The following is a 273937-nucleotide window of genomic DNA, read 5'->3' on the forward strand; positions in this document are numbered from 1 at the left end:
TTGATAATATATTATGAACCACTATCGAGCCTTACTTCCTTAATTAAATCAAGGGGATACCCCTTTTTACTTTACTTCTCCTCACTCCTATTATTTACCTACGATCAATAACAATATTATGCTTCAACTGCATATTATATGCCTCACGATGTATACTAGCGCTAGGAATGGCACGTCTCGCAACGCCACAATTCGTTACCAAGCTATTCCTATCAGTCAAATAGTAGGGCCAAATAGTTAAATGACTGCATCGGTATTCTCTGCGAGGACCCTTTAAATACTTTGCCACCTAACAATTGATTACATATTCTTCTTAGACACGATTCTCACTGAACGGCTGGGAATGCCCCTGAAACTGGAACGATCATCTTGCGTTCCTGCCAGGGAAGATTCCGTTATGCATACTGCGTATGTACTCTACCGATTATCCATTTAGGTATGGTTTGCACTCTAAAGTTTCCCCACCTCAGAGTGCTTTACGAGAGTATCATACAGACCTTGGAGAGTCTTGGCCAGACGGCTCAATATTCAGCCATGCCCTACATGCAGACCACATCTCTACAACTCTCCCACATGTACGATGTAGGCCTCTCGGAGCATCAACCGATTAATGCAGGTCCTCTATCTACGCCAAGAAGGAAATCAAAATCAAGATAAATAATCGTTGATATCCACCCTACAGTTCCGATAGGGTGTTGTCGTTCAATTGATCAAAGGTCGTTGCGATTGCGGAAAATTTCCCCGCCAAGATGTGAAACATGGATTACCCTGAACGGAACATGCCAATCCTTCTGTAGCTTCTTTCGAATATCTCCAAGTGCAACTTTTAGAAGCATGTCGGCAAGCCCTGCAGGTAGGCTAGCCCTCGAACTAGCGGAAGATTGGATGGACATGAATTTCGGCCCATGCGCAGCTTACGGCGTTCACGTTCTGTCTAAGCCAGGAAAAATCGCTGTCGGGGCAACACTCATGCTCCCCGCGTCACGAATAATCACACACTCGATGAGACTTCCTCGGTCCAACTATCCAATCATTACATAATATGACGCTCTTTATGATCTGGATAGGAGGCACCTCGGTGGTGAAATAAGAGGAGCTTATCTAGCTCCGTGAAACCATCCACCACAAGTCAGGAGGAGAAAATACGAACCCAACCAGCCCTATTCATCCCACCGGCGAGCGAATAGTAGTGATGGCATACTGTGAACTCACGGGTAAAATCTAGCCCTAGCCCAGACTAGACCAAGGAAACAGACTAGAAAGAAAAAAAGCCATGCGGGGATAGAGTACACAAACTAAAGCCTTCGCTAAATTATTCCATTCCAGCAATGGAATGGGGAAAAAAGAGGTGGGCATAGAAAAAACTTCCTTGATATAAGGATAGAGGAAAGAAGCACTCTCCAGGGATCGAGGTGTGCATCTTCCACGCGGGGAAATAGAGGTGACTTGCCAATTATCAAACGTACCTGGAACTCGGGATCTGGTTATTGCTTGTCATTCATATTTCCCCCCCTTTCATTCACTTCGGTTCTCTCGGCTTTCTCTAGGATTCTTAATTGGACACCAGTATCTCTTCTCTCTCTAATTCGTCCTACTTACTTGCCTTGCCAACTGTACTTGCCTTACATCTCGACTTTCCTTGCATATGAACTTGCGCAGAAAATAACGGCATAAACACCACTCATTATATCGACCTCTCGATAATTAGCAAACGCCGAGTAATAAGAAAATGTCAAGACCAGCACATTGGCCGCCGCCAAACACGGTAAATCCCGAAAACAAAGGGCCCATGATCGTCGGGGTCTTTATCGGATTTACGATATTTGCAGTCATGGTAGTTGGCTTGAGGTTCTGGACGAGATTGTATATCATTAGGAATATTGGGATGGGTGAGTTATAATCCGAGCAAGTTGTATCGAGTGGGTTGTTAATGACTGGATTGCAGATGACTGGTTTATCCTCGCGGCGACAATCAACTTATTGGCTTCGACAGTGACAAACTGCCTTGGTAAGGCACCGCGTCATTGATTTTATTGCTGCATATTAATGAATTTCTTTAGTCGTCAAATATTACAGTTTTGGAATGCACGTATGGGATATTGTCGCCGATTATGGCACTCTCGCAACAAAGGTAGTAGAATTCGCCACCATTTATACTATCAATTCCAGGTAGTAACTTACGCTCTGCAGATGGACTTCGCAAACCAACTGGTCTATCATCCCATCCTAGCGCTCACAAAGATCTCCATCCTCGTCTTCTACTATCGCCTCTCGGTATCCGGTACCTTCCGCCAGGTCGTCATGGCCCTCATTGTCACCAACGTGGCACTCACTATGTCTATCTTCTTTGCTGACTTCTTCCAATGCTCACCCATATTACATCTGGGATAAGTCAATCGAGGGAGGGAAATGCATCAACACAGAGGCATTCTTTATCTCCTCAGCGGCGCTGAATATCGTTTCTGATTTTGCGGTCCTGCTGTTGCCGATCCCCATGGTGTGGAAATTGAAGATTAATATGAAGAAGAAGATTGTGTTGATATTGTTGTTCAGCTTGGGTGGCTTGTAAGTTATCCACGCTGGGTGCGTTATATATTTGACTAGTGGAAGAAGTGCTAATTGTTCGATACATATAGTGTCTGTGCCGTGAGTATCGTACGTCTGCAATCCATCATCAACATGTTCAACCCCAACGTAGTCGACCCCACCTGTAAGTCATCCCCGTCCCTGTCAGTCCATAAAACAAAGAGAGAAAAATCCCTCCTAACAAGCTCACAGTTGAAGCCGGCTTCTTCTGGTCCGGCATCGAATGCAGTCTTGCCATTGTCTGCGCCTCCGTCCCCTCCCTCAAGCCCTTCTTCGCAGTCAACTTCCCCAAGCTCCTCGGCTCCTCCCTTGGCTCTCGCTACGGCGCAAACTCTCAGGGGAAGATGTACAATGGCGGGCAGTCGTCGCGCTCACGCGGACAGGCCTACGCGCTCGGGTCCATGCAGAACGATAAGAACACGGCCTATCACCCGGGCAAGGATAATGTCCTGCAGACGACGGTCGTCAAGGGCCCAAAGAGGGATAACGAGAGCGAGGAGAGTATCATACATGGAGACGGAATCATGAGGACGAGAGATGTACGGGTGGAAGTGGAGAGTCTGAACAGTAATGATGGGAGGGCCATTCCGTAGTTTTTCCCAGCCCGCGATACTCGGCGATCTACTGCGCTACTAGCTATGGGTGGTTGTTTTTGGTTATATTCTGTTTGTGATTTTTCTCATTTGTCGATTTTTCATTTGTCCAGTTTCATTTGTCTAATTTCATTTGTTTTCGGTTGTACATATCGTAGGGTTTTGGGGTGGGATTTCTTTTGTTCAACAGCTTTGTTAGTTGGGTGGTTCATTCGTCGGCCAATTGGTCAAAGTCGACATAGATCAACAACGCCCATATGTTACGATCATATATGCACATATATTTAGATGCACAAGGTATACAGATATATAGATAGATAATGAATATTGTATATTACTTCTCTCTCACTCTCAATTGATACATATAGCTCCTAATCCCTCAAATGGTTCGTTTCTTGCATTTATAGAGCTACTAGAGGAATATGTATCCATCGTCCCGCGACTCCGTAGCAAACATTACCAGCATTCTGTATATACTTATTTTAATGATCGATATCTCTATATTCTTAAATATTAATAATTAACCTACTTATAACACATAAACAAATAACGATCCTCATATATGTTCGCTTCCAAAACTCGTAGCAGCACCTCTAATATACAGAGTGCTTCAATTACATAACGTTAAGCACAAGGATACTATCACAATTTCCACTCATCCGGCTCTAATATCAAAAACACTCGCTCACCTGTAACGTTCCCCGCCTCCTACCCCACAAACCCACGAGAGTATGCAGGCACGTCATATGTGTGGCATGGTATGGTACGGTATTCAGCTGCCGCTGTATGTATGTTGGTAGAGTACTCGTAGCTTTATAGCGTTTCCGAACACGACCAATATTGCATGACATACAAAAAGGTGGATTTGGCGCTTTTTCGTATGTCATGCAATATTGGTCGTGTTCGGAAACGCTATAAAGCTACGAGTACATGTTGTTCGAGAACCGGAAATTGGGGGGGGGATCTTCGGTCCATTCAGCCGAGGCGGTACTCCATATAGATTAATTAGGCTTGGCAGGTGAGTGGGGGCGCTTTTCGTCTGAAGTGTTTGTGAGATTGGGAGTATGGACTTGGGTGTTATTGGGGTATTAGGAATGAGAACGATTGTGGGAAGGTATTGAGAGTCGAATTGTAATGGGGAATAAATGTGAGGATAAGATGACTCTCCGCGCTGCGGCGCCTGCCATTAGGGCGGCAGAAAGGAAATATTCCGAGAGAGAAGAATTGGCCCAGTCGACTCCAAATACCAGGTTCAAAGAAACCAAACCCACCGCCATGCTGCGCGGCATGTGGTTGAAATCGGGGACAGCGATGCGGCACCAATGACAGCATGTACCAGAAACGTTCCATCCCATACCCAAGACCAACACCACCGGGGTCTACTACGTGTAGTCCTGCATATATGTATTGACAGTATTACCAGGTGCGGCGAGTTCCAGTATTTTAATTTTGAATGAGGATTACCAACCATAACCCACCCCCCTTTCTGACCTCCATCCTGAACTTTTTATTCTACTTCTGTTGAACTCGATTGACGAATAGGTAGAGTTTCGTTATTCCGTCTGCAAGAATGTGTTGCAGATTGTTCCTGCCAAAAGAGGTCAGTGATAAGCAGAAGGGAAAGCCGGATACATCAAAAGCCTGGTATATCAAAGCTTGCTATAAGGGTACGTACGCCTTCGAACAGAATTTGGTGCCGTTATAAGTAGAGAGAGTGCTAGTGCTGAAAACTAAAGAAAAAGCCCTTAGGGAGTACCATTATAGAAGGTGCCCTTGTAGCAATCTGTCATTGTAACACTTGAACTTAAGCCTCAACGCCTCCCCAGCGCCCCCTCACTCGGTCTGCCCGCCGGCTGAAGTCGCATGTGCAATTCTCCTATCCTGACCTGAGGGGAAAGCTTATACCACTCGGGGGCTCTCGGGCCTGAATATGTGGGTAGAATAGCTCTGCAAAACATTGACTAGAAAAGGTTTAGGACCGTCGCACAGCAGCTTGATACGCCGGCCGGCCACTTGCGCGTGCGGGTCCGGTCCGGCCCGGAACCTTTACCGATGCCGTATCGGTGCGCGCCGATACCGGCTTTTAGTACCTCAAGACCCCAAAGTCTTGAAGAGAAGCGTGTTATATAAGATCTGGGGATCGCGAGCGAGGCCCGTAACTCATGATCACAGATGCGGATCACACCTTCTCCTGTATCAAACCCTAACCTTCAAATCGAGTGATTTCTCGTGTTTGCAATTTGTCCGATCACCACGGTGACCTGGCATGTGCTCGGACGACTTGTGAGCGGGAGATTGGCGGTAATAAGAGGGAGAAGAGTGGATTCTTGAGCGGGTCAACTTTTAAGGGGGGTTCTGTTGGTGGTTCATGAAGAGGAGGAAAGAATACTTGGGCTGTAATACTCTAGATCAGTTAATTATACGTTAGGTAGGGATATGGAAATTGGAAGACGACTACTACCTATTATAACCATAGATATTGACCTCGACTCTCGAAACCTTCAGGAATGTGATCCACGAGGACAGTGATCCAAAAGGACAAGGAACCTCGAGGATAATATCTGTTCTTGCCTCCAGGACTTCCAAGGACAATTCTTGGCTATGATAACACAGGAATTAGATTTGTATAGGAGATCTATTATTTGATAAGAGAGATAACGAGATCTGTTAGCAAAGCCACACCAGATTTGCTTTTTCTTGGGTGGACAGCATTTTCTTGCCAGACGAAGGGATAATACACATTCAATATTCCCTAATCGATGAGGTCATGAATAAAATATACCTTTTATTTGAAACACCAACCTTTTGCTCTACCGGGTCGTTTGTTTCTTTTACCGTCCTCGAGGACATCAACACCGGACTTCGAGCAGTACAGAGGATAAGGCACCTCGAGGAAACCACCGAGTCTCCCACTCTGAGAATAATTCGTTCAAAGCCGCACAGAGACTGTGAATGTAGGGTCCGAGATAAACCTTTAACCGTAAGCGGTCTGTGGCATCGTATTTCCACTGACCACAGATAGGAGGGCGGTTTTACTAGACGAGAGGTTCAGGAGTCATACTTAAAGCCCGGTCACGACACCGTGTTTCAGAAATGTGTTGTGTTGCTAAGGTTTGTAACGTTGTATTTGACACAGTGGCTAGAGTTAGGTTTTTTTTTTCTTTTTTTTTTCTGGTTGTGATGGGGTGGAGGAAATATTTTTTGCCTAGGCTATAAGAGCTTTTGTGGGCGCAATCTTGAAAACACCAAGAATTTGTGGGGGCCTAGCATTTCACAAACTGCTATTACACCGAGCCATCATGTATGTAGACAAAGTATATGAGCATGTACTTCCTATAGGTATGCCTCAATGTACTTATCAGTACACCTAACTCTGAGCACCTAGGCGTGTCAGGCGAAATTCAAGTTTAGGCAAGTTTTAGTTTCTGCGTGATGTATCGAATTGATCTATCGGGAATACGCCCCCACCCCCGCCATCAACAGGCTGCATCTCCCCAGAGCGATAGTGCTATTCAGAAAACAGTGAAATATTTCTGAAATGATCAAGCAGCGCGTGCACATATCTGGTGCTTAGCTACCAACCCTAACCCTGCAAAATTAGTCAAGAATCGAGTGATCATCCATGAGTGAGCCACCCCACGCTTCTTAAGAACCTTCGTACCAACTACAACCACCCAGAGAGTGACAATTTAGGCCAGTGTATTTCATGAGGCCCTGGCTGTGTGCGGTGGCCTTTATAAGGTGTTGGGATAGGAGCTGGTGAGTGCCAAGAGTGTATCACTGTACTGGCTGAAAACCGCTGCAGCCGGACAACCGAATCCGACAGGAGGGAATGTATCATTGGAAAGCCTCGGAGTGAGTAGGCTACGTTGTATCCAGTACTTCTATCTTGTGTAGTTGACACCCCCTCCCTGATCAGCAGCTAGCTCGCGCTCGAGGAGTTATTTCGACAAACTAGCATCACATCATATATACATGTAGCTCATCATTTTTCCACAGTGCCGCTGTCTATAGATTTTATAAACTCATCTTTGATAGGCGAAATATTTCTCAGATCACGTATAGATGTGGTCTCACGTTCGCACAGGAATCAATAATCTACATGTGTTCGCCAGTGTATGATGGCGACGTGCATCAAGAACAAAATACCCAGATTCCGCAATTTATTTCTAGCTCATTCGCCCACCAGTGTCTGTCAGTCAGTATCTGTTGTGGGCCAAGGTCGTGACGTCCCTTCTTGGCAGGGTCTAGGGTTTGTACCGTTCCGACACCGTGAGTCACTCGGGAAATTTGCAGCTCATGGGTTAGGGTTTTTTTCCCCAGGAGAGGAGTGAGTTAGGGATTGTAAGGACCGGTTTTTTCTGATTATTCTGAGAAGGGGGACAAGAGAAAATACTGCGGAGTCCTGCATCCATCGGACATCTTGGAAGAGAGAGAGAAAAAAAATTGTATGTGGACCTGAGTATATAGGGGGGAGTGGCCGAGGCCCGGCGCACTCGACTCTCCCACCGTCTCCCTCCTACCAAGGGGGATCAAGATGAAAAATTTTCAGATCAACCACGCTTAGCGATACTGGGTCTTGCTCCTTCTCCCTTCTTGAATGTGCCCTATGGCTAATTTTCGCCGCTCTCAAGGTTTTGATAGGTCTTGGCGGCAGACGCCCTCGGTATAAAAGGAAGCCCTCGCCCATCCTTTTCCTCCTTCTTCTCTTTCTTTTCTCTCTCCTCGAACCAATGCCCCCTCACCGTGTGTCTTGTTCTCGTGTTAAATATCTCATCTTTCCCCTTGGGAAGGGGTGCGATACTAACACGAGGACTTGATAGGCGGTGAGTTTTCCCTTTTTCTTCTTATTTTCTGTGGGGCTTTGGCTTTGGCATTTCGGGGGCACACCGCGTGTCGGTCACTTGTTCATCTCTCCTTCAGCAGAGTCGCTGAATAGGTGGGATGAACAAGTAGCTTGACAGGCGTGTCGTGTTTCTGATTTAGCTACAAACTCACGTGTCGGCCAGTTGTTCCTTGGAAGTCTTGTTCGCTTTTGAAGAAAAAGAAAGCCTCGACAACCTGGAACAACTGGCCTGATAGGTGGTGTTTTCTCCTCTTTCTTTTCCCCCTCCCAAACAGACGTGTCAGCCACTTGTCCCTTGGAAGTCTCGCTTGCTTTTGAAGAAAAAGCCTTGATATTCTTGGAACAAGTGGCTTGGTAAGTGGTGTTTTCCCTTCTCGTCCCTTCAAACTCACGTGTGGGTCACTTGTATTTTTTTTCTTATTTTCTTTTGAAGAAAATTCGGAAGGAAATACAAGTGGCCAGATAGGTGGTGTTTCCCCCTGCTCCTAGTCCCATAGCACACGTGTCTGCCAATTGTCCTCTTTCTGGAGTTTGTTCTGCAGATGTCTGAAAAGGGTACAAGTGGCTAGATAGGTGGTGCTTTCTCTTTCTATTTCCTGTCCCTGTCCCTGTCCCTGTCCCAGATAGAAAGACTTGCCACTCTCCTGTTATAATGAACCGTAGCTTGACAGCTGCTATCCATTGTGATGAACAAGATTGCGTTAGGTTGGTCGCCAGTGCCTTTGCAGACCCCATCCCAGATATACATCGCTCTTTTGTTCGTTGTCGTCAACCATGGCTTGATGGCTGCTGTTGATTGCAATGTACAAGATTTCGTCAGGTGGTGTCGCCAGTGCCTTCTTCGTGCCCAGATTACATGTAGTTCTGTAGCATATCGGCTCCCATTGTACCAGTAGATAGATTGGTGAAGTAATTGAGTAGGCAAGCAGTCGATTAAGTAAATAAATACGCAGGCACCCTTCCCCCCTATTAAAGTACACATAAACACACACCAGGCAAGTCCTCTCCACCCCGTAAGTCCTAGCGCCCTTTAAAGGTTTCCTACTCAGCAGGGTTCCATGGAACGAACGAGAATCCATGACGCCCCAACCGAACGACCTTCTATGACTGGACCGAACGACTAGCTGTGATTCTATACGAACCGAACGATCCCTTGTGATTCTGGCTGAACGATAGTTCATGATCACGATGTAGTGTGGGTTTCTCACATGCGTACTCGACTATGGATGGTCGGCCTCGGGTACGTGTTAGGGCGAGGGCGGAGCGATTTTGTCTACGAGACCACGTTTTTGTTCCTTTTCTCTTTTTCTTACCTAGGCGAGTAACTGAGAACTATCTTTACGCGGGTTGGCGCTTTAAGATCATATCGTTCAGGGTATTACGAGTAGGGCCAATCGACGAACCTGCGTAGGCCGCTACGCAAATCGAATACCGAGACAAAATTCACAGTGGCTTACACCAAAGGTACTACTCGTTGACGGAGTTTTATAATTGATACTATTCACGTTACTTCGCAAACGAATTAAACCAAAGGGTGATTCATTGGCCCACAAAAAAGACTAACTACTACAAGTGATATATCTCCACCAGCCAGCCCAAAACCCTCGCATAAAGCACAACCCGCCTCAACACCGTTAACAAGCACGCCAAGTAAAGACTACGATATACTAATTCTAATACTCCGAGCTCCGCCCATACCCTCCTCTGCCACCGCCGGACTGCTCATCCTGACCATAGCCACCACCGACACGGCGGCCATACGAGTCTTCTTCGCCCTCGTTGTTGTTCCCGTAAGAGCCTTCCTGGTAGCGGGAAGAGCTCTGGCGTCCATAGCCGGTTTCCTCGCCACCATGGTTGTAGGATGAAGTCTCGTTGTCGCGGCCGCCCCCGTAGGAAGACTCCTCTTCGCGGTTGTTTCCTCCGTATGAAGAGCCATAGCCTCCGGTGTTTCCTGAGCCGTAAGTGTCTTCGTTTCCGCGGTTGCGGGATGAGGTTTCGTAGGATGCTTGGTTGTCGCGGCCGCCCCCGTAGGAAGACTCCTCTTCGCGGTTGTTTCCTCCGTATGAAGAGCCATAGCCTCCGGTGTTTCTTGAGCCGTAAGTGTCTTCGTTTCCGCGGTTGCGGGATGAGGTTTCGTAGGATGCTTGGTTGTCGCGGCCGTAGCTAGAGCTTTCTTCGTTGCGTGAGTATGATGATTCCTCGCGGCTGGCGCTGTAGGATGTTGAGGTGTCCTCGCCGCCCCAGTGCCTGGCAGAAGAACCGGAGACGTCTTCATTGTTACCGCCGTATCCGCCGCCGCCGCCACCGTAGGAAGTGGTCTCATCGTTTCCACGATTGCGGTTTGAAGATCCGTACCCTCCTCCTCCGCCATAGGAAGAGGTTTCCTCACGGTTGCGGTTTGAAGAGCCGTATCCCCCACTACCACCGTATGTTTCCCCGGTATTCTCACGGTTTGATGACCCGTATCCACCGCCGTAAGACTGCTCCTCATTGCGGTCGCGGTTTGAAGATCCATAACCTCCTCCGCTGCCATAAGACTCCTCTTGGTTGTAGCGGTTACGATTCGAAGAACCGCCGTAGGAGCCCTCATTCGTCTCGAGAGACCGACTGGGAGCGTTGTAGCCACCGCTGCTCTGGCCATGGTTCTGTCGGCCGCCCATGCCTCCGTGGCTGTGACCGCACCCACCTGGGCCTGGGTTCGGGTCCTCGCCCTCGTGGTTCTTTCCCTCTCTGACACCTTGCTTACTCAGCGCTTCAGTGAAATGCTGCTTCATGCCGTCATCTTTCTCGTTCCACCAGTTCTGCACAACCTCGAACATCGCTCTTTGACCCTGCTTGTTCTCATCTCTAAGAGCTGGGTGGTGGAAAATCTGGAGAATCTCATCGCAGATCTGGTTTGCGTCTCTGTTGCTGTCTTCCCAGCCTGCTACAATCAATGGGACGGCGAATTTGACAGATTCAGTAGCAACTCTTCCAGCAACCTCGTTGAGAATGTTTGTAAAATGATCCTTCGACAAGACAGAGTGGGTAGGGTCGCTAGAGTTTCCGTCCTCGAAGACGTTAAACTGGGCGTTTTCTGAGGCTTGAAGAACACCGCCGGATCCTGCAGCAAGCTCAGTCTTGACACGGTTCAAGATAGGCTTTACGTAGGGGGCTAGCATGGAGAAGATGAAGATCTGCATGGCACCGGTAAGATTTTCAAGGAGCTCAGAAGCGCCAGGAATCTTATCGATTGCTTGCGACATGGCCTTCATGACCTTATCGTGGAACTCCATGATGGGATAGATCTCCTTCATGGTCTGTGCAGCTTGAGTCTTTAACTCGTTGACATCCATTCCAGCAATTCTCTTGCTCTGCTCTCCCTGGTCGGATTGCTTGTTATTGGCATCATCCTGAATCTTGCTGGCTTGGTCGCCGAAATTGCTGTCACCAAGGCCAAGGAGGCCAAATGGAATGTTGTCAAGGATCCCCTTCAGAGTGGAGGTGGTACCACCGTCTTGAGACTGCTGTTCGGCGGCAGCAAGTTTGGCGTCCAGCTCTTGAACTTCTGACTGAGCCACTTTGTCAGAGACCTCCCCGACGACACTGTGGAGAAAATCAGTCATTCCAACTAGGTTTGTTAGTTCTTTGGTCCCCTAAGGTTATTGGTGATCAAACTTACAGGTTCCAGTGACAAGAGGAAAGATTCTCTTTCCATTGATTTCAATCTCGGTGTTTTCACCAACGTGAGGGAAAGCATCAATACCCATTTCACGGAGTGCCAATTCAATGTAGTTCGAGTGAGCGGCGTAATCTATCGAGAATAATTAATTAACCTATCATCCTTTAAAAGTCGGTGGTGTATAATGGTCAGATTTTACCTTCCAGGCAGTGGAGCCCTGTTCCAAGAAGTCTCAATGCCTCGTAAAGATCGTTGTTGTTTCCATCTCGTCCATAAGCCCGCCCCTTCTCAATAGCCTCAATAAACTTCTTTCTAACTAACCCAGCACTAGTGTCGCAACCTCTGTCTTCAGAGGCAATGTAGACCTTCAAACCGGTACGGTCATCAATTGCAAGCTCTTTTCCCTCGTCAACAGGGCCACGTAGACGTGAGTCGTATTTGCGCGCATCCTCGTTATCAGCATAATCCTACATAGAAGGTCACAATGGTAAGCTTTCAAAATCCATCAATTCTAAGAGAATAAGGCTCAGCCTGAGCTACCTTGGGGTTGTCAATGTGCTCTTCAGGGCGGTAGCATCCAAGACGCTCCTCCGTAACCTCAAACTCGGCAGTTGCGAATCCGAAGGTGACGAATGACAAGACCCACAACTATAGTAATTATTAGAAAAAAATCATCAATCTCCGGAAGTTATGATTATACCAAAATCCTGATAGTGTCCTTTGGTAGCTGCTTCAAACCACCAACATCGATAGCTTGCGAATAATCTCTGAGCCAATTGCCCTAAACCCTTCTGTTAGCAGCCTCTCCATCTGTAGAACTCGAGCTCGGGAGCCAGCATACAAAGTAAACTCTCTTGACAGCCAATTTGTCAAATCTTGTGCCTCCACTTGCACTGATCATGAGCTCTAGCAGGATATCCTCAATATCACCATGACGCCAGTTTTTACCGGCAATTTGTGAAACATTGATAATGTTTCCAGCTCCGAAAGCAGCGACAGGGGTAGTAAAGCATAATACCAACCCCGCACAGAGTAGTAGTTGTAAGGCTAGAGATGGCATTGTGATGGGGAATGCAAGCTCACTCGTAACAAAATAAAGAATTCGGATGGTTTTTGGGTGGGGGATGAGATGGAAGAATGACAGACTACGGGAAGGAAGGAGAAGCGGGGTGTTTTATTTACATTGTTTTACTCTCTTCTACTGCAATCTTTCTCCCGAGTGCTCGGGCCTTGGTTTTCACCTAACTAGCTCCGATGGAAACGTGCAAGCAACATGCTCTGAGGAAAGCAAGAAATCGCGGGGCACGTTGCATCATGATAGGCGCATGACGTTAGCTCCTTACCATCCATGTATCTTACACCTATCATCGATCTGTTCACAGCATGCAACATGCGCGAGTTTCTATTAAGATCAAAAGTCCAGCTGCTCCGAGGTCGGGTTACAGATGTGGTCCAAGTGGGGTGTTCTAAAAGTAGCGTTCCAAGATGTACGCCACAGATATTTGGAATGCCAAGATGCCAATATTTGCCACTAGCTTACTACAGGGTCACACTTGGGTGTCATGCTACTTAATGCTAACCGTAATTGCTAGTAGTACATACTCGAGGTGTTAACCCAAATTAGTACTTAAGACGCTAGCCGTGTGGATGCAACTCCTCGACTAGTGAAGCTTGAGAACGGCAGTCAATGATAAGAATACCGGATATTGTACAGACTTGAAGCACCGCCCAAGAGCACCAGTACTGCATTATTAATGGTCCCAGAATCATACAGATTTTGATTACAAAGATAACAGTAACTAGGTAACTCGGCTATGAGCTCTCCTAAAGGATTCTGGTGTCTAGATTTTATGGCTCTGATGGTCTATAAAATCGTTGCTTGATATGACACATAAAGTGAATAGTTAGGGATATATATATACGTGAATCAGAGTCTGTAAATTCAAGTTATGACAGAAAAATTAAACAATCACACGGGCTACTAGTTACTTCACGAAGGATCATGTCTCGAAACCATGGATTCTAGACTCAAGTGTTTAGAGGAACGAACTATTTGGACCGTCGGTCTAAATTACTATCACTAGTGACTAAACTAGTTATAACACCTGTGCTCGGTCTTCCGAATGCTGTCGTTGTTTCTCGCTCACCGAGTTTCTTATCACACACTGGAGAAATCTACCGTCTCAAGGGGAGAATGAACAGCAACAGCGTTTAGAATAACACATTTTCCATATATGGTGGTCACTGTTCGGCACTCAACCTACCTCATGTATTCAATGAATTGTTCCTAGTTAGCTCTAGATCTCTACATAGCACTTAGAATTTAGCGTTCAACCGAGCCGTGAGATCCAAGACAAACGCCATGCCAAGGCTCTTATAAATCCCATAAATATTCCTATCAGCCAGACCTAACTCCACATTCTCTTATCCACGCCCCAGAAGTTCATCTTTGATCGAAGCAAGACAGGAGCCACCGAACGAATCAACATCGTCGAATTCAACACTCTCAACTGGAGTTTTTTATAAGGAAGAAAGCACAAAGTTCATAGAGTGTGTCAACACAATCGAATACAGTATTTTTAATAGGGTTTTCCATTTGAGGATATCATCAAGTCCATCGAGCGAATCACCATCCTTGAATCAACTATTTTTATCGAGTTCTCATCTCCCGAAGACACCACCAAATCCATCGAGCGGGTCAACACAACCGAATACTCTTTTCAACCCGATTTTCATTCTTTGGAGTAGGGGGCCATTATGATCCGGGTGGGGTTTACGAGGGCTTCTTTCCTTTAAACAGTCCTGCCCGTGCCACCGGAGAAGTGAAAACAATACTCCGTTGGCCTTCAGGCGGTGTATCAAACACCTTTTGTTTTCTTGGGACCTGGCACAACAGATGATTCCCAGACATCCAACTTATTGTTGGTGTTTCGAGGTATGGATAAGACTTGATAATTATAATTGGAGGCGGTAGCTAATTTTAAGCAGGAAGGGCAGTGGTGATATCAACCAGGTGTATCACATACACCACACACTACCTTCTTAGTGAGAGATTTGTTGAGCATAGATCGGTAGCCCTCTACAGCTGGTGGACGATGGCCCCTTCAATAACCGGGAAGAGGCTTCAGAACTTCGCAAAGATCATGGTCGTCGGGGAGCTATCTTAGACTATTACTCTAGTTATTATTCCTCCGCAAGTATGACTTACTCCTCAACTATTGGTATCATGAAGCTAATTGTAGTAACTTACAAGGTTTCACTTCATTGCCAATACCAATCCTAGGCACGAATAGGAGATAATGTAGGCCAAAGTAAGGCCTGGAAAGATTGGATGTCGGTATGTCTTATTCTTCTACATCTTCTCCTGGCATATACTAAAACCCTGATAGACCGAGTCTACCACAACGACTGGTAGGCCGCCTGATCTTCAGCTAGCAGCCGCCAGAACCCAATCCGGCCCTCCCCCCATTTCGACTGAAGCTGCTAAAGCTGTGAGTGCGGTCGGTCTCTCGTGATAACAGAATCCGAGGTAATAATCTTTCCTTTTTCCTTTGCCGAAAAAGTATTGTTTATTGACATCCTGTATAGTGCTAGGACAAAAGTTTACATACATGATGTTTGTTAAGTTATATGTGACATGTGTATCAATACAAAACAGTCTCTGCAAAGTTTGCAGCTTTGATTTGCAAATCAAACCTACCAAACCGAATTAAAAGTTCTAGTGTTCTCTAAGCTTGTCTGATCTCGGGATAACTCCCAGTATTCAGATATCTTTGGTAATATGGAGGCTAACTAAATTTATAAACTTGGTAAATATCTTAGATCAGATTAACGTTCCCGTCCCCAACCAAAGTTTTTTCCTTTCTCTTCTTCATGGGGAGACCTCATAACATCTTATTTACCGAATTTACTATAAAGTCAGTCATCATATATACTTGTAATCAACGGCTTCTGTCCAGCTGAGGCCGCAGCAAGTACTTATCATCATAGCATTACACTCTCAATAGATTACCTCACTCCTAAAGTCTTGGTATAGGGAAGTACATGTATTTACACCCATCCCCCGATCCAACATGTACATACGATATCTAGATACACTATCATGAAACATACATACAATTCAGTACCGATCATGTTGTTCCGTTCCCAGCCCGTTCCCAGCCCAATCCTCCAGTTTCCATCCATACCTTTCCCTAATCCTCTTCAGCCCGAAACCCATCACCGATAAAAAGAGGAAAACAAAAGGAATTCAAGAGTATATATATATATATATATATAGCAAAAAGAGAAAACGAATGTCCAGGTATAAAAGGAGAAAGAAGAAAGAAAGAAAAGAAATATTTATTTGTTCCTAAGGAAGATGCCATACCCCAGACAAAAGAAAGATGAGTTTAAAAAGGAAGAAATCACTATATATGCCACTGTCCACGTTGGCGCTCAATGCGGACCTAGCTACGTGCTGTCCAACCTATCCCACCCGGTCACCTCCTCTATTCTACCTCCAATGTGCGCATCATCGCCAAACTTATAGATTGCAATGATCTCCTCATGGTCAATGCCCAAATGGCGCTTTCCGTCCCTTCCCTGAAACCACCCGAATGCATACGTCATACCCAACTTCTTCAGCTTCTCACGTCTCTCCGCCGTCGAGGCCTCCTCTGTCCCCTCGAAATCGACTAACATTTTGCTTTGATGAATGAATGCCAATACAGAACTAATCGTACCGGGCTGTCTGGGTAGGAATGGATGTCTGCGCAGATGCAGTACCAAGGCCATTGTTGCGATGAGTATGAACAGGATCCCCATAGAGAATGCGAACGAGATACGGAAGGAGAGACCACTTTCTTCACCGCCATTGTAGTCGAGAGAGCCCATAGCGACTGTGAGAATTTCAATAAGCACAGACACGAAGCCTACCCAGGCAAGGAGGTAATGGCCTTTGAATAGTGCTTTCACAACAAGCCAGCCAGGGACTGTAGCAGAGTAGTCAAGTGTAAGTATGCTGGATGGCGCGTGACGATTGTACAAAATCCAAAAAGGCTCCAACATGCGCATATCCTTTTCGACGATTTCCCAGAGGGACTTGATCGTGACTGATAGCGCTGTCAACACCCATGGCGTCTTGTCGATAACGACATTGAGCGGTGTAGGATGTGCCATTGGTGGCAGCAGTCCTGCCAAAACAACCAGGAAAATCAGGAATGGTACTCCACCTTTCAAACGTAGTAGGAGAGGATGAGCGTTCATGGCTTTGGGGGCTTGGTTATCGCGGTCGGATTCTTTGAGGAAGTCGGCTTGCCAGAGCGAACCTTTGTGGAGTAGGTAAGTACGCTTGTTAAGCTGTTTGTGAATCTTTTCTTCAGAAGCGGAGTCAAGACCCTGGAAGTCCATCAAAATGTGCGATTTGTTTGCCATGGCTGCGACGCCTGCAATACCACTGGGGTCGCCGAGAAGGCCAGATCTGCGCTTTTTCAAGGCGACGGTCATATACGCATTGAGAACAATGATGATGACGAGGGTGGTCTCCAAAATTCGCGTGAAAACAATATCGACGACGATAGTCTTCTCAATCTCACGGTCAGGCTTTCCGGACTGCTGTCGAGATTTCTGGGATGGCGAGATCTTGACGAACACGGACAGAAACATTGGGACGATTGCGAATGCAACGAGGGACGCAACCGAAGAAGCTACGACAACCCACTGCCTGTGTTTTAGAGCAGCAATAGGAACGAGAAGACTCCAAAAGGTCTGGTATTCAATATTAAGGGTGCTCGCGGCCATAGCACCGCGGGCACCATAACTGAGTTGATAGTAGGGCTCAGCACGTTTAACCTCGGTGTCAGTGATTTTCCACAGGATACCGTAGATAACACCGACGACGGTCGGCATATATTTCCACATTGCAAACTGGACAATATCGAGATCATCTACCATGAAAAAGGAGAGGATTCCGGGTTTTTTGTCGGCACGGAGGAGACCCCGATCTGAAAATTGAAAAAGTACTTCGGCGCCAACCAATAGCAGCAGAGAAAGAAATAGCAGGAACAGAAGAAACCCTGTTCGCATGGGGAAGGGCTTCCAGTTTGGAATATCACGATCTATACAGATTTGTCAGTGGTATGATCCACCATTATGAAGCAGGATTCTGGAAATCATACTTGGCGGGAAATAGTACGCTGTCTGCGCCCTACTCTCCAGGTTTCCGGCGCGGTGAAGCGAAAAATTATCCGCTGGCGGTTCTAGTTAATATATCGCTCCAACCTCACAAAATGGGGTTCCAAAACGTACAGTCTTTGTCCGCATCGAGTCCTGAAAAGCTCGATAAATCAATAGCCTCTCCATTCCCTATGAAACCGAACTCCAGTCAGTCCCCAGGCACTAAACCACGCATCCAGTATTATATTCGAAAAAAGCTTACCAGTATACGCAAAATCCGGGTTCATGTTATGTTCTTGGTATGCCTGTACAGCCGCAGCCGGTACATGGTCTGCTGAGAAGAAATCTAGATCATAGTTTATCGCATCCTCTCCTCCCTCAACCTTACTATAACCATCGGCGGTCGTCTCTGCCAGCCTCGCTTCCTCATCAATATCGCCTCCATTCCCAGCCTGATAAGACCACCCGCTCTTCGGCCTTCCCCTGACAGTTGACATGATTCTTGTGCTAATCCTCCGCACTATACTTTTCTCCCTTCCCAATCCCCCAGTACCTCCAGGAACAGTTAAAGTGCTCCCACGATTACTCCGCGTATTATCATGTTCCACCGCCAACACACGCCTAGCCTTGAACCCATCGTAACTCTGGTCAATCTCCTCGATTTCGATTCCACCCTCCGCTGTCGTCGTCGAGTTACGATTACTGTACGCCGCGGGCATACCAGGGTTCAGTGTTGCAGGCAACGATGCGCTGATAAGCTGGCTTAACCTCGGTCCAGAGGGGGCAATAGGCGAATATCCAAGTGGGCCACTGGTTGCTGTCCTCGTGAATGTAAACTCTGGAGTTTGTGCGCCGCCGCTCCGCCAGCTCTGCGATTGTGGGATATCGGGGCTGACAACATCATATCCTCCGGAGCGGGTATACTCTGTCTGGTAAGGAGAGTATGGAGAGAGAGAGGAGGGGTCCTGGTACGGGCCTGAGGAATAGGGTCCAACGTAGCCGGTATGACTGGACAGGTCGACTGGATAGGCCTCGCCGTCGTCTTCGTTGACCCGTGAAATGCGGGCCTTTGACATTATGCCTATGGAGGCTTATTTATTATTAAGTTGTTACTCTTTTCTTTGAGATTTCTTATTGATTGCTTCGTTCTTTCCTACTATATTCCTCTCTTTGCTTCTCTGACGCAGCCAGGGTAGGTATGTTGTAGATATTGTTTGTTTGCAGTGCCCCCGATGAGCTACAGAGAATGGTTGTTACTAAACTGTACCTAGCCGTCGGCGCAGTCGAGTTAAAGATCCCCGTACACCACTTTAACCACAACAAAACCAAAGAAATTTTTATCTATACCTCAACTTAGCGAATTTATCACTATCGGTATCGCAGACGAAGTCGAGGATAGTAATATGTTTTAACAATGTCGCAATGTGTCAATTATGCGACACACATACCCCACACCTTTGAGTGCGGGCGAGATGTCCGTCGAGATTCGCGGAGGTGGATCCGCAATGCAGCATTCAGCACGACACCGCTGCTGCTGCTGCTCGTAAAGCGAAAAGTTGAGTGACAACCGATAACAATCCCACTACTAGCGGCGGCAGGACAAGTGGTTGCCTTGGTGGTGGGGGTCCGGGCTGAATGCTTAAATTCGTGATAAGCGCCAGTATGATTGCAGGTTGGCAGAAGATGGAGAAGAGGAGAAGGGGAAGAAGAGGTGGGAGGGAGGAGGGAGATGGAGAAAGAGAAGAGAGATGGAGGTGGGAGGGAGGGAACGAAAGATTGGTAGCAGGAGAAATTGGTAGGCAGGTGTTCCAAAGATGGATGGATGTACCAAGTAGACGATAGGAACCATCCCCCTCCCCTCCCTCCCTCCTCATTCTCTCCTACTCCCTTCCTTTCACATTAGACTGTAGCTACATGAATAATGTTTTTAGCTGTAGCTGCCGTTCTTTCCTGCTTCTTTTCCTCTTGGGGACTCAGCCGCACAACAGCGGCAATCATGCTGCCATCCCAACGGATTTTGCCGTTTCGTCTTCGCTCAACTCTACGGATTCTCCATCTCTCACAATAGCACTCTAGTCCACAAACGTTCGCCAAAGCACCAGATCATGAATTCGAGTATCTAGCGTTCCCGCAGAATCCAGTCAAATGTCGGCCATGTTTTTCCGCGTTTCCAGGAACCACACATCACGTCTCTGAACCCTGCTTGCAACCACCCTTGAATGTTCTATTTTCAGTCCGCAACTGCCAAGTCCAGTTGATTCAGCCTCAGTCTTTAATCTATCTATATACCGTTTGGTGGCTGAACGGAATGTTGATTCTTCTCTGTTCACTAATCGATGGTAGAACAGAGTAAGTACCGGTATCTACTACTTCTGTGTATGTAAAACCCATCTTTTCCCTGGAGTACTCCCCGGAAACCATCCTCACACCCATTCTCATCTGCCCTCCAGGATGGACATGTGTGCAAGTGTACTCTAATTCCCGCAGCACAAACTCGTTCATGAGTATGTGTAACAGTAAAGTAATAGGTATCAAACCCACGTGGATAAAGGACCAAAGACCCCTCCCGATCCTAAATTTAAGCCGCCCACCAACCAAGATCTCGTCGAGGATCGAAGCTAGAGAAGAACGACGTTGAGCTTTTGAACACACATCTTCACGAATCATGAAGCCCCTCGCTAATTTTTTCCACATGAAGCGGACCCGATAATGTGCAAGCGCCCTAGGGCTGATAATAACGACCCGAACGAGATGGTACAGTATGCGCTAGGTAATTTATGAAGTTATCACTGGACCAAAAAAAGGCTATGATGGGGCTGCAACCCTGATTCATAAATGAGGGCACCTGCATGCGCCTATGGAGAGATTCTTTTGTTCGTTGCATACATCGGATTTGTCAACGTGTGACAGATATCATGTGTGACGTTACATGCCATCGCATTTCGCCAAGTTCACACTGGATCACTCGACATAAGCCAGGGGGCTTGGCTCGACCTTGGATTGGACTCAGCCTCTTGATTGGATGATCAATGGCGGAGTGAAATTTTGCTGGCGGTGAGGCCAGTAGGTACAGGCATCTGCACTCTGGACGATTTTATGATCATGATTTATGATGCAGTACTTAGATGGGGCTAGAAGATTCCTCTCCACCGATATTGTAGTATATTTCTTTTGGCCAGAAACTGCATCGTCACAATCAGACCAGATATCATGTACAGTCGCTCACCTACTGACGGCGGGTCCTATCTGATGGTTCTGTTTGCAGTAATTTGCCCTTGGCGTCCAAAACCTAGCTCTTTTATTGGCCTCAAATCCCTGACCGCCATTAGACAGGATCCGCCTTCACCCCGTGAGTGACTGTAGTCGGGTATAACCCGTGGAACACCTATAAACTCTTAAAAGAAACACGGGAACTCGCATTACTTGGCATTAATCAGTAAGTCTTTAATTTAATGTGTTGCATAGATATTTAGAGCTACATGTCACGGTGGATCCGACACTCTAATCAAAAAAGGTCGATGATAAATAAAAACGAGATTATTCGGAAGGGGGGAAGCCTATATCAGAGAGCTTGTTTTGAAAATTAGGGTAAATTCTGTAACGACATTTTATGTGGTCGTTGAGAAACTGGTCGTCGCGGCATATAGACGATCTGACACGACTGCCTAGAATACTCGTATTTCTCTGACGTTTGTGGACGCGACTGATATTGCATGCCATACAAAAATACGCCAAGCTCATGATTTTGGGTGTATGCAATAATGGCCCAGTTCAAAAACGTCAGCGAAATACTAGTAGAGAGTAAAAGCACATCTCTGCAATGTCAGCGGATAGTTCCGTTCTCGGGCGGCTGTAAGCTGGTACCTACATGTACTTGTAGTTACAAGACCGTCCTATGACTTTACAGGTAGAGGTCTGGTACCTTCTCTCCATACTCTAAATAGCTCCCCCTATGAGATTATTTAGTGCATGAACGACTGAATGATGTGAGTGGTTGTGCCGTATGCGTGGCTGACTAGTCTGGTTCGTTGGCTACATGTAGGTTATCGGTTGACTTGCAGCTTATTTGTGTAACGATGCAGAGTACCTGTCTGAGAGAATTAGAATCAGGTTTGTTTGTGCATGAACAACAAACTAGTTTGTCTCCAATACGTTATTTTCGCGGGGAAACGGTCAGGCAATAACACGCATCTTGGAATTAAAAAACGGAAGTCATCGTCGTAAAAAAAGAAAAGAAAAGGAAAGAAAAATGTCGTGCCCCTAAGTTTTTCCCGGTTTCCCACCATGGGGGTTTGGGGACCTAGAAACAACTGGGAGACGAAGGTCAAATAAAATTAATGAACACAGTGTAGGTTAGTTGGTGGAGCAGGAGGAGCATGTGAGCGTGGAAGGGGCAAACAAACATGTTCTAGATTACAGAGCTACGTAGGTTTATAGAAACATCTCATAAACATTATTCTGGAAATACATGTATGATCCTCTAAGTACGTGTAGCTCTTTCGGCCGGAGCCTCCAATATACTCCCAGTTAGCTCGCTAATGACAGGGATTCATAGGCACGAGAGCTGCCGCATAACCGCATAACCGCACATTATTGTGTATCCTCACATGGTATGAAACCCCAAAAGGATCGATCATTGCTGCTCGTTTAGATACTTGTTCACGAATCTCTGTTTTCTTAAGGTTATTCTGGCGTGGGAAGTGAATTTAGTAGAGTGTTCTGTTAAGGGTTTTCAGGTTAAAATGTGTATCAATTCCCTCGAGTCGAGTTAAACCCATAACCTTGCGTGTACTCTCATACCCTCTTTGTATCAACTGTGTAGCAACTCCGTGTAATTTTGTATAGGAGGCGTATACTGGGTCGACCAAAGCCTTTCCTCTACACTTTACAATAAATCAATAGACCAAATGGCGAGCGAAGCATAAGATATCACTCGATATGTAAGAACCCAATGACAACTTTCATTTCTTTACATAGTTTTAAACGCATATCTCCGTTCCAATGATTCAACCCCATACCAAGAGATTAAAAATAACAATTCTTCTGCAAAAACATTTTATCCCTTATCCAGCGATATACCCTGACTCGCTCCTACTCGCATCGGCGGAACTATAAAACGCTCCCCCCACCTCATTATTATTCGGCATCCTAGTCATCCGTGTTTTTCTTAAGATATAGTTCCCTCTTTTCGGATGATAAACATTCCATTTATACTCATTATTACTGTAAATGCAATTGCCCTCTTTTTCGTTGGTCGATTCTTTATGACGCATGCGCAGGTGTCGTTGAATATAGAGTGAAGCTCCAAGTAAAAACGAAATAAGGCCAAAGAGAATGAGTAAGGCAGTTTTGATCATATCGAGAAACGCACATCTGGGCAGAGGGTAGCCATAGTTGTAAGATGGTTGGTTTAGAGATGAGAGGTGGTTTGTGGTTTATATACTTTGCGGTTCGCTGGTTTCGTCTTAGAGAGGAACCCAAGGAGACCACATTAAGACATAAAATCGGTGATAAGTATAAAGTTTTCTGTGAATATTGGTTGAGTAAAAATTGCGGCTACGGACATTTTCCGAAACACCCGATGGTTTAAGCATATTTTTTCTCATGGTGCGTATGCTGATGTGCCGTTCTATGAGTTATGTTTTAATGCCTGAAAGCTTTGTTAGAATATCGGCGAGGTAAGCTCTAGCTCTGGATATGGATTGTAGTACCTATTGTTTACTTTCACTAATCTACGGCCAGGCGCGTAAATTGAAACCCTTTAAGTAAACTTCTATAAGTACGTTTAACTTCCTCTCCGTCAATCAGCACTATATCACCACAAAGCTCAACCATAGAGGCATTACACTCACTTAACAGCTGATTTTTAATCACACATATCCCCGCAGAGGGGAGGAAACTAAAATTTCCTACACCCCTCTTTACTTGCTCCGCATCCACTATTGGCCTCCTTAAATCGGTCCACTAATATCAGAGACCTCAAGCCACGGCAATTACACAAGTGCTTCGTTTCAGCCCTCTTGTTACCATTCAGTTTATTCACTAGCTTAAGCTGCCTAAGCCCCGTGCATATCACTGTATCGCAGCCATTATCACAGGCAACTGAAGGGCCGGTGCCAAGTGTCTTATCGGCAGCCATGATGTTTGTCTCGCTGCTTTCTTCAATGCAGACGATTCTAGCCTTATGGTCGCACGTTTTGCGGATATCGTTGAGCGGCGGTGGCTTGTTGAGGATGGAGCGAACGCGGGCTCGGTTTAGTTGTTCGATGGTATTTTCCCCAGTGGTGATGAGGCCGTATTTGTAGTTTCCACTGGTTTCCGGGGTAGGGGAAGGGGAAGCCATCATGGATGATAGAATTGATGAGGTGATAGGATGTGTAAAGTAGATGAGGGATTGGGGATGTGGATGAAACAAGGAGAATTAATTAACGCGGATGAAGGTATGGATGTAGGTGTCAATGTTTTGGGTCATGGAGAAATATTCTGACAGGGATTGGGGGGGGGGGGGGGGGGGGGGGGCTGCGAATAAGTGGTGGTAGGTGCTTCGGTCGAGTGATGACGAATGAAGAGTGAAGAATGACATAAATCGAGAGAACAAGCAGATAATACATGTACATGCAAGTACATGTATCCACGCTAGCATAAATCGCTAATATAAGTACATACATGTATACTACCGTCAGGGAAACTTCTTGCCCTTTAAACTATAGGGAAAGCCAGTTCGAGCTAAAAAAAAAAAAAAAAAAAAAACACATGGTGGATGTCTATTCGTTGCGCTATCTCGAGGAGCTCCAAAATTCATTCTGCAAAGAATAGCTTTCCAGACGGGATTACTTCATCATCTATCTGAACTTTATAAGGAACACGAGTTACTACTGCTTCTTTAACTCGGTAGATTCAATTTCCCATTTGTAGCTTGGGGTCTTACCAGGCCTAGGAACAGATAGAAACCCCTAGGCTTCTGGAATGTAAAATAGAGGACGGGAAAGTCTAGATCTATCAGCTATTGTTTTAATATGTATCGTAAATGTAGTATGGGCACTTAGGTGACTAAAATCTAGGATAATTTCTCCAATTTACGGACATTGAAGATATTCTTGAATTAACACTGGTGGCCATGATTCAAGAACACCCTGTATCGATCTATTAAGGAGTTCTCGCATTGGTCGTGCTGACAGTTGGAAACATGCACATGTACTAGGCAAGCTACAAATACTCTTAGTGGCTTAATTAGCTCAGAGAATTTACTAAACTATCAACCTAGTATCCATCTAATTGTTATCATACGTGGTGGGGAGCGATTCGAGCAACCTATAAAGATCATAATACGGTCAGCAAGCTCCTCTGGAAGGCCAGTGGTATCGAAGCAGCTACAAAAATATGGAAACAGTTCACGAGATGGAGATACGAGAGAAGCGGACAAGATGAAAGTGCGGAAGAAGAGAGGAGAGAACTAGGGTACGGATGGGGAACGCTGAGAGACGCTGGAAACGAGGAATAGGATAAGAGATGATTTACTAGTGTTTTTATTTCCTATGTTAGATACACGCGAGAGGTGGTGGAAGAGATCGGGTAGTTCAGGGGCTATTGCCATAACTGTAAGGTTGCATGCAATTAATGAATTAAACAAACAAAAAAAAAAAAATACGTGGTGGGGAGGATCATGCATTATCACTCGTTAAGTAGCCTGGGCGTTGGTTATAAAAAATAATTCGTGGTTTGTTAGAAATATGGGTGCGCTGGAAAAAAAGATATATATGTCGCTTGTATATTCGACTATAGCACAAATTTACGTGAATCTATAACCTTTGGTATGCCGGGCTTGGTCCACGAAACCGCTCGAGGAGTGGCACCGAGGGCGCTCGGTTTTGCTCAACATTGGCCTTTCATGGTCTCGAAGTTCCGGGGATGCGGTCTGGAGACCGCAAAGTACTGGGTTAGGTGGTAATTGTGAGAATTAGTATAGTGCGATAACCCGATCGATCCTCTATATTACATTCAAAAATACGCTCGAGCTTGGCAGACTCGGGGTACCTCGAGGCCTATCAGGTTGGTGGTTTCGAGCTTCTTTGGCCTTGCAAGCTCTCGGTATGGTCCGGTCTCAGGGTCAAGGTCTCAGATCAAAGTCCGCTCGCGCTTTCGTGGGCCACACTATATAATATGTGTGTATACCAGACTATAGCTGTTGACATCATCACCATAGTGACATATGGTGATTCATAGTGACGACCACACATCAGATTCTAGCTCGGAAGCCATACTCAACATCGTTGAAACACACAAGATAATCCAAGAGGAGCACAGACTGACATACAGGGAAGTAAGGAAAGATATCACATCATTATGGTACGTAGCATCCTGTTCCAACAGGGACAAGGATCAAGTAACGAAGGGGCTATGTAGGTTAAGTACATACATGCACGTATGCAGGCTTCGTGCAATAAATAACCTTTGTGTATTATATATGATAGGGTCGAAGATGCTTAAATGTAGAAAAAATATTATTGGAACTCAAGTGACCGCTCTCAACAACGAAGCTATAAATGCTCGTGCTAGATACTCCGCGACCTTTGTTCGTCTCCACCACGGCAATGCAGATCAAGAATAGAACCGAAAACCTAGAGCCCATTTAACTTATTTTTCCGTAGTCCGGGTATTTATTAGCACCGCTGTAGAATAAAGTATGCCCACTGAATTACAAGGTTTTTTGATGCTAAAAATGTACATGATAAGTGACATGATGACATTACATGTAGTCAAGTACTAAATTGCCCGTTGAAAGCAAACCCACCAGTAAGTCAGCAACTATAGCCGGCAACCTCGAAAGTCGAGGGTTCGATCATTAAAAACGTGCAAGTAATACATACATGCGTTCGTATCCCTGATGAGAAACCTTAGACACATGTTTCAAGATAAGAAATCTCTAGGACTTAGAAACCTGCGTCCGCCCAAGATAAGATACTATAGAGGAGAACAACCCAGGCGTGGCCTAGGTCTAAATCAATATTCTTGATACCCCGCGTGAGGCCACTCCCATGGATATGGGTGAAGGCCGGGTGCTTGTATAAAAAAGCCCTCACCAAGTTCCATATCTTCCTCGTCTTCGTCAAACTCGTCCTCCCCATCTATGTCATCCAACTCCTCATCGTCACTATCCCCAAAGCCGAATGGATGCATTCCATCTATTGCCCAAAGTCCCACCTCACTGTTAGAATCATCATCATCCATATAAATTTCTTCAGATATGCAACAGCAGTCGTCGTGACGCTGGTCTTCAGAAGGTTCAGTGTCGGAGAGGCCGCTAAGGTAGTCCTGCCACAATTGGATGGTACAGCTGCGCATGCTTCTAGCCTTTTGGTGATGAAGTTGTTCAATCTTAAAGGAGTCGAGAGCCGAGGACGTTTTGGGGGGAAAGTATTTAGCAATTTGACGGAGAACAATTGACCAAGGTCTTGGCGCAACAACCCCGTCGTCACTGGCAGGAGGTGATTCGTACGCAATCTCAGTTTGGCTATTATCGGAAGAATTAGGCGTTCGAATTTCGCAGTTGTCGAAGTGAATGGTGCGAAGGGTTTTTCTATGAGCAGAGAGAAATTGAAGAATGTGTGTCTCTGAAAATAAGACGTCGCGGAGCTTGAGGGATTTCAATTGTGGCCAGCACTGCTCTGTCGGCGTTGATTCCTTTTGGTCGGTAGATTTGTACTTAAAGGGGGATGCAAGAGTGCTGAACTGGATACTTCCAATACTATCCGGGATTTCTATTTCTAGAGATTGAAGAGACGTAGCGGACTGCATAAGACGGCCGAGTAATGGAACCCAACATGGAGAAAGAATTTCCATCTGATCCTGGCAATTTTGAATGCTGACCACAAGGGTTTTAATATTTTGAAATCCTAAAATCGCTTTTTGAAAAAAGTGGGGTGGCAGAAGCATGCATTCTTCCGTTACTCCCTTCAACACAAACTCCTCTATAGGTGATGCATTTGTTTGAATACGATTGTACATCGCCAATAAAATAGCGCGGAACACCGTGGGGCCCCAGGACTTGTTACCACTACCCCCTGGCATGGACAATGCGTGGGATTGATCCGATAACCCGTACCATGCAGGCGAGGTTAAGTGAATTGACCTCAGAACTGGTAACGAGGACAAACATTTGACATGTACGTCATGGAGATCATTTGAAAGATCAAATTCGCGTTGGTCAAGCCAGCGTGCAATTTTAATCATTTGGGGATCAGTGCTAGAGTTGATTGTCTCAAGCTTCTCGGCATATTCAGGGTCAGCCAAAAGCCGAAGGTAGTCTTCATAGATATTTCCTGTAGCGCAATGTCAATTCGTAGAACATATACAGATATTTTTGTAGAACATACTGGAAGTTGACCTCTCCAAAGGATTGTTGGGGGCAAGAACATAAGAATACCGCTTAACCCAAGTCTGGATCTCTTTGCTTTCGGTGATATTCTCTAAACGTTTCAAACTACACTCTCTACTTCCAATAGTGATGTTCTTGAAGAGGTGAGGAGTGATATGGGCAGAAAATTCTTTGTTGACTAGACGGAGGCTCGAGTATCCCTTAATGGCTTCGCGTTGCGGTATTATCGGATATAACCCGGAGCGCTTTATAAAGTTCGATGGGTGAAGGATCATAAGCATGATCTCCGGGGGCAAGGTATTCATCGACATGATGACGAAACAAATTTAACTGCTTTCCTTCTGTTTTCCTGCTTCTATTCAAAGAACACATAAACCCTCAAAGGCGTATTTCGGAATGGTTATCTCCGAAATCTTCGGGTTATCTACCCACCTTCGCCTAGATATCGTCAGTACTACTATCAACTCATGATGTCGGAGACCGAGGATGCTCTAACCTGTCAAACAATTGGCTGCCTATACTCAAACTAAAGGATTAAGTGAATGATATAATTCCGATAGAGTTGTAGGTGGCATGTACGGGCGCAATCTGAGTTATGGTGTTTGTGGGGCCTGGTGGCATCCCCCCGGCAGGTTTTGATGCACGTCGCGTCGACGCTAAGACCTCTTGGCAGATGTCACGTTACGGAATATGTGTGACACCCCTAGCCCTGAGAGTTACCCGGGCATGCTGCTCTGGCATGTCTCACCCCCCCTCCACCCTCACCCACCTAGTCAACCTCACCTATCACCGCAGCACCCCTCTAACCCCTCGACAACTCTCAAAACCGTTCCTCTCTTTATACCAGCTGCCATGAGCTCTTGTACGTTTTATCTACTTGTTCCTAAACTTCTTAGCGATTAAAGAAGGCTCTAGGTATCGAATCAAGAGCTGACACGCTGCAGTGAAGCAATTCATCCGGGCCGTTCGAAGTGCGAAGACGTTGAACGATGAGCGCGGAGTTATACAGAAAGAGAGTGCTGCAATTCGGGCTTCGTTTAGGGAGGAATCAGGTGATTCAAACGTTAGGTTTGTACTAATTTAGCTCCTTCAATCTCAACTTGGAGCTTTATCTGACACCCCCGATTCTGTTATAGGAGGAATAATGTTGCCAAGCTGCTTTACCTCTTCACTCTCGGCGAGCGTACGCACTTTGGACAGATCGAATGTTTGAAGTTACTAGCTTCTCCTAGGTTTGCCGATAAAAGATTAGGGTATCTGGGTACCATGCTTCTTCTGGACGAGAACCAGGAGGTGTTGACTTTGGTTACCAATTCTTTAAAGAAGTAAGCCTATCCCAACTCACACCGCCCAGCCTATTTCAGAGCTAATGTTTTATAGTGACCTGGAGCACTCAAATCAGTACGTCGTGGGGCTGGCTTTATGCACCCTAGGAAACATCGCATCAACAGAAATGGCCCGTGATCTTTTCCAGGAAGTAGAAAATCTACTGTCAACCGCGAATCCTTATATCCGTCGAAAGGCAGCTATCTGTGCCATGCGGATTATCCGGAAAGTCCCTGACCTCCAGGAACACTTCATAGACAAAACCAAGCTTCTACTTCAGGACCGGAACCACGGAGTATTGCTCTGCGGTATTACTTTGGTCACGGACCTGTGCTTACATGACCCCGACATGGTACACGAGTTCAGGCCCTTTACAAATGCACTGGTTCGCCACCTGAAGAGCTTAACAAGCTCTGGATATGCACCAGAGCACGACGTGACAGGGATTACAGATCCATTTTTGCAGGTCAAAATTCTAAGGTTATTACGAGTGTTGGGCAAAGGAGATGCCGAGGTTAGCGAGCAAATCAACGACATTTTAGCTCAGGTGGCAACCAACACAGACTCGACGAAGAATGTCGGAAATTCGATTCTTTACGAATCTGTACTCACTATCCTTGATATTGAGGCAGATAGTGGTCTTCGCGTGCTCGGTGTCAACATCCTTGGAAAGTTCCTAACCAACAAGGACAACAATATCCGTTATGTAGCCCTGAATACCCTCATCAAAGTTGTCGCCGTAGAACCAAACGCAGTACAGAGACACCGTAATACTATCCTTGATTGTCTCCGGGATCCGGATATCTCGATCCGTCGTCGTGCTCTTGATCTATCGTTCACCCTCATTAACGAAAACAACATTCGCGTTCTAATCAGGGAATTATTGGCATTCCTTGAGGTCTCGAATAACGAGTTCAAACCAGTGTTGACTACTCAGATTTGCATTGCCGCTGAGCGTTTTGCGCCTACAAAAAGGTGGCATATCGATACGGTGTTGCGAGTTTTGAAGCTTGCCGGGAATTACGTTAAAGAGCACATCTTGTCGAGTTTTATTCGCCTTATCGCCAATTCCGCAGAGCTACAGACCTACTGCGTACAGAAGCTTTTTTCAGCGTTGAAAGCGGATATTACACAAGAGGCCTTGACTTTAGCAGGAGCTTGGACCATCGGCGAATATGGAGATCTGCTCCTGAAGGGTGGTAATTATGAGGAGGAGGAGTTGGTCGTCAAAGTTCAGGAATCAGACGTGGTCGATATCCTCGCGACAATTCTTTCGAGCGCCTATTCTTCGCAGACAATAAATGAATATATCATCACAGCTCTTATGAAACTCACCACTCGCATTTCAAACCCAGCCCAGATCGAACGAGTCCGTCGCATTCTACAATCATATACCGATAGTCTCGACGTCGAGATTCAGCAGCGGTCTGTCGAGTATGGTAACATGTTTGGCTACGACGACATTCGAACGGGTGTTTTGGAAAAAATGCCACCACCAGTGTTTAAGGAAGTGTCGCGGCAGTTTGAACAACAGGTTACAAAGCCGAAGGGTGCTGGAAAGCGCGGCACCAAGAAACAAATCGATGAAGATGCGCTCATTGAGTTAATGGGAGGTGACGCGGCACCGGGGCCCGCCCCATCAAACGGAGGCTCGCAGGACTTATTGAAAGGCATGTTCGGTGGAGGTGATGAAGCACCTACATCCTCTTCTCCAACTCCACAGTCGAACTTGAGCAGTATCATGGATTTGTTCAATACTCCCTCACCCGCACCCGTACAACAGCAGAATCCTGCATCCGCAATGCCTTCAGCTGCCATGAGCTTTTCAAGCCAGTTAGGTTCAATGGCACAGCCCGCGGCACCTTCAGGTCCAGCACAACTTCCAGTCTATGACAAGAACAATCTTGCCATTACATTGCAACTCCAGCGTACGGCGGACGGCACGGTGAACATTGTTGCAAGATTCAAAAACAACGGCTTCACAGATAATATAAGTGGGGTGACATTACAAGCTGCTGTTCCTAAGAGTCAGATTCTAAAGCTACAGCCAATAAGCACAGCTGAGCTAAGCCCAGATGCTGAAGCAACGCAAGCGATGAGGGTCCAAGGGAGCAAGGGGGTGAGTTATCCTACATTAAAATGAAATGATGAATGATCACTAACTGTTTACAACGCGATAGCCCCCACTCAAATTGAGGTTGAAGATCTCGTACACGAAAGAAGGGGCAGGGGAGGTTGTGGACCTGGTGAACTGGACTGAACCGTTGGCATGAACGGTTTTGAACCTATCTTTCTTTTTAGAGGGAAAGTATACAAGCTTCCTATCTTTTTCTTCTTTTTCCTTTATTTATTTGACGAAATGGAATCGATAAAATGCGGCGTTTACCAACTCGAAACTTAGTTTAATTAGCCCTTTGCTTACTTGGCTTACTCCTGTTATTTCGTCGGAAAAAAAGCTGTTGTTTTGTGTATAGTTATCGTTAGCTAGCAAGGTCTTTTTTATGTTTTGGTATATTTTGGGGGGCATGTTCTTCCACTTCTTCCCAACGATAATGACATGCAGCATGAGATATCACTCGATTTTGTTGAGAATAAATGAGCATCTGGGCAGGGATTGTGGTGGGAGCCACATGTACGTTACGTGGCGGTACATCTATCTTAACCCGCATGCTTGGACTCTTCTCCCATCAAGGCTAGAATCTGAGGCTGGGTCTCACGTCGCGACGGCAGCGCGGCCGCGTATGTAGCGTGTTTCGGAATAAATTCGATACGACGACGGGCCTGTCTCAGTGCGTTGGGCCAGATAAGTACATGTCTCAAATCATTCCGATAACTCAGGTTAGCGGGGTATCACATATGGTATTTCCGAACCATGAGGGGATTAAATCTTGCTTCAAGTTCTCCAGATAGAGGGAGCCTTGAGTTGACCCTTGAAGATGCAAAGAAAAGAATTCGGTCGTAGATCTTGTAGGGCTAGTTCTGTTCATGGGGAGGGAATCTGCAGATTAGGTCGGTCATGTTATGAATATATTAAGAAATGAAAGACGATATCACAGCCCTCCTTCGCGTGAGTGAAGGGTTCTCTCGGTCTGGCACCGGGCCACTACTCTGGAAATGAAGATGGTATAGCCTGTCCCCCATCCTCTGTGCCAAGGAGGTGACGGTGATAGGCGTGGTGTCGTTGTATCTACTGTGACGCGTAGGTTCGATGTATGCAAACGGATTTTTCGGGTTGGATAGTTGTAATGGGGCGGATAGGGTTATAGGCTCTCGATCTCTCTGGAGGGGAGTGGTCGCTGGTTACATGTAAACTGAAGAGGGGCGCGTTGTAGGGCGAGTGTGTTTCTTGTCTTGTCGGTATAATTGGATGTCTGTGGCGTGGATTGCTACTGGCCATGGCACTTCAGTGGAATGTACATACATGTAGGCCTGCATCGTATTCTCCCGTGTGTGCATTTGTCGGCCCCCAATCAACGTACCGCCATCTGCCTTCCATCATCACGCAAAAAATCTCGCAAACATTCCCCCATTCGTTACCATAAATCATCACCCTCTTTTTCTGCATACAATAAATGAACAACAACCCTCCTTTCTGGGGGCCTCGAGTGATCCTCTGTGATCTACAATATATACCTGAAACGTGATACCTGACTTTCACGGGTGTGGTCGACAGAGGAGAAGAGCCGGAGTGCCATCCACTATACCAGCGACATGTCTCGGTGAGGGTTGGGTTCCGCCTTTCTTTCTTTGGCGTCACGCTCACTCTCTCATAGCTGTCACTCCAGATTTTGTAGATGTCATGTCACTCCAGTGTAAATATTTTTTGCAAGTTGCCCCCCTCTCCACCCTTACGGAGATTGTCATTAGTAACTTTTACCTTTATACTAGGAGACTGCTGAAATGAGGATAGAATCCATCTAGTACACGGTACTCGCTGTTGGTTTTAACTATAAAAGCGCCATGATCATCAGGAACGTATACTAGAGGTATGATAGTGTTTCCGGCCCAATATACTCAACGTAATAGGCCCTTATGCATACTGTTAGACTACCCCAGGGCGGGTGTTTGGATGCCTTTGTGAAGTACACCATGTGAGTAAAGCATTCACGAGCAGGCTTTTTAATGGACTGCGAGATATGTGGGCCGGACCGGTCCAAATATATGGGCGGTGGGCCAGTCTTTGACTTTCTGGGCTGGGCTGGGCCGGTCCTGACAGCATTTTGGACCGGTCAAGCAGAGTAATATATGGGCCGGTTTATGACTATATTTCTCCACCGATTGTGAGGGAAAAACGGGTTTCAAATTCCCATTTAGCTCTTTCGACTTCGATAAATAGCTTTGGAGGGACCATATATTTATTTTTCTGTGACTGGTCCTGGCTCTATATGGGCCGGTCGGTCCGGGCCCATTCCTTGGTGGACTGGGCTGGGCCGGTCCAAGGTCAAATATAGACCGGTCCAGCCTATTAAAAAGCCTGCTCACGGGTCAGGGTACAGTTGGTTTTATTCCTCACTACGTCATCCACTTCTTATTCATGAATTAAACAAAAACCAAAAAAAAGTCTCCCACTCCATAGTTCCCACAGAGTCATCGTTGAGGTGGTAGTGTGCACCCCCAGCCCTCACAACAAAGGAGGGTGACACGATGTTTACTGTATACGAAGAGAAAACGGCCAGCTACAGGCCTAGAGAAAACTATCGACACCGATTAAAGGAACACCGTTTTTCTTTTTATGAACAGGCGACACCCAGCAAGAAAGCTAAATCACAACTGATCACAGCTGATCACTCGCGCATGGTCTATCACTCGGTCTTAGTCTTGGTATGGGCCTTGAGCAATCCTCATGGTGTTTTAGATAATTTAGCTTCGATTATTAGATACTCCACCGCCTCTCCGTACTTCTTTCAGATACTTCTTCGACTAATAATACCATTTCGTACATAATCACCACTGCTACATTTTCCCCAGTTCCACCCCACCTCACCTCACCACCTCATACGTCTCACGCGATCGCTCGAATCTCCCCCACTCATGCACTCTCCAACATAGAAAATAAAATCTCATCCTCATTCATAAACGCATACCGGCCCGCCTACCCGCCAACCGTACTCACTCCACTACACACCCTCAACGAAACAAAGAAAATAAGGAAACATTACTACTTGGATTGCAATTGGACAAGGTGAAGAGTAAAATGGAGAGAGGGAGTTAATAGTACAATATGTTTTCTTCTTTCCTTCGCTGGTAGTGAGTGATAAGTTGTGAGTTAAAATGAGGAGAGAGGGAGGGAGGCCAATGAATCAATCAATCCCATCAATCAATCAATCAATAATAATGGACAACACCAAGAGAGGATAACAGACTGACAAACTAACAACCAACACAGAACAAGAAAAAAAGGACGAGAAGAACGAGAAGATAATATAAAACTATCGCACAACAGACAGAAATACAGACAGAACAGAACAGAAAGAAATAGAAGAGAAAAAAAAATTGTTTTCCAATCCGGCTCACGCTCCTCCAACCTAACTCCAATCTTCTGTCACCGTATCCTACCTAACTAAACGTTGGTTATATCCTCTCGAGTCAATGCGATTGGTTTATGCAGTGGTAGTAGCGGTAGTTGTTGCAGCAGCCTCAGTAGCAGCGGCGTCGGCCGTGGGGGCAGCAGCAGGAGTTGGCTCCGCGGCATCACCGCCAAAGATGCTCTTGCGTTCTGTGCTTGCTGCCGGCTCCTCAGATGCGGATGCCGGGGCAGGAGTGGGCTCCTTCTTAGTCGCGCGACCCTTCTTGGCTGCAGGCGCCTTTGCTGTTGCGGTGATTTCCTTGGCCTTTGATGGGCGGCCGCGCTTCTTCTTTGGCTCTCTGTCGGTTTTGTTAGCACATTTCAGGTTTAACGGCAGGGACGGGGTAGTTACTCGGAAGTGGTGGCATCGGTAATGATGCTTTCGTCTCCGACCATAGGGACATCCTCCTTAGGCTCTTCCTCAACTGTCTTTTCAGTGGCTTCCTCGGGGGCAACAGGAGCTTTGCGTTTCCTGCCAGCAGTAGCCTTGGGTTTAGGCTCTTCCTTTTCCTTGGGAGCTGGGGCAGGGACGACGGGTGGGACGGCCTTCTTGGGACGGCCACCACGATTCTTAGGTTTGGCGGCCTCGGCTTCGGGGGCTGCCTCTGCCTCGGCTTCCTTCTCGGCTGGGATAGCGTCGGCATCACTCATCTCAACGTCGGCATCCTTGGTCTCGGCCGACTTGTCGGCAGCTTCAGTGGCGGTCGATGCAGCTTCGGGCACCGGTTCCTTAGCGGCAGCCTCCTTGGCTTCCTTGGCGAGTTGAGCCTTGGTGGGCTTCTTGGGGGCAGGAGCTTTCTTCTCCTTTGGCGCTGACTTTTCTTTGGGTATCGCCTTCTCCTTCGGCGCGGCCTCTTCCACTTGTGGGGCAGGGTCCTCTTTAGGGGCAGCCCCCTCCTTCGTCGCAGACTCCTCTTTGGCCTTTTCTTTGGTAGTAGCCTTTTCCTTAGAGGCGGCCTTTTCTTTGGTAACAGCTTTCTCCTTCGGCACAGTCTTCTCCTTAGTCACAGCCTTTCCCTTTGGTGTAGTCTTCTCCTTGGGCGTAGCCTTCTCCTTGGAGGTGGCTTTTTCCTTGGAAGTGGCCTTCTCCTTCGGTGCTGCCTTCTTCTTTTCCTTGGGGACAGGCTTCTCTTCCTCACTCGGCTCCTCGTCTTCGTGGTCCTCCTCGACTTCCTTCATGCTCTTCTTAGCCACCGCAGCGGTCCTGGCAGAACGTGCACGTGTCGGCTCAGTTGGCGGCTTCTTCTCGCGCTTCGCCTTTGGCTCACTTCCAGCTGCTGGCTGGCGGCCACGTTTCTTAGGTGCTGGCTTCTCCACCTCCACCTCAGCCTCGGCCTCTTCAGCCTCAGCCTCAGCCTCGGGTTCAGCTGCTGGGGCGGCCGCCTTCTTGGGGCGACCGCTCTTCTTAGGCGCTGGCTTGGGCTCTTCTTGTTCGGAAGGCTCGGCGACGGGTTCAGCGACAACCTTCTTAGGTCGGCCGCCAGTTTTCTTAGGCGCGGCCTTGGTCTCAGCCTCGGCCTCTGACTCGCCAGCAGGAACGTCGGCGGGCTTCTCCTTGATCTCTACCTCGACTTCCTTCTTCTTGCGGCCACGTTTTGGCTTCTCGGGTTCACTGGTCATCGCGTCAGCACGTGGAATAGCCTTGAAAGTCACGAAAAATGCAGCGAAAGGGGGGAGGGGGTTCCAACGTGGCAGCCTCGACCTTCTCCTCCTCTTCCTCCTCGGTCTCATCTTTCTTCGCAGCCTTCTTACGCTTTACAGGCGCGCCAGGTCTGTTCTCTGCGACATCCTTTAGGACGTGTTAGCTACATAGTCTATCGCGTCAATTGAACAACGAAGGGAGAACAAACTCCTTTCCAATCCTCATCGGCAACGTGGCCAGCCTCAACAGCTGCCTTTATTTTCATTTGAAATTCGGGCGTTAGTTCGTCGTATCCGTCTAGCGCTGTGATGTCAAGGCCTTTATCGGTCGTGAACTTTTGGCGGATGTTGATAAACTGCTTAGGTGTTACGCAACCCCTTGTGGTGTGTTAGTACTAGTGTGAAGAAGGGAGGGGAGGAAGGAGAAGTGAGGAAGGAGGAGGCAGGGGGAGAGGTGGGTAGAAATAGAAAGGGGAGCAAACCAGTGCCGCCAGTTCCAACCTGGGTAACCTCCGTCGACCCAGGAACCGAAGCGGAGCTCACCCTTGGGGATCTTGGCTCTAGCGCAACCGACAACTTTGCAGGCAGCGCGGCCGTTTGAGATTTCTGTTCTTGGTAGTGATTAGTTGGTTTTTTATTTTATTTTTATTTCTTTTAATTTTTAGTTATTGGTTTATGAATTTCTGGATGTATGTGTTTGGGGATGAAAAGAAAAATTCTTTCCAATATGGCGCGTGATAATTTTCAATTTCGACGCCTTGTTTTTTTTGCGTTTTTTTTCTTTCTTTCTTTGTTTTGTCGGGATTGGGATGGGCAAGGGAATGTGGCAGAGAGAGAGAGAGCGAGGGAAGAGGATACGTACCAGCTCTGTAGGTGGACATGATAACCAAGTCGCGGCAAAAAAAAAAAAAGTGCTGCTTTTGATTAATTTGCTAATAGGGGAGAAGAATTTTTCTTTTCTTTTCCTGCGGGTGAGGGGAGAGAAAGGCAAAGGGAGCAATCAGGAAAGAGGGAGGTTGGGGGTGATGAATGGGGTGGTGGTGGTGGTGGTGGATGTGGATGGATGGATGGGAAGGATAGATGGCAGAACGATGTATGTATGTGAGTATATGTATGTGTTGGGTGTGAGTGAAATGACGTCTGATGCTATCTAGATATTCTTGCCGAGAATAGGGGAGAAATAGCTTATCGACTCGGGTGGGAGGAGGGAGAAATCAAAATAGATAAAGAGAGAAGGGAGGAGGGAATTAAAGGATGCAGAGGAAGATGAAGAGGAGCGATTGATGGAATTTGATGGGGGCGTTGATTGATGCTACATACTACGGAGATGATACTTCATTGCACACCGAGTGACGCGCCTGAAGGAGTATGTACTTTACCTACATCCTACATCCTATGTTACCTCCAGCTGCTTGCTGCTGATATGATGCGCGTACCGTTTGTTTTGTCACGTAGGGTGCAATAATAACAATAATAAAATCAACGCAGCCAGAGAGAGTACCACACTATCTGGGGATAAGTAATGAAATGATACAACATGGCAGGCATCTGTTTATTGGGCATGGGCATCCCATTGTGTGTTTCCTCTCATATACTGTAGCTAAAATCAATACAGTATCTAAACCAAGTCCCAACCTTATCAAATAACAATAAAAGAAAAGAGGAAAGGCAAAACACTGTATCACGTGATACGTGTATATATACGGCGCCGATACATGCCATACTGTTATGCGTTAATAACGGTAGGCAGGATCAGTAAGGCAAAACGGGCGAAAAATACCAAATGCAATATCTAAATACAAAAAGTCCATAACCCACAGACATATATCGGGCAAACATCCTAGATCCCGGAAATCAATTGATCCTACCAGTAACCACACATCCATCCAGCCATGGCCTGTACCAGGGTTCCAGTTAAGCGGGAAACAACCAACGGCCGCCAACCCCACCGAAACAAACGAAAAAAATCAACCCCCCCCCCAACCTCCACACCAATCTACGACACCACTGCCCAGATGTCATGCTCTCCGTACATCGGTCCCCTCGATCAATTCTCAACTCCTCGTTCACCTGTACTTTTTTACTACCATCCTTCTTTCCAATACGTCGTGGTGACCGCCGAAGACTCACTTCCGCCTTGAGAACTAAGAGAACAACGTCGATACCCGTAACATCTACCTCTCCAACCCTTAAGTACACCTATCGCCACCTTCTCAATTCCTCACAGTGCAGTCGGCTGATCATATCTCCACAGTTTCATACGCCACCAGAGCACGGCCGAATGGCTCACGAATATCAACATCTCGTTTCCCCCACTCCCGCCCCGCCACGATACCAATGCTACTCCCAACGAAACCCGAGAACCTCCCCTCGACCCGCACCAGAAGCGATTTCACTTACATGGAGATCTAATTCACGACGGCCGTTTTCCAGACCTATACGGCATTACCATGCCTCCCAAGCCTCCAATCAAGAATCCACGCTACGAAGACGCCTGGATATCGCATCTCTTTACGGGCCCATACTTGCCTCCAGAATGGCGGCGCGAGGCAGATATAGTCCCGCCACTAGATAATGAGAAACTATTACTTTTTCTGGAGCGCGCGAAAGGCCATAAACATGATATAATTACGGAGCTAGTGGTGAGAGGCGAGTGGGCAATCGCAGTATGGATTGTGAGGCAGTTGATTCAACCGGGGTTCGAGTACCCAGAGGTAGTGAAGATGCATTCTGTATTCGACGAGACACGGGGATCTACGATGATGAATGGCGACTACGACGTTGGTAGGGCAGAGAAAGAATACAGTGGTGGGATTCCGTCGCCCGCAATTGCAGGGCGCTCGGGATTGTGGGTATTGGAGGATAAAAAGGTCAAATGGGATATTGAAAGACGGAGAAGAGGATATGGCGTGGTGCTATACTCACTCGCTGGGATGGTCATAAGAGCCGGGACCGAAAGTGGGGACCGGGGGTACAAGGATCTGATGGCGACAGTGAGACAGGTCCTGGCGTATCTGCACACGGCGGGGTTCATGCCAGATTCGCTATATGATATGGGGCGCCACCCAAGGTTATATTTGCTCCGATCTCGTATCCTTGCGTCACTGGCCGACGCAATGTGGCGAGCTCAAGAGGCAATGGCTGCAGAGGAAGCTGAACGTCTGGGCATTGTAGGAGAATACCAAGGCTTCGAAGTCCCCCGAGCCAGACATCGTTTTGAAGTTTGGGGTGGCGGTACCAAAGATATACCCCCACCACCAGCTTCACTGCCGGCTCACATACGCCAAAAAAATACCCCGCAATGGGGCAGCTATTCTGAATGTGAGGTCTGGCTGGAGCTCATACTCACCATTGTTGTCGAAACAGGGTATGGACATGTTGGAGTCGATGTTTTACGCCACGCTGCCTCCCAGGGTTGGTCTTTCGTCGATTACCGTGAATTATACCCAAACGAATACACATCAAAAGCACTACTTTACATGGCACCCGAGCCTAAAACCGGGCCCTGGCAACTTGAAGGCCACTCGTTGGATCGCCCGCCGGTCACTACGCATCCTCTATCACTGCCTAACACTCTTCTCCCTGGTGTTGTCGACGCAGCTGTGGACTCGACCGCTGAGGGTCGTGGCCTTGAATCCATGTTCATAACGATCCTCTCATACGCCCAATCATTACCCATGAAGCGCACGACGCTCCTGAGACTCCTGCGCCATCCTGCTCTCGTCTGGTCCAAAAATGCCGAAGTAATGGCAGCCGGCGCCACCATCCTCCTCGAATTCGAGGACGGGGTTAAGGCGTGTAACATGCTTTACACAGCCCTTAGCCTGCACATATCCAAGCAAAACCTTCCAGGGGCTCAAAGAGTGTGGGCGATTTTGCGCAATCGCACAATGAACATCCAGCAGATTCCCGACCCACTGCTCGCCCACTACCTCATGTTCCTCGTGGGCCGCCGAATGCTGGGTGATGCATTTGGACTCGTCAACCCCACCACAGTCGACGGCGAAACGTTCCCACCAATTATCCAAGAAAGTGCCTACAACTCTCCCTACCTTGCACCCCCGCTTCTCGCTCTGGCTGTGGCTTCAAAGCGCCAACTGCTGTTTGATCGTGTCCGCACAGCACTAGCACTCACCGACCCCCGCAGGATCACGAAGGAAACCTACACCTCCCTCCTGAAAGCAAACCTTGCATTCGGCGACTCCACCGCCGCCAAAGATGTTCTCAGCGCGCTCTCCACCTACGGCCACACCATTGACAGCGTTCTCGTTGGTGTCCTCGTCACCCACGAACTCGAGCGCGACCGCGCCGCCGGCTACGCCTTCGTTGAGTCGGGCGCCGGCGTCATCCCCTTCGACCCAAGAACCCCGGCTGCCGCCCTAAGAACCGCGGCCGTAAGCAGGCAACCGCCGGGAAGATGCAGATCTCGCGAGACGCATGGATCTCGGTGCTACGGGAGGCGGTCGCGACCAGGGATGAGCCGCGGACGAAATGGGCTATGGTAAATATGGGGATCGATCTGGAGACTGGTGCGGGGCTGGACACGATGGCTTTCAATGTGCTGTTGAGGGGTGTAGCGGAGGGTCAGGGGTGTGTCAAGGCCATGGAAATGTGTCATAACCATCATACAAGGGGTAATAAGCGGCCGGATGGGGCGGTTATTGGTGACGGCATCAGCCTTAGGACAGTGTTGCATCGTGCGGTGAAGGAGATGATTGAGTTGGATTCGGAGCAAGAGAAGGATGATTGGGTGCCGGGTGAGTGGTGGGATCCCATGTGGGGGAAGAGGCCGAAGCAGAACCTGAGCAAGAGGAGCAAACTGAAGAAAGAGATGGAGAAGGCAGAAAAAGCGGAGAGGCGGGAAAAGAGGCAAATCAGGAGGAGAAGCATCGAGTTTGTCCTTGACTGGTGCTGGAGAGAAATGAGAGGGAGCGGTATGGGCATTCCAGACGTGGAGAAGACGGTTAGGATCTGGCTGCAGAGGACTAGATGGGCAGCATTTTTAGAGTAAATAGCTATATATCTCGGGGTGTATGTATGTAAACTTTTTGGCGTTGTTTTTAACAGGAAAGGGGAGCTTTTGTATAAATGCGTGTACATATATATAATGTAGATGGATATGTAAAAATAAGTGAGGGTCCCTTGTGGGACCAAATAATCCAGTACGGTTATATAATTATTCGAAATTATAAAGCAATGGTTATAATGAACTCCCTGAGGGCGCTGAGGTCTAGTTTACTTTATCGTCTCTTAGTTATCCTAGCCCTTAATCTAGATTCTTACCACTAAGGAAATTCCAATGAAGCGAGTGATGATATGTGATCGAGTGATATTCTATGAATATGATTTTCGAATTAGGATTAACTACAGTATTATGCGCTCCTAGACTCCAGCTTACAATAATAAGAGTTATAAGAGTCTAAAAAGTTAGTTATCAGTTAAAAGGAAGGAAAAACGTATAACACGAGGATTCGACCGGATAACCATAACCAGGACATAAGTCTACTTGATACCACAGCAGCCACTCAACATCGTGTTCAATTCGAAACTACGCGCGGTTTAGGAGAGTAACTTTCTTGAAAAGCGTGATAACCGTTATCATATAGGAACAGTGCGTGTATTTTATGATCAGAATGGCCATAGATAATATTCTACCTACTAGAGGTGTTATGAACGCTATCGACTCCACTTTGAAAGGCTATATATACAGTCGGAGTGATTGTCAAGAGATAGTTGCAGTAGATTTGAACGCACGCGCCGGACACGATAATGCTTTTAAGCAAAGTAGCATCGCACGAAGTATATTTGAGGTATATGTAGATCTTGAAGATGGGTGAAAGAACACCCGCAGAGATCTATATTTATGTATTAACGCAGATAGGCGGTTCCCCTGGCCACCCGGACACCCCGCTCACTCGGACAGTTAACGTAGAAAACAGAGGATCAACGTTAACTGTCCGAGTGAGGGGGGTGTCCGAGTGGTTGGAAGTCGTCTATATATATATATATATTCATGGATTTACCCAATCTCTGGCGCGTGTTTGGGACATGTTGCAAGATTGATTGTCGAGCGTGTGGCTACGCTGCGTAGGTACTGATTCAAGCAAGAGAAACCCTCCTTCCACCTATAAGGGGGATTCTTCACTACATCATAGCCGAAATTCACAAAGAGCACTCTAGTCACGGGATCAAGTACATAGGGAACCAAAGAGAAACATGAAAATTTTCTACTACCCGAAAACAGAACCCATAAACCCATATATTTCCACCAATACATATAATCCATTCACCGAGGATACATCGAATTAATTATCCTTGCCAGGATCATTGATAGAAGGACCACCCTAAAGCCTATGCTTCTCTCCGCCATCCCTCTTCCAGGAGTCATCACCGCTACTGTCGCCAGATTGGCATCTGGTTTTCATAAGGAAACGGAATCTCTCATCACCAAAGCCGGGTTCATCGCTGCTATCATTCTCGCCTCCACTGCCACTTTCATCGGAGAATTGGCGTCTGGTTTTCATAAGGAAATTGAGATCGGAGCCGGATTCATCGCTGCTACCACCCGAGCCGTCTCCACTGCTATCTTCATCAGATGAGATGTCATCGTTCTGGCGTTTTATGGCCTGTGGAAGGCTTGTGATGTCCTTTTTGGCCAGATAGGCGAGCGAGGAGGTATCTGCTGGGAGAGGAAGAGCAGCGATAAAGGAGAACGCGAAGAGAGCGCTGAGGATGACATTTGGGGTCTTCATTTCGCTGACCTGGATAGTGAGGAGTAGATATATGAAGAGAAGCTCACGAAATGGCTGAATGGATGGTGAGGAAATAAGCGATGAATAAGGTGGAGGAAGGTCGTATTTATACACTTGAGAAGTTGCCGTGGAATCTCATAATTCTGATCATTGAAGATACAGAGTGAGTGATTTGCAAATTATCCAAGTTACCAAACACCTACCTTTCCGCTTCAGTATGTCTACTCCACTTGTTAAGGTGGGGTTAACAGTAGCATGCGCATGCGGTGAAGCCGAGATTACTACATGTACTCTACTGACATGACCACTAGTTGATATTTGATTACTAAAACTTATCCTTGTACTCGAATATTTAATGTGGTATTTGAAGTGATCATTGGTGTTTTCTCCTGACTAAGGCTAAATGACGACAATACTACGAATCATTGATAGTAGGAGATTCGCAAGCATCCCAGCATATGTGTATCAATTCACATAAACAACCCCTCATCTTCAGGGCTTAGGCTTTTGATACCCTTTATATGGGGGCCATTTCTGATACAGAAATGATCATGGATTGTGTTTTAAACAGCACACTACACAGAATGCCAGCCCTTGTGAATAACGCTGCTCTCGGGGCTCCTGCCTAGTTATACGGGGCTCTGCAAGGCAAATAGTCATGAATCCAGCTACACACGATTAAAGGGAACACGATGCATAACAACAGTTCCTTGCATGGAGGTATCTATGCGTCGCTTTTGAGTTGAGGCTAGTCGTGCTCAATGAATATCAATCAATCTTACTTGACAAAGCTTACCGAGATACTCAGCTCTCATTATATTATCCTCAATACAAGGTAACTTTGATATAGTAGGGCAAACGACCATGGATTTCTCTTCATCACAGCTTCCTAGTTCCAACTACGAATCCACCCCACCAAGCTCAAGGCTTTATCCCATCCTTCCTACATACGAACCCTTGATTAGGGCAAAAAATCCAACAGCTAGATATAGAGAGCTAGCTACCATTGTGCTCAAAATCAAGGCGTACATACACGCCTTGACCGGAAGGTGTTCCACCCCAGGTCTTTGTCTACCACGCAGATCTTTCTTTTCTACAGAAGCTGGTGCGGCTCAAGCTGTGTGATAACTGGCCTTACCATGGTACGTACAGCTGCTAAAGCGGATATGCTGGGTACTATGATCATGGTCAATATTGAGGCTCTATTGAGGCTCTATTTAGGCTTGAGGCTCCGCCCCGATCTGTGGACCGTGCCTTAGACCTGCAGCGGGTGGACATGGATGCTCCGGCCGGAGTGCATAAAACGGAAACTACAACCTAGCTCTAGTGAATCCTACCTAGTAGCTGGTGGGGCAACCTGAATGATACAAATAAAAGGATATACAAATAACAGACTGAATAGACCGCAGAAAGAATAAGAAAGAAAGATAATACTATGTAAGTAATAGTAGCTAGAATGAAACAACTCAACCCTATTAATCACTACATGTAGTTATACTAGCGCCTCATACACACATATATACTTAAAAGCCATATGTACTTGATACATGCCATAATCCACCACGATCAAGGTACTTCTCAATCCTGCTGCGATACTTATGTATGAGCAAAACATGTAGAGCCAAACATCCAAGAATACTACATGCAGCTCCCACAACTGGCCTTGGAGGCTCAAAAATCCTGCGTCTCGGATGTTTCCCGGCCTCCGTTGATCATCTCGAAACTGCACCACACCTAAATACATATGAACGCGGGTCTGGGGTCAGCGAAGGGCCGGGACACAATGCAACAACCAGTAAAAAGGAAACCTAACAAACACCAGTTTCTACACAACCTCCAGATACAGGAAACAAGCAGAAATGGGTAGATATCCTATATCAAGGGTAAAGATTCTGAATGGCGATGTCAGAACAAAAAGATTTAAGTGTATTCACTTGATCTTTTTCTAGCATCTTAAAACATTATTGTTTCAACCAACCTTGATGTCGAGCCTCCTACTATATAGCTAAAGGAAACCTCTGGGAAATATGATATACACCCCTTTAAAACATTCTCTATCAGTAGGAGAAGCTTTTGGGCGGATCGGTTGGCTGGTTTGGGCTTGTTAGGTTTGAGCCCATAAGTCAAGTTTTCTTAGACCTGAGTTCATATACTTCATCTAGATCTGTGTGGGTTGAGGTTGCCAAGAAGGATGCCTGACAAGCTCGAGGGCCAATGATCCTGGTTATTCAGTATTCAGTCGACTCAACCCTACCTGCCCCTCGAATAGTTGTCCTCAGGGTGGGTAAGGAGTGACTGACTCGAAGCCGATACTTATTCTCTCCCTGACTCTTGCTAATTTACTATACCGCATTACATAAATCTAGCCTTCCATCATTACATGTAGTGACTTTCAAAATTGAAGAATCCTTGGCAAGGAGTACTTAGTGGGTCAAACTCCAAGGTCAGAGTGCACACCCCGATTTACGGAAGACTGGCGTTTTAGATCATTTAGCATCACTTTGAGGTCTTGAGACGTGTCGTCTTGCCCCGGGCCTGGGTCGTTTCTCCAAGTCTTTGGATATTAAGCCTCGTGCCCATCATTATACAAGCGCTATCAGAAACCATACTTTTATGAGGATTTGAGCCACAACATCTATGGCTCCTGTAGTACGTATGCGCTACTCATTGTACGAGGGCTTGGGCAATATAATACGAAATCTAACTTGTTAAACCAGAGGAAGCTATGTTTACGCAAAATACAATTTTTCTATGATACAAATCGTGTAGATAAACACATACATGTAGCCACCACGAATTTTTCTAAATAGCGGGGGGGGGGGGGGGGGGTGATATGAGCATCTAAGAGGCCGGAGCAGCTACGCTCCAGTTTTTAGCGTAGGTCCTAAATCCCACCTCCGCTTCCTCATTTCGAACTTTTTTTTCTTCCTCCTTTAGATTCTTCGCCTCCTCCCCCTCCTCCTCCAGCCTTTTCGCCTCCCGCTCCCGCTTCACCTCCTCCTCAATCCTCACCATCCTCTCCGCCGTCTTCCTCGCCACCTCCCGTATCTCCTCCGTGCGATCCTCCTCCTCAGAAATCCTCGTGATGGCCTCCAACGCCCGCTGCCAGTTCACCTCGCAATACCCCTTCTCGCGAACCACAGTCTCGAAGAAAGGGGTATTGGGGGCGTACCCCGTGGCCAATACCCAGAAGTCCTCGCGCGTGTTGTAGAGCGTTTTGCCTATAATCTCAATGACATATGCGAAGCAGCGGACGCATGTCTCGTCGGGGGCAGGTTCGTGAATCCGGTGGAGCGTCCCCGCCAATCCGGGCCGCAGCCAGTGCAGCCCGCCACGTTCGTCAAGCGTGGCGACAATGCGGTAGTAGCTGACGACGTCTTTGTTCCTCCTGGCCTTCCGTTCCGCCGCCGGATACTTTAGGTCTGTTATCATGCCCATTGTTAATCGCAGCACAGCATAACATCGAAATGGCGCCGAGAAGGATGAAGGCGGGGGAGGGGAGGAGAGGGTGGCTTACAATAGTCTGGATCCGGGGATACATTGCACAGATTATCCAACAGCCAATTATCACTCGTCGCCATCCGGTACCCGCGCGAAATCCACTTTCTCGTGCCCAGTAGTCCCCAAAACCCGCGCGCCAGGTCTGCCAGCCGCCCGTGGGTCTCCCACTCGTCGAAGGTCAAGCCGCGCGCCTCCCGCAGGCTCGCATAGCCCACGATGTTGACGCCCACGCACGTACCGAACTCGTTCACGCGCGGCGTGTCGCCCGGGGCTGTTTCCACGTCGAAGTCTTCGTAGGGCGCGCACCGCTCGTTGATGATGTCGTCGAGCCAGTGGAAGAGTGTTGCGGCGCCGTCGGAGGCCGGGGTGGTTCCGGCGGCGACGCTGGCGATGATGTCTCTCATGCGCTGCTGGTTTTCATCGTAGATGCGGCCCATGCTGTGGGTGTGGGTGTAGGTGTGGGGTAGGTCTAGGTGTAGGTGTAAGTGTAGATGTAGTAGGATTTTGGGGGGGTGTTTGGTAGAGATGGTGGGGGTTGTAATGAGTGTAGTGATGGTATAGAGAGCTACTGAGGAATTGATGCGGTGGAGGTTAATGTTTGTATACTCATAGGAGATTGTGCGCCTTTATATACATACTCAGTTAGATATATAAACCCTTGCTGCTCCCTTCTAGCAGGACTTTGCCGCCGCTCCCCGCCGCTGCGGTGCTGCTGTGTCGGTGGTGGGAAAATACCTGTTGGGGGGGAAAGCTATGCTGTGAGGTTGCGGGGTGTGAGAGCTGGAACGAGGCAAGCTCTTACATCTCTAGATCTGGCAAGGATACATACATGTATTCAGTAACAGCCGCGCCGGTGTAACGTTTCTATTTTTGTGTCTGTGAGCAATTCGTCTCTTTCAGTAAATAGTAGAGGAGAGATGATGCTACTATTTCTATGACTGCTGCCAACTAGATGTAGTTTGAAGCTGCCAGTAAAGTGTATGTAGTATCGCGCTGCCAAGATCTCGGACCTACAACGGCAGTAGCAAATCGTTAGTTAGGGTTATGTATGTACAGTAGTTAGATATCTATCCAAGGTTGACTTTAGGGAGCAAAATGCAGATGGAGGATAGTAATAGATATCTCGTTTCCAGCCTGATGATTAACTTGTGATTTATATGTTTTGCAAATCTACCCTACAACGCTTGACTTTCTATGGCATGAAAAAGGCACCCGACTTTAACTTGGTCCGGATTATTATTTCGCAGGGGTTGTGCACAAGATCCCTGCAGATTATGTAATCGGATTGTGTAACCCCATAGAGTAATGCATAAAACGTAGGGTAGTTTGGATGCATAGAACAGATACATGTATCCTCTGGCCCACCTCCTGGCACCCCCCGCGCCCAGAACTTCTCTCAAAAATACTCGCACCCCCCAAACGCTCCCGGCAAATTAAAGTACATGTAGATACACCTGTATCTAGAAAATTCCCCCCCCCCCCCAAATAGCAATGGGGGGTCAAAGTAGTGTTTCTCCAGAAACAATTTTGGCATATCCCCCCCCCCCCCAAACCCACACCCTCTTTGCATAGTTATCCTGCTCAATCTTGCATGAAAGTTCACTTGAACCTGATTGTGGCGGATTCAGTCGTGGGAGTGCCGTTGCGGAAATTTTTTCTAGACACGGGTGTACCTAGCTACATGTAGTTGAGATAAAACAAAACGAGTAGTAGAAATGCAATACCAGGTTCGAAATCCGTGAACGATTGCAACAATGTATTTTGCAGGATTATTATGAATCACTAGTGCTAAGCAAGAGTGGTTATGCAAACTGGACGGATGGCAAGACAAGAAGCCTCGATCATATCACTCCGGCTCCAATCACAACCCATCACTCGATCGCTCCCCCACAGAACCGACCATCACCACCGCCGCCACCACCAGCAAAGGCCCTATAAACACACCGCACATTCTTAACAAAAAACAGATATTATAGTAACGACTGATACCACATCACGGCAATAACCATTGTTGGTATCAGAGTCCTCTGCATCCAATTAAAAGCCATGATAGAAATCCAATTAAAAGCCATGATAGAAATCCATTACGATTAAAGTGCTACAATTAATACCCAACCCCTACACGCAATGGTGATGTCCTATAACATTTGCCGTAATGTAACATATCACATCGCCACTCTCCTATTTTCGATATATCCAGACTCCATAGCCATAGCCATTCCCCCGACATCCCCCACAGACACAGATAAGCACCCCGTTTCTTGCGGCAGGAAAAGATTCATCAGCGCGTAGAGTACCAGAAAGCCTCTAGCTTCAGATCTACACACCGATGCATCTGAGCCTGCCATAACACGGTCTGCCCATTGTCCGCTGCTGCCACCTGCTATTACTACTGTACAAAACCCCACCACCATCCCACCACAAAGAACGAAAAAAACGGAAAGAGAAAACCCACCTCCCACCCCCCTACAACCCCTCCATCTCCGCCGCCACCTCCGCCACCAGCCCCACCACCTCACTCTCCTCCTCCGCCGCGCCCCTCTCATACAAATCCAGCACCAACCTCCTCGCCACCTCCTTCACCTTCGCCACCTCCCCCGCCAACCTCTTCCTCACGCCCCGATGCACATTCACCACACACGCACTCGCCAGCCTCAACACCTCCGCATCCAGCTCCAACCTCAGCCCCCTCGCGCCCCTAATCCCCGCCAGCCCCACCGCATCCCTCACCATCCCCTCCCCCGCCTCGCCCCCCAGCGCCACAACCTCCGCCAGCAACCGCGCCTCCGCAATCCCCAACCGCAGCTCATCCTCCTCCGCCCCAGGGGCATTATAGATCCTCTTCAGATCGCCAAACACCACCCCCCACCCCCCACACCTCCCAAACTCCGCGCGCCCATGCTCCTCCTCCAGCACGCCCTCCAGCGTCGCCACAACCCACACGCGGTAGTCCACGCCCGCCTCCGCCCCGCGCGCCCACAGCCCCAGCCAGAAATCCATCAGGCCTCCAGCCTCAACACGGAGGCTCTCGTCCTCGCGGAGCCACAGCGCGAGCGCGCGCACGGATGCCATGATGATTGGGTCGCGGAGCAGCCCGCCGGGAGTGGCATGGTCCCACGTGAGTGTTAGCGGCACGCCGGGCTCGCCGTGGCCGGGCTCGAGGTCCAGTTCGAGGCCGGAGGCGCCGGCGAAGGCGGCGTCCCAGCGGTCGCGGAGGTGCTCGAGTGTCAGGGAGAAGGTCTCGGAGAGGTCGGTGCGCAGCTGGAGGAGGGTTGTGGGGGAGAGGGCTGTGCTTGTGGTGATGGCGGCAGAGTCATCGTCGTCGTCGGGGGCGGTGATGAGGTGGTTGAGGAGGGCGGCGGTGATGTCGTATGCGGCGGCGAGGGTCTGGGATGTGGCGGCGTAGGTCGGTGTGTTTAGTGACTCGAGGAGAGAGGGGAATGAGGCGCGGAGGGTGATGAGCGTGAGTTGGATGAAGTGGTGGAGCGGCAGCTTTGCGTCGGGGTTTGCAGGTGCGGTGGGGGTCGCGGGGTTGAACAGCAGTGCGGGCGGGTATCGGTGTAGGAGCGCGGCGGCAATGACGATCCCCGAATGCCGGATCGCAGAAGTGTGTCTGGCACTCAGCAGACTCAGGAGCGTGTCGTAGAGAGTCGACACCCACGCTGTGTCGTCCGGTAATTGCTGTAGACCCCCTCACCCCCGTCAGCATACACTCCTTCACACGCTATCACTCGCACTCACCTCCGACGGCATTCTCGTCAGCAGCTCTGCCAGGAACTTCAACACCCGTCCCTGCAGCTCCCCCTGCATGCCCTTAATCCTCCCACATAGCTCCGGCAGAAAACGGGCGAGCGCAGCTCCCGCTACCTCTTGATCCGCATTCACGAACGCGTGCACCAGCACCTGCGTCGCCATCTCCATCTCCGCCGCCGTATCCACAAGCTTCATGAGCTCCCCGGTCTCAATCCCCAGTAGCACATCCGCGCCGCGGCCCACCCCCGCAAATGCCAGTAACGTCTTCAGGATCGAAGCCTTCGTGACAGCCGCACTCCCTTCCAGCGCCTTTATTAGCCCCAGCGCTCTCCCTAGTAGCGCATCATCATACTCGTTGGTATTCATGACCGTCGCGAATGCGCCAATGACGCCGACGGCGAGCTCGACCATATCGCGAGCCTCCTCGGGGGTCTTTTTCGCACTCTTTCCGGCGCGGAGTAGGCGGTCAAGGAATGTTGGTGGCAGGGCGGCCCAGCATTGGAGCAGCAGGGTGCGGTCGGTGATGTGGGAGAGGAGCGAGGAGAGGAGGGCGAGGCCGACGAAGCGGCTGGTGTCGTCGCGGCGGGAGAGAAGCGTGAGGCATTGCTGGACGGTTTCGGGCGGTGGTGGTGGATTGGAATTCTCTGGGTTTTCTTTAATGTCGAGAGCGGAGGGGGGGGAAATTGAAGACTCGCCCGCGGTGGTGGCCATTGCGGGTATGTAGACAGTGATTTATGTCTCTGCAGGTGTTTCTTCGTATTTCTTCATATGAATTCACGCAAACCCGCGGACCCCTAACCCTGAGTGACGTTGACTGCCCCGCCGTGTGTGTAACCTTGCAGTGGCAGGGTAACTAGCCTGAGGCTTTTCTACTTTTCTTTTCTTCCTCTCTAGAGATCTACAAACCTACCTCTTGCTCAGTGCAATTGCCAAACGACAACCCCATAAACAGCGCTCGCCCTAGTTCCCAAGCATCTTCAAATAGTCCATAGCTACCAAAACGCAAAAAAAACGATACTATGGAAGGCCCGGCAAAGAAGCTAAAGGTCTCCCACGCCAGTGTGGAGAAGAGACAGAAGGGTACAAAGAAAGAGAGCAGAGACAAGAGGGACGTCAAGGAGGCAAAGAAGGCCAAAGAAGAGGTCCCCCGACTAAGCAAAAAGTCAAAAAGGGCACTTGCAGCCATCCCCGAACCCGCACCAGTAGTGGAGTCCGAATCCGAATCCGAATCCGAGGAAGAAGGAAAACCCAAAGAAACAGCCCCCCAAGACCCCACAGAACAATCCCCAGACTCCGCAGACTCAGACCCAGAGTCTACCAATGAAGACGAAGCCAGCGCAGAAAAACCCGCCGAAAAGGCCGAACCCGAAGAGCCAAAGACCTTCGCCGACCTAGGCGTAATGGAATCGCTCTGCACCGCCTGCGAAACCCTCAACTACAAATCCCCAACCCCCATCCAGGCGCTCTCCATCCCGGCCGCCCTCTCCGGCAAGGACCTCATCGCGCTCGCCGAAACCGGGTCCGGCAAGACCGCCGCCTTCGCCCTCCCCATCCTACAGTCCCTGTGGAACAACCCGATCGGCCTCTTTGCCTGCATTCTCGCGCCCACCAGAGAACTCGCATACCAGATCAGCGACCAATTCGAGGCCCTCGGTGGCGGCATTGGCGTCCGCTGCGCCGTGATTGTTGGTGGCATGGACATGATGACGCAGTCCGTAGCGCTAGGGAAGAAGCCGCATATCGTTGTCGCAACGCCTGGAAGACTGCTCGACCATCTCGAGAACACAAAGGGATTCAGTTTGCGCACGCTAAAGTACTTGGTTATGGACGAGGCCGACAGGCTGCTGGATATGGACTTTGGCCCGATCCTCGACAAGATCCTAAAGGTCATTCCGAAAATGCGAAACACCTACCTCTTCTCCGCAACCATGACCTCGAAGGTCGAGAAGCTGCAGCGCGCCTCGCTCAATGCCCCCGTCAGGGTCGAGGTCGGGTCAAAATACTCGACAGTGTCGACGCTGATCCAGCGGTTCCTGTTCATCCCGTTCAAGCACAAGGATACGTACCTTGTCTACCTGATGAACGAGCTCGCCGGGCAGACAATCATCATCTTTGCGCGCACCGTGCTCGAGACGAACCGCATCGCCATCCTGCTGCGCTTCCTGGGCTTCAAGGCCGTCCCGCTGAACGGGCAGATGAGCCAGAGTGCGCGATTGGGGGCGCTGAACAAGTTCAAGAGCGGATCGAGAAACATCCTCGTGGCCACTGATGTCGCGGCGAGAGGTCTTGATATCCCGAGTGTGGATGCGGTCATCAACCACGATCTGGCGCAGGACTCGAAGACGTACATCCATCGTGTTGGGCGCACGGCGAGAGCAGGACGCAGCGGAAGGAGTATTTCCTTGGTGACGCAGTACGATGTCGAGCTGTTCCTGAGGATTGAGGCTGCGCTTGGGAAGAAGATTGACCAGTACGAGTGCGAGGAGGAGAATGTACTGGTGTTTAGTGAGCGGGTTGGAGAGGCGCAGCGGGAGGCGGCCAAGGTGATGAGGGAGGAGAAGGAGAAGAAGGGTAATGGACGAGGAGAAGGGAGATCTGGAGGCAGGGGCGGAAGGGGAGGAGCTTCTGGTGGGAAGAGGAGGAGGGATGACATGGACCGAGGTGAAGAGTAGGATATACGTGCTGCATGTAGATAGGGAGTTGGGATGGTTGGGAAAAGTCTTTTGTATTAATATCTTCTTTCTGTACTTAGCTGGCTGGCTTACTTGTGGATCAAATACGAATGATCTGCCTATAAATTGATGCATGCTGAAAAGTATCTGTTTCAGTAACTATTGCTGTTGTAAGGTCAAATGGCTGGTAAAGTACATTCAGTACCAAGCGACCATGCATTGATCAAGAGGTTTATTAACGACTCAACTTTATATACTTGTCCGATCAAGCCAGATTGTCTGTGTTGGGAGTTTCAATTGATGTCTAAATCTAACACAAGCTACATGTATGATAGGACACCATTCCTCTTGACAGCGGTCCTTACGTACTGCTTTGAACGGCTGCCAGTCCATGTCACGGTAATTCAAATCACACATGTCACACACTCGGCCCCAGTCACGCACTACCGCGTGACTAATCCTACAACCCCACGTTCAGCTGTCGGCCTGTCTCTTCCTCGGTCGCGAGGGTTCCACAAACAGATCGGATCAAGATCCAAGGTCTCACCCTCATTCTCTGACAGAAAAAAAAAAAGTCTTGGTCTGCAAAGAGCCCCTTTCGATGTTTTACCTACGCCTAATACAATACCTACATACACGTACATGATGCTCTGCGCTGCCAGTGCTCTGCCGGTAGAAATGATTGCATCAACCGCCTAATATAATCTTAAAAACCCCTCTCTCCACGCGTACGATAATTGTACAATTGTTAATTCCTGGGGAGGGAGGGAGGGAGAGGGGAGATTAAAGAGCACCGAGCTTAACTAAGCGAAGTATTTAGCTGCTACCTAGCTATGTAGCTAGGTAGCTGGACTGTTGTAGTTATCTAGACGAGAGGGATTTCCAGCAAGGGGTTGATCAACTGCTCCGAGGGCGCAAGGGAGCGCTTATCGGCCGGGCTTTACCGCGTATCAAATTTTTTCAATTTTCACATGCATTCCATGAGCCGCAAGGGTATGAAGTGTGGTTGGCGGTGATTGTGGTAGGGGTAAAACCGGTAGGGATGAAGGAGGGAGGGAAGGTATGGATGGATTGGATTGTATGGGCGGTATGAGTGGATAGATGGTATGGTATGGGGAGACGTCGAGACAAGCCATTGGGTGCGTGCAGAGAGGAGAAGAAGAGAAAGGGAGAACATCAGTGCAGAGCAGCAGCACTCACTGGCAGAGTCGTCATTGCCGAGTCTTGCCATCCGTCCATCCCCCGTTCACCTCCACACCTTACCTCACCTCACCTCACCTCCCTCCTCCATACCTCTGCCTACTTCAACTTTCTCTCTCTCTCTACTACTTCTCTCCCCGGTCTGTATTCATTCCTTCTTCCTACACCACTCACCACACACCCCCCCCCCTCTCCGATCGGCAGTCAATAGCAGGGCTGGAGTTCGGATAGACACCACCACCTACCTCCACAAGAATGGCCGCCCGGTCGACTTCGGCCACGTCCACTTCAGTCTCTCTCCCATCAACAGGCACAACTATCCCACTTCTTGCCTCCCCGATCGAGGCAATCCCCGATGTCGCACCACCACAACCCAGCAGCAAAAATGACGGCAGCGGCGGCGGCGGCGACATTTACAAGCACATCTACGCAATCCACTCGCAGCCGCGAACCTCAACCCTGAGCCACGACAGCGTCGACAGCCCCTCCTTTATTGGCTTCCGAAACCTTATGGTGATAGTACTCAGTACGTCGTCTCTATGCCACACCCCCCCCCCCCCCCTCTTTCCCAAAACCTCCTTGTGCAGCAGGCAGCCGCTAACACCGCATATCTACTACCACAGTCGTCGGGAACCTCCGGCTGGTGATCGAGAACTACATGAAGTACGGCGTGCTCGTCCAGATCTCGGGATCAGAGTTCCGGAGGGAGGACCTCAAGATGTTTGTGCTCCTGTATCTTCTGATCCCGGCACACCTGTTTGTGGGCTTCCTCATTGAGCTCGTGGCCTCGATCCATGCCCGGGGCGCACACGCACAGAACAAGAAGAACGACAACCAGGATCTGCGGCTGCGGGCAGCGTGGGGGATCATTGCGGGGGCGCATGTGGTGAATGCGACGCTGAGTCTGGGAGTAGCCAATTGGGTTGTGTATTACAAGATACACCATCCTCTGATTGGCACCTTTTGCGAATTCCATGCTGGTGAGTTTTTTGAGTGCTTTTTGCCCGAAGGTCTGGGTTGGGGTGTTTTGGAGTGGTGTGCTGGGTGTCCGAGTGCTTCAATCCCCGAGATTGAGCTCTCCGGAAGCTCCACCTCCGGAATTAGCCCCCGGCCCCACCCCGCTACCTACTCCATCAATTAGCATACTGACAACCACAGTGATCGTCTGGCTCAAGCAGCTCTCTTACGCACTGACCAACCGCGACCTCCGCACCGCATACCTCCTCTCCGCGCCGACGCCGGCCATCTACGCCTCGGCGCCCTACCCCTCCAACATCACCCTCACAAACCTAACCTACTTCTGGTTTGCGCCCACACTCGTCTACCAGCCTGTCTACCCGCGCTCGCCCTCCTTCCGCCCCAGCTTCTTCTTCAAGCGCCTCTTCGAAGTCCTCGCCCTCTCCATCACCATCTGGTTCCTCTCCGCGCAATATGCCGTCCCCGTACTTCAAAACTCCCTGCCAGCCATGGGCCAACTCCAAATCGTCCACGTGATCGAGCGCCTCATGAAACTCTCCACCATCAGCCTTGTCATCTGGCTCGCCGGCTTCTTCGCGCTCTTCCAGTCGGGCCTCAACGCGCTCGCCGAGCTCCTCTGCTTCGGCGACCGCGAGTTCTACACCGACTGGTGGAACAGCGGCAGCGTCGGCACATACTGGAAGACGTGGAACAAGCCCGTTAACCACTTTATGCGCCGCCACATCTATGCGCCGCTACTGGGGCGCGGGTGGAGCCCGCAGAACGCCAGCATCGTCGTGTTTACGTTCTCGGCCGTGCTGCATGAGCTGCTGGTCGGCGTGCCGACGCATAACATCATTGGCGTGGCATTTGCGGGCATGATGTTCCAGATCCCGCTCGTGGCGATTACGCAGCCGCTGGAGAAGATCAGGGGCAAGGGGAGCGTGGTGGGGAATGTCATCTTTTGGGTCAGCTTTTGTCTGGTGGGGCAGCCGTTTGCGGCATTGTTGTACTATTTTACGTGGCAGGCGAAGTTTGGGAAGAGTTGAAGGGGGGGGCATCTTGTTTTTTGTTTTGTTTTTGTGGGGGGTTTCTGTGTCTTTTTTGGTGGTAGAGAGTGAGTGATTGAGTGTAGTTAGTGGACTTGCCGATTGTTGGGCGCCTTTTTTTCTTTTTTATAGAAATATCCATTACATACATATATATCTACTTTCATCTCTAGCTCTACATATGTGCATTTCCTTCGTGATGCGGTCGTCGTGAATGAGCATAGCGGTAGTGGGAATAGCGACAAACTAAAACTAGTACAAACAAGAATTGAGGGTAGTTATAGCTGCGGTCACGAGCCGTCACTCGCCGCTTCCGCCCACATGTGATCCGGTGCCGCCCATCCTGACCCCGACTCCCTTCATCGCAACAACCACACAACCGCCTAGAGTACACCACACTCACAATCACAACCACCATCACCGCAGATGGACTTCTGGGGGGGGCGCAAGCTCCCGGCCTCATTAAAATTTTAGGCCACCCACTGGCATCAATTCTGGTTGCAAAATTGATGGTTGTTCCACGTCGATCCCCATACAACAATTGGCTCAAAACCGCTACTCTACTCAGTTGCGGGAGCCGTTTTGCTGGGTGGCAAACAGCACCTCTCAAAAACTTGATGGTTGGCTTAAAAACTTTTCGATTCAATACGTAACGGCTAGATCTTCACGGACCGTCCCGCGGCCGGACCTTCCCGCGGACTTTGCAGATCTCTGGATCTGCGGTGAGGGGGTAGGTATTGTACGGTGGGGAGTGATACTCCGTGGGTTTGGATCTGCGCACAGCGGGCCGGTGATGCACTGCTGGGAGAGGGAGGGAGGAAGGAAGGGAGGGAGGAAGGGCCGGGGGGGGGGGGTCTTAGCGTGCGTATGATCTCCTACCAAGCGAGCTCGAGAGAGGGGTTCTTCTATAGAAGACCAAATCATATCACGCAGATCAACCTACTCTAGTAGTGCCAGCCAGTACTGGGATCACCAACACCTCGCGCGCGGCCTACAGGACCTATCACCACGCAGCATCATGATGAGCTCAGATTATTCTTGCTAGAATCAGTAGCAACACACTAAAGCTGAGAATGGTGTGTACGGATATACCAGCGCATATCAACGAGTGCTTTAATCATGGCCCATCACTCGCGACTTTGCGGGCTGTGGGGGTTGGGCGTCGCTTTTCTTTGCGTGTTGGCTGGCAATTATAGCCTTGGAACCCACGCATTAGCATATAAACGAACCCTTACAAAAAAAATGGAAGCTGGAAGCCTAGACTCTCTGCTATGCAGAAAGTAGAGAACCAAACCTAGAGCTTTAGAACAAGTAAGAGACTACTTAACCAACGGCAACAGCAGCAACTCCCAGAGGAGCGGCTGGTGAAAGGTATAGCGTCATACGTTTTTTCACCCAATCTGCAGATTACTGGGAATAGCGGCTTCTGCGCTCTCCCTCGGCGATTGGAGGTTAAGTCCGCCATGTGTGCTGGGGTCACTGGCACCTTCACCCCGGGAGTCAATGAAAGTTTTGCTGAATGGGGTTTTCGACGCTATTAGATTCCCTCTCTCTAAGGAAGTCTTTATAGTTGCTCGAGTCTAGATTAACCAGCCATAGCCGGTCTATAGGAGGGAAGGTTCTATGCGTGTGTATCAGATTTGGCCAAAAAGAGCAGATAAGATGTAAAAGGAATGACTGAGATTTTGTATGTGCTAATAGATGAGGCGATTAGCAATAAAACTTTATAAATCAACCAACGCGACTGCTCTTGGGTGCTATCCCTCGACTATACCAAATTACCCAATCATCAAAAGCCCACTTGCGTGCATCAAAACTCCCATTTAATTATCATTCACGAAGCATGGGATACTCTAAAATTACAAAAGTTCTCTCCATCCCTCTCTCCTTCGTCATTCTTCTTTTCCCTCTCCTCCTGCATCAGTCGTATCCTCTCCCTCAACTGCTCCACAACCACACCCAGGAACGGAATATAAAGCGCTGAATAATGCCTCCCGCTCAGCGCTGTATACTCCTCATCACAGATCCAATCCATCTTTTGGCACAACGATATATGCTTCGTATCCCACGGCTCCGGCAATGGCCGTGGAAACTTACTGTCCGAGAAGCTCAGCACCGCCACGACTCTGTCTGCCAGCGGCGCAGGGAGATAGCTTATTGTTCTGCGTAGCACCTGTGCTCCTTGGCTGTTTTCAACGTCAGCATGCTATATCCCCCCAAGATAAGAGTTTTATAACAAACCTAAATCCCGCCAGTACAAGCCCTGAATTTGGACATTGGCACCGCGCCTTGTACGTCAGCGTCACCATGCTGTCCACGCCCTCCGTTGATCCACCCTTTAGATACCCAATCGCCTTTGCGGGATACGGGAGGACGCCCTGAGCAATCACAGTCTGATTGAGACCGTCTCTCATGGCTTCAAATAGCGGGTATCCTAGGGAGGTACCAATATTTCCCGGGTTACCGGTCCCGCGAGCAAAAATGAGGATTATCTCGGCGCAAAGGTTATTGATAAGGTCATCCGCGGTGTTGAGATCATGAACATGGGGTTTTGGGGTAATAGGCTCTGCAACAATGCCCGACGAAGGGTGAGGGTAAGGGCAGACTTCGAGCTTCGCAGTGGTGGGAGGCTGTTCGCTGCCTACGGGCGACCGGTGTTGTGCTGGAATTGCATGGACAACCGTTACGAGGGCTATGCGGAATATTGCGATGAAGAAACTCGGTGGTGCCATGGTAGTTCATGATGCATAAGTTCAAAGAGATGAGAATGGGTGATGAGGTTGAGACTCGTGGCTTTTGCGTACAGATGCAGTAGATGTAGTAGTTAACGTTGTGTTCTCCAAGCTGTACATGTTCGCCAATACAGCATAAAGCCTCTCGGCCACTTTGTATATGTGGCAAGATGAAGTATCAAGATTTTAGGGGAAATGCCCCATGTCTAGCATTACCAGCTAACTATAGATAACATTAAGACTTTGGGGGATACGGCATCTTTTCCGGGGGCGCATTCTATAGTTCGAATCCAGTGACCTGCAAAACCTTAGTTTTCGGAGATTCTGCTGTGTCCCGCTCAAAACTAAATCAAATTTGATATCTCTTCAGCGGATCTCATAATCTTAACTGAAATTTTCTGCTTCACCACTAGGCGTTGGGGCCCTTACTGGAAGGTACTCTTAACACACAGACCCACCGAGACCACCGGATTAGTTTAAAACAGAACACAGATTAGAACGCTTTCCAAACATTTCATATGCTCTAAAGAGGGTTCGAGGTGTGAAAATCTATGTTATAAGCTCTCACTGAGATTACACGAGCTTTTGGGACGCAGCCAAAAAGAACTGGCGAGGCAAAATTGCGAGCTTAAAAGGTCGGGAATTTTACAGGTGTCTGAAATTTGTCTTATAATAACTTAAACGTTGATGGCATGTACCACGTATTGGCACATTTGAAAGGTGAGTCGATCATATTTGGTGGTTGCACTATCTTCTAGATCTAGATCTGAGAAGCAGCATAAAATAGAATTCCAGAATATCGAGTGATAATGTATGATTAAGACATACACGACACAAATTCTAAAAACTTTCCTAAGACCAAAGTTGCATTTACATTAATGTTTAGACAAATAACTCCATGTGTATACATCTTTACGAATGATCGAGTCTAAATCTCGGCGAATCATCAAATTCCCGCAACAAGCTAGGCGCTATGGGCATCTACATGTAGTATTAACCCACCGAATCGACGGTGCACTCCAGGCACTTAGTAAAATCATAACCTCATCGTTGGTACAGATCTAAAATGCTGCTAATCGGATCACCAGTACAGCTGTCACCCACTGGTAGAGGGGAGCTAGGGTAGATCCCGATGCTAACGACATTCTAGCAGGCTCATTACTGGTCGATCTACCCAGGATCCGACTGGTTTATGAGCTAAATCTAGCTTTGGCGGACGTGTTATGTACTTACCCGGCTTATTTATCACCAATCCGACATCACAACGTCAACAGCTTAGCCAATGACAAACCCAGGATATTCAGAAACAAATCGCCGCATCAAAACATCCGATACTCAGGCACCAATGCATCAATACAATTTTGCCACGACTGGAAATTTTGAATCGGTTACTTAAGTTCGGAACAGATTACCAATGCACGGATCCCGCTGCGAACCCTACGGCGAGCGACGTCCCAGGATTAAGGGACTGGAATGGAATCCATATTTGCCTGATTTAGGCGTGGAGTATCGATTTTCTCCGCTAATTTTTACACGAGCGGTATCTATAGCTTCCGAATACGCAGTAGACTCTGTCGTTTTGTGACAAGCCGGATAAGCATGAGTGATTGGTCATATGCTTGAAGGCGCATGCTAATCTTATCATCGTATCAGGGCCTCTTTAGATCGACAGCAGTGAGAATTAAGGTATAGCTATTACCCAGGGTGATACTTCTCGGATCCTCACGGATCCTCAAAATCAGTCATCAAATAATGGCCGGGTGATTCGTGGATGTATGTAAGAGCATAATATATCACAATACAGCGGTATGTAAGATTTTGCCACGAATGTATGTACATATGCTACCGATTGGGGTGAAAATTTGATAGGAAAAGTGTAGCTGTTTAGATCTGTGCACCTGCTTCTGGTGACAGGTCCGGACAGAAAATGCACTTGCACGTGTTTGCATGAGTCTTCCCCAGATATCAACTCATGGGCGGTAACACTCTGTGGATTCTATGTTTCCGTTTTTGTTACATGGGCCTCGATCTCTCAACGCTCAATTAAACTTATTTTTCAGTGCGGGTTTAGTCTAAAATTATCAGTAATTCCCTCATGGCTCTCCAGCCTTATTGTGATCGATGCTCTATTCATTAGAATAGCCAAAAGGACGCCTTACCGAACAGATTTTTGCTAAAACAAAAAATAAAGAACACAAAAGTACAAAAACAATTCGATCTATAAACACCCGGAGTATTAAATTGCCCCAAAGAAGGATATTATTGACCGGCCTGATACGTTTTTTCAACATCTCTTGACACTCTTAGGCCGCTATTGATAGAGAAAGAGCAGAGATTCAACGTCTCCAATATCGGCCCTGAGAAGACGTGTAATTCTTCATTTCGTGTTGGAATAGCTTGGATTGAACGGAAACGGAGACATGATGTGCCCTGGGTCCATAAGGATACCATCTCTAAAGAGCAATAACCAGATACAATTGATACTAAATTGACGTGTTTATCACGGATACAAGTTGTTATCGGTGCGTTAACTGATAACAAATGAAAATCAGCAATGCCTATCAGTACCAGGAAAGAAATTATAACACTGCATTTCGAAAGTCCGAGAACACGGCAGAGGCCGTTCTCCGTCCGGATATAGAAACATTTACATTTGCGTTCCAAATGGGACTAAACTACCGGTTAATACGCCACGCAACGCCGATCAAACTCCCAATAGGATGGGAGGGCCTCCCTTAAAAGCCGCTCAGTTCAGAAGGAAATATTTAATAGCAAAGAAAATTATTTCAGCACAACGCGACGGATTCAAAACAAGCGGGAAGAAACTTTCATAGAAGTATAATCCCGCCAAGACTTCTTAATCATGAGGTATCACTCACTTCAGAGGCCCTTTCTGGATAATCAAACGCATATCTTGCCAGCTTGCGGCGGTCTGCTTGGCCTGAGAGTATGTTTCTACACTGATGCCCCACTATATCAAGACAAAAACAAAAACAAAACCTACAGCTATAAGCTATCAAGGAGAAACTAAATATGGCTGATAAGTCGAGACGCGCTGAAAACCCCTTCAAATTACATCTCATAATATCAGGCTCGCCGAGTGATAATCGGTGACTGCGTGTTTACCTTGAGCTTACGCGAGTAGGTGTTCTTCTCTTTTCAGGTAAATGATAAACTTATGGCATCTGGTGGATACAATATACAATTTAACCAATAGATACCATGTCTAAGACCCTAAAAACCTGATAAGCGGGTAAGTGTCTTGGCCCTGCCTACGGTTAAGGTATACGTATGTAGCAACCTAAATCCTGCTTCTAGAATGTGCAGCGAGTCAGTAGCTAGAACAAGCATTCTAAGACAGAAGTATTGTCGTAATACTCCGAAAGATCGATCGGACTAACGAAGCGAGGTAATTCTTTCTGTAGAGCTGGAGTGGCAATTGCAATGCGATGGGCTTGGCAAACTCGGGCAGCACTAGCAAGGAGCTTGAAGATGGGTCCGGTAGGATTTACCCCTTATACCCCTGGCCTGGTCATGGTCGTCTTGTATTTAAAGGTGCCGTTCACCTTTAGTATCCTCTACTCTCGCTCAATACAGAAAGCCCTTAATTATAACTCAACTACAGAGATTTAGAAAAACAGACCTAAAAATGTCAACAGACGTTATTGTTCCTTGCCCATCACACAAGGCCTCTCCATTAGAGGGTCTACCAGTTGAACTTCTGTTCGAAGTCATACCATATCTACAGCCGAGCTCCCTATATGCTCTTATCAGCACGTGCAGAACTCTTTGCAATACACTCCAGCAATCCCTGTATCACACGATTGATACTACCAATACTACTGGCCGCAAGGTTACTTGGTCTGGTGATAATGGATCATATCGCACTCGACATATCGACAATATTTTCCATAGCGCCTGCCTTCGAAATGAGTTTTCGAAGTTCAGATGGGTCAGGGTGCTCGGGATCACCGATGAACTCTTATTTAGAAGCTGCATTGATGATCTCAACAACCAGCAGCTTGTTGCATTCCGGAGGGCTTTACCGTATATGTCAGGTGTTCGGACCCTGAAAATATCAATTAGTATTCAACCCATTCTGCTTTGAATATAACTGTAATATTGTGAACATATGCTTATTAGTCCCACAGGAAACTGGCTTGAAGAATTCAGAATCAATAGCTCTGCACCGGTGGAAGATGTGCGTTTTGTTATTTCAAAATTGCCATCACTTCGTTCCGTGGAGATATCCTCAAAAAGCTTGGAGTTTCTCACGGCAATGTGTAATTCAGAGGAGATGAGGCAGGGAACCATTTCATCGATCTCTGTTGAAACGGCCTGGAGCAGGAGTAATCCTGATTCAATTGAGGCATTCTATGATGTACTTGAGAGAAATGGAAGAAATCTTCGCACCCTCAAAATTTCCGATGAGTACACCGACATTCTTGACGAATACCCGCCCAACCGCCTTGATGATCACAGACTCTCTTTGGAGGGTCTAAGATCTATCGAACTTGTTGGGGGCCTCTTCTTCGTGCCTTCGAATATCATCAACTACACTCACATCGATTCCTCTCCACCACCCCAAGAATTCGAGGACCTTGCCAGTAGAACAGCCCTTCAAAGGCTCAAAATACAAAGTGCATTTCAGTATCCTCAGGAAGAATTTACCAAGAACTACATTCCAGCCAATATCAAATTTCACAATCTCACAGTCCTCGAGTTGTGCGATTCTCGAAACACTGAGTGGCAAGGCTTCGATGTTGAGGGAGTCCAATTGCTTCCCCGTGGTTATCTTCACTCAGTAGTTGTTGCGAATCCTCGTCTACGCGAAATTAGTTGCCCTTGCATTTCGGACGAAACCTTACGCGTCCTGGCTGAGCCAACCCGGGCCTCCAATCTGGAGGCATTGACGATATACTTTCCGTACTCGGGTGATATCGAAGTCCCTTATACCGCCGCAGGAATTGCCACTCTATCGGCATGCTCACGGCTAAAAACACTCCGCTTCCACATCGGTGCTATGAAGCCTCACCCCAAGGCAGTAGAATCGCTGTTGAGAGGTAGTGAAAGACTGGAAGAAATAACCGTTTTCCATTCGTTACGGGCTGGCAACGGCTACATAGATGCGGAGCAGAAACCGATAGAAGCGATCAGGAGGGACATTTTAAGTGCTCTTTTTGGACCTACGTTTTGTGATAGAGAATGGGGGCAAGAAGACTGGTTTGTTCATACAAAATACTTTATCGATGACCTTGACGAGAAGGGCACTGACGGATTTTGCATTAATGTCGGAATGCTAAAGGCAGAAATGGGATTCAGATAAGGATGACTGGTTGTATAATGGTAACGGTTAACGTGTAATATATCATGTATTTTATGGTTTTCTTTTTGGGATTGGTCATTGTTTGCCCTAATTCTTGGGTTTATTTTTGTTTATACGCACATAGAGTAATTGAGATTGAGGACTGATGTAGTAGTTTGGAAATAGCCATATACTACATGTATGAAATCTGTGCGCGACTGACCATCACGATGCATGAAACGTGGGCCGTTTTTATGCGAAGTAATTCTAGAGCACTTATTTTCACGCTCCGGGTCAAACCTGGATCAATTTAGTAGATTTGTATACTATACGTACTTTTCATGCCGAAAACTCAAGAATGGTCGACTTTTTCGAGTTCCCATGTTTTCGATGTACCCTAACCTTCCCCCATCTATGTACCTCCCACTCTTCTTCTTAGTGCTCGGAGATCTCGTTATTCGCGCCATCACTTTACCATCGATAGCTATGCCAGGGTCAGAACGCCACGAGAGCCATCCGACCCCAAGAAATCGAGAAGCTGGATGTAACGATGTTAAGAGACATGACTACTGTATTCTCATATAAGCGTCTAGTAAATAGTTTATAGTTATCTGACAGGTTCGAAGGGTCAATCTCGTCTTGTATTCGTTTGACTTGAAGACTGCTCAGAAATATGGGAAGATGGAGGAGGCGCATCACGCTCAGTCACTCGCAAAATACAGCCCCCCCCCCCCCCCGACGCTCTAGTCATCATCCATAATACTTTTTGAGTAAGTTCATACCATCCACTGCCATAGCCTAGTTGTTATTATATCACCCAAAAGGGCCAAGGTCGGTCGTTTGATCCACCTCCCAGACTTGATAGAAACAGTGACTGGGTTGCAGCAGAGCGGGATGCCTCTCCTTTTATTGTTCTGAGACCTAGAGGGTTAGTCGCAGCTAGGTGAAATTTATTACTTATTTTGCTGTCCCGTTATACACTCTATCCGCCTGGTTCCAAGAAAATCAACCGGTCATAATATTTCCTGACCACAAGGAGGAAGATTATACTATTTAGATTAATATTAGAATGTCCAAATCACGATGATCCTGTTCATACCGAAATAATAGACTGACGAATAAAGACAGGAAACGAAGGGAACCAAACGAAAGTAGCCTATATATCCGACCTATCTAACCTTTCTAACCTCTCCAGCTAAAGCCAGTACCAGATCCCACGCGCAAAAGAAAAAAGGAAAAGAAGAAGAAAAAAGAATTGTAACCTAGCCTCTCATCAGCCCGATAGCTGCTGCCACCGGGCCCTCGAGATGGAATAATATAGGTGTGGGTGGGGGAGGGGGGGAGAAAAAAACCGGAAATTGCTGGAGAGTTGAGGTACTCCCAAGCGGGGCGAACCCTCGACTCTATATATCTTCATTGTGGTTGAAAAATGCCGTACGTAGTACTAAAAATCTAACTGTATGAAACCAAGCCAGGAACCCTGAATAACGGCCTTCTCGCCATATATTGCAAGAGACCGAGAACTATCAAGATAACAACCCCAAGAACGCATTTATCTCCGCCATGCGCAAATAAGTTGGGTTACAAAAAAATTGTTTAGAAAAAAAAGAAGGGGAGGAAAAAAGAAAAGAATTCGATCCTAACATTCTCCAAATAATACTGGATCCTGACTCGATGTGAGCAAACAACAAGAGACAAAGGCCATTTATACCTGAGCTTACAGGACCATTCATTCATGCGAGTTCTTCCTATAGGCTGCCTTTAGCAGTAGTATCATCAAGTCCTTCAGTCTCTGTTAAACCAATAGCTAGAATCCCGATACCTTACTCCAATCCTGTTCCCATGCTTCTGCACTCCCTCCAGCCTTGCACTCGGTCAGCCGCGTAACGGACTCTAGGCTGCTGTATATGATTTCGAGCACCCATATAGTTATACCTAAATACTCTAGGGGTCGCTTTCTCCTCAACACCAGGTTCAGCAGAAGAATGGTTGACGTTCATATCGTTTTGAAGGCCCTTAGTGGCGCGGCGCGATAGGAAGGATTGGTTCGTTGCAGGTTGAATGGGGGTCTGTGGAGAATAGCCCAAATCTAGTGTCTCGGTATTTAAATCCCTACCTTGGTGGTCATGATGATGCTTTTTGGCCTTCGTGGTAGAGGTAGTTGGAAACAATGGCTGCTTTGTCTTATAACTCGACATTGGCTGGGGGTGCCTAAAAGCAGGAATCCCACCGTCATCCTTGGTCACAATCGATTGAAAAGCCCGCTTCCTATTTCTAGCAGGCTTGTTCGCCTTTGAACTTCTATCTGGGCCGATACCCGTTTGCTTCTGTGAGGAGAATACCGAGGTGGTTTGAACTGTCTCTTGAATAGAGGGGCAAGAGCCAAACCCGTTCTTGTCGTATAGTTCCGCCAAACCCTGCTGTCCCTCGCCCGCAGTTACTCTTTGACTATTTCTCTGTAAGCTTTGAGACGCATAACTTGGATTGTTTGGGTGTTAGGGCGACATACATGACTGCATGGGACAGGTCACTGGTGTTCTGCTCAGCTATTTTGGCCCCATATTTCCCCATACCAGTAGGGTCCCTATAGGTGATAGTCAATGGACTCGAATCTGCCTGTTCTTCGGTAAACTGACCAGTCGACTTGAATAATCCGTCCATCATAGAATTAAAATCATCGTAAAGATACTCCTGGTCTTCCTCTTTGATGGGGTTCCTTTGATCCGAGTCTTTAGTACCAATTTCCTCTTCACTTTGGCTGTCGTCGGATTTATAATACCAGAACTTTGTGTTGTCTCCAAGTTTAGCTTTCCTAATTTGGTGATTGTCGGCTGCTGCTTTCTTGGGGGTTCTGGCAACAGGCTTCTTGGGAATTTGAGTGGCTATGGCTACTGTATTGGTTGCTGTGGATGCCTTGCGAGGACGAGGACAGTTTCGGTTTGATGCCGAGTGGTCTAGGGAACCACATTTAAGGCAACCGACAGATACATATGGCTCCGGTGAAGGTGCGGTGAAAAAAGAAGCTCTGGTGGGCACACTGGTGGGACCTTGAGAGCCTTCATTTTTCACAAAATCGGTGAAAGTAGCTGTGGTTTTCAAGCTATTGGTAGTCTGACTGGTCCGGTTCTCCTCGATTCGACTCCCCTCTTCAGTGTCATCAGAGGTCTTAGAAGATACCCTATAGATTAAAGGTAAGTACTGTTCACCAAGACATGTAAGAGAGAAATTTACTTACAGACTGATCGGATTTTGTGCGTCTGGCACAGTACAGTTTCTATATGGTTTCTCAATATTCAGCGGTTAGACTTTCCCGCATTTCGTGACAGACAATTACCTAAATCTCGGCATAATGGAGCATGTGGTGTCTGAAATATCCTGCTTGGATGTAGTTGATATCGAATTTGATAATTCGTGTGAAGGATAGGTGCACGCAGGTTGATGTATATAGGTTGGAAGAGTAGGTGTGAAGGAGGCGCACGTTGTAATGGATGGCCAAGTAGCGTGGAGGTCAGCCACCCATACTACGACGACGACATACTGAGGAAACCCCAAACACGTCATAATATCCTAAAATAATTTCCAAGTTAAGTCTAGTCTTGTGCCCATAACATTACGAACTCGATATTCTATGGAAGAAGTAAAGGTACAGGTAATTAACTATATATATATGCGAAACCCAGTCAATATAACATATTTTCATGCTCAATACCTTGTTTCCTCGTTTTCATAAAATATCACTCGGACATATATTCACTTGTAATTATATGACATGTCGTTACATTTAGCTTGGAATGATTGACCTAATATCTATACGCAATTATAGTAAATGAGGAGGACAAAATTCAAGAGAGGAAGCAGGTTAACGTATTTGACTGAACGAATCTGAGCAATGGCTTCGGGATTAGAGCTGAGGCACTATTGATTTGTATTCTTTACCGATTCAAATTCTTATGGTAATAGAACAGCCCACCGCCATATGGATCCTCGGCGAACCTCCGCTCAGATTTGGTTAGCAGGAATTGTTCAAACACGCATGAGGACATGTACCAAGTAACGCCCCCTGAGTAGCAGGCTAGTATAGATTAAACATTTCCACTTCTCACGCTTTTGTGAGAAGGAGCTGGTCTTTGAGACGTGACCTAAGAGAAAATTACATCTAAATTTGGGGGGCTTTCAGTGATGTAAAGATACAACCGTACACTTCCTTGATATGTGTGAAACATTCGCACCTTTAGCTGTGATTATGCACTTTACTGGTAATCAACTGTTCTAAGAATTTACATGTATGGTCTCTAGTTGTCTAGCTCAACGCTCTCAATAATTATCTAATATGTTACTCAAAGTAATCAGCAGGAATAATAGATGCAAATTTCTTGTTTATAATATGCTAGTGTAGGTGCTGGAAGACCCAATTTTTTGCAGGGTTCAGTCAACCTCCCCTTCTATTGATAGCAGACCAGAATGCCCCGGCCTTCTTCCCATCCTCGCAACCCCATCCCTTCTACCCAAACTATCGAACTCTTCAAGGGTATTGGAATATCCCCTATTCCTTTTAGAGATAACCCACGACCTCTCATCCCATCTTTCGGACGTCACGTCCTATCATCTTCCTCGAAAAAATTTCCACATCTCTACTGGTGTCCTTGAGCTAGCTTCACTGGCTGCATGGCAAGCCAATGGGGTAAGAGGAATGTTCGGCGTAGAAATTTCTTAAAAGGCATGTGTTTATTACCTTTTATCTCATTAATCGTCAATGGAGTCTGATCGAGATTTAAGGCGGTGAACTTACGCAAGATACATCATCAATGATTACGCCCAGTGCTCCTATGGAGCAGAATCCTACTATGCTTTTTCTTCCCGAAAATTACAGCGAGAAACAACTAGGAAGTCTGTTAAGTCAGGCAGTCAAGTCACCAAAAATAATGAACTCAAATGCTATGGTTACAGTCATAGATGCACCTCCCCTGGGGCCAGTGAGTAGCGCAACTGAAGATGAAGATAGTTTTTTCAGGGAATTCTTGGTTGATGACCCTGATGATCCTGATGGCACTATTGATAATATTTGGGAATCACCAGTAGTAGATAAACCATCAGAAGTGACACCAGCCGAAACCATGTCAATTGATATGTCATCAACCGGAATTGCGCCAGCAAAAATTATGCCAATTGAGATCTCAGCGGCCGAAGTCACACCAGTCGGGATCATATCAAATGAGGTCTCATCAGAAAACATTACGCCAGTATCGGATATTCCGATTGACAATTTTAGTGATGTTATAGAGACCACGTTTGGAGTAGACAGCCCTCAAGACGTCGGAGAGTTCGAAAAGTCGCAGGAAAACCAGTTTCTTGCTGTTATGACCGCCATCAAGCCGTTAGAGCAGGTGCTCGGAGAAGACTCGTGTGAATTGTGCACGGTATGCTTTCACCTGGGGCATTATCAATCCAACTTTTCTTTCTGTCCCGTTGCCCGTCTTAGATCATTTTTCTCGGGCAACTCTTGCTATGACAGCTTTTCTGGCCTAACACCAGCCATTGAATTGATAAAGCAAGATCTGGGCTATATTTGTCAATCTCTTTCATGGGCAGTTAGGTATAAGGACACAGGATATCTTGAGCAAGTTGGGATATTTTATACCGCGCTCACCGATATTCAAGCTTTGCTTCATGCTTGGAGGTCAATACTCAGCAAAGAAACATTCGAATTTGGAAAGTTCGGCACACTGAATGTAGAGATTTTGGTAAATTCAACCCAAATTTCTGAGACATTTCTAAGACGACCTAACCTTTAGTGAAGAGTGTGGAGCCAGTCAATATTCCGATAATTGAGACACAAGGCACGGTTTACCAGCAAAGATTCTGTCAACCTGATGAGATCAGCGGCGGGATTCAGGACTATATCCCACCAGAGATTGGCATTTCTCGGAAGGACGCTCTTCTTAAACTTTCAGCTAAGGAAGTAGAGATAGAGCCTTTCGGACCAGCTCCAGCAGACAGTTTGAGGCTTGAAGTATTGGGTGCTCGCCCTAACACAATTTGTGCCACCTGTTTGCATCGTGGACACACACAAAACTCAACAAAACTCTGTCCATTCAAGATGATATCGATGGCTATAAGCAAGATGAAAACTCGAGGTCGTAAAAAAAGGATTGATGATGTTACCACACAAGTTGAGCGATTGCAAAAGCTGGTGGATGATGTTGGTCCTGGTGTAAAGGGTATAAGAAACATCATGAATCTTTTAGATGAATGGCATGAAACTATCGAGAAGAACGTAGCGTGTAAGTAGTCACTTTCAAATACTATTTTTATAGTTATTAATAATTTTTTAGGTGGGAAATCAAAGGCTCCAGCAACATCTCCATCTGTTCCAATAGGATTCGTCGACCACAAAATGGCAGATACCTTCGCAGCTATCCTCCAGGAAGGGAATTCCAGTAAACCACACGGGGTAACGGACCTCCCTAGGAACCTTTCTCCTGAAGTAGTCGATGGGTCAACTTACACACACCGCGCCCCAGAGCCCGACCAAAGCTCATATGCCTCACTCGAAAATAATAGTGAGCCGTCATCTTTTACTTTTCAAAACTCTAACAATGACATTATCTATCCAGAAGATATGAATCAGTTGTACAGCACCTTCGACGATCTGGAGGGAATATCAGACTTTTGTGACCAAGACTTTGGTGCATCTACCCATGGCCCTTCGGCATCATTATTAGCTGAGACGGATAATCAGCTCAGATTTCAGGAAGAAACTCAAAAGATTATTTCCTCCCAACAAGTCTATAGAAGAACATCGTCGTCAAACACATCAACGAGTCAAATGTTAGTCGGTTCAACCCCCGCTCCTGTGGAAGAATGGGAGGAAAGTTCTCAAGACGATGAACTTCCTCTTGATATTTTGTGGCGTCAAAAGTGCTCACTGAGAACTATCGGCGTCCGAGGAGATAATCTTTGTAAAAGCTGCTTGCATTATGGTCATGATCGCAGCAGCTATGCTTGTCCTGCACAACTAGTCCTCCGATCTATTCTTGCGGGGGGTGATGTCTCAAGTACAGCGTCGAGTGTCGAAGACCTAAGATCTGCAATCAAATGGCAAAAAAGTATTCCAAAAGGTATTCGGGGTGATTATGAGAGTATCCAAAACTTGGTTCATAGGTGGGAGGTAGCCTTAAAGCAATCAGAAAGCGAAATGTTTGAAACAGCGGTAGACAACCCGGTACGCAAACGCCGCCGCAGATCAGCTATTCTTGAGAATCAGCCTGCGAAATCCCAATTTCGCGAAGAGCAAGTTCCAAACAGCCCTTCACTTGTGCGAATGGGGTATAAGGGCCAACAGATTGCCTCACCCATACCTATGCAGTTAAGTTATAAGGGTCAACTGCATGTCACCTCAGCTAAACCTGTGCATACGGATTATGCAACTCAATATGTTACCCAAAGTGTGCCTAAGCAGGTTAGTTATGACACTCAATATGATTTTTCGAATTCCCACCCTTAGCCCCCCAGCCGGTACCTTCAAGGGAGCCATCCGAGTCCCCAGGGTTTTCCTGTTCAAAACAAATTTTATTAAAAAATAAAAAGCTGGCCCAACTAACAAATCAGCAACAGCGGGATTTTCCACAGGAAGTCTTGTCTACCAAAAACTGTACCACCGTATCGGAAGGCGTTTTCTTTGACTACCATCGGATCCCCGGCCATTTGCTTTCTATCGTGATGGATTATGTTATTGAAGAGAGTGGAGAAGGGAATGAAGATCGTCTTCTTGTCGACCATCGCAAGATGCCTAAGGCCCTCTTTCTCAATCTCCGTAGTTACCTCAGTAAAGATCCCGAGCCGGCCGCTACTGATCAGCAATCAAAAAAGTGTGACAAACGCAAGAGAACTTGATATACATCAAGCTAGTCAGTCAGCACACAGAAAAACATCAAGGCGAAGAAATGATGCAAAATCATTATTTTAGTGAAAATACGAAATTAATCCCCAAACTATTATTATATTAATGAAGGTACTACAACTATTTCCCAAAACGCACAATCAGACACTAATCACAGTATTTAGAACAAAAAAACATTATGTGTTTTAAAGTATATATTAGGAAAGGTAGATACTTACTTTTTAGTTGGATGGAAAGATCTCTTGTGGTTTTTGTTGCTTTCTGGGTTCGTCGGTTTCGTTCACTGCTATAAACCTTCACCTAGTTATAATTAGTCAATGAAGCAGTAGTCATCGTCGGGGGTCGGATGTCGGAGGCCATTAAATTGGGTAGGCCCTCAGACGTCAGGAAACCCTGATTTATCAACTTGACTTGCTTAACTTCATGAGTTTCGTGCCTAGCAATCCGAAGCGTGTTGAGGTATTGTTGTGTGCAACTTTAAGCTGAAATGACACATGCAGAAGAGCATTGAGAAATTGATTGATAGACTACTACTAATCTTCGGACACAAGTATAGGTGAGAAATGAAGCTTAGAGAAGTGGGGTGGAGCTAATGTGGAAGATGAGAGAAAGCGAGTGCGGCACAGTCAGTTTAGCGCAAACCATAAATTGGAAAGTGCTTCGCACACAAATTGACCTGTTTAAACACGTCCCTCGATCTAGAGAACACATACCATTAAGCCTTTTGTCAGCTCATTAGCTTGTTTGGTTATATCAAATCTTAACTAGTCGGATGAAAAAGCTGAAAAAGATACGATCGACTAAATTTCCGAAGAGGTCAACACTTGATGCCGTGCTATAACATGAGATGTTCTACGGACAGGCGATGTTGATGACTGAAATAATCTCTGGAATTTTCCGGAGAATACTATGAAGGTGCCGACAAAAAACGGAACGGCAATAGATACCAGGAAGATATCGGCAAGGCGCATGTATCACAAGACATAAGGCTGCTAGATCAGGCATCCATTTTCTCTTCGTGTTGGTCAAATCCCGCTTCACCGCTACTGAAATTCGTTCTAAAAACCAAAGCGCCCATAGCGCTCACAAATCTCGAAATTGCTTGAGCATGGTCCTCTCGAGTGATACTCTGTGACTATATTCTCTTCCAGGACACTGTTGATTGTGATCAATCATTATGATGGTTCCGAACTATCTGTACTTTTGCATTAGAGATTCAAAGTTTGGTTTTTAAATTATAACTATAAAGAGAGAGCTTTCTCTTTCTCCTTTGTTTCTACTCATCAATTCATATGTATTTACAAAGCGTTTTCCACCTCATCGGGCTTTTCAAAGATCATCTTTAAGAACACGACATACCAAGTCCTTCCGGTTAGATGCATTATCAAAAGCTATCAATGCCATTGACGTGTCTAAGATTACTATACAACCAAGTACTTGCTAGGTATGCAGACTTCCTCCCAGTACATTCTACATGCGATGCGTATTCGCATACTAACAAAGAACCAAACCTACTAAGCTATATGTGACAGACCGCCGAAGTATCCGATCGCGAGGGTCAAGAAAATACGCAAACATGACCGGCCCCATTGATATTTGCTACAGCTGCCACCCCAGCATGGGTCATAAATAATCACTCGATTCAATGCCCCCGCACGTCTACGCCTACGCAGACCCCACAATCTGGTGGAACACCTTGTTTCAGTCTACACGTGAATGTTTGGCTGTGTGATGCTAGATATTCTCAGCCAGTCAAGACCCAACTACCGGTACTTCTGTGTTTACAGTCAGCGGGGATCATCATGCGAGGGGGGATATACATGGCGCTACCTTGATAAACTGGCCGTTTTAATCAGTAAGGGGAGATCCAGTCAACGAATCAGGAAACCGCAATTACGGTAACCCCAGATTTATATCACATCAGCTCACACAAAAGGCGCGAATCTTTGTCGAAGGGTCCTTCGGTCATTGATTGCAACGTTTCCCCAATTTCCCTTTTGTTGCGCAAACGGCCTTCGATAGAGGCCAACCAGTGGATTGCAGTATTTCGGGTCAATACCACGCAAACGAGGCAGATCGACATACGCACGTTGAGCTTTGAGCTGATGACCTTATGAAGCTCCGTGCATTTCCTGCGGTGACGTTGGGAGCGACAGAAATAAGATCCTGCAATTTGTACGAGCAATATCCGTCCAGATCCCGCCCCGTTAACTGGGCCGACACATTTATCGCAGTTGAGGTTACCGACCTGATGCTGTGCAGTCAAGAAGCCTGGTTGGCGGTACCAGACAGTAACAGCCGGCCAACTACTCCCTGTCTGTACAGTCGTAATAATTGAACCTTCATCCTAACCTTGAGCGGCTAAACACCGTTTTTTCTACTATTAGCGCCTTCCACAAGTTGTTCGAGAAGAGAAGAGCATCGCTGCTCTGCTTTTTTTTTTTGCCTTCTTCCCAGTTAGGGCCAGTTAGGGCTCACTTTGTTACACGCCACCATTGACCCCTGGCCCGTTAGCGGAGTAACCAGGTTCTGGGCAGGCTGTAACTTTCCGCCGTCATTGGTCCTCGAAGCAGATTTCCAGTGCCGGCGGAACCGAACCCAACACACGAAACAACCGGCATTTCCCTGCAGTAGTGCACGGGATAGGTTAACTTTTGTTTTTGACTACCATCTACCTTAACCTTAAGGGAACGGCTGAGAGGAGGATTGGGCTGAGTGAGAGAGTACGAGATCTTCAGGAACGACTGACTGCTAACCACAAACTTAGAACATTAGACCTGATGCAAGATCTTGAACCGACCGGGCAGGACAGAAAGTTACCACTTGCCCCGGGGGGGCTTCAGTTGCCACAAAAGAACGAAAGGGGGGATAGGCAACTCGAGCATGTACTGTACATACGGTAGAATAAACAGTGATCCCCGAGCAAAGGAGAATTTTTCGAAACGTTTCAACGTCATTACTCGCTTGGCATCCTGAACCTGAGCACCCCTGACCCGGAAAGGGCGTAGCCCCATCTTGCGAGATCTGCAGGGCCTGGGGTGGGTGGGAATATGTTTGTTAGTACCGAGAGGCTAGTACCTACATCCCCTCTCCTGCCCCATCCCTTCCCTTCCTTTCCTCACCTACTACATATTCCCGAGTCTCGACGACCGAAAACCCAATCTTTGACAGATTTTTTTTTCCTCTCCTTCAGAATTCTTCACATACACAGGCTGTCGCCTTTTTTTTCCCCCCCCAGCCTCTTCCCTTTTTTTGTTTTTTACTACTGTCCTTTCGATTGACAATTCCCTGGGGAATCATTACAATCATTTCCACTATCAAACCCCATTTTTTTTGAAAAACCCTCTTTCAAAAAACTAAAAAAACTCTCTCATACCCAGGCGGTATATCCAATTAAACAAATCTTAAACAAAACAAAAAAATTCCTCTAAACAAACAATTTCATAAACCGCAAAGATGCACGCCCCCCTCATCAGCACCCTCCTCCTCGCTCTCGCCGCCTCCGTGTCGGCCACCCTCTCTCTCGGCGACCTGGAGTCTATCCCGTCCGACACCGTGACCCCCGGCTGCCTTTCCGCCTACAACACAGAGATCCCCGCCTGCCCAGCCGCCGCCGACTTCAGGGCCAAGAAGGCCTGCTCCACTGAGTGCCAGGACGCCTTGAACACATTCTCACAAGACACAATTCTCGTGTGCCGCCAGGCCTTCGTCTCACCCGACAGCCTTCTCCGCCGCCTCCTCGACGGCGGCCTCGTCAAGACACTCTGCCCTACCACTTCATCCTCCTCTTCCACTGCCGCACCGACGACAACTTCAGCCCCAGCGCCATCAAAGTCCTCTTCAGCCTCCCACTCGGCCCCAGCTTCAACCTCCTCTTCCGCCGAAGTCGAAACCCAACCAAGCTCAACCCAGTCACCCGCAAAGACCAAGACCGAAAGCGCCGTCTCGACCGTCACGCCCACGACCGTCGCCTTCTCTGGCTTCATGACCATCACGGCCTCCTCCGCCGCCTCGACCGCCAGCATCCCGGCCGAGCTCACGCTCGACGACAGCGCGGAGCCAACTGTTTCTAGTGCCTATGGCGGATATGCTGCCTACGCGGTTGTGTCAGGGAGTGGGGTTGTATCCGCGGAGGCCGTGCAGTCGTCTGCTGCCGCCGCGGGGAATGGGTCGCCGTTTGAGTCGAGCTCTGATTCGACGGTGCAGACGGGAGCCGCGGCTGGGGGTGTAAAGGCCGGATGGGGCGCTGTTGTGGTTGCTGTTGTGGCTTTGGGTGCGGGGTTGTTGTAAGAGATGGAGTAAGATAGCTATAGGGTGGTTGTATATTTCGCTGTGGTGGATTTCTGTGTTGCGAATTCTTCTTATTCTACTACTAAATTACTTCTTTTTTTTTTTTTTTATTCTTCTTCTTTTTGGTTTTGTTTCATTAATTTTTTTTCCCTCTTTCTTTTACTTGTCGGCTTGGTTGTATCCCGCCAGTGGTGGGAGTGTAAATTCCCTGGCGTGTTGAGCACGAGTAACGGCCATCATCCTCATTCCTCTCTATCGATCCATCTATCTCATACTTCCTCTCTTCCTCTTGCCTCCTCCTGCCTGCTCGCCCTACATACACCACAGTACTATACCTCCCCATCCATGTCTACGTTTACTGTATATAACCATAACAAACTAAACTAAACCAAACGGAAGGCCATTCTCCTCTCACCGCGTGATCGGACATCGCCTGTAGGCATGCCCTGAAACTCTTGTTTAATAAACAAACACCCATGCAGATTAAATCAAGGGCCAAAGACCCTCCCCCAATCTATCCGATACCGCTGCCAAGACAATCCACTCTACTCTGCTCTGGCTAGCTAGCAAACTCTATCTAGTTGTCTAATTGGTTCCTGCCCTAACTAACGAGCTCCCGGTTAAACTCTAATGTAGCCCGCGGTTTCAGGTTGAGCGACGAGGTGCTGTTGTTGGGCCGAGTAACTAACTCATGGCATGTAGTATTTTACTAGTGAGTGAGGTGAAATGCGCGCCGAGGCACTTTGTTAGTTAGTAGTACCGACAGGTAGAGTAGCAGATGGCGCCAATAGCTAGTGCAGATGGCGCTTAGACCACCGCAGCCTGGGTCGTCGTCGGCCGGACAAATTAGTACCGCAGCACTCTACTCTAGCAGGCGGGAAAAAGACAATTAGTGTGTTTCGGGCGGTAAGTCAAGTTAAGCTTACGAGGCTTTGGCTTTGACTGTGCCTTTAGTAAACCGCTGTCAGATTAAATTTGGCCGAGCCGAGGTGCATGTACAGATGTTGTTGGGCGGGTCACGTCACGGAGTGTCACTCGGTTTATTGTGTGGTTGGGGTGGAGGGAGGTTGGGGGCACTCGAGCGAGGGCGCATGCATGCAGGGAGGCTGTATCTGTATGAAGATTGCAGAGAATCACTTCTGCGGGGTGGACTGAGATTTGCGAAGGGATGCGATGAAGGATGCGTTGGTGGGTGGTTGGTGGAGGTGGTTGAAACGAGGGGTGGGTGTGGCTGCCGGGTGAGTGTTCGAGACTGGACGGTGGAAACTTTAATGATGAATTGTGGGTTTCGATCGTGGTGTTTCTTGTCGTTGAGGGTCTGTCTTTGTTTTTTCGTGAGAGACGGCAACGGCGAGGTGGTGGAGTAGCGGGTGAGGGTATGTACTCCCCGGCTGGCTCGAACGTATAGGATGGAATGTCTGAGAGGTAAGCTGCCTAAGTGTATGGATCTCAGACACTAGATGTCTTCTACGGCCGTGCGTGGAATTCTAGAGATACGAACGTATGTCATTCATGGTGGAGGTAAACCGCCGATGGCGCGGGCGGGCTTATTCGAGGGCAGAGAAAGAGACAAAAAATACATCGGAGAAGGAATCGAGTCCCCTTATAAGCGAAATTTGGTACACGTATTGTGTCGAAAGAGACAAGCATAAAATAAACTATAATAGCACCAAGCGAGCGGGCCGGGTTGCGCCTATGTCAACCACCACCGCAACCCGCATTCGCTTCTTTCTTTCTTTTTTCCCCACCGCCGACCGAACCCGTTATGCATATTCCTGCTTGAGTGGCCGGCGTGGGATCCGGAAGAGTCAATGACTTTAGCGAGATGTACAATTGCTCAAAAGCTACACAAGCAGGGAGCATATTATTATCGCCGCCGCCTGCCCTTACCTCGCCGCACCCACCAATACCGCCCGTCATAATCTCCAACGTCCACCCCAACCTCCGCCCGCCCGCCCGCCCCGCCCCACCAACTTCACCCCCACCAAACCTCCTCCAGCCCCCATAATAACGCCACCCACGCCAACATCGAAAAACGCAAACCGTTATTCCCGCCCCCACCCTCAAGCTTCGGCTACACATGCACGTCCCTCACTGCCATAGAGAGAGGAATGGGTACGAGACTAGGTTGATATATATCCACGAGCAGAGGAAGGTCGCACATGGATACATGTATGTACAATTGAGCCATTTATATTTACCACCCTCCTTCCTATTTGGGGGTGCCGCTTTGCGTCGGTTGGGATAGCGTGGGTATTATATGGCGACTTACGTACAGATCTACTTTGTTGCAGTCGTAGATATCAGGTACCAGGAACGAGGAAGGATGGGATGGGAAGGTGGGGTGGAGGGAGATGGGGGTTGTTTTGTGGGGTGGAGGGGAGGTCGGTGACCCGTCGTGACTCCGGGAAGAAGGCCAAGGTAGTAGCTGCGGTATTGTTCCGTGCATCGCTCCTGTCATCTTTAAAAGATATCAGGGCGGAGAAGATGTCTTAGGTTAATTAGGCCTAGCATCCTGTAATTATAGGCGCAATTGCAACACAGAGCTAAGGGTCGGGCCTAGGCCTTCTCTACCCAGTTCATCTAAACTACATGTATATTGTCAATTGACATTCTAAGTTCCTTATCTCTACATACACACAGTACCAACATACCCAACCCCCCCCCCCCCATCTTTCCCTTATCTACAACCAGCTCCACGTCCTCAAAATAAAAGAGACAAACCGAACCAACGAGTGATCCCCCATGACTTCACCGCAGTGCACCATTCAATGACACATGACTACAGCAGGCCACATCACCATGACGTAGAACGCTCCGCGCCTAGATGATCTCTTCCAATAAGATCGGATGTGTTTGTGCAAATCTGGCGGGGTAGGATGCGGCGAGTGAGAGGTTGTGATTGATAGGGAATAATAGAGTTAAAGTCACAAGGAGGTGAGGGCGAATTTAAATACAATATGTGAGATAAAAGACAACGTTAAACTAATATAAACGGTGCACACCTACTGTGAGTACCTTACCAAGAATAACTTTCAGGACTGTCCATTAACATTCTAGATACCAGATATATGAGCTACTCGAGACAGGTAGACAGGTTCACACAAACAATTTTTCATCAGGTTCAAAAAGAAAAGAAAATAGTGATGTATTTATGTCAACAATGCAATGGTAACTACGCAGACAAACCCCACCGACCGTCCAAGAAAAACCCAATACCGCCCATGAGAACCCACCCAATCAGTCCAATCAGTCCAACAAGTCCAACATCCCTCCACCCCCTCCCGCTCCCCCACCCCACATCTACGCCAGCAGCATCTTCAACTCCGCAATCCTCGTCTCCCTCGTCTCCCTCGCATCCCTCTTCCTCTCCGCAAACGCCGTCTTGACCAAATTCCTCTTCCTCTCCTGAATATCCAGAACCCTTTCCTCAATCGTGCCCTCGACAATCAAGCGCCACACCACACACTCCCTCTTCTGGCCCAGTCTATACACTCTATCGACGGCCTGGTCCTCGATGGCCGGGGCCCACCAGCTATCGCACAGCACGACCTGGCTGGCGGCGGTGAGGTTCAGCCCGACGGAGGCGACAGCGAGCGACGCTAGGAGGACCGTGCATTTGGGGTCGTTGTTGAGCGCGTCGATGGCGTCGTCGCGGGAGCGAGGCCTCATGGACCCGTCGATGCGGGCGAAGCGGAAGTTGTGGGCACGCAGCTGGGGCTCGAGGAGTGTAAGGTAGCTGGTCCACTGGGAGAAGACGACGGTCTTGACAGTGGGGTCGGCGTTGCGGGTGTCTAGATGGGGTCAGTTTAGATTACGCATGATGGGGAATGATGGAGGGAAATATACTGTTCAGGATGGTCAGTAGGGCCTCGAGTTTAGAGCCGATCTGCTCCTTCTCTTCGACCGGCGCCCCCCTAACCTCGTCTTCGACTGCCGGCTCAACAAGTGACGACTCAGGCGTCAACAGTACCGCTCTACATAAGGGACATTTCTGCTGCACCTCGATGACCTTCGAGATACACTCCAGCCCAAAGACATGCTTGCATATAGTGATTCTCGGCTCATGCAGTGCGTCCAAACAGACGGCACAGTCCTCCTGCGAGTCGATCGCAATCTGCAACATATCCTGCAACGCCGCTCTATTCTCGGGCGTCAGATCCACCACACTCTTCCCCGACAGGTGCATCAAGCTCTGGATCCTCTCGCTGCACAGCATCCAGTGGTTACACACTTGCCGCATGCGGAGCAGTAGCTCCAGGATGAAACGGTAGACCTCCTGTCCGGGTTCGTCGAGGCTGTATCTGCGGAGGAGGCCTGACGCCTCCTTTGAGAGGAGCTCGTATTTCGCCTTCTCCTCGGACGAGAAGTTGACGGCGTAGACGTGCCTTGTCAGTCTGGGCAGGCGCAGGTCGACGAAGGCCATTGCCTTTGTGCGGCGGAGGCAGAGTGCGGTGACGAGTGCCTGGAGGCGCTCCTTGTCGCCGGCCAGGTCACGCTTCATGGCGCGCGTGATGACACTGTTGTAGATGCTGAGGTCGGAGAGGCCGCCGGAGTAGCGCAGGAAGCGGACGAGCGAGTAGAGGTCCTTGAGGTTGTTGATGATTGGGGTGCCAGTGAGGCACCAGCGGCTTTTGGCGTCGAGGGCCGAGACGGCCAGACTCGACTTGGCCTTGGGGTTGCGTATGTAGTGGGCTTCGTCGAGGATGATGCGTCGCCACACGATCGAGTTGAGGGTGCCGTTCCGGGCATTGAACTCGGACGTGATGGTCCCTGTAGGGGTAATGATCGTCAGAACATGAAAAGTGCAACAAAAACAAACCAGGGGTGAAACATACCGTAACTAGTAATCACGATATCATAATCCTTCAGACTGGGCCTCGATCTCCCCTGCCCATGGTAGACATAAACCTTCAGCGGTGTCCTCCTCGAGACATGCTGCGCAATCTGGTTCGCCCAGTTGCTCATGACGCTGAGCGGGGCGATAATCAGCGTTCCACCCGTGCACCCGTCCATCTTCAGTGGAGCCGGCACTAGCTTTGGCTCTTCTGCGGGATCAGTCACGATGAGTGAGATCATCTGCAGTGTTTTGCCGAGCCCCATGTCGTCCGCCAGCACACCGCCGCTTGCCAGGAACGGCGGCTCCTCGGTCGTAAACATGGTAGCGACGTTCTGGTACAGTTTCTTTGACTGGTCCAAGACGGACCACATCTGGACGACCTCCTCGGGCGAGGTGGGGAGCACTGGGTGCTCCTTCTTCAGCAGCCATGCGAGGCCTTGCCGCTGATATGGCAGTAGGAAGGTTTCAAGTCTTCGAGGCTGCGACGCAGAAGGAAGTTCAGAGAGGGTTTGCTCGGACATGGCTTGTGCGGCAGCCTGGAACTCATCCCCAACGCCAGTTTGGTTTGAGGGCCCTGCCTGTCCTACCGGGTAATGTATCGTGTCGCGCGTTCTAGTGCTGGAAGGACATATGTTGGGAATCAATTCGGCTTCCCTGATGCACGCCTCTCGGCGGGTTGGGTCAGTGGTGATGAGCACTCCAATGCGGACGCGCATATCATCCTTGGTGCTAGAGATAATGCTGACGCGCATATCATCATGCTTGGTCATAGAGATAATGCCTTCAATCTGTACTATATTCCTGTCGATCAGTGGGGCCAACTGCACAGCGAACCAGCTGGGGATATAGCCAATCGTAGCACCGGAAACATTCTCAACCTGGATCGCATTCCTATCGAACTACATAGCAAGTGAATCAATATAAACTTCCCATATATACATGTACTGCACGATAAGTAGAAGATAAAAGGACATACCGCATTATTGGGCTCCCGCTTCAAGATGACCTGTTCTCCCAGAGTCGCAATACCGTTGTAGTATCTGGTGGCCACTATTTCGATGTCTGTAACTCCAAATTGCTCCATCTCGTCGTCTACCTCTTGGCCGGACGCTTGTTCGGCTTCATTGTTGTACTCGACTTGTGATTCGGACGTAATGGTAGCCGCGGCTTTGCGGAGCCTTGCGGGGCTCGGATTATAGGCGTCGTCGTCGGCGTCAGTGATATCGATAACTTCGATCTTGCGTTTATTACTGGGGCCACCCAGGCTGTCCATGGTGAACCTTGGGTGTAGAAGGAGGATCTGGAGATGCCCCGGAGATAGTTCTGGAGATAGTTCTGGAGATGGGTTTTGTAGATGTTTGATAGAAGAGGTGGTGATGGTGGTGATACGTGGTGATGAATGAGGATCAGGCCTAGGCGGGGGGCTGTAGAAGGTTGCCTATCACAAACATTTGTCTAATCGCAAAACTTCACTTCTATGCGACTCGTCTCGTTTCGCTGACTCGTCGCAACTCAACTTCTGGCGATGCTTGCTGAGTCGTGGTGTCGCGAACGTTGACATCATCAATCAGAAGAAAACTGAGGTTGTTAGCTTGGGTCGCTAGGCTAGGCTGACACTGGGGTTGTTCTCAACAAGCTTCTTTGAATCGGGAACGAGCGGCTTGGCTGTTATATAATTGGATCGTTGTTGGGCTCCTCCCTCCTACTACATACATGCAGTTTGTTACGCCTCCGCACGGGCTGGCTTTTGGTTGGTGTGTTTCGCTATCGCGCCTTGCTTTGCACTGCTGCCAGACTGAGTAGCTACTGTATGTATGTATCTTTTGAGGATTTGCAGAATAGAATACTAGCCTGCACGTTTGCCCCTAGCCGCAATTCGGCCATTGCTACTAAACGCGGGTCGCTACTAACTACATGCTACTAATTGCTACTAATTGCCTCCCAAAAGCAACACCCCCATAGAATAAGGAATGAAGTTCAAAGCAAAGCAAAGACAAAACACACTCTACATGTACTCTACCTCCACGCCGTGTCACTCGCTCGGATAAACCCCAACGCCATTCCCCAAAGCAGCTAGCCCCGATTCCAGTACCCAGGACACCGGAACAACCTCCACCCCCAGCCAGGAAGGTGCAAGCCCTGGGCGTGAGGTCACGTTGTGCGTGGGGGAGTGTGTGATGCTGCTTCTGGATTTGCTCCCCACACACGTATCGGAGCTTTGTGACTGAACCCGCACGTGAGGGCAGGCAAGCAAGCAGGCAGCGAGAAAGCTGGAGGTATCGTATGTAATGTAATGCAGAGTACAGTAAGGGTTGCTTTTTTGTGTTGGGTTGCTGGCAGTAGTGGCACGCGCGACGTTGGGGGGAAGGGAAGGGAAAGGAAGGAGTGAGGAGAACGAGGAAGGGAGGGCATGGAAGGTAGGTGTAGGCAGGCCTGGCCGGGCCTGGGTGGGACTTTATGTATGGTACCTACTTTACGTACTTTTACTTGACTCTCACTGCACTGGGGCCCTAACCTTTCTCTGTAACTAACTCCCCATCGATCCCTCTTCTTATTACAACATCTGGCCTGGCCCGGTTTAAACCGTCATCTCCCGCCGCCGTTCTTCGCAGGATCCATACACTTACAGCCATTGAGTCACTGAGAGAGAGTTGAGAGCAGTGAGAAGAGTTCCAAGAGTTAATTCGAGATACCCCCCAGGGAACAGAGAAGAGAAGCTGGCCATATTGAGCCTCATACATTAATACATACATCACTTTTTTATTTTTTCCCCACTCCACTCACACTCCCTCTGATCTTTGCTTCCACCACCCCCCCCCCCCCCCTTCCCAGTTTTTGAATTATCTCTTTTTCCAGTTCCTTGCCTCGTTCGATGTCTTACGATTCTACGCACCCACCATCTCGCCCAGCAAAGAACAATAGCTCTTCTCCGGCCGCCGCCACACAGAACGGCTCTGTAGGGTTTGCGTCGGCGAGTTCTCCTTCGGCGTCTACAGCTGCTGCAACCGCTACAATAGCTGCCACTGCTGCCCCAACAGCTTCTTCAGGTGCTCTGGGAGGTATGGGACTTACTTCCACTTTTTTCTGCTTCCGCCCTCTATTAGATAGCTAGGAGTTCCTAAACACCTACCTGCCACATGTCACGATCCGCCCGCTCCTATTTCCTCGGGCTTTCACTCCTGTGCTCTTCTCCCACCCATTCCCATCCATTGTCCTCACAAGGCTGACATCATACCTAACTCACCACCAGTTACCCCCAGTACAACCCCAACCGCAGCTCCTCCTCCGCCAACAATTCATAAACGAACATACCAAGCGTGCATTCCGTGCCGGCAGCGCAAGGTCCGCTGCGACCTCGGCTCCGTCGAGGCCCCCCACGACCCGCCCTGCGTCCGCTGCCGCCGTGAGTCAAAAGAATGCTACTTCTCCGCCACCCGCCGCAAGACACGCACGCCGTCCGTCACGGCCGATGACGCAGGCTCCGTGATAGGCATTGGCCGCGGCCGCGGCATGAGGGCGGGCGTCGGGGTGGGCGTGGTGCGGAAGCGCGAGGACGAAGAGAGCAGTGAAACCGGGGGCGCGCTAAAGAGACCGAGATCAATTGGCCACGGCTCGCCACTCGAAGACCCGGCGGGGGCGTACCCGCCATCAGAGTATAACTCCAGGAGCGGGAACCACGGCTCGCCGTACTCGACGCAAGGATACCATGATAAGATTGATCCCAGGCTGCAGATCCAGACCGCTTTGGAGCCCCGGCACGAACGCGAGTCGGCACAGTCAATCAATACCGATGTGACATTGCTGCAGACGCCCGTCTACAACTCGCATGAAGCGTTGCTCACGCTCATCGAGGCCGCCGGGAAGGATACGCCCTTATCGACAGGGGCAAAGTCCAACTCGGGCGATAGCGATTCGGAAGGGGAAGGTGACGACACAATCATTGGCAAGGGATCCGGCGAAGACCGACATCACCAGAGTAACGGTGACCACTATCAACACAACCACCAATCGCCTGTGGCGAGAGGTGCCGGCGCGGGTGTGCGGTTCTCGGAGATGGCTTCGCCGTCGGACGCGGCGGGGAGTAGCTTCACGAGCTCGCATGCCAGACGGAGGGCCGCAAGTACGAGTACTGTGTCGCCGGGGATGAGATCGCATGGGCGGAGCATGTCAATCTCGGCGATTCAGGACCCTAAGGAGAGGGAAGGCATGGAGAAGAGTATTAGAGCGTGGAATAAATTCAGATTCGTAAAAGCCGGGTGGTTCACTGCCCGAGAGGCAATTGGATACGTAGAATAGTAATTTTTTCTTTTGAATCTCAGAGGTTCGGCATGGCTGATTTCGTGTAGCTTTTATCACCATCTGCACCCCTTGTCGCCAACACTTACTTCGCCGAATTTACAGCATATAACGCATCCAATTCATCACCCAATGCTGCTGAAGCATGAGCCGTTTTTAACAACTATCATTCTTCTAATCACCTCTCGCTATATGATCTTGCCTGCTCCAGGTGGCACGTCTCGATCATATGCAATCCATGATATGCTTTGGCGGGAGGTGCGCGGTGGTTGTGAAGGCCTGATGTGGGGTGGTGGGTGGGGCGGCCTTGGTACTACCCACGCCGGTGGCGGCATGGGCGGTTTTGGGGGCATGGGACCGGGTGGACCAGGTGGTACAAGTGCAACAAAGGGTCTCAGAACTTTGGGCACGGTGGAAGGGCTGCTCATCCTTACAGAATGGCATGTCCGGGGGCTCCATTTCCCTATGGATGTTGAAGAGGGATACTGGATGGTCGATGTTAGCGATGACGAAGACGACTATGTGCACCCTGGGCGAGCCAAGAGGGCAAGGCCAAAGGGCGGAGTGGTCGAAGGCCTCGGTGACAGGATTGAGAATATCTTGGAGCCCGCTTATCGGAGTGATCGCATGAGTTGGATGCTACTCGGGAATGCCCTTGCCCTGGCGTATGAACTGGGTGTTTTTGACGAGATTGACGAACCGGTATCGCAAACACCCCCACATGCTGAACTTGATGCATCTCGTCTGCGCTTCCAGCGTATTCAGAAGCTCCTTTTGGTGTATGTTCTGCAACTTGCGTCCCGCCTTGGATGGACGTCAATGATTCCGCGCCATATCACACACCTAGTCCGCCACAAGTTGAACTCTCAGGCACCGTCTCCTGCATCTGTTTCCGTCAATTCTGCTCCCAACAGCTCATGGGACCCTCGTGGTTCCCGGACGAGGTGGGAGAACGAAGACGAGCTCCAGGATGTCGTGTTCCACACGTGGGTCGATTTGACTATGCTGATGAAATCGTCTGGTGAGAAGTTGTTCCCCAGCAGAAGTGCAACGAAGAGTATCATGCGTAGCGGTAAGTACGTATCGTTGCTGGAGTACTTCCAGCCGCTGCTGAGGGATTGGAAGAGGGAATTTGAGGCGTTGGGACTCCCGGAGCCGATTCAGCATATTCTAACAATGGAGTATGAACATGTCCGCTTCTATATCAATTCTCTTGCTTTGCAGGCGGTTGTGGATCGATGCACGTACTACAACAAGGGTTTGAACGGCGCCGCCAATACAAATGGAGCAGCGATGAACGGCAATGGCAATGGGTCCAACAATTTTGCGGCATTGATGCAGCTGAGCAGCCAAGATATGGAGTTCATTAATGAAGTTGTAGACGCAAGCCGGGCCCTGCTCCGTTGCGTAGTAGAAAAGATGCTGCCCGGCGGGTATCTTAAACACGCACCCGTCCGTATCTACCTCCGGATCCTCAGCGCAAGCATGTTTCTCCTCAAGGTAAGACCGCACTCCCTATCCCACATCAGCCTCATTACTGACAACCAGCAGACCTTCGCCCTCGGCGCCCCTGAAGAAGAAGTCGCCATCTCCATCACACTGATCGACCAGACGGTTTTGGCACTCCGCAACGCTTCCGTCGACGACGTCCACCTCGGCCTGCGCTTCGCCGATCTCCTCGAAACGCTCACAAAGCGGATTAAGCTCCGCTTCGTGCGTATGTCACGCAGCCGCGCCGGCACGCCCGTGCCACCCTCCTCAACCATGCCATTGAAGGCCAGTCAGCTCGACATGACGATTCCGCGCACGCCTGATGCAGATCCGAGTATGGGAATGCCGCCGCCTCCAACGCCAACGGGGATGGGTTATGAGCTGGGTGTCAACTATACGCATGAGGGATTCGCGGGTGGGGAGGTCCAGGATGATCCGAACTTCTTTTGCGGGTATGAGGACTGGTTGGCGCTGCCGATTGATCCGATTGTTGGTGCGGGGTTTAATGGCGTTACGCAGAGCCAGATGGGGCCTGATGTGGGTGGGGTGGATTTGTTGGAATTATTGTTGGGTGGTGGTGGGAGTGCGTGATGGGTGGTTGATGGGTAGTGAGTGGGATTAGGAGTTTGGTTCTTTTTTTTTCTTTCCTTTCACCCTGGGTTTGGAGGAGTTGGTCATGTGTCAGTATTTGTGTTTTTATTTTCTCTTCTTTTTTTTTCTTCTTTTTTTTTTTTCCGGCTTTGTTTTTTATACAATGTAGTTTAAATGGTTTCAGCTATTTTGTTTTGTTGGCTGTGGTTTCTGCTTCTGCTTCTGCTTCTTCTTCTGCTTCTTCTTTTTTCAAGTTTTCTTACTGTGCGCCAACGTGATGAGTAATGGTCATGCTATATGGAAGGGATAACGTTTTACTGATAATGAAATTGCCTCTTAAATTTCTTTTTTCTCCCCCCATTCTTTCGAATTTTCTGTTTTACTCTCTTCTTTTTTTATTCCCTCCTTATGTCCATCCCCATGTACTCTCCCATCATCTCCCCGGTCTCTTTTTTCTGTCTGGCACGGATCGATGGGGCGTAGAGGTCAAAGTCGTGATATATTAGAACCTAATGGGCGGGTGGGTAGGTAGCTACGATGTAAGGCCGGGTTAATACATAAAAAAAAAAGACAATAGAAAGTTTTGATTCACCATAGCGTATCACTCGCGTTTTACGCCCCCGCCGGTGACTGCCAAGCCTACCACTATGACTACAGCCGCCTCGTTATAGTGATGGGGTCGGGACCGAAAAATGGTATCCTTATATCGAGGTTATCACTATACAGAATGAGGGTTAGGTTTTTTTTTGGATTGAGGCCGGAAAGAAAAATAATCCAAATTGACAGCGATTCTTAGGGTATAGATGTGTGACTGTTTAAGTACATATACAGTCTCATTCATATTTTTAGTCTTGTTTCCAGGCTTTTTGTCACGTAAAATGCCTGAAAATGCTGGCCCTCCCCCCTTTCTGGGTCGCTCGCCACACCCAAATTTACTCTTGTTATAAGGATACCCATAGAAATCTTCACTAAATACCTAGTGATATCCTTATATAAAAAAAAATCACTAAACCCCATACTAAAAAGTTGGGACCGGTGGGTGTCATCCTTATAACGAGAATATCACTATATGCAGTATCACTATAACGAGAGGCAGCTGTACATGTATGGTGATCTCATTCCTTGATGGAGGTTTTGTAGATTGGGGGGCCTGGTGGCAGCTCCCAAACTTGCATAGCATCACCCTAAATGGGAGTGGCTTGTATGATAGCTTTAGTCTGCCGTATACCTTTACCTAAAGGGACCTTATTAAAATCGGTTTCTTTTTTTTTTAATTAAAACGTTATTTTGGGGAGGAGGGTGGATATAAAATGAACAAAAAGTACTGCAGCTGGTTGACCAATTCCAGCTACTACTCCCACCCCTGGCTCGAACCCAGGACCTTCCGTCGTCCTGAGCGCAAACACTCGGTGTCTAACCTGACGAGCAGTCCAACTAACCGCTAGACCACTCGCCCTTGTGGGATATTGCCTGTAAGTGGTAGATAACACAATCAGTGCCAAGACGAAACTGGAATACCTAGCCCTGTTCTTGTCAGCCAATCCCGAACTTCCTGGTGCAGTTGATATGAGGATAGTGATGCCGTTAACGTTATTCGGCGTCGTGATATGATGGTAGTGGTAGTATTGGTGTCTGGGGAAATCGAGTACATGTACCTACATATATGGGGCTTGTTATGGTAACGGGCTAAGCGTCTTCCCTAGTCTTACTTGTTGGACTTGTGAAGGTGGTGCTTGTTCCAAATCTCTGGCGTACACTTAAACCCCCGTGTTCCGGGGTTGGGTGTTTGTGTCGAGTGATATTTCGTATGCTTAGTAATAATACTCGGGATTTGCCCCTGGGCAAGGGTTTAATATGCTTGGCGATTTTGAGGCCACAGTTCGCGGATCTGTTGCTCACGCCCTCTGACGACTGCAGCTCTCATCTATATCTCCTAAAACCTTTGCCCACAGTAAACGTTTCGTGCCTTTTTTTCCTTCACCGCTCTCATTCGACTGTAATAAGCAACACATAATTTACCGACCCCGTAAAAGCGACGATGCATCTCTCGAGCTGGAGCTCGACCATGGCGAGCCTGCTCGGTCTACTAGCGCTGCAGGTACAGTCGGTTTCCGCACAGTCTTCAAACGACGAAGACATCAAGACCGTTCCCCTGCGCACACACAGCTTGTACCAGGTTTGTTTCGCCTCGGATTGAGAAAGAGAATGAAAGATTCAAGAAAATTGACGCTGGGTAACAGCCGTACCTGGACTCGGAACTCCAGAGTCGGTGGTTTGATTGGGGTGGGGACACAATCATTCGCGCGGACCAGTAAGTTAACCGAAACATGTTTTTGCTCTGGGGGTATGGGCGATGAGTGGTTATGTTGATTTGCTGCTGTAGGTATATTCGCTTGACGTCAGACAGACAGGCACAGTCCGGGTGGCTGTGGTCGCGCCTTCCCTTGACAGCTACAAACTGGGAGGTACGGCGATCTTTTGAAGGGCTTTCAAAGACGGCGAGATGAGACTGACGGGGGGTTTTGTTTTGGGGTAGATTGAGTTTGAATTCAAGATCCACGGAGCCGGGAACCTCTATGGCGATGGAATGGCCATGTGGATAACCAAGCAGCGCGCCCAGACTGGCCCGGTATTTGGCTCAGTTGACAAATTTGAAGGATTGGGTATCTTTTTTGATACCTACAAGAACAACCGCCCTGGAATCATTTTCCCATACGTCATGGCAATGCTTGGTATGCAGCTCCTTATACATCGACTGGGGGTGGGGGCGGAGTAGCTGCAGGTTCTAATTGGCATTTCGAACTCTAGGTGACGGCGAAACTTCGTATAACCATGAAAACGACGGCAAGGATAACGAATTGGCTGGATGCTCAGCTAGGGGTCTGCGCGGTGCGGTCATTCCCACGAAGGGGAAGCTTACATATTTCCAGGAGAACTACCTCCAGCTTGAATTGCAGTACAAGAATGAGGACCAATGGGTTACTTGCTTCAACGTCCACAATGTCACTCTGCCGCAGATCGCATATCTTGGATTCACAGCACACTGCGGAGAGCTTAGTGGTGAGTTAACTTTCTACATGTATCTTTCTTAATTTCTCAGTATGCCTAACGATATCTGGTATAGATAACCACGACATCATTACCATTTCGTCCAAGAACCTCTACTCGATCAACCCCAACCGTCCCGATTCCAACTCACAAACGACCAGGCCCAACAAGATTACCGAGAAGCCGGCCACAGAGTCTGGGGGATGGGGCTGGTTCTTCCTTAAGTTTGTTGTCTTTATCGTCGTCCTGATTGGAGGATACGTTGGATACACTGCCTACAGGGCACAAAAGAGAAGCTCCCGCTTTTAATATCCCACATTCCCCCCACCCGCTTGTTTAAAATATGCTTTTCTTTCTTCTTTTCAAGCTTCTTCCGCACTATATCTTTCTTTTTCTGTCTTATGTATGGTTTCCTCCTCCTCCCAGGTGTGTTAGTATGTTTGTCAGATTTGATGAAATGATTTATCTCTGGATTTGGAGAAAAGAAAAAAAGAACAAAAGGCGCAATTCCTCAATCAATGACTTAGGCTCCTTTTTTTATATCCACCGATACCTCTGTTCCGTTCGTTTCTTTGTTTGTCCTACACGTGTATTGGCGCACTTGGTGCTTTATTGGTGCTTTGAGAGCTGGCGGCAAGTATGTAGTCGGTCAGTCAGTGTGCGAATGAAATGAAAATTTCTTGCGAGTGATGGCTCAAGATGCAGCTAAAAAGTGAAGCTCGGGCCGTTATATGACACGCTCGTTGCAGTGCGCTTTGCCAGCCTAGACTGAGTCATTGGCTAGCATTACATGTGCACCCACATCGAGTGATCGATCCCAAACCTTGAAATTTAAAGTGAAGGGTTATATAGGCATACAACTGAGTAGATACAGCTCTCACTGTCTAAGCTCTATTCTACTTGTACTTTCCTGGCGTTCGTAAAAGGAACTACCATAGGCTTAGCGCGTTTTATACTGATTACAATAGATATTAATAGTTCCACAAACGTCAAAAAATATGAGTATGAGGAAAATAGCTGGTAAATTGACTTAGCTCTGCTAAGTTATCTGAGCAGGGAGAGCCTTGCCCGTGTCGAGCAGATCTGTGGGGCAGGGCTATGCTTCGAGTGCATGGCGACCACGCAGGCTTAATTCTTCACAAACACCTAACAGTGAGTATTGAAACTCCTATTGATTGACCTGATATTGAGGTAGTTTATTAGTACGATTTCTTCAATATATGAGCCTAATAATGGGTCCGAGTCTGCTTGTTAGCTTGAGCCTTTTACTGAACGGATTGCTACAGTAGAAGCTCCGCTAGCCTGTATGAGAGGATCGGCAACTCACCTTCGTATCCTTATCAACTACGCATACAGCTGCTGCGGTTTGTCCTACATGGAAAAAACAAAAAGTACTCAGCAGAACACGGGGATAAACCCATGCGCCCACCAGCCCCCATTATCAACTCCGCAAAATGGCCACAAGCTCTTTAAGAACGGCCCCGCTCGTTCTCGTTACCGGGTATTCCATCCATTCATCGAACCACTAAACAAAACATCAAATCAATGGCCGAACTCCTAGGAACCGCCGCTAGTGTGATCGCGGTCATCCAGCTCACCGCGGCCGTGGCCTCGCTGAGTTACGAGTACATCAGCGGAGTAGCGCGCGCGCCCTCCGAGCTCCAGCGCTTCATGAACGAGCTGAAAGCGCTCACAGCGGTGCTGTCGAGGCTGCAGATGTTCGCGCTGGACAACCCGGATATCGCAGACTCGTGGGGACTTGGCGAGGAGCTGCGCAGATGCGCGGAGGAGTTGAAGGATGTCAAAGAGAGGCTGGAGCCGAAGAGAGGTTGGTGGGGGACGGCCTTGGGGAGGTTGCAGTGGCCGTTGGGGGGGAGGGAGACGCTGGATTATGTTTGGAAGATAGAGAGGCTGAAGAGTCATTTTACGCTGGCTATGACGGCCGAGAATAGGTGAGTTTAGATAGTCTTGGGCCCCAGTCGAGGGGGTTGGATGATGTATTGTTGGAGGGCTTCATGCGTGGACCAAGGATTTTTAGAAATGTGCTGACCTAGTGGGTTAAGGACATTCTCAAAAGTGATTGATAAGAACGTGCAGGATATAAAACGAGATCTCTACTCGCATACTTCAGAAATGAAAACACAGCAGCTTAGTAGTTTGCCGAGAATTCTCTGAAAGGTAATTAGGTATCTGACATAAATATAGATTCAGATCGGACAAATGTGTTGAACTGGCTATATCCTCTCCCATATGATGAAAAACATAGAGAGATTAGTGGGAGAAGACAAAAGAATACTGGTCAATGGATCTTAGGATTGCAAAATGTGCATAATTGGCTCGACCCGAATAACACAGGCTCTCGGCTTCTTTGGGCGTACGGGATACGTAAGTATTGTTACCAGAAACCACCACTCTTTTTCGTATGGAAACTGATAGTGCACGCCGTTCTAGCCGGTGCTGGAAAGACGTTTTTAAGGTCATAAAACGGCCATATTTAAAGACCCAGACTAGTACTAACTAAACATATATTGTAGTTCTTTCATAATCGATCACCTTCGGGCACAAAACCAGGCCTTGGTTTATATCTACTTCAACCACAAAGAACAAGACCAGCAAAAACCTATCCATGTCCTCTCTAGTTTTCTCAAACAGCTGTCATGCCAAAGTCCCAGCTTGCCAAAGGCAGTCAGGGACCTGCATAATAGAATAGAGAGCAAGCAGGAAAGGCCCACTCTCGAAGACCTCTATACTGCTTTGGTTCTCGTCGCAGGCTCTTTTTCTCAGACTTTTGTCGTCTGCGATGCATTGGATGAGTGTGATTTTGAGACTCAACGAAAGGATTTACTTCCTCTATTCCATAGAATGGAAAGTGTTGGCATAAGATTATTCTTGACTAGTCGAGAACATCCGGAAGATATCCAGGACTCCCTCCAAAGCTCACCAAAAGTCGAGCTTTCGGCAAAGAATGAGGATATTAAGATCTACATAGAGCAAAAGATAGATGAAAACCCAAGGGCGCGGCGTCTGATTTCGCAAGGCAACTGTAAGGACCGGATTATCGAACAATTGCAACAGAGCGCCAATGGAATGTGAGTCGAAGTGTACGCCCAGAGCTCGCTGGTTCGATCGGGTGCTAACAATCTGGGAGTTTAGGTTTTTATTAGTCTCTTTTCATATTAAACATCTGTGCCAACAAGCCACCGTGAAGCAGATATTGGTGGAACTCGACAATCTTTCTAAATCCTCCAACAAGGAAAGCCCCATGGATCCTACCTATGATAGGGTTGTCGATATCATCCGGTCCCAAACTCCAAATTTCGTAGAACTAGCCATGAGAGTCCTTACTTGGATAGTCAAAGCAAGATCCGTGTTAAGTGTCCGTGAGCTTCAACTGGCTGTATCTGTTGATGAGAAATGCACTGTTTTCGAAGAGTTTTCTTTGCCGGACCGAAAGACGCTTCTCGACGTATGTGGCGGGTTTGCATCAATAGACGAAAAGGACAGAGTTGTCCTTGTCCATCTGACAGTTCACGAATACCTCCTCCGGAAATCGATCATTCCCGAGGATGCAGAATTTCAACTTGCCATAGGGTGCACCACCTTTCTTTCCTATGATATATTCTCAAAGCCCTGCGAATCCTACCAACTAAGGTTTGCTCGAGAGAAATCATATCCCTTCATAAAATATGCCGCAAAACTACTCTATTCCCATGTCTTCAGATGCGACGAGACACTGCTGGCAGATGCCATCTTTCGGTTTCTTTCCAGTCCCGGAAATATCCAGTCATATCTAGACACCCTGGAGGTAACCCAGTGGAATATAGATACATGGCCAGCCCGCGGGCCCGCGCAGAGATCCCGGACCACCGGCCCGTTGCAGCTTGCGACTTCATTAAGATCAAAGCTCGTGGTCCAGATGCTACTCGATGGAGGAGCTGATATCGAGCACAGAGATTCCTCGGGAAGAACACCTCTATATATCTCCGTAGAGTTAGAAAACGAATCAATAACACGGCTACTTCTCGAAGGAGGCGCCAATACATCAGCAATATGTGGAGAGGTCGGGGGCAAGACACCCCATATCTCGGGGAATCCACAGGGAGAACCAGCAACGCCCACCAAGAAAGGCATAGTAGAGGTGTCAACAGTCGGGCCAAAAGGCCAGACGCGACTTCACACTTCAGTAGCAAAAACATCAAAATTCAGAAGCCAAGACATATCACCGCCCCACGCGGCAGTGCGGCGAGGGAATGCAGCAACCACTGAGTTACTCCTCAAGAAAGGCGCCGATGCATCCGAAACCGGATTATTCAGACGAACACCACTCGATGTCTCTCTAAGAAGAGAGAAAGAAGCGATGATTAAAATACTTCTTGAGAATGACGTTGACCCATCAGAAGCCGGCGACGATGGACAGCCCCCGCTCCATCTTTCGGCCGAGGGCTATAATTCAGCGATTACTCGACTCCTCCTCGACAACGGTGCAGAAATGTCGATAGTCGATCACAACGGAAACACACCGCTTCATGTGGCGTGTAGCCGCAAACCACTGGATCGTCGCTTGAATAATGCCAGTATTCTAGAAACAGTCTCGTTGATGCTTGAGCGGGGAGCCGATGTTACAGCTACGGATGGTGAAGGAAGGACTCCACTTGAGCTTACGACTTGTTATTATAATCCTGAGCTAGCAAGTCTGTTGGGAACTGTGGCCGTGAAATCATAGGGCGATGACGTGGAGAGTTTCGGGTGTATGTGTATGAGTGTTGGGAGAGAAATACCGGTACTAGCACCATAAAAAGGGTAGTTGGAGGTGGTGGTGCTAAGACCTGTTCGGTCTCTTTAGTTGATGTATTCATGATATAATTACGACCTTATATATATGGCAGAACGATAACAGTACCCTTTCTGTATACAAGAGTCAAAATAGAGTGATAGAACTACGTTCTCACCACGAGACAAAGTAAACTTTGAAGGCCTCCAGATCCATGTGATTGGCCAGCTACATGGGCTTGAAACTTGAAAGCGCCTCGACACGCAATTAATGAATTAAACAAAAAAAAAAAATCTTCCCGGCAAGCCGAAGATAGAACCGCACAGAGACCCGACCTGGAAGAAAGCATATAAGTACACAAGCAACACCCACCGTGGCCTCATGTACCATACCTCGACGCAAAAAAAGGGCCGGCATTTCAAGTGATAGCACATGACCCAACCGCGGTGCAGCGTAGAAAACCGCCCAGAGGATAACATATCCGCATGCTCACAGTTCCACCGAAATGGTCTAAGCTAGTTTAGGAAAAACCCACTCGCGCTCTCACCACTAGACAAAGTAGACTTTTCGGGTTCCATACAATCGGCTGGCTGCATGAGCTTGGAGTTATTATAGAGCGCCGATATTGAAAGACACAGAAAAACCCACCTCCCCGGGCATGCTGATGATGGGAGCACACGGAAAACCAGCTGAGAAGAGATTCGAGTATCCAAGAGCACAAGTAACACCGTGGCTTCGTGTATCATACCTTGTTGTCAAAAAGAGTGATGGCGGGCCTCCGAGTGATAGCACATGACGCAAACTCAAAAAACGTAGTTACCGATACGTTGCTTTTTAGCTCTTCTACAACGTAAACCAAGCGCTAAACCCTCGGTCTCAAACCCTAGGCAATAAATACATGACCACACAAGTGCCAACAAAACAGCAGCCTCTCCAAATCCATATCTACAGCCAGCCGGCCAGCCATTTTCAATTAGTATCCACCAACTCATACTTCGCCGCCAGCTCCAACGTCCTAAGCACGCCAAAATCCTCATCAAAATCCACCTTCGTATCCAGAAACGCCTCCTCCCACGACCGATCCTCACGCTCCACCACCGTCGCCGAGCGCCACACCGTCTCCGCCAGATGCGCCAGCATCTTCCAGTACAGCAGATGTCCGCCGCCCCGCACCTCCTGAAAGATGCCCCAATCGTTCCGCTGAAAGTACGCCCACCTGGTGGTGCGACGGTTCTCCCGAACCTTCTCCCAGATGCCCTTCGAAAAGTCCAGGCTGAAGAAGCCCTCCTCTGCAATCTTCAGCGGGAACCACACGCCCATAAAACACCTATTCCGCCACCCCGTCAGCACCTGCGTCTTCACAGTCTGCGCCCGCACCACCGGGTCGGCAATCCGCGGGCCGGTGCGGGCACTCGACTTTCTGTTGAACGGGAGCTGCGAGAGATAGAACTGGTCCATCAGGAACGCAATAAAGTGGATTTTCCCCAAGTCTGCGGGCGCGATCGGTATTGGCCGCCTCGCAAATGTCGTGATGCTCTCATACTTGAAGCGGTACGTCAGCAGCCACGCCGCATAAAAGTCCGCCATGTCGAGCACATCATCAACCTCAAACTCGACCGACTGCAGCCCCGGGCTTTCACTGACGACGGTCGGGACCATTGCAATATTGAGATGGCTCTCGTCCTGCAGCATCACCCAGTGCCGCGGGTCGCCGTCATACATGGGATATGTGGCGTGCACCAGCTGGTCGTGGTAGAATGCGCTGAAGCGCTCATAAAAGTAATTGTTCTCCTTTAGTTGAGGAATATCGGCGGTGCGCATCACGACGTTGTTCCTGTCCTTTGTGACTAGACGATCATGCAGTAGGCCTGCGAGCACGTGCTGGCCCTCCCGCGAGATCTCGCCCTGCACAATGTAGCGCTGGTAGATCAGGACCTCCTTTGCGGACTCGACGAGCACGGCGGTCGAGGGGATGCCCCTGAGGCCGGCGAAGTAGCGCTCGGTCATGAGCGTGAGCAGCGAACTGCAGTTGAGCTCGTACGTTGCGTAGAGCGCGGGGCCGTTCAAGCGTACGGCGAGGAGATGCTCGAAGCTTGTGCAGGCCTGGAGGAGCGACAGTCGGGTGCCGGCATCGAGCGCGCCCAGCACCCGGCTGGAGGGCGGGCGTGGGGGAGGCGGGGGCGGGGGTGCACCGGCGACCAAGGGGGGGATTATACCCGCTATGAGCGGTGGGGGTGGTGGCGCTCCGAGAATCATCGATGGGAAGGGCATTTCGATGGCTGGATAGACCGGTGGGGGCGGTGGCGGTGGCGGGACCATGGCGGGCGGGACCATGGCGGGCGGGACCATGGCGGGCGGGACCATGGCGGGCGGGACCATGGCGGGCGGGACCATGGCGGGTGGCATAATGGAGGCGTCAAAGTGTGTGTATTCTAAAATTTACGGGTTGCAGGCGGGGGACCATAAAATCTTTACCACTCGAGAGAGAGGCATCGCGGCATGCGGGAGGGCAGGCTGCTTAAATGTCGAGGTATGATCTGGCGTCGGGGGTGGGTAGGAACAAAGAGATATACATGCCGGGTCGTGCGTGGGTTGTTTTCCAACAAAGAGTCCGTCATGTTGCAAGACAATCCTTATTATATACGGCAATGCACAAAGAAAGAGGATCCCGAGAAATTTAAAAATCTCTAGTTGGCTGTGATTTGGTAATCAGTCTGTCAGTCGGTCTTCGAGAATCAAGGGGGTGTTTATATATATGCTTACTATGTAGTAGCTATTCTCTGTATCAGAACACAAGATCTCTTTGTTTCAGAATGCGAGACCAGATAACAAGGCCTTAAGGGACGGAGTGAATACACAGTCAATGATATAGTAATGTCGCTATGGCCCATGACAATCAGTGCAGAATGTAAAACGACGAAGTATTGATGATGACGAGAAGAGGATAAATCTCACCGATCCTCTCCATTATAAGTACAACTAAGCACATCACCTATCATAACGACAACACACGGTGGTCCTAAAGCTACACTAGTCAGAGGTAAATCCCCTCATCTCAGTAAAGTAAAATCAATCCCAAAGCCAGATCGACACCGTGTTAGTGCCCAGCCCCGTAGCCAGGTGTAAGATAGATTCTGTCCCACTTAACCCAAGACCCAAGACCCAAGACCCAAGACCCACTACCCACTACCTCAAGCCAACGTCCCCCCTCCTTCCTCGACCTCACGCGCCCTTACCACGAGCACCACCACCACCACCACCACTACAGCCACATAGCCCCCTAAACCACCATATACCACCCTCACCCTCACCACCCCCACCCCAGCACACACACACACCAAACCCACCACCGCACCACAACCCGATCATGATCCATCACTCGAACCTCACCACCCGGCCACGCCCCCAAATCTGTTCTTGGCAACATCTGTCACTACCACACCGATACTGATACAGCCCCGTCGATCACCGCATGTACACGACCACATGGCAGCTAGAGCCCCGCGTGGCTTGCGGTTTGCGGTTTGCGGTCATGGGGTATCACTCACCCACTCACACACACGGACTCACACTCACGGACTCACTTCCCCCGAAACAACGCTGTTTATGTATTGAAGCACATTGCAGAGTATGTATATGTAGCGTATACACCCTTTACCAACAAAAAGAACCGCACAAAAAGCGATCAAAAAAGAAAAAAAAGAAAACCAATGACCCCACGGCGCCCCGCCCGTCCGACCGACCGACCCACCACCATCAGAACTACACGCAGCTCCAACCCACCACCAGCACCAGAAAGAAAAAAGTGCGTAATAATATGCAACACCCTATGTATGTATGTAGCCTACATGCACCCATGCACCCATGCACCAAGCACCAGAGAAGAATATCGTACACACATCGAATCCATCCCCCACCATCTACTCCCGCTCCGCCGTCAACGCAAAACTCACCCCCAACAGCCCCATCCCCACAAACCCAAACACAAACGGCACACGACTCCCATGCTTCAGCGCCACCGCCTGACTAAACAGCGTCACCCCGACACTCGCCATAATCCCCGCCGTCACCGCAAACAGCACCCCATACCCCACACCGCCCACCTCCCCGTCCCCGCCGTCTCCCCCTCCTCCTCTCCCTTTCAGCACAACCGCCGCCAACCCCGCACCAAGCGGTTGCGCCATCCCCCCCAGCACCGACGCCCACAGCACCGCCTTCCCGCGGCTCCGCAGCGCTAGGAAGAGTGGTAGGGACATGATGAACCCCTCGGCGATGTTGTGGATGAATAGCGCGAGAAAGACGCTTAGCCCTAGTGCCGGGCTGGCGTGGTTGGTGGCGTATGTGATGAAGCCCTCGGGGATCTTGTGCAGCGCGATGGCGAGCGATGTCTGGACGCCGATGCTCAGGAACTTGTTTTTGGCGACGTGGTGGTGCCCGCGCTTGTCTGTGTCGGGCGACACGTGCGCGTGGGAGTGGGTGCCGCGGGGTGGTGGTGGTGGTGGGGGCGGTGGTGCGTGTGCGTGTGCGTGTGCGTGTGCGTGCGTGGGGGCACTGGAGGAGGCGGGCGTAGATGTAGGTGCGGGTGCGGGGGGCAGCAGTGCGCCGTCGCCGCTGACGCCGGCGCTGTCGTCGGCGAGCAGCAGCACGGGGTCGCAGCGCTGCTGACACACGTGGTCCGTAAAGCCATAACACGTCCCGTCGCCTCTGCACTTTACGAAGCCGCTCAGCTTCTGCTTGATGCTCGGCTTCCTCACCAGCGGCGGCGGCTGCGCGGCCAGCAGCGGCGTGGTTTCTGCTGCTGCGCCGCCGTCGCCGCCGGACTCGAGGTCCCGCGGTGGGTGGGGCGGGAATTTGGGTTTGGCCTCGGTGGAGGGGTGGTCGTCGCAGTTGACGATGCTGCTGGGTAGTAGGTGGTGCAGGGTGTCGGAGACGATCTGGAGGCCGGCGACGCCGGCGAGGAAGGCGCCGATGGTGGCGTAGGCTGCTGTCGTGCTGGAGGTGGTGGCGAGGAAGTAGCTGTGGGCTTTGGGGAGCATGCCGTAGAGGGCGCTGTAGAACTATATGCATGTAGATAAGTTGTTAGTATCTCCACTTGCACCAATATTCTATGTCCAAACATTCCCAAAGAAAAAATAGAGTAACAGCCCAGCTATAGCTAGCAAAGAAGCAAAGAAGCACCAAACGTACCATAACACCAAACGACAGCGACAGCGACGCCGACAGGAACGTCGTCGACTCGCGGATACTAAAGTGCTTCCACCGCGGAACTTGCCGCGTGACAAGGTCCAGGCAGATTATGGACGATCCGGCAACTACATGCACACAACAGGCCCTGTCAGTGATCGGCTGCACATGTTTTGCCCGGGAGCGGGAGGAGGGGAGGGGGAGGAGGGATGAAGGGAGGAGAGGATGTAGATAGCGTACCACAGGCGAGCCCGCTGGCGCAGGCGAGAATCCACCCGGTTTTGTCGTCGTCGGAGGCCATGGTGGGTGCAAAAAGGAATGATTCGAGGTGGGATTGGGTGGTGAGCGGGGGGGGGTTGGTGTCGAATCGGTGGAGTAGAACGGAATGGGACGCGGGGGTATCAGCAGCAGCAGTGCCGGGAAGAAGCAATGAAGGGAGTAGAGTAGAGAAGTGGTGTTGCTTCCTTTTCTCCTCGTCTCGTCCGTCGTCTCGTCTCGTCTCGATGCAGGCAAACAAGCAAGTAAGTTTTTCGCAAGGATGTTTATCGCAGATCAGATCTTCTCCACTAACCACTGACTGCAGCAGTACATACAGGGGGAACGAACAAACAGCTGTGTGTGTGTGGGTATGGGTGTATGTGGAGAGAAAAAGAAGAAGGAGTGAGTGGGAGGAGCTTTCTTTTACAAATAGATAGCTTCACACCAGGTTATATAAAGGGGAGCTGGGCAGAGAGGATTAGAATACTCTAGGTACGCCCACGTACGTACAGACAGACAGGCATGACGGGATGTGACTCCATAGATGCATTTTATTAGAGTGGATTTTCCTGGGCTGGCATGGCATGGACGGTGGACACCCTTCTGGATACCCCCCCCACCCCTTCTACTCTCGCTCACACCCTTGGGTACCTTACCTACCTATGTACTTACCTACATGTATCTTGTGCTCGGACTTGGTGAGTGAGCGAGCGTGAGTGAAGGAAGGGAGCGAGGGAAGGAAGGGAGGGAGCGGGGGAGGGAACGAAGGGAGGGAAGGGAGGGGGGCTGCAGCGACTGACTGAGTGGGTGAGTACCTGGATGGGTAGATTAGATTCAGGCATAGAAGTGTTGTAGGCAATCGTGGGGCTGCACGCGGCCCGAGATAGAGTATTCACTCTACCGTCCTGTCGACAGGTGAGACAGCCGATAAGAGTAGAGTAGAGTATGTAGGTAGGTACATGTATGTTCTAAGCTACTGTCTGTCTGTCTGTCTGTCTAGCGAGTAGCCAGAGTCTCGCGAGCGGAAACAGAAACAGAAACAGAAACAGAAAAAGAACATCCGCACTTGAGTTCTCGGTTCCAGATCATGTATCCACAATTACACTTAATCTGCTCTACTCTATCTGCGCAAACATGTACGGGTCACACCCGATCGATGGTGATCACACTCATGGCAGACTACCTATTGCATTATATTACATTCGATACTCTCCATGTGTCTGTCTGTCTGTCTGTCTGTCTGTCTGTCTGTCTATCTGTCTGACACCCACATCCCAGCAATTAAGCGTACCTCCACACCCGATAACGACCCATCCAATCCCACCCAGAGTATTTCTCATCCCTGTGTCCCCAACCCAACCCTGCGTGCATGCAGTCACGCGCCACGCTAGCCCCTTTCAAGCGCGGGGCATTTCTGCAAGGGTACCATCCATACCATCCATAACAGTAACAACAGTAACACAATTAGATAGTTCCCATCTCTCTCCCCAAAATCCCATCCCCCCACAACACATCCCACCAACAATGTCCAAAATCACACTCGGAATCATCGCCGCCGCCTCTGCGGCCACCGGCGCCGCCGCCACAGCCTTCTATCTAGGGACGCAGCCCAAGGCCACCACCACCACCGCCGCCGGTATTGCGTCGAAGCACCCTGTGCGGCGGAAGCCCGAGGAGGGCGGGCCGTGCCCTGTGGACCCGAGCGGGCTGTTCAAGTATGGTGAGTGCGCTTGCTTCCTGTGCTACAGGCACCCAGTGTTAGTGAGAAGGCAGGCGTACATGGCTAACGCAACACACACCCAGGCTTCCCCGGCCCCATCGCAGACCTAGCCACCCGCCAGCTCTACGTCTCCTCCTACGACCGCCGCACCCGCAACCCCCACTGGGTACCCCCCCCCCCCCTCTCCCCCTCACCACACCCCACTAACCCCCTCCCCTCCCATAGGTCGCCGAGCACATCACCCCCGCCTCCCTCTCCTCCCGCGACGGCGACCGCAGCAACAGCAAATTCCTCGAAGACGACACCCTGCCCCCCCAATTCCGCGCCCTCCTCAAAGACTACTACCGCTCCGGCTACGACCGCGGCCACCAGGCCCCCGCCGCCGACGCTAAATTCTCGCAGGTCGCCATGGACGAGACCTTCTACCTCAGCAACATGTGCCCGCAGGTCGGGCAGGGCTTCAACCGCGACTACTGGGCGCACTTTGAAGACTTTTGCCGCCGCCTCACGGGGCACTACCCCAGTGTGCGCATCATCACGGGCCCGCTGTACCTGCCGAGGCAGCACGCGGATGGCAAGTGGCGGGTGAGTTATGAGGTTATTGGCGATCCGCCGAATGTGGCGGTGCCGACGCATTTTTATAAGGTTGTTGTTGCGGAGGGGGGGAAGGAGGATGGGGGGGGGAGTGTGGCGGTGGGGGCGTTTGTGTTGCCGAATGCGCCGATTGGGAATAGTGTGGCGTTGAGGGAGTTTGAGGTGCCGCTGGAGGTGGTGGAGAGGGCGAGTGGGTTGGTGTTTTTGGAGAAGCTGGAGAAGGGGAGGAGGAGGGAGCTGTGTAAGGAGATTGAGTGTTCCCTGGTGGTGAGGGAGTTTAATCAGGCGAGTAAGGGCGAGAGGAAGCCGAGGAAGTAGATGGGAGATAGGGGAGGCGTGTTGATGGGCTTGTGGGTAGATACATAGATGGGCCAATGACAAGTAGCTTTTATAATCTTTTCTTTTCTATAAACTGTACGTGACTGAGCTCTCAACAGTTTCCATAACGCATACCAGGATTGTGTTAGATCCTTGCCCCACCCAATAGCCTAGGACATACACACAGAACACATCCACAGAAACCCACTGCCCCACAAACATCCCGTGTCACAGGCGCACAAGTTACTCACCACATAGTGTTCCGAGTGACAGTCTATGATGCGCCGTGTATCCAAGCCAACACACCACAGATCATCAGCCAAAGGTGAAGTTCCAGTTATTCTCACCAAGATCCTTCTAGCTCTAAACTACATACAGACCTCGACCAATTACTAATAAATCATTCAAGCCAGCCAGCCAGCTTAATCATGGAATATCACTCGGTATGATCTCTAGCTGGAATTTCGATCTCGGGCTCGAGGTTGGGGTGCTTGGGCTCGGTCAGAGGTGAGGGGTGATGGGTGAGTATGAGAGGGCTGACGGACTGGGTAATATATTAACTGGGCTTGCGGATTGACGGTCTGGTTGGTTGCTCGTGGTTCAATTCGGCGTGTAATCCCTAATTCTTATATATGGTTCCTAGATAATTTGTTAACTCTTAATTCTTAACTCTTAATTCTCAACTCTTAACTCTTAACTCTTAACCCTTAACTCTTAACCCTTAACTCTTAACTCTTAACTCTTAACTCTTAACTCTTAACTCTTAACTCTTAACTCTTAACTCAACTCAGCACGCACGAATACATCCCCCCCACCGACCCATCCCATACACACAACCGCAATGACCACACACCCACACCGGCAGCTGTCTCCCAAGACTAAGACTACCGGACCCCACCGAGACCCACTGTTTGGGCGTTAACATGTCTCCAGCCCCCCCCCCCCCCCCCATCCCAAACCTTCTTGAGATGCCATCTCTAACCCCGAGAACTCCATATGTTCCCTTTGATCTCTAGCTCTGGTAGTAGCGTGTATTGAGCTCTAAACATGTACGTACACCCTGATCCTCCACCTGCACCACTGCCCCTTGCTGCTTCAGCTACCAGCGGGACTGCTCAGCGTCCTCTGGGCTTTGTTATTGACATTCGACCCGGAAGACGCGCTGCGGGGCTTCTGGGGACAGAGCAAGGCCCGCGAGCTTGGCTTCCGCGGGCGGAGCTTTCTGGGGGGTTGCTCAGGAGCAGCTTGGGGGACGGGTGTGGGTGCAGCAGAGGCGGCTGCAACAGACGTGGGTGCAGCGGGCGTGGGTGGTGCGGTGAGGATAGTGGAAGCCGCGGAGGTATATGAGGGCAGGAGCGGGTGAAGAGTACTGCCAGACAAAGGCTGGATTAAAATGTCAGTACTATCAAAGGAGCGTGTGGGGGAGAGAACCTGAGAGATGCTACTTACGGATCATTGTAACCAGTTTTACTCAAGAGCTTTTTGAGAGCATGCTCTATTTGAGGCCTTTCTGAGTCAAGTAGCTTCGGCGTTTTGTGATCGCTGAAGGAAATCATTTGGAGGAATAGTTGGGGGAAATAATCGAAGGGCCTGTTAAGGGCTTTTAACTGCGGCCGTTGAAGGACTTAGTTCGATCGTAGTTGTTGAAGGACGAAATCAACGGAGAAACAAAGGGAGCCGGAAGAAATAGTTCTTTTTATAGAGTAATCCTGTGGACAGCCTGCACATGCGGCGTATGTCTGCAGACTAAAGGTATTGCCACCATCTCCGAGTCCCCTTCGTTAAAAGAATACTGTAAACATATAATTACGGGCGAGGGGGAAAAAAAAAAGTGGGTATCTGCACAAACCCGTGAAGTTTGATACCCAGTGCTGCTAATTCCTGATCGATAAGATGTAGGTACATATATGCACCTACCCGATGACCGAAGGTGTACCTACTCTGCTCTAGAGGGCGTCCTCGACAACCCTGTATGTACACACCGCTTTGATCAGCTAATTCTTTCATTGGCCCTGCGCAGGAAGCAAACATTGAGGAGCCTCACCTTTAACACGGTTCTATGGGCTGTAAAGGGCCAAGTAGATACTCCGCTGAAGTGGTGTGAACGTACAGGTTGCCCCCAAGCCCTCTCGTGCCATAGATTAAAGGCACTAGGTATGTATTATTTAGATTAAGACACGTACGTACGTCAGCACCCGTATAGCGAGTCAATCTCCGAGCGCATTATCCAGGCAGGCAGCGAGCCAACCTTCGAGTCCTAAGCAAGCAGCCAACAGCCAGCCCCCGAGTCCCCATAAGCAAACAGCTCGTCAACCCCCGAGAGTCTGAAAACCAAGCTTGGCGTGGGAGCGAGCGGGCGAGTGATGTGTTGTGATCGTAGCCAGACATGCGGCTGATCTGTATTTTTCATAGCTCGAATGACTATGTACAGAAAACTATATACTCTCTAAGGAGCTAGCGCGCGGTCTCGAGATAATCAGCATGAACATTGGGTGGTTTGTACTGGCAGGTTCAGCAATGTCAGCTTAGCTAGCTGGTCACTGGGGGCCCGGTTTGGTTTTGTGGCGCTCGTATCTACGGGTAGGTGCTGGCCAAATTGTGTCTCTGCGTGCTTTTGTGTTTTTGAGGTTTGTTTAGGGGCTTTTGATGTTTGTTTTTGGGCAGTCTATGCACGTTCTGGGCGTTCTTTCTTTTACTAGGTGTTTTTTGCTTTTAATGGAAGTGGTCCCCGTGGTTTACGTTCCGGTGTACTCTATCATGGGCCGGTATGGGCTCTTATTACTATGCCATTCTAATAATATAGAGCTGGTGTATCGCTGTGAATCCTCGGACATGAGCACCTCTGTGGATGGGCCAATGGGTAAACCTGCATCAAGCTGCTTTTTGAATTGGGATTCGTGTGTAGGTGGACTTTCTATATATGACGGCCCAGTCATTTGCGGTAGGCATCACCAAACGGGGGGTGTCCAACACCCGTACAGTTCCAGCCATAATTTCACGATCCACCACTCTCACCAATCCCGAGCCCACACACTCCGTCAAACTGCCACGCCCTTAGTTGCCGCCCAAAATACTATACAAATCACTCCCGTGTCCCTCATTTTTAACTTTCTTTCCCGCCGCCGCTGCCGCGCCCAGTCTAGTAAATAGTAGTAGTAGTAGTAGGAAGCATTTTTTTTTTCTATAGCGCCGGATCCGACTTGATCCTCGTAATATACGCCGCCGACACCGTGTTCCACGCCGCCATGTACTTCTGCATGCAGTTCGTCAGGCACAGGCTCTCGCCCGACGACAGGCTGCTCCCCGGCTTGGGAATGCACTTCTCAAAGCACTTTTCGTTGATTTTCTGCATTGTACATCCCCGTCAGCCACTCTCTCTTCCTGTTTCTCTCTTTCTCTCTTGGGGGGGTGGGGGAGGGTGTACCTCGATGAGCATGCGCGCGTTCTCGACGTTCGTCTCGTGCTGGATCGTCTGCATAAATGCCTACCGCCGCGCGCAAACCATCCAAATCAGCCTCTCCCTCTATACTCCCCAAGCTGGGCCGGGGTGTGTCTGTAAGATATACTAGGTCCATACCTGCTTGCGCTCCTCTTTACTCGCGCTCGGGGGGAGGCTGCCGAAAAGATTGCCGAGGCTAGCCATTGTTTCGTTCCGAGTGTATGTATGTAGGATCTGTGGATTAATCCGGGGGCCGGGTTGCTGAGAGGGCAATTAATTGATTGATTGGCTTAATTACACAGGTGGAAGGGACGGTGACGTTGAGATAGAGTTGGGAAAAATTATTGTTGCGTGTGACGCAACTGTGTGGGATGTGCAGCCGTGATGAGGGATACGCGGTGGGTGTTGCCGGTAGGATGGTGGGGCAATCCAACCAGGATGGGAATCTCCGGATTCGCAGCTCTTGGGAGCTGGGGATGAGATTTTTGCTGTGTAGCCATCTACGGATAGATAGCCCCCCCCCCTGGCGGGTAAGCACGCGGTGTAGAGTAGAGGCTTTGCAAGGTGCGGCTTTTGCTCAACTTTAGGTCATACACCTAACCCTACGGCGCCAAGACAAGATACATGTATGGTGCGCACACCGATAAATGTAGACAAAAATTAGTACAATTTCAAATTTGAATAACTTTTCAACCACGATAGATATCAAAAATCCGGTAGATGAATTTTAAGAACTAGTGATGAAGAATAGATTCATCTACCGGATTTTTGATATCTGTCCTGGTTAAAAAGTTATTCAAATTTGAAATTGAGTATTTTAGTATGTAAAATGCGCCAAGCATTCACAAAGTGGAACAGTATTATACCCATTTATACCCTTAAAGAAGCATTTATACCCTTAAAGAAGCAAATCCGATTAGGCCATAGCAGAAGGGCCTCCTCTTATTGGCCCATGAGGCGATATTGCAGCCACAATTGTTCCACTTCTGTATCTTCTGTACGCCACCCTATCACTTTTATGCGTGTGCGCACCATACCAGCTCAAGATCTTTCGAGATGCGATAGGTAGCCCGAAAATTAAAACGCACCGCCCATGAAAGAGTCCATTGCTATTATACCAGATCCAGCACCTTGAAAATCCTGTCCCTCACCCAACCCGAGACCACCCCGAAACCTACCACACCCGCCTCTAGTTCCCCTCCTGTACAAAGGTTAAGACAAGTATATACGACTTCTAATAAAGGCTTATGACCAGGCAGTGAGCCAGCCAAAGATATATATATGTAAGCTTTATATATCTATCAACACAACGCCATTCCCGCCCGTCAGCATAGCGAGTGATACACCATGACGCGGCTACCCTTCCACTCCCGTTCCCTGACCGCATAGCCGCATGCCCGCCCGCCCGCCCGCGCGGCAATGCAACCACGATGAGATAACACCACACCGGTGCCATCTCATTTCTAGGAACGTGATAGGAGGATTATAGCGCCGGTCCATAACTTGACGGGAAACCCATCTGCTCGTAGCTTCAGGCACCAAAGTCGTCGTCTCGGGGGGTTATGTTTTGGGGGTGTAGATTTGGCAGTGGGTCTAGGATACCCACGATCTGTAAATCTATAGCTAAATAGACATGTATCTACAGCTTTAAAAAGAAGGAGAGAGGGGGGGGGGGGGAAGATTGGGATGGCTATATGTATTCTATAGTCCTTGTAATGACCTACATCTTGAACTTTTTTTAGAACTTTTGGCTTTCTTATTTTTGATGACAGAGATCTAAACAAACCTAGTGCGAGAGTGAAGTTTGACGAGGAAATAGGGCCGGTAGACCCCGCAAGACCACGGCCAGCACTATTTTGTTGTAAGGGTTGTGATATTCTATACTAGTTTTTTTTCCAAAAGCTGGCTGCTTGATTCAGGCTTGCCTAGTGTAATTACGGTATGGAGGCTGGACATAATGGGAATGGGATGATGTGAAGTGGGTGAGTGAGATAAGTGGGAGGCTATATACATGACATCGTGGACTCAGCGAGTAGTAGACCTGCCTGAGCGTAGATAGCACTTCCCTTAGAAACTCCTATATACGAATGCATGGTCTCATCCGTGATTTTTCAACATTACAAGTACGTAAAGGTTAGTAGCATCGCGGCCGGCCATGGATATATATAGCGGGTCCATAACCACCACCATGCCAAGTCCCGCCATCTGCGGGCATAGCTCAGCGGGCATCCACATCGGCGACACACGACATCACTCGGCACCTCCTCCCTACCACCCTACCTCCATACCTACCAACAAACGACCAGACCTTCCGTGGGCGTGACGGGCGGCACAAAAATCACATTCACGACGGCGGCAGCACGATAGATAGACAGCGAAACTTCTCTTGATTCAAACCAACCCAATCAACCTAACGAACTGACTGACTGACTGACCCCCCCCATGCAATCCTCCAAGTTCCAACGGACAGGACACGACTTGCCGGTACATAGTTGACGTTCGATCGACAAGACTGAAACGACAAAGAGGTAGAAAGGAAAAGAAAGAAAGAAAGATGGTATGAAAGACAAGAGAAGCAAAAAGTAAGTAACAAGAAAAGGAACCGACCATAACACCCCGACCGCGCCGACCGACCCATTGGTAAACCGTAAGACAGAGACAGAGATAGCATATCAACTAACTGGCCGCGTGCGTGCGAGCCAACATTTGATAGAAGGGAAAAAGAAAGCAAAAGAAATGAAAATGATATCCGGCGAATTTCCCGCCAACGACAACAACAGCAACAACAACTTTTATCACCTGGGGTCTCCGTGGGGCGCGAACAATAAGACAAAACACACGACAGGTCCACACAACAAAGTATGAAAGGAAAAAAGAAGACGAAAAGTGAAACCACTACTCGTCAGAGTCCTCCTCCTCCTCCTCCTCGTCGTCGTCGTCATTAATATGGACAATTTTAGCCTTGGAAGCCTTAGCAGCGATGCGGCCGCTGGTCCTCTTGACGGTGGCTGCACGAGCATCCTTCTGAACGACGCCAGCAGTGAAAGTCGAAGCCCTTTTTGCATTCGATGCCTTGGACGCCGCGGAACGGTTCGCAGCAATGGTAGAAGCAGTAGCACGAGTTCTGGACGCAGCATATTTATCGTCGATGCGGGAATGAATCAACGACCTGACACTAACGGCCTCAGTTGTAGTCATCGACGACGGGGCAGCAGCAGGATTCCCAGTGACCGCAAGGCGGAACTGATGGCGAGTGGTGGTAGAATGTCTAGTAACTCTCGGCGCTCCAGGAGTCGGGGTGGCAAGCGCTGCCACAGCCGGTGACTTCTTAATGACAACGGCAAAGCCATGGTTTCTGGGTTTAATAGGGTTAACACTGCTCCTAGTAATGCGACGCACCGACTCGGAGAGTTCGTCCTCACTGAGCTCGGCCTCGTCGGTATCATCGCTGGAACTGGGCTCCTCGTCCTCCTCGTCACCGAACTTGGCCGCGGTGAGAATGCCGCTCATGCCACCGGAGCTACCGATCTGCTCAACCTGCCTGTCGAAGCGGACCTTCTTGTACGAGGAAGGCGGGGTAGCAGCAGCGTTATCCATCGGGATATCTTCGTCTCCGTCGTCGTCGACACGCTGGTACCTTGAGCGGTCGAAGCTGGGCATCCTTCTGATGACCACAGCGATGTTACTTCCGTGCTTTTTCCAGAAGCTGGCCTTTGGTTTTTCGAGGCTTCTGTTGAGTTTACCAACCTCAGTGACGAGACTATTCGCCGCGTCGAGAAGATCCTCGTCGGTGTCGCTGGGGACGTCAGCGGTGGTGGTGGGGGTGGGAGTGCTGTTCCTGGTGGTGGTGGTGGTGGTGGTGGTGGTGGTGGTGGAACGCTTTGCAGCAGCAGACGGCCTGGCTCGTGGTCTTGCGGAGCCGGCGAGGGCAAGTTTGCGAGCACGGGTTTTGGCCTTCTTGGGGGCTTTCTTGGAGCGTGTGTAGGCCATTGTGAGAAATAAATGCGAGAGGGGAAGATCGTTTAGAGATGACTTGATATTTGATGAACGAAGCGGGAACGAAGATGATTATTCTCACTGACGAAGGGTGAAGGAAGAAGGAAGAGGGAGGGGGAGGAGGGGAAGAGGGGTAGTGGTCTCGAGGGTTGGTGGGTCACTTGCTTTCTCGGCGTTGGAGCGGCCTTAAGGAGTGCGCAGACGGTCGAGTGATATTCCATGAACGCCTATCCCCGCCCCTGGTAGCTCACAATCAACATACAATTTACATTTTCCCCTTTCTTTTTCACTTTTCTATTATATCTAACTCTTTTTACCACACACATATTATTTTCACCGAGCATTTTGTTACTCTCGTGGCAGCTGGAAGGAGCTGTGTAGCCCATGCCCGCTTTAGAGACATTCGTGGGGGACTCGAGATGTGTAGCAGAGACTGCGCAACGGGTGTCACACTCGAAGCTGAAACACGTTTTTTTGGGCTAAAAGTCATTTTGTGTCGGGGTTTTGCTGTAACAATGGCTTTTGGATTTTTTTAAAGAAATTTATTATTTAGATAAAGTGGGAATGAGCATATGAGTTTCTTTTATGCACAGCTTGATTGGTGGCATCTATTGCATGCAAGATGTGTTTTACATTCATATGTATATAATTGTTTATGTTCATTCCCCCCATCAAGAACCAGCAGCAGAAGAACCCCAGACCCAATGCATTATTAAAATAAAAAAAAAAAAGGAAAAGCCAAACCAGCCTATCAACCCGTCTACACCCCCCTCTACGCGCCCCCGCCTTCTTCTTCTCCTCCGCCTCCCTCTTCCTCTGCAGATACCTCTCCCTCGCCCCCATGACCTCCCCCTCCGTCTTACGACTCTTCGCCGCCCTCTCCAGCCCCCTCCTCTCCTCCTCCTCCGCCTCCAGCGCCCTCTTGTGCGCGGCCGCCAGCTGCTCCTCCACCATCCTGCTCTGCCGCGCCCTCGCGTCCTCCCTCTTCCCGCCCACGCCCTGCCACCCCTGCTTCCTCTCACCCCCGCGCGGCAGCTTCACCCCCGCCGCCACCCCGCGCGGCTTCGCGCTGACGTTCAGCCCCCCCTCGAGCAGCTGCGTCTTGTCCACCACCACACCCTCCTCATTCACCTCCAGTCCCCTCTCCCTTGCCAGCTCCGCCTCCCCCTTCTCCTTCTCCTTCTCCTTCTCCTTCCCCTCCTTCTCCGCCCTCTCCCCCCCTTCCACCCCCTTCACCCCCCTCACCCCCGCCTCCACCAGCGCCCCATGCCGCTCCTCCCCCCGCTCCAACACCCCCCTCCAAAACCCACTCCCCCCCCACCCCCCTCCCTCCGCCTCCTCTCCTCCCGCTCCTCCTTCTCCCTTTCCCGCGCCGCCTCCGCAGCAACCTCCGCCCGCTGCCGCCGATACGCGTCCGTCACGAACGTCTCCTTGTCCGCATACTCCTCGCCCTCCGCCGCGCGCTCCTTCGCCAGCGCGCGCTCCTTCGCAACCAGCGCGTCGCGCTTGCGCACCTCTGCCGCGGAGAGCAGCGACGCCATGTATTTCGGCTGCCGGGCGGCGTCGGCGGCGGTGGGCGCGGCGGAGAGCGTGCGCAGGGTGGACATGGAGTCCCAGGCGGTGTCGTAGTCGTAGATTGTGGGGTCGATGTCGGTTGGGGGGGGGCGAGGGTGGAGGAGGAGGAGGGGGCGGTGGAGGCGAGTTGCGCGTTGACGCGGGCTTTGTCTTTTGCGGCGGCGGATTTGGGTTTGGGCTTTGATTTGGAGGAGAAGGCGGTGGTGGTGGGGGGGTCGGAGTCGGAGTCGGAGCCGGAGTCGGCGGCGAAGTTCTGCAGAGGCTTTTTTGGCTTGGGGGGGCCGGTGGGTTTGGGGGGTTTGGGGAGGGTGATTTTGGGTGGCATTGTGGGCGTGGTTATGGGTTGTGAGTATTATGGTGTAATTGGGGGGGGGGAGGAGGTCCCAGTCTATGGTATGGTTTGGTATAGTATGGGGGCAGTGAGTGGTTGGTGGGTGTCGTGAATTAGATGAGTGGTTTCGTTGGTTCCGTGAGTCAATCAATGGTGGTGGTTATATCTCTCTCCACTATAGATATCGGTGGTGAGTCTCGTGGGTGATGCAGTGCAGGCAGGGCTGAGCAGAAGCAACTGGGTGCAGTGCAGGCTTATCGCAGCGGCGTATCTACAGGTCCAGGGCGCGCAGATCTTGTCACGGCACCGCGGTAGAGCAGGTAGTGTGGGAATTGGCCAATGGGGATGCAGGATGTTTTGACCTTGTAGATAGGGCAGTAGGAGATATTAGATTAGATTGGGGATGCTGTGCATGTGGGATGATGAGTCGAGAGGCTGATATGATGCTGATATAGTTATTAATGGCCTAGGTATAAAGGTCCATATCATGTAGACATCAACAGGGAGAGATGTAGCTATTCAATTTACCCGCAGCCAATCCCACCGTGTGGGGTGTATTAACATTGAAATGACTGAAGAGAAGTGGATGTGGTATTTATTGGGGGGCCTTGCCGCCGTTCAGCGGTCGCAATCGGTATCCACAGTTGCACAGCTGCATACACAGTTACTCAGCTCAGGCACAAGCACAAGCACGAGGCGGGACACGAAGCACGAGACGGACACGAAGCACGAGACGGACACGAAGCACGAGACGGACACGAAGCACGAGACGGACACGAAGCACGAGACGGACACGAAGCACGAAACTCACAACCCGCCAGCCCGCACGTGTCCTCACCTCACAACCTCCCACCCCCGCCGGCGTCGAAGCTCTCTACCTCCTACAACCCGCAACCCCCCCCTAGAACCTCCCTCCATCTCTACCTCCACCCACACCTCCACCCACACCTCCACCTCTCTCTCCCACACCCACTATGTCTACCCCCACCGAGACCACCAGCACCCCCCCGCCGCCACCGACTCCCCCTCACCCTCACCCGCGCCCGAATCCACCGCGCCCCCACCTACCACCACAACCACAACCACAACCACCGCCCCAGAGGAGTCCTCCGTCCCCGACATACCTGGCATCAAGGCGGACCACAAGCTCGCGCAGATGCTGCGCAAAGAAGTCGCCGAGATGCTCGGCCGCACCAGCACGGGCTTCCCCGGCGCGCAGCCCGTCTCCTTCGCCGCCAAGCACCTCGAGGAGCTCAAGCGCACCGAGTAACTCTCCCCCCCCCCCCCCCCTGCCCCACCACTCCCCTACTCCCCCACTACTCACCGCTAACGTCGCGGGACACCAGCTACTACCTGTGCGAGAAGAGCGACGGCATCCGCTGCCTGCTGTACTTTACGCGCGACGGCGACCAGGAGGTGCACTACCTGATTGACCGCAAGAACGACTACTACTGGGTGCGCAACCTGCACTTTCCGCTGCCGGGCGACGACACGTTCCGCGGCTTCCACACCGAGACGCTGATTGACGGCGAGCTCGTGCTGGACGACGTGGGCGAGGGCAAGAAGCTCCTGCGCTTCTTGGTCTTTGACTGTCTCATGCTGGACAACCAGCGCATGATGCATCGCATGCTGGATAAGCGGTTGGGCGTAAGTTTCATCCCCCCCCGGCGCGGCGGAGTAGGTAGGTAGTGTGTGGGGGAGAGGACGGGGATGGCTAATTGAACCTACGTGTGTGGTTCTGTGTACAGTACGTCATGGAGCGCATCTACAAGCCATACAAGCACCTCTGCAAAGCCTTCCGCGACGAAGTGCAATTCTTCCCCTTCCAGATCGAGTTCAAAAAGATGGAATTCAGCTACAGCATCCAATGGATGTTCGACTCCGTCCTGCCCAAGCTCCCGCACGGCAATGACGGGCTAATCTTCACCTGCCGCACCACGCCCTATAAATGCGGCACCGACGCCCACATCATCAAATGGAAGCCCGCGCTCGAAAACAGCATCGACTTCCGCCTCAACCTCGAGTTCCCCCTGCTGCCGCCATCCTCACCCTCCTCCTCCTCGCCCTCGCGCGAGAGCACGCCCGAGCACGACTACCACGCCATGCCCACGTTCCATCTGAGCGTGTTCATGGGCGACGACGCGTACAAGAAATGGGCGCAGATGCACGTGACGGCGGAGGAGTGGGAGGGGCTCAAGGGGATGGGCGTGCCGCTGGACGACGCGATTGTCGAGTGCGCGATGGACAAGGAGGGCAGGTGGCGCTATATGCGCTTCCGCAAGGATAAGAAGCATGCGAACCATATATCGACGGTGGACAGCGTCATGGAGAGCGTGAGGGATGCGGTGGGCAGGGAGGAGCTGATCGCCGTGCAGGCGGAGGTGAGGAAGGCGTGGAAGGCGCGGGCGGCGGTGGTGGCGGATTTGGAGAGGGGGGAGGCGAGTAAGAAGGTTAGGAGGTAGTGGGGTGTGTGGTGTGTGGTGTAGGGGGCGGGGGCGGGAGGGGAGGGGAGGGGGGAGGGGGGATGGGGTTTTTTCAAAAGTTTTCGGGGGTCAGAGGATATTCGACTCTTGCTGTGTTTTTTCAGTTTCTGTTTCTGTTCTTTTTTTCTCTATATATCTGTTCTGCTTTGCCACAAACCGTTTCGTTAGGTATCCCCCCCCCCCCCCCCAATCGCCGTTTTTGATTTTCTAGTTTTTGATTTTCTTCCACTCTCCGTCTTCGTTCCCAGTTCCGTTATATCTCCTTTCATCCATCCATCTCATTATCGACTCCCCCCCTCCTCTATCTCTCCTCTCTCTCCTCTCCCCGCTCCTCTCCCCGCTCCTCTCCCTCCCACCTCCAGGTCAGAGAGAGCAGTCAATAAGTCAGTCCGCGTTAGTCAGTCAGTCAGCCAGTCAGTCAGTCAGGTCGGTCCGGTGTTCTGGGTTTTCTCTCTATATTATCTTTTATCTCTCTCCATATTATCCCTCCTCGTTTCCTCGTTTCCTTCTCCTCAATTGCAGCCGGTAATGATTTCCACACACACCAAACACACCAAACACACCAAACACCAAACACAACGAAAAAAAAAAAAAAAAAAAAAAAGAGTCGTTAAGTTATACGGATATAAGTTCTTGTAGCCTATAGCTATGTTAGTTAGATGAAAGAAAGAAAGAAAGAAAGAAAGAAAGAAAAAAAAAGGATCAATAAGATTGGCGGCGTTTTCTTTTTTTTTTTTTTGTTACTTTAATTTTATTTTGTTTGCTGTTGGGTCTTGCACGGTTTTCTAGAGATGTTGCGTGATGTGGTGTGGTTTTGGGTTGGTGAGTGGACGAGGGATGGACCGGGGGGGGAGTCATGGCGTATCACTCGTCCGCATCATCGGGCGGGCGGGTAGGGATGGCGGGGACGGTGAGAGGATACTGTGTTGCGGGGATGGTGGTGTTGTGGGCTTTGTCTGGTGGTACAGGCCGGAGGGGTCATGGGATAGCTGTTTTTCTTTTTTTTCTTTTTTTTTTTTTTTTTCCCTTGCTGCGTGGGGTGTTTTGGTTCGTGGGGTGGTGGTGGTGAGGGAGTCATGGAATGTCACTCATGTTGAGTATTACGTGTGGGTTTATGAGGATAGGGAATGGGCTATGTTTTCCAGGTGTCTGTCTGGTGGTTGCTATAAGGGATCGTTCTAGAGTACGTGAAGAGAACCATAGAGACTAGTAACTATATATTAATAATATATTTCCGCACTACATACTCTAACCATCCCCCACCCACCCACTCCTGGTCCACAAGCATCTAGACGGGGGTACAGTCCCCAACACACCCACACGCCAAAACCAAAACAAAAAAAGCACAACAAACAAACACCCCCCCCCCCCACTACCCCAACAACGGGATCCACGTCCTCGTCCTCTCCCTATACCTAACATACTCCTCCCCAAAGAAGCCCACCAACAGCCTCTCCTCCGCCTCAATCCTAGCACTAAAGAACCTCCACAGCACGGCCGCATACGCAACCGCGCACAGCGGGTTCCCGAGCATCAACTGCGTGCCAATGCCCCACCAGAAGAAGCCAAAATACGACGGGTGGCGCAGCCACGCATAGATGCCGTCCGTCACGAGCACATGGCCGCGCTCGTGGTTGAGCGCGACCAGATGCGTGAAGTTTGTGCCCGCGTGGGCCATCGCGTATGAGCGCGCGAGCTGGCCGACGACGACAAGGAGCACGCCGAGCACCGTGGGGAGCGTGTGCGTCTTGAGGTGTGGGAGGAAGACGGCTTCGAGGAGGGCCTCGGCGAAGGCGGAGGCGTGCGCGATGTTCCAGGCGGCGCCGTTGCTGGTGAGGAGGAATGCTGTTTGCGCCCCCGTTAGTGTTGGTGTTTCTGTCGTGGTGGAAGGGGGAAGGGGGAAGGGGGAAGGGGGGGTTACATTTGACTTCTGCCTTCCGTGTGTTGAAGCGCGCTGTGATCCAGAACTCAAAGAAGTGGAAGACGGCGAGTGCCGCAGCAAACATTGGGAGCTGCCAGTATGACGCGCGGAGCTGCCACGCGGCTGCGATGCTGCCTGCTGCGACGGCGCCGAGGGCGCCGGCGCGGAGGGCGATGGCGTCGAGGGCGAAGGGGTGCCCGGGGTAGAGGTAGGACGGTGGCTCGAAGTTGGGCGAGCCTGGGTAGCTGCTGCGCGTGGGGGGGTTGTAGGCGCGGGAGGAGGAGCGGGGCGGGAAAGCGGACCGGTCGGGGTCGGACATGGTGGTTGATTGTAGTAGTGGTGATTGATGGTGGTGGTGGTGGGAGGAGTTGGTATAGGTTGTGGGAAGTGGGAGTTATCTGGTTGCTCCTTGTGCTTCGAGAACGGAGGTGCTCTTGTTGCTTGTCCAGGGTTACACAATGTTCTTGGCGGGTAGATCTGCGTATTTATCATTTCCAGCCCAGCTGGGCAGAGCGGGCTGCGGACGATGCCAGCAGTTTTGTCTTTTTCGCAGTTACGGAAATAGCAATGTAAAAAGATACATGTATCGTTTCGTTCTTTCAAAAAAAAAAAAAAAAAAAAAAAAACACTAGATTATAACAAAGTTGACTAATAACTACACCAGGACGGGTACGCAGAGCCAACATTGCAGCCGCATGGTATATCCCGGAAACACAAATGAAATTTCTATATATATTGATACATAAACCGTAAATATGATTTGAGGAATCCAACACCAGTGCTGCCCGCGCGTATATTCTACAGCATACTCCTGATGCCTTCAACGCCCTCTGGCTTCTCCTTTCCGAAAAGGACCTTCTCCCTTCCTCCCATCGTCCACCACTTGACTGCAACCTCTGCCCTCTCCACATCAAGCTCGCTACTCAAGACATCCCAAAATCTCTCCCGAATTCTTAGCTTACTTCCTGGGTTCTCCACCATATCCAGAAGCTCTGCTGTGGGTTCAAGCCATCGTTCCATGGCGTTGACTTGCATTGATGGAAGCCCGTCAATCAGCGCAAGTATGCACACATCCTTTTCACTCAACCCCACAGCTCCTTCGTCGACTAGATTTGGCAGAGGCTCGGTAGAAGCCCGTGCTGCACGGTCGCACAAAATCTCGAGAATTACGTCTGTCAAATGCGGCTGAAGCTTCGAAATAGGTTGTGGTGGACTGCATTCCCTAATGATTGTGCCGAACGCCAGACGGAACTGTCGGGCCGAGAGAGATGTCGGGAATGCCTCGAATGCTGATTCGATATAGAAAGGCAGGATGCGAGAGCCCAGCTCTGCCGAAGACGGTGAGCTAATAATGGAAAGCATGACAGAGTGGGCGGCTTCAAAGTGTGCATGTAAGCTGGCTTCTAGCCCACCTGCAAGGTATGGTGATGTAGCAGGTATCACAATTTCTTCATTGACCGATTGCGATATGGATAGTGAAAAGTGCTCAACAGTATTCAAAAAGAAAAGGTCCAATATGCGGTCTGGTAGTTTCTTAGGAATACTTCCGGCTAGGTTACGTTAGTGCTGGTCAAACGTGTCATGACTATGTGTTGTAGTATTTACCTTCTGTAGGCACAATCCCCTTGACAAACTCCTCCGCCTGAGGGGGGTAAGAAGATAAGATGTCGATAGCAGCAAAGTAGACAAAATTGTATGAAGAAAAGGCATTGGGGCCTAGTCTTGAGGTGATAAAGTAAAATCCACGCAACACGTGCAATACCTTAGAAGCTATCATAGGGCCATCTATTGAAATTAGTAAATTTAGCTTTGGAGGGTCATCAAGGTCAGACCTACTCTCGGAGTCGCACAACGCCGGTGACTCGGCAACCCGTGACATCAACTCTTGGAGTATCAAGGTTGACGCAAAAAGTATAGACTTCAAGATTTGCCAGACAACAGGAATTGTTGCTTTTAATGAGTCTTCGTCAACCAAGTTTGCTTCTTCTGACATTGGAATTTCGCTGAGCCCATTCATTTTCCATTGTGCAGTCAGAATATGGGAGAAATTGAGAAGACTGTAGAGCTATTAGTCTGCGGCTCCAATATTCTATAAAGTCTAGACCAATCTACCTTTCCAAGAAAGCGTGTAAGACGGCAGGTTCTTGGGCGTGCCTTATTGAAGCTGCTGCCAATCGAGCTAGGCCGCTCATAGCTGCAAACATGGGTCTACCAGACCGGTTTTGGAGCTCGAGAAAGGAGTTGGATTTACTCTAGGTAACTTTTAGCAAATAATAAGATTAGGAAATCTTATTGCAACGTACCGGCCAAGCAAGTTTGCCTTCAATATTCATGATATCATGGTCAATAGTCGAAAGAAAATAGCCCGATTGAAAACCCTCCCGAGAATAGTATATTGATTTGATAACTACTGGGAGAAGAGCCTTTGGATGATTAGATATAATGTTTTACATAGGACTAAGAAAAACTTACATCGTAATTAATGACCTCTTTCGCCTTTCTCGAGAGACTTTGCATTGCATGTGATAATATAAGACTTAAGGTGTCCGCCTCAAGCTCTAGCCAAGATTAATAAAATCCAAATATTTTGAATTACGGTAAATACCATTTGTTTCATTTGTTTCCACCGAAAGATTTACAGCTCTACAAAAAGCTTCCTCTAAGCTTCGCCGAGTTACCCGAGGCAAATGAGATCTCTCCTGATCTGCTGAAAGAATACCCCCCAGCAATAACAGATGTTTCCACCTGGGAACTATCCAATATTAGCGCCGTAGGACAATTTCCAAGAAGAAATTGAGAATACCATTGTTATTGGCCCCCGAACTATAGCATTAATCCATTCCTCGACACTCAATATGGATATGGAGTCTTGATTCTCAATTTTTCCCAGAGTCGCTGATTGAAACACCCCAAATACCCGCAGGCCTGCCTTCAGCCCGTCAAAATTCTCCCATATAGCAGGCGAAATCAATATCTGGGTCGAGAGTAAAGAAACATTGAGCGGATTCGTTAAGGTTGCGAGTACTGTTGCTGCCGAGGCGTAAACACTGGACAAAGAAGTTAGCTCGCGTTCGGAAAGCAAGGGGGGGTGTTCAACGAACCGTGAAGCATCTGCGCTGTTTGGATCTGCCTGGCCTGGCTGTAGCAGGATCCGGAGAATATTATCGAGGCGCCTGTCAACTACCATGGTGATAAATCGTGTCTAGGGGGTGTTTGAAGCGTAGCAGAATAGAGCTCGGGGGTGTCGGAGGTGTCGTGTTGACGTCCTCTGCCAAGGATTACGAATTGGACCATGTTCCGTGACACAAGCTCCATAGGCGCCCTCATCGAACCTCGGATGTGCTCCAGATGAAGAGCTTCCTACCCAGATGAGGCTGAAAACGCCTAAGAAGCTGGAAAGAATAGAGATTGCGATGGTCTCCTGGAAGTACGTCTCCTACAGTTGAATCTTCTTGTAGTGCTACTCTTCCCCCCTTACTAACAAGCTCTAATGCAGTTATCATCTGAGTTCTGTAGCTCCCCCGGGCTACGACACGCCTCCATTCCCGTCTCTATATTGGCCCATAAACCCTAAACCCGGGGCTACAGCATATCTCTTCTACAGTACAGATATATGGAGGTTCACGATTTTCTGGACGTTGATTGTTTATGCCGCGTTCCACCTTGCAGCCGGTATTTGGGCATTTGCGATGCACCCGACTAAACTGTCTTTTGGGGTGCCATTCCTATATGCCATACTTGGAGGTATTGAGGCTGCAATGTCAGGAACAATAGTGGGTTTTATGTAGGTTTCAAGGTCTCTAAATTGTCGTGTTTATGCCACCAAGATGCTGACACCAAGGTCAACTTGTAGACTTGCGGCTGTTTATAATGCAGGTAAGAAAAACCCACAGAAAATGAAACCATCATAGTGCAATGCTAACTGTCAAAAAGGGTTTTTCCGCATGAGCACTTGGATTCCGTTTGTGTGGTCCATCATTAACGTGATGGTCCTTCTGATATCATCCTTTTCTCTCCAGGGCGGCTTGTAGGATATCATGTGGTGTGTTTTAGAATTAATGTGTAATATCAATATTGTTGAGCATATTCCTCGCCTTATACCTACGTTTGGATGGCAGTCATTCAAAAATCCTCGTACGGATCAGAGAATAAAAGCTGGGGACTCATTCGTTATATGTACCACTTATATTTTGCTCTCGGCGTGAAGTAAGCTTCAAGAATAGGCTGGGCACAAGACTAGTAGTAACCGGACCTCCGGCAGCCGATGTATCCCCGCATAATTCGCTTGATAAATTAGCGAGCACCTCCTCAGGGCCCTATTTCTTTGACCCCACATTCCCTAGATTCAGTTTAGCTACTATCAATAACCTCTTCCTCCACCACAAACATATCTTTTATAAATACAGGCACGATGGTGGTTGCAGGGAAACTTCGTAAGCAATTACCATACAAGTCATGCAACACCACAGAATTGATTGAACTGACCAAGCCCCGGATATTATAGAGAATCCAGCAGTTCTGTGAGTATTATTCCATGCGCCAACAATAGGACAAACGTTAACATCTGTCTTACCTGGAGCATTTGCGATATGCAAGAGAAATTTCGCCAACCAATCTATGGATTTGAACATTGGTACTACATCTACCAATAGAGCTCATATCATACATGTTTCTATAGTTCTGACAACCTTACAGCGTCGCTACAGCTAAGAAGCTCCTTGAAGCGAGTAATTCTACCCCAAATCAAAGCAAGGTATTATAATAAAGTGATTGTTTAACATGTGCATGTCTTTAAAGCCAAAATCCTTGATATCCCCGTCTACGTAACTACACAGAACAGAGCCCGCCTTGGAGAGACTGTCTCTGAGCTTTCCATCGAGCATGCAAAAGGCGACTGGGATAAGACCCTATTCTCTATGGCTATTCCAGAGCTTAAATCGGCATTGTCACATGCTCCTCACTCCATAGCCATCGTTGGTATCGAAAGTCATATCTGTGTGACCCAAACAACTCTAGGTACGTCCTTTCTATTCAGATAATCCCGCTTACTGGACCAACAAATTGAAACTCCTACAAACTAGATCTCTTAAAGCTGGGGCATAAGGTCTACGTACTAGCCGATGGAGTATCTTCCTGTAATAAACAAGAAGTGCCTCTGGCACTAGCCAGATTGCGCGCGGAGGGCGCCATCATCACAAGCAGTGAAAGTTGGATATATGAAGTTATGGGTGATGCCAGCATTGAAGAGTAAGTTCTATATTACCAAAAGCAGATAAAAGGCTTCTTCAAACTTCGATGACTGAGACTAATTTACCACTATTTAGGTTTCGAAAGATTGCCTCTGTGGTCAAAGATACAAAACAGTCAACCTCAATGTCCCTTCAATCTCTCTTGTAACGGTTTGATCAGTAATAGGTATGGAGGTAGCTTTGGTAATTAGGATAACTTGTTTCTCTATCTATTTTCTATACCTTACATTGCCTGAAATGAAGTCATCGATTATCTATTGTTGGTAGGACTCGACTTGTTTTATCTTTGGTTCCATGACAAAAACAGCTAGTAAACTTGCTGTAACACATTACCGTTATTTCCCCAATTGAAACTTGATCTCGCTGCCAGAATCCTTCTCAGACGAACCTCTCAGTCATCTGTTTACCTAGATAATCCGGCAAAGAAACAGGTCAAGGAATTAAAAATAGTAAGACATAAGTTTATTTCAATAATCCTCAAGGTCACGCGGGCAGTGCCTCGATGAAATCCATAAAAGTTAAGCAATCTGAAGTCAGAGCGCGCTGCGTCCCCTAATAAAACATTCGAATCCACCGCTCCTTAAATGGCTGTAAAGGGATTTACCCCAGTACTTCTAATGTATGCTTGATTCGTCTTTCCCTCTATCATCTACTCAACAGCCGATGTCGAGCTTTTTGATGCCATCCAGTGAAACGCTGAAGCACCTCCAATTACGTTCGTTGACTTGGGTTTTGGAATCAAGGCAGGGTTTCCCATAGAGAACGATGGTTGAACCTCTGCCGAGCTTGTTCGGCGTTGGGATCGAACATGTGTCTTCTCTAGTGTGCTAGTACCATTGGCACTAAGTGAGGAGTCGATTCTGGCAAACCCTTGGGAAGTATGTGCTGTAGTTGGATTTGCGGAATCAGGTTCGTCTGCCACAACACCACTACCCTCTGATTTGTGACTTGCTCTTGCATCGGACAAGGACGAAGATTTTGATGTACGGAGAACTTTCATCCCACGTGATGGTGCCTGAGAATCCTTTTTTTGCGTCATCTGGCCCTTCCTCCACGATTCCCAGACCCCCACAGTACCCTTTGCATTCCCATTTCCTGACCCGGCCCCGCCAGATTTGATACTGTTAGCATTCCAAAAGCTACCCTCCCCATCGCTCTTGGCTCTACGATCGGTATATCGAGACTCTTTTGTGGTCTCTTCGTTCGAAGAAGCTCCAGCCTCACTTGAAAATCCGAATCCCACCGTGAGTTCCTCCTTATGTCCTATGGCACGTTTCTTTTCGAACCCATTTCCTCCAGAATGATGTATACTGTTTCTTCTATGGTTATCCTTCTTTGACGGTTCTTCAAGAGTTTCAGATGACTCGGGTGGCGAAACACTGCTGATGACTGCTGCTTTCCGGCCCCGAACTGGCTTCGGCGACGAAACCGGAATCTGACCTCGCACTGTAGGCTCTTCTATAGCTAGTTCGGAACTTTCACCTTTGGAGGGCCCATCCATACAACCAACTCTGGTAGCAGATCCTTGTTTTTGGTTTTCGATTAAAAGCTGTTCTTCCAATCGATGTTCCGAAAGTTGGTCGCCAATGTGTATTGTACAAACATCCGAAACTCCAGCTTGGGAACCGGGGCGAGCAAAAGGTACAAACATTTTCCGGCCATCATCTACGTATAAAAGCAACTGGCTTTGTGAAAACAACACGTCCCCCATATGGTCTGACAGAACATCGCTCCCTAGAAAGATTCCAACCTCATTTTCCATTTGACTTGACTTTCGACTTGGAGCTACAGTAAATTGGACTGTTAGCTTTGGTAGCTGTGTTTGGCCATTTCCCCTTGTTGGTTGTTGAATCGTCGCATCAGGAAGATATATTGCCAGACTGATTTTGTATTCACCATCCTTCCCCTTGACCATCTGGTCCTGCAATCCAAACCTGGTGACCAGAGAAGCATCAACCAAAGATTTAACCGAACCCGTGCAAACTACAGCATATAGTAAGGAGTCAAATGAGGAGGCAGTGTCAAGCCAGCAGCGAACAATTGCTGGTGCTGGGCCAGTGGTAGGTGCAGAAGGTCGGTGTGCGTCGCAGTCTAAGATATCGAAGTTCTGGGGAGGTGGGTGGAAATGCACACCAGTATCACCTTCAAAAAAGGAGCTGTTGTCACCATAAGAACGCATGGAGCTCTGTCTTCCGTCTGATTTGTAGTCGGACTTGTGGGATGACGACCTCTCGGTCATGGGATATCCACCTCCTCCTATCCCACTGTTGTTTCGAGGACCGAAATAATCGTTTGAACTTTGAGAATCATGAATCCAGTGACTCTGTATAGCACTATCAAAACGCACACTGTTTGCTCGCGAGGCACCTCTCCTCGGTACATCAACGTCATCCAATCGCAAATCTGCCAACAAATTCTCCTCGTCGAAGCCGTTAAAATCATCAGCAGGTTCGGAGTTGACAGGTTCTACCAAAATAACTACAGTGTCAGCTTAGTCGAGGACCATATGACTTTGAAGAAAAGAGAGGGGGGGGGGCAAGCGAGAACCCTGAGAAGAAAGCCTACGTTGGGAAAACGAGCCGGAACTCAGCATAGGCGGAAATGGTGAAGGTGTGCTCCATAAGGAACGAATTTTTGAGTCATCCTGTTGCTGCTCAAGCCGACCAATTCTCTCAGAATGTTGGGTGAGACGCTCAGCGTGCTCAAAGTGGGCAGCTTTTAACATTCGAATTTCTTCAGTTAAATCGTGCACCCCCCAGAATTGCTGAGGTGCATTGAACATCTCCATCACCTAGGAGCACATGCACAACTCCTCCTGGAGGCAAGCCTCACTTTTTAATGAGTGTCTCTTCGCGATACCTCCCTAGCTTTTAGTGCTGTATGCCTCGGTGTTGCAAATTCCGCTATAGCCAACGAATAAGTGGGAGGCGACGACGCTATGTAATGACTAATAACGGGTAGATGTAATCAGGAAGAGCTGTCGAGTATGTACTTAAATGGTAGTGTACTTAATGAGTAACTCGGGATGCGAGATGAGAGAGTGATTTAGAGAGAACTTGTAGTAAATTCGATGGGAGCTGCCGTAGAAGTGGGGATTTCGTGAAGTTCACGGTTGAGAGGGACGTTGCGGGTGACTACAGCAACGAAATCCAAAAGCGCCAGATATGATGCCTTCCACCACTAATTCGGCGTCCCGGATTGTTTTCGGAAATGCCTTTGTTTTCTAGAATTCTTGCAACAGCTCAGAGGTAACTATGAGATGAGGAGTGTGCAACCGATGTACCAGGGGAAGCTTAATAAGTACATGAAATTTAGCAAAGACATGCACAGACTCCTACTGCTGTATTTATCTGTTCCGTACGTACTCTGGAATCTTAATTGATACAGTATGTGCTATACCTACATGTATGTACTTACTCTACAACCCTACACGTGTCTTACATAAACTTGTAATCATTGAAAGTTTGGTATATATAGAAGTGTATATAGATGCACAGGAAATCCGCAACTATGATCTAGATTCTAGTTACTACATGTAGGTACATACATATGTAAGTATGTAAAGTGAGTAAGACTTTTCCAACTATTTTCTTCGCCTTGATAAGCCGCGGTATCTACTCAGGTGCAGCTTTTGGGGCCACATGCCAGAAAGGGAATACGTAATCCAGTTCTGTTGGGTGTAGTTGGGGGAGGTCGGTTTTGATAACATCCATCAAGCACTCATACAAAATTTTGTACCTTTAGTGAATAGAGGTTAGTATATATCCAAATAGGTTGCACTCGTTGGAATGGAATATGATTTCAAAAATTACCCTTGAGGGGAAAAATGAAGGCCTATATGTATTTGTATTTTATTAGCACTTCATTTCCATGAATAAACGCTTTCATAGAAGTACTATAGACCCACCATCTCGAAATAGGTCTGAGAGCTTTTGGTTCTTTGGAATCTCTTTTGATCCTGGCAAATGCTTATTAACTTCATATCCGCCAGCGTGGTTAATAAATGCGTTCCATAAGTCAACGGTTGGTAGACCGAGCTCTCTTCCGACTACTAGGGCTGCATCTGAATATTGTTTTGTAACAGCAGCTAGTCGCTGGACATAATTAATTTTATTGGAAGAATCGTGTTCCTGCGTATCGTATTCACAAATTGGAGCAGGGCCAACCAGAATAAACTCTGGATTGTGTGCTTTCAAGCTTGAGTGGTCGAGTATCCTGTATAGGTTCCTAGAATACTGGTCCAAGGGTACATGCTGTGGCAGGCCAGGAAGGACAGCATCATTGGCGCCCAAAAAGACGACCTACCACAACAAAGGTCAGAATGAGATCAAGAAAGCTTTTGATAAGTTTGGATAAAAGAAGGAAACTGCTGACTGTAAGTTTAATCCGGGAGCTAGGACTGGGTAGCGGGATAATCTTTGGAAGAACATCAAGCGCGTGAAGAGTATTATATCCACTGGCGGTGCATCAGCAAGACTGAGTTCTTCCCCAGCTACAGTTATTCGTATCAAACCTGAATCCTCTATTTACTACTTCTAACCTGCGTTTATATGCTGGAAAGGTTAGTATAAACATATAGAATCTCACCGTCAAACAAATATGGCAATAGCTTACCATCTGCCAATGCTGCACCGAATCCAAAACCTCTTGTGAGACAGAACGCCACTTTTTAGCACATGACAAGTTTCTTGTGTAAAGAAAAAAGGAAAGAAAAGGAAAGAAAAGAAAAAAAATCAGATAATGCGTGTATTTATATTTACCTTGTCTGTTCATACGACTGCTCTGTTATTGAGTCCCCGAACAAAAGAATCTTATCGTAGTCTGCGAATGCCATCTTGAGTAGTTAGAAGTGGCCAGAGTGAGGAGGTCCAGGACGGCAGGTATTTAAAGCTTGTCTAGAGTATGGTTCACCCGTACGTAATAGTAAATAAGTTGTAACCTCAAAGGTACAGCCTGATCTAAGTACAGACACCTCTAGCGTTAAATAGGTTTTTACTAAGGTGAGGGGTTGAGTTGGAGATGCAGCTTAGTCTACCACGAAAGCAAAGTATGAACCACCGAGAAGGCAATATATGCCGACTCAGGTACTACATAGATAGGTGGGTAGAGTAGATACATCTTATCAGTAAAGTACCAGCTGTCGGTGAGTACACTGTAGAGTACATACTCTAGTACCACATGTAACTATCCCAATTTCTGGCGTGTAGGTATCATATCTCCCGATTGTTCAGCTCCCTGACCAATAGGGTTGTAATATGAAGTGGAGAAGATACATACCGGCAGCGGCGTTTAGAGGGTGGGTGGTCGTGGGTGTAATGCAGGCTCAAACGGTTTATCCCAAGGGTCCTGCACCGCTCTGCCCTTTTCTAACTGCACAATCATGTTATATGTACCTACTCTATGTACAGTAGGTACATGCATGTAGGACATGTAGTTACAGTCCAATATGATATTACGATTGGATTAGTCCTCAAAAATGAAATAAAGTCTTGCGATTTATAATAAACATATGTATACAAAAATGCAAATATATATATTAATATGACGATGGATCCGCGTCCTGGCCCCGACACATCCCTGAATTATCCCAGGTGACACTCAATCACGCGTGCGCTTAAGACCGCCCCCACGAGATAGACCACAGTGATATTAGAAGAAAAAACCCTACTCCTGCCCTTTGTCTTTCGTCTTATCTTTCTCCCGGAGTCATACACTGTCGCACCTTTTCTTTTGAATCCCTCTCTGTTCGGTGCACTCTGGATATACATTGCAACACACTCCCGCGCGATGGAAGGGGAAAGTACCAACGACTCAAGGCGTCGGGCCTCTGAGGAGGACCTTATAGGAGGCCGGAGATCCAGAAGTCACCGTCGGAGATTATCGGCTTCATCCCGCAATACCGATTGGAATGAGCGATCTAGTTTACTTGGGGTTCAGGAACCTCATGGACGTCGACGAGACTACTCAACAGTTCCTTCGACGCCTCGCCCGCGAATTTCCCGGCATCACTCGACCGTTTCTCCGCAGGACACCCAAAGTCGGATTCCCTCCTTTGCGCAGCGACTGACAAGCGCACTATCAAGTTACGATCTGAAGAACAAAACAACCGAGTCGCTACTAGAGGAGAGGGTGTGGTACGATCAGGTAGGGTATCCTATTATGCAATCAAGGCTTGTAAACTGATTTTCTTCACTAAAATAGTTTACATCCACTGGTACGGCATAATAACGCTCCTGAAAGCAATTCAAATGGGCTAAAAGCTTTGCTTACGTTGAAATCTTGCAGATTGGATAAACGATTCCATAAAAGATGCAAATAGGGTTAAGGCTCTTAGAGCTCGCAAGGACTTTCGCGGAAGATTGCATGCTTGGTTTGATGGCGCTCAAGGGTGGGTGTTAGTTGCTATAATAGGCTTCATCGTGGCCTGCTTGGCATTTTTTGTTGATGTCACGGAGAATGTCCTGTTTGATTACAAGGAAGGCTATTGCACGAGTGAGTTATCATGATCCACTCGAGAATTAATATAGACAGAGCTGACATTCAGGCCGGAAGATGGGTGGTATTTTAGTAAGAAAAAATGTTGTTTAGGTGACAGTGGTCAGTATTTGCAAACACTTCAATATCGTGATTACCTCTTGTAATTGCTATGCTAACGCTTTCAAAAGCAACATCATTTTGTCCCATGTGGAGGCATTGGTCACAATTAGTCACGGGTTCAGAAAAGAAGACTGAGTATATTGACTATATATTCTATGTCGCTTTTACGGTGGTATTAGCCACAACATCTTCGTTATTGACAATGACTACTCGGACAATATACCCGGGTGCCCTACAAATCCAGAATGTAGACGAGGACTTGACACAAATATCTAGAGTAGATGGTGAAGGGCACAGCAATTCAGAATCAAAGGCCGTAAACGCTGCACCCACCATTTATTATTCTGCTGCAGGTAGTGGTGTCGCAGAAGTGAAGGTTATTCTATCTGGATTTGTTCTCCACGTACGCGTCCCCGCTTAGATAGTGTCTATTATTGATTTTGATCATAATATTACTGACACTTTATAAGGGATATCTGGGGTTGAAAACGCTTGTGGTGAAAACATTTGCCCTGATTTTAAGTGTTTCATCAGGCTTGAGTTTGGGAAAGGAAGGGTGCGAAAACTGATGACTACTCTCTACACGATTACTTATATTAACATATATATCAGCCCATACGTCCATATTGCTACATGCGTCGGAAACATTGCCTGCCGTTTATTTCCAAAATACAACCACAACGATGGTAAATTATACCTTGTTTAATCGCCTGTATGATGCTTATGTTCCATAGGGAAACGTAGGGAAATGCTCAGTGCAAGTGCAGCAGCTGGTGTCGCGGTTGCGTTTGGCGCCCCCATCGGCGGTGTTTTGTTCAGCCTTGAGGAAGTCAGGTGCGTTCTCGTAGACCGTTTTGTTGCCAGTCCGTCGTATTTCACAGAATCTAATCCTCAGTAGCTACTACTTCCCACCAAAAACATTATTTAGAACATTCTTCTGTTGCATTGTAAGTTGTTGCCGCCATATACCACAATCAGAGTTGTTCTGCAGATCTGACTGTCACAGGTGGCCGCGTTATCCTTGAAATTTTTAAATCCATATGGAACAAACAAGATTGTGCTATTCGAGGTTCGTTATGTTACTGATTGGCATATTTTTGAGCTCGTCGCCTTCGTATTTCTCGGTGTTTGTGGCGGTGTGTACGGCGCTCTCTTCATCAAAGCCAGCAAGTTTTGGGCTACAACTTTCCGAAAGAATAAAATTATCAAGAACTATCCAGTTCTCGAACTCAGTTTTGTTGCCCTCGCCACTGGTTTGATCTCGTACTGGAATCGATATGTTCGATTGGCTGTCAGCGAGTTACTTTTTGAGCTCGCAAGTCCCTGCACGGGTAGCGAATCTCAACATTCTGGGCTGTGTCCTGAGCCAGATGAGATTCCAGAGACCATACTGTATTTACTGGTCGCTCTTGCCATCAAAAGTGTTCTCACGTAAGTTCACCATTGCATCTTGGGTTTGTATATACATGTAGTAACAAGTGTCAAAGCGTTATAACCTTTGGAACCAAAGTCCCTGCCGGAGGTTAGTTTATTATCACTCGAAAACGCACCCAATATTTCCGCTTACAAAGTATAGTTTACGTACCTACTATGGTTATTGGTGGTATCATGGGACACACTGTTGGTTTAGCCGTTGAATATGCCGTCTAGTAAGTGCAACCCCCTCGATATTTACTCCTGGCAGGTTTTGATATCTTTTCTAGCAAGTTTCCGAACTCGGCCTTATTTGAATCATGCCCTATTGGAGGCGCCCCATCGGCATGCGTAGTTCCAGGAGTATACGCATTGGTAAGTGGTCCCGATGGGTGCTTATATTTTAGCATGATTAATTAATGTTCCCTTAGGTTTGCGCCGGCGCTGTAATGTGTGGTGTCACTCGGCTTTCAGTAACACTTGCAGTCATTTTATTTGAAATGACCGGTAGTCTCGACCATGTCCTGCCGTTCTCTCTTGCAGTACTTGTGTCCAAATGGACGGCTGATGCCATTGAGCCCTTGAGTATATATGTTAGTTTCTAACTACCATTACATGATACGTATGACTAAACAAACATAGGATCTTCTAACTGCTCTAAACTCATATCCCTACCTCGACACCAAAATGCGACCTGTTTTCTCTTCTCAACTTGTTGACATTACACCGCGTCTAAGACCCGAGCGTTTGATAGATATTACAGATTCCGTTCTTGTTCCAGCGGAGGAGCTTCGTGATAAATTGCGGATGCTGCAAAATGCCGGAGAATTAGATGGTGGTCTTCCGATTGTCAGGGGTGGCATCCTTGTAGGGCTCATTCCAGCGCCAGATTTGGAATTTGCTCTCGATAATCTTCATTCAGAAGAGGATGAACTTTGTCTCATGGCACCAAGGGAGGATTCATCTGATAATAGTTCGGATGGTGTTTCGGTAAAAGATCCGACTGACTTCTCGCCTTATATTGATCCAGTAAGTTTTGCGTCCTTTATGTTTGACAAGTTTCCCTAAACAGTTACTTATTCTTTTTTTTCTGTTATAGGCACCTGTTGCGCTTGAGAGACATTCGCCTATGGAACTAGTCTATGAATGCTTCGCAAAGTTGGGTCTGCGGTATATGTGCGTGTTGCGAGATGGACAATTTGCAGGAGTTGTAAGTTGAAGAAGCCCTGAACTTCTAAATACATAACTAACTATTGCCCGGATAGGTGCACAAGAAGGCCTTTGTGAAGTATTTAATGGAGGTACACGAGGGGAAGGCTCATTAATCTAGATGTAGGTTTATACCTTATTCTAGCAATGATATTCAAATACTCATGGCCAGGAAATATCGTCAGTAATTTATGTTCTGTGGAAGACACTTTGTTTCTATTCGTTATTGAGCTGCAGGGCCTGACAGTTTTTCGTAATATTGACATTGCATGGCGTACATCGTTACTTATGTTGCGATGTACTTGCACTTTCACTTTTTTCTTCTTCCTTTTCAATGATATCTGATACCGCTTGTTTACTTCCCCTCTCGTGTAATTATGACTCCTGTCAATAGCTCTGGAAATTTGCGACCCGTCTGATGGCATTTATTTAGTACAAGAGGTTGTACTCATAGAGAAATTAACGGTGCATTATCCGTACATCTGGTGTTTTGTATAATATTATTAAACTACGAGGTCAATTATCCATGATATCTACATGATATCTACAAATCTATATATATATCAACAGTCAGTGCAAACTACCAACCTAAAAACTCGGGAGTGGCTACTTGTTCATTACACAAAGCAGTCCTGGTAGAAGAAAACCAACCAGTGATAATGCTTCCTTAAGCTTACCACAACGAGGAAGATTAGACTATTTAGAAGACATGCAGACAGAACCGTAATACATATATATATAGTGCATGTGCTCAGTCTAACCCTGCTTTAGTTGCAAGTTTGCGGTGAATTATAGGACTATCAGGGTCTGAAAGTTCAGATAAAATAAAAAAAAATTGTATCTTAGACATGGTTTATCACTCGATGCAAAAAGAGACTTATTAAAATGCCCTGGAAAAGGGCCCCAGACCTCCACGTGATTATTTCTATATTTCGTGTGTAAGGGTGTGCGTTATAGCAATCTGGACGAAACGATTAAAAAAAAAGTTCTTATCTTGCGTTCTGCGCCGTGCTTTCCAACAAGTTGTCTCTTCTTGTCCTCGCTGCTGAGTCTTCCTCAAGTCTCTTCTGGAGAAACGCGGTAATTTCCTGCACTTTGACCAATGCAATCCTCGCACATTGTAACAAAGCCAATGCTCCAATAGGCAAACCACCTGCTTTCGCTATCTGGCATACCTCACCAAACTTGTTTAGTGTGATAGTCATATCTCCGTCTCTTAACTGCTCTTCTTGTAGTGTAGCATCGACCAAAGACACCTCCCCGCCATGATAAAATGAATAGGTGACACAGATAGGGATATGGAGAATTGAAAGCGGGACAGGTACCCGTTCCGTGAGTGTGTGAATTATAACCTTCTCGCCGTCAACCGAAACGTCAGGTCTGCGATAGTGCTGTAGAGCAGCTACAGCTGCTATGCAAGATGCATCGATCAGCCCTCCATCGTGATGGAGGAAATGCACGTCGACACGTACTGCCCAGCATTTTTGACCGGCAACTATACAAAGAGATTCGGTATCGATGGCATTCGAGCGGCGGATGGCTTTCTCGATAAGACGTGCGAGGAGGACCTCTTGTTCCGTCTGTCTGTATTTGTGGTTCTCGATTTTAGCCTTTAAGTATGCATATAAATAGTGGACAGTCAACTGAGAAGGAGGACGAATTGTTGAGGACGAACCGGCCGGTTTCAAATGCGGGAGAGGCCATAGGCCCTAGTTCAGTTGTAATTTGGAAAATGCCATCAAAGGGACGGTCAGAGAATGGCTTTGAAACCTCGGCAGAGACACGAGCGAGGACCCTAGGAAACTCGGTTTTACCGTCAGTTTTAAGTTAAGACTGTTGCAACTATTTGCAGAGATAGATTTACCTTGTTTTCCCCAGTTGAACATCAGCAAGGCCATAATCTTCACCGAATGAAATTTCGAGCTCTCGGAAAGACTCAAAGTTCCGGCCATCGATACGGAGATTCTCTTTGAGGGCTTCGAGGACGAAGTTCTTTTCGCATGTTGAGGGTTCTAATTCCTTAGGCATTTTTTTGTAAGGATCAGTAAGTGGATTGGAGTTATGAAGAGCACCGGTGGGGGTTCTGGGGAAGACGTGAACTTTTCGCGCGAAAAGCTGCATGCGGCTGAATATGGCTAGCGCACCCGAATTACATAGCCACGCCTCTTGAACAGCTACATACATGTAGTCTTCATTCACATCTTCCAGGCCAGAACCTTCAAATTATTCTTCCTAGTAGCCACAATGACTACAGCTCACAGGTGATCCACTAAACTCGATCGAAGCTTATGCGAAGACTTATTTTTGCTAATCAATGATGACCGTGACCACAGACCAACCTTCGATCCAGCCCGTGGTAAAGAAGCTCCCAAGGGTCCTGCCTACCACCAACGTCTCCTCCCAGCACATACCAAACTCAAGGTCCGCCAACCCGGTCAAGGAGGTGAAGCCGACTCAGAAGTCCGTGATCTCCGCGCTGAGCTGCTCAAGGCAGAGGCAGCCCATTATGCGAAAATCAACGGCGGAAAGGGGGCACAATTAGAATCCACGTCTCCTTCTGGGGGCACAAAGAGAGCTATTGAGAACGGTGGAATTGGAGGCGAGAATGCTGAGGAAGAGAATGCTGAGGTCAAGAGACGGAGAGTACTGGAAGAGACCCGGGACATAGACGCAGACTCGGACGGAGGGAGTGCCAGCGAGAGTAGTGATGAAGAAAGTGACGACGAAGAAGACGAGACTGCCGAGCTATTGCGAGAATTGGAAAAGATAAAGAAAGAAAGAGCTGAAGCTCGTGAGCGCGAGGTAATTCTCTCACTAGTTCAATCTCTAGACTGCCATCTGACATTTTCAACCTCATAGGAAGCTGAAAAAGCTGCTCAAGAGCAAGAAAAGAACGAATACGACGTCGCTCGCGGAAATCCTCTTCTTAATAGAGGATCTGGCGATTTTCAGGTGAAACGTAGGTGGGATGACGATGTTATCTTCAAAAACCAAGCACGCGGCACGAGCGACAAGAATAAAAAGAAAGAATTTGTCAATGATCTTCTGCGTTCGGACTTCCACAAGCGATTCATGGTAAGTTATTTTAATCCAATATATCGATTCGGGTAGAAGACTAATTGCTAGTATTATTTAGAACAAGTATGTGCGATAGAGATGTTTTCTAGGTGTTGGGCAGTTTTCTTAAATAATTGTATTTTTAAACGAAACGTGCGGGTTTGAACCTCGTGTTCCTCATTCATTTCTTGCTCAGTGGCTTAGATACAACGGAATGGTGGATTTAGAAAATGCATTTACTAGGGAAATCCATCGCGGATAGGTTTAAATTGATAGGACAGAGAAATACACAGTTACATCATTAGTACCTATTCATGATACCTATGGAGTATCAATCCTCATCCAGGGCCCGTTTGGGGGCCGTCTGAGACAGGGGTATGGTGGCTTAAACTTTACTCTGTATAATACTACTTCGTTTTAAGAAAATGAGTTAGATATATGGGAGCCATTTTGAGAGTCTAGAAAACGATGAAAAACAGGGTTTTTAAACGAGTATGCAACTTGGGCCCGCTTTCCCTACCGTAACTGTGATGTCCTGCATATATTCAAGGTAGCACATATCTTGCAAAAGAGACTGCTAACTAAAGTACATGTAAGCTAGAAAAATCATATGAAAGTAGGATAACATGTACGTACAAAACCAGAGAATTTGCGAATTACAGAGCCTTTAATTTGGACTATGCACTAGTCTCGTTCCCAGACATGTGTGACCATATGCACCGTGGGCACAGTCTGGTGTAATAAGTTTTTGGAACTTCCTCCGAGAAATGTCCGAGTGACTCCGGGGGCTCTCGGAGAGTCTAAGGGTTCGGAGAGATTTTAAAACCCCGAAATAGTTGATTTTGTATGGCAAACTCGCAAAGATTTAAGGTTCGCCGGGGATATTTAAGGTTCAGAAAACCTCCGCTAGTTTTCAAATTTTACGCTAGTTCGGGGTGTTCTCGGGGTGTGCTAATCCCATACAAAATACCCGGCCCGAAAAGCCTCCTCGAGAGCCCCCCCGAGAGCCCCCCGAGAGCCCTCCGACGCTAATATCTCCGAGAAAATAAGTCACCAAACGAAAAAGACCTATTACACCAGACTGTGCCAGGTCGGCACATTCTGGGCACGAGATTAACTACATGTATGCACTATTACAGCGTTTTAGGGTGTTCCCCGAGTAAGCCTATGCCCGATATTGTTATGTAACTTGGAATTACGGAATTTTTTATTAACCATAGGTACGATTGAGGATTAATACATGTATTCAGATACATGCCAATCATGATCGACCAAAACCAATAAAATAATGCATCTAGAGTATGCATGACTGGTCTCTAGAGTAATGTTTCCGAACACAAGTTCCGGAGATTTTGATATATATATCGGCCCGAGAATAACAACAACCGGACTGGCTCATTAATACGGTCCTAAGGCCGGGCTTTACATTGATTTATAGGGTACGGCCCGAAGAAGCCGGTAGCTTACTACCCATTATGCTAAATTTATAAAGCGTATCATTATTCTAAGATATTTTTTGATATAGATCATCTATTCGGCACGCATAAAAGCCCGAGCCTCACTTCTATCAGCAAGCCCGGCCCGGCATTGACTACATGTATGTACTCTCGACCAAGCCCGACTCCACAGGCCGAGGCCAGGACAGGCCAAGCTGGATAACTACAGGCCTATTAGGGAGATTTAGCTAGACGAGCTCATCGGGGTATGGCGACCACGGGGGTGTGGGGATTTTTGGTTTATTTCCATCCACAGGACAGCTAAATCCACAACAATAAGTAAATTCTAAATATCGTATGAAACTCGAACAATCCATCGTCTTTAATTATATCCATTTGAAAATCGGTTTTAGTACTCTCTGGCGTTGATAGAAAAATCCCCACACCCCCGTGGTCGCCATAGGGCCCCCGTGAGCGCGTCTACTATGGTGCGCACACTCTTAAAGGTGATATGGTGGCATACGGAAGTGGAACAATTGTGGCTGCAATAGGGCCTCATGGGCCAATAAGGGGGCCCATTTCTAGAAATTCTGCTGCATTACTGCCACGGATCAGTCAGGTTTGCTTCTCTGGGGTATAAATGGGTATAATACTGTTCCACTTTGTTCATACAAAAATACACAATTTCAACTTCCTAAGGCTTTACAACCCAGACAGATATTAAAATTCTGCAATGATAGAACTAAACTTCATCACTAGTACTAGAGTTCTATCATTACGCTTTTTTTTTTGCGGTTTTTCGTCGCAAAGTTATAAGCCATTGACATTTCGCCGCGATCCGCTACCTTTAAGCGTGGGCGCACCATACCAAGCTCGTGACGTTTCCGAACACGACTGCTATTGCATTCCATACAAAAAAGCGCCAAATCCACCTTTTTGTATGTCATGCAATATTGGTCGTGTTCGGAAACGCTATGAAGCTACGAGTAGCTAAATCTCCCTCTGCATGAAGCATAACCTTGTTACACAAGGACAATTCAGCAACCCCGCGTCATTCTTAACCTCACTGCAGCTCAATATTGTACTAGCTCTAGTACCCTTATTCAACTCAACCGCAAATTCGATGACTGATACCTAATCACTACAATTTGATATACCAACCCACCCTTGCTTCTTGCCAATATACATATATAATGGCTGACGGTTTGAGCCTTGTAGCAAACATCATTGCCGTCGTTCAACTAGTGGGAGGGGTAGGGAGATATATTAATGAGGTCAAAGGGGCCTCAAAAAGTCTCAAGGATTTCGAAAGAGAGATCGAGTCCTTGAGGTCTATTCTTTTAAAACTGCGAACGTTTGCGGAGGAGAATCCCGTAATAGCAGACTCTTGGAGTTTAACTGCACCACTGGATAAATGCGCAGCCGATATGACCAGGATCAATCTTGAGCTCGCGTTGGTACCTAAGAAAAAAATATGGGGCATACAGCTTTTCTGGTGTCAGTGGCCTTTCAAAGAAAAGGAAACTTTGGGATTTATTGAGCGGAGCGAAAGATTGAAATCTATCTTCATTCTTGCTATGGGTGAATTACAACAGTGGGTTATCTTAGATTTTCTATCTCTTACTTTCACCGAATTTCAAGTTTCCTAACTTATGCAAGGTCTCAACTAAGAAATATTGAAAACAACGTACAGCATCTTGTGCAAGCAGCCCAGGGTTCATATGAGTCTACGAATATCGAAGACCAGAGCATCCAACATGGTACGTACGTGATTGTAGATACATGTATATACAGTGATCAAAGCTTGCTATGGTGGTATCTTCTCAAGAGCTCCCTTTTCCATGGCGCCAAATTCCGGTCCCGAGCGTATCCTTATAGCAAGCCTTAGAGTACTGTATACACATGCATATGAATACATATCCTCCAAATCATTGGATTACCCTTCTAACGAAAGCCTACTTTAGACAAACCGAATAGGGAAGTAGTAATCAATTGGCTGTACGCGGAAGCATTCGACAAGCGCCATACCGAGATTAGTGGAAGAAGACAACCGAATACTGGGGAATGGATGTTGAAAGAACCCGAAGTCCAAAACTGGGAGAATGGGAAATCGAAATCTCGACTACTTTGGGGTTACGGTATACGTATGTGTATATGCCCTCTGCCGTGTTATACGGATATTGCTCACCCGGAACACACTTTTAGCTGGAGCGGGAAAGACCTTTTTGAGGTAAGTACTTTTCAAACTAATCATGATTTCTAAAGTGAACTGGATTATATATATATACATGTATGTACCCGTTCTGACCCATAATACACGTAGCTCACTCGTGATCGACCATCTTAAAAAGCGAGCGCGAGCATCGACACAATCGAAGTGCGGCGTGGCCTATATCTACTTTAATTACAGCGAGCAAGCACAGCAAACCCCATTGTTAGTTCTTTCCAACTTGACGAAACAACTTGCATGTCAGTTACAAGAATTACCCACGGAGGTAAACAAGTTATACAAAAATATAACCGATAAACAAAAAACTCCCAGTTTGGAGGAACGTTATAACTTACTCCGTATAATTGCAAAAGCATTTGTCCCGGGCAATGTTTTTCTTGTTTGTGATGCTCTTGATGAATGCAAACAGGATACCCAACGAAAAATCCTCTTGCCATTGTTCCACCGAATGGCAAATGATGGCATGAATTTATTCATAACGAGTCGCGAATATCCTGACGATATTCAAACCTCTTTCAAAAACTCATCAAAGGTTAAGCTCCGGGCCAAGAACGAGGATATCAATTTCTACATACAACAGAAAATAGCCGAGCATCCGCGCGCACATCGCCTTGTTGAGAGTGCAAGATGCCAAAATGAGATAGTTTATCAACTGAAAAAGTGCGCAAATGGGATGTAAGTACATGTACTAAGATGTAAAATGGCATCCTAATGACCTGTTTGTAGGTTCTTGATGGTTTCTTTCCATGTGAAATATCTTTGCCAACAGGTCAATGTCAAACAGCTGCTTGCAGCTCTCAAGAAACTCAACGATTCTTCCAGCAAGGGCGAGCCTACGATGGATCCTACATACGATAGAGCCATAGAGAGCATTAAACGGCAGGAAGGAAACTGTGTAGAGTTAGCTTTAAAGATACTGTTCTGGCTGGCCAGTGCCCAGCGTGTGCTCACGGTTCGCGAGCTTCAAATAGCAGTCTCCATTGAAAACGACTGCGCCACTTTTGATAAGACCGCTCTAGCGGATAGAAATACACTACTTGATGTTTGCGCTGGTCTCATGACAATAGATCAAGAGAATAACGAGGAAGAAAATGATCTTAAGGATACTGTCAGATTAGCTCATTATACAATCCAAGAGTATTTGCTCAGAAAGTCGATAATATCGAACGATGGAGACATTCAGATAGCCACAGCGTGCATCAGTTTTATCTCTTATGATAACTTCACCCAAGGCGCCTGTATTTCCGGCAAATCCGACGAATATCGGTCATATCTTCATACGTTCCTCGAATACGTTGTTGTGTACCTGATCGTCCACCTCAGAGAATGTGATGAGACCTTAACAACACAACTGGTCCTTCAATTTCTTGAAAATCCCCAATTATTTTTGGTTTATGTGGAAGGTCATTTGTTATTAGATGATCCCTATTGCTCAAGGCCTACCCCTTTACACTTTGCTGCCGGGTTAGAACACACGAGAGTAACGAAATCTCTCCTTGAAAGGGGTGCTACTATCACAGCCGTAGACATTAAAGGATATACAGCACTACATCATGCAGCCGAAATGGGACATGAGTCAATAGTCAAGCTACTCCTCGAAATGGGCGCCGATATCAAAGCCGTGGACAATGACGGATGGACAGCACTGCATAGTGCAGCTAGCTGGGGATATGAGTCAATGGTCAAGCTACTGCTCGAAATGGGCGCCGATATCAAAGCCGTGGACAATTATGGATGGACAGCACTACATCTTGCAGCTGAGGAACATGAGCCAGTAGTCAAGCTACTCCTCGAAATGGGCGCCGATATCAAAGCCGTGGACAATGATGGATGGACAGCACTGCATAGTGCAGCTCGCTCGGGGCATGAGCCAGTAGTCAAGCTACTCCTTGAAATGGGCGCCGATATCAAAGCCGTGAAGAATGACGGATGGACAGCACTGCATCTTGCGGCTTACAACGAAAAGGAGCCAGTAGTCAAGCTACTCCTCGAAATGGGCGCCGATATCAAAGCCGTGGACAATGATGGACAGACAGCACTGCATTGTGCAGCTCGCTCGGGGCATGAGTCAGTAGTCAAGCTACTCCTTGAAATGGGCGCCGATATCAAAGCCGTGAAGAATGACGGATGGACAGCACTGCATCTTGCGGCTTACAACGAAAAGGAGCCAGTAGTCAAGCTACTCCTCGAAATGGGCGCCGATATCAAAGCCGTGGACAATGATGGACAGACAGCCATGGATCTCACGGATAGCCGTACCCATTGGAAAGTAGTCCAACTACTCGAGAAATATATGGTAACCGGCACCGCAGTGGTAGAAACTGACGAAAATGCGGGTGGTGAGGGTGTTTCTCAAGAATAGTAAAAGGGTCATCGCCATAAAGCAGTGACAGATGAATGATATTACTGCGTAAGTGCTTGAGAAAGCATCTAAAGAGCCGTTTGATAAGGCTGACATTTTGATATCAGGGCGTGCTTCGAGTTGAGTCAGGGGTGGGAATCTTGGGTACAAGAGTGACGACCTAGAAGCGGGAGGGGTACCTTTTCTTTATTTTCTTCTGTCATTTTTGTTGAGCCTTCAAGTTGTATATAATGATGTGCCCGGAGATTGTTTTGGGGTCATTATAGGATACTGCGGTATATACGTACTATAAACAATAACTACATGTATTTGCACTATCTAAGGATGTTCTGGAACTTCTTAGTACTAGAAACCATCGAGAGTATCAAGATAAGGTTATACATGCGTATGATGAAATTTAGGTAAATTTAACCCCAAGATACTCAAATTTGTTCGAAATATTAGTACGTAAAGATGGTTTGATAGTGTTCAACATTTAAAAGCATGCCAAGCCATCTATTTCGCCACGAGTGATATCTCATGAATCCGCATGTTTCTTTTGTATCTAATCAAGGCTAATTTATTACTCAACCATTATCTCAATTTCTAACAAATCCTCTGCCCACAGCTCTCCTCTCTACACCTCCGCGGCGATTATAAAGCCAGGCCTCTTTTATATTCCCTACGTTCCTTACAATCGGCGGTGCCAGATTCTTCCGCGTGGCAGCGTCATCGGAGAGGACCTTCACACTCACAACCCCTTTCTTAAGAACCTTGTTCCGGCGCTTTTGTTCCCGTCGGCGCCGATTCTTTTCGAGATGCTTTGACGGTTGGCCTGGCGGCGCTGGGGTGTCATCTTCGGAATCCTCCGCATCAGAGTCTTCTTCTGGGCGCGAGGCAACGGCCGCAAGAAGAGATTCTGGGAGGAGCTTGGGAATTTTGGTTTTTTCGATTGGAGCAAGGGCGGATGTATCCTCTGGGGTTTGTTCTTTATCTCCGCCTGCAGCTTCGTTTCTTGTTTCTGATTCGGCTTCGGCCTCGGCCGTAGCATTTGATGCCTCGAGAGTGAGCTGAGATGCCGCTTCATCGAGACGTTGACGTTTCCGGGCGTCAGCGCCGGCTTTCTGGTTCTTCAATTGGGTGTCTCGCTCTTTTCTCTTCTTGCGCGCGGCGTCTTTCTGTCTATAGTTTCAATTACAAGTTAGCTACCAGCTTAATCTGCATTGACACTAGAATGGCGAGCAGGGGCATATACGCTTCTGCTGCCTTGCGCGCCTCTTCGTCCCGCTTAAGAGCTTCCTCTTTCCCGGCACCTAGCGAAGTCTCTTCGGGCGCTTCGTCATCCGAGTCCGAAGCATCCGAGTTCTCTTGGGAATCTGCAATATCTCTGGAATCTGGTTTCGCAGAGCTCTGGGGGTCCGCGATTTCCTCGGGTTTGCTGGTGGTGGTGGTGGTGGTGGTGGTGGTGGTGGTGGTGGCGGCGGAGGTACCGTCCTCATCAAAGCGGGTGTGATTTCGGCGGGGCGTAGGTGTGGACGTTAGAGGGAGGGCTGGTGAGAGAGGTTCGATAGGCTCGCCATTGCGGGACGCTTTGGCGCGGTGGGCACGGGTAAGAGGGGCCATTGGGTCTGGGGGTTTTTGTGGTGGTGGTGGTGGTGAATGCCACTGTCACTGTCGCTGGCACTGGGTCGGTCGGGAAATTTTTATGGATGCCAAGAGTGAGGCTCTCAGGGATGTTCCGGTCCCGGAATAGAATCCCGAGGATACCTAGATGTCACACTCTGGCAGGTATCGACCTCTGGGCGGGAACAAATGGATTCGGTAGGGTATGCAAGGGGTATTATTCTAGAATGCTCTGCAATCAAACACTAAAGTACCTATCTACTCTAGATGGCACCTACATGTATGTATCCTTATACGTGCATACATAACTCAAAAGATACAAAAGCCATCCAGCCAAACAGACTCGACCAAGGCTAGAAACCCAATTAGAATCCTGGGATAGTTCTCTCCCGCATCGCATCCCCAGGGGCTGTGTCTATCCAAGTAACACCTCTTATCTTCACCACAATCCTTATAAAGCTCGAGCTCATCCACTACGCTCCTCCAGCTGCTGTTGCGTCCCTTCCATACTTTGCTCCCAACTCGACGGTTAACTGCAGATAGCCATGGATATCGAAGGACTTGTTACTCCCCCGCCCCCTCCTCCCAAAGAAGGCCGAAAATATGATCTCATCGTCTTCGGTGCGTCCGGGTACACAGGCCGTCTGACCTGCGAACAAGTCCTTGCCAACACACCCTCAACTCTGAAATGGGCCATTGCCGGTCGCTCACCCAATAAGCTTGAGCTTCTTGCACTGGAATATAACAAGCGCTTTCCAGACCGTGTCCCTGTTGGTATGCTTCCCCCTTTCTACCTCCCAAGGCAGGTTTTGAGTTGGATTCTGATGGCAGTACTGCATGGGGATAGGGATCTTTATTGCGAACGTGGAAAATGAAGATACATTGGAGACCATGGCCCGGGTAACGAGGGTGCTCATAACGACTGTGGGCCCATACCTGAAGTATGGGACACCGGTGCTGGAAGCGTGTGCGTTGAATGGAACCCATTATGTAGATGCGACGGTAGAGACCACATGGGTGAGGGAGATGATCAAAAAGTATCACAAGACAGCGACAGTTAATGGTGCCGTGGTATGTGGCCCCTTTCCTGTCATTTGAATCATTGCTACTCCAGTCGTCATTAGCCGCGCCTCTATCATTACCCCTAATATAAACATTACTAATAACCATTCAGATCATCCCGCAATGCGGTGTGCAGTCTGCGCCTGCAGACCTTGCTGCCCACTCCCTCGTATCATTGATTCGTAATCGTCTCTCCTGCCCTACCGATAATATAACCTTCACACTCCTCGATCACGTTTCAGGTGTCTCCGGAGGAACAGTCGAAACACTCCTCTCGGTATGGGAGATCGCAACACTCCAGGAAATGTTTCACGCGCGCAGAACTTACTCCCTCTCCCCCATCAAGGGGCTCGATCTCCCCTTCATCCCGCCCATCCAACAGCATGAAGATCTTGGAGTCCTAACCAAGAACGTCCAGGCGAGTCATGACGAGAAGGTCGTGATGCGTAGTTGGGGTCTAAACCAAGGAGGGGAGTGGTATGGCAGAAATTTTATGTTTAGGGAGTATAGAAGTGTGGAGACAATGTTCATGGCGGTGTGGATGTATATATGGATGAGCATGATCCAGATTTTGCCTTATGTCACGCCTGTTAGGTACGTACAATACCATTGGCATTAATATGAAGTTCATGCTAATATGAACAGATGGATAATTCGCCGCTACTATGCACCCCCATTGGGCGAGGGTCCGATCTTGGAGTCGACTAACAAGTACCGCATTGAATGGCGCGGTGTAGCTGAGGCGGACGACGATAACGAGGAGGCTGCGAAAGCTACTATTTCAATATTGTGCGAGAAAGACACCTACACCACTACAGGAATCCTACTTGTGCAAACGGCAATGAGCTTGCTGTCAGACGAAGAGACATTCGCAAAGAAAACTGGCGGTGGTGTTCTGACACCATCGGCGGCGGCAAGTCCAGCGCTCTTCATGGCGCTAGATAGGTGTGGGTTTCATGTAGAGACGAAAATGATGGAGGAATTTTAGATAAGAGATCAGAGAAGGGTAGAGAAGGGAAGCATGCTATTATACTGGACAAGGGCTAGAACGGGGTGGGCCGGAAAGGGATGAGAGGAGTTTTTAATTTGCACTTTACATACATGTTCAATACCAATAAACCCATGCATTATTATCATTGACCTACTACTCGTTCCTACAATCATTGACCCAATCTTTACTGGTGTCCACTCACCAATGCCTCTTTTAGCAGCCTACATAACTCCCTAGCTGTTCCCACAGAGGCCTGGTAACCCGTTCCGCCGTGCCCGTAGTTATGGCCTACAATTCTCCACATCCCATCCACCTTCACCCACTCCACCTCCACTCTAACTCCCCCCTTCCTACTTGGCCGTCTCCCTACCTGCTCACTCACCACCACAAATTCCCCCTCCTCCAACAACTCTGGCGCTAGCTCCCTACACCGCTCCCGTATGCGTGCCGACAACCCTACATCTACCTCCGCACTCCAATCCCCGTCGTCCTTGCTACCCCCAAGAATGCTCGTCCCACTCCCCGGGCGCGGTATCACATATGCCGTCCAGTCCTCTCCTTCCGTGAACGTTATCCCCGCCGCCTCGCCCTTTACGAGTACCGTCTGTCCCTTCGCTGGATACACATCTGGGTCTGCGCACAGCGCTCCGGCCGCCAGGCCGGTGCAGTTGATCACCGCCACTGCCTCCTCGAGCGAGGGGAGGTCAAACACTTCGCTGAGGGCGTCGACTTCTGCGGTGTGGGTTTTGACGCCGAGGTCACCGAGACGGCCGAGGAGGTGGTCGAGGTAGGTGTTGGGGTCGAGGCAGAAGGAGTCGTATGTGTGTGGGGTGTAGGAGGTCACGAGTGTAGACCACCAGGGCGTGGTGGTAAGGCGGTGGTGCGAGGTGGTTAGCTGTGAGAGGGGTTAGTGGGGTATAGAAAAAATAAGTATTCGACAGCAGCAGGGTTTGGGGGGGGGGGTTACTCTGAGACCGGCATCTGGGTTCTGGCACAGCGTCTGCCAATACTTGTAGGTCTCTGCCTCAAAGCCCTGGAGCCTGGTGTCGGTGGGGGAAGCGTGGGAGCGCCAGTGCTGGGGACATCAGTGCCTCTCCATGATGCATTTCCGGATGTATATATGGTACTTACTGCGCCGGCTCTATGGAACGTCAGCTCTCCCCATCTTTATCCAGTACATATATGGGCACCATGTATATGCTGTAGATTAAACGGATGTTTCATACTTTGTGGAGCAATACTCGATGCTGTCCTCGCCGGGCCAATATTTTGCGACAACAGCAACGCCGAAGCCGGCCTCGAGGAGGGTGAGCGCTGTCTGGAGCCCTACCACGCCGGCGCCCAGGACGATGATCTCCTCTTGTTTAGACATTGTGTTGTGGGTGATATCTCGTGAAGTAGCTGGGTAGGTCTAGTTACATGTATCTACAGTGCCTTTATCTCTACGAGAAAGGTGGGAAGCACAAGGTTTAAGGCGATATGGGATGTGCGGATATAATTCCCCGTGGAGTAAGGTGAGTGTTTTTCGTACCCTTGTAAAGCACTCTAGGTGCTTTGTGTGTGTGCTATGGGAACGCTACTGCACGTCCCTGGGATGGGAAAGCTAGGAAGCTTGGAATTCGTGAGTGTGCTCTAGGGTTAGGTTATTTACTTGGTGGAGTTTAATACTGGATGGGAGTGATCATTTGGCGGAGATTTCAGTAAAATGAGTATATAGTAAATATTACTAGTAGCTTATACTTAACTGCTTCTTATGAGTGTTATCATAAATGGAATACTAGCGCCAAAAAATACTGGTTATATAACTGTCTCTGGTCCCGCACTTTGTTCTAACCACATACATGTAGAAAGCACCGAGTATTGTTATATTCGTACATACATGATATATATAGGTATATGTAGTTACTATATACATGTATGATTTTAGTAGTCGTGGACAATCGTCAAGCAGAATTTCATTAGTGTTCCACTTGTGAGTATTTGAGTACTAGCGCCAGAATTTAATAGACCCAAGACAGTTATTTTATAAATGTACTTTACTACTACCCATGAGGCTTCCATCTAGCCAGCTTTTGGTTATACGTGCACCTAGACTCACAACGCACTGCAAGATCCTAGTTCAATTCGCTACAAGCAATGACTTTGGCATACAAGGACGTACATATAAGGTAATGATAAATCTGGGTCTTCTTACAGCTTCAGTTTACTCCCCAAAACGACATTGCCAAGCCACTCATCAATATGCTTAAATATCTCTTCCGGTGCTTCCAATAGCGCCCAGTGCGATGCCTCCACATCTCGAACTGTCAAGTCGGTGATGAGTTTATCCTGACTATCAATCATTTCCGGCCTAATTGCCATATCTTTCATGGCGCGGATAATAAGGGTCGGAACTTCAATGCGTGTGATCTCCAGTCTACATAGTATTAATATTAGCGAATATTAATGGGGAATTAAAATTCATTAAAAATAGGGTGGATGTACTTCTGCTCATCCTCGTGGTTAACTTCGCGGATTTTGTACCAGTTCACTAGAGAAAGAGGTTAGTTCATGACCGTTTTTGACCAGTATGGGTAGTGGGGGGCGCCGGCTCATACAAGGGCCATGAAATCCCCTCGAGAACGCATCCATATATACTTCCAGATCCTATTTACCCACAAACGTCAGTACCGATTATCTTACCTCCGCTCTCACCAGGTTTTACACACTTTCTCCGTAAATAATGCACTTAATGTATTATCCTCCCCAATCCCGCTGATTAAATCCTTCTCGACCTGTAGTTTCCCCACCGGCTTCGCATCCTTACTGTTCCTGTACAAGAACTTGATAAATTTTCTCCTATTATCTTCGCTCTCCAAATCCTTGTCCGTCTGCGGGTCCGAAAACGCAATTTGATACGTAAAGCTCGGATATTTCTGGACCATAACCTCCAGCGGGAAGAATACCGGCATGATTGGTATAAAGAAGCCGCAAACGGTTATGATATGGGTGAACCTCCGTGGGTGGTAGAGGTGGATGCGGTAGGAGACGAAAGCACCCCAGTCATGACCGAGAAGGATCACGTTTGAAAGCTTGAGGTGTTGGGTGAGAGCGTACATATCCGAGGCAGTAGATTTCCAGCTGTATGCCGAGATGGGAGAGGGTGGCACTCGGGGCATGTCTGTTTTTCCATAACCAATCATGTCGGGGACCACGACGCGGAAACCTTTTTGCAGGAGGTATGGTATAATGTTCTTCCAGCCATCTATATGCCCCTTGATTAATTCCTGATTCTCTACTTACGGTGTGGGTGGATAATAGGATTGAGGACGAACACCAGAAATCGGGAAAGCCATGGATCTATTCAATATGCTATTAGTATATATATGCGTATATAGTCCAGACCTTTTATTCTGCCAGCAATTAATTGTTCTGAATACTTACACAGAAAATAGTCCCCTTCAGGGTACCTTGTGGGAGTCCTTGAACGTAGTCTAAATGTTCATCATAATATCAGCCTCGAAGGCTCAATCGTACTATTATCATACGAGCGACTTACGATAATTTCTCCCATTCAATGTTGCAAACTCATGAGTGACACGGGGGTCGTCGTATGGGTCGATTGGTTTCAAACTCATGATAAAAGTATGTAATTGTAGCTCTGAAGGTTGAGTTCTATTCTCTCAACGAACGGCTCTAGGTATTTATAACCCCCCCAGGGATCCTCGAAGAACCCCACTTTAGCAAGTGCATTCCTGGCGGCAGCTACATATTAGTCAATTGATTATTGACCGAGGCACCGTGATAATTGATAACTAAAACTGGCCACTTCCGGGTCGGAGGTCTATTCATCCATCCCCGTCCCAATTTCTGCACGTCGGCGTAGATGAGTTTCGTAATTGGGGTATAATAAAAAGATTACGAATATAATACGAGTCACCACTTGGCTCGGCGCGAGGAAGAACACGAACCTGCTCGGTGTGCCTTCTCTATATAGGTTACACTATATTACCACTTTTGTAGTACATCTAATAAGTATATAATTATAACCTGCATATGCAATGTGCTTTTATAGTCTTCTGATTCATTGAGAGATGTTTTTGTTTCACTTGAAACATGTTGTGTTGGATATTAACATAGGGTATTGTGCTGAGTGGTGTTAGAGTGTTAATAGGGTTGCTACTGGTTCTGGGATTTGATAGTGGTTCGATTTTAGCGGCTTGGTGGCTGTTAAAGGGATATACCTGTAGTTTTAACTGGAGAAATTGTCTGACTTATCTGTTGATATATGGGGATAATATATCAGAAAAGTCACATATTGACCAGATCAGATCTAGATATAGTGATGGACTTTGCCTACCAGGAGGGGTCGAGGGCCGCGCAGCGGCCTGAGAGCCCTGACTGATAGGCAAATAGACAAATAAGCCGCAAAGCGGCTTGCCTGTATATTAGACTGGTTGATATACATATAGTACCGGCCGAAGGCCGGAAACTACTTGTAGATACATGTATATCTATTTAGTGGTTTAGAAACAGTATTGCTAAGTAATTGATTTGCATACTACCGCAAAATCTCAGGAATAACGAATCGAACTGGACTGGAATATTTTGCTTCGGATTGGTCAAATGCTCAATCCGACAAACCCAAAGCGTAACTTTTGGTCGTCTTGACCAATGGGTAAGTGGTATTCCAGCCCAGTTCGATTCGTTATTCCTGAGATTCTGCAGTAGTACTACTGACGGGTCGGTCAACCAACCAGGAACAGGGGTTCTTTGACAGTGGGAGAACACCCACTAATAATACTACTTTAAATAGAGTATATGTAGCTACACAAATACATATAGTAGAGTACCCCTCAAACCGACTACCATACATAGTTACAGCCATGCTCTACTCGCGTACATTCAAAAAGAGAACAAACCGGAAGAGTGCTGGGAAAAACAATATTCGAAAATCCGCTCACCTCTCCGGTGTTTACCTTTTTTAGAGGTATTGTTTCCATGATAGACCCCGAATGCTAAACAAAACCACGCTATTCACACCTTCACGTCGCCACTAAGTGGCTAATTAAAAGGGTAGTAGTGGTTGTTAAAGAAAAGAGAAAAGAAAATTCCATTCAAGAAGTGCCAGCAGGTAGAAGAAACCCAGTGATGACAATAATTATCAGTGAATCACGTAAAGTGAATATTAATGATGACTATTGGTGAGTGTTTTAATATATCACCGTGTCCTCCCCAGCTTCGACGATTTCCCCCACATCCCCGATATCGGATTGTCTTCTAGTGTTGTCAATCTCATCGTGTACAGGCGCATTGTCAAGGTTAGTATGATCGCCATCATCGTGATGCCTGATATTTACTTCCGTTGTATGATCATTATCGTCTATCATTGGTGAATCATCATCTTCATGGTGGGGGTCAATGGCTAAGCCGGGCTCGTTAAGGTTATTAGCCCCACCATTAAGTTGCTCTTCCTCCTCTTCTCGCTCGCGACGCAGCTGGAATTTACGCTGCTCTTGTGCGATCGAGTCTTCTGCCTCTTCTATCTGGGCTTTGATACGTTCCTCTTCTTCGGGTAGCAATTTCCATGGAAGGTAGAACTAGAAATTCCATCAGTCTCAATCTTTTCAGATTCACATATTTCTCGCTCCTCTACAGAAGCTCCATGTAACATACTAGTTTTGGTTGCGCGCTTGTTTGTAGAATGTGGGCCTGGGCAAGTTCATTGTTGTGACGTATTTGCATCTGTTCAGAAATCAGCCTCCCGTCTTCCTGAACAATAGAATTTAGAATTGAAAAAAAGGAACTCACAGCACGTTCGTCAAACCCCCTCTGTTCCATGCGTCTGCGTAAATTGACATTCTGGTCCTCTTTCTTCCGGCGCTCGTCAATCTCATTGGTTTGCTGCTTCAGTTTCTCCTGCAGTTTCGCTTCAACCTCGCGACGCTTCACCGCGCTGTTACGGGCCCTAGCCGATGAGGAATCCTGCTTGAACTTGCCAATGGTCCCTAGGAGGGCTCCAAAAAGCCGTTTCCCACGTCGGCGCTCCTCCTCGTTCCCGGCGGCAGCCTTTCCGGCTGATGGTCGTCTGCTGGGCCGTGAGCTCTCATCTTCTGATTCTTCAGCTTTTAATCTGCTATTCCTCCCCCCTCTCTCCATCATATCTTCACCGTCATCCACTGAAGGGTAGTGTAACTCCCTTCCGTTATTGCTATGGTCTTTGTGGTTAAAACGTGCCCTTTTGGAGGACTCTGGGGACGCGGTGGATTGCCTGCGTTTGGCAAGGTGTTTTGAGGGAGGTGATCTGTCCATATCATCGTTGTGGGGAACAACGACCGCCGATGCGACAATAGTTCTGTAGAGTTATACTTTAGCACTACATTCTCATAAGACTCTGAAAGACTAGGAGAAGATCGAGTAACGTTGGCGCGAAATGTATGGGTAATTAATCTTACACTTGTTCTTCTTCCGACATGACCGATATCGCGCTATTACGGTGGTGGTGGAGGTCGAGGTGGGGTGGAGATGTATCAGCGCTGAGCAGCAACAGCAGAAGGAAAAGCAATCAAACAGCTGTATCATACTAGTCTCGGAGAATCAAACCCTGGCCCGGCAAAGCCACATCTCTGTGGTTGCTTAGTAACAGTAGGATCTGATAAGAGCTGTCGCCTCAAATAACAACCAAGCTAACCAGTTCATATTTAAGCTCCCCCGAACCTCAACCTCAACCCACAATCCCTAAGATACCCTCCAGCCAGTCATGTCGCGTCATCATCCGTAAGTCACTCCTCCTATCTATTCCTGATTCACAGAAAACTAACCGAAGGAAAACAGCGACTTAGTAATGTGCCGCAAGCAATCCGGCATAGCCATCGGCCGCCTCTGCGACAAATGCGACGGCAAATGTCCAGTCTGCGATTCCTACGTCAGGCCCACAACTCTCGTTCGAATATGCGACGAATGTTCATTCGGAAACTACCAGAATAAATGTGTTGTCTGTGGAGGAGAGGGCATCTCGGATGCTTTCTACTGTTTTGAGTGCACGCGACTCGAGAAGGATCGTGACGGGTGCCCTAAGATTATCAACTTAGGTTCATCGAGGACAGATCTATTTTGTAAGGCTCTCTCCTTCTTCCCATCAACATTGAAATATTACATTGTATTGACGGCGAATCCGTGACATAGACCAAAAGAAGAATTTTCGCAATCACTGAGCGCAGCACGAAAGCTGCGTGTGGGAGCGACCGCCTCTATGTTTTGTGTCTGCATATGGTACTTATTAATATACTACGACATCCGAATACTCACTCGCAATGTGCCTACGTGGAGGCCGGAGCTTAAACGAGAATATAAGAAATAGGCTATGAGGCTATGAGAGGTTGATAGGATGACGGTTTCTGTACTTGTATTACTACTATACTTCGCTTTCGGCGCATTCGGTTCGCAGGTCTACCCAAAAAGTAAGTGGTAGGTTGGTCTCAGGAATGGAAATATCTGTATACACTTTTTATTTTTGGTAAAATATTTACTTGTTCAATACCATCCTTATTTACCCTCTATCAACACGCAAAACACGTGAAATATTAGAAGCTATGCTTGATGCCACAAGTAGTTTTGATCTATGATGCGCTTCATGCTCAGAAGAGCCCTGCCTCCCATGCTTCCCATTTCCTTCCAGTTTCCTCCAATCTAACATACAGAGAATGCAAGACAAAAAAACAAAGCCTCCGTCCGCCCTACTAACCTTTCCAGACGAAAGAAAAAATTGGATTTATCCCAAAGTAATGAATGATTACAAGACAGAAACATATGAAACACAACCCCCTTTCACAATTGCTGAGAAGCAAGTAAATAGACGATATAAAACACGAAAAGGATAAGGATAAAAAATAAAATAAAAAGATTCCCAAACTAGCAACGCAACATAAACAAACCCGCTGAAAAAACTAAACCAATTGCTTACAAACCATAAATAGAAAGAAAAGAAAAAAACCTAGTTCGCCTCTAGTAAGGGAATAAGAAATAATAAACTCCAAGAAAATAACAAACGAAAGGAAATCAAGTGAATGCGTCCCACGGCGTAATGATAATAAGATAGAATTTTTAAAGATGAATGGATATACGCAAATAAAGGCAGTTCCCCTCCACTCAACCTTCGTCCGCCGTTACTGTTACTCTGTAGGGGTACCAGGGGTGTCTGTCTCTGATGCCACAGGTGCATTCTCACTCGCTTTCACCCCGTTCAGCGCTGCAATCAACTTCTCCTTTGCACCAGGTGCACTCAGGTCATCTGGCATATCTGGAAGATCATCCTCCCCTTTCATTGGCATTATATGACCAATGTGAGAACCACGCCTACTTGCGGGCAAAGTTGCGGGCAGTTGCGGTATCAAAGTATCCTCTCTATCTTCTCTCAGAGCTGTAGTAGGCTGGACTTGTTGCGAACTTCTTCGGCTAATAAAGCCCGTGTTAGGTACTAGCCCAGATTCTGTATCTGATTCTGTCCCAGGTATTTTTCTTCTCAGTCTATCCTCTGCAGTCATATTCTGCCATTCCGAACCGAAAGTAATAACGCTAGCTTTCTTTCCTATATTTCCAAATGAACAAGATGAGTTACCGTAAGTTATAAAAGATATATCTCGGGATAAATTTCTACATACCGTGAACTGTAAAACTTCCAGATCCACGAGCCAGCCCTTCGGTGTCGCCGGGATATTTCTCCCCGGACTGATTACCATCCTCACTAGAGACATCCTTTGATTTACCTCTACGATGTCCAAGACCTTGGGTTTCTCTGAGAGTTCTGTGGAGACTTTTCCGGATCTTTGGTCTGCCTGACTCCTTGTCTTTTCCTTTGCTCTTCTCCTTCTTTTTCTTCTCATCTTTCTCCTCATCCTTGTCCGCATCTGCATCCCCGCCAAAGCTGGATACCGAAGGTGAACGATAGCTACGTCCAGTATCGATGCTAGCATGATCATTACTAGTGGTCGCAATATCCGCCCTCGAGTTTCCTAGCGATGAGACCGACGGTGTGCGAGGTAGGTTCGAAGAGAACGACGTTCTTTCATTCTGTTCAGGGTCTCTCCGAGGAAATTCCCATGCTGTAGATGTATTTTTAGTGCTAGATGTGTTGGAGATAACATGAATAATGTCCTCCCCAATTGAAGCCGCGGCCTTGGGTGGTGTAAACATTGCTTGAGTAGGGGTTGGCGCACCAGAGGTTGGCGGTGTAGCTTCGCGTATTGATCCGGCAGGTGAGTTCTGAGCACTGGCACTGGGCGTATTAATCTCAAGATTCCTTTTCTTCTGTTCCTTCGCCGATTTCCGCTCTTCGTCCATATCCATTGCCAGAATATCACGATGACACCTTAACTTCCACATTTCCATTCTAACCCATTGCAACTTTGCGGCCAACGATCCTGCAGCTAATACTGCTTGCTCTCTTGTTTTTGGCTGAATCGGTGTGAGGATAGAGAGATGCCTAGCGTTTCTTAAGAGTGTTTGTAGCTGACGGTTTGTAGTCGCCAATTTTTCCTCTGAATCAGTGATCTTATGCTCAATTACCTCTCGTCGGGCAGCTGAGATTTCCGCCGCCAGCTTGGTGTCTATCCCTCCTCTGAGAATGGAAACTTCTCCAGAGGGTGTTTGAACAAAATGCGTGGATGTTGGCGTATCAGGAACCCCATCAGCCCTCCTAATCGCTCTTGTCCTCTGCCCCTCATAGTTTCCACCAATGACGCCCCTCATCCTGATTCCTGCCGTTCGGAACGTCGCTGCATAATTCAGCTTTGCCAACCAATCATTCATCTCTGCCTCAGAATCCGCAATAAAATACTCCTGCATACCACCATGCCTAATAAAAGCAAATGCGTGCTTATGTTTTTTGTAAGTTTTATCCAACAAAGCCACTGCATCATCCGTTGATATCTGTGCATCAGGTTTAAACTGTTCAAGTGGTGGCTTGAAAATTACTGGGGTCCCAGTGTTGTGCTTATGGTGTGATTCATATTGTGTCATTAAATTCTTGACCCAACTAACATTCCGGAAAAAGTAAAGCTGTGAGCCTGTCAGAATAACACCCCACTCATGCCATGGACTCCTTGTTTTCTTCTTTTTCATTTCTTTCCTCCACAAAACTCCAACTTTCGTCACTTTGATTTCCACTACTCCAGGATCAGCACCTTCCGGATTTTCTGTAGTTGATGGCGATAAGAATGCGTCGGGCCTTGAGCGTACAGACATGATCTGTAGAACCCCCGAACGAAAGAATGCCCTGTGTAATGAACTCATCTCCAGGCGCGATGCTGTCCCAGTGTAACTATACGGATCTTCAATCTGCACTACATCTTTCAGACTTGGTCGCAGGATATCCAGCTGATTGTCAATGATTAAAGTGTAAGGATCGACAGGTTCCTTGAGTCGCTTCCCATCCTGATTTCCCCTGTTGAATATCCCCCGCTTTGGTCTATGTGGCACAATTTTCTCCCCGTTAATATCAAACTCATCCTCCATTCTGATAAATGGTGTATAAGTGATGTTATGATAAAAACATTCTAGAATGTCACTAGAGATACCCTCATTTGATATTGCCTGAGAGGTGTTCTTGATGTAGTCTTGTTTCTGCATTTTTCGCTTGTTATTTTTGTTGAAGAAATCGGTGTGCAACATTATCAACGAGAACGCAACATAATACGCTTGGTCTATATATGGTGAGAACCCAGTTTGACGTATAAAAGGTTGCAGGGGGGATTGGCTTTTAAGTCTCACCAGAATCTTGATATATAAAAGGGTTGCATTCATGATATCTATCCGCAAAAGCTTGAAGAACACGATCTATTTGTTGGGTTTCTGAAGGAAGCTCAACTTCCATGAGCAATTTCCTGTCTTCAATCAGCTCATGTTTCCTTCGGTTTCATACTTCTAGCTTACCTCAACGCCATATCCATAGGGGTAGATGAAAAATCAAATGTTCCCATGTAACTTTTTAACACTGCGGAATGAAACACATCACCATTCCTTGCAAGCAAAGACGCTACCACACTCTTACTAAGCGCTTCAAATAGCTTAGAAAGATACATCTGCGGAGTATCCTCGTCATTCCTCTCTGGAATAGTAACAATTTCCTGCGAAACGGCCAGCGATGTTGGACCAGAGCTGTATGGTTGAGGTGACACATTCCTGCTGATTGCATTCCCAAATATTGGTTCGCTATCCCTTCGTATCCGCCCAAACATTCCACTGAAGCTTTTCCTCCCAATGCTCCCACGCCCCTCTACTCGATCCAATGATGACATTGTTGAACTGCGGTCACGTTTAGTGATCTTTGTCGGTGTGAGCGACGTGGGGCTCGATTGAACTGAGCGGGTCGAAGCAGTCGAATTTGAGCGTAAGACACGCGGTCCGCCGGGACCTGCAAAATTGAGGCCAGATGCTGCCAGCATATGGGATGCGAATTGATGGTCGCGTGAGCCGCTCCTCGTAGGAGAAGGATGGCTATTTGACATCATGGACATTGGACGTCCCATAGGAGTAAGATCTGTATCAGATACTGATGGTCTTGGGCCCCCATGTCCTACCTTTGATGGGAATGGGAATAAACTAGTTTCCTTCTTTTTACGGCGGGGAAGCCTAAAGAACGTGGTGGTGGTGGTGGTGGTCTGCGTAGTAGTAGTTGTGATGTAGTGATCGGTGGAGCTGGCAGTTGAGCGGGAAGACTCTGATAAGCGAGGCGGGGGCAATGGTAAAGATGACATCTGGTCGTCATACGCTGGTGGCTCGTGTATTGTAGACCCTGTAGGGTTGGTTCGTGGACGTTCCGGTTCATCGAATGTGACTCGACTAGTTCGCATGCTGGAATTTGTCCGTGACGTGCTTCCATCTCGCCGTCTATTTTTCGAGAATGAGCTTCGCTGCGATGACTCTTCGGATGATAGGGCAGCCGGACTGCTAGAAGGCTTGCTATCCAAAGTTTTTTGCCGCCACAGCCTCATCGTGCTTTGTCTTCTCGGGGGGGCAAAATCGTTCGTGGGAGCTGTGGTAATGATTGAAGGGGTAAGTGTTAGAGCATCGGGTGTGGTTGGGACGGGAGGTGGGTTTGAATCTCTAGCCTTCTGCCCTATCGCCGAGTCCGAGGCATGGCGGAACCGCATCAGACTAAAGCGAGGGTTTGGCTTTACAACATGGCTTTCTGTGTATGAAGTGGTAATCTGGGGTATATCTGGAGTTGGTGAAGATGGTCTCCGGGAGATCTGCTCACTTGAGCGGGCGAATGCAAGACTTCTTGTGGCCTCTAGATTTCTCGATTGCTCCAAGCTCCGTCGCAGTCGGAGGTCCGTTTCACTGCGTCTACCATTGTTCCGTTTAAACATAATTTATGTTTTATGCAGAATCGCGTGGCAAGGTCAACGTAAAGCCTGGTATCTGATGTGCGGAATATGTACTGGAAGAAAACTGCTCGCTCGCTGAAAAAGAAAAAAAGAGAGGAAATAGGTATTGAGCCTAAAAAAAAAAACGATAGTGGGATGTTAACCGGTGTTGGAGGAATGCAACATTGTTTTTTTGCGCTGAGAAAAACGTAGAAAGGACGGAGAAGCTGAGGAAAAAAAACTCGAATCAAGGATGAGGGGTGGAAAGGCAAGACTGCGAGGGCTGAGAACCGCTGGAGGGGAGGGGGGAGGGGCTGCTGCTGTTGGCTGCTGTTGGCTGCTGAGTAACTTGGTGTAGCAGGACCTCGAAAAGACCGGCTTCTAGGGAGTAATAACAACGGCAGCAATTTCTACTACCATGCGGATGGGTGATGTGGTGTATGTATGTACGATGGGCGTGAGAAGCATGTACCGTGTGTGTGTTAGGAACTGTGTTTCTGAAAACAAGAGCTGAACGTGAATGTGAACGCAAGTATGTGAGTAAGTAAGTATGCAAATGTATGGCCCCGGGGGGACTGGATTTCGATATGTGGAGAGGTTATGTGATTTGAGCAGCAGTGGGTATGGGGATGCCAGTGTGTGGTCTACGGAATGCTTGTAATTGGTGGTCAGCTTCTGTCAGACACACTACCACAAAGTGATATCTCCTGTGAGATGAGGGAAGTCGGAAACCAGAAAAGAAAGCCCGCTATGTGCATGGCAAGCATGCTTGCAGACTTGTGTAACCCGGTTGGTGCCTCCTGAGCCACGCGGCCAGACAAACATACCGCACAGACCGACGACGTCGTCCCAGTCCACCGGAACCTTGAAACAATACATCTCCTGTCATTCACTGCAAGTAATAAATAATTCCTCCTGTCCGCCATTGACTGGTTCTGCCCATCCCTCCTAAAAAGAATTCACATCGGCTTTGGGGCGATAGAGCACGAATACTCAAAACCCGATTGCGTATATCGAATCTTGCGTCTCGTCGTGCAGGCAGATCCTAGAGCGCTGTAGTCTCACTCCTAAACCCAGTAAGTAGCGTGCTATGTACCGGCCCCGAAACGGGTCTCGGACATTGTCTTCGGAATTTCTGGCATGCACAGGTGTCAAAGCCTTCATAGTGCACGTTATGAGATTCACTACAGTCGTTCACAGGGTGAGGACGAACACTGGGTGAAGACGAACCAGGGTTCTCAATATGGCAAGAAACAGCCAAGCTGCCCAAGTGATCTTTCTATTTGTCCAAAAGTCCTTGTTCGTCTACATCCAGCGTTCGACCTCACCCTGTGAACGACTGTACCTCCTGCCTACTACCTACGCAGAATGGTATTAGCCAGCAACCTATCACTGGATCCCTGACAGAGCTCATACCTACACCTATATCCAGAATTTGGGGTATTGCAGAATTTGGAGTACAATACTATCTTCGATTAGCTGTAACCTAAGCTTTCCTTTGAACCATGGGTGCAGGATAATCTCTCGCTGATATATATATATTAATATACATGTACTTGAGTGTGAGTCCGGCTCCATCACATTCCTCATACTCAAAAATTTAGTACTCCACATGTATTCAGATCCTTGTTACCTTCTTCACAGTCTTTGATGACGTATAAAGCATGTTGATAACATTCCCCTCCCCATGCCTAGAATTCTGAACTCCGAAAAGAATATATATCATGACGAATTAAATCTATGTATGTACACATATATCCAGTAGAACCCCCCCTTGCGAAACTGATCCTAGGCATCAATTGGTTTTTAGTTTTAAGCCTCACTCGCTTAGCTTGATCCTTAACTACATGTACATGTACAAGTATTGCTGTCAGATCAATAGAGTATATATCTAGGTAAATACAAGTACCTGTACGTTGATTACTGTAATGTATGTTTGGCGATCACTCGAGAAACCCAAAACTAAAATCGAGTGAGTGATTAGTGATGATTCAACACATAACCCACCCCGCCTAGTGGTTGAAGCGGGGATTTGGCCGGATATATGGTTCCCCCAGTCTTAAAGGTAACATGAGAAAAACGCCAAGTCTCGAATAACTTTTCAACCACGATTGATATTAAAAATCTGGAAAGAGAAAAGCTGGATGCCATGATGAAGAAGAGTTTGTCTTTCCAGATTTTTAATATCAATCGTGGTTGAAAAGTTATTCGAGACTTGGCGTTTTTCTCATGTTACCTTTAAGACTGGGGGAACCATACTTTTGCACTGACGGGCTCTTGGACACTAAAAACTAAATTACAAGCTACCTTGCGCTGGCACGAAAATGGTATCAATTGTATTTTTGGCACACATACGGCACGATTAGGGGCCTAGGCCGGTGAATTTGGCCATACAACAAAACTCATCGCACATGGCGGTAACTTAAATCAAGGGCAGCATATATCCCAGTTGAATATTGAATATCATAGAACTGATACTTTTCGGTCTGGAAACTCAAATGAATCTTTGATCAGCTACGCTGCGATGCACGGACATGATTGTTTGTTGTTTCTAAGAATCAGCGACTGATCTAAGAAATAGACCTGATAATGAACAAGACTTTGAGCAGTTAGCTAAAGTAATTGCAGTATGTATACACATGTGCTTCCTGAAAAAGCAATACATGTATTTAGGATGTATGTCGTCTTATCATTGATCATTGACGTCCAAAGCTGTGAGGGTTGTGGCGATGATAGGTACTAATATACATGTATACATGTACATAGTCATAATAGTATAAATTATACTGAAAGTCTATTTGAACCAGAACCAGACAACATGAATTCATGAAAATAGATATTACAAGCAAGTCATACTGTTCTTAAAAGAGTACATATTTGCGCGTGGCATGTACCTACTTAAGGTATGTACATGTATTTTACGTTGGCTTTTAAAGTAAAGCTGATTGGCAGGATAAACTCGAATCCGGAGCTCGTAGGAAAGGGATGAGAGCTGACCCGAGATGCATGTGGGCGCCATTGCGGGGTTCGCAACAAGACCGACTTTCGCTTCTACCGTTGCCAAGACCGTCGGCGATCGAGCTCCAGAAGCTATGCAGGACATGCGGGGGCCCGAATCTAAAGGAAGGCCCCCTCTCAACTCAAGTTGTATGCTGGGAGGAGATTTTCCAGATGGCCGAGAGAAAGAGTTACATGCGATTGATTCATACAGTATATGTATACCTTTCAAATTACGTGAACATTCGTGTCACACCATAATTTATGAGGGCCATTGCCTTTATTTTTACGTGAGAGGTTTCCCTCCACTGTATGTACTACCTTGTCACGATTACCTACTCTTCGTTGTCATAATCAAGTGCCTATCGAAATACATCATGTAGCGACCGGATTTTGAATACACTGTAGTATCGAGTCTCAAGTCGAAGATCTATTCCACAACTATCTCGCTCAAGGACGTTAGATCACTACTTACGATCTATCCCCTGGATGTATGAGACATTGGTAAAATCTCTCTCATGCATGATCATGTGACCTCGAATTTGGCGAGAAAACGTCCGGGTAAGCAGCTTGCTGCCTTTGCCGGTCTTTGGAACACTTAACGGTGCCATAAAGTTCGCAATTCGCTGCCTTACCTCAGTCAATCATATCCTGAGTAGGCCACGCTAAAGCATGAGAGAGATTTTACCAATGTCTCATACATTCAAGGGATAGAGCACTGGGACAAACAACGCAAAAGTAAAGTACATGTATTTCGAGTCTGCGATTTTAGCGATTTAGCATGCAACAATCCCTTTGTGTAAGCCAAGGGCCAATAATCGTACCGTGTGGCACTACCTAACGTTCAAATAACATCGCCAGCCTGCTGCGCCTTGTAGCACTTACTATCTGACTGTTCCGCCCACTGTTCAGAAGTGAGTTTCAGTCAGGATCAGGTTATCCACTCCTCAAACTGCCACCTAGAATCATTCATCTCATACTCATTCGACACTCACAACTGTCCCATCCTATCGTGTCCTCGTGCGCTACCATCGTTCTCGCTCGCTCTCTTCGATCCCCACAAGCTAGTGTTCCATGCACTTCAACACAAACGTGCTCACGTTGGCAGTGACAGCCGCAAGCTTGCTGCTGTCCACTACCAATGCCGCCATAATTCCTGACTCGGTGGTACGCCGCTCTACGGTTGCCGAGCCTACACCGAATACCTTGATCCCGCAATCCGCAGTGACCGAAGATCATGATGACCGTCTGTGGACTACCAAGATCCGTGATACCGTCGTTGGAAGCTTGTTCGGAAAGTCTACTCGGCATGGAACGAGGCGAGAACAGCAGAAACGCTTGAGCCAGACTTCTAAGATTATATCTCAATATGATGGCGACGTAGTGCTTCGGTTTAACCTATCGTCGCCGGAAGAGGCGAAAGCTCTCGCCGAGGCTTCTCATATTCTGTATCTAGATGTTTGGTCTACCACCAAAAGCCACGCCGATATTAGGATGGCTGAAGATATGGTATGCCCTCACCGGTGCTTTCTTTAAACAATAATTAGTACTGATGTCACCGGAACGGCTAGGTGCCTTCTTTGCTTGGCCTACTACCAAAATCTATGCAACACTCCCATTTCCGTCTGATGCATGATCTTGCCCGGACAGCGCAGGATACGTATACTGGCGCCTCTAATGTCTACTCCAAGGAAGACATGGTGAGGTTGGAAACTGAAAATCTTTTTTTCCAAAATTATCAACCACCATCAGTGATCCTCCCATGGATGAAACTCCTCGAATCTCTTTTCCCTAGCTTTGTTGAAGTGTTTTCCATTGGAAAGAGCTATGAAGGTCGTGAAATCCAGGCTCTTAGAGTAGGAAACAAAGACATCGGTGGCAATAAAAAACTAACAATCATCGTCACCGGAGCCGCCCATGCCCGTGAATGGATAAGTGTTTCAACCGTGTGCTACCTGGCATATTCGCTTATTTCCGGATACGGAAAGGAAGATGTGGATATCAATACAATCGTTGATCACTTTAATTGGGTTTTCATTCCCACTCTCAATGTTGATGGTTACGCATACACCTGGGATGCCGATCGTTTGTGGAGGAAGAACCGACAGCCTACTGGGCTGTCGTTTTGCAAGGGCATTGATCTTGACAGAGCTTATAACTTCCATTTCGACGGATCACCTTCATCGCAAGGAAATCCTTGCAGTGATAGTATGAAACCTTTATCTCCACTCAGAAATATTTTAACGCGCTAATGCCTTTTCTCAGTGTTCCCTGGGACCAACCCATTTGAAGCCACCGAAGCGAAGACCTTTGCTGATTTTGCGCGCAATCTATCTGCAGAGGGTACCCCAGTAGTTGGGCTTCTTGACTTTCATTCTTATTCGCAACAGAGTAAGCTTTCTACAGCCCGTTTTTATGGTCAACTTTACTAATTCTGTCTCTAGTCCTCTACCCATATTCTTACTCTTGTGACAACATGCCACCCGACCTTGAGAATCTTGAGGAGCTTGGTTTCGGCCTTGCCAAAGCCATCCGCCAACACTCTGGTGAACATTATGAAGTGACATCTGCATGTGAAGGCACTGGGTTCACGGGATTTCAAGGGGCTGGTGGAAGTATGATGGATTTTTTTTATGCGGATTATCGTGTTCCATATGCCTACCAGATCAAGCTTAGGGATACTGGTAGTTATGGGTTCTTGCTTCCAAAGGAAAATATTATTCCTGCGGGGGAGGAGAGTCTGGCTGCTTTGAAACATTTTGGTCAATTTATTCTCGACGATGGGTCTCCGGTCGAAAGACAGGAATTGAGGCAGGAGAAGGAACTCAAATGAGACTGACATGTGATGCGTCGTACATTTCCCCTCACCCACTCCAATTCTTTTTATTTTATTATCTTCTTGGCTCGCTTTGTTTTGATGACTTTGTTTATGGCCAATGATTACTTGTTGGTAAAAAGGTTATAAGTCTCGACTTTTTTATCTTTTTTTTATTCTTCTTGCAAGGCCTAGGGTTTTTATTTTCCTTTTTGAGCGTGGCATTGAGTATGGATATCGGATGAGTGAATAGTGTGGTTCTTAACAACTTAACAAGGGTAACTATATTGATGGGGTTTGAATATTGTTCTTTTTCCTTACTTTATTTGGTGTTTTGGTGTGGGAATTGCTGCGACGCTTCTACGCAATAATTGGTTGGACAAGATTGTTAGTGGTACTTGGTACGGTAGTATGTATGGGGATATTTAGGTGTTTGTTTGTGTGGAATAAGGTTCAAGTTTCAATTCACCTGGTGAAAAAGAAAAAGAAAAAAAATGTTACGCAAAATATTTTAGGATTCCCATTGCATACGCTCTTACTGGTCCTTCTCATAGAGTTCAAACCCATATGGCACCCCATCCTCCTGCATATTTTTAGGAACATCCTCATTAACAAACGTTGAAAGCTCTCCATGCGTCCTCTTCTTCCATCCATTCGCCGGATCCCTGATGTCCACCGGGAAAAAGGTATCCACATCAAATTCCTTATCGATGCTAGTCATGAGGATCCTCGTGGTACCGGGGTACTTCATGGCTACATCATAAAGCTGTGCACCCCCAATGACAAAGATTCTCCCCACCTCCCCGCTGCCCCCAGACTTCAACGCCTCCAACGCATCATCTAACGATCTCGCCCACACCACCGCATCCTCTCCCACAGAATTGTTTGTGGTCCGAGACACAACAACATTGATCCTGTCCGGTAATGGCCTAAACCTCGCCGGAATTGAGTCCCAAGTTTTGCGTCCCATGATGACTGCATTCTTCTTGTTTGAGGATTCAGGCACCAGCCGTTTGGTGACGCGAGCAAAATAGGACAGCTCTTTCCGGAGACGCCATGGGAGACCCCCAGACTTTCCGATGCCGAGGGTAGCGCTTGTGGCGGCGACGACTATGGTGAGCGGTGTGGGAGGCATTGTCGTGGTCGTGGTTGCGGGGTGTGAAGTCATAATGGGTGCAATGCGTTAAATTTTAGTGACTCCAATGGTGATGTCTCAAGTATCCGCTAGTAAGAGCCAACCCCCAGAAGCACATGTACCTACATGTTTGTTGGCGGACAGGGATTAAAATATGGCCAAGGTACATGTATCCAGTATAGTAGGTCAAACATGCTCTTTTTGAATATCTCCTAATTTGTCTCGACATAGTCGATCCACATGAAATATTTAACTAAAGGATACTTATGAGTTATTCTGTGAGAACATAAGCAATTCATTACTAGTCTCAGGATTTGCAAAGTCCACTTTCTTTGAGAGGGGAAGGTGACGTTGAATTAAGTTGAGGCTCAGCTGTGTGTACTGACGATCCTTGACATGGAGATCTACTTTACCAAATGTGGGCCTTGGCCTCTTCCTATTGTAGAAAATCCACACCATACTCTGGCTTCATTGGATGAGACTGTCCTGTTTTTTTTTTTTTTTTTGGTTTGAATGGGATTGAAATCGATCTTCACATTTATTGAGTTGATATCCAATGGGCATGTAATTAATTTGAGGTAATACGACCCGAGACCAGCCGAACCTCATTGGAGCAAAGATGAAGATCGCCCCTACTAGAGTACATCCTATGTTTCCCCAGTCAAGAAATACATGATGTATTGTTCCATTTATCTCGTTGAACGGCTCGATCAAAGATCACAATAAAAAATGAACGTTCAAGAATCGAATTATCATTAAAATAATACTTCCCAAAGGATCAACTCCAGCATGCGTATAATACCTCAAGCCATTTAAACACTCCACAGAGCTATAAAAAACTCCACTTGTCATCTGTAATGATATTTTACTTGTGGGTACAGCTACATACTCGATCTCGGCTTACTAGCAAGCTTCTGCAGTGCCTTTCCCACCTGTTTCGCGTTCTCATCAGTCGCCGGATCGACCACACCGAGTTCCGAGCCCAACTGTCCAAACAGCCACGCCTCTTTTAACGATCTCGTCAAAGACAACAAGTCCTCTGCTGCCCGAATCATAGCTGAGGCGTGACACTCGATTTGATACGTTTCGGCCGCGGTGATTTCGCGACTCTTCCCCTCGACCTAGTTTGACGGATGGATCAGACTCGTGACGTGGGAGTAGTTGTTGGAAGGAGAGTGGGAGTGCTTACAGGCGCTAGTTGTGATATGTTCTCAAACCGCTTGAGGAGAATGTCTAGGTTGTGGTTAACTCGACCTGCGATCTCTCCTGTCAGCTCTTTATACGTACATCGGCCTGTGTTTGGTCCCAAAGACCATACCTTGAAGACCTGAGCGGACGCCTAGTGAAGGATCACTCATGATTACGGATTCAGACCGATTATAGATTTCTAATGGGGGTTGATGGTATTATGTAGCTATGCTGGTTTAGCCCAACTTGTGGTTACTGAGCTTGAGGTGCGTGGGGCCGCCAAGCATTCAACATTGGCTAGTAGTCTTATCAATTTTCTTATCTTCACAATATCTCACTCGAGCAAGTAACACCATAACCCAAGACCAACCAAAAGCACTCTAGACACCACCGAGGATTGGCTTAAGTCTTTAATACTATCTTCTAACGACCTCAGATTTTCTGTTCAACAAGAGACTATCACCATGAGCAATTAGTTGTTGGTGGATCGGAAATTAATGCTTTTAAAGCCGGAACAAAAACACATGCATTTCAATAATAATTATAGTGCTTATGGAAAAATTGTAGAATGCTCCTCATATAACTGAGTAATGCCCTCGTGCTGTGGGATGCCCTTCACCCAATCATTAAGGGCCTCAAAAATCAACATCAACCCCTAAATTGGAAACACCAGGAGCTCCCTAAGGCACAGTAACCATAAACTAAGGCTGTGGATGCGCTGCGGTATTCACATTATTAACGCACTAATATTGTATGTAATTTTATTTTTCTAATGCTGACTTATGGTTAAATTTAGTATCGTTTCGGTAGTGCTATGGTAGGTAGTGATTTAACCTCGCTTTTTGCATTGCAGCCACGGTACATATACAGTCTGGTTCTCCAAACCTTACAGGTGTTTGCATAATATTACGCTCAGGCGAGCGCCGTAACACATAGTGCGAATGTTCAGTCCATTACCTCTCTAGGTAATTCCCATAGCTAGCTTCATTAGGGAATCCGGCCGAAAGTTTAAATTCAAATACCTAAACGGGTATCTCGAGTTTCCTAATGAAGTAATGCTTAACTTTGCAAGACTCGTTCTATATGCTAAGCCATCCAGCTGGGCCTAATATTATGACAACAGCTGTAATATATGGGTTATGTCGTGTATCTCACCCGGGGGGCACTTTGCAACGCGAGGGCGTTTCGGATCGAACACTATTACCTGAAGGGAATTCAGCAACGTTTCCGTTATAATTACTTGATCCATGTAGTATGCTACCGCGTGGCGCACTAGAGGCGATGGTAGGACTGGGAGAAAAGAAACAAACTCTAGATCTCATGCTCACCCCTCCCCCACAACACGCCGAGACGAGACCCGCAGTATACCCCGCGCGTACGCATAGCCTACACTATATATCTAAGGAGCTCCACCATCTGATCTTAACTACATGTAGGCTCTAAACAATAATATATGAGTGGGAGAGTCCCCAACCCCCCGCTGTTTGACAATATGGTCCTAAATACTAACCATCCCCCCCCCCCCCGGGGCGGCTCCAGATAGGGGTCATCATTATCTATTCTAAATTGTTCCGGTAAATAGAACGCTCCACATGGCTACGGTACGGAACTACCTGCTCGTGATTTTTCCGCGGTCGAATATATTATCAGTCTTGGCCAAGCTGTTTAATTAGGTACTCACTCTGGGTAAGCATACAACAGCTACACTACATACTCTTGAAGGCTATATATGGTTATCGAATGACATTCTATGTAGGATTAAATACGTCTCTAAGGGTTGGCCTAGTCTTATGAATCTCAGCCCATACTCGGTATATATGTATACGGGGCCTGGGATTAATGAGGATATGTGGATCTCATACTGAGAGGAATACCCAACTCAAAATAGTGATATTCCACACAGAACAGTAGGCCTGGGCATTTGCCCATCGGGCTTAGCTATGTACTTTCTGACAAGGAGCTTAAGATTGTACACGTGGTTAACAATGTACGCAATCACTCAGTGTACAATACTTTGACCATCGAGTGATAGGTCATGAATAAATACCATTCACCCAAACCAACTCCATAAGAGACAGAAGGAGTGGGGGATAAATGCAATGAGTTTTCTGGGTGTTACATTACGTATAGGTAGCTCCGCAGCGGAAACCAAGGTTGGGAGGCAAAAATCAAAACTGATCATAGGATAGAGTATGGGTACGAGCATGCAATTAATGAATTAAACAAAAAAAAAAAAAGAGTATGGGTACGATATTGGCATTAAGGCATAGTCATAGAAATAAAAAAAAGAACAGAAAAGGTAGAGGAAATCCTACGTAATCAGTAAATGTATCTCTCCCCCCACACTACATTTGGAGTAAATAAAGAAATGATAATATAGAGTGAGGGAAAGATCCGGGGGAAAAAGAGAGAAAAAGCTGCAAAACGCCTATCAATCCAGGTTTCTGACTACATATATCTACTAAACTCTAGCTTTCTTTTTTGGCCTGCCCATATCAATTTCCTCCTCCTCTTCTTCATTTGCCCGTTTCTCGATGCCTTCCTTATCTTCGATAGCCCTTCCGTTTTTCACACTTTCCAACAGCCTCTTGTATTCATCCTCGACATGGAAATATGTTTCTTCCAGCTTATCAATCCTCTCCAACCGATCAAGCTGCGCCAAGGTATCTCTATTCTGCTTATAGATTCTGCCCTTGACCACTAACCTGAACATCTTCCAGTTTCGGTCCTTCCTCTTCCGCTCGTCACTCTTTTTTCCATCCTTCTCCTGTAAATCCTGTAGTAGTGCCATCTCTACACACCTCGCGAATTGTCTCTCCGGCATCTTTGCCGCCTTCCTTACCGCCTCAAGCGGGAAGTCCTTCTTCGACACCGCTGTGAGCGTCAGCCCCTTGAATGCCCCTCCCGTTTGTAACCTGTTTAGATCCCGTAAGTCTCGCAGGTCGGCGAATGACTCGGATGGGTCCTCAACGGTGATTTCGAGTGTTGCGGGGTCTTCAAGATAGTGCGCTATAAGAGCATCATAAAAGCGCGAGCCGTGACCCTGGCGCTGGTAGGGTGGAAGGATCAGGAACTGAGAGAGGCGTGCGCGGGCGAGGTTCTCGACTGAAGGCGAGAAATAGTAGTACCGGTAGACGGTAGAGTAGCCGATGAAGGAGTATTCGTTTGAGGGAGACTTGGCATATAGGAAGAAGATGTCCCAGCGCTTCTGAGACCACTCATCGTCGTCTAGAGTTATAAAGGTGCCGCCTTCAATGAAGAGGAGAATAAGAATCTGGATCCGAGAGAGAAGATCTTGGCAGTGGGGATCCGACAGATTGGCATGCCAGATTTCGTAAGTGGTGTCGAGATGCGTGGAGGTATTGAGGAGGGATCCGGGAGGGGTGAAGGAGACGTAAAAGTTTGCGAGGGTGTTTTGGAAAGATTTGAGGTCACTTTTGAAGGCTTCTATAGCATTTGTTAGTAAGTATCCTTTTGTTTAACAAACTATGAATGGGCGCGTAAACCTTCAGGAAGGTATTCCTGCAGTATGGCCTCTACATCCTCTGCGACGACTTCGCCAACGGGCTTCTTCTTTTTGTCCCAGCTCACGTCGAGGCAGGGAGACATGTTGTCCGCTGCAAACGCAAGGCGGACATTGAGGTTGCGGTATCCAAAGATGGTCTCCGATTCGCCAAAAATGGGGTATGTGAACTTTGGGTGAAAAGTCGAGAGCTCTTCCCCGGAGGACGGGGAGTGGAGGGAGAGTGTTAAGGCCTCATTGGCGTCAACAGACCATTCGTCGATTGGTTCCATTCTGAGGTCACTTGGGTACGTTCTTTCGGGTGATCTGGTGCTGATTGTGAGATATGTGACAGAGTGTTGGTATTTGTGTTTGATGATAGTCGTTGGACTAAAGGACGTCGCGAGGGTTATTATTCGGGGGAGTCGCGTCGCGCGCGCAGATCACGATCGGATACTACAGCAACCAACTAAATCGGAGTTATGCAGATGTGTGTTTGATATCAGAAGATTTGTCTTAACATAAATCTATATGAATCACGTGGTCATGTAAACTATCCTGCAGTTCTTTGCTTTAGCTAGTTATTATTATTAACGGTTACTATTCCTTTTTAGTGCCATAAAAATTTGAAGTATTCAGAAATAGAAGGCTGAGGAGGACGGTCTCTAGCCATCACAAGGTAAATTATCACTTGTACGGAGTGCATGTCCATTTGAATATGCATGGCCCATCCTGTATTAGATTACTCTAGCGCACTGATACTCGAAGAGGAGGAGTGAGTGATCATCTCAACAACAAAACTACAACAAAAACGGTTGTCACCGTTCTTTCCAACTCCATACCTACCTGTTCCACCAAGGTACCCCCTCTAATTCTGTGCCGGGTCTCCGCAATAACGCCCTCTTTCACGAATTAATGACATCCACCTAATCCTAACTGCCCTTATATTCTATTCCATTGTGCGAATCAGTCAATACTTGTTCAACTCAAACGCCGAAAAGTCTCCCCCGTCAACGTTGCACAACAGATACCGCAAAGCTAATCACTCCCGACTACCACCACTCCCACCTCTTCCAACATGGCAGATGGTTTAGGAACGCTGCTACTTTTCAGCATCGCTATGGCATTGGCGTACGTTTCATTCATGCACCCCAATGGTCTATCCGTCCAAAACTCACACCCCTATCTAGCTCCCTGGGTGCCGGTTTCCTGCCTCTTGTAGTGTCCCTTTCGCCGTCTCAGATTCGCCTAATATCGACTATCGGAATGGGGGTTCTAGTCGGCACCAGCATGATCGTCATCATCCCCGAAGGAATCGACACAATCTATAGCGCAAAGCCCTCCATCCCAGCCGTCCGAACCTCATCCGAGCCCGCCGCGAGAAGCATCTGGGTCCCTGATCACCAGGTCACACGGAGGGACATACCAATCCTGTACCCCCGCGAGAATGATGCCGAAGAGCATGGACACACACACACCGACCCTAACACCGGCGGCGTCATCGATGCGCCGCCAGCAGAGGAAGGAGAAGACCACGACCACGACCATGACCACGAGTCAGATGCGGGCGCCCATAAGTGGGTCGGTCTCTCCCTAGTATCCGGGTTCATCCTAATGTACCTTATCGATGTCATTCCAACGCACGCGCATACTACCACCGCTCCATACCATATTGCGTTGGATTCTCTTCACTCGCTCAGCAGTCCGCCAGATACGCCCCTCCATCCGCACTCCTCACGCCCGGCTTCTACAACTCTCGGCCTTGTGATACACGCCGCTGCAGACGGCATCGCCTTGGGTGCTTCCTCGACTTCCTCCAATGTTGCGCTGGAGGCCATCATTTTCGTCGCTATCATGCTGCATAAGGCGCCAGCAGCATTCGGACTATCGGCGGTCTTGCTGAGAGCTGGCCTGGGAAAGCGCCAGGCGAAGATGCATCTAGTTGTGTTTAGTATGGCGGCGCCTCTGGGAGCGGTGGTGACATGGGTGCTGGTCAACATGCTGGGCGGAGAAGAAGTGGGCGGCGCGGGTATGCAGTGGTGGACGGGTGTGCTGCTGCTGTTTAGTGGGGGGACATTTCTGTATGTAGCCATGCATACAATGATGGAGCAGGCGGCGATGGTAGAGAAGCCAGGTGTTAAGGATACGTGTGCGGCTGTGTTTGGGATGCTATTGCCGCTATTGACGCAGATCGGGCACCATCACCATTAGTTCATTGGTGTCGCGGATGGCATTTTTGTATGTTTATATTTATATCAATTTCCCTTTTTGTACCGCTTGGTAGGTATGTATTTTGATGATTGTACTGTGGTGTGATGCAATGTGATTCCCTAGTCCTAGCTCCTTTACGCGTTTTTCTTGTTTTCGTTGCTTTGTCCGTCTAGTTGTTTTACATGGCATGGGATGTCGATGTAAATACCACCTTCTACATGTATTTGGTATTAGAGGGAGATTTTCTTTGATTGATAGTTGCTGGTTGGGTGAGACGTGTGGGGGTAGGATTCTAGAATCGAGTGAGAAATTATGATTAATGTTATTGATAGTACAGTCAGCCACGAAGCAGCCTGAGTCGGATTCTGTACAAGATATTAGAGTGCTTGCGTACGCCTTTATGTCTGGGTTTGTAGGGAATGATGATCCCCAACATTAAAGTCACTCATCTTGTAAAGTATTCATGTCCGGGCCCTCTAGTTGAGCTTGAAAGACGAGAACTACTATCGTGTGCATCAAGGGAGGCGAGGTGCATTTAAATCTAGATCTGTATCGCTATTATAGTACATAATAGCTCCTCCGACCAATATTATTGACCTAGCTCACACTTTCGATAGACACGCAGTTACATAATTCTGCTCTTCCAAAGTTATAAATTTAGGCTTCAAGTCACAGTCTGTGAGCTCTTCTTCAACAGATCATCTCTACTTTGCATGGGGACTACCCACTATACTATCTATTGAAGTTATGTTAATATTGAGTATCACTATGCCAATTTTCGTGTAATTACATAACTATGAAGCTCAATCCAAAACAGAGCCCTGAGTTTTCTGGGTTTATATATACATGTATATATGTGTGTACTTTTCTTTAGATATCCACAAACTGGCATTTGATTTTATATGCGGCCGCCGCTTCTCACTAGTAATATAATACATATAGCGAGAGGTAGAATTAATATTGTAGAAAAAGGCCGGTCTGAGAACAGGGTTTGTATGACTGATTGGCCAATAGGACTCCTCCCATATTTCCGCCACTCACTGTAGGTATAGTAGCTTCTCCCGCCATGCAGCTGTGGTTTAGTAATAAATGTTACACTAGACTAGGTAGCATGCGCAGTCCGCGTCCTAAGTCGACTGCGGGGGCTGTCTTCAGGGTAGATTAATTCAATTCTCCACGTCGATAACGAGCTAATTTCGCCCTTCTTAGACACCTCTGACTAAATGGCCGAAGCAGTGGGACTGGCAGCGAGTATTCTCGGGATTATCCACATCACAACAAAGGTAGCTTCTCTTAGTTACTCGTATATTACTGGTGTAAAGCGAGCACCAGACGAACTTCGAAAGCTTGCGGATGAGCTCAAGTCATTAACCACAGTTCTCACGACTTTGAGCATCTGCGCGAACGACCATGGCCCAGCGTTACTACAAATCCAAGGACCTTTACAAAGCTGTGTTTCTGAGCTGCTTAGCATCCAGATCAAATTAGAGAGTAGCAGTATCAAAGAAAAAGGGCGCTGGTGGGGTATGAGCTTGTGAAGAGCAGGAAACTTTGAACTATATTTCGAAGATCGAGAGATTCAAGAATCTTGTCACACTTGCCATGAATGCTGATCAGGTGTATGTGATTTTTCTTCTTTTTTCTTTTTTCTTTTTTTTTAGAAACGCGTCATTGCTGAAATTTGCAAAGAATTCGATCGAAAGTCATCGAGACAGGTATAAAAGAAATATGCGCAATTAAATCAAAGGATGAAGTACTCCGGATCGGTAGGGTCATCTTCCAAAGTTTTAGCGTTTGCTTGGAATCAAGCTCACATAAGATATCTTTATCCCCAGAAAAGCGACGTATGGAGGTGCTGAACTGGTTGTACCCTAGTGATTTTGACAAGAGGCACATTGAAATTAGCAGTAGAAGACAGAAGGATACTGGACAGTGGGTGTTGAGGGAACCAGTGGTCCAGGAATGGTGCGGGGGGAATCCGCGAAATCGGCTCCTTTGGGCCTACGGTATTCGTACGTATTATATTACCTACTAATTCCACATATATAATCTAAACACTAATTAGACGAATTCGATTTGGTTAGCTGGCGCTGGAAAAACATTTATCAGGTGCGTTTATCTGTCACAGTTGATTGATGTGTATACATACATAGTTTAACTATGCCTTTTTACCATGATTATGATAGAGGGTGAACATGACTTTATCCTAAAGTATCCGGCTAACTTCTGCACGCTTTCAGCTCTCTTTTGATTGATTATCTTCAAGACCAGGCAACAAAGGTAAACCCCAACCACGGGATAGCCTATATTTATTTCAATTATCAGGAACAAGAGCAGCAAGAACCAAGAGCTTTCCTTGCAAGCCTTGCAAAGCAGCTTGCCTGCCGGTTGGAGAGTCTACCCAAGGAAATCGAAGAATTGTACGAAAGACTGGAAAAGTGGCATGGAAAACCAACCATCGAAGACCTATCCGTAATTCTCTTTAAGTTGTCAAAATCCTTTACACGGACCTTTATTATATGCGACGCCTTGGACGAATGCGACCCGGAGAAGCAGCGCAAAGGGCTCTTGCCATTATTCCACCAAATGGCAAAGAATGGTATATACGTCTTTCTTACCAGTCGAGAATACCCTGAAGATATCCAGGTATCACTTCAAGGTTCTGCTAGTGCAAAGATCAGGCTCTGGGCAAAGGACGAAGACATCACCTTCTATATCAAACAAACAATAGCAGATAACCCTAGAGCGAAACGTCTTGTTGAACAAGGTAGCTGCCAAGATGAAATCATCTTGCAGCTCCAGAAGTGTGCCAATGGGATGTAAGTATATATATATTATATGAAGGCATGCCCGAACATATTCGCCACATTATATTGCCTAATTTATCATTATTATAAACAAATAACTGATCCATGAGTCTAGGTTTTTACTTGTGCATTTTCACATCGAATATTTATGCCGGCAGACCACCGTCAAACAAATATTAGAAGAGCTTTACATGCTCGAAAACTCTGCTAGAGAAGATCACCCTATGGACTCCACGTACAATAAAGCTCTTGATGCTCTCCGGGCACAACCCAAGAGCTGTAGAGAACTAGCCTTCCAGGTCCTCACATGGCTTGTCTGGGCTCGACGAATCCTCACAGTCCGCGAACTCCAGCTGGCTGTATCTGTATCAATGAGCGGGGATTGTACAACCTTTGACAATTCCGCTTTACCAGATAGAAACACATTGCTTGATGTTTGTGCCAGTCTAGTGATGGTTGATGAGAAGGAGGATACAATTCGGCTTGTCCATTACACTGTTCAAGAATACATTCTCAGAAACGCGATAATACCCAATGACATTGACTCAAATTCCATGATCACGACTGCCTGTATTACGTTCCTCTCACTTGACATATTTCTTCAGGGCGCCTGTACCTCAGATGGGTCTCTTCAGGATCGATGGAACTTATACCCGTTTTTAGACTACGCCGCAAAACAGTTATCCTCTCACCTGGGAGGATGCAATGAGACATTATCAACTGACGCTGTTTTGCGGTTTCTCGGCGATCAAGGCAATATAGAATCCTATGTTCAAGCACTTTATGTTCAAAGAGGGCCCGGAAGGGAGAGAGCTTATGGTATTTATCCCAAAGGACAGAGGGCATTACATGTAGCTGCAACCCTTGGACATATATCAGCTACTCGAATACTTCTTGAGAGAGGTGCCGATGTCTCGGTAAAAGACGGTTACGGACGGACACCACTGCCCTGGGCAGCCTTCGGGGGACACGAACAAATTATTAAATTGTTGATTGAGAAAGGTGCAGACGTCTCCGCCAAAGACGACGGTGGAATCACGGCATTTGAAAGGGCAGAAAAGAAAGGGCATATATCAGTAACTAGGCTGCTAGAAAATCCAAAGGGGTCTCCGGGCCTGATGGAGCGCTTAAGGAAGACTGTGGAATTAGGGTGTTTAGAAGAGACAGAATTACTCCTTGAAACCGAAGGACACATCGACAGATGGTGTATGCGCAAGATGCTTCACATTGCGGTAGAATTTGGACATGAGCCAGTGGTCCGGCTACTACTCGAAAAAGGCGCCGATATCTCCTCTACAGATAGTTCTGGATGGAATGCACTCCACCATGCAGTATCAAAAGGACATGAACCAGTGGTACAGCTACTGCTCGAAAAAGGCGCCGATATCTCCTCTACAGATAGTTCTGGATGGAATGCACTCCACCATGCAGTATCAAAAGGACATGAACTAGTGGTACAGCTACTGCTCGAGAAAGGCGCCGATATCTCCTCTACAAATAATTCTGGATGGAATGCACTCCACCGTGCAGCATCAGATGGACATGAGCCAGTGGTCCGGCTACTGCTCGAGAAAGGCGCTGATATCTCTTCTAAAACTCTTGGGCAACATACGGCAGCCGGACTAGCAGAATGGGAGGAGTTTAACTCGCTAGCTCAGCTAATACGCGATTGGGGGGGAGTAGAACGGGCGTCACAACGGGGGCGAGATATCACCCATACGGCGTAGGGAGCGTAGGTCTGGTGAGTAATAACATCTAGCTACTCAGTTGAATCGTCTCTCACTGGTGGCTTATCTCTTATAGAAGTATTGGAGCTTAGATACACAAGTGCGTTGATTTCGAAGTCGGTTACGGCGTATATCGGATTCCCGATTTTCTCTTCCAGGGGGGGCCTTATTACAACATGTAGTGGTGGTCAATGAAGGACAGCAACGACAGACGATGGATTGAAGGGGCGGGTACTTGGGTAGTTGATCAGATCAGGGAGAGGGGATGTGGTCGGGTAATACTTGTCTTTAAATTATGGATGTCTTAAATATTTAACTACATGTGTATATAGAAGCTCTATTCTTTGTAATGAATTATGTCTTACCAGTTTATCTATACTTGATTAATACTTTGTAACATAAAGCCAACCAACATGTGACACTAGACCAAGACGAGATCTGGAGCCGTGTAGACACATGCATGCGTGGTGTTGCTCGCGGATGCCAGGGCCGGGTGATCACGCATGATTATCTCTCCTTGTTGGCGAGCTCTAGCTACATGTATCTAGAGTAGGCACATTCTTGACACAGGTACACACGCTCTATGTGTGGGTTTGACTTGACTGCACTACGCGTAGTACGCTGGGCAAGTGTTGACTGAGTAGATCTAGTTATCATTATGGATAAGGATATTCGTGCAATAGCAGCTAGTAACAGTAATAATGCCTGGCCCCTCCCTGTCTATCTAAAGAAAGAAAGAAAGAAATAAAGAAATAAAGGGTGGTGGGGGGGGGGGGGGGGGAACTAAGAGGAAGAAGAAGAAGAAGAAGAAGAAGAAAGATATAAAACGAAATAGTAACGGAAAAATAGTAGCACTAGCAAAAAAAAAAAATAATAGTAAAAAAATAGTACTAAAAGAATTTACTAAACCCCTCCCCCCCTCCCCCGCCAACTACCTACCCACCTACCCACCTAACCACCAAACACACAAAAACAAACACTAGACCCCCTCCCCCCTCCACACCCCCACCCCCCTCGCCCACGCCACAACCTCCGCCGCACTCCCCACCTCCCCGCCGCCAAACCTCTTCTTCCTTGGATCAATCCCCGCCACGATCCTCTCCACGGCCTCAAACGCCTCGCGCTCGGCGTCGCCGGCGATTCTGCGCCCGCGCGGCAGCCCCTTGCGCCGCAGCAGCACGCACGCGAGGTAGTGCAGCCAGAACACGTTGGTGCGCGGCGCGTACACGTCCCAGTCGATGGCCTCCTCGTCGGGGGGGACGAGGCCCGAGGAGAGGTGCGTGCGCATGAAGCGGTAGATGTCGAATTGGTAGTCGCCCTTGCCGCTGAAGAGGGCGGGGTCGTCGAGGGGGCGAAGTGGGCTTTGGGTTTTTGGGTGGTGGTGGTGGGGAGGGGCGGGCAGAGGGCCCGGGAGAGGGTGTAGTCGATTAGGGAGACTTTGAGACCCGTGGGGTTGCGCTGGATCACTATGTTTCCGTAGTGGAGGTCGCGGTGCTATTATCCGTCAGTCAGTTGTCAGTTTACTTCACTCCACGCAGCAGCGTCACTCCAGGGCAATATCTATAGCTAGGGATAGCAAGCAACACACCTCAAACTCACACCCCTCCCCCCCCGCCAGCGCCTCCGCCACCTGCCAAAACACATCCACCGCCTCCCCCCATCCCTTCAACTCAAAATGCTCCAGATCCACACCGCCCATCTCCAGCCCGACCACGGCCCACCACTGGCCCGCGCCGTAGAACTCGGGCCGCTCGTTCTCGCTGCCCCGCAGCTCCTCGTACTCGTCCCAGCAGCGCATCAGCGCGTCGGGGAAGTAGCCGCGGCACACGTGCGCGCCGTGGAAGCCGATGAAGCCCTTGTGCACGGCCATGGTGCGCGTGATGCTGACTTCTTGTAGGATGGAGGTGAGGGTGCATTGCTCGGGGGCGGCGAAGGGGATGATTTTTAGGACGGTGGTGCGGGGGGTAGTGGTCGTGGGTGGGGAGGTGGTGGTGGTGGTGGTGGGGGTGGGGTGCGGAGTGGAGAGGAAGACTTCGCTGTAGGAGGCTTCGCCGAGTTTGGTGACTGTGTGTGTGGCCTGCAGGGCGGTGATGTACTCTGTAAAGTCCAGGACCGTGGGTGTCGTGCAGAGGCCGAGTAGCTCTTCGATCGCCGCGTCGTCGACGTAGTACTCGCACTCGTCCTCTTCATACTCTGCCTCCCCCTCTTCTAGTTCTTCCACTTCCTCCTCCGCATCGAGCTCCGTCAGCTCCGACGTATCACTCCCCGCATACTCCCCCTTCGCATACCCGTCATACCCCGCCTGCACCTCCCCCACCCCCTTCACCTCCACCTCCACCGCCTCCCTCTCCACCCTCCTCCTCCCCCCAAGCTCCAAAACCTCCTCAAGCCCAATCGTAACCCTCCGCATCTTCTCCACCATCTCCCTCTCCTCCCTGCCCTCCCCCCTCTCCCGTTCCCGCTCCCGCCCATCCTCCCACACCTTGATATCCACCCCCTCCCTCCCCCCCGCCGCACGCACAAGCGGACTCACAACCGACGCCCGCTTCTTCCGCACGCCGTTCTTCCGCGCCGGCGACTCCACCGGCGTGATGGCGCGCTCTTTCAGCGCCTCCCGCGGCGACCCGGGCACGCCTGTCGGCGTGCGCGGGCGTGGGCGGCGGTGCGGGCTGGAAGGGGAGGAGGTGGAGGAGGTGGAGGAGGCGGGGAGGTCGTTCTCTTTGTCGGATGTGGTGGTGGTGGTGGGGGTGAGCGTGGGGGAGGGGGCGAGCAGCGCGAGGATGTTGGCTTCGAGTTCTTCGTGCTCGGGCGTGCCGGGGAGGTCGAGGGAGTCTTCGGAGTCGGAGGCTTCGGGGGAGGAGTGGGCGAGGGTGGGGTTGGGGCGGCGGCGGTGCGGGGGGGGGCTGTAGGGGGAGGTGATGGTGACGAAGGGGGCGTGGGCGGAGTGGGTGTCGGAGTCGGAGTCGGGGTCGGAGAAGGCGGCGGTGGTGGTGCCGTTGGTGGTGGTTGTTCGGTTTCTGGCGGCGGGGGCTAGGGCTTTCCCGTTGCTGGTGCCATTGCTGTTGATATTCTTCCCGCCGCTTCCACTGTCTTTTGATTCTTCGTCTTCTGAGTCCTCGTCTTTGCCTCTGGCCCCCACTTGCTTCCCCTCTCCATCTGAATCTGAATCTGAATCTGAATCCAACCCCGGCGGCCTTCCCCTCCTCCCACTACCATTCCCCCCATTCCCCCCATTCATACTCCCACTCCTCCCATTGCTACTCCCACCACTACCACTACTGCTCTTCGCACCAGCAGTAGCTGTGGAGGTAGCAGAAGCAGAAGCAGCAGGAACAGCAGCGTTCCACAGATCCCTCGCGAACCATCCCGAGACGTGCGCAGTGACTTTTTTGCCGTATGTTTTCTTTGGCTTGCCTGACATTGCTTTCTGCTTGGTTTGTTTCTGTCGGTTGTTCTCTGTTGATTGTAGTCGCAGTGTAGTGTAGGGGTGTAGTGTAGGGGTGTAGGTAGGAGTGTAGTGTAGGAGTGTAGGAGTGTAGTGGAGGAGTGTAGGAGTGTAGTGGAGGAGTGTAGTGGAGTGTAGTGGGGTGAGGATCGAGGGTTTGGCTGTGTGAGTGAGAAGCGTGGGGTAAACAGACTGACAGACAGGGGTTTGTTTTGCTGCTGGGACAGGGGTGGTTGCCGGGGTGACGGTGGGTTAGGGTTTCTGTGCGGGACAGGAGAGATGAGACATGGGTGTGGTGTGTGGCGGATGGGTGTTTTCCAGAAGCCTTCTCCTTCTGGATCGTGCTGTAGCTATTGTGTTTATCTCTGTCTACTCCCCAGACAAGCCAGCGGCTAAACTCCATCCGAGCCCTCAGCTCCATCCACACACACACAGAGGTAGAGTAGAGTAGAGTATATATACTAGATAGCCCCCACAACCACATCCCCCACATAGCTACATCTTAGCTACATACCCCCTACAGGCCGATACAGCACAGCTCCACCCGCCATGGACCGCATCAGAAAGTGGTTTTCGCAGCAAGAGACACAGGCCTACACGGCGCTGGCGTCGGACCCGGACTCGGAGGCCTCCACGCTCACCCCCGCCGACGTCGACATCGACATCGACACGGACGACAGCCTCCCCGGCGGGCCCATCTCAAAATTCCAATACTTTGTCTTTTGCCTCCTCGGATGCGCCATGTACGCCCCCTCCCCCAAAAACAAAGACCAAAAAAACTAACACAGCCACCCCCCCCCCCCTTACAGGTTGTGGAGCTGGAACATGTTCATGGCCTGCGCAACCTACTTCCAACGGCGCTTCGACGGCAGCGACTTCCTGCTGACAAACTTCCAGTCGCTGATCCTCGTCTCCTCGACCGTGACCAACCTGGCCGGGTCCTACTGGCTGTCCAAGCGCCAGGCAACGGCCGACTACCCGCGCCGCATCTGGCTGTCGCTCGTGCTCAACTGCGTGCTCACGGCGGTGCTGGCCGCGAGCACGGTCGTGTGGATCGTGGGCCCCGCGGCCTATATCCTGGTGGTGCTGCTGTGCGTGGTGGTGGCCGCGTGGAGCACGGCGCTGTCGCAGAATGGCGTGTTTGCGTTTGTGAATACGTTTGGCGGCGTGTATATGCAGGCTGTCATGACGTGCGTGTCCCCCTCTCTCTATGCTCTCTATATGTAGTTTAGGGGTGGGTTTAAAGATTGGCCAGTACTGACTGGATGATATGCTACAACAGCGGCCAAGCCATCGCCGGCGTCCTCCCCGCAATCGCACAAATCATCACCGTCGTCCTAGTCCCCACAACCGACACCGACTCGCAAGCGGCCTCCCCCAAATCCGCCTTCCTCTACTTCCTCACCGCCACCTCTGTCTCGGCCCTCTCCCTCCTCCTCTTCTTCACCCTCCTCGCCCGCCACTCCTCCTCCACCTCCACCAACAAACTCCCCACCGACACCACCCCCGCCACCACCACCGCACCCCTCGAGACCCCCGCCACCCCACACAGAAAAGAAGTCCCCCTCTGGACCCTCTTCAAAAAGCTCCGCTACCTCGCCACCGCCCTGTGGCTGACCTTCTTCGTCACAATGGCCTTCCCAGTGTACACACAGCTCATCGTCTCCGTCCGCCCCCTCACGCCCGACACCCCGCGCCTGTTCACACCCGACGTCTTCATCCCGCTCTCCTTCCTGATCTGGAACCTCGGGGACCTAGGCGGCCGGCTGCTGTGCGGCGTGTACCAGTGGCGCGGGCGCCCCGAGGCGCTCACGCTCATGGCGCTCGCGCGAGTAGTGTTTGTGCCGGCGCTGGCGGCGTGTAATGTGCGCGGCGAGGGCGCGCTGGTGGGGGTGATGTGTGGTACTGGAGCGTGCAGTTTGCGTTTGGGGTGTCGAGTGGGTGGGTCGGGAGCTGTGCGATGATTAGGGCGCCGGAGGTGGTGGGGAGGGGGGAGAGGGAGGCGGTGGGAGGGTTTATGGGGTTGTGTTTGGTGGTGGGGTTGGCGGCGGGGAGTGCGGCGAGCTTTTTGGTGGGGGCGTAGTGGGTGTGTGGGTGCTGTGGGGGCCACGGGGGGAGGGGATGGGTTTTGGAGTGGGGGGTTGGGGTGTGGGTGTAGGGGTGTAGGGGTGTAGGAGTACTTTTCTTTTATGTGTGTTTTGCGTCTGTGATTTTTGGTTCTGGTTCTGGTAGCATTGCTGTGTTGTGTGGTGGTATTCTTGCTCTTATTCTTATTCTTATCCTTAGACCCGGTCCTTTTTTTGTTATAGCCTAGCTAGCTTCAGTAGTATAGAGATAAATGGGAAACGTATGCATACATAGCTACTTGTATTGTATTGGCTGGCCCCTTCTGGGGTCTGGGAGAAGCAGCCAGATCGGGACTTTACCTAGTACTTTCTAATCCGATGATGTCCGCTCTCTATCGATTCACGCACCGTCGGTCACTTGGTCCCTCGGCATCTCACCCACCAACCAGTTACCATATCTGTAGAAGAATCCGCGCACGCTCACGACTACCTCAAGTACTTGTGGTGCCTCTTGACCTGTTACTACGTAGGGCCCCGTTGTTTATAGGTGTGTAGTTTGCTGGTTGGTTACATGGCCTGGCCTTATAATTAACCGACGTCGACCTTCATGAGCTTCACGTGTCTAGATCTGCTTGGGGTCTCTGTAGCGTGTTTGAACACATAAACTGATAACATGTCCCGTGGTGGCCGTGGACGTGTGCGGGGGTTGCATGTGTCTCGTCGCTGCATAGCATGTGCTGGCGGGATCACTCCGGTTGTGGGTGTGGTTGTGGTCGTGGGCGGGCAAGGGATCTAGAGGTGTTGTACTATGTAGCTAGGTGCGTCATAGGGTGTCACTCGTGGGATGAGTTGGCGTGATGGGTCATGGGGTGTCACTCGGTGCTGTTTTTTCGTAGAGATATAAGTAAGGCCCGCGGGGTGAGAGGGTGCGGGGGGGGGGGGGTGCTTGTTGGGTGTTTTGGCTACTAGCGGGTGTATTTCTGGTACCGGTGCTGTGGTTAAGGCAAAGGTCCAACGTATGCCCCTGAGATTTACTAGAATAACCAAATTAGGCACTGGGTTGGATAGCCAAGTGCTATCGAGTCATTGCCTCGGTCCTCGCTGAGTCTTAGTTGCGCGCGTTCAGCCCCATGTCCGGACGGGGATAAAGATTACCAGCCTGAAACCTCGCCGCAGGGGATGAACCTTTTTTTCTTCTTTTTTTCCACCACACCGAGGCTTGTGTCTGCTTCGTCTTCGGTAGTTTGTTGTCCCCTCTTCATCTGTCAATCAGCTTGTTCGTCTATTATGTAACTCCCACTGACATTTACTTATGGTCTATCCTTTCACCCCCAGGTTCCCTCTTGACGTTGGATCAGGTAAAAAGCATCGCAATATTCGACTTTTTTCATTGCACGTGGTTAAGAAGCTTTAGAATCTACTCGTGACTCAGCTGAAGTTACATAAATCAGTCATTTATGGATGACCATTACCATCTTCCAGCAGGCCGTTAGTTTGGAATTTTGATCATGATATCTCACTCGGTCATATTACTCGTGTATCCTCGATCATTGACCCTATCAACTTAGAACCTCGGTTCCCGATGAGGCGGGGAGAGGACTAGGAAAAAAGAGCGGACAGAATGAATAATTGGGGAAGGAGACGCAAGGAAAGAAAGTGTTACTATTCTCTTGTTCTGCTGGAACTCAGAGGCGGTCGAATGACTGTGTGGTTGGTTACCCTTACCCCAGCGCCGCACTATCCACGCCCAGCCCCCGGCCCTTAAACGTCACCCCCATCTCGGCTCCCCCGCTTACTATAAAGCCACCTCTCTCTCTCATCCCCCCACCTCCAATCACCTCCTCCCCCCCCCCCAACGTACTCTCTTCCTACCCGCTGCGCAATTCCTACCGCAATGCATCCCAACAACGAATCTACACATATAACCGCCACCAACCGACAACACCGCGCGCAGATATCTTAGCGAGCATGTTCTAGCCGTTTTTTTTTCTCGGTATATTCCGTACTCACGCAGCTGCTACAGGGACGTATTCTCGTTGTGGTGACGTCGCCGCCGATAACTGGTCTTTTAGTATCTATCTGGTGCTCCGCTCCGGTCGGTGAGTCGGTCGGATCTATAACGCCACCATCGCTGGGAGATATATTGACGCATAGCGTCCATAACGGAACCTCCCCCTGATGGCTGGGAGATGGAAAAAAACATATCTAGCTAGATCTAGACCAGTCTGCCTGCCTGCCTGCCTGCCTGCCTGCCGCCGCCGCAAGAGTTCGGCGGACCGCCCGACTCGACGGACCATCTATGCAACTTCACGAATCACAACCCGGGAACAAATGAATGAACACCGCACTTCAGCCGCCAACATATAAAGAACAGCCGGCAAACAAAAAAACAGCCGAGGATAAGCTAAACACCGCCATTTGGGAAAAACATGCCAAAATATCATTACCCCTTGACATAGTGGGGGCGGAAAAAAAAGCCTTGAGAATTCACGGAGAATCTCTAGTGTCCGCCACATGATGCGAGCCCTCCAAACAGTTTCAGGTCTCTGGATAGAATAGAAGAACCCCCCGATATTGGCCATGGCGCTTGGGTTCTTGTTGAATAGGGCCCGCGAGTTAGGACCTATAGGCAAAGTTGGATGGACAGACTCGAAGAACCTAAGCCCAAAGACGGTCCTGCTTCATGTATGGGTGGGCGTATACAAGCAAATAAACTATTGGGTCGAAAACTAGATGGATGGCTACCGGTCTGCTGGTACGATCACGGAGGGTGGTTAATAAATACCCTAACGGCCGGCAGTGCCCACAGACAGCAATATTGCCAAGCGTGTGAATTGGCGGCCTGGCATAGAGTAAACCACCGGCACCACTTCGTCGATCGATCGCCGGCATGTTCAACTGAATAACTATAGACGCTCATGACTATCTCCAAGCAAATTAATATCTATTGCCACTTCCCCTACCCACACCCACCATCTATAAAATGCAGCCTCTCCTCCGGATCCCCCCCGCCAGCCATGGCCTCAACACATCACATTTCAGGCGCCAAACAAATTTTTTCCCCACAGTCTCCAGGTTCAAAGCAGAGACTCCTTTATCACAGACAGACATTACATTGTAAAAGAAAAAAACGGAACGCCCTAGGAAAATAGAAAGAAGAAAAAAAAGGAATATAAGATGATAGTAGATAAGACAGGAATAGATGAGAGGAAACAACATGAGGAAAATGCATTAACTACTAACCGGACAATACATACTACTACGGGGAGGGGTGGGGGATCTCCGCTCTGCTCTGCTATGTTAGCTGGAGCTCCCGGTGCCCCCGCCCCCCGGAGTTTGAACTAGAAACTTACAATACCCTACACCAGACCAGACCGTACCGAAAGAAAAGAGAAAAGAGAAAAGGGAAAGAAAGAATAACTAATAATAAGACTAGCCAAAAAAGCGGTAGTTTGTCAGAAAAAATGAAAGTTTAGAAAAAAAACAGAAAAACATAATCCGGATAACCCCCTATAAACATCCCTATAGCCAGTCCCCCCTCCCTACACATGCATTCCCTTAATTTAAAAAAACCTATGATGACCGGCCCTCTAACTAGTGTTTGCTCCCGATCCCTTTCCTTCTTTCTCTTCCTCGTTCTCCGTTCTCCCCTTACCGTTTGATAGGTGCCAAGGAATGATTAACTCCATTTATGAAAGCACACCGTAACACCCAGGCACCTCAAAATGTCCCATCCCATGTCTTTTTTTGCTTTTCACTATTTAAAAGTGTAGTGTAGTGTAGCCCTGTATTGTTCTAAAAAAAACCCCGTTGATGGTTTTTTTTTCTTGATGTTATTACTGCCACGGCTACTAACCCAAACAGAAAGCGGACAAAAATGAAAATAAAAAAACGCCCAGTAGCTGCTGCTATACAACTTTCCTGATTTCTCTTCCGGCGCTGCAGGAGCTAGCTGTTGTCTGTCTACATCTATGCCGACACCTTTGACTGCTTCTTTGCGGTGCCGATGGAGGTGTTGTTGACCTTTGTTGCAAACTTGAGCGACGTAAGGGTCTCTGCCAAATGGGCCTGCATTGGCGAAACCATCACGAACATGAGACATTTGCTGTTACCGCCAAGTGAGTATTGGAGCAAGTATGTAAGCTATAATTTATAATAGGTCAGTCGGCCTATTATCCAATTGACAATTTACTTCCGGGGGAGGCCTACCTTGGAGTTCCTATATGGAATATGGGCTCCTTCCTTTCCATTCCCGAGCGCTGCAATGACATCGCCGAGACAGCTCAGACTCTTGTTGATGCTCTGTGTCTCCTTCAGCCTGTCACCGGTGGCCTGACTGTGTGCCAGCCTTTCACTTCCTGCCAGATCCACCAAGTTCAATGTTCCCTCACTTCTCTCTCCCGTGACCGAGTTGACGCCCCGGAGCTTCAGAATAAACACGCTGTGTGATCGCGAGGAACGCTCGTTCGCCTGGGTTGCTGCCACTGACCGGGTCTTTGAGGCGCGGTTGAGAATCTGCTCCACTTTGGCCGGGTTGTCCAACACTACGGTATTGATATCTGTGATGGTCGTCTTGCACTCCTTCGGGTCGTGCCGGATCTCGTGCTTCTTCTTGTCAAAATCGTCGGCCTGTCCGAGAAGATCGTTGATGTTCTCGTTGTAAACTTCCACAAATTGACCCTCCATGGTGTACGTCCAACCCTTCTCCTCGAGCTGCTTGGCAGTCTCGTAGATCTGGTGAACTGCTTTGGGAATCATACCGTCCGAAGAGGACATGGTATATCTGCATGCATGTAAGCACAATTGGCCCAAAAGATCCCATCTGGAGAGGGGGGGAATTGCTCACGTCTTTCCGGAACCAGTTTGACCATAACAGAAAATGCACACATTATATCCATCCAAGGCGCTCTGTACCAACTGTGAAATTTCCTCAAAAACCTCCGGGTTCTGTGCAGTGGGTCCAAACACTTTGTCGAACGAGAATGGATACGCCTTTGTAACAACGTTTCCCAGAGCGCTCTTCTCCGCCGCACCGATGATCTGGATCTCCTTGCCCTCCTTATCCGTGTCCGGGAACTGCATTTCGGCACCACCGCCGGCCTCGGCTGGGAGCGTTGGTCGCACACGGCAGAACACCCTGATGTTTCCCTTGAGCTCCTGAACCTGGTTGTGCAGCTTTCTCCGCAAGGTTTCCTCAACCCTAAGCTTCTCCTTCGCTATCGCGGTCTCCTCCAGGGCCTGTCTAAGCCTCTGTTCCAATTCCGCAAAACTCTGGGCCTGCGACTGTCCGGCGCTCTCAAGCATCTCAATCCGGGTCCGAAGAGCACGTGCCGATGATTCTAGCTGGAGCGTGGTTGAAGACGACTCGGACAGAGTGGACTTCAAATTGGCCGTCATGGCCTTTTCCCGCTCAAGCTCGGTGATTGTTGCCTCAAGCTCTGTCTTCAGTCCCCGGATTTCCCGTGCACTTCCGCCCATTTCCATTTCCAGCTTCTGCCTTTCCATTGCTGCCCTTGTCGAGATCTCCTGCACCTCCCTCTGCCTTGCAGCGCGCTCATCCTCAATTTCCATTCGGGCCCTTCGCTCCAAATTCTCCATTGCCTCCCTGTTTGATTTGATTAGCGCCTCGACCTCGTCACGTAACTTTCGTCGAATGTCGTCAGTTTCATCGCGTAGTCTCCTTGCTGCATCGTCCCGTTCCTGCCGGCGGTCTCTTCGCTCGTCGTCGAGGAGTCTCTCGAGCTCCGAGGCCTTCTTCATGGTGTTCTCGAGTTCGAGCTGCACCTGGGTGTTCTTCGTTTCGAGGGTTACCCGCATCGTCTCGAGTTGGTAGGCTACAAAGTCACTGTGTGAGGATACAGAACTTTCCAAATCGCCCACAGGGGGGTTGTCTTCTTTACCTTTCAACTTGTGATCCTCAAGTTGCTCCTTAATATTGTTTGACTCTGTACGTTCCTGCATCATCATGCTCTTCATCATCTCGATCGCACTCTCGGTGTCCTCGAGTCTTCCCTTTAGGTCCCATGCTAGAAAGTTGTTATTGTCAACGCACCGAAATCTAGGAGAAAACGAAGGGGGTGCCCAATGCTTCTTACCCTTCCGCCTCGGCATAGCAGCAGTGGGATCAATCCCGCCGCTGCCGCCGCTCTCCGGACGATCACTCAACGAGCTCGTCGGCCTTGGTCCGGGGGCCGAAATTCCAGTCCTGGGAGCGGGGGCGGGCACCCCCCCTCGTATTCCGAGCGATGAATTGGGCCTGCTGCCGACGCTCTTTGAGAAGCCCGATGACGAGTTTGACCTCCCCATCTGGCCGCTCGCGCTCCGTCCATGGGATGCCGTGCTGCTGCCGCCCGCAGCGCGGGTGGTGGTGCCGGAGGAAAATTTTGTGCTGGCGGGCTGCCCGGCGCGGTCCGTGAGGGTGATGCGTTTCTGGCCAAAACCGCTGGATCCTGAGACTGTGGTTACCTTCCTTTTAGCACTTTTCCATGAGAGATCTCGCTTATTGTTATTATTATTATTATTGAAGACGGGAATTGAACTGGGGGAGGTGGGAGCAACGCTGTTGTCCCGGGAGGAGGATGAGGATGAGGATGAGGATGAGGTAGGAGACCGACTTGAAGATTTTTGCTTGAGGGATGCTGTGACGGCTTGGGAGGGTGGGGGCATCATTGCAGAATCGTTGTTCATGCTTGAGATACTATTGCTACGGCTATTGGGCTGGCGGATTGCAGAAGTAGAGTTAGTGAAAGTAGAGTTAGGAATTCCCGTAGAGAAGGCGTTGTTGATTGTAGCAGGAGGGTTGTTGTGGTTTGTTGTTGTGGTAGTGGTGTTGTGGGTTGTGTTGTAGGACGGTAGCCGTGTAGTGGTATTTGGAGGCGGCATTTCATATAAGACTTTTGTCGAGGGCGTTGGCGGGGGGATCCTACTACTGCCTGGTCGGGGAAGAGATGAGGGCTGGTACATGAACTATGTGAGGGGTCAGCTCCTGATTGGTGGGGCACAGAGAAACGACGGCACGGCCTACACTTCTCTCGGAGTGATCCATTATGGGCGTGTGTGTGTGTGTGTGTGTGAACCACTTTGTGGCAAAGCGGGAAGGCGAAAGGTAGAAGCGCAGTCCGGAGAAGGATGGAGCGGGGGACAGCGGCAGTAGCAGCAGCAGCAGCGAACGGACAAACAGGCGCGGGGTGTGGGTTGAGTTTGGTTGGGTTAGGTGGGTGTGATTGACTGGACGGACGAGTGAGAGGTGAAATGAAGAGAGGAAGGATATAAAGATATATATCTTTTTGGTACGTGGGGCGGTGAAGAAGATGAACTTAAGCTCCAGCAATAAGAACTCTCCCCTGTTATGTAGGTACTTATGGTATGGCAGGTAGGGCAGGCTTCTAAGAATACAATGGAGGGGGAGGTGTGGAGGGGATCGAGGGGAACGGTTCAAGTTTCAGAGATTCAGTTGGGCGTTGTCGTTGTCCTGATCGAGTGGATAGATTCAAGTCAAGAGAAGTCGCGAGGGCAAGAGAGACAGGCAGGCAGACAGGCTTCAGAACGGTATATCACTTTTTTTAAAGTCACAGGCAGGCAGCCGACGTAGACTCGCAGAGTACGGAGATGGTGTAAGTGTAAACACAGGAACAGCAGCGGGGAGACGTGTGTAAACAAAGCACCCTCGAGCTGGGTACCTCACTAAGCCTAAACAAGGCTGGAACCACAGGTTCGCTGGACTCTTTCAGAACCGATCGAAGGAAGTTGTGGATGTGGATACAGCACTTTGTGCAGAGCACGTGTCAACAACAACCACAGCTTTCGATTCTTCCTGCTCATCATCTTCTTCTCTCCGCAACCAGCATCATCATCATATCAGCTAAAACTCAAGGATTCACAGGATGAAGAGAAACCCTGGTTTAGAGTAAGGAGGGAGGGGCATGGCATGTTCTGGAAATATGTCAAGGCGTACGCTTTGGGAGCGCTTTTTTTCTTTCGGGTTGCCGTTGCTAGCTCAGGTACTCTACTACGGTAGCTTTCATGCCCTACATTAGTCTATCCGTGCGGTGGGTGCGCTGCGCTGTTTAGTACATGTAGTTAGACTCAACTCAATATGGAGAGTTTTGACCAGCACTGTCCAGGACAGAGCAAACGTGCCCATTCCAAATTACAATCCCGGCACGATGATTCGGAATTTTCTACTGTTGTCAACTGCTTCTTCTTCTTGCTCGCGCCTATTTATCGATAGTTGCATGATTCTACTGCATATCTTACCTAAATGTAGTATGACTGTTTTACTATTTATGTTTACTAGATGCCCGGTTCGTTCATTGGCGAACTTAGCGCTCAACCTCCTCGACGATCAACTATAAAACAGCAACCTAGGGCAAAAGTATCATGTAGGAACAAAAGTTTCACCCTATCCTAACGATCAATCTTCGCTCACCTATCCTCTGACGTCACCGGCATCGATGAGGCTCAGCGGAATTTCCCGTAACTAGTGTGCATTTTCTTATACGGCACGAAGGAGTGATATCTTTAAGCTTATAATCATTCTTTCCGAGAATTTTTTGGATATGGATCAAGTCATTGTGTCTCACGACTCATACATACTCGTTCTCGAATAGAGTCAACTAGCTATTATTGATGAAACATTTTTTTATCAAACCCATGATTGACTTTGAAGATGAGTTTCAACTCTTCATGTGGATTATATTGACGCCTTAGTTTCTAGTTTAAACAAGTGCTCTAAGTTTGAGCCTGGTGGTACTAGGCTACAGCAAGCTGTGTTGTCGTTATTTCACTTTTCCTATTATAACACCGAAAGTACTACTCCATCTAAAGTATCACGTAGTAGGTGACTTGACCGTTACTTCTATTGATGATTCTCTAGAGGAGGTTGACAAGCTTTCCCTTCTTATTCTACTATCATGACACCGTGGCCTCATACATCGCGAAAAACAGAACCGCAATCAGCGTGTCGCCGCCATCAAAGTCATACACCTGCGGAACCGGAATACTCGGTATATATATTCTTGCGAATATACCTGAGGGTGGTAACCTCATTCACAAGATTAACCTCGACTCCCAGGCACCCACTTGGCCTGTCTATCGGGACGCGAAAAACTATGTGTTTTGGCTGGTCCTGTGGAGGAGGAGGTTAGCTTATCCAACATTCTGCGGGAGTGCGGAATATATATATAAAGCTCTATACCTACGCCCGCCCCATTTATAGTTAGAAGCCATACCCATACCGTGTTGGGGCGGCCCAATAACAGTATCAGTGATAATGGATGGATGGCCAACTATCGATAAGTACGATGATCGGGAGAACCGAGCGTGAGTCCACCTTTGTCGGAATTTGAGGTTGGGATACTACTCTACACCAGTATACCCCGGCCAACAACTCATCTTCTCCCCACAGTAGAGTAAAGCGAGGCCCAAATCTCTGTATATCTTGGGAGATCTGCAAAGTCGAGGTTCGCTGCATAGAACCACTCCATTCGGTGACAATTTCGCATCCATATCCTCGAGACCAGTACAGTCGCCCTAGGAGAGTATAGCAGACGATAAACTCTGACCTACGCACAGATTTCCTGATTCAAAACCACCATTAGTTTCCAGTCTTTCCTTGGAATCCGAAGAATAAACACCTACTTCGTCTGGAAATCCTTTGCCTTCACCCCCCCCCCCCCCCCCCTTTGGCAAAACTGTATATCATTTATCACGGATCAACCAAGCTGAGAGGAACCGGAACTGATAAATATGTAGCTCTCCCATTTTGAGAAGCCAATCACCGGCGGAGGCAAGATTCGGATATTGTGAAATCAAACTCATGAGTATGAAGATGAGGAGGAGGAGAGGGAAGAGGGCAGAAAACTCTCGTTTTATACTACGTCTTGGCAGATCATCGCTGGCCTCATGAATTAGAGACGTAGTAACTGCTACTGTATGGTACAGTATTACATATAGTGGCGTGCTGAAACCTGAAACTGTCAGTCATTGTTTATGAGTAAGTGCCGTGTTGTCATCAGCTGGGACTGCCGTGGCTGCAGTACATACGTAATTGACGACAAATAACATGAATTTATAAACACGAGTCACGGAAAATACGCAATCACAGATGATACACGTAGCAGTATCAAAGTACTGCGTGCATGTTCTCGGCACTCTTTGTGTTTTTCATAGCGAGTCACTCGAGCGAGTCTTACCCGACAAGTGATATCTCATGATCCATGTCTGTCCCTGTCCCTGTCCGTCCACCTTCACGTCCCAACCGCCTGAATCAACGCGAGAAAAAGCGTGCTCACGTGACCTGCCAAGCAAGGTCCCAGTCCTCAACTCCATGCAGTACCATCCACACGATACCAGCTCTCAACCAAACGCCCACAGAAACCCCCAAAGCCACTCCAATTCCCCCGCAAGATGTCGCACTCAAAACGGAACACTTCGCTCGCATTCTTCACGTAGCTCTCCCCTCTCCGCCCCTACTGAAGGCCCATAAACTAACACCGTACCCCCCTCGCCCTGCAGCTCCTACGAACGCTCCCTTCTCAAAGGCGACTACGGCAAGCAGCGAACCCGCCTCACCCGCGACTCCTTCAAGCCGCTCGACGCCTGCAACCTGTGTCTGCAGCGGTGCCGCGACCCCGTCTCGTGCGACCACGGCGACCTCTTCTGCCGCGAGTGCGCCGTCGAGAACCTGCTCAGCCAGCACAAGGAGATTAAGCGCATGCAGGCCGAGCTCGACCGGCGCATCAAGGAGGAGGAGGAGGAGCGGGAGCGTGGTGATGAGGAGGCAAAGGAGCGCGCGGTGAAGGACTTTGAGCTGCTGCAGATGGGGCTCGAGATCCGGACACGCAGTGAGCGCGAGCTGAATCCAAGGGCGATCTTTGGGATGGGGCCGCCGAAGGTTGTGGGGAGGGAGGGCGGGAAGATCATTCTGGAGGAGCATGAAGGTGATGAGGAGGCCGCTGAGGCGGGGGCGGAGGAGGAGGGGAAAAGGGGGAAGAAGAGGAAGTTTGAGCTCGATGAAGAGGAGCTCATGCGGCTTGCCAGGGAAGAAAGGCAGAAGGCCAAGATCCATATCAATAATGAGAAGGTACCTTCCAATTCCCCTCTCTACCCCACAGCTTTCGTTATATACATCTATACTAACATCCACCCAGTCAGTAGCCTCAATTCAAAAACTCCCATCATTCTGGGTCCCCAGTCTCACGCCCTCCGTCGCCGCCTCCGACGTGCCCAAAAAGCCACTAAAGCTCAACCCCGTCTGCCCCGCCTCCGAAAAGAACAAGATCCACAACTACAATCTCAAAACGCTGATCACTGTCCAATTCGCCGAAGAGAAGGACGAGCGGACCAAGCACGGAGACCCCCAACGGGTCTGTCCCAGCTGCAAGAAGGGTCTCAACAACGCCACAAAGGCCATGCGTAAGTTTCATCATCCCTGCTTGCCCTTCCAATACCAATGATATTGACGACATATAACAGTTGCCAAACCCTGCGGCCACGTCCTCTGCAAACCCTGCGCCGACAAGTTCCTCTGCCCGCAGAACGACGACCCGCATGACACCTCTGCAAAGGTTGTGACCTGCTATGTCTGTGACGAAGTGCTGTCAGAGGTGGTAGGGAAGAAGGCGAAAAAATCAAAGAAGAGCGGGGTGAAGCCCGGGCTGGTGCTCATACAGAGCGACGGGACAGGCTTCTCGGCGGGTGGAGGTAATGTCACGACGGAGAAGGAGGGCATTGCGTTTCAATGTTAGCGGTGTTTTTCTGTTTTTCTTTTTTCTTTTCTGTAAAGTAATTTCTCTTTATATAGCGGCGAACGGACAAATGCTGGATTTGGCTTTAGAGTACGTGTACAACAGCTTTTTTATTAAATGGTGTTGTGCCCACGCGGTAGAGTCACAACTTGGCTCAAGTGAGTGCGTATATTTCTACCGGCGGTCATCTAATATGTTCCTGAAAGCATTCCTATCCAACTCTCCATCATGACGCAAGCCCTAACCCTTACGTGCACTATCGAGGACCGCATACTGCAAGAAGATACATGTATCTATCTATCCACGCACCACACCACACCAAGCTGACTTTTGTGTTTTTCACAACAGTCTCGTTGAAGCCGGCCAGGCATCATAGCCATATTGCCATTACCATATGACCTGTAAAGTATCTGGCCCTAGGTTACAGTCACAGATGTGTCCAGTGTTGGTCACATATGTGTCCTATTGTATGCTTGCTCAGAGTACCAAACCTTTCCGCACCCCCGGTTGTCGAACCTACATTAGATGGAGGTACTCTACTCTCATAGGCCCACCAGTACTTCCCACCGGTACCTAAGTGGGAATGGAAACGAAATTATCCCTGGATGTTTTTTGATTTGACGAGAAATCCTACCGCCTACCCCACCAATCACGAGCAGCTAAACAGAGGGCGCTCGACGTCCGCAGATCCTTCTGGCCTGGTCAACTGCGATATCGACATCATACTCTAGAACTAACTACAAGGGTGGCTTAAGCTCTAATAATCTCGCCACATCCGCACATGCTAGTTTTTTCTTATTCGTCTTTTCCTATCTCCTGTGGTGTACAAGGCTCTGGGATTAAGTGAGTGAACGGATCCTCACCAGTCAACACCCCATTTAGTTCATTCACTTAATGCCAGAGCCTTGTATATCGATAGGTGTGTTGCAAAAGGATATTATTCCTTTTTTTTTCAACAATACTATCTTGAGAACAACTCACTTCTTTACTGTTCGATCTACAGGATCGATATCATAGATCGAGGTCTGTGACCTCGGCTGAAGAGGCTGAATCCTCATTTCTTGTCTTGGGGAGCTACATGCCTACATGAAAGATGGCAATTACACTTGTCCTCCATCGAGCCTGAAGCGTGATCTGGATTCCGAGCTATCTACAACCCAATGCACAACTACACTCCACAGCCAGCATGACGCGTAAAAAACACAAGTGCTTCCAGGACAGAACAGAACAGAAGACGAACACCACGCGAAGACTCATTACCGCGTAAAAACACTAATTTAAAGATCAACAGAATTATTTATTTATTTACTTTTATGTCAGATTAGATCAAGTAATTTTTAAAGTCCGTCACCGGACAGACCATCTAGAGGCTCTCCCCCCCCTTCCTTCGTTCACTCCACGCTCGTAGCCTAGCTTCAACCACACACAACGAGGGTTAAACACAGGGGGCACAAGCATGGAGGACTATCGGAAATCGTGAAGAGCCTCCAGGACAGTCCATCCTCGGGGCTCTTGCTATCATCATCCAAAACTGTTGTTGGAAGAAGAAGAGGAAGAAGGAGAAGAGGAGAAAGAAGATCAAGAGGAGAGGTCGGTCATAGTGGGATTATATGGGGTATGCACGGCCGACCCATCAAAGCTCGCATGATGCAAGGATCGCTTTCTTTGCTAGGGCTAGGGGAAGGAAACAAACGAGCGCCCATGACTGGGCGGGCACCGAATTTTTTTTTTTTTTCTTTTCTCTTTCCCTCTGGTACTTTTTTTCTCTTTGGTTCCTCCCCCCCAGTAGCGATTTAATAGGTCTTGGCAGCTGGTTGGGGACACTCCCGTGGCAGGCCCACCAGGGAAAATAATATAAGGACGCAACAGTTGCCCCCTCAGCCAGCAGCTCGTCCATCAGAAAGGGAGAGACGCACTGCTTCGGTATTTTTTTTTGAACCTCGCTTGCCTACTTGCTTACTACATTCTCCTTGGGCTGTCATCCGCATTACGCCTTCTTTTCCTCATTTTCCAGCCAATCACAAAAATATAAACGATCCCCCCCCCCCCCCCAAACACAGCAAATTAAATCGCCCATTTTTTTTTTTTTTTTTTTTATTTATCACGATTTACATAAACCCCCCCCCCCTTCTCCCATTTACTTTTTCTCGCCCGGCAAATTCCGCTCGTCAGAAATAATATTTCTGTTCAGACCCTCCCCCCCCCCCCCGGTACTGTACCGTACGTTGCCACTAAATTCGGTTTTCCACATCCCAAAACCAACAAACGACCCCTGCAGCTATCCAGCCACTCTTTACCTCTCTCTCCTGTCTGTCCTGAGGCTGCTACTACCTAGCACCAGCCAGCCAGTTATCAATCCATCAATCAATCAATAGTGTGCGCAGAGAGAAGAAGGTGTCCCGCCACCACCGGCTGACTGTCACTTGCTGCTCTTCTTCACACACGCCCCCATCCATTCGTTCCTTAACGTGGAGTGGAATCTTTAATAGTTGGATCTCTCATAAAGAGTGCCTCCCATTAAGTAAATTGCCTAGGCCTTAGAAAAGAGCCAAGTCCCCCTGCAAAGTACCTTACACACAATTACGCTACCCCTACCATCCATACTACGCTACTACTGTTACCTCCTCTGCCTAGCTGCCTCTTTTACCGTGGATCCACAAGCACTATTTTACCTGAGCTCTTCTTTCACACATCCACACACACGCACACTCACACACGCTATACTCGAACAACACAGTTTAGTTGCATCTTCACATCCACCGCAACCACTCACAAACAATTCCACCACTGCCCCACCAGCCAATCCCCCAACTCCAAATATCACCATACCGCCAAGCCTCTTTCTCTCCCATCCTCCATAAATAAATAACCCCAAATAACCCAACCAAACCCTACGTCATCCATCATGGATATGTTCCTCCCCTACGACCCCGTCCACGGCGCCATGCAGCAGCACCACACCGCGCAGCCACCCCCACCCCCGCCCCCACCGCAGCCCATGGATCTCGCCTCCTCGCCGATCCAAGAGAAGGCCAAACCCGGCCGCCCTCGCCGTAGCCGCACCAACAACGTCAACGTCAACAACATCAACAACGGACCCCCACCAGCCACTGCCGAGTCCAGCAGCACCACAACAACGACCACATCAGCCACCGGCTTCAGCACAGCCGACGGCCGCGTCGTCGAGATCAAGACAAAATTCCCTGTCGCGCGGATCAAGCGCATCATGCAGGCCGACGAGGACGTCGGCAAAGTCGCCCAGGTAAGCTCCAGCTCTCTCTCTCCCCCCCACCCTATCCCATCCCTTGTCCCCATCACATCCCATCACTCGGCCCCACCTACCAGAACACCCTCACTAACACCCCGCCCCCACCTAGGTCACCCCCGTCGTCGTCTCCAAAGCACTCGAGTTATTTATGATCGCGCTCTGCGAAAAGGCATCCGCGCAAGCGCGTCAGCGCAACTCTAAACGCATCACCGCCGGCCACCTCAAGCAGGCGGTCCTTCACGAGGAGCAGTTCGACTTCCTGGCGGAGATCATCGCCAAGGTTCCCGACATCCCTTTGCCGAGTGTGGACAGCAGCAACAACAACAATGGCGGCAACTGCTCGTCGGGCGGCGGCGGGCTCGAGTCGGAGGATGCGCAGGCGCCGCCGAGCGTCAAGAAGCCGAGGAAGCCGAGGACGAGGAAGGTGAAGAGTGACGATTGTTGAATGGGGAGGGGGAATTTGTTTTTGCTTTTCTTTGTAGGGTGTTGGGGGCGTGGTGGATATCTTTTTTCTCTCTTTTTTTCTTCTTTCTGTTTTGCAGGTTCTCCGGGCTTTTTTTATTTTTATTTTTCTTCTACTTGCTCTTAGAGATGGGTGGGATGATGGAAGGAATTATTAACAACAAGAAGTGAAGCTGAAACGACTACCTATATTCTCTCATTCCGAGGAATCCCTCTCCCTCCATCCCCCCATCCATCCACAGCAAAGGTCCAAAATCTCGCCCATGGGGCACCCGGGAAACCACTCACCCCTTCTTGTATTATTACTTTTATTCTCTTTTTTCCTCTTCTACTATTAGTTTTCTGGGTTGGTTTGGTTGGCTGGTCGGCTGGTTGGGTTTGCATTTCTCCTTTTCTCTCTCTTTTTTCCATTCCACTTTACTTTCACGTCTCCACGACGCTACCACACCACTCTCCCCACTATCGTACCGGGCCACCAAAAAAATTCAATCAAACCCTCTCTCTCTTTCTTTTCTGTATGTTCTTCTTCTCGGGCCTCGGTGGGGGATAGTAGGGTAGGGTGGCATACAAACACGATCACGATTCAAAAAAAAATTCTCACTGGCGTTGCTGGGGGGGGGGGGGGTGTTAGGGTTGGTTAGGCTTTTTTTTTTAATCCGGGTTCGGGAGTTTGGGGCCGGGGGGCGGGGTGTTTTTTTGTCTTTTGTTTTTCTCTTCGGGTTCTCCTTTGGTGGAGGTGTCAATGATTGCGGGTTAGTTAGTTGAGTTACTTGTAGCTACATACGCATAAAGAGGGGGAACAAAACTGTTTTTCTTGTAAATCCTTTTTTTATTGCCGCCTTGAATTGAAATTGATAGGTGTTCGATTCTGTAATAATATTGTTCTCCCGGGACTCTCTCTATCCAATCTCCGTATTGCTATGATGATAACTTGGACGCATTAAACGGGCCTGCATGTCTGATATCTGAACTTGAACTGTACATTTTTTCCCCCTTCCCCGCTCTCAACTCAACTACGTATAAGCACCTATGAACACTCCCCTACGCACCGTCCTTCCCGGCCTCGACGGGCTCTAATGAGCCTGCTTGCTTCCTATATAACACGAACAACTTTTTTTTCCACCACGCCCACCCCGTCCCATCCCATCCCATCCCATCCGTTCACCAGCTCTATACAATCCCAATAGTACCACCGACAAAAGAAAGAAGACAAAGGAGAAAAGAAAAGGAAAGAAATATGTATGTATAGCGTAGCCGGGGAAGAAGGGGTGGGTATAAATGCAGCAGCAAGAACTAACTATAAACAAAAAAAAGAGGAAAGAAAAAAAATGCAGCGTAACCGACAGCTATGAGAATAATATCAGCAATAAATATGTCAACAAATAACAAGGAATCAATATCCATCCGTCCATTCAGCATATATATACCATCCTCACCCCACCACGCCCACGCCCACACCCAACACCCTGGATCCGGAGGAGGAGGATGTATTAAAAAAAAAAAAAAAAAAAAGAGAACCCCAAAACCCCCCCATCCCAAGCCATCCCCAGCGTGAACAGCAATAATAATAATAATAATAATAAAAGGTCCATTAACAGAAAACAAAAGGAAAGTGAGAAATACCAGCTGCATCGATGTGATTATGGCGCAGCAGCATCAGCGCTCAACTCCGGTTCCAGTCTCGTGGGCTCTTTAACCTCCGGCTTCTCCGGTATGGGCTCCTTCATTGCCGAGTACTGTTCCCATCGCATACTACACTGGTCCTCAACCCAGCATCCCGCGAAATGCACGACGAGGTCTCCTTTCTGCCATCCCATTCCGGGAGTGCCGATCGCGTATGCGTTCAGCGTAGTTTGTGGGACAAGGGCGAAATGTTCCATTACCGTACGGTGGTGTAGGGCGAGGTGGAGCTATTTCATACCATCGTTAGTTTCTGAGGGCAATTAGGATTGGTGAGGCGGTGGGATGAAAGCTTACCACTGCGCTCTGCTCCTGTCCAAGCCAGGGCTTCATGATAAAGTCAGGATCCGCCCATATATCCATGAACAGCCTAGTCCAGTGGCTTCTTCTGATGAAAAAGCTCCCTGCATTTACGCCATTATGGTCCTGACTGAAGATCAAGTCAATATTTTTGACATCAAACGTCTCCGGAGTCGCGACTTCGGTCGCTCCCCCGCCAGGGCGGTTGAGTGGCTGGCCAGTAAGGATCTTCCTCTCGAGCGCCCCATGGGAGAGCAACATCTTGTTCAAGTCCACGCTGGGCGTCATGATGATCGCATCAAGGTCTAACCACCAGATCCACTGCGCATCCGGGAAGGTGTTGAATGTCTCTGCGATAGCTGGAAGTTTCGCCCATACAGGGTGGGAGCCGCCAATGTCGTATTTTGAGATATTGATAAAGTGGTAAGTGTATCCATGGAAGTCGGCGTATGCCTGTCTATTTGCCTGCGTCTGCTCAAACAGGTTCTCGATACCGCCATTGTGGCCCTTTCCGTCGGATGCGCAAAGGAGGATGATCTGGTCTGGTCGCGGGCCGGCAGGGTCGTATTTGATGTCGTCGGGAATGGTAAAGTCGACTTGCTTAGCGACTTTGGCGGCTTGTATCTGTTTCTTGCGCTTTTCTTCGATTCTTTTTTTATCTTCTGCTTTTTTCTTCTTTTCCTCTTCCTTCCGCTCTTCTTCTGTCTGCTCTTCGTCAGGTGTTGTTTCTGGCTCAAGCGTTGGTTCTGGTGTGATAGCTCTAGTAGAGGTTGTGGTGGTGGTGTAGTAGGCATGATGAATACTTGTCAATTGCCCCTGCGCCAGGGCCTGCCCAGCGTCGCCTTGGAACTGCGAGTCCTGGTTTTGATTTAGTAGTGATGAGGCAGCACCATAGTAAGGGTTCTTCGGCAGCGAGTCGAAGAAGGCTGCGAAAGTGACGAAAAGAAAAACTAAAATTAGAGCGAGGAAACAGCTCCTGATGGGCGCACACACAAACCGTTAGAGGGCCGACCGATTGGAGTGAGTGTGGGGAAGTGGATAGTTACTTTGAATATAATCGGGCCATGATTTCTAGAAATCGAGAGGTTGTTTTTCTCGGAGGTATGTGCGCTCAGCGGCTCTGTTATGTGCGTCTTTCCTGTCCGTGCCTTGCCTGTTCAAACGTTGTTGGATATGTAGGTGGATACACTCGTGGGTTAAGTAAGAATAATGAGACAAAAAGCTCTTCCGCACCTCTTACACCTCTCTGGAGGTAGGAAGATGTCTAAAGCAGGTACAAGTAGGAATTACTAGCACTGCCCGTTGGTTGAACGTGGGAGGAAGGAGTGTGTGTGGGGGGGTGTGGAGGGAGGGGGGAGAGGTGGAGAGAAGGAGGTAGAAGAGGTAGTAGACTTCCCTAGATCTCTCGATTTCGGAAAGGGGCAAGTGGTGACGACGCGTGAACCTTGTACGGAGCTTTACTCTTGCTTCCTTCCCGTCCAAGAATGCTAAGGATAAAATGAAATGGATTGGAGGCCGGGGTGGAGAAGTAGAAGAAGACAAGACAAGTTTGTGAATGACGAAGGTCAAGAGAACGAGCTACGAGTGTATTGGAAAAAGGAAATTAGGCACGTTTAGGGTTGAATGCAGGACTTTCAGTTGAAGGGAAGCTGTGAAATTGGATCCGGCACATCAAACAAATAACATCTTTCAATACCCCGTCCGCATGCGAATTAAATTCTCCGGTTCCAAAGAACATCACTCTTCCAGCTTTCCGATTTTCACGATTATGGATAAGGCTAGGCGGGGGTGCTGAAGACCGAACTGGACCAAAGAGACCCTGCAGAGAGAGCTTGTGCAACATAACCGTACTTTACTGTGCTCTACCCGCTTGGCTCCGCCATACGCTAAGCACACGATATCGAGTAGAGATAAATAACATAACATTTTTCTTCACATTGGGAAGCTTACCCCCCGTTTGAGCCTCAGTCGTTATCATTTTCTGTCGCACACGATCTCCCCCGGTTTTTCGCCTGACAATCTGCATAACGAGTGAAATGAGATGGCGTTTGATCGTCAGGGTTAGGGATCCTCTTTAGGAAATATGCTGCCCCCCCTTGTTCCCCTTCCTTCCCCTTTGGTGACAACCTCCCTCAGTTGTACGTACACTCTACCTATGATCTGTCAACTGCAAAGCATATACCATATTCAGAGTGAAAACTATATAAACTCTCAGTAACTCTGTCACAGCTGTTGTATCTAAAGTTCAGTCAGGTTCAGATGGTTGGTTCTTCCGCCGTGAGCTATATTACCAAGCCGTCCCCATCCCTGATGCTTTTGGGAGTATCTCGCTCAGCAGCTTAAAGATGCCTGCAAACCCAGCTTACGTCGCAGAGATAGATGCGCATGTGCGGCGTGAGTGCGGCTCAGCTGAGCCCCCTATGCTAATTTTTTCCTCGTGAGTACATAGCAGCACACTAAAAGCAGTAAGTAACATGTATTCCACAACTACCGCTGCTGGGTATAAGAAAACTTAACAAAACAGCCTGTTTATCGTATGTTTGCGCATAATATAGCAGTGTGGTGGCGCATGAAGAAGGAGCCGGATGGAGGATTGCGAACCACTCGATAAGCAATGCAACTGTCCGTCAGTGGACACCCAACAGCAACAAACGGGATAGAGAAGCTTTACCTTCGAGAGATCTACTTCCGAGGTCCCTTTCGCGTTTCCATCTCTTCGAACTAGGGCAAGAGCCAGCTTCAAAAAGAATACTACCGTTTTCAGAACCATGGAAGTTACGACGGATCCGGCTCCGGAAGTCTTTGTAGCCGGAACCGACAGACGATGAAGATAACCTGGAAGTGGCTTCAAAAGCTTGTGAAGTGGTGTTCTCCGTTATAGACTTGATGCGTTCCCAAAATTAAACATTACCACACCATCTCAAGCCATGTATTTTCTTAAGGCAGGCTGATAGCGGAAGTACGGATACGAGGATGTACTATATACAGTACGAAAAAACGGGGTGAAATCAGTACTGTATGACTACGGGATTTAGCGAGGAATATGGAATTAAACCGGCATTACAAAAAGAATACCGTAGTAATGCCGTATTCTTGCTGCATTACTAGCGCATTAATGGGAATAACATAGCGAATCCATACCCTTTTTTGGTATTGTACGTATGCTCCAACTACCCGTTCGAGAGGCTGACATTCGAACCCTAGAGAACCTAAGTTGCACCAGCAAACCTTATTTGTATCGGGGGTTTCGCTCTCTGTAATCACACTACAATAGCCCAGCGCCCACTCCACGAGATCACCTGTCATACTCAATAATACTTTCTTCTATTTTGAAAACAATCAAATGTGTTTAAGGAATATCTGACCTATTTCTCTCTACACCCTCCTCTTCTTCCTTTCTGGTTCATCTCCATCCCACCAGCGAGAGGCCGGCGCGGTCTCTCCACAAAACGTCCATTCCACACACCCATCCCCCTTGCATCCATCAAGCTAGAACTAGAAATACAAGACTGCTTGTTTTAGTTCCTCCCAGATTCTCACACCATCTTGCATTCACTTACACACCATATACAAAATACAACAATGGCTATTAGAGCTACTCCCGGTTAAGTTTGACCTCAGCTGTTGGGAGCCAGTTTTGCTTCAAAACAGATCACTCGACCGCCAAGCCAGAAGTGCGTTTCTGAGGACCAAGGAACAAATTTGGTTCTCGCCAAACTACACATACGCCCCGCGGTCAAACATGAATTCCAGATACTACGAATGCGACTAATAACTAGCTTGCGCCCGGTTTCCCCCTCCCAACAGCCGGCCTTTTTGGTCTTTGGTAGTCGGTGCCTGTATAGCAACTGACCAATATAAGCTGTGAGACTAGTCTCGTGCCAAGACTCCTCGCGCGCCGGACGCTGTAATTTATCAATTTCTGCGCCCACAATCCAGCTACGGAGTCTGGGCACGAGACTACTGTGAGACATCATCAGAGGACAGTTGTTACAGTATAGTATTTACATCACTATTGTTCATGGCTCACAACAATAACCCAGAATTCAAACCCTCACTCCAATTTTTTACTCACTCACGCGGCGCATGGGTGACCTGACTGACTAACTAACCCAGCACAATGTAGTCCGAAGATATGCCTCCAGCAAGTGAAGCCTGGGGTAGTAGCTATACAAGCATGGGCCCGAACATGTGTAACAGTACTTCTCTCCACCGTATCCAAGCACCCACAACCCCCGTTCTACAACTCAGGGACGTATCCCATGTTTAAGACTCTCCAGTAGCGCTTGAGGGGCAAGATGGCGGTTTCCTGAATCTCGCTCAGCAAAAAAATCACTTTGTTGTCAAACCAGAAACTTCTTCTGGCAGCTGTCCTTACGGTATAGTCTGTCTGTGGACCATTGTATGAGGACCCGAATGAAAACGATCCCACATAAATAATGGGGCACCCGTTGCAGTACGTATACGCCTCATGCCTTCAGCTGTGTTAGTGGGCCTGCCCATCGCTATTCCCGGGGGCGTTGTCTTTAGGCAAATAAAAGTTGTCAGAAAAAGAGCTGTAGGAGGTTCCCCAGGCCCTGAGACCTGCCGAGGTTTAGCAGGTTGGCCGCAGCGAACGGGCCGGGAACAGCTGAAGAGAACCTAGTGCCTAGACTCCTTCTCTTTTACTTATCATGAATGACTACTCTACTGTCGAGTTGCACCTATGAGCGTGGAAATTCCGAGTACCGGAGTTTACATCTGGTTGGGCATACTCACGAAATTTTCGGGGCTTACTCACTCTCCTAGTTTTCTTCCAACAACCAGCCTCGCTTTAAGGCCTAAAATAATAGGGTATGATGAGACAATAGAGTGGAGCACGCTGTATTACCTAGAAGTAAGTCGTTCGTATTCGTTATTTAGACCTAAACTTAGGGGACATGTTGGGCCCCGAGGGATACGATTAGATCCACGAGCACGGTATCACGACGGGCCAAACTTTAGTTCCCATTTAAATACGTATCCGTCTTTATCTTTATGCTTCTATATTTATTACGCCATACACCAAATATGTTGTATTATCGATCATTGACCCACGTAGGCCGAACGAGCATAAATACATGAAATATCGAGTCTCTATCTAAGGACCGTCTTACGGGTTTCTTTATAGTACAGAATTTACTCCCTAGTTTAACTTAGGCTCAACAGATCCATAACAAATAATCTGTACGTACACTAACCGTCTGCGGACAGAATTTCGCTTGGAAAATGGTTAAGCCATGTGCGTCATATATTATCACTCGATAAGCACATCCGCCGCGTGCAACCATTCTGGTCCTCCTAGTGCTAGCTAGCCCATATATATCGTTATCCTCCTACCTTCGACGTGATAGACAACCAGCAGGAAGGCCACCCCCGTTTATCCCCAGAGTTCGCTTCAGTAGATCACTAATCATGCTGTTGTAGCGAAAGATCGCTTGGAAGAAAAGCCATGATAGGTGGCATACTTTTGCTGAATAAAACCACCCTCTGCTTCCACTCCTTTCCCCTCCCCCCGGTCGGACATATATTTAGGCTTGCCCAAGCAAAACAAAATTTGCCGCAAATATAGCTACCCAGAGGTGATCCGGAAGGAAACCAAAAAAAGAGAACAAGAGAGATCGAAAGGGGCCAAAGGCTAGCTGCATGCAAACCTCCGCTTTGGTTTCTATAAGGAGAAAAAGTACCGGTGCTATTCGTCTATTTTCTAGCTTGACTTTGTGCCGAGAGGGGTGGGGCTTGTGTTTCCTCGTTCTTACGCACTGCACAGAATTGCTGGGGATGGGGATTTGTGCGAAAACACAGCCTTGGGAGGTCCAGGAATCTCGGTCGTGGCCCTGGCCTTCAGGTTGACTCGGACTTTTTTTAAATATTCCGCTGAATTTTGTTTCTTCACCGCTAATGATACCCCACCCGCATACGCAGCAATACTTCCAAATCTCCAAATCCCACCATAGCCGCGAAAGTAGCACCAATCCGCCTCACCCAAGACCCTTGAACCCCTCCAACCCTCCAAACCCTACCCCAAACCTTCCTGCTCCACCGGCCAAAATCCGGGCTTGGCATAAATTCCCACCACTATATAAGCACCCCTCTTCCCACACTTCTTCCTTTCTCACCAGGGAAGCAGCTCCCTCTGGTCCTCGGGTGATCAGGAGGAGCTGCTGTCTCCTCGACCCTCCTGGCCCTTTGGCCCTCGCCCTTCTGCCTGCCCTCTGTGGCCCTACCCTCTGTGGCCCTCCTCGCTCTCCTCCCTCCTGTTCCTGATGAAGGGCAGGAGCAGGAGGGTAATCTCCATGCGCTGCATGTCTCCCACGGGGAACATGCAGCGCTAGCCCCTCCGACCCTGCTGGGTGCTACTGCACCAGGGGATCAGGAGGGGGGGGTATGAATTGGCCCTCCCGGTCCCCAATCCCCTCTGTGTGCTACTGCACCAGAGGACTAGGAAAGGGGGGACGCGGCGTGAATTGGCCTCTCTTGGTCTTTGCTGGGTGTGGTTACCCCAGCGGACCAGGAGAGGAGGGAGGAATGTAAATCGGCCCCTCTTGGTTGCTGGGTGTGGTTGCCCCAGTAGACCAAGAGGGGAGGGCATGAACTGGCCCCCCGAACCCCCGGTCCTCTCTGTGTGCTGCGGCGCCAGAAGACCAGGAGGAGGAGGGAGAGCGGGGATGAAACGGCCTCTCTTGGTCTTCGCTCGGTGCGTTTGCCCCAGTGGACCAAGAGGGGCGCGGGTCACGTTGGCCTCTCTCGGTCCCTTAGAGGTCGGGAGGGACACTCGTTACGGTAGGCCTCTTCTGTTCCTCCGGGAACGGGAGGGGCCTATTTTGCGTTGGGTTGGCTCGGCCTCTCCAGTTTCTCTGGGAACTGGAGGGGCCTAGTTTACGTTAGGAGCTCTCTGGCTCGGCCTCCCCTGTTCCTTCGGGATCAAGAGGGCCCTGAGTTGCGTTGGCTCTCCCTTTGGCCCCTCTTGGTCCTTCGGGATCAGGAGGGGCCGAACTATGTTTGGTTCCTCCCTCGGGGAAGAGAGGGTCTCACTCAATCTCTGGGCACTGTCCGAGGGGTTGAATGAGACTCCCCTTCTCTTCTCTCTGTGCTCTGCGTGAGGCGCCACTAACGTGGTTCGTAAGACGGTGGTCGGCATGCCTCGGAGGTGGCTTCTCGTGCATCACGGGATGTCACTCGTTGTCCAGTACCGGGCTTGTGAGGGATCGTGGGCTATAGTATTGGGCAGGGGATGACGGCGGTGTGTTAGGTGAGGGATATAGTATGAGATGCGTATACTTTGGTCTGGAAAATAAGTATTTCGTGGCTTCCCGGCCGTTGTGGGGGGGAATCTTTGCTGTAGCTGCGGAACTTATCGATATACCTAACCCTAGTTAATACTTGTCATGATAGAGGGGCTAGTCTGCATAAGTTATCGCACTACCGCATGTTGTCTTTATGATAGGTGACTTGGATTATCGTTATTTACATGTATGTAGTCTCGAGAACGTTACTCTCCCTCTTCTCATCGTCATCATCATCATATATCATCATATATCATCATATCCATCACCAATACAAGTGCTACACAGCTTCTCACAGTAGCTATCGATATCCGTATACTTGAGCTGTCGGTCAATACTATTATCGCTGCCAGATAGGAACCACAGTCAAAAGCATCTGTAAGTTTTCGATTTCCAATTATCAATACACCGCCTCTCTCGGCCTCGATCGCCATTTCGTGAGGCTCGATGCGCCGAGTGACCATCCATGACTCACGCGCAAAGAACCAACAGAGAGGCTCACGGCTCCTCCTCCTCTCCCGACACAGCCCCCTCCAGCTTCAGAGATTTTCTTCTCCACCTTCAACCTTAGAAGTCTCCCCACAGCGGACACATTTCGGCCCCGATCCAGGCCCTGTCCCTTATGAATATCCTCGTTTAGCGGGTGGGCGCATCACGTGAGCGGCCACTACCCAATCAGGGACAGAGGTTTCTAAGCGTCAAGCCTCTTTCTCTCCACCACCTCAAAACTCCGTGAGAAACTAATTTTCGTTTCCCCACCGCACCTGCACCTGCACCTGCACCTCACCTCCCCCCTCTGGTCAACAATCTGCAATTGGGTACCTCCCCACCTACCACAGTTGTGATCCAGGATATAAAGCAGTGCAGGACCTGTTTTGAAAGGAAGCCAGGAAGGTACGCATCTCACAGGCTTTTCTTTTCTTTCTTTTTTTCTTTAGACGAAAGAAAGAGAAAAAAAGATTGGAAACAAGAGCTCACCCCTAGCAGTAGGAAATCGCCATCACGATGCTCTTCCGCCTCCGTCTGAGACCCTCGAGTCTCCCCTCGGCCCTCACAAAGCGCAATGGCCCGCTCAAGTCTGCTCTGTAAGCCCCTCTCCATCCCCGCCCCCGCCCCGCCCCCGCCCGCACAACACACCCACTGACAGACCCCCGCACCAGGCGCCCCCTCTCCGCCACCGCCATCTCCCGCAGCTCTGACTCCCCCCTCAACCGCACCTCCGCGACCATTACGCAGCCAAAGTCGCAGGGCGCCTCGCAGGCCATGCTCTACGCCACCGGCCTGACAGAGACCGACATGTCCAAAGCGCAAGTCGGGATCTCGTCCGTCTGGTACTCTGGAAACCCCTGCAACATGCACCTGCTAGACCTCAACAACCGCGTTCGTGACGGCGTACGCGCCGCCGGGCTCGTGGGCTACCAATTCAATACCGTCGGTGTCAGCGACGGCATCAGCATGGGCACCAGCGGCATGCGCTACTCGCTGCAGTCGCGCGACCTCATCGCCGACTCCATCGAGACTGTCATGGGCGGGCAGTGGTATGATGCCAACATCTCCATCCCCGGCTGCGACAAGAACATGCCTGGCGTGATCATGGCCATGGGCCGTGTTAACCGCCCGTCGCTCATGGTCTACGGCGGCACCATCCAGCCTGGAAAGTCAAAGTGCATGGGCAACGCCGAGATCGACATCGTCAACGCCTTCCAGTCGTACGGCCAGTTCATCACCGGCGAGATTAACGAGGAGACGCGCTTCGACATTATCCGCCATGCATGCCCTGGGTCCGGCGCCTGTGGAGGCATGTACACCGCCAACACCATGGCCACGGCCATCGAGTCCATGGGAATGACCCTCCCCGGATCCTCCTCTAACCCCGCTGAGTCGCCCGCAAAGGCGCAGGAGTGCCTCGAAGCCGGTCTGGCAATCAAGAACCTGCTCGAGAAGGACATCAAGCCGCGCGACATCCTCACCCGCGCCGCCTTCGAGAACGCCATGGTGGTCGTCAACATCACCGGCGGGTCCACCAACGCCGTCCTGCACCTCATCGCCATCGCCCACTCCGTTGACGTCAAGCTCACCATCGACGACTTCCAGTCCGTGTCTGACCGCATCCCCCTCCTCGCCGACCTCAAGCCCTCAGGCAAGTACGTCATGGCCGACATCCACACCATCGGCGGCACCCCCGCCCTGCTCAAATACCTGCTCGAGCAGGGCCTCATCGACGGCTCCATCATGACCGTCACCGGCCAGACCATGGCCGAGAACCTCGCAAAGGCCCCCGGCTTCCCCGCCGACCAAAAGATCATCCGCCCGCTCTCCAACCCCATCAAGTCCACCGGCCATATCCAGATCCTCCGCGGCTCCCTCGCCCCAGGCGGCTCCGTCGGCAAGATCACCGGCAAAGAAGGCCTCCGCTTCGAAGGCAAAGCCAAGGTCTACGACTGCGAAGACGACTTCATCACCGCGCTCGAGCAGGGTGCCATCAAGAAGGGCGAGAAGACCGTCGTCGTGATCCGCTACGAGGGCCCCAAGGGCGCGCCCGGAATGGTGGAGATGCTGAAGCCCTCGTCAGCCATCATGGGTGCTGGCCTCGGGCAGGACGTGGCGCTCATCACCGACGGCCGCTTCTCGGGCGGGTCGCACGGCTTCCTAATTGGCCATATTGTACCAGAGGCGCAGGAGGGCGGGCCGATTGGGCTTGTGAGGGACGGCGACAAGATTGTGATTGATGCGGTGGATAGGAAGTTGGATTTGTTGGTGGATGAGGAGGTGTTGGTGGAGAGGAGGAAGGAGTTTGTGCCGAAGCCGTTGAAGTATACGAAGGGGACTTTATACAAGTATACCAAGTAAGCCCCCCCCTGGACCCTATATCCCCAATTTAGTATTTCTAGTAGCAGAGGTACTGACAGTTGTGTGTAGACAAGTCTCGGACGCCAGCCACGGATGCATCACGGACGCTTAGAGTGGTGGGTTAGTTGTAGTTAGTTCGGTAGATGACTATCAATGATAGTTCTGCATGTCCATCCAGGGCTAGGGTGTTTTTCTGTTTCCTTTGTCGTCGTCGTCGTTCACAAAAGCAGTTTTTGGGAGTATGTACCATATTTTTGTACGGGGAATAAAACATAAATATATATATAAAAAAAAACAAGTAAATACAAATATCTATCTATCTACCCAGTCAGTACTAGTAGTTGTTTACGCGGAACTTTAAGCCCAGCCCTAACCCTCGGAATATTATCAGCAAGTCTCACTTATAATTATCCGCGACACCAGTAGAATCAACTTTTTGTTTCCAACCTAACTATGCAATAACGAGAAATCGACAGACAGCTAGATATAGCAGCAGCAAAAGTAGTTAACAAAGAAGTGGATAATAAAAAAACACCCCCCCCCCCAATATTCCCTACGCCCCTTAATTTCTAATATCAATTCCGGCACTTTCAACCCGTCCTCCTCCAATTCCTCCTCCCCCTAACCTTCCGCAAAAAAAAAAAAAAAAAAAACAGGATATATCGCAAGGAAACACATCAAAAAAAAAAAAAACGAGAGGAGTTTGGCTGACAAGAAGGAGATAATGGGACGGACATGGAAGATAATATTGTTGGCAGCTAGTAGGATAAGAAGGGAAAAGAAGGAAAAGGAAAAAAAGAACAACCACCCGTATAAACCACCCCTTTGTGGCTACGCAAACTTCAGATCCCCAAACAACGACGCCCTCACCTGCACGAGCGCCGCCAACTCCAGCACAAACTCCTACACCACCCACGTATTAGCCCCCACCCCACCCCACCCACACCCCACCATACACACAAAAAGGGGAAGATCAAGGAAAAATACCTGAAGAATCATAATATTAGTCAACAAATGGCTGAGCGTAAAATCCGCCGTCCCCTCCTCAAACGGCGCCGTCCCCGCATCACTCCACACACTCCCCTCCCTACTCTCGCCCTCCGGTGGCGGCGGCAGATGCAGCCCCGCCTGTCCTGGCTGCAGCACCTTAATCCTTCGCATCGTCGTGTCCGTCACGTGTGAGTTAAACGGGCTGCTGGGACTCCCGCCCGTTATGACCGCCGCGGCGGGCGACAGCGCACGTACCTGTGAAGGCGTGATAGCCAGTCCCCGCGATGAGCGGGAGGCCTGCATTGGCTGGGAGCCGCCCGAGTATTTCCGCTGGCGTCCTGTGTTCGACGATGATGGCCGCACGAGGTTACGGGGCGTGATAGCTTCGAGCTTGGAGTTGCGGACGGGGGAGGACATTGGTGGTGATACGAGGGGGCTGGAGAGGAGGGCCTCGTTGAGCTCGTCCGTGAACTGGAATGCGCGTTTGCGCTCTGCGAGCTTGTCGTTGAGGTCTGGGATCTCGCGGCGGTATGTTCTGATCTGGCAGACGAGGCCCTGGAGGGCTGCCAGGATGGGGGGCGTGCTGGTGAACCTTGGGGTCCTGTTGGCCTTTTTGAGCTCAATGATGCGTTTGCGCTCTTTGCGCAGGGAGATGTCTGGGTTGGTGGTGGTGTTTTCGCCCATGATCTCGGCGAGCTCGTTTTCGACATCGTCGAGCTCGTCCCAGGCTTCTTCGCCGTCGGACTCGTCGCTATTATCGAATTCGTAGCTAGTGGGGTCGAATAGAAGCCATCCTTCTGGCCGCATCCAGGAGCATGTTGCGAGGTCTACGATAACTGCGGTGAGGATCAAGTTTGTCTCGACGGTGTTTGCAAAGAACGTGTTTAGCAGCTCGATTACATTCTTGAGCAGTGGATCGTTTGGATGAATGGTGTGGGTATACATTTCATTCAATTTGGCCCATCGAGGGTTTGCATCATCCTGTACTCCCCGGCTAGGCCCATTCTTCAGGTTAAGATGCTTCGCAGAACAAGGGTGAGACTCAAGCAGGACGAGGTTGTCCTTGAGGTGTTGGCTATAACTCTCTGAAACGTCTCTGTCCTCGGATATATCGCCTACAAGGGTAAACAACAGTTCCATCTCTCTGTTGTGGGCACCAATAGTTCGCATATGTGCTCCCTCGGGATATGGGATAACCTTTAAAAGGGTAGATACTGAATATGGATGGTGTTTTCTTAATATCGTGGACACCAACCGCAGAGTAGCTGAAACTGTTTGCTGAGATTTGGATTTCAGACTGGTTAATACTAAGTCTACAAGGTTAAACAAGTCTGGAGTTGGTGTGTCATCCATGGCTGCAACTTTGGACAAAAGATCGAGTGATCTTCGACGCCTTTCCATTGACGGTGATTGAATTGATTCGGTCTCGGATTTTGGCTTGTCAGGGAGAGCCATTAGATAGGAGAGTATAAGGTGTATAAGGTCAGGATGCTCAAGAGTATCAAGAACAACACGGACATATGTTAAGACGGCCACAGACGAGCCACCGTCTATGTCCGAGGACTCGAGAAGAGATGGATATCTACGCAATTCAGCAATTTGAACACAATTGGACTGGCAAGGTCAACGCACAATAGCTGTTGTAAGAACAAAACTTGAAAGTGGTCGAGAAGAGTCTGCTTAACATCGGCAGACCTGCAATGCTCCAACACATCCTGCCAGAATATCAGATAAGAAAGGAAGGTTTCGAGATGCGTCTGAAATTCTGGTGAATTAGAGCTCTCTGCGCCAAAGGTTGGCGGGGCGGAGGAGTAGTCGGAAAGCACAAGAATTGTCGGCGGATCATCTGTGGGATACGTCACGACTAGTTTTCTGGAAACTTTCGTCAACCAGGTTCGCCCAGCAAAATTATGGGTTGCAGAGAGAACAACCTGCTAAGCTGGCTGTAAAGCGCCCCTAGCCCCGAAGCCATCAAAGTTGCAAGATCACTCTCGACAATCCATTTCTCTAGATCACCAGACGTTGACGCTGCCTCAATGATATAGAGCAGCCCAGTTCTCGCAAAGTCACCAACCCTTCCTTCATGGTGGACATAATCTATCAATAGATAAAAAAGCGGGAAATCGTCCTGAGAAAGATGCCTGTTAGACCCAAAAAGCCTCCCGCAACCCCAAACCCAGTCCTCAATGACGCGCTATATATGAAAAAAATCTTGCCGCACCTTGTTTGTAATCCCTGCAAATTTCTGCTGAGGTCCCAAAGTTTCAAACTCCCGACCACCTTCCTCATCTCCTCTCGTGATAAACCAAGCCTGTAGGATTCCCGGACTCAGTCGAATCTTCGCCGAGATACTGAATAGCAGCTCCACAAACTCGCCCTCGAATATTGTTTCGCTATGCTGACTTGTCCTTCTCAGAAACGCAATTAAACTCTGGGCGAAACTCTCCTGGGCCAAAAAGTCTTCCTCCTCGTTATCAATCAACGTTGCAAAGGCCGTGATGCACTCCCGTATCACTGGCGCAGTGCCCGACTGTCCGATTTGTGACAAGAATATGAAAACCTGGTTCTCATAGCAGAAGTTCATACACAGCCTCGCGGACCGTTTTTCCTCCTCGATTAGGAGGTCCGTTAGACGTTTTACGTAGCTCCGAAGCTGTTCCTGCGAGTTTGGGTCGTTTTCACGCGAGTTGCGCCATGTATGCTGGATCGTGGAAGCTACACGGTCAGCTGGTACCCTTTCTCATGAAAAGTACCAATAGGAACAATTGGATTCCATGCCATTAACGATTGCCAAACTTTCTTGAACTTTGCTAGTCGCTGCTGAGGTGTAGTAGGAAGGGGCTGCTTGCTGGCTACGCTTGAGGAGCCAGATCCTCCGATGAGACGGTTCCACTGCAATTGTCAAGTGTTAGCTGTACACTACTAGTATGTGGCTAGCTCCAGGATCGTCCTCTTGTACGAAATGTCTCAGCCCGTGTTATGGGTAAGAAAATCCGTATGAAAAGTAAGGGTTACATACGAAATCCATATTCGAGGTACTCTATGGACACAGTGAAGCTGCTGGTGTACGTGTTTGTGATGCTGGCCATTCCTGCGTTTGGCGTGGGCCAAAGCTCGACGTCCTGCCAAGCTTTGTCTTGGCTTAGTAAGAACTCGAAACAGAGCCTCATTGATGTCACGTGAGTAGATGTGTAGATTTGTCCCGCTTCTGGGGCCTCTTGACTACATCTCGGGTGCCATCCAATGGCTTTGAGACTCGTGATGAGCTGAGTTCAAGAAAGGTTCCGGAATGTTGGGGAAATTAATGATTTGCAGATATTCATTGTGGCGTCGAGTGATATCCGATGATCCGATCGTAATTTCGTTGGTTTCATGTAAGTCAGTACGATATGTCTCTCATGGATAGACGTGCTTCTTCCGACAGTGAATCATTTAAGGTCATATGTATTATTCAAGGAGGAACCCGAAAACAGGATTATATAATTAATAAATACATATATACCTGGTGTGAATATTGAGAGTGGTGAGATAGAGATGTAGAGAATCGACTGACTGACATGTGCTCCTCTAATACCCGACACAAGTTCTGCTTTGTATGTAATCGATACCATGATAGGTACATGTATTCAAGAGAGTTTCTTTTTCTTTCACAAGACGTCACTCGGAGAAACGAATGTTAAGGTTTATCCGAACCTGATGTAAAAAATGATGGCTCGACGTCGGTAATTTGCTAGCGTGACACCGAGAGAGGGAGAGAGAGAGACAGCTGTTCGGCAGTGATATCGATCCTTGAGCTCAATTTCCGCAAACCAGATCCCGGTAAGTCGTTCAATTGGCAACCCCTGGAGCTACCAGATAACCAATTTTGAACAGGCAAAAGGCATGAATTTACAATCTCTAATCTTACTAGCGTAGTGGATAAAAACTCGGAGATGGTCACCCTCATTTCTCGTTGTGATATCGGCAATATAATCCTCTCAGCGCTGGTTGCGCACAAAATCAATGCCTTCGATCGGGACGATGGCTACTGCGCCCACATATCGATCATCCACCACGTGCGCCCCCGGGGATTGTCGTAAATGGAATGGTTTATGGAAAAAGAGAGTGGTCACGTGCCAAGAGCCGCGCGCGGCTACGGGGAAACGCGTCCGAATGAGGAGAAACACTCGGGGCACCAGATGGCGTTTCCTTTATTTTTCCGTCAGTCACACGGGCTTGAAAGGTCAACGTGACGGGAGCACTGACAACGGAGCCGGGGGTGGAAACCTGAAGGGGATCGGGTAGTGAAACTGTAATTCGATTTTCAACATTTGAGGGGATATTCAATTCAACCATAGCCTCGCTCAACAGTTATTACCCAATTTTAATGACCCAGTCTCGTGAAGTTTACCCTGAGGGATTGATCAGGTGGTGATATATCGTATGTGCCTACTGCTACTACAGTAAGCGTAGTGGGTTCGAGGCAGGAACAAGAGTTAAAGTACTTACGTGGGGCCTTCATCTCCGTACTGTGCCAATATTAGGCGCAGACATTCAATGCAGATGCAAGTAAGCAGTTAAGCAATCAGTACATATTCCAGAGGAGGTAAGAACTCACTAGGGTTTAATTGGTCGAGAGCCAGCGGTTATTGTCTTAAGTTCTTGAGGCCAAGACGTCCAAAAAAGCCGGTGAATTTTGATGGTAATATTAATGCAGGAAAGCGCAGTGAACCGATTGAATGCATGGCCATATGGTTACATACATGTAGGCATCGTCTACTCTACTGTGGAGTCGGTACTCTGCTCTGCTTCTTAAAAAGTTACACAAATGCCTTCCTTTTAGATAGGGTAGAATAGGCATTCCACGTTGTGACCCGATGAACCGTGGTCGTTCCGGTGTTTCGGACATCATCACGAGCAGCTATCACCATGACGGGTAATCTGCAGTATCCTGGAGAACCCTGATCCTCACTCACACCCTGTATTTAGAGAGAGACCGGTCTATCAAGTAATTTCCCCAAGAGAGATCACCAATTTGACAAAGCAGTATTCCCTCCACGTTTATCTCCGTAGCCAACCACATCGAGGGCCCACGCACGCCGTACGACGAACCACATGGGTTGATTGTGGACGGCTTTGCCGTTCGTTGAGTCGAGACAGAGGGAGTAAGTTAATCATGCCCTCGATCATAGATACATGTATCTATCCCTACACACACAGCTGCTAGACACAGATGAATAGGATACTGGCAAATTGTACGCAGTCCATATCGAAGGGCATGAGTGTACAGCCCGCTAAAAGTAGGTAAATGTAAAATGTATGTAGCAGATAGGTTGTATGCCCTCACCTACCTACATGTAATTCTGGGTATTTCAAAGAGGGTGCTGCATACGTTGGACGCCCACTGCCACCACCCGTTGCTGCTCCTCGATTCTAGCCAAAGCAAGGAATACTTGAAACGCTCTAATTACGAGTTTGCATTATACGAACGTTGTCTGCCAGAGGGACAAAACCCCGAGTTCATTGCAAAACGGATCTCTCAATCAGTCATTCTTACGAAGCGAATCAAAAACTATCTTCCTCACTGCCCACATTTCCATACTTAGCAATCTGCACATTGTTGTGCAACATTCTTCAAATCTATCTATATCGATAATTCCTGACTTCGTGCAAGGCCAGTCAGTATTGCAGCGGTACATACGTATACACATTTGCCTTCCACTTTTGCTGCCTCTGACGGTGGACTCGGGTCATATCAATCAGTCACTCAATCGATCAGTTAACGTACAGTAATTATGTCCTCACAACACCAACCCCAAAACTACAACTACCAGAAGAAGAGCTCCTCGGGGCATAATCACCTCTCTAGTCGCTCCTCCCATTCTGCTACGCCTCCTAAGACTTCTCTGCCACCTCCTACCTCTCCTGCTACACCCCCTTCCTCTTCCTCGTCCTCCCCTGCTTCTCACATTCCCAACTCCTGGCTGCCTGCCTCCATTCCGTCGACCACCTTGTCTGCGCCAGACAGTAACCACCAGCAGCAGGATGCTGCCTTGCTCCAACAGCACATATCTTTACACTCCCCCGCACAAACCCCACTTCCCCGCAACTCTTTTCAACCCCACAAATCGCCTACATCTTCTACTCCATTGCCGGGTCTCCGCTTAGAAACATCAAACTTAATCGTGGCGTCCACACGATCTAGTCACACGGGGAGATCGCGGTCGACGTCATTCGTCGATTCGTTGTCCCCCGCCTCCGCGACATCCGCTTACTCACCAGGTGGCCTCGACTGTCTGGCTAGAATGACCCCTCTCCCCTCTCCCATAATTACAAGCGACTCGCCAGGTCCATGGAATAAATACAGGAGCCGTTCTCTCTCGCGACACCCCTCGCAGACGTCGCGATCAATGCCTAGGAGCATCAATGGAAGCGGAGAGTCAGCTCTTGTCACCTCGACAGGCGAGTCGCTCTCGACAGCGCTCGCAGCGCAGAACCAGAGGAAGATATACCAAGGCTTAGGACCTACCCCACCTGGTGCCGAGTTCACATATAGCAACAATGTGTCCCGCAACGGCGGCGAGTACGACCCAACTTCGTCGTCTTTGGCAGTTCCGCATGGGCGCAACCGAGACCTCTTTAGGACTGCATTGAGCGGTGCGAATGCAGGTGACGAGGGAGCAGTAGCAAATCTTGACGCAGACGCAACTGGTGGAACGCGTCTGCGACGTGAGGACTTCTTGGCGCAGCGAAGGTGGACCATTTCATCGGCTGAATCGAGTCCTGCACTGAGCGGAAGTGCGACATCATTATCGTCCATCTCCAGCGTAGATACTGCAACAGACCCCGCAGAAGCCAATGCCCGACTTATTAAGAAGCAAAAGCTAGAAAGTTTTGAGGCAAAGACGGTGCCGGACAAAAAAGTACAGCGATGGCGCGGAATAAGGTTGTTGGGGCACGGCACTTTCAGCAGAGTCATTCTGGCAACCTCGGAAGAATTGCCTGAGGAGGTGGATGAAGTCAACGAGGATGAAGAAGGGATTACGATAGAAAGAGAGCCTGTTTCGCTGGATCCGAAAAAGCTTGTAGCTGTCAAGATTGTTGAGCATGGAGCTGCTGGCGGAGCTTCCAAGGAAAGAGTTGAAAGCTCGTTAAAACGGGAGCTGGATATCCTCAACAGCGTCAACCACCCAGCACTGGTAAGGCTCAGAGCTTATAGCATAGAGCCCACCAGAGCTTTGTTGATACTCCCATACTGCCCCGGGGGGATTTGTTTGATCTGGCTTCAGACACTTCATTCACTATGGAGGCCCCATTGATCAGACGAATGGCTGCCGAGATTGTCAGCGCCATCCGATATCTCCATAAAAACAACATCGTTCATCGCGATGTCAAGTTAGAAAGTATGTTTTTGTAGTTGACCTTTCATCTGATCTTTCCCTACTTTTTTGATTGTTGACATGCCTGCGCTAGACGTCCTCATCAACTTTTCGAGATCAAGATTACGTGAAATTGCCGACGACCCATACGGAGAACGGTACCCGATTACTACACTCACAGACGTCGGACTATCGCGTAGGGTTGATTTCGAAAACGATGACTTACTGACCACCCGTTGTGGCAGCGACGACTATGCCAGTCCGGAGTTGATCATGGCGCAGCCGTATGACGGGCGAATGACAGACGCATGGGCATTGGGTGTCTTATTGTTTGCCTTGATGGAAGGTCGACTTCCTTTCGACCCGCTTCCAGGGTCTTCGGAGCAGAAGATGAGAAGTAAGACGGCGCATAGAATCGCCAGGTGCGAGTGGAAGTGGGTGAAACTGGCACCAAAAACGATGGAATTACACGACTCTGGTGACTCGGGGATTGTTTTAGACGGCCATGGTCCTGGATACGACGAAAGAATGGAAGGAGGCAAGAGGATCGTTGAAGGCTTATTGAAGCGGGTGTCCAAGAGATGGAAGTTGGACGCTGTAGAGAACGAAGACTGGATCAAGGGAGCAATAACCGTGGATCTGAAGGACTCCTGGGAAGAAGAGGAGTTATAATTATCGGACCGAAGGACCTTTCCTACGTTTTCCACATGTATGTCATTGTGAGGGTCGAGGGTATTTCTTTTTCTTTTCTCTTTTCTCTTTTATCTCTTTTTTGTGGCAGGCCATTGGTTCTATGGCTGCGGGGCGGTGTTAACGATGGCGGGGCGGTTGGGCGGGGATACGGGTCAACTGGGATAAACTTTAAGGGAATCTCTTCATTTTTCAACTCCTTTTTCTTTCCAGAGTTATTCTTATTCACGGCCGTAGTAGCTTTTGATTTCCTTTTTTCTTTTCCTTTTCATCTGTTCAGGTTTTTCCCTTTCTTTTCCTTTCTGGTTCTGCTAACGTGCATTGGGTTAACACGGGTAGAGGAGTACATTCGTTTGGGTCGTGTGCGGGTTTGGGGTGTCAATGACAGGCAGGTAAGTAGGCAAGTATGTAGTAGCTAGGTAGGCTGGACAGGAATCTGGTCAGCTATTTAGCTGAATCTGATTCTGACTTCAGTATCTCCTTCTCCTTACTTTCTTCCTTTCCCACCATTTTTTTCTTTCATATCTGTTTTTCCCTAGCTTTCTCTTTTCATTTACTCTTTCCTTTCCGAGAGAATAAGCATATCTACGAGCGGCGGGGAGCCACTTCTGGGAATCCTCAATATATTTATTTATCTAGCCAGTTGGTCCTCGCCGTGCATTTTTTTCTTTTTTTTCTTTTCTTCTAACTACATACCACATCCCCGAGTAAGAACCAAAAAAATAAATTTTATGGATTGGACGAGAAGAACTTTGATTGACCGGAAGGATACATGCTGTATGATTTGTGGTGCTGGCATAATACCGGCCGCCGTGAGCCCGATGGCCCTTGACGTGGAATAATTGACACCCTGAAGTGGATTTGGACATCACGTCATGGCACATCCGAGAAGTACCGGCTTCAAGCTTGATGCTGGGGTGTGCATCAGTACCTGGGATTACTCTTCTACATTTGTAGTAGGTTTGTGGCCAATCAGAGGCCAGGATGACATTGAACCGCATCCGTCCACTAAGACACCCCAAATACCGACCTGGGAAGGGACCTTTTCGTGTCAGAAGAATTTCCGTGGATTGTAGATTTCAAGCATGCCAAGGGGCAAATAAATTACCAAGGAAACCTTAATTACGCCAGCCCCCATTTTCTATAGCAGCTGGTGGGGTGATCTTCCTTTTGCCAAGCTCAAGAAAGGCTTAAATCACGAATATCTGGGGCAGCCTATCGGGATGGCACCGGCCACCCAAAAAGTGCACCTGGGATCTGATATTACAACCGGAGGTTTTGATTATGACTTACTAACTACAACCTGGTGATTACACATATAGACACCACTGTTGGCAGGTGTTGACATGTCTTGTGGGTTCCTGATTAAGCCTAGCAGCGCGGCCGTTTATATTTAAACCACATGCGCACCACCCAAGAGCTGCTTCTGTGGCCTACATGTACATGTACCTACATATATGTAGCACATTGATCCATATCACGCCGTGGTCAGTATTGACTGGGCATGGCCGCACCAATTGATTTTTGTTCTAAGATCTATCAGCAGATCGATCAGGGGTTGGCTGCTACCTGACTCAATTATAGTCGCTTTGAATGCTGCTTTATCAAGGGAAACCCATATGTACATATCTCTCAAGCCTCGACTGAACGAACACTTCCTGCATGATTCGGGATGCAAAGCCAACTATCTGCCTAATTATTTAAGACACTTGCTGTCAGTCCTAGCCAATTGGTCAAACTATTCTGTAAGGGTCCTCCTGCTGTGTGTGTGTGTGAGAGTTTGCGCTATCTAATTTTTCGGGGGCCTGGCCGGTTGGGTTCTTTCGTGGCTTGGGCTACCCACGGGCCGGAAGAAAGCTTCCGGCATGGCAAGGACATTGACCCGTATTGGTATTTGGCCATAAATAACGTCTAGTGCCCCCCTCCCAACTTGACCGTGGTTCCATCTCAGATATATTATCTCCAGAACGATATCACCGTGGGAGATATAATCAAGAAAGACACCAAGAAAAAATGAAGTTTCTCTCCAGCTCCCTACTCCTCACCTCCGTAGCCGTTGTCTATGGGGGATCAATTCCTGCCTTCATCCCGGAAAGAACTAGTTCTCTCGATACACCACTCGGAGTACGTATTTCCAAAGAATGAGCCTGGAAAGATATACTGACATCCCAATATTAGATCAGTTTCCCGGCGCTTTATGACCTCCGCCAGCCTCTCGCTTCATCCACTGACACCGGAACTGGCTCTTGGTGGGCTGCCACCTATCTCAAATCCTCCAACAACACAAATTATCTCCTAATCTCCCACCTCATGACTGCCCCAGGCCTAATCCGAGCTTCCCTTCTCGACCTAGACACACTATCACTCTACAAACAATTCTATATCCCCATCGTGAATGTCCCCGCCATCAGTGTTGGCGGGCTCCTAAATGTCAGCATTCCAACGCAGTACGGCTTCAAAGCCATTGGATCCGACGGTCTCCCCGCTTTCCACACGTGGGCCAAGGACCCTCAATTCTCTTACAACATCACCTTCCAGCCCACCTCTCCAATCATTTATAATGCCGGCGCGGGAGGTTTCTTGCTCGGCCTCGCCCCTACATACCAGTACAGCGTGCCCTCCGCGTTCACAACGGGGACTCTCCAGATTGGTGATGGCGAGGAGCTCACGATTGATGAGGATAACTCGTTCACCTGGTTTGACCGCCAATGGGGAGCCGGCCTTCCTCTCACAGGGAACTTCACGTGGTTCCATGCTCACCTCGGTGGAGGGGTCAAGTTGAGTATCTGGGCGGCGGATAGCGAGATCCCATACCAGAGGACTAGGTTCGCGACGATTAGGAGGGCGGATGGGGCGCTGGATGTGAGGGCGATTGAGTTTGAGCCGGACTATAGTAATGGCGGGTATAAGTCAACAAGGCTCAACAATGTGGTTTATGCTACTGCATGGACGGTGAAGTTTGGCGAAGAGGCATTGAGGATTGAGAGTGTGAGGAAGGATCAGGAGATGGTTGGGTCAGTCGGACTGGTGTCTACTTACACGGGGTATATTACTGTGAAGGGCAAATTTGAAGGGGATGCTGTTGACGCTTTTGGCTCGACTGAAGTTATCGATTTTAAAAATGGTGCCATGGTGGTTTAGGGATGTAGAGCTAAGTTTAATTAGTGGGAGAGCTGTATATGCTCAGGGCTAGTGATATTTTCTTTATGATATCTGTGTGCTTGTAATTAATATAGCAAACGAACTAATCGATGATGAATTTTTCGTATATTTGGCATCTGCAGAAGTTAAAAGCGGTAGAGATGGTTGCTTGTAGTGGGGGGTGACGAGATAAGTTCTCGGAGAACTTCTCGTGACAAGATATAAAATGCTAAAGACAACTGGTTGGTGGAGATGACAAGAGTAAATAAAGTCCATTCTTATCCACACTATTTGAACCTGTGCATGTACCGCCGAGTTCTCGTATCTTATCGCGCAAGAGGTATCGATTTTCGAGTCATCCTTAACACCATAGAGTCGGCCTTGGTATCGAAAAAAAGTTGCCTTCTCATCTCCATTATTAAAGTGGCTAGTACTGGTTTTTGGTAAGGCTGTAGTTGTAGTATGTAGCACACATGACCGGCTGTCCAACCGGTTCAACAGTGATGAGGGATGATATAAATATTTGCTGCTGCTGATCCTTTTTTTTTAATTCTCTCTACTGTGGTTTTGTTTGCGCTTCTCGGCTTCTGATGGAAGGCTGGCGCTATTAAATAAGGTGTAGTGTTTTTGCTGTTCGGTGGTTATGGGTTATAATTCCATCCACAGAATATCACTCGCGTTTTAGAGTGTACGCAAATACCAGTATCTCAACACAACAGCCAACGCGGGCATGCATCTCGGCCCGACTCAAGTATTACCGATCCCCCTATTTTGGTATCCACGTTGAGGTCTCTGATTCTCTGTGGTAAATAAATCTAGGCGGTTCGGCGAAGTCGCTTTTCTGTGGTGCTTGAGACTGTTCGTTCTTTGGTGAGCTAGGTTGGCGTGTTAGATTCTGTTCTTGTGTGTTGTAATGAATGTGGAGGGTGTAAACAAGAGATGAGGTGTGTTATTGTGTTGAGAGATGGGATGAAGGTGGGGTGTAGGTGAGGTGGATGAGAGGAGGTGGGATGGGATGAGACAAGAGTGGGGTTGAACTAGTGCTCGGCTGCGGTAGTGTGGCGTGGAAGTTGCCCTGCTTATGAGCCCGCCCCCGCCGGATGGTAACGTCTTCTACGTGCAGCCTATACTGCAAAAGTTTATTCTGACATCTGCTTCACATCTACCCCGCTCTCCTCTACTCAAACTAACCTATAGCGGTTTTATTAGGCAATATTGATCATCTCACATTCCACGTTACTGAGGAGTCCTGGTTAGCCCACTTCTACTAGCCCGACGGAGTCGGTGCAATTTTCATTCGTTTTGATCACTTATTTCAATCTTTCCTATTTTCTAACTTTCTTATTTAGACCATATTACTATTGACGGAACAACTATCTTTCTTCATAAGTACAAGTCTTATGCCTCTCCCTCTTTTACTTAAAAACTTTATCTTCATACTTCGAGACCTCCAGATAATAGGTACTCCATCTCTCGGAATGCATGCATGCACCCATTGAGGCATTGTCAGTATGCTATACGAAGTCAAAGCGCTTTGTGTCAAGCCCGAGGATATTCTCTTCTCGATGCAGCACCCGCCCCGCCTCGTTCTAGCTGGTCTCACCAAAGGTGGGACCACCACTTACCTGGCAGAATACAGCATCAATTGTGGAGTTTAGTGAATCCGGGAGCGTGGCTTTACTCAATTCAAAGCGTCGGCGACTTATTATTCGGAGACATAAATCAATGGAGAGTTTTTTATTGGTCGAACGGAGGGTTTCCGGATCGTATTTTATCTGGAATGGACGCTTTACTTTACGGGGAGTATCTTTGCTTGGGACGGGAGGTTTTCGGGGGGTATTTACATGCAGAACGCTCCGGAAAACGCCCCGGAAATACCGCGAAAACTCCACGAAAATGCTCCGAAGCTCTACATCTCTACGACATCTCTGCGAAAACCCTACGAAAACATTCCGAGTAAAAAACGCTACGAAAAGCCCCCGAAAACACTGCGAAAACGCTCCGGACTAGAGCACGCTGTTCTGGTCCCGTCGGGAATTAATGCTGTCTATCTTTGAAGGCCTTGAGTGCATGAGGTGGTGGTCCATTTTCAAATTAACTTATGGGTTTGTAGGTGAGCCGTAATTTATTTTTATATTTCGCCCGTCCGCGCTACCAATGATTAACCTTAGGCCTCACAGTATATCCACTTCACATAAACGTGGTATATACATGTAGTTTTGGCTACCAACTACTATTATCCTCCTCATTCACTCTTGCAATTGTCGTATTCATACCTCCTGGCGGGGTAGAGTGATCATATGTCGGTATATGGGGATACGAGATTCCTCACTAAGTTAATCGGGACAGACATAATCTGCACCTATTATTAAACATACCATGTTCACGGAAACTTCTGCTTCTGTTTATTGATTGAGTTCTGCTTCTATTCGAGTCCAATCCGCCCAATTAACCCACTGTACTGTTCACAAGACAATCGAGTTTTAGCTGTATACTTTAAATTCGAATTTTTCTATTTTGTATATATAGAAGGGTGAAATCTGACTATGAGTTTTTCCGACACATCGTGAACTCAGACGGCCGAAACGGCGGTGGTGCTGGACGAAGACCCCCCGCACTAGCGTCTGTAACCGTTCTTGGCGTTCAACTGTCACTGGTAGCCAAGAACCCTCATAGACGAGTGGTCTGACTACTTTTCTCTGCACAACTCGCCTGCGCGCTAGACGCCGAGAGGTTCTTCCTGCTCCTCCTATCGAAGGTCGCAGGGGTGGGAGTAGTAGATATCGGACCTGCGAATTTGCAGTATTTTTTGTACTTTTCTTCTATGAAAGAAGATCCTTTATGGTCTCGCTTTCAGTGTTCTATCATACCTTTCATATTAATGACTTTATGGCATACACTAACTCTTCTATTATTTGTTCTCCGTACTAACGCCTCGCCCCAAAGAGGCTTTGGTCATAGATAAGAACTACTAGACTACGCAGTCCAATCACCGATCAACGGGCGGACCGTGAGCACTGCATGTCCACTCGTAACTCATTGACTTACAGGTCCATTTCAAAATTGACTTGGGCTAGTCTTCTCGCCCTCTGGATGGAATGAATTCACAGATGGACCGAATTCACAGATGGACCAGAACACGCTATCCGGCGACTTTATTTGTCTCCGAAATCTTTATGAGCCTCGGAGATTTTCCGGAGCCTAATGTACAACACGATGCATGTATGCACGGTGCATCATGCACCAAGTGCAGAAGTCAATGGCAGAATACGTACGTATGACAGGCGGAGGGCCCGGAAGACAGGTGCACAATGCAGATCAGTAGCAGGCCACCTTGAGTACATGAAAATGACTCGTCTCGCTTCTAAGCTACATGGCCCCGGATCCCACCACCATGGCCACTCTCCTATATTAAACGTAGGGTGTGGCCCACTCTCCGGAGGTGCTTCTCCTAGCTAGAATGCAACGAACAACCTGCTGGGCGAGCTGCAAGACCAAGCCCTAGATCTCGGAGACAATAAAGCATAAGTACATATATACATGTAATTCCCCACATAAATTCTCACCCCCTCGCTACTGAGTGCCCGTAGCCACGCGCCAAGTACCATCCGGAAACTTTCCCCCGCCCTCCACCACACACAGATAACGCAAGTAGACGCCAAAGCGTAGATACGCATTACCGGCAGATCACACACCCGAAATCATATCACCAAAGCCCATATCCACACATCATGCCGTACCCACAGACAGACCTTATATACCTGGCAAATTAACAGCCCGCCTACGAGCATGCAGTTGAGACAACCGCATCGAGTGATAATTCATGATCAAGGATCCAACGCTAATCCCGTTGTTATGGATACCACTCTCAGGTAAATAAAGTAAGTGTCCGGCACTGTGAACCCTTCATAGCAAGTAATTAGCGCCACCATATATATGAGCCTGCTCAACTTCCGACAGTTTTTATGAATTTTCTCTTAGTAGGTGAAATAATCTCTATCATCGCGTCCCTAATCTGGACGGCCAAGCCAAAAAGAGGGGCCTGGATATTGATACTTAGACCCCAAGGTTCAACAGGCCTATCCTCCAGAAAAAATGATCGAGGAAGGGAGAGCGCGCCACTGGAACAAGAGGAATTGAAAAAGAGAAGCAGATTATGGGAAAGGCATACCCCTCTAGCTCTAGCTCTCGTTGCAATCCTCTACCGGCACCCACAGAGAGCGACAGCTAGCTAGTAGTAGACAAGAACCGAATTAGATTTGTATATATGGGAGATTTATTATTCTATAAGAGAGAAGAGATGACAGGACCTGTCAGCAAAGCCGCACAAAACTTTTTTTTCGGGGGGGGGGGGGGGGGGCAGGTAGGCGGTATTTTTCGCTACATACGACTGAGTACACGCAAAGGGATAGTCTTCCGGTCATGAACTGTCACTCGGCTAAGCAACCACCCAATTCGTCCCGGTTACAAGCTGGCCAGATATCTCCACAGACAGATATCCTGCAGCGGCCGCAGAAATTGCTATAAATGATGGAGAGTAACGTGTTTCACCGGGAAAGCGATCGTCACCGGGAAAGCAATCAAGGGTGACAACGGGATGATCCAAAGTTGCTGAAGAAAGCCGAATTTATATACAATTACAGAGCCAAGTAGCCAGAGGTGTTATTTAGATGTCTCCCAATATTTTTGACATGATTTATGGTGCGCACACTCTTAAAGGTGATATGGTGGCATACGGAAGTGGAACAATTGTGGCTGCAATAGGGCCTCATGGGCCAATAAGAGAGCCCATTTCTAGCCGTTCTGCTGCATTACTGCCACGGATCAGTCAGGTTTGCTTTTCTGTGGGTATAAATGGGTATAATACTGTTCCACTTTGTTCAGTCTTGGCGCATTTTACATACAAAAATACACAATTTCAACTTGCTAAGGCTTTTCAACCCAGACAGATATCAAAAATCTGCAAAGATAGAACTAAAACTTCATCTCTTGAACTAGAGTTCTATCTTTCCGCTTTTTTTTACCATTTTTCGTAGCAAAGCCTTAAGCGATTGACATTTCGTCGCGACCCGCTACCTTTAAGCGTGGGCGCACCATACCTCTATCTAGCGAGAGTATTGTTTCAGAGAGGTCGTTGACTGGGTTAGGGAGTGTAAGCTTTATCGACTTTACCAAATTTTGGTTTATATTCATTATAAAGTAACTCCAGGATTCGGAAAGGGCACACTGAACCCTCTTATATGTGCCTGCCTTCATATATTGTGCTTTGGTGCCCACAACCTCATTTTGTGAGGTTCGGTTGCTTTCCCGGTGATGATCGCTTTCCCGGTGAAACACGTTAATGGCCAACCTTTAATTAAAGCAACCAACCCCACTCTCAATATTATTACCTATAGTTAGTTAGATGTGGTGCACAAACTGATCACCCCAGACCTGCAGAGCACCTATATACGACACTGCTACATGTCATAGATGGGCTGTCAGAAAACACACCGTTCCATGATTACTCGGTCGGTTGTTGGGTGTGCAGCGCAGGTGCAACCAGATCTGACCAGATCAGATCAGATCAGATCCATGCAACCACACAACCCTGTGCAGATCCCCGATTCCACGACACCACAACCCAAACCTCTCTCACAACCACCACCCTCACACACCCCAAACCTCCAACACCACCACCACCACCCCTCATGCCACCTCGCCACCCACCGTCCACAATGCCGCAGAAAGACCTCAAGCCCATCCAGACCTTCTACTGCGCGTAAGCACCTCTCCTCCCCCTTCCCTTCTCCACGGGGGCATCAATACTCACCACCCCCACAACAGCTACCTCCTCCGCTCCACCGTCTCCCCAAAAACCCTCTACATCGGCTCGACACCACACCCCCGCCGCCGCCTCGCCCAACACAACGGTGAGCAGCGCGGCGGCGCCAAGCGCACCAGCCGCAGAAGATACCAACCCTGGGAGATGGTGTGCATCGTCGCCGGCTTCCCATCCAGTCTCGCCGCACTCCAATTCGAGTAACCCCCCCCCAAAAAAATTCCCCTTCCCCCCTCCCGGCTAACACACACACCCAGATGGGCCTGGCAGCACCCGCACATCAGCACCAAGATCCCCACCCCCCTACGCCTCGCCGCCATCCGCCGCCCCACCCGCAGCGGCCGCACAAAACTCTACGCCCCACCAGCCTCACCTCACGCCTCCAAGGCCTGCACCTCCTCCTCCGCGTGCGCGCCTTCGCGCGCTGGCCTCTCGCCGTCCGCTTCTTCGCCGCCGACGTCCACCGCAGCTGGGAGCTGTGGTGCTCTCGCGAGAGCACACCGCTGCGGCGGGGCCTTGCCGTCGCGCTGGACGAGCGCGTGCGCGAGGGAGACGGGCCCGTGAAGCGGCTATGGAGTGCGAGTGGTGTGGGGGGCCTGCAGGGGCTGGATTTCGAGGGGGGGTTGGGGGCGCATTTGGATAAGGCGCGGGAGGTGCTGGGGGGTAAGGCGGTGGTGGTGTGTGCGGTGTGTAAGGGGGAGGCGAGGCAGGAGACGGCGGTGGTGTGCCCGCATGGGGAGTGCGCGCATGTGGCGCATGTGGGGTGTCTTGCGGGGTATTTTTGGACGGCGAGGTGGGGCGGAGGTGAGGGGGGAGGTGTTGCCGGTGGAGGGGGCGTGTCCGGGGTGTGGGGGTGTGACGCAGTGGGTGGATCTAGTGAAGGAGCTCAGCGTGCGGACACGGACAAAGGCGAAGCCGAAGAAAAAGAAAAAGGGCGCCGCAGAAGAGGACCAAGAAGAAGAAGAGGAGGAGGAGGAGGAGCAAGACCTCATAGACGAGGAAATGGCTGACCTCGACACCGACACAGACTCCGTCGTGAGCGACGATCCAGAGCCAGCAGCGAAAAAGAAAAAGAAGCAGTCAAAGCGAATCACCAAAAAGCCCGCCAAACCACCGCGGATGCGGCGGCTCCCCAGTGTAATCGAAGACAGCGACGGTGACCCCGGCAGCGACCTCGCCATCAGCGAGGCCGAGAGCGAAAAGGCCGAGAGCGAAAAGGCCAGCAAGGGGCGCAAAACCGCGCGCACTACTAAAAAGGCAACAGCAGCAGAGAGAAGTGGTGTAGCGGAAGGGACCAAGCAGAAGCGGACGACGAAGAAGAAGACGCTTCAAGCTGTGGCTGAAGAAGAGGTGGTGAAGGAGGTGAAGATAAAGATAGAGGAGGATGAGGAGGAGAGTAGGCCAGTTAAGAAGGCTAGAGGGCGGCCAAAGAAGGTCGCCGACCCCGAGTCCGAGACTGAGGCTGTAGTTCTAGCCGTCAAGGACGTGGCAGTAGTCAAGAAGCCCCGAGGGCGGTCGAAGAAAGCCACTGACCCCGAGCCTGGGCCTGAGCCTGAGCCTGTAGAGGAAATGGCAGCTCTCAAGAAGCCCCGAGGGCGGCCACGAAAGGGTGAGCAACCACCCGACGGGCAGGGTGCGGCGAAGCCCAAGAGGGCGAGGAAGTCGAAAGCTGAGTTGGTCGTGCCAGAGAGTGACTGGGAGGGCGTAGAGATTGTGTAGATAGATAGATAGATAGTTGGGTGGTTAGTTAGCCGTGGTTAACCGTGGTTATTTAATGTTTATTCTGTCAGGGTATCTGGGCTGGGCTGGGCTGGGCTGGGGTTGTGATATTGGGATCTGCGTGATGGAGCTCAGCTACATATATAGAAGGGACAAAAAAGCTAGGTCCAATTGCAGGGTGTAATAAGGCGCTAATTAAGTCCCCGATGCGGGGGCGTGAAGGAGGAGCTCTAATCGGGGGGGTGGGATTGACGGACTGGCGGTATATATCTCGATTATGGAGTCTGGTGGGGGATGGTTGATAGCGATGTAGTGATTTTGGGGGTGAGAATGGAGAGGCGGGGGGGGGGGGGGGCGTCTTTACTACGTGCATAGCACACACAGCTAGCGGGTGGGCGGGAAGGCAGTGCAGGAGCGGGGCTGGGAATAAGGTTTCACTACTCTAGAGTACATGTAGGTACATACTACATGCGTGCATCCGGGTTAAGGTTAAGGTTAAGTTTAAAGCTTAGGGTGAAAAGGCTTAATTAAAATACCATACTGCACTACATGTACATGTAGTGTACTGTATCAAGACTAGAGCTATTTCTTACATGATACATGTAGTCGATACAATATACTCGTATTTTCCTGACGTTTGTGGACAATATTGCATACAAAATACGCCAAGCTAATGATTTTAGTATATGCAATACATAGTGACCCCAGTTCAAAAACGTCAGGAAGATACGAGTACATACACGTATGTATATACATGTAGTGGTGCATCATGATCACGGATGTCTGGGTATGAGTAAAAATGTATATACATGTATATACAGAGAATATCAAATTAAAAAGCATCCGCTGCTAAAACATGTCTTTGAGATCATTACCACACAACATGCTACATGTATGTATAACTCCATGTCAAAAATCCTGGGACAAGCCCCCATAGCAACTCGCGGTTGCGTTGTCCCATGATTTTTGAAACGAGAATTATACATGTAGCCTCGCCCCGGATCCCTTTCGTCCAAACAATCAGTTCCCTTCCATTATCAGGGCTATCGTAGGGGTTCAACGCGCCGGCGCCTATATTCAAATATCATCTGTTACCCAGACCCGCATATTACATCACATATATAATCCAGGGCACAGGAATGTTACCATAAGAGGATCAGTGATTATAAAACCCCAAGCGCCTTCCCTACAATCATTGTGACAAGACGGAAACTACATGACAATTTCGCAGCAGTGAATAACCTTGATTTCGGGCATTACGAATGTATATAAAGGTCTGTAATTGAAAGGCTTACATGATTGGGCACCAGCCGTCGTCGTCGAGCTCCTCCTGGGCACGCCTTATCGCTTCCTCGGCTCTTCTATTTGCCGCTGCAATCGCCTCATCTTGTCTCCTTCTATCCTCAGCCCTTTCTCTCTCATACCTTTCTCTATCTTCCTCCTGCTTCCTTTGGTACTCCTCCCTTTCCTTCCTTTGCTTCTCTGCGTACTCCTCACGTTCCCTCTGATGCTCCTCCTCTCTTTTTTCCCGCTCTTCAGCATTTTTTTTTTGCTCTTCCTCAAGACGATCTTCCATTTCCTTCCTGCTTCTCTCTTGTTCCTCCTCATATCTCTTGCGATCCTCTACTCTCTCCTTCTCCCTCTGCTCCTCCTTCTCCTTCGCTAGCCTCTCAGCCTCCAGCTTCTGCTCCTCCATCTCCTTTGCTAACCTCTCAGCCTCCCGCTTCCCCTCGGGTATCGCGATCCTCCCCACCGTCGTCGCCTCACACGTATGTGGCGGTATCAGCAGCTCTGTCTGCACCAGCAGCTTTGTCGGCGGCCTCGCCAACAAGTCCCCTATAATCGATTTCGCCACATCCTCATCACCGTCCGGCACTCTGATTGTCTTGAGGATACCCCCCAATGTTTCTGTAGAAATTCGCCCTCCCTCTTCACCTGTGCCTGGCGCTTCGTCCCGTTATCGGACCACATTGTCGTCCCGATGATGACATTCCCCATCGCCTCCGGCCCACACATGCTTTTGAGTAGCTGCAGCGTCTTCTGCTGGCTGCCGCCGAAGCGTGTCTCGCTGATGTCGTGAAGGAAGACCACGCCATGCGTGTGTATCTCCTTGTCTTGCAGCGCCCATATGTAGAGGTTCGACACGATATCGGTGAGGATCGCGAGATTGTCGAGAGCCGAGTCATCAAAACCCGGCGTGTCCAGGAGCAGCACAGTGCGGCCGTTGTACCTGGTCACGTAGGTCGTAGGCTTCGTCGTGCCTGTGTATATGCGTTAGTGGAAAGCCCCTAAGCCTGACTATGACTGCATGGAGGGGGGCGGTAGGTACAGGATTCGAGCCCGCCATCGGAAACTGGCTCGTTTCCATTAACGTCGAGGCCACCAAGCATCCTGACGAAGCTGCTCTTGCCGGAGCCGGTCTTTCCGGCGAGCATGATGGCGGCTATGGGGCCCGTCATGGAACCCATTGTGCCTAAGCTTGGTGGGTTAGCACCTGAAAGCACACAAAGCTTTTACACACGATGATATATATATATTCAACGGTGATGGAGCCATCTTACGCTGTGCTGTATAGGGGGATCCGATTCCCATGTCCTTGGCTTCACCGTCTTTGGCTCCTTTCATTTTGAGTCCGGTGGAGGAATTTATGGTAAGAAAGAGATAGGAGATGTATAGGGCTTTGGAATACATGAGGTTCTCTAGGGCGATGAGACCGCTGGGGGTGATGTTGGGGGTACTGTACTCCACGGACCGGGCCCCTCTTATATTCAGATATGACAGCTCATGAACTACATATATGAGGCTGAGATAAATGTTTGCCTATCGTGCTGGCAAGGCCCCCAATATTTGATTTCCCAAAATGGCGAGCTGTCCGGTTGGAAAAAGAGGGGCGAAAACGTCTACCAAGCTCCAACCACACAGGTCCGTTAGCTGATTGCCTGAAAAAGTTCCAATGATCGAGAGTGCACTTTGCAGGAAACTACGTGCATGTGTGTACACACCGACGAAGGTGCTCCAAGAGGCAATCTATATAGATAATCAGCACTAATCGCTATAATAGGGAATAGAGAAGATGCATTTATTGAGCTGCAATAGGGCGATTAGTCTGGAAGGCGCTGGTTCTAGGTGCGAGTGACGGCTTGTGAAGGAAACCTAGCCGCCCGCGGGTGCTTTTCCGGGCGAATCAAAATAAGTTAAAATGCACTGAATGCCTTGTCTTCGCCCTCTTGATTTTCTTTTTCTAGGTAGCAATCCCTTAGACGATCAGTCCAACTCACAATCACAAAAGTAACCTCAACCAGTAAACACTTGCGCTCTGCATGCTGACATTCACTCGTGCAGCGCGTTAACGTGTACTAGGGTGTAGCGAAAAGTGATCAGAATCTGTTAAGACAAAACACACGTATTCACCGCAACATTCACTTATCAGATTCTGATCACTTACACTCAACACCCGGTACAGATAGTCGACTCAATCAGAGAATAAACGTTCACGGCGCTGAGCACTCACGGCGTTGAGCACAGCACAGCACAACTACTTTATCTAGCTAATTCTTTCTTCCGGTTCGGACTGGCCGTCCATGGGATATGGCATGTATGTAGATGCATATGGGCGTAGATCGTGCATAACAACCATATTTTGGTGGTACGCAGACCCAGTCCCGAAACGCCAAAAGGATTCTCAATATGTCCAATATTAATAGGCAGAACGGTCTAAGTTCACGATCGGTCATATTGTTCAGTCGTTCACCGTCTCTTGACGAATACTACCACTTGACGAACAGGGATTCCAAAGGAACGGTCAAGCAACAGCCAAGCTGCGAGATCTCCAGTTCTTTTAATTTCTTTTGGCCCAAAATCCCCTGTTCGTATTCGTCAAGCGACGGTTAACGACTGTAGATGGGTTCGGTTGAAAGCGGTGGAGGAGCTCTGTGTAGAGTACAGTAGTGAACAGCGTTATTAAGAATTAATAAAAAAATGCCAAGAGTGAGCTATATATAATAATAATAGATTTTTTTTGCTAACGACTGTGAGAGGTGTTAAAACTAGATGAAAATACCTAAGACCGCCCTGCATGATTAGGGTAACCTTGGCCTGCATGGTATCATCATCATTGGTATGAGAAATTAATACTCGTAAAGAATAATTGTATTCTATGTATTCGAGGGCGTATTCTTAAGCACAGCATTCAAAAGTGATATATGATAATTAATGGTCTATTTAAACTCCGTTATGTAATGGCTTAGGTGGTTGCAAACGTTTGAGTCCTCAGAACGATCAAATACAAGTTGTGAGGGTTTTAGGATTTGGTGATTGCAACGCCTGAAAATAGGCCCTACCTACTTTTCCAAAACTCCGTTCCAACACCCAATTGAAAATTCCGTCCAAAAGTGGCTTGCCAAACATTCACGATCTCCTCTTAACTGAGTTTTGGGGAAACGGCCGTTGTAACGGAACGATATTTGGCAATGTCAGCGTTTAGAGAGCTCCTCTCTATATAAGATTACATTGAGAGAATTAAACACCTTTCTCTGCTGGCCGTCCTGGAAATGAGGTTATTTAGTTGATAAACTGAGGACTATGACAGCATTAATATGTACTAGAGTACCTAAACCGGTTATGCGCCTCCGACCGGCCTTGGCGTCTAAATATCATTTCCAGCCAGGTGAATTCGTCATACGTGCTATGGATTGAACCATTGACCATGTATCAACAAAGGGGCCACCCACATGTAAATCTTGTCGGCCCACCAAGGTTATAAACACGCAGAACAATATTTAGGGAGTACATAGCCTTCCCAGATGTCTTTAATTTCTCGGATAACATACTAATGCGTGTTTCTACTCTACTGGCCCTAACTATATCCGAAAGTAGCGAATGTAGATAAAGAAGGTAGACTAGCAAAAGAGTAAGTTAGTCTTGAGATTGACGAATAAAATTTAGTTCATGAAGGGCGTTTTCATTCATGAATATTACAATATTAGAGTTTATTTACGCTATCGAAGGCTGTTAATGGATAGCACTGATTCATGATTGGGTTAGAACTTAGAACTAACATAAATACCAATTTTCGAATGGGCTGACTTGCCTCCATCAGTAGTTTTCGTATGTGGAAAAGAGTCCCCCATATTGCGTAGAACAATCCTGTGATATCTCCGGCGTGATTATCCATACTGTAAATATGGATGGGGGTGAAACGTCATGATCAGACTCGGTTTAGTCCCACATTCGACCGTAATTAGGGGACAGCGTCAGTTCAGTAAGATCAAGATATCACCATTAATTGATTAAGCCTACCATTAGGCTTGAGTACATAGATTATGCATAGGAAGGGATGAATATGACGTACACTGGTGTGGTGGAATTAAAATTTTCTCTACACTTATGTTTCAAACTCCGATTTTGCCCACAAGTCCAAAATTCTCTATCAGCCCAGAAAAACCCACAAGTCCCTCGCTGTATACTAATCTGATATGGTCGTGTTGAGTAATCTTGTCATATCTTGTAAAAATTATCATTGACCTTTCCCTTTATCCTCCTCTCTAACGCAATTGCGCCAAGCACCTACTTTTTTAACCACCAAGGCTGCCTAACCACTTAGAGAAAACAGCGGCCAAAGGGTAAAACTTATCCTTGGCACCGGCACTTATAAGACCAATATCAATCCTCGTGCCTTCTCCAGCATCATAGGAGTTATCTACTCTCTCTTGGAGTAGAGATGGTTGCCAGCACTTCCGGCCCTCCCCGAAAGGGGGTTTGTAGATCTGGCGGCTGGGTGGGCGCTTCGGCCCGGGGTGGGTGTTGTTGGCCGGAACCACCCCCGGGCGGGAACACCACCATGGCTAGTAGGCCACCCGGGCCACAACACCCGCCTCTGGGCGGCGGTGGTTTGGGTGGGGCTTCGGCCCAGTAGTGTTTTGGGGGTCGGCCCCTCTTCTTCGTGTGGGGGTGGGGAGCTGACCCTATTTTTTTTTTTTTTTTGAGGGGGGGCTTCCTTAGTTCTCCCCGGCCCTCTCCTGTATAGATACGGGGAACCTTTTTGCGTTAAGTCTCCTCGCCCATATGTCTATGCCCCCTTCCCTTCTATGTAAAGGGGAGAGGGCATTTTTACATATGGTTCTTAAGTTCCTCGCCACTGTTTGACTCTGGGTGATATCGAGGGTCTGACAAGAGCTTAGGGGCTATCACATTAGTTATTTGATGGTAAGGGCTTACTATAGGCGTAGGTTCCGAGCGTAAATTTTCGCTCGGTGGATGTTGATATGTAGGTGTCGTTCAAGGCAGTAAGGTCACGGTGTCGAACAGCTGTCGAATAGGTGTCGAACAGGTATCGAATAGGTGTCGAACAGGTATCGGATAGTAAAGGTCCCACTGTCAAGAGGATTCCAATTCATAGTGCCCTGCCCAGTCCAGATTTCTACAAGATAGCTTGTATTAGCTTTAGACATCAATATCGATTGAAAAACTCTAAGACTCGTCCTACCTTTCAACAGTAAATCAATGCCAAGACCGAGTGATCGCTCGTGATGCTCGTCCGACCACTCTGGAAGCAGTATCTTGTCGTATCCGGCCGTGGTCTTGAAAACCCCCGAGACTTAGATAAACTAAATGTAATACAATCTCTTTCCTATTGTTTTGGCTATTTAAAGAATATTATCAAAAATTATCCTTGAACACCAGCATCATGTCCCATCACTCGTCCTGCGACAAAGCTCGCACTGATCATTACCTCAACCACCTCCTTCTAACAGCTCGGGCCATTTATGAGGGAGCACTGATCCGCGACATCATAAACCCATAAGCTCTAACTAGTATATTACGAGCAGGAAGTATACATCTACAGCAGTGAACGCCCTTATGACCGGCCGTGATAATATAATGCTATTATAAGAACACCGTCAACAAAAATACCAATAAAACATTTATCCATCACTTATATTTAGCTAGCGAGGTTATCAGCTATCTTCCAAAAACTTTTGTATTAACACTACTAACTTTCCCTAAACCCCGTATCAGTACATGCAATGGTCCCCTGTCACAACCAACACTGTCAGAGGTCAACGATTGTCCCCACGATACCGGTATTTTCCATTATATATGTGTAGAACTCAATCTCTCAAACGGTGATTTAATTTTACTGCAGTCAGTTACTAGCCTCGCACTTACGTACCAATCTTCAGCAATCAGTAAACTAGTACAGTCGGCTCCCCAGAACATTCCAATCTACCACTCGACATCTCCCCTTGCCACCGCGACGTCACAACCTCCACAAAACACCACACAATAGTTAGGTAATATGTAGATCAAGTATGTATATAAATAGATACAGGTACATAAACACTGACATATGCACAGTAGTGCACAGCCTCCTTCTAGATCCTCGTCAAAAAATAACCCTCCTCCTCCTCAACAACAGATGGAAAAAACGCGATAGAGTAAAAAAAAAAATAGTTATAAACATCCACATACACCCACCCACACCACACTCCATTTTGTTTTATTCTAAAAACATTGATGCAAGACAGATACGAGAAAGAAAGAAAACCCAACCACCAACCAACCCTGAAAAAAAAGCGGTAAGTATAAACAGCCAGAAACGAAAGCTCTCTAAAGAAAATGATGAAAAGGAAAAAAGAACAGTAGATCTCTAATCTAAAATGAACATTGCGGTTTCCCTCTCTGTATGATTGTCAACAAGAAGAAAAAAGGCCACCGGTAAGTAGCTGTAAGTATGTGTAAGTAAATGCACAGAGGAAGAGGGGTGTCCTGAATTAACGTCCCATCTTAATGGGAAACCAATGATGAAGAAGTAACCAGAAACAAGAAAGAAAAGTAAGGTATATAAACCCGTCCATACCACAAACTCTCACAAGATGCAAACAACAAAAGAACCGGAACTGAAAATAGTAAGAATAAGCCCATCCATCTATCAAGTCTGCAATTCACCGCTGCCCCGCCCCCTCCCTACCAAGTCTCCGCAATGTACTGTCCTCCCTCCTTCTTCTTCTTCCAGAACTCCTTAGCCCCCTCATGTGACAGACGGCCCTTCTCCATCGCAACCTTGACGAGGGCGTTTTCCACGCCCTCGCCCATACCCTTCGAGGAGCCGCACACAAACACACGCCCGTCGAGCGCGTTGACGATAGACCATACGAGGTCAGCCTGCGCGGTGACTTCCTCTTGGACGTAGCGTCCAGTGCCGACACGGGACTCGACAACTTTGCGAATCTTATCTTCGTGGGCGCCCCATTCACCCGAGTACAGCTCGTCCAGAAGCGAGTCGCGGACGCCTTGTAGGACCCTGATACCGAGCGCATTAGACCAGATCCATACACCATATGCAAAAACCATCATGGCTACTCACCAGACTTTATTCGCGCAGTTGGCGCTCTGCAGTCTCCTCTGCACGAAGCCTCTAAACGGCGCAATGCCCACACCAGCACCAATCAAGAGCATCGGTCCATCGGTGACAAACTCCTTCGCCAGCGGGTTCGCCATGAGTCCACGGAACATCGGGATACGGACCTCGGTCTCGCCACCGTCAAGCATGCGGCGTGCACAGCGCTCAAAGAAACCTGAGCCGACACCGGTGCGGTTACCGTCGCGCCAGTTCTCGGGGGACTCGTGCACGGAGACGGCGATCTCTATGATACGCCGGTGCTCGAAACGCGATTCATGCGGGTCATTTGAGAGCGAGTAGAAGCGCGGCATCAGCGTCTTGAGATTGCATAGCAGGTGCTCGAAGTTAGGCTTCGAGGACGGGAAGGCGTTGAGCAGTTGGATCAATGATACGTAGGGCCCGGTCCGGAGCCTAAGCGAAAGTGTTAATCAAAGGATCTGATAAGAAAGATCAATCACAACAAAAAAAAAGGGGTGGGCCAATCAGGGGGGAACTCACTCGCAGAACGCGGCCTGCCCCTGCTTGGAGCACAGGTAGAGGAGAATTGTCTTTTCGTTCTCGTCAGTCGCATACTCAGCCATCAGGCGGAGGATGTTCTTCGTCGGCGGGTACGACTGGATATCGACCGTCCAGGTCAAGAGCTCACGTCTGGTTGTTACCAGGGATCTCTCTTCCTCCTGGCCCCAGATCGTCGGCCAACGGCCGCCTTGCGTATGCAGGGTGACAGATGCATCTCGCTCCGCGGCGTCGATACCGAGCATGTCAAAGATCTCATCAACAGTGTCGAAGTTGTTGGGCGCACAGATCCCGATTGCGCCACCCACACGGAAATCAACTCCGGGAGCCTCTTCCGGGTAGTCGGTAACGTCAAGATCAAAATGGTATGTCCTCTTCTCGGCACCAGGCTTAGTCAACTCGCGAGTCCCATCAATCTTGGCCGAGAAAACACTGTACGGGGGATGCGGAGAGACGAATTTGGGCGGATGGGTGTACACGGTCGATTCGTGAACGGGAGTAGCAGCACTGGGGGTGGTAGCACCGTTCTGTAGAGCCTCAACGGGGGCCAGGGAGATTGTTTGTGGGGGGAGTGCGGTAGTACTAGTCAAACGGGCCCGCGAACTGAGGGGTGCAAGATTGAGATTGAGGCTCTTGAACGCCCTGTTATCCGGCGTAGCAATCATTGGACGCAAGAGCGGTACAGATCTGGCCGTGACCTGATTCCCAGGCAATCTGCAACACCCGCCACCACAGCACCCACCATTCGCAAGGTTCGTTGCAGAGGAATCACTGAGCAGATCGTGCGACTCCTTCGCCGAGACGAGCGTAAACGACGGGCGGCGAGGCTTCGACGAGCGTGTAAAGTCAATTCCTAGGATGGGACTCTTCATCTTCTTGATGAGGCTGTCGACCTGCAGGTCCGTTTCGTCTTTGCCATTTACCGAGGGGGCGTCGACGGACGCTGTCGGGAGATTGTGGGGCTCCTCAGGGATGGACTTTTGAACGGCCGTTATGGTGCCACTGGAATACTTTGAATTCGCCATTGAAGGTCGGGCAAGCGAGGGTGAGGATGGGAGGTGGACGTGATGGTGGGAAACTTGGGGAGAAAGTACATCGGCTGTGGGTTGGTGGGGGGAGGGAAAAAAGAATTAGTCACGTTCAAGCAAGCGGGAACAGTATGAACAGCGGTAGAGCGAATTTCAACGTCAACGGCACTAACTAGAGATTAAGGGCTTCTTCTCTTCTGGGCAGGCGGGTAGGGTCTAGGAAAGGGCTCATAAGGAGTTAATTAGACCACTTACTCATGGCTGCGACACAACTGAGCGGACGGAATAGTTGTGTTTTGATTTTCGTCGACACTGTGTATGTTATCTGAGTGACGATGAAACTGGTGCAAACTCAAAGAGAATAATAGATATAGAAACGATCAGGTATCGACCACAGGGGGGTATAATAGTATATATGCAAGTCGTTGAGGGAAAAAATCGTATGTATATGTATGGAAGACAGAGAAGAAGGAAAAAAGAGAAGCCGGGAAGGAAGTAATGGGACACTTTAATAGAAATTCAGGACAGGAACTCTGGTCGAGGGGCCATGGATTGGATGGATGCGTCTCTTTATTCTAGCGCTGATCCTCTCCTCCCTCTTGTTGCCACCTCCACAATCAGGTAAGGAAGGGAAGGGGAAAAAAAAACAGCCTACCGAGCTTATCAGAAACCCTCAACCGGAGAAACACCACCACCCCCCTTTTTGTTTCGATATCTCTCCACTAGCACTCCTGCAAGGACAAACAAGAAAGTCTCTCCCGAAACCACTCTAGATAATAGATATGTGGATTCGAGATTTGATCCTGGCTATATAATTGCTATGTCTATATTACATGCTGAATTCCGAAAATTCAAGACGTGGAAAAACAAATTTCCTCATCGTATACACATCGCATCATTTCTTTGTCTTTTTTTTCTCCCCCCCTTTTCCCCCCCGGGTCACTCAGTGGTTGTTGTGGACACTCGGTTGGCAATTATTCGCTCCATTATTCACGCTTATAACTCTCTCCATCTCCTCTCGGCTCGTCTCGTCTCGTGTCGGCTCACTCACCAGTGCTTTCTTATCCTTATCAAGAGTACTGTACAGTAGGTAGGCTGACTCTGACCCTGCATTATTGCACCCAAGAATGTGTGAGATTACGGCGAAATGATCAATAGCTTAGAAATGGACGCTTGAATATCGTTTCCTTCCTGAACCTGAACGCCCACCCCCATCCCAAACACGGATCCGTATCGAACAGGTAAAATAAAGAAAGTAGTAGAAGGAAATCTTCATGTAAGTATGATCTCACCTGATCTGATACCCAACCCTCAGCCTCCGTTACCCCCCACCAGGGAAGAAAAAAAATCCCACAGAATCCAGATTCTTTAAGATAATCTGCCTTCCTACCTATCAGATCAAACCCACCCCCGCTACAGTCACTCACGGGGTGAAGGCGGATCCTGTCTGATGGCGGTTAGGGATTTGAGGCCAATAAAAGAATTAGATTTTGGACGCCAACCATCAAACAGGATCCGCCGTAAGTAGGTGAGCGACTGTAGTCCCCATCCCATCCCATTCTCCGGCTTTCCGCGGGGAGTTTCCAACAAAAAAACACCCCCGCCAAGAGACCAAGACATGCCAGCATGATCTGATAACTTTATTTGCATCGTCCCGGACTTCCTATTTTTCCCGAGAAAAACCTTACTTGCACTGGCTACGGTAAGGCAGCGCAGGCAGGTCGCTCGGTTCCTTGCATGGCATGTGTAGTTCAGACTTCACACCGGTTCTGTTTCTTTCCATCCATCCATTCAGCCAGCCAGCCAGAGGGAGGAGCGATGAGAGGAGGGGGAAGGTGGTGGTGGGGTGTTGTTCATCTGGACAAACTCTATTCTGCTGTGTGCAAAACCCCTCCTCTGGAGAATAAGCAATACCTACTCCACCTACTGTATCTGCAACACCAATCGACCGGCCGACCGCGATATCGGACAGCGGCAGCATCCACCCACTCATTTTGTTTCAATCTGTTCTTCTGATCTCTAACTCTCTCTCACGTGGTGACGCGGACGGGGTACGTACCTTCACGGGGGTCCGGACCGATGCAAAAAAAAGTCACAACTTATTCGCTTAGAGCAGAAACAACCACGATACTATACCGAAACATTTCAATGCCTGTGCCTTGGTTTTTCCCCACCATAATATATGATAGAGTAGAGCAGAGTGGAGTACACTTGTTTCTATAGTATGTATACATCACTCAATTCCTCCCCTTGCCAATATTGTCGATATCGAAGGGTTCGCATCAGATATACAGCCGCCAAGCAAAAGTGTACGCGTCTTGGTGCTCTACCTACTCTAGAGACCAGACATGTATCCAGCCAGATATCATACCTACACGTACTATACCTAGGATCTCATTGATCCGAGGTACTTTGAGGCCAATTCAATCGGAGGTGCATCTACTTGTGGAGTGTCCAGATACCCCCCCCCCCCAACCTACCCTGCCCTACCCTACTGCGCTCTTCTCCGCGGTATATAGGGTTATATGCGGGAACATACGTATCCCTAATGTCAATCAGGAGCAAGAACCAGAGGGAAATCTTTATGCATACGTAAATTGCCAATATCCATAATAGAGTAGAGTACATATGCAGTGATGCACTGCAATGCACCACGACTTCTTGTTGGGAGGTCCCCGGGTACCCGGTAGTAGGTAAGGATACTCACTCCACCTTCACTTGGAGTACAAGAGGGTAGGCAGGGCCACGGCGTCGGAAAAAGGAGGTGAGAACGCCGGCTGGAACGATTTCTCGGGCCATTGGAGACCGTGCACAGTCGAGCGAGGTGCGCAGTTATTCATACAACTTGCATAGCTACTCAGGTAAGTATTAGGATAGGTAACGAAGTGGTGCTTTTGTGGGTAGCTACATGGTATTCACTTATACTCTAGTGGGTTGGGATATGCATGTAGGTTGGGACAGTGTTGGGGAAAAAGGAGACGAGCCATTGCGGCGTGGGGTAAAGCCCAACAGGAACCATGACATGATGGGCCGATACACAGCTCAGCAGAAAAACGCTCCCCCTTTTTTTTCTTTGCTTGGAACGAAACGTGACAGGTGATAAAGGGCGCCAAAGCTTACATAGACATAAGATTTGTGGATCGTGAACTTACGGTCACAAATTGACTTGTACAAAAATACCATTTACATCACACAAGTACTCAGCTGCCGTCTGGTGCTGGTTTAATGTCCGCCAAGATCGAGTGATGCCCAGTGATTCGGCGGTGTTTATCTACTGTGGCTGCGGTGTCATCTCTCAGCCACGGATAAGCCCTGTGAGTCAGTGAGAGAGAGTCAGAGATATCGAGAAGAGCTTAATTACTTAGCTAGCTATCGATATCACAACATCACCAACTCCCTTTCCCCCTCTCAACTCCCCTCTTACCCCCGCCTCTCTCACTCTATGCCCAAGAAACATCTTCCAAAGTTCCTAAAGCCGCAACCCAGTCTCCACACCTCTCACACATCCTCCTCCTCATCATCCCAAAATGTCTCCACCACCCCCGCCGCCAGAGACCAGAGCGTGAACGGCCTACTCGCACACCTCCGCACCTCCCAACCAAACCCAGACACCCCTAGACGCCAAATCAGCACAATCCCTTCGGTCCCCCCCTCCCTCCAACTCATCCTCGCAAACGCCGAACCACCACCGCCCCCGCGCCCCCGCCCCCAAATTGGCGTCCGAGGCCGCCGTAATCGAATTCCCGGCCCGCCGCCACCCGCCTCGTGGCTCGCCGCGCCCGAAGAGACATCGAACGAAGAGGAGGCAGCATTCCGCGCGGGCGCCGGCGTCGGCGGCGACATAAACCGCCTCCCAGACTTACCGCAGATTGGGCGCCACCGGCTGGCACATGCTGCGCTGGTCGCGGTCGCAAGGAACTGGCGCTTTCACACAGTGTATGATCAGCACTACCTGTATACGCTCCGCCCGGGGCTCAAGGCGCTGCTATTGTCGTATATTGCCGCCCATAACGCTGGCGCCCTTCAGGCCGATGATCTCCTCCTGCTGTTCCGTGACGGCGATGACGAGGACTTTACACATCTTGATCTTTCGCGGGCGGTTGGGCCTAGTCTGACATTTAAGGACCTGCGCAGCCCCCTTCATGGTGGAAAACCAGGGGTCACGGCGGTGGAGGCGTCGTCGGTCAGCGACGACTGGGATGCGGCGGCAGATACGGCGGTGGTGGGCCGCACGCGGTTTGCAGCAGTGACACATATATCACTTGCGTGGCCGGCGGCGTCGGAGGCGTCGTGGGCACGCCTAATAACGTTTGTGGGGCAGTGTGTGCCGACGATCACACATCTGTCTCTTGCGGGGTGGGGGCATCCCGGTGCTGCGGGAGTGCTGCGGCGGTTTGCGAGGTCGCTGCTATGTCTAAAGTGGTTGGATGTGTCGGATTGTCCGGCGGGGATCTATGATTCCCTGCGGGAGGAGGTTGAGTGGGACCGGGCGTGGAGAGGTGTGGAGACGGTGGTGTGTGTGCAAGCAGGGGAGGGCACGCCGCAAGGAATCAGGGAGGAGAGGGGGTGGGCGGTGGCGGCATTGCGGGAGCATATCAGAGGGGTGAGGGCGGAGGTGGGCGGGAGGTGGTGTAGTGTTGTCGAGTGAGTGCCGAGTGAGATTGTATGATATAAATTGCCTGTGTTTTAGTAGTTTATAGTAAGATCTCTTCATAGTATGGCCGGGGAGTTATTTAGCAGTCCGAATTTCGCAATATGAGGTCACAGGTAAGAAGCTGGATATTGTCGGACAGCTGCACCCAGCGCGTATGGGGGCTCTTTGCTACCTATGACAACTCGGGATAGTAAATCAGCCCGTTCGGAAATTGGTGTTCTGACCTACTCATGATTGAATGTTTTCCATGAACAGACACTTACCGTAACACCCACGCCTTACAGCGGAGCAGGGCTTCAGTATAGATTTAGCTCTACGCAAATTAGGTGAGAGGGCTCATGCTCGGCCACGACAAGAGCTGAAATCTAAGTGTTTTGCTTGAAGATTATGAAGATGAAGATGATGGCGGGGAGATGGTGATGGTGAAGAAATGGTCGTGGTGATAATGATGACTAGGAAAGAAAAGATCAAATAGAGAGACAGAAAGAGATAGGTGAAGGTAAAAGCTACTAAGCTAACTGAGGCCACTGTGTCTCTCAGCTGTGACCTGTCCTTTTCTCGCCTACCACCTTCCCTCCTTTTGCCACGCAATCCCGGGTCACTCATTCACCTTGATCATAAATACATAATTCCCTCCGAATCATAAACTATTGGCCCATACTGATCAAAGGCCAAATTAACTTACTCTTTTGCTATAGTCGAGCTACCATCTCGTCACTTCCGGATATGGGGCTGGCTAGTAGAAATATCATGTACCAGTATATTGAAGTATCCGAGAAATAAATATCCAGTCTTGGGTGCTATCTAGATCTATCCGCTAACATCGTTGTGCGTATTTAGAGTCTTGGTAGCCAAGTCTTGCGGGTACGTAGGTCTTTTTGATACCAGGTTATAGTCCGGCCTATAGCACGCATAGCCTGTCTCTAGTACTCACCTTTTCTTACAGGGCCTATCCTATCTCTTCACGCTGGGCAACACTACCCAAAGACCCGAGAAATAAACCGCAGCTTGTACATCTAGATCTATACATGTCCAAGCTCTATTACCGGCAACATCAGTTACTGACCAGCTAGCTAACGTTTTAACTAGCGTCGGCCACCAATCAGCATTCGGCGTCGCGTACGAGTGATAATTCATGAACTGACACCCGCCGGGATTAATTGATTGATTTGAGCAGATTGGGGCGGCACTCCAGATCACACGTGTACGAAAAAAAAAATTCGAGGGGCCGTCCAACCAGCCAAGAATTCCGAGAAGGGGAGAATAGAAGACAACATCCAATTGCCATAGCCCTCCATCCATATTCTGTTTCCCAGCGAACAACTCTAATGTTGCCGGCTCTTAATTATAGCCAAGATCCATCGTTATAGATGCGTCCCATATGTATGATATAAGGCCCACATGTAATCAGGTTTAGCTTCAAGCCTATAAGTACTAGGTGCACGATATCCACCATCTTACACAGAGCTACTAGTCCCTCTAACCTTCTCCCGCCGAGGTGTCCGAATCTTAGCTCTACTACTGCAACCCAGATGTCTGATCTTCCAACAGCCGTACGTTAGCTCCCGCCGTGCTTGGCATCCTGCACATCTCGAGCCCACTCCGCGTGTAGACGCGAGTGACAGCAGCGAGGGACCGTTTCCATTCTTGCATATAACGTTTCACCGGGAAAGCGATCATCACCGGGAAAGCAACCGAAGCTCACAGAAGGGCATTATGAGCACCAAAACAATACCTATGAAGCCATACATGTATAGGAGAGTTCTTTTGGTGTTTTTGACTATTTATTATGATCATAGTATATAGCTGTGGGAGGGTCATCAGCTGTCATCAAGCCTTGATGACCCTCCCACAGCTATATACTCGCTACCTATTAGTAACAATCATCAGAAATATTCGAAAGATATCTCAAAATGACTTTAGTGTATTTAGTTCTGTAATTCTAGGTGATTTTGAATTTTCACAACAATTCGCGATCCCGTTCATATCATGCTTGATTGCTTTCCCAGTGACGATTGCGTTCCCGGTGAAACACGTTATGGCCCTTCAGGGCATGCAGGGCGCTTCTCACGATTGAATAGACACGCGCCCATCCCACTATCCTCATGGGCGCGTTCACAACAGACGAAGCGGATGATCGAGATTGATTGATTGACTGGTTGATCATTCATTAATTGTATTCAGCCGTGGATGATCGAAAATAATGTATGGGCATAGGATAATGTTCATAGCTACAATCGCGGCCAACACCTCCCTTTCCCTATCCAAGCATTGAAATCATCCTTTCCTACTTTCCGGTTGGTCCTCACCTCGACAAATCCCATTAGTCTGATGCCATCATATGGGAATTGAGTCGGGCGAAATACACTACATGGCTTATAATCGAAAGCGCTCAGAGGGGCCTTGAAGGCTTCAAAGAGAGTAGGAGAGGTCAGATTGTTTGTGAATTGATGATGGGTCTATATAGGGACACTTCTGCTTACATATCTCTTGAAGAGCCCACTTAGAGTGGTGGTACCTCATAAGGGTTGTTAGGATCTTTAGACGGTGCCCGGTTTTCACCGATTGCCGAGGATGATCCCTTTGGGGTTCACATGATATAGAATCAACCCTTGTTGAAGTGTCCTGAAATTGTGGGTAAGGGTTATGATAGGGTTACATTAAACCGAAAGACCAGTTTTGCGCGTTTGATCTCGAAAAGTAGTTATACACAAAGTTTGAGGAGGGGAATCGCATTATTATTCATAAGAAACCATATTCAACCTAAAAACTAAAGGCCTAACAACAAATACGCATTAAAGATATACTTCTCAAAATCACCTTTTATTTTTTCCCCAAGCCTCCACGAATGAAATCTTTTCCTTTACACCCAAATTCAGCCTTTTGCTTCTGCTTATCCTTGCTAGCGCCTCGCCGCCCTTTTCGGAAAGCCTGCTTTGCTGCTCTCCGCCATCGAGGGGTGATTTCTCATCCGTCACTGTATCACTAGAGGAGCTTGACAAAAGTCTTGTTTCCTCGTCTGTTTCAGAGCCTTCCGAGTGATAATCTTCGAGTTGGCCGTAGTCTGGTGTTTCCTTCTCTAATTTGTTGTAAATTGCTTCTGCAATACGTACACGTATACAGTGAGTTGGTCTGCTCAAGAGATTGTACATGGTTGCGAAATACGTCTCCGGGATTGGCGTAGTCACATCGGCGGGAGTATAACGAAGTGACATTGGGAATATGGCGATTTGCGCTGGAGTCGTGTCAAGTGATGGGGCGAAACGTAAGATACCGCGGCCATTGGTGGTTGTTGCTTCGGGGAAAACAACTACCGTTCGAGTGGGATTCGACTTCAGAAGGGATGCGACGGTGTGAAGTGTTGCGCCTTTCGGAGGAGAGAGGCAAGGTTTAGAGAAAGCCCGAAGTATAGCTGTAAAAAGGGAAATATGTTCAACTTTGCGAGTAGTGGGGTAGGAGGCCGTAAATACTGGATCGAAAATGGCGGCGAGGTAGATCGCGTCAAGGGGAGAGTTGAAGGATGAGAGAATTACAGTGTTCGGTCTGGGAAGCTTGTTGGATTTTTTAAATAATGATCTAGTTTGGTTGTTGATTAGCCATCTTGTCTTTAAGGCGCAAGGGGGAAAGAGGACACAATACCCCTTCCTGACTCCTTCAACTTGCAAATCAATCCACCACACCCCCGATGAAAGCAGTATGCTCCATAGCCACGCCTTCCGGATAAAGCTCCCTATCGGTAACCACTGGAATACCAGGAAGTACGATATGCTCAGACATAGAAAAAATGGTAGTCGGAAAGCGAATAGAAACAAGCCTATGGCGCCCTGAACGGTGGAGTTGGAGCCATTGATAGGCAGAAAGGGCGCAATTTGGGTGCCTATTCATGGGGATTTAGCGACCTCTCGCCCGTTGACAGCTTGACAAGGGGAAGGCAACTCACCCCGATCACGAAATTGTGAGAATTTCTCCATTCTTGGAAAGGCGAGGTAGACAGTTCAGGAACTCAAGGTAGCGATGATAAAGGGGTGATACGAAGGTGTACTATGGAGTTACAAGAGCATGGTCTGAGGAAAGGCTGGGTTAACGTGTGGTTCAGGAACTTTTGGGTGCTTGGCAGTTCTCATATGTGGCATGTGCAATTCAAATTCCATGCGCGTAAAGTACTGTATGTAGGGTATGTTACAGTATGATATATTGTAGGTACAATGGCGAACTGGCTCAATGGCGAATAGTCAAAAGACCATTTGCAAGTATAAATGTAGAAAATCAAACCAGCAGAATCATGAACTCCGACCTAGAGCTTTTGATACGGAACTTAACATGCAGGATAAGAGCCGTTTTGCTTGAGAGAGAAATGCAGAGCTGAGTCATTCTATCCGGGTGAGACAGCATGATCTTCCCAGGTTCGCCATTGACCCGGTACATACGTCGCGTTACCCGGCCTTTGATGCTTGGGAAGGTTGGCTCCAGTGTTACACAGAAATCTCAAAACTAGAAGGCAAGGAAAAAGGACAACCAAGAGTACCTACACACATATAAATATGACAGTCAAAGCATCTCCGGTTTCGTTATGGCGTACTGCTGCATCGACTGCCGCAATGGCGACCACAGGAATTCTTAGTCGTTTATTTCTTTACGGAACACAGCGCGTTAAAGTGGACGGAATGGATAAATTTTTGGAGTTACTCAAAGCAAGGCGAAATGAGCGGAATGCGGGGCTGCTGACAGGTTTGTTCTCTAGACCATAGAATGGTCTTATTGGGAAAAAGTGGTCTTTAGTGCTGACAGCTTACAAGTGTCGAACCATTTAAGTGTGTAGGTATCTGTACTGCTTACCGCGGATCTCTAAAACGATTTGATATGAGGACTTACGTCACGAATACATGAGGCCATTTGGCTGTGCGCGTTTCATAGGCTGGATGATCCATTAATATGGGGGCTTTTGCCCTGTTCATATATGTTCTCGCCACGGGATTTGAGATATGGGCTAGGTAGTCATGATATCTGCTTCAAGAACAAGTAAGTCCTATAGTTCTTAATATTCTGTATTCTGTATTCTGCATACGTCCTTTACATTTGGATATGGGTACCTACATGATCGCAGTTCGCAAATGTAGAGGTAATTGGACTAGTGTTAGCAGAACTTATGGTCTCTAATTCCTTTTAATTTTGTTTCTGATATCCATCTGTCTTCTAATCAAAAATGCCATTGTAACAACATCGAGTGACTGATCATGACTCAAATACCCAGAGCATTGGGCAGCTTCTTTGCAGCTGGCCAAGTACTTCCAACTTTTCGTCTCCATAAAGACCCTCGGGGAGGCCTCTTCCAGCCTAGTATATCAGAGGCGATTTCTCTGCTCGATGCTCCTCAACATCATTGGATGCACATATTCCCCGAAGGCCGCGTCAGTTTTAATCCTCCAGCTGTCTTTACCCCCCAAATATTGATGCTTCCCACAGGTCCACCAAAACCCAAAACATGAAATGCGATATTTTAGGTGGGGCGTTTCTCGTCTGCTTCTGGAACCCGCTATTCAACCTTCGCTGGTTCCCATGTTCATTACCGGCTTTTCCGACATAATGCACGAGTCTCGTGGCTTTCCGCGTTTTCTTCCGCGTGTGGGGAAAGGTGTAACTCTGCATGTTGGTGAGGTTGTCCCGGATTCTAGATTCTTAGATTTGAGAAGCAAGTGGCATGACCTCAAATACCGATACTGCGACGACAAAGAATACCTAAAGACCGGGAAAGAGGCTGTGGAGTTAAGAATCGAGACGACGGGAAGGGTAAGAGAGGAGGTTGCAAAACTGAGGAGAAGAGTTGGATTTCCCGAGGAGGACGAAGGTGCCGGTAAGGTAGAAACATATAGGCTTCAAGGGATGGGGATGAGGGAAGGGAAGTTGGCAGATGGAACATGGGAGAAGGATACATAGATAAAAGCTATACGGAATTTCTCTTAAGCTTTGTGGCGAGGCTTAAAATGTTTGTCGCTACCGTCCATCACTACCGTAGGTGCATTAAGGAAAGATTCGGCCTAAAATGACAGCCTGTGTCCATTCTGCTAAATCAATTCCATTGTGGCGTGCTCTGTACCCAGAACCTACAGATCATTCCGCATTGTCCTGTGTCATTACATAATTCCATGGACCTTCAGCAAGCCCCGCAGGAGCTTGCAAAACCTTTAGTCTCGCAGGTGATATTGGCACCATAGAGTTTACCGGGCCTCATATTATATCGGCTTATATTTAGATAAAAAATATTATAAGCTGTCTGTATCTTGGACTTTCTGGATTATGTAGATTTAGAGAATACGATACATCCGGAAGGGCTGTTTCCAAGAGAGGAAGCAGGAAACCCATAAAAGTGTAGTTCACCTGGCGCACGATTTTATCTTTAGCAGCCTCAAATAAAGCTCGTGACGAAAGGAATAAGTTTCTGGCACGTACGTAAATTAAGATAGATGCCAAGATCTCCAGTGGATGTTCAGTCTAAATGTTCAATGCCTCGGTTCTTTTGTGTACACGGGGATCGTCGGCGGGTATCATGAGGAGGGAAGATGAGTATAGGAAGATATTTGCTCACGTGATCGATCCTTTTGTCTATTGCATGTAATTCTATCAAATTCTAGTGTCTAATACGGTACACGTAATTAGAATATTTATAGTCGTAAATTAATTTGAACGAGTGACCGTTCATGATTGTATAATCACTTGATGCAGGCCTGGATTTGGATATTCACGCATTTGTTGCTGAATGGTTACAGCGAGCTTGATGATACCTTATGTACTTGCTAGTTATATCTATATCTATATTTATAAAGGATATAAGTAATTAACCTGAAGTATTCTTTCACTAGTTCATTTATTCCACCGCAGTAGAAGGTCTGGTAGAGCATAAGGTTAGTATTAATTAATATATCAGAGCACTTGCTAGACATCTTTTACCGCTTGGTTTACATAAATCTACATCCCGAATTAAATGAATTAAACAAAAACAAAAACAATCTACATCCCGGGTAACATGCAGACCGAGTGATCTTTTGTGAAGATAAGTCAAATTGGTATTGTAGTAAGAGAGTATGCAATTTACTATATGTAGTGCTATAAAAGGATCTTATTAACCGCAATTCTTGATTGTCTGTCGGGATAGCAATGACAAGATAAAGCGCGGGCATCGTACTTATGAATCACACGGTTTGGTCAACTCAACTATGTGGTTCGTGAATTTGATTAACTAGAAACCTTCTCGAAGAATCCGGGTTTATACAGGACTGCCTCGTTCAGATATCCACCTAGTAAGTGAGGGGTAGATCTACCCGAGAGGACAGAAAATAGAAATAGAGAATGCTATGCATGATGAACCAAAGAAGCATCAAATCAACCGATAACGCCAATATCTAGACATTAATGCTCTCTCACAAAAACCGAAACGAGATTTTTCTAACCCTCCCAAAAACCCTACATCCCAGGACGGAGAGCCTTGTACAGTTCCAAAAACTGACGAACGAAGACAACAGAAAGAGGAGTGAAAAAGAAAAACGACACAAGAAATGCAAGGATAAATAAAGATGTCTGTTCATATGCACACTGCAAATATTAGAAACGCTCGGGATACCGAGAAAATAGCTGTGATATCCTGCTCGCTGATAATACGTCCAAAATTCCGTATTAAACCAAAACGAAAAATGGACGCAGAAACGCGTTACAATAAACAAAGAAATACCAATAACTTGCTACTCTAATAAATTCCCTGTGATAAGTACTGAAATTGGTCGTACTATTAGGGGAAAATTGGTTAGTGCCTGAAACTAATTTAATATTGGAAAAAAGATATCCTACCATTCTCGTGGAATAACTTCCTAGTGATCCCCGGATCAAAACATCATCTACAAATGTCCCCGCTTCTGCCTCACTGAGGTGTAGTTGGAAACGTTGCCGTAACTGGGTGGTGGCATACACAACCCCAGACGAGAAACACGGCATTCGAGATTCCTTGCCCATTAACTCTACCAGGTCCACCAAGTTGTCTGCTGACTTTCGTAATGCTAAAAAATATTGTTGAATTAAAATTTGATACCAGAATGCCCGGGAAAGCCGTTAAATATTTACCTTGAAATGCTTGCTTAAACAATGCTCGGAACTTTTCGAATTCCGGTGATAGAGCACCCCCGAGCACGTCCACATATTCTTGTGTGAGTTTAAAGGGCGCAGATTCAAACCCTACAGAACCGGGAGAGTTCGAAAGCATAAAGCCGAAATCAATGTGTATGATATCTTTGAAAATCTTAGCGTGAGGTAATGCGCTGGAAGAGTATAAATTAACTTACGCCCTTGGTTATCGATCAACACATTGCCGTTGTGTCGATCTTTTAGTTGGAGTATGTAACAGATCACGCTATATGCTGCTAAGGATCTGGTAAACGCATCTACAGCAGCTTTATATGTCTCCGAATCGGGTTCTCCAAAAGTCTACTCCACCATCAGTTTTGATGCATAGAGGGTGGATATCAGGGAATACCTTGACAAAATGCTCTTTGAGCGAGGCGATTCGACCTTTAGGGTTCTTTCCTGAAGCTATTGACGCAATTGTGAGACTTCTTTTCAGAGAGTGCAGAGATGTGCCGTTCGTGATAGTCTCAATCAACCCCGCTGACTAACTTTGTGTCAACAAAATGAGATGCACAACGTAGCTACAAGGAGATTTTACACCTACCTCTCCAGTAACAAGGATCTGCATCCTCTTGACCCATACTGGTATGCCAGCCTTCTTCCATATCTTGTCACAAACGTGTATGAGCTGGCATGCAAAGGCTTCTTGCCTCAAATCCGCACCAGTCTTGACAATTACACTTAGAAGATCCCAGTTTTTGCACCAGCCATAGGGCGAAGACTTCCTTATGCGTTCTCTCTTGACGGTCCATTCTTCCCCAAATGTCGCTGCACTAGGGTCATCCCGGTCTGCTTTCCGCTCCACACCGGAGGTTTTTTGATCGTTTTCCATGCGAGCCGCTCCAGCTTCAGCATTCAAGTTAGATGGAGCTGTCGTTTCACTGCCTTCTGTTCCTGTTGACGACAACGGAGCTGCCACTGCCGCACTTGCTATAATTGTGTCAAACGATTGCAGGGGGGCAGTTTCAAAGAAGTTTTGTTCCTCTAAAGTCTGCATACTAGCAATGATTTTCTCTTTTATGGCTGCGACTTCGTTCTTTGGCCGCTTTGAGCTGCTAGCGTCTAATTGGGCCAGCATAGCAGATGCCATCCTCATATGAGTCGCAAGAGCCGATAGATCCGGCGCTTCACTAATTGGTCTCGAAGAACCGTAGGGCTTCCTTGGCCCTGGACTACCAGATCTAGTGACGGAACGCTCAGAGGTTCTGGATGATGCCCCGCTAGAAAGCCGTGGTACTGGCACCGTAGTCTTTGCAACGGGTACTTCCGGATCACTACTTTGATCCACGTCCTCAACTAAATTCCCGTTGGCCACTGGGGTTGTTCCGATATCCCCTGTGGAGGGCTCGAAGACGCTATCTACCTCAGTTTCACCATTATCATTACGGTACGCAGCTGGCGGAACTTCCGACAAATCAAACATCCTCCGCCGCGAACCTTCGGCGCCTTCATCTGAAAGCAGTGTGGAAAGTAGCTGTTGGTTATCCGGCTTCTCTGGGTCGAAATCAAAATCGTCTCTCAAAACCTCTACCATGAGGAGATAAGGTACTCTTTCAGCACTATTTAGAACAGTGGCCTCAGCTGGATTTATGCGAACAACTCGATGGTGGCCAGGTTGCCAACTATCTTGACCAGCAGTGGCAGGGCAAATCACTGGAATATCAACTTCAGCGGGCAAATAGTTGTTGAGTAAAGCCAATTCCGTTCGTAGAGCACTGAGCCGGATCGGCTTTGGCACCAAAACCATCTTGTTTGATATATCTTCCAATGCCGATAGAAACTGAGTTTGGTTGCGAAAGTAATTTGCTCTTAACATATGAATTTTCTTGGACGTAGATAGCTGTGCTGGAGTTAAAGGCCTTTCCTTTCGGCGACGAATGTTATTGGTCCCAGATGACGAACCGAGTGTAACACTTCGTTGCATTCGAAGATCTGGCAAAGAAGAGGAAGCGGTAGGTGACATAAGTGGGACATTGAGAGAATCCGATTTGAAAGATGACCGTCGTGTTAGTGAAAATGACCTTCTCTCAGGTCTGGTGGCTGGCGAAGTTGGTGTGCTGTGGGGAGATCTTGGCGATTTGGTATGTGAAGGCTGATTAGCAGAAACAGCTGAGGTGGAGTCTGAGGTCTTGACTCGTGGCCGCTCTTTCTTTGGTCTACTTGGTTGCCCGGTCGCAATGGTTTTGCTTCGAGTGAGTTTTCCCGGAAGATCTGTTATTGATTGATAAACATGCGGTTTCCGTGCCTGCGCAACAGCTAAAGGTCCCGCAAACTTCGGTAAAAATGGAGCTGCAACGCTTCCTATAATCAAACTTGCCAGCAAGGTAACTGGCAGAACATTCTCCTTTAATCTTTCTTTTTTCTTACTTTCTTCTGCACCAAACACTATATGTTGCACCTTATTATAGATTCTTCTACATGTCTGTAAAGTTTTACGTCAGAATACCATGTCCCAAAGACATCCACACTTGAAATATACCTTAAACGCACTCGACGTGGGATCCCCCGATAAATCGTGTAGATGCGTCTGAAACAGCCAAAATGTCTATGTGTCGCGGTTAGAGCTATGACGTGCATTTATCTTCTCTTTGGAAGGTCAATACCAGAAGAGCCCCATGCGCTGATTTCTCGCATAGCTCAAAAATAAACTCCTCCAGCGCCACAGATTCCGTATTCTCTATGCTAACAAGTAGATGGCACAGTTGCGGAAGGAAGAACTCGATCTCCTCATAGCTGAACTCCCGAAGCTTTGTACAGAGAAAATGGTGTATTCCTATGTGACCAGAATATCGACTATCTCAGGACGTAGTGGAGTCAGCTAAGTGATGCGAATATGATTCGCTCGGTGAAGGAGGGGTGCATCCGTACGCCAGATATGCCACAGCGAGAAAGGGGTTATCGCTAAAGTGATCAGAGGTGATCAGTCGGTACAGCAATTGCGACATCTTCGATGAGAATACTATCCACAACCGTTCTTTTTGAATTTGTAAATAACGATTCAAAATAAACGGGGAAGACCGTCCGAGAAGATTGAGAAGATGGTCGGCTGAGAGCACAGAAGATGCAGGAACCGGGGGAGCGGACGGAGCAAAGAGCCTCAGAAGGCGAAAGGATTCTTATTTGTAGAGGCCGACGGATGACGGGGGTGAGGGGGTCGTCAATCGGAGTTGTAGGATAGAGAGGGGTGGTGGCTATGTGTCAACCCCCAGGGTCTCTTAGGAACGAGCGTTGAGCAGCGTTGAACGTTGAACGTTGGAGAAGCCTACTCTGGCTCGAGGCTGGAGTTGAAGATGCTATGGAGAGTTGCAACCAGATCCGAACACCAACTAGTACTTGGCTGACTGCATTGTATGTCTGAAGTCATATTGTGTTTCCACAAGGCATGGGTTACTGGAATAGGCTTCTTCCGAAATCTAAATTTCCACCAACTCATCCTTCTACGAGTGGAATTTTCCTCCTAGAGAAGATCATTATGAAGAACCTTTACTAATAGAACCCTGGCCTTGCTAGCACTGAAAGAACGAAGCTGGAGGGTTTTATGAACCCAGATTAGAGTACCGTGACATTTCACAGCATGTAAGTACCTATCGCCTACTCAGAAGCTGATGCCTCGGCCGCGGCGCCTAAGGGTTGTTGTGTTATACTGCTCTTTCCTTTTTTCTGAATTTCCTTGAGCCGAGAACCGATCCTAGGTGTTCCCTCGAACTCTAAACTTGACCCATGGCCGTGGTGATATGTATGAGGCTCCACCCATCCTTGGCGTTGGTTTGTGGCCGTATTTTGGGACATTTGGAGTAAAAGAAGGAAGGGTGCATTGTTAAGCAACATGGATGGTGCCAGTAGTAAACTTTTGGAGGAAGAATAATGATTAAGGTCCGTCCATGGTAACAGCTTAAGTACTTTATGAATTGGTTTGATTCTAGAAACAAGATTACATTTAATTTAATAAATTAATAGCTACTTTATAGGCCTCCCCTAGCCGCGTACTTCTACGACACTGAAATCTAGGCTGCAAGTGCATGCATAAAGTACATGTACCCAAGTGCATATAGGCACTTCTCTATATAAATGCTACCTTTTCAAATTGATATCCGTTGCAATCACAATAAAGCTTGCGCAATGTCTCTGGAAACTGTCCGCAATCCTGCGGCCCTCTCCTCCTTGTGTCCTCCGAGAAACAAAACAGCAAAAGGCCATGCATGAAGACTTTCATCCTCATGACAGGTTACTGGCCCTATTCTCTCCAACCTTTTCGCCATCGTTCGAATGCTCTCACAGAAAACTTCTTCGGAACCGTAATAGTAATGCATTCCTTTGGTAGGCATGGCCCTCTCCCACCACAGCGTATCCATACAGCACCCGGGAGACATAAGTGGATCATACACTCTGTGAAGACCAGCATATTGCCTTGCGAGATCATGGAGCTTTTCAACGTTAAGATAATCCGTAGAAGTGTTGCGATTTAGTTCAGAAACCAAATTGGTCCATGGCGATATAAGTGTAGCCAAGGCTGGCTTTTTGTTTGGATGTTGACTTGCCAGACTGAGCAAGAGACTGAGAGTAAGAGTTCCCCCAGCACTATCCCCACTTACAACTATTTGATCAGGATCTCCGGCGATTGAAAGAACGTAATTATAGCCAACAAGCATTTCCCCAAGCTGGTGCGGATATGTTTGCTCTGGAACAAGCGTATATTCCAAGGCAAATATTGCGGGATTCATGAATCCGGATTCCTTAAGGATTGATATCCAAGTAATCAAGAATTCGAGGTAAAAGTAAGACGAACCCATCGCAAAACCTCCGCCATGAGAATAATAGATAAAGAGATCAGGTTTCTTGTCTCGGTCTTCAACAATCCATAGTCCCTTCAACCCATCTTCAGCCTGATATCAGACGTCAGCACTAATTATTCGAATTATTTCTATAGATGGTCTCGACTTACGCGATGAACCTCGCTCCATATCGGACGCGCAAGTTGCTTAAAGTATCCATGGCGAAACATCCTGAATCTTAGGAACGGTAGTGCAACACCCCTCGTGAAGAAAACCCGGGTGATTCTGCTTGGTATGTTGGAGAAAGCATAGCGCATGCAACGGACAACTAGGTCCTGAAATAGTGTCGTTCGCTGTGTGAATGTCAACTGATGTTTTTTAGCGGTCAGGTACCGTTCTCGTACAATATCCACCGGTAGTTGAAGTACTGGTAGACGTTAGCTTCGTTCTGCGGTGTGTTCATAAAGATCTGTGGCCGCGACTCACCAAGGAACGGAAGTGCTTGGATTGCACAAATAAGTGCATCCAGAAGCCCGATGTCTCGCAGTAGATATATAGCTGCGAAGCCTAAAAAAACAATGATATCTAACCACGAAACGGATCCCAGGAGCATGTTGGTAAGTAATTCTGTGGCGCTGGGGTTGTGGATGCTGACGACATACGATCTGGCGATGATTGCCGCCCAGCCAAATTTTGATATCTTCAACAGTGTGTATGTGCTACAGACCGGGGGTTATTGGCCTAGGTTTTTTTTTTTTTTTCTTTTAAGAATAACTACCTGGGTGAACGAGCCCATATAGCATGTAGTTGGGTGACACTTCATCCATAGAGGCGTTAGTTGTATGTAAGGGATTGGGCAGTGTGAATTGCAATATCAACAAGAACCCCCTCGCATAGACATGTCGTGAAATATGAACCTACAGGAACCTTACTACCTGATGGTAAGAGGGTTGAGCCGCGGAACCTGGTGGTTTCTATCACTTCTACAATGTGGCCCTAGCCACGAACCCTGAGCCCTAGCCGAGGACATGTGAGTAACAATTGAAGTAGATAAATCCTAATTGAATCATATATGCTACTGTTTACGGCGTGTGGATTCAAATATTAGGAGTAGGTGAAAAGAAGAGAAGCCACCACCTTGAAGAACTGCCGGCTTCATACTTTGGGACTTGCTGTTCGTGCATCTAGTGGTTTACTCCGATTCGGTGCAAGCTCATCCGTTTTCCCCCAGCCTCCATGCTCCGCACACCACCACGGCAACTTTATCAAAATTCACCAACCACCCAGCACATCACCAGCACACAGTCAATTTTGCTTCGAGTGCTTCAGGATCTCAAAAAGCACTATTTGCTCTCCCCTGAGCGCCTCCTTCACGCCATCCTCCTCTACATTCACCCCCAAGCGCACGTGCGGCTCACATAGAGATGGCAACGACACAAGAGCAGTCAGCGAACGGGTTAAGGTGAGAACTCACTACATAGACGTGTAATATCGGTGTCTCCAGCTGAGACTTTCCCTCTAACTGTGATCAGCTCGATTCCGCTGCCTGAGATACCTGTCAAACTCCGGTGCACTATTTGCAGCGAGCTTGCACGTGGCGCCTCTCGTCTACCATGCTGCGAACAGTCGATATGTGAAAACTGTGGGTAATCTTTTTTCTCGGAATTGTTTTAGAAGAAATTTTCGCTGAAGTTTTTCGCTTTACGTACATAGGTCATGCGAATCTCCCGACTGAGTGTCCCGTTTGTGACCACACTCCGCTTAGCCCAGACGACTGCAAAGCAAATATTGCCCTACGAACAACGGTGGCAGTTTTCCTACGGACTCAGGAGAAGAAGCATAATCTGATGTTGCAGAAAGAACAAAAAGAGAAGACCAAACCGGTAGAGCCCAAGGTCGAGGTTAAGGATGCAGAGCCAGAGCCAGAAAAGGCTGTACAGGCGCACGTGTCCCCTATGCAGAATCCATTAACACCTCCGCAAGAGGCTGAGGAGACTGCTCGGGCAGAAGGTACCCCAGCGCTTCCGCATGCTTCGCAGGTTGGTCAAAACTGTTTCTTACCAAAATGTCCGATATGACTAACCGCTTCCAGGAATCTACGGAAGCGGTGAATGAGACGGGGGTGGTGAGGAGTCTTACCGAGACAAATCCCGAAGTCCAAGCAGCAAATGGCTTCGTTGGCCAGCAGAACGCTTGGTTCGGTCAACAGGACCCCAATCAGATGGAGCAACAGATGCAACAGATGTTTCCTGGGCAGGACCTTTCAGGTCCCAATGGATGGAACATGTATAACCAAATGATGCAAGGAATGCATCATGAGGGTTGGATGAACGGATATGGGAATTCTATGATGGGTACGTTAAGTTACTTACTCCCTCAATCGTTAATAGACACTAATATCTTCTTTTCCTTCCTTTTAAGGTTATGGCATGAATTCGGTCGCACAGGGAGGAGGATATGGTGGAGGAAACTTTGGGGGCATGGGAATGAATGGAGGAGGGTTTCATAACGGGCATGATGGAATGGGATGGGGCTGGAATGGGCAAAATAATGTGGGATACAATCCCGGAATGGATGGTACTCGTAATGGTGGATATTATTCTGCTGCAACTGCTGGTGGATATAATCACCAATCTCACGGGAATCTTCAGATGCCCACACAGCAATATCAAAATCCTCATTTCCAGCGGCAACAGCCTTATCAACGGGGTCGTGGTGGTTTTGGTAATGGGTCACGTCCTTTTCTTGAACGCCAGCAACAGCAGGCTTTTCAGGATCAATTTCAACAACAGTTACAAGGTATTGATGAAGTTCGCGCTGCTGTTGCTGGCACGTCCGTTGATGAGAAAAAAGGAGAAAAGATTCCTGTTGTTTCTGGAGATCCTGAGAATATAACTGATCCCAACGATGTGCCTACTGATACTGCTTCTACTGTTTTGGCCGGAGCAGATCTTGCTCCTGAGGAACTTGCAGACTCACAAAATTTAGCAGTCCCTGTGAATCCTGATATGGCTCAGTATTTTACCCCAGATGAATTTAGAGGTCCACCAGGCTTTCAACCGCATTTTCCCGTGGGGCCTCGTGGGGGCCCTAGGGGAAATTTTAGAGGATCATATCCGACAGGCAGAGGCGGATTTTATAGCGTTGCACCGTCCCCACCGGTCATTGGAGATACAGAACCCGATAAAATACCTGGTGTAGGATTAGGTGTTGAAGGTGCGCCTACTGGCCCCAAAGCCCTCCGAGAAGGTATCCCTCCAGTTCGGGGAATACCTATTAGGGGAGGAGCATTCGGTCGCGGAAGAGGCGCTTACGCTGGATCATCATGGAATAGAAGGTTTGTATCATTTCCCACTAGTATTCCGGAAACGTTCTGATAACATGGGGTGTGAAACAGTATGTCACCAGGGCGTGCGAGACCATTTTCTAGATCTCGATCTAGAGAAGGGAGGCGTCGATCTAGTGCTACAGGCCGTGATAGAAGTAGAGACCCTAGTCGCGATCGTCGTAGAAGATCCAGATCCCGGAACCGGGACCGTAGTCGACACCGGAAGCGCCAATCTCAAAGTGTTGAATCTGAAAGTGACCGCCGCGGACGGACATTAGACCCTGACGCTGGAGAACCAATCTCGCCTGTTCTAGTTAAGACGCTCACCGATGTTTCTACCGCTGAACAGGACAATATAGATAGTACTCAACAAAGTTCCACTGGCAGAGTAAAGAGGTCGCGCGAAGAGTCTGCTAGCAGAGAAAGATTACGATCTGCCTCAAGGTCTCGGAGCAAGTCGCCAAGTGGGCATCACAAGCGCAGCCGCAGACACAGAAGATCTAGCCCCGTCACAGAGAGAGACAGAGATAACCGGGACAAAGAGCCCCGAGATAGAGATGGTAGGGATAAGGACAGTAGTAGGCACCATCGCCGAAGCCATAAGCATAGGGGCAGTAAAAGACATCGTTCCCGCTCACGTTCCAGATCTCCAAAGAAGGACGACTACCCAATTGATGAAAAAACTACGGCTTCACGGGATGCCGATGGAATAGACAGCAGGAGCAGGAGAGACTCCCGAGAAAGAAGGCACAAGCGAAGGAGTAAGAGAGAAGATAGTCGGCATCGTTCTCATCGTCACAAGTCTAGCAAACACGATCGCTACGATAAATACGATAAAGATGATAAATATGACCGAGATGAGAAATACGATAAAGACGAGAAATATGGCCGAAGAGAAAAGCACGAAAAGACTGAACCGGAGGCCGCCACGGAGAAAAAGGTTGAGAAAGAACGACACTCAGAAAAAGATGCGGACCGAAAGACAACGAAAGATTCACGGTCTAGAAGAAAGCCATCATACAAATATGAGGACGAGGAAGACCTCGAGCGGAGAGCGGAGAGAGACCGCGAGGCGGAAAGATGGGGAGGAGTCAAAAAGTAAAAAAAAAAAAGTATTCATGTGTTTTAAATGTTTTCACCATCTTTCTCTAACCTTTTGGTTGAACATTAATGTCTCCCCATCCTTTCCTCTCGTACATTGCGGTTGTCTCCACTCAATCGCTTTATTGTATTCTCATCCTTTTTCATACAAACTTGGAATTAAACTGCTTTCCAAGTCAAGATATTCTCTTTAGATGGGTGGTTAGATTCACATTTTCCTATTTTTGGCGGTAACCAGCACGTAAACAAACCCCGGCAGGAAAAGGGCTGGTTTGTAGGAATAGAACAGAAGGAAACGCATGCATGCATCAAGTACTTAGTTCTTCTGATAAATAAAAATGTCCCGTTTGAGACTGGTATCTAATTTTTGCAAAAGATTAAACCCGATTGCTTCCAAGATTGGTTGAAAGTCATCTGGGCGAGTTTCTAGCTTTTTATAGTTCCCTTCGAGGGTCTTATTCTTCTTTACCGCCCGCTTGTAAGATTCCCACTCCTGGGGTTCAAGGATAAAGTATCCAGACGGACGTAGAGACAAGTAGACCTTGGCAAAGAATGCTCGTAATCCTTTAATCGTGAGCATAATTAGTAGGTCCAGCACAGAAGAGTTACGCAGGGAAAATCCGGGGGGGGGGGGGGGGGGCAGATGTTCCTTTATTCGCTTACCTTCATCCAAGCCCTGCAGGTGGACCCATTTAACCATGCTTAGAGCGAGGATCACATCGTAAAACCCCGGTTCCAAAGGAGGGCTCGTAGCCCAGTTTTCACAGCGGAAGGCCACGTTAAGGGGAAACTTTGCGGGGTCGAGATCCTGATGGTAATTCCGGTGCCCATGCTGCAGTACCGACGAGATCGGAAAATAATTATTCCGCTCGACCTGGCTAGGCTCGACTGGGGCAGACTCTCCATCTACTGGGGCAGTCCTGGAATATCGCAAGGATAGATGCGATATCGCCTTTTGAACCAGTTCTGGATCGATATCGACGCCGGTTACGCTTGCCGGAGAGAATGAAATGCCTTTTCGTTTTCACTCCCATGCATAATCGTCAGTGCCCATGACTTTTAGCTTTGCCGCTGGCTAGCATGGAGGACTTGGGGGAAGGTTGTGGTACCCAGATGCACAGCTATCGCCCCATTGTTGCATCCTATATCCAGGATGTCCTTGCCAGTAAACAGATCTGGAGAAGCGTTGGCGAGGGCTTGCAGGCGGTAATCGATAACGTGCGGGGCACGATTGGGACCATCGTGTCGACTGGCACCTTGGTAGCCTAGCAGTGTATGGTAAATATTTGTCAGCGTCTAGGTCAGGGTATGGCGCATATGGGGAAATAAGGGTTCACATGAGGGCAATGCTCTTGTGGAGATGATAATGGCATACTTTTGTAGTTCCCGTACTGAGCCATTGTTGCGTTTCTGCTTCTGCTACTGCTGCCCACCTGCTTGAAGTAATCGTAGCTCTGTTGTTGTCTATCTCCACGCTAAAAGTCCAGTGACGTCCGAAGAAGCAACAAGCGAATGGGTTAGGGTTCGGATAGCTAGCGTCAGGCTGGCCCAGTCTGAAATGCTTGTTTTTTTGGCGGTTTCTTCCCCGCAACCTTGGCACGGAGCGGCTCCGGCCACCGGAGCGCTAGAGGATCCTCCATGTCCAATCCAGAATGATACACTAAAACGTTGTGGGACGTGAGGAACGGTGAGACATCCAACGCCATAGACTCGAACTCACCGCAAAGAAAAAAAAAAAATAAGAAAAAGTGCTTGATTATGAGCCCTTCATTTAAGTCATCACAATGTTGTGATTGGACGGAAAGCTTAGACTCTCCTGCACAGCTCCCACAAGCGAGGATGTTCCTTGAATCGCACCTATGACAACTCATTTAATTAAGTAAACAATAAAACCCCGATTCGAACGCTTGTGGGATGCATGATCACTCGTTCGATATTCTTATCTTGTCTCTGATGCATATGTATGTGGTCTTTGCTTCCCCTCCTCAACCTGGTCCATCACTTCACATACTAATAAGTAGATCTGAATCAATTACAGGAAATCGGACCTTCAAACAAACGACATACATGTACCCAGTAGGCGGTTACAACAGAGTCTTCAGTGCACAAGAGTTCACTGATCATGATTCTGTCGGGCACTGCTTTCTCTCTGCCGCCACCTCCACACGTGGCACAAGAGACAGCGGAAAAACCTACCCCACTGGAAAACTGCGGCCTGTCATGGATTTCTCCGACGCAGGTTTCCGTTGCTGCGTTGTTGTTGCTGTCGGCCGAATCCCGGCTCCATTCGAGACAGGCGGGGCGGGACATTTGTAACCGAAAAAAGAAATTGAATTGCAGAAAAAGAAGCTCGGATCCGGAGTCAACTCCTGAAGTGATCGACAGGAACGTAATTTTAAAAGCGAAGGTAAAAAAGGGATTACAGACATGGCTCTCACATATATCAAAAGAAAAAACCAAATAGTGGTCTGATCTTTGAGTTTCGCTTACCCGTGCGCTTTTGAGAGGATGCCCTTCAAGCTCCCAAGATCTCCAATGCTGTTTAATTGGCTTTGTTCGAAACTCTTAATGATGTTGAGCTGTCAGTCTTGGCTGGCCAGCTCGTTGCGGGCACTGTTATGGGACCTCAATGATACCGTCGGTCAGAGCCGACAACAACATTGAGGACGAACCACCAACACCCTGGCATCATCCCCTTCGCGGAGTTCAGGAAAACTGCCGATGCTGTGAGGTGAGGGATTTTCCGATTATTCTCAGAAAGATACGGCCGGCACTTTTTACTCGACGTGGAACAGGGCTAGATGCGCACGCTGCCATTCCCATTACCGGGAAAGAGGCCATTTCCCCTTATTGCTGCAGCGCTAGACACGGGTAAGACAAGCCCTCCATCGCCTAAACCTGGGTTTCGTCCTCATCATTCGTCATTGCTACACCTGGAAATCCTCCAGAAGCGGCGTTGATATGTGGCCTGGCCGGTATAGGGCTTAAGTTTGTGAAGCATGATATCTAAGCCGCAGATGCTGCTACTATCTGCAGGTGAATCACAGTTGAAGCAAAGCCCACCACTCGAAGCTTTTAGGCCAAGGCGGAGTTCTTTGCTGCTTTTGGCAAGAGCTGTCGCTCTCTATCCAGATGACTCTGTAACGGTCAGGTGAGCATAGTCCATTACTGGTTACCCTATAACCAGCGAAGAGTGTCAGATAGCTGCAAGTTCCTCCCTGAGTACAAGTATGTGGAAGCCTTGGATCCTTAGGGTTCAGACAGATCCTTAAAATTAGGTGTTATAATCAAGGAATCACATGCAGGTAGGGGGAAGGGTCCTTTTTTTTTTTTTTTTTTTTGTCCAAGGGTGCTTCTCAAGTAAAGGCCAAGCTAACTATGGGCGAACAACTATGGGCGAACCTCCGTGGAAGGTTTATACCATGGACTCGATATTTCTCAATTTCTCAATTTCACGATCGATAACCGAGCTTACTATTTCAGATAGGGAATCGAGCTGCTGCCTTACTGAGTCTTATGGCTCCAAAGAGGCCGTTCCACACCCCACACCCACACCCACACCCACAGCTGAAGTCCGATATTTCGGACCGTTGGTGCGAAGTAACGTAACTGAGTTGAGCCTGTCAACATAAGCCTCATGGAATTAGAGTATGAGTCTTTATTATCTGGAGCTTCCCATGGCCACAAATAACTCGGGATAAAGTCACAAGTCCTGGCTCTTGAAATTAGATATATGCAACAGTAAGGAGTATTACAGCTGTTGTTAGGGAGCGGGCCGTTGTACCTGCATATATCCAAGTTAACATGAGCTCTTTTGGGGGCTAAGTACATACATGTACTTTTCCACCTTTCACTTTCGTTATTTGCTCCCCCTTAAAATCGCATAGATGGTTGACTGAAGATCAGATATTTATTGAATATTGATCATAATACAAGACAAATTATATGCAAGGAAAGGCTGAAGGGACTTTACAAAGTACAGACCACTATGCGCCCAGAAAGCCAAGACCATGTGAAAGCCCGTAGTTTCCGGTTCGGAACGTTCCGAACACGGCGAAACACACAGACCTCGCGATCTTACGACACCGGCTTGAAAATCTATCCATAGCGGACCCGGGAGTTGCGTACAACGTTCCTAACCGACTAAGACCCGCATAAACCTATATCCGAAATACATATGTACGAGGATGGCGTCAGTCGGGCGGCATCATTAGGCTGAGATCCTTTCGTGTAACTGAAAACGAACCTGCACCACCACCACCACCAACCACATTGGCCTGTGTCCGTGTGAGCTCCCTCTCTCAACTGTCCCTGTATAACTGTTTATGGGTGTTTTCCTGGAAAAGTCCCAATCGCCAAGAGAGTCGCTTAGCTTCTTTCTCATCATCTGGGGAATACCAATTATGTGAGTACATGTATGTACCTCAGCAGTACATGTAGCACTGGTACTGGGCCTCCTCCTCTATTAGGCACAAGGACCGCCGGTCCGTGTTTCCACGAGTACATGTTATTAGCCGGGTTAAAAAAAAGGACTGAACATGTTTGATCTTATGGGAGGGCCTTTGTCAGTAAGCAGAGCTTCTAGACATCAGCAGCTGACTATATTCTCAGAATGACTGTCTCGAGGTTAATATTGAGCCCCCCTAAGGAGACATGTCACGATCTATTATTTGGCTGCCCCAGTACCAAGAAATTTTTACATGGAATAATAGATGTGCAGCTCCCTCCCCGTCAATTACTTATTGAGGGACGACGACCCCGCTGTTCTCAAGCTCATAATGTCACACTATTAAGCTCTAACATATATTACATCGGCCCAATATGGTCATTTTACGGGGGGAAGCTTCGAGGAAGGAAAAAACCCCGGCCCTAGCGATCTAAATACCTGGAACTTGTTAAAAAGCCCTGTAATTCTGAGCTCAGGGATAGAGAAAAGAAATCTGACAGCCGAAAGGAAGTAGTTAGCAGTGGTGACACTAGGACCCTTTCTGTCTTTTGAAAGACTAGCTTTCCTTGCTTGCTCCGATCCTCGTGCTATGTGTCGACCGATCTACCCTCATTAGACACCCCCAGCACTACAGTAAAAACATTGGAGACCCAAAAGTCACCCCCCTTCCTATCCTAACTAACTAGAAGTACATGCCAATGCTGCGGGTTTGGCTGTGTGGAACATTTAAATGGGAAAGTATACGTAGAGGCTTGCGAGTCACACTAGCCATAAGTGAAAGATATACTCACTGGGGATATTTGGTAGAAAAAGCAAAGCTAAAACAAGAGCCACGGACTGGTCCTTGCAACGTGAAAAAGCAAATTCTTCAGGCTCAACAGAGTCTCTATATCCTGGTCTGTGGGAAGATTTGTTGATCGGCCTTTAGGGTCCGTAGTAAGTACCCTCTACCATCGACGTCCTTTTTGGAATCGGTGTTTCGCTATACGTGGAAAGCTTTCTATCATCTTCTAAAGCTACAGTATGTGCCCATCAAAACCCTCCCCCCTTCCCCCCTCTCTCCCCTGTTTATGGGGCTTTGCAAACATCGAAAGGAAGGATCCGTTTTTATCAATAAACGTTGGGATAGGGTAAGCGGAACAAGAGCCGAAGCGTGTGAAATCCTGGGCATGACCCGGACCAATCTGTTAGAGTTCGTCAGACCGCCTTGCAAAACACCCATACCGTTCCTGCTCTAAACTTCGCTAATAAGAATAGTGATATTGTCGTTATTATTAATAGTAATGTTTTTGTTATTGCTATTATATGGTTCGTTGTGTTGCTGTATTATGGGGAAACCCATGTGCGTTTTCCAATTTGTTTATTTGATCACTGATACATACAATACAATTAGTGGCTGCCAACCGACAGCTAGCAGCAACAGAAGTCCTGGACGAGTGACAACTGCATACATACGAGTTGAAATGAGGGGAAAGGGTCTACTTTTTCCAGTTCTCGGTTCCATTTTGTACGAGCGTCTGTCTCATTTGCAGCTGCGTCCCATAGATATTATGAGGAGAAAGACATTTCTGAATAGTGTGGAGGGAGAGGTGAGAAGGAGGGGTGGAGGGGGTGGAGCAGGAGATTCATTGGAGTCATCTGCCAATGATGAGGTGTCCGGGGAACAGCAGTGGAATCAATTTCCTTGGATCAAGGATCCCCGCCGAAGCGAAGTTGCCAATAATCTTGAGGCGGGTCTTAGCGGGATGAAGCGTGAGCAATCTACGTAGAGTGGTTGTCCGTCCCGGGTTTCGACAGTCTATTTCCCGTCTCCACACCGTTTCTCTAAGATAGAGCTCGTGTGAAAGTGAAACATGACGTTCCCCCCCATGGTTCTTTTGTCTTGGGATGCGTGGGGGATGATATAAATGTAGCTATAGTACATCATTAGAATAGGCACGATGTAAGATGTAAAATAGACCCTGGAATAAAGGTACCGACGAGTTGTCCACATACATATTTCTTGGTTTTTATACCCTGGCTTGAGGGAGCACAGCGGTATGCACCGCAGTATTAGGTACCACAAATGGGAAGTTATGGAGTGCAGGAAGACCGCGGATCAAGCGTTAGAAGTGACCCTGTGGAACAGAGCGGATATATTGGATTTCCCCAAACCATCACAGCTTATTTTTATTTATTCCAACAACTAGTTTATTTAGTTGGTAATTTTTGAATTTGTTTTGTTTTGCTGGAGCTCAAAAGTATATGCTGAGGGTTTCCTTTTTTTTTTTATATGACCTCCTCGGTACTTGCTTTGTGGTGATGAGAAGGGTTTCGTTTCGATCTTTTCGACAGTACATATCTCCCACTCATCCTAGCCGTTATTTTTGAGCTTCGCCGGTTCCGTTCTGATCATTTTCGTCTTACGGCGTAACCCGACCCCGTGGAAGAGTGTGGATCAGATTCTGATCCGGAAATCTGCTGAACGAGCCAGAGAAAGAACGAAAGGAGGTGAAAGATGGAAGGAGCGGTGGTATACTAACTTGCGAACCCTACTTACATACATACACATATACCGGATTGGTTGCAGCACATCACCGCACATCCCTCTAACTAAGCCAACTTGGTAACTGTACGTACAAGCTTCGGACCAGTTGTGGGGTGTTTATTTTCTTTTCTTTTCCTGCTAGTTGAATCATTGAGATTTCCCCCCGAGATATTATTGCCTTTCGATCGTGGGGAGATTTCGGAGTCTTGATCTTCTCTCTTTCCTCAGACAATCAGTATCGAGTCCCGCTCAAAATCAGTCAGTTAGTTAGCGGTCAATCGGTCAGTCGGTCAGTCGGTCAATCAATCAGTCAACCAGTCAGTCGTTCGGTCGATACAATCAATCTGTCAACCAGTCAAGTAGCCGGTCCAGCCCGTCGGTCAGTCAAGCCAAAAGAAAACAAAAGGATTAAGGTACGACAAGGTACGAGGTACGTATTGAGCAGTTCCAACTATCAAATCAATTACTTCGCTCTATCACAAGCCTCCAATCCACATAGCCCTTGCCCCGTCAAAATATTGGCCCAAAAATAGCGAGGGGGCCACCCGATTTCCTACACTTTGCCAGCTCCGCTAGAGCGGCCTTCTCTACCAGTCCTTCTTTCGTCGTCGTTTCCTGTCACATCGCTGCTGCGCAGTGTAGACGAACCTCTCATTCTTACTCCGTCACCCACCCTCTCACTCGTCTTCTCCACCCCCCTGCGGGAAGGCTTTAGAAAAAAGGGAAAAAGACGAGAAGAGGTAGGAGCAGGAGTAGAGTAGGAACAAGAGAAGATCAACCTCGAGGAATAAGACTAGGAAGGGAAGGTAGTAAAAAAAAAAAGAGGAGGAAGGGATATCTGTTACCGTGACACTCGTTCAATACGCATATCCTGTCCCTCTCTCATCATATTCTCTCTCTCGACTTTCTCTCCCCTCTTCCCCCTCCCCCCCCCCCCCCCCCTTCTCCTCTCTTCTTTCCACATCTCCTCCCACCCCTCCAGCAGGAGTGCAGGTGTATCACTTCCGTTCTCTCTACCCCCCCTCCTCTTCCATTTCCTTCCCCTCCCACCCCCTTCCTCTCGTTCCTTCCCAAAATCTCGTTCTCTTCTTGTCACGCCGACACTGTTTCTGCAGGATAGTAGTTTCCTCTCCGGGTACCTTCGACTCTCGTTCCTTAAGCTTCGCTGCTCTCGTGGATAATATTTGTTTCCCCCCCCCCGTACATAAACACAAAAAGTACAACACAAAATTACGGTGCACACGACTTATCAGACCAGTCCATCTGCAAGCATTTTGTTATATTCCTACTTATTATTATTTCCTTTTTTCCCCCCTGGTCAACTTTACTTCGATCTCGATCGCATTCGATTCGCTCGCTTGCCTCCATTGCTCCCCGGTTTCCATACTTGCCGTCTCACTATTGTTACAAAACGATCTCGGAACCTCTCGGCCGTCCCCCCAGAAGTAATCGTCTGTCTGCTGCTGCGTTGGTGAGAAAAGACCAATGAGAAAGAAAAAGCACGGCCTTTTTATATAAATATTTTTGTCGCGTCTGGCGAACCCAGTCGCTCACATAGACCAGTGTACTTCTTGCCCTTTGCGCGACGCAACGTTTGCCTGCCTGCCCGTTACCTCTTAGTGAGAACTTATCCTCTGGATATAGGATATAGGATCGCCTCTATCAAAGGAGGCGCACACGCGCGCCGTTGAGCTTTACTGCTTGACATTTCTAACATCAGCTTCCTACCCACTACCCCCCGCTGCCGTCAGCCACTCCCTAAATCACACCTCTCCTGCCTGCTACGGCATCTCACATACGCTGTTTTCGGTCACCGACTTGAAAGGTCGGAGATTCGAGCCTGAATGATGTCGCCTAGACCCCCTCCCATCATCTATCCACGGTCCACATTGCCTCCATCATCTTCTACAATGGCCGAGTCACCTCGACCCATGCCCTCTGCGGCATTTCAACCTCACCACCACCAACTTCCGCCGCCTATATTCAACGACCCTCTGGGTCAAGCCGCACGATTTTCAGGCCCTGGTCCGATACTACCGCCTCTCGCAATTTCAAGTCCCGTCAGATCTACATTACCGCAGCCCCTTGTTCAGCAATCCAAGCAGCCCTCGCACATTCCTCAACAGCAACATTCGCAACAGCAGCACATATCTACCTCCTCGCAAACTCCCCACAAACGTGAGGTTCGACAAGTTTCAACGGCCCCATATGGGAGCGTCATAACATCGCAGACGACATACAACTCCCCCGCCAATTCCGGGCTCTCGTCGCCGGCTTCCTACGACTTCGGCGTTAGGTACGATGATAGAAGGTATAGTCAAGACTCAGACCGGGAACGACGAAGGTACTCCAATTTCTAACGTGAATATCTCGTGGTGCTGGGCTGACATGGACTTTAGATCAAGTTTAAGCACTATGGTCCCTTCTCCAACTTACAACGTGAAACGGTCGGTAGAGCACAATTTTGTGGGGGATCAGCAACAGCAACAGCAGCACCAGCAGCACCAGCAACACCAACACCAGCAACAGCCAAACTACCCATCGAGGTACACGCCCACCTCAGTGGAAGATGCAGTCGTGAGCCGACGGCCTAGTCGCCCACAATCAAGGTCAGTCTTTAGGCCCTGGTAGGTGGCGCCCTTAATTGCCTTATTAACGCATATACAGCCCTGAGCGTTATACGATTCAGGTACGGCAGCAGCCCGTAGCGGCCCGGGCATGTGGTTTTGGCGAACGGGATCGACGAGTCATAGATCCCCCACCAATCGTCCAGCTTATCGTAAACGACCCTACAGGCCACTCAGACCCCAACGAGATGCGGTATCCATTCAATGTTGTACACTGCACACTGTGGAGCTCAGACGGAAACCAGGACGAAACCGCGCTAATAGGCGTGGACAAGCGGCTGACGCGACGGCTGATGGGTACACTGGTGTCATCGCCGTTCGTGGGTCAGGACGAGGAAGGGAAAGAGGGCTGCTTTTTCTGCTTCCCCGATTTATCATGTAGAACGCACGGTAAATACCGATTGAGATTTGTTCTCATGCGGTTAGAGCCTAGTGATCTACGGCCGGAGGGCTATACACCAATAATAACAGAGGCCATGAGCGAGGTGTTTACCGTTTACACGGCGAAGGAATTCCCCGGGATGCGGCCAAGCACGGAATTGACCAAGGCCCTCAAATTACAGGGGTGTGCCATATCGGTCAAGAAGGGCAACGAAAAGGCGATTGGAGCGCCAGGTGGCAGCGGCAAAGATGAGGGGAGCGGCGATGATGAAGCTTCGCCTTCAACAGCGGCCGGGAAGCCGAAACGGAGAAGGAAAGTGTGAATTCTTTTTTTTTTGGACAGGCGCCGGGAGAGCGCGGGTGATTTGTATTTTTTATGAGCTCAAACAAAATGTGCTATTTGTTTGAAGTCCTTTTTCCTTCTGCAGTACAGACTCTTCCCTATCTTCTTCCTCTTTTCTTTCTTACTTCTTTTGGTCTGTCTAGATAATTAGGCAGGGGAACAAAAAAAAATCACAAGATAGGAAAAAAAAAGAAAAGCAATATCTGAGCAAACGATACCTATTCCCGGGTTGAAGGGGAAAAGACACATCCGCTTTTGTACGTATGTAGTTGCGTCTTCACCTGTGTTTTCCGCACTGCTGCGAAGATGACATTTACGGAACTACGAAGGAAGGGAGGGCAAAGGGGAAACGAATTGGTATCATTTTTTGTTTTGTTTTGTTTTACAGAACTTAGTTATTCAGTGGTCATGGGCGCATATGGGCGAATGCATTTTTTCTTTTTCTTTTTCTTGGGGAAAGGACACTGGTATATTTTTGGGACTTCTTTTTTTTCTCTTCTTTTTTTCCCTCTTTCTTTTCTTCTTCATTCTTGTATCTCTTCTTACTTCCTCATCACATCATCATCGCCATCATATTCCTTCTTCTTTAGCAATACAGGGGAAATCTTTATCGGGTCTTTTTTTCTCTCCTTCTTTCTATTTCCGATTCTTTTATTGCTTCTTATCTTATTCTCTAGGTTTAGTACGTTGTTGTTTATTGCCTTGTGTTGATGCCGCCGCCGCCCCTGCTCTTGCTCTGCTCTGATCTGCCTACTAGCTAGCCACTACTGCTGGCCCATATCTGTGTCATATAAGGAACCCCCAGTACTGCGCATATTGTATAGTAGTATACAGTATGGATGTATGCGCGTGCATCTATCTCACCGGAGGAACAAAGATGTACCGGTGCCAGCTGCTGCCTATCAATCAGCTAGCTAGCTAGACACCGGCCTGGTCAGAGGAGATGGTGGTGGTAGTGAAGGTGATAGCGGCGTCGGCCGGCGGCCGGCGACCTCAACCTCAACCCTCAAAAGCTACATTATAGTTGCCTACAAACAGGTAAGGGTCGCACACACACCCACACCTACACACACCCGCATACTCACACCACACACGCGCGGAAGGGGTGAGAAAAAAAAAATAAATGGCCCCTAGCCTAGCGCAGCCCAGCCCAGCCTAGCCAGCCACGCTACTCCCCTCCCCCCAAATCCGATCGTGAACACAAATATCTGGGGTAGCTCCGCCCGGGGGCATTTGTGGACGGCCCAGGTTTCTTCAAATGTAGCTGCATACACATATATAACATGTAGACAGCTACATGTAGTTTAGAGTATAATTTGCCTGGCCTACCACCCCCCGGTGCCGGCGCGGCGGCTAAAATGATATATATTTCAATGTAGGTTTTTTCGAACGATCAGCAGCAAGGAAGGGCAACATGACCCTACCCTTGCCCTATCCTACTACTCTACCCTGCCCTGCCATACCCTGCTCTGCTGTAGCCTGGTTGGTTTGGTTGATTTGGTTGTTTAGGGGTAGAGTAGGTACAGTAGGCCTAGGTACTTTTTACCTACCCACATGTAGGTACTGTGAATGAATGCCGGCCGACTGCGGGGGTATAGTAGAGTAGGAGTAGAGTAGGAGTTGTATGTATGTATGCACTTTATTTCTGACAGCTTTCCTGATGCGGTGTAAGTATGGACGGAGGCAGCAGCACTCACTTCACTTTTTACTGGGCTCCTCCTCTAGCCCTCCCCCATTTTTTCTTTTTTTTCTCTTTCCGTTTTCTTTCTTTTTTACATGCTTTTTTCTTCTTTGACTTTCCCTCTATCTCTATCTCTATCTTCCCCATCCCCCCCACCTCCTCCCTCCCCGGACCAGGAAATTTCCCCTGGGGATGTTTCGGATCCTTAGCTCCATGAGTATAATATAAAAAAACGGCCCAGCCAGCCAGCCAGTTAGCATGTGGGTATACATGTAGGTACCGTCCGTACCTTACCTAGCTACATTAACTTGGGGCGTAGGTAGGTAGGTATACGTGTAGCTTTTTATTAAAAAAAGAAAACTAATATATATCAAATCCAATATGGGGCCACCGCTATTGCTGCTGCTGCTGCTGGTTTAAGCTTCCATTGCAATGCTTGCGTGGAGGGAAGGGAACGGTTTCCATCCCATCCCATCTACCCAACCAAGTAGGAAGGTCAACAATTAATTAAGCTTTGGGCCATAACAACCACAACCCACAACAACCACCACTGCCCACTAGCGCAAAACCAAACTTCATCGTCTCAGCCCTTCCACTCCGCCGAGGAAATATTAAGGTTGGGGTTAGGGGGGACCTGCGGATCTAGATGACGTCATTCAGTGGTCTCCGATCATTGACCAGGCGTCGCTTTTTCTTTCCTTCCCTTCAGCATCCGAGATAGAACAGATCCCTGGATGGATGGGTTCGTAGATAGGCAGATGTGGTAATAAGCTTAGATGGCATGGACAACGTGGCCTTTAGGCCTTTTCGCAACTGATGACATTCCAGGTACCAGATGTGCCCTGTTTGTTGCCTAAACTCAAAGGAATGCAATGCCTAATACTTTCGTCTGAACCCGTATTTCCCCCCTCCCCCGCAACCGAAACTGACCAATGGAGCTGCAGAGATAAATCCATTGAGACAACACCCCCTTTCTTTTTTGTCACCTGCGGCGTTTCAGCAAGCGAATGGTCGATGTCGACGAAAAGCTTGACCGGCGCTGCTTAGAGATTCACTGGCTGTGCCGATCTTGTCTAGAACGGTGGTTTCTTTGTAAAAAAAGAAGGCCACCGGCAGGTACAGTCAATAAAGAATCTTTTTGCGGCGCTGATCTTTGTCTAGAACCGTGGTTTTCTGGCTGTCCAGGTGGTGGTGCTTTGTAAAATAACAAGGCCACATCGGCAGGTACGGTTGATAATGCATTTAATTGCAATCTGCGGACCTGATTGTTTCGTTCCTGAAGGAAGTAGAGTACTTTCGGTACTTGCAGATAGTAGTTATAATAATATCTAGACCAAATATGCCTGGCCTGCTTAGTTAGTCAGTAGTGAGAATAATCCAGATGCATGATAACTACATAGCCCGGCCGGGGGCAAGAGCCACGGATCGAGCTCTACAGCTAGTTTGTCGTCGTAGATTGATTGATTGATT

General features: G+C 48.5%; 82 protein-coding genes across 82 annotated transcripts; 40 read left to right on the forward strand and 42 right to left on the reverse strand.

The window, feature by feature from the left end:
- Positions 1–1729: 1729 nt before the first annotated feature.
- Positions 1730–3179, forward strand: LAJ45_02616 (uncharacterized protein; the record flags this gene model as incomplete). Its single annotated transcript, XM_046112207.1, has 7 exons — positions 1730–1889; positions 1946–2008; positions 2061–2131; positions 2191–2322; positions 2393–2565; positions 2637–2710; positions 2779–3179. 7 exons carry the CDS (start codon positions 1730–1732, stop codon positions 3177–3179), a joined length of 1074 nt encoding a protein of 357 aa, XP_045974333.1.
- Positions 3180–9698: 6519 nt separating this feature from the next.
- On the reverse strand, positions 9699–12746 carry LAJ45_02617 (uncharacterized protein; the record flags this gene model as incomplete). Its single annotated transcript, XM_046112208.1, has 6 exons — positions 9699–11635; positions 11687–11818; positions 11886–12153; positions 12227–12334; positions 12387–12467; positions 12528–12746. The coding sequence occupies 6 exons, from the start codon at positions 12744–12746 to the stop codon at positions 9699–9701; spliced, it is 2745 nt and encodes a 914-aa protein (XP_045974334.1).
- A 3392-nt stretch (positions 12747–16138) lies between these two features.
- LAJ45_02618 (uncharacterized protein) lies at positions 16139–18918 on the reverse strand (the record flags this gene model as incomplete). Its single annotated transcript, XM_046112209.1, has 4 exons — positions 16139–17784; positions 17845–17916; positions 17975–18031; positions 18105–18918. 4 exons carry the CDS (start codon positions 18916–18918, stop codon positions 16139–16141), a joined length of 2589 nt encoding a protein of 862 aa, XP_045974335.1.
- Positions 18919–23741: 4823 nt separating this feature from the next.
- LAJ45_02619 (uncharacterized protein) lies at positions 23742–24185 on the reverse strand (the record flags this gene model as incomplete). The annotated part of the gene is made up of 1 exon (XM_046112210.1): positions 23742–24185. One exon carries the CDS (start codon positions 24183–24185, stop codon positions 23742–23744), a length of 444 nt encoding a protein of 147 aa, XP_045974336.1.
- Positions 24186–26772: 2587 nt separating this feature from the next.
- Positions 26773–28528, reverse strand: LAJ45_02620 (uncharacterized protein; the record flags this gene model as incomplete). The annotated part of the gene is made up of 3 exons (XM_046112211.1): positions 26773–26831; positions 26923–28161; positions 28216–28528. 3 exons carry the CDS (start codon positions 28526–28528, stop codon positions 26773–26775), a joined length of 1611 nt encoding a protein of 536 aa, XP_045974337.1.
- Positions 28529–29069: 541 nt separating this feature from the next.
- Positions 29070–31949, forward strand: LAJ45_02621 (uncharacterized protein; the record flags this gene model as incomplete). Its single annotated transcript, XM_046112212.1, has 7 exons — positions 29070–29079; positions 29162–29285; positions 29354–29542; positions 29598–31662; positions 31724–31789; positions 31845–31851; positions 31945–31949. 7 exons carry the CDS (start codon positions 29070–29072, stop codon positions 31947–31949), a joined length of 2466 nt encoding a protein of 821 aa, XP_045974338.1.
- Positions 31950–35143: 3194 nt separating this feature from the next.
- LAJ45_02622 (uncharacterized protein) lies at positions 35144–37631 on the reverse strand (the record flags this gene model as incomplete). Its single annotated transcript, XM_046112213.1, has 6 exons — positions 35144–35408; positions 35462–36721; positions 36798–36898; positions 36960–37128; positions 37233–37356; positions 37613–37631. 6 exons carry the CDS (start codon positions 37629–37631, stop codon positions 35144–35146), a joined length of 1938 nt encoding a protein of 645 aa, XP_045974339.1.
- Positions 37632–38770: 1139 nt separating this feature from the next.
- On the forward strand, positions 38771–41255 carry LAJ45_02623 (uncharacterized protein; the record flags this gene model as incomplete). The annotated part of the gene is made up of 2 exons (XM_046112214.1): positions 38771–38943; positions 39005–41255. The coding sequence occupies 2 exons, from the start codon at positions 38771–38773 to the stop codon at positions 41253–41255; spliced, it is 2424 nt and encodes an 807-aa protein (XP_045974340.1).
- Positions 41256–41296: 41 nt separating this feature from the next.
- On the forward strand, positions 41297–41761 carry LAJ45_02624 (uncharacterized protein; the record flags this gene model as incomplete). Its single annotated transcript, XM_046112215.1, has 1 exon — positions 41297–41761. The coding sequence occupies one exon, from the start codon at positions 41297–41299 to the stop codon at positions 41759–41761; it is 465 nt and encodes a 154-aa protein (XP_045974341.1).
- Positions 41762–43094: 1333 nt separating this feature from the next.
- On the reverse strand, positions 43095–43502 carry LAJ45_02625 (uncharacterized protein; the record flags this gene model as incomplete). The annotated part of the gene is made up of 1 exon (XM_046112216.1): positions 43095–43502. One exon carries the CDS (start codon positions 43500–43502, stop codon positions 43095–43097), a length of 408 nt encoding a protein of 135 aa, XP_045974342.1.
- Positions 43503–46343: 2841 nt separating this feature from the next.
- On the reverse strand, positions 46344–47440 carry LAJ45_02626 (uncharacterized protein; the record flags this gene model as incomplete). The annotated part of the gene is made up of 2 exons (XM_046112217.1): positions 46344–46924; positions 47020–47440. 2 exons carry the CDS (start codon positions 47438–47440, stop codon positions 46344–46346), a joined length of 1002 nt encoding a protein of 333 aa, XP_045974343.1.
- A 2029-nt stretch (positions 47441–49469) lies between these two features.
- Positions 49470–51467, reverse strand: LAJ45_02627 (uncharacterized protein; the record flags this gene model as incomplete). The annotated part of the gene is made up of 2 exons (XM_046112218.1): positions 49470–50684; positions 50745–51467. The coding sequence occupies 2 exons, from the start codon at positions 51465–51467 to the stop codon at positions 49470–49472; spliced, it is 1938 nt and encodes a 645-aa protein (XP_045974344.1).
- Positions 51468–51775: 308 nt separating this feature from the next.
- On the forward strand, positions 51776–53428 carry LAJ45_02628 (uncharacterized protein; the record flags this gene model as incomplete). The annotated part of the gene is made up of 1 exon (XM_046112219.1): positions 51776–53428. The coding sequence occupies one exon, from the start codon at positions 51776–51778 to the stop codon at positions 53426–53428; it is 1653 nt and encodes a 550-aa protein (XP_045974345.1).
- Positions 53429–54883: 1455 nt separating this feature from the next.
- On the forward strand, positions 54884–56634 carry LAJ45_02629 (uncharacterized protein; the record flags this gene model as incomplete). Its single annotated transcript, XM_046112220.1, has 3 exons — positions 54884–55154; positions 55252–55608; positions 55787–56634. 3 exons carry the CDS (start codon positions 54884–54886, stop codon positions 56632–56634), a joined length of 1476 nt encoding a protein of 491 aa, XP_045974346.1.
- Positions 56635–58468: 1834 nt separating this feature from the next.
- Positions 58469–59366, reverse strand: LAJ45_02630 (uncharacterized protein; the record flags this gene model as incomplete). Its single annotated transcript, XM_046112221.1, has 2 exons — positions 58469–58820; positions 58876–59366. The coding sequence occupies 2 exons, from the start codon at positions 59364–59366 to the stop codon at positions 58469–58471; spliced, it is 843 nt and encodes a 280-aa protein (XP_045974347.1).
- Positions 59367–63015: 3649 nt separating this feature from the next.
- LAJ45_02631 (uncharacterized protein) lies at positions 63016–64723 on the forward strand (the record flags this gene model as incomplete). The annotated part of the gene is made up of 3 exons (XM_046112222.1): positions 63016–63451; positions 63518–64589; positions 64672–64723. The coding sequence occupies 3 exons, from the start codon at positions 63016–63018 to the stop codon at positions 64721–64723; spliced, it is 1560 nt and encodes a 519-aa protein (XP_045974348.1).
- Positions 64724–66494: 1771 nt separating this feature from the next.
- On the reverse strand, positions 66495–68019 carry LAJ45_02632 (uncharacterized protein; the record flags this gene model as incomplete). The annotated part of the gene is made up of 4 exons (XM_046112223.1): positions 66495–67119; positions 67181–67849; positions 67907–67945; positions 68006–68019. 4 exons carry the CDS (start codon positions 68017–68019, stop codon positions 66495–66497), a joined length of 1347 nt encoding a protein of 448 aa, XP_045974349.1.
- A 1457-nt stretch (positions 68020–69476) lies between these two features.
- LAJ45_02633 (uncharacterized protein) lies at positions 69477–72564 on the forward strand (the record flags this gene model as incomplete). The annotated part of the gene is made up of 5 exons (XM_046112224.1): positions 69477–70412; positions 70469–70952; positions 71004–71231; positions 71286–72130; positions 72286–72564. The coding sequence occupies 5 exons, from the start codon at positions 69477–69479 to the stop codon at positions 72562–72564; spliced, it is 2772 nt and encodes a 923-aa protein (XP_045974350.1).
- Positions 72565–74323: 1759 nt separating this feature from the next.
- Positions 74324–75585, reverse strand: LAJ45_02634 (uncharacterized protein; the record flags this gene model as incomplete). Its single annotated transcript, XM_046112225.1, has 6 exons — positions 74324–74346; positions 74402–74410; positions 74501–74888; positions 75050–75196; positions 75247–75322; positions 75392–75585. The coding sequence occupies 6 exons, from the start codon at positions 75583–75585 to the stop codon at positions 74324–74326; spliced, it is 837 nt and encodes a 278-aa protein (XP_045974351.1).
- Positions 75586–76027: 442 nt separating this feature from the next.
- On the forward strand, positions 76028–76861 carry LAJ45_02635 (uncharacterized protein; the record flags this gene model as incomplete). The annotated part of the gene is made up of 1 exon (XM_046112226.1): positions 76028–76861. The coding sequence occupies one exon, from the start codon at positions 76028–76030 to the stop codon at positions 76859–76861; it is 834 nt and encodes a 277-aa protein (XP_045974352.1).
- Positions 76862–80164: 3303 nt separating this feature from the next.
- LAJ45_02636 (uncharacterized protein) lies at positions 80165–82974 on the reverse strand (the record flags this gene model as incomplete). The annotated part of the gene is made up of 4 exons (XM_046112227.1): positions 80165–80655; positions 80711–81634; positions 81700–82600; positions 82678–82974. 4 exons carry the CDS (start codon positions 82972–82974, stop codon positions 80165–80167), a joined length of 2613 nt encoding a protein of 870 aa, XP_045974353.1.
- A 1599-nt stretch (positions 82975–84573) lies between these two features.
- LAJ45_02637 (uncharacterized protein) lies at positions 84574–88079 on the forward strand (the record flags this gene model as incomplete). Its single annotated transcript, XM_046112228.1, has 4 exons — positions 84574–84760; positions 84952–85996; positions 86048–87497; positions 87549–88079. 4 exons carry the CDS (start codon positions 84574–84576, stop codon positions 88077–88079), a joined length of 3213 nt encoding a protein of 1070 aa, XP_045974354.1.
- Positions 88080–90117: 2038 nt separating this feature from the next.
- LAJ45_02638 (uncharacterized protein) lies at positions 90118–91436 on the forward strand (the record flags this gene model as incomplete). The annotated part of the gene is made up of 6 exons (XM_046112229.1): positions 90118–90255; positions 90320–90390; positions 90463–90544; positions 90616–90811; positions 90888–91139; positions 91204–91436. The coding sequence occupies 6 exons, from the start codon at positions 90118–90120 to the stop codon at positions 91434–91436; spliced, it is 972 nt and encodes a 323-aa protein (XP_045974355.1).
- Positions 91437–92672: 1236 nt separating this feature from the next.
- LAJ45_02639 (uncharacterized protein) lies at positions 92673–94291 on the forward strand (the record flags this gene model as incomplete). The annotated part of the gene is made up of 7 exons (XM_046112230.1): positions 92673–93079; positions 93191–93279; positions 93333–93512; positions 93579–93603; positions 93662–93704; positions 94165–94216; positions 94281–94291. The coding sequence occupies 7 exons, from the start codon at positions 92673–92675 to the stop codon at positions 94289–94291; spliced, it is 807 nt and encodes a 268-aa protein (XP_045974356.1).
- Positions 94292–95043: 752 nt separating this feature from the next.
- On the forward strand, positions 95044–95850 carry LAJ45_02640 (uncharacterized protein; the record flags this gene model as incomplete). The annotated part of the gene is made up of 1 exon (XM_046112231.1): positions 95044–95850. The coding sequence occupies one exon, from the start codon at positions 95044–95046 to the stop codon at positions 95848–95850; it is 807 nt and encodes a 268-aa protein (XP_045974357.1).
- A 1017-nt stretch (positions 95851–96867) lies between these two features.
- LAJ45_02641 (uncharacterized protein) lies at positions 96868–98304 on the reverse strand (the record flags this gene model as incomplete). Its single annotated transcript, XM_046112232.1, has 1 exon — positions 96868–98304. One exon carries the CDS (start codon positions 98302–98304, stop codon positions 96868–96870), a length of 1437 nt encoding a protein of 478 aa, XP_045974358.1.
- Positions 98305–99818: 1514 nt separating this feature from the next.
- On the reverse strand, positions 99819–101383 carry LAJ45_02642 (uncharacterized protein; the record flags this gene model as incomplete). Its single annotated transcript, XM_046112233.1, has 3 exons — positions 99819–100955; positions 101086–101210; positions 101323–101383. 3 exons carry the CDS (start codon positions 101381–101383, stop codon positions 99819–99821), a joined length of 1323 nt encoding a protein of 440 aa, XP_045974359.1.
- A 1326-nt stretch (positions 101384–102709) lies between these two features.
- Positions 102710–103972, forward strand: LAJ45_02643 (uncharacterized protein; the record flags this gene model as incomplete). The annotated part of the gene is made up of 4 exons (XM_046112234.1): positions 102710–102762; positions 102813–103060; positions 103144–103226; positions 103286–103972. 4 exons carry the CDS (start codon positions 102710–102712, stop codon positions 103970–103972), a joined length of 1071 nt encoding a protein of 356 aa, XP_045974360.1.
- Positions 103973–105067: 1095 nt separating this feature from the next.
- Positions 105068–105528, reverse strand: LAJ45_02644 (uncharacterized protein; the record flags this gene model as incomplete). The annotated part of the gene is made up of 2 exons (XM_046112235.1): positions 105068–105341; positions 105422–105528. The coding sequence occupies 2 exons, from the start codon at positions 105526–105528 to the stop codon at positions 105068–105070; spliced, it is 381 nt and encodes a 126-aa protein (XP_045974361.1).
- A 1625-nt stretch (positions 105529–107153) lies between these two features.
- Positions 107154–107615, reverse strand: LAJ45_02645 (uncharacterized protein; the record flags this gene model as incomplete). The annotated part of the gene is made up of 3 exons (XM_046112236.1): positions 107154–107318; positions 107397–107456; positions 107550–107615. 3 exons carry the CDS (start codon positions 107613–107615, stop codon positions 107154–107156), a joined length of 291 nt encoding a protein of 96 aa, XP_045974362.1.
- Positions 107616–110306: 2691 nt separating this feature from the next.
- Positions 110307–111401, reverse strand: LAJ45_02646 (uncharacterized protein; the record flags this gene model as incomplete). Its single annotated transcript, XM_046112237.1, has 1 exon — positions 110307–111401. One exon carries the CDS (start codon positions 111399–111401, stop codon positions 110307–110309), a length of 1095 nt encoding a protein of 364 aa, XP_045974363.1.
- A 492-nt stretch (positions 111402–111893) lies between these two features.
- LAJ45_02647 (uncharacterized protein) lies at positions 111894–113014 on the reverse strand (the record flags this gene model as incomplete). The annotated part of the gene is made up of 3 exons (XM_046112238.1): positions 111894–111914; positions 112152–112617; positions 112833–113014. 3 exons carry the CDS (start codon positions 113012–113014, stop codon positions 111894–111896), a joined length of 669 nt encoding a protein of 222 aa, XP_045974364.1.
- An 867-nt stretch (positions 113015–113881) lies between these two features.
- On the forward strand, positions 113882–115775 carry LAJ45_02648 (uncharacterized protein; the record flags this gene model as incomplete). Its single annotated transcript, XM_046112239.1, has 3 exons — positions 113882–114579; positions 114660–114960; positions 115062–115775. The coding sequence occupies 3 exons, from the start codon at positions 113882–113884 to the stop codon at positions 115773–115775; spliced, it is 1713 nt and encodes a 570-aa protein (XP_045974365.1).
- A 1393-nt stretch (positions 115776–117168) lies between these two features.
- Positions 117169–118036, reverse strand: LAJ45_02649 (uncharacterized protein; the record flags this gene model as incomplete). The annotated part of the gene is made up of 2 exons (XM_046112240.1): positions 117169–117641; positions 117718–118036. 2 exons carry the CDS (start codon positions 118034–118036, stop codon positions 117169–117171), a joined length of 792 nt encoding a protein of 263 aa, XP_045974366.1.
- A 479-nt stretch (positions 118037–118515) lies between these two features.
- On the reverse strand, positions 118516–120904 carry LAJ45_02650 (uncharacterized protein; the record flags this gene model as incomplete). The annotated part of the gene is made up of 10 exons (XM_046112241.1): positions 118516–119267; positions 119323–119502; positions 119554–119774; positions 119830–119969; positions 120021–120140; positions 120190–120275; positions 120323–120374; positions 120437–120469; positions 120521–120764; positions 120819–120904. 10 exons carry the CDS (start codon positions 120902–120904, stop codon positions 118516–118518), a joined length of 1914 nt encoding a protein of 637 aa, XP_045974367.1.
- A 181-nt stretch (positions 120905–121085) lies between these two features.
- Positions 121086–121748, forward strand: LAJ45_02651 (uncharacterized protein; the record flags this gene model as incomplete). Its single annotated transcript, XM_046112242.1, has 4 exons — positions 121086–121144; positions 121214–121501; positions 121571–121593; positions 121651–121748. The coding sequence occupies 4 exons, from the start codon at positions 121086–121088 to the stop codon at positions 121746–121748; spliced, it is 468 nt and encodes a 155-aa protein (XP_045974368.1).
- A 380-nt stretch (positions 121749–122128) lies between these two features.
- Positions 122129–123114, forward strand: LAJ45_02652 (uncharacterized protein; the record flags this gene model as incomplete). Its single annotated transcript, XM_046112243.1, has 7 exons — positions 122129–122150; positions 122222–122237; positions 122297–122350; positions 122413–122444; positions 122515–122733; positions 122799–122964; positions 123042–123114. The coding sequence occupies 7 exons, from the start codon at positions 122129–122131 to the stop codon at positions 123112–123114; spliced, it is 582 nt and encodes a 193-aa protein (XP_045974369.1).
- A 501-nt stretch (positions 123115–123615) lies between these two features.
- On the reverse strand, positions 123616–125748 carry LAJ45_02653 (uncharacterized protein; the record flags this gene model as incomplete). The annotated part of the gene is made up of 2 exons (XM_046112244.1): positions 123616–125432; positions 125532–125748. The coding sequence occupies 2 exons, from the start codon at positions 125746–125748 to the stop codon at positions 123616–123618; spliced, it is 2034 nt and encodes a 677-aa protein (XP_045974370.1).
- Positions 125749–126580: 832 nt separating this feature from the next.
- Positions 126581–128131, reverse strand: LAJ45_02654 (uncharacterized protein; the record flags this gene model as incomplete). Its single annotated transcript, XM_046112245.1, has 9 exons — positions 126581–126704; positions 126779–126800; positions 126874–127267; positions 127341–127422; positions 127480–127519; positions 127581–127612; positions 127727–127787; positions 127884–127940; positions 128101–128131. The coding sequence occupies 9 exons, from the start codon at positions 128129–128131 to the stop codon at positions 126581–126583; spliced, it is 843 nt and encodes a 280-aa protein (XP_045974371.1).
- Positions 128132–128753: 622 nt separating this feature from the next.
- LAJ45_02655 (uncharacterized protein) lies at positions 128754–132301 on the forward strand (the record flags this gene model as incomplete). The annotated part of the gene is made up of 17 exons (XM_046112246.1): positions 128754–129110; positions 129168–129180; positions 129252–129458; positions 129519–129563; positions 129632–129966; positions 130034–130119; positions 130176–130249; positions 130298–130397; positions 130462–130510; positions 130570–130994; positions 131051–131085; positions 131140–131212; positions 131267–131351; positions 131408–131569; positions 131619–132005; positions 132076–132186; positions 132242–132301. The coding sequence occupies 17 exons, from the start codon at positions 128754–128756 to the stop codon at positions 132299–132301; spliced, it is 2604 nt and encodes an 867-aa protein (XP_045974372.1).
- Positions 132302–133174: 873 nt separating this feature from the next.
- Positions 133175–134213, reverse strand: LAJ45_02656 (uncharacterized protein; the record flags this gene model as incomplete). Its single annotated transcript, XM_046112247.1, has 3 exons — positions 133175–133769; positions 133861–133980; positions 134050–134213. 3 exons carry the CDS (start codon positions 134211–134213, stop codon positions 133175–133177), a joined length of 879 nt encoding a protein of 292 aa, XP_045974373.1.
- A 216-nt stretch (positions 134214–134429) lies between these two features.
- Positions 134430–135339, forward strand: LAJ45_02657 (uncharacterized protein; the record flags this gene model as incomplete). The annotated part of the gene is made up of 4 exons (XM_046112248.1): positions 134430–134446; positions 134519–134987; positions 135045–135260; positions 135322–135339. The coding sequence occupies 4 exons, from the start codon at positions 134430–134432 to the stop codon at positions 135337–135339; spliced, it is 720 nt and encodes a 239-aa protein (XP_045974374.1).
- Positions 135340–137871: 2532 nt separating this feature from the next.
- Positions 137872–139025, forward strand: LAJ45_02658 (uncharacterized protein; the record flags this gene model as incomplete). The annotated part of the gene is made up of 6 exons (XM_046112249.1): positions 137872–138272; positions 138338–138438; positions 138643–138676; positions 138766–138822; positions 138884–138908; positions 139002–139025. 6 exons carry the CDS (start codon positions 137872–137874, stop codon positions 139023–139025), a joined length of 642 nt encoding a protein of 213 aa, XP_045974375.1.
- Positions 139026–140472: 1447 nt separating this feature from the next.
- On the forward strand, positions 140473–141270 carry LAJ45_02659 (uncharacterized protein; the record flags this gene model as incomplete). The annotated part of the gene is made up of 1 exon (XM_046112250.1): positions 140473–141270. The coding sequence occupies one exon, from the start codon at positions 140473–140475 to the stop codon at positions 141268–141270; it is 798 nt and encodes a 265-aa protein (XP_045974376.1).
- Positions 141271–141848: 578 nt separating this feature from the next.
- LAJ45_02660 (uncharacterized protein) lies at positions 141849–142872 on the reverse strand (the record flags this gene model as incomplete). The annotated part of the gene is made up of 2 exons (XM_046112251.1): positions 141849–142431; positions 142505–142872. 2 exons carry the CDS (start codon positions 142870–142872, stop codon positions 141849–141851), a joined length of 951 nt encoding a protein of 316 aa, XP_045974377.1.
- A 110-nt stretch (positions 142873–142982) lies between these two features.
- LAJ45_02661 (uncharacterized protein) lies at positions 142983–145006 on the forward strand (the record flags this gene model as incomplete). Its single annotated transcript, XM_046112252.1, has 9 exons — positions 142983–143075; positions 143140–143152; positions 143255–143295; positions 143360–143369; positions 143416–143646; positions 143720–143943; positions 144047–144528; positions 144580–144881; positions 144930–145006. The coding sequence occupies 9 exons, from the start codon at positions 142983–142985 to the stop codon at positions 145004–145006; spliced, it is 1473 nt and encodes a 490-aa protein (XP_045974378.1).
- Positions 145007–145109: 103 nt separating this feature from the next.
- On the reverse strand, positions 145110–146297 carry LAJ45_02662 (uncharacterized protein; the record flags this gene model as incomplete). The annotated part of the gene is made up of 4 exons (XM_046112253.1): positions 145110–145820; positions 145893–146000; positions 146057–146066; positions 146152–146297. 4 exons carry the CDS (start codon positions 146295–146297, stop codon positions 145110–145112), a joined length of 975 nt encoding a protein of 324 aa, XP_045974379.1.
- A 742-nt stretch (positions 146298–147039) lies between these two features.
- LAJ45_02663 (uncharacterized protein) lies at positions 147040–148542 on the reverse strand (the record flags this gene model as incomplete). The annotated part of the gene is made up of 8 exons (XM_046112254.1): positions 147040–147052; positions 147120–147341; positions 147410–147455; positions 147523–147571; positions 147634–148169; positions 148240–148264; positions 148349–148398; positions 148464–148542. 8 exons carry the CDS (start codon positions 148540–148542, stop codon positions 147040–147042), a joined length of 1020 nt encoding a protein of 339 aa, XP_045974380.1.
- Positions 148543–150117: 1575 nt separating this feature from the next.
- LAJ45_02664 (uncharacterized protein) lies at positions 150118–151379 on the reverse strand (the record flags this gene model as incomplete). Its single annotated transcript, XM_046112255.1, has 5 exons — positions 150118–150308; positions 150363–150504; positions 150581–150649; positions 150716–151259; positions 151360–151379. The coding sequence occupies 5 exons, from the start codon at positions 151377–151379 to the stop codon at positions 150118–150120; spliced, it is 966 nt and encodes a 321-aa protein (XP_045974381.1).
- Positions 151380–151664: 285 nt separating this feature from the next.
- Positions 151665–152118, forward strand: LAJ45_02665 (uncharacterized protein; the record flags this gene model as incomplete). Its single annotated transcript, XM_046112256.1, has 3 exons — positions 151665–151681; positions 151739–152019; positions 152090–152118. The coding sequence occupies 3 exons, from the start codon at positions 151665–151667 to the stop codon at positions 152116–152118; spliced, it is 327 nt and encodes a 108-aa protein (XP_045974382.1).
- Positions 152119–153075: 957 nt separating this feature from the next.
- Positions 153076–157272, reverse strand: LAJ45_02666 (uncharacterized protein; the record flags this gene model as incomplete). Its single annotated transcript, XM_046112257.1, has 4 exons — positions 153076–153491; positions 153565–155604; positions 155672–155784; positions 155834–157272. 4 exons carry the CDS (start codon positions 157270–157272, stop codon positions 153076–153078), a joined length of 4008 nt encoding a protein of 1335 aa, XP_045974383.1.
- A 4068-nt stretch (positions 157273–161340) lies between these two features.
- On the forward strand, positions 161341–163099 carry LAJ45_02667 (uncharacterized protein; the record flags this gene model as incomplete). Its single annotated transcript, XM_046112258.1, has 4 exons — positions 161341–161775; positions 161838–162474; positions 162532–162657; positions 162711–163099. The coding sequence occupies 4 exons, from the start codon at positions 161341–161343 to the stop codon at positions 163097–163099; spliced, it is 1587 nt and encodes a 528-aa protein (XP_045974384.1).
- A 517-nt stretch (positions 163100–163616) lies between these two features.
- LAJ45_02668 (uncharacterized protein) lies at positions 163617–164249 on the reverse strand (the record flags this gene model as incomplete). The annotated part of the gene is made up of 1 exon (XM_046112259.1): positions 163617–164249. One exon carries the CDS (start codon positions 164247–164249, stop codon positions 163617–163619), a length of 633 nt encoding a protein of 210 aa, XP_045974385.1.
- Positions 164250–165028: 779 nt separating this feature from the next.
- Positions 165029–165574, reverse strand: LAJ45_02669 (uncharacterized protein; the record flags this gene model as incomplete). The annotated part of the gene is made up of 4 exons (XM_046112260.1): positions 165029–165045; positions 165106–165337; positions 165406–165470; positions 165535–165574. The coding sequence occupies 4 exons, from the start codon at positions 165572–165574 to the stop codon at positions 165029–165031; spliced, it is 354 nt and encodes a 117-aa protein (XP_045974386.1).
- A 2291-nt stretch (positions 165575–167865) lies between these two features.
- On the reverse strand, positions 167866–169199 carry LAJ45_02670 (uncharacterized protein; the record flags this gene model as incomplete). Its single annotated transcript, XM_046112261.1, has 2 exons — positions 167866–168851; positions 168911–169199. The coding sequence occupies 2 exons, from the start codon at positions 169197–169199 to the stop codon at positions 167866–167868; spliced, it is 1275 nt and encodes a 424-aa protein (XP_045974387.1).
- Positions 169200–169984: 785 nt separating this feature from the next.
- Positions 169985–171117, forward strand: LAJ45_02671 (uncharacterized protein; the record flags this gene model as incomplete). The annotated part of the gene is made up of 2 exons (XM_046112262.1): positions 169985–170037; positions 170097–171117. The coding sequence occupies 2 exons, from the start codon at positions 169985–169987 to the stop codon at positions 171115–171117; spliced, it is 1074 nt and encodes a 357-aa protein (XP_045974388.1).
- Positions 171118–172719: 1602 nt separating this feature from the next.
- Positions 172720–173368, forward strand: LAJ45_02672 (uncharacterized protein; the record flags this gene model as incomplete). The annotated part of the gene is made up of 5 exons (XM_046112263.1): positions 172720–172736; positions 172807–172883; positions 172953–172983; positions 173070–173129; positions 173183–173201. 5 exons carry the CDS (start codon positions 172720–172722, stop codon positions 173199–173201), a joined length of 204 nt encoding a protein of 67 aa, XP_045974389.1.
- Positions 173369–175141: 1773 nt separating this feature from the next.
- Positions 175142–175846, forward strand: LAJ45_02673 (uncharacterized protein; the record flags this gene model as incomplete). The annotated part of the gene is made up of 3 exons (XM_046112264.1): positions 175142–175477; positions 175608–175665; positions 175728–175846. 3 exons carry the CDS (start codon positions 175142–175144, stop codon positions 175844–175846), a joined length of 513 nt encoding a protein of 170 aa, XP_045974390.1.
- Positions 175847–176630: 784 nt separating this feature from the next.
- LAJ45_02674 (uncharacterized protein) lies at positions 176631–179072 on the reverse strand (the record flags this gene model as incomplete). Its single annotated transcript, XM_046112265.1, has 2 exons — positions 176631–177145; positions 177251–177521. The coding sequence occupies 2 exons, from the start codon at positions 177519–177521 to the stop codon at positions 176631–176633; spliced, it is 786 nt and encodes a 261-aa protein (XP_045974391.1).
- Positions 179073–179645: 573 nt separating this feature from the next.
- LAJ45_02675 (uncharacterized protein) lies at positions 179646–181179 on the forward strand (the record flags this gene model as incomplete). The annotated part of the gene is made up of 4 exons (XM_046112266.1): positions 179646–179839; positions 179906–180286; positions 180379–181008; positions 181065–181179. The coding sequence occupies 4 exons, from the start codon at positions 179646–179648 to the stop codon at positions 181177–181179; spliced, it is 1320 nt and encodes a 439-aa protein (XP_045974392.1).
- A 3952-nt stretch (positions 181180–185131) lies between these two features.
- On the reverse strand, positions 185132–188207 carry LAJ45_02676 (uncharacterized protein; the record flags this gene model as incomplete). Its single annotated transcript, XM_046112267.1, has 7 exons — positions 185132–185305; positions 185372–185945; positions 186009–186996; positions 187063–187188; positions 187258–187617; positions 187777–188128; positions 188187–188207. The coding sequence occupies 7 exons, from the start codon at positions 188205–188207 to the stop codon at positions 185132–185134; spliced, it is 2595 nt and encodes an 864-aa protein (XP_045974393.1).
- A 3362-nt stretch (positions 188208–191569) lies between these two features.
- LAJ45_02677 (uncharacterized protein) lies at positions 191570–192909 on the forward strand (the record flags this gene model as incomplete). Its single annotated transcript, XM_046112268.1, has 4 exons — positions 191570–191610; positions 191678–192245; positions 192313–192577; positions 192638–192909. The coding sequence occupies 4 exons, from the start codon at positions 191570–191572 to the stop codon at positions 192907–192909; spliced, it is 1146 nt and encodes a 381-aa protein (XP_045974394.1).
- A 2905-nt stretch (positions 192910–195814) lies between these two features.
- LAJ45_02678 (uncharacterized protein) lies at positions 195815–196622 on the forward strand (the record flags this gene model as incomplete). Its single annotated transcript, XM_046112269.1, has 2 exons — positions 195815–196171; positions 196287–196622. The coding sequence occupies 2 exons, from the start codon at positions 195815–195817 to the stop codon at positions 196620–196622; spliced, it is 693 nt and encodes a 230-aa protein (XP_045974395.1).
- Positions 196623–198279: 1657 nt separating this feature from the next.
- On the reverse strand, positions 198280–199685 carry LAJ45_02679 (uncharacterized protein; the record flags this gene model as incomplete). Its single annotated transcript, XM_046112270.1, has 3 exons — positions 198280–198549; positions 198617–199595; positions 199666–199685. The coding sequence occupies 3 exons, from the start codon at positions 199683–199685 to the stop codon at positions 198280–198282; spliced, it is 1269 nt and encodes a 422-aa protein (XP_045974396.1).
- A 6685-nt stretch (positions 199686–206370) lies between these two features.
- LAJ45_02680 (uncharacterized protein) lies at positions 206371–206913 on the forward strand (the record flags this gene model as incomplete). Its single annotated transcript, XM_046112271.1, has 3 exons — positions 206371–206579; positions 206814–206817; positions 206911–206913. The coding sequence occupies 3 exons, from the start codon at positions 206371–206373 to the stop codon at positions 206911–206913; spliced, it is 216 nt and encodes a 71-aa protein (XP_045974397.1).
- A 15-nt stretch (positions 206914–206928) lies between these two features.
- On the forward strand, positions 206929–208885 carry LAJ45_02681 (uncharacterized protein; the record flags this gene model as incomplete). Its single annotated transcript, XM_046112272.1, has 3 exons — positions 206929–207008; positions 207084–208769; positions 208843–208885. The coding sequence occupies 3 exons, from the start codon at positions 206929–206931 to the stop codon at positions 208883–208885; spliced, it is 1809 nt and encodes a 602-aa protein (XP_045974398.1).
- Positions 208886–209604: 719 nt separating this feature from the next.
- On the reverse strand, positions 209605–212791 carry LAJ45_02682 (uncharacterized protein; the record flags this gene model as incomplete). The annotated part of the gene is made up of 7 exons (XM_046112273.1): positions 209605–209676; positions 209761–211345; positions 211396–211635; positions 211695–211891; positions 211985–212464; positions 212542–212655; positions 212783–212791. 7 exons carry the CDS (start codon positions 212789–212791, stop codon positions 209605–209607), a joined length of 2697 nt encoding a protein of 898 aa, XP_045974399.1.
- Positions 212792–213740: 949 nt separating this feature from the next.
- LAJ45_02683 (uncharacterized protein) lies at positions 213741–214073 on the reverse strand (the record flags this gene model as incomplete). Its single annotated transcript, XM_046112274.1, has 2 exons — positions 213741–213951; positions 214009–214073. 2 exons carry the CDS (start codon positions 214071–214073, stop codon positions 213741–213743), a joined length of 276 nt encoding a protein of 91 aa, XP_045974400.1.
- A 1464-nt stretch (positions 214074–215537) lies between these two features.
- Positions 215538–217793, forward strand: LAJ45_02684 (uncharacterized protein; the record flags this gene model as incomplete). Its single annotated transcript, XM_046112275.1, has 3 exons — positions 215538–216941; positions 217052–217145; positions 217216–217793. 3 exons carry the CDS (start codon positions 215538–215540, stop codon positions 217791–217793), a joined length of 2076 nt encoding a protein of 691 aa, XP_045974401.1.
- A 2031-nt stretch (positions 217794–219824) lies between these two features.
- Positions 219825–220952, forward strand: LAJ45_02685 (uncharacterized protein; the record flags this gene model as incomplete). Its single annotated transcript, XM_046112276.1, has 2 exons — positions 219825–219935; positions 219990–220952. 2 exons carry the CDS (start codon positions 219825–219827, stop codon positions 220950–220952), a joined length of 1074 nt encoding a protein of 357 aa, XP_045974402.1.
- A 5717-nt stretch (positions 220953–226669) lies between these two features.
- On the forward strand, positions 226670–228492 carry LAJ45_02686 (uncharacterized protein; the record flags this gene model as incomplete). The annotated part of the gene is made up of 5 exons (XM_046112277.1): positions 226670–226713; positions 226779–226973; positions 227031–227180; positions 227243–227577; positions 227651–228492. The coding sequence occupies 5 exons, from the start codon at positions 226670–226672 to the stop codon at positions 228490–228492; spliced, it is 1566 nt and encodes a 521-aa protein (XP_045974403.1).
- A 1163-nt stretch (positions 228493–229655) lies between these two features.
- On the reverse strand, positions 229656–230927 carry LAJ45_02687 (uncharacterized protein; the record flags this gene model as incomplete). Its single annotated transcript, XM_046112278.1, has 4 exons — positions 229656–229704; positions 229788–230377; positions 230428–230753; positions 230822–230927. 4 exons carry the CDS (start codon positions 230925–230927, stop codon positions 229656–229658), a joined length of 1071 nt encoding a protein of 356 aa, XP_045974404.1.
- A 5530-nt stretch (positions 230928–236457) lies between these two features.
- LAJ45_02688 (uncharacterized protein) lies at positions 236458–238696 on the reverse strand (the record flags this gene model as incomplete). Its single annotated transcript, XM_046112279.1, has 4 exons — positions 236458–236794; positions 236858–237304; positions 237392–238508; positions 238693–238696. The coding sequence occupies 4 exons, from the start codon at positions 238694–238696 to the stop codon at positions 236458–236460; spliced, it is 1905 nt and encodes a 634-aa protein (XP_045974405.1).
- Positions 238697–241879: 3183 nt separating this feature from the next.
- LAJ45_02689 (uncharacterized protein) lies at positions 241880–243085 on the forward strand (the record flags this gene model as incomplete). Its single annotated transcript, XM_046112280.1, has 1 exon — positions 241880–243085. The coding sequence occupies one exon, from the start codon at positions 241880–241882 to the stop codon at positions 243083–243085; it is 1206 nt and encodes a 401-aa protein (XP_045974406.1).
- A 2237-nt stretch (positions 243086–245322) lies between these two features.
- On the reverse strand, positions 245323–247062 carry LAJ45_02690 (uncharacterized protein; the record flags this gene model as incomplete). Its single annotated transcript, XM_046112281.1, has 5 exons — positions 245323–245501; positions 245575–245672; positions 245912–246667; positions 246731–246968; positions 247032–247062. 5 exons carry the CDS (start codon positions 247060–247062, stop codon positions 245323–245325), a joined length of 1302 nt encoding a protein of 433 aa, XP_045974407.1.
- A 570-nt stretch (positions 247063–247632) lies between these two features.
- LAJ45_02691 (uncharacterized protein) lies at positions 247633–249025 on the forward strand (the record flags this gene model as incomplete). Its single annotated transcript, XM_046112282.1, has 5 exons — positions 247633–247819; positions 247904–247916; positions 248006–248110; positions 248343–248499; positions 248555–249025. The coding sequence occupies 5 exons, from the start codon at positions 247633–247635 to the stop codon at positions 249023–249025; spliced, it is 933 nt and encodes a 310-aa protein (XP_045974408.1).
- Positions 249026–250667: 1642 nt separating this feature from the next.
- LAJ45_02692 (uncharacterized protein) lies at positions 250668–254205 on the reverse strand (the record flags this gene model as incomplete). Its single annotated transcript, XM_046112283.1, has 11 exons — positions 250668–250734; positions 250815–250868; positions 250931–250950; positions 251102–251136; positions 251201–251365; positions 251419–251560; positions 251610–251744; positions 251805–253682; positions 253740–253805; positions 253864–254053; positions 254129–254205. The coding sequence occupies 11 exons, from the start codon at positions 254203–254205 to the stop codon at positions 250668–250670; spliced, it is 2829 nt and encodes a 942-aa protein (XP_045974409.1).
- Positions 254206–255360: 1155 nt separating this feature from the next.
- LAJ45_02693 (uncharacterized protein) lies at positions 255361–256859 on the reverse strand (the record flags this gene model as incomplete). The annotated part of the gene is made up of 6 exons (XM_046112284.1): positions 255361–256143; positions 256203–256385; positions 256437–256459; positions 256519–256617; positions 256688–256751; positions 256811–256828. 6 exons carry the CDS (start codon positions 256826–256828, stop codon positions 255361–255363), a joined length of 1170 nt encoding a protein of 389 aa, XP_045974410.1.
- Positions 256860–257456: 597 nt separating this feature from the next.
- LAJ45_02694 (uncharacterized protein) lies at positions 257457–260462 on the forward strand (the record flags this gene model as incomplete). The annotated part of the gene is made up of 6 exons (XM_046112285.1): positions 257457–257494; positions 257565–257674; positions 257746–258071; positions 258125–258386; positions 258454–259369; positions 259430–260462. The coding sequence occupies 6 exons, from the start codon at positions 257457–257459 to the stop codon at positions 260460–260462; spliced, it is 2685 nt and encodes an 894-aa protein (XP_045974411.1).
- Positions 260463–260777: 315 nt separating this feature from the next.
- Positions 260778–261861, reverse strand: LAJ45_02695 (uncharacterized protein; the record flags this gene model as incomplete). Its single annotated transcript, XM_046112286.1, has 4 exons — positions 260778–261025; positions 261125–261475; positions 261571–261726; positions 261837–261861. The coding sequence occupies 4 exons, from the start codon at positions 261859–261861 to the stop codon at positions 260778–260780; spliced, it is 780 nt and encodes a 259-aa protein (XP_045974412.1).
- A 1401-nt stretch (positions 261862–263262) lies between these two features.
- Positions 263263–264070, forward strand: LAJ45_02696 (uncharacterized protein; the record flags this gene model as incomplete). The annotated part of the gene is made up of 4 exons (XM_046112287.1): positions 263263–263332; positions 263498–263612; positions 263726–263766; positions 263949–264070. The coding sequence occupies 4 exons, from the start codon at positions 263263–263265 to the stop codon at positions 264068–264070; spliced, it is 348 nt and encodes a 115-aa protein (XP_045974413.1).
- A 5275-nt stretch (positions 264071–269345) lies between these two features.
- Positions 269346–270766, forward strand: LAJ45_02697 (uncharacterized protein; the record flags this gene model as incomplete). Its single annotated transcript, XM_046112288.1, has 3 exons — positions 269346–269779; positions 269835–270044; positions 270103–270766. 3 exons carry the CDS (start codon positions 269346–269348, stop codon positions 270764–270766), a joined length of 1308 nt encoding a protein of 435 aa, XP_045974414.1.
- Between the last annotated feature and the right edge of the window lie 3171 nt (positions 270767–273937).

This window comes from Morchella importuna, assembly GCF_003444635.1.
Source record: "Morchella importuna strain M04M26 chromosome Unknown Morimp01GS005, whole genome shotgun sequence".
In the NCBI taxonomy this organism is placed as follows: Eukaryota; Fungi; Ascomycota; class Pezizomycetes; order Pezizales; family Morchellaceae; genus Morchella; species Morchella importuna.